We start from the raw sequence: 288,358 nt of genomic DNA on the forward strand, positions 1-288,358 counted from the left end.
TGTTGCTCTAACTTAATTGCCATGGTAAGGAATGCGTAAGTAAGGTTGATTCCTACTTGGTGCTACTAAAGCCGTTTAGGAATCAAACTGGCATATACTGAGGCAAATAAAGACATACTATACTGAGCAGCAATTTTATTATTGCGGGCTAAATAAATTGCACAAAATAAGTATGGTTAATGCCGAAAGTCTCAAAGTTTATATCGCTGCGAATGAGCGACCGTATATTTGTGTGAACGAAAAATGAGGAAGACATTGAGCTCGATAGATATTTGCGGGCTTCCTTGGATGGATAACAAATTATAATCTACCCCCCCCCCCCCCCCCAAGAAAAAAAATGGTTGTTTGTTCTGATCGTTTCAGTCCTAAGTGAAAGTATGCTTGTCTCTAAGTGGCGCAAGCTATGCCATTTCGTTATTTTGTTAAAGCCCTTTTTATTAAATATTAAAGGGCAGGCATTCGCTGAGAATGTGGTCATAGATCCTTCAATTGCATTGAGAGAAGAGAAAAAAGCGGGAACTGTACATATCAGCTCCCGCAACTGCAAGAGAGAATTTATCTACATCATATTTTGATGCTCCCAGTAAAGCCGCAGTAAAGTCTGTTTGCTGAAAGTGCCTACCTGAAAAGTACATCCACATTTCAGCGCGTGCCGTAGGGACCAAAAGTTTTCATCATTCCAGTGCGGCTTTTATGACGGTGCCCGCATGGCGCGAGCGCAAAGTAGGACGACTTGCAGCACGCTGACTTGGCGGCTGAATTGCAGCGGTAAGCAGAGCGGAAAATAAAAAAAATTCCGAGTTCAGCCACGCTTACTTCGGATCATAGCGCCCCTTTATTTCTTCTTCCTTTGTACATTTCTTTTGTCGTTTCGACGACGAAGAAAGGGAAGCAGCTGTGTTTTCTCTGCGCAGAGTTTCACCCTGGTGAGGCAGGGAAGGCAAAAACACTTGTAGTCACGGCGGAGAGGATACATTATGCATGGTTCACGCATCGACACAGTTGAGCGAGCATTTAGCTCTGCAGGGTATGCAGCTTGGTACGGTACTGCCGCATGTGTTTGGTACAGGGAGGCGAGTGCTTTTCTTTTCTCTTCTGGATTTTCATTTTGCAGATACCCTCTTGAACACGACAGATAAGCCCGGCTTCTTGTCGAGCGAGGATTCCTGAACAGACTTCTGAGTAGGATTGTTTGAGTGCCATTTAAACTTTTGGTTGCCACTTAAATTTTTACTTCCTTGAGTGCAGTGGTTCAAAAGACGTATAATAAATAGAAGAAGAAGCATCGTCCGGAAGAAAGTCTTATAAACCTCCTTTCCTGTCGGGAGAAACAACTCTAATAAACACATAACGCTTTTGGCACTACTACCACGTAGTACTGACGATCAGTCCAGTTATCAGGAAGGCATAGAAAGGCATAAAAAGTCCTTCAATGGGTTGGCTTGCACCCACAAGGAACTGCGAAAAACAAAAACAGAGAAAAACGAGAAAAATCGCCCCTTGCACAAGCGCGCTTTCAACAGGACCATCGGGCCCAGGTGAACAGCCGTCAAGTTGAGCACAGCTATCACCAGCCACCGCTGGTGATAGAGAGCACGGTCTCGTTTCTTGCGATTGAAGCTACGTGGCGCTGGCCTCAGTCTTGGCCACGCTGCCGACCATTCTTCTTCGAGGTTTAAATCATTCTAGATCATTCTGGGCGTAGTTTACGTTAGAACATAATAAAGCTGTGCTCTAGACGCTTTGAGCTTCAAGAAACTACAAGAACAATTCTTCGCGTGCTATAATGATGTCTTGCGCCAGAATGATACTTTGACGAATTTCGTGCCTTCTTAGTTAGTCACACAGTTACTGCGTACGAAATGTGTCCTCGTTTCGGAAGTCCTAAATTATTTTACCATGGACGTTCAACCATCGAACGCTTTTGTAGCGAAAGCTACACTACGCTACCCTTCGCGCATTTCGCGGGGCCTAAAAAAAGCGGCAGTGCGCATGCGCAAAATTTGATTTTCGCCACAGGTCCGCTGCATGTCCCGCCGCAGTCTGCGCTCGCTACAGAAAAGTAGGGTAGCGGAATCCCAGCAGACGTGCGCGGAGAGGAGGAAAAAGGTAGATTCCGCACAGCGCATGTACGCGCTGCCGCGGAGGTCTGACCGAGTGGAGCAGGAAAGCGTCCGCCGACATCGCATGCTCACGGCATAAAATGGAATTCTGTATAGAACGCCGGTGAACTTTGACGCGTTCAACGGAAGGCTGGTTGTGTTTGATGCAACCATCGCTCACCCGAAGCCAAAGCTTTGGCCCCACATTCGGTTTAGCAGCGTTGAAACCCTCTAATTTTTTTCAACCCTCTAATTTGCAGCCAGCACAGAACCGAGTTAATTGGAGAAATATAGGAGAGGCCTTCGCCCTGCAGTGGGTATAGTCAGGCTGGTGGTGGTGATGATGATGATGATGATGATGATGATGAATTTTTTCGTCCAACTAGCTTCCAAAACAAAAATGTGAACAACCACTCGCCCCCCCCCCCCCTTTTTTTTTCAGTAAATAAAGGTGATCATCGCCATCAAATCAGGCGGTGCTTTTATTGAGCTAAGTAGTATTTTGGCCAGTCCGTTACCGTGACACTGTAGAATATATTAAAGACTGTAATCTGAGAAGAAAAAGAGAAGGCTACAGGCCTCAAAATCGCTCTAATCCATGAATGCGAGAGATTTCGAAGCTTGACGGCTTTGTGTCTGCGTCGCTTCCTAATAACAGGGCTGCCTCACTGGCACATATCATTTATAACAGCGCCTAATCAAAGTTGTGGCAGTCTTGCGTTAATCTTTCAACAGATGCTTCTATAAAAGGGTGTGGACGGCTTCGATGCTATCTGCCTTCTTAATTCCGCGAACGTCAAGTTGCGGCTGATTACTCCATGTTCTCAAAAGATGGTTGGGTAGATCGATACTTGGAGCCATTGTAAGTAAAGTATTTGAAACGGTTCCTTAATTGCTCAAGCCTAGAACATAACCCAGTGTTCCGGGCTGGAGAAAATCAACAGTTTTTGAACAGGACACGTGATAAAGAATATTGAAGGCATGTTAACGACAATGCATGGAATAGTTTTCTATTCATGCTCCGCCTCTACATGGCAATAAACGGTACACGCGTGGTTGTTCGGACTTTGCTGGCCTCTGCGCGACAGCACTCTTATCACCGTAGCCGATCACATATCGTGTTTAACTGCCATTACGTCGCGTGGTGTGCAATACATATAGTCTTCGTCCACTTCCTTCTGTGTGCAATAAATACAAAGACGCAGCTATGTAGCTATAGCGTTGCATCTTAAGTTGCATCTTAAGGCACGTTAGGCAGCCCCATTATTTTGCTGTGCGCTATGACTAAGATTTATAATCAGTGATTTCGCCTATCCTTTCCTGCCCCCTCACCTTAAAGCCTTAGTTTAGAGTCGAAAGCGAAATGAAACACGAAGTGGCTGCACACATATTTTATATATACCCAGCTTAGGTAAATTGCCTGCAATGTATTGTGAAATATTTCGAGTGGGCTCTGCTAACTTCCTTCAAGAAAAAAGAACAACAACCTTGTCAAAACTCAGGTGGCAAGCACAGTCAGAAGCGAAATGTTCATCACTTCCCTGCTCCGATTTTTTTGTCAAGAAAAGTTACGGAAATTTTATCACTGCTGCTAGTGCTAGAAAACTGGCTTTTTAAAGCATGTTTTGTTCATCAGCGGTGCGAACCGGACGCAGACTAATGAGCCCTGTGAGTAGAGAAAAGACCAGAATGTACTGGTGAACAGTTTCTCAGAGACCAGTTTACTATCCCCAGGCAGTGACGTTATTGGTTCCAGAGAAAAGAAATACATGACACAGAGTCATGATTGTCGTTATCATGGACTAGCTTGATGGTCACAGCTACAATGAAAGAAGACGAACACCGCGCTGAGTTGCCTGCAGTGATGCGGACGGTCGGCTTTGAATGTTAGAGCAGACTTCCTTCGCTACTTACAAAAGCTAAACGAACATTGAGGCCGCACTTTAGTTCCGCTAAGTTCATGGCGAGATAGCGTCAATGGCTCTCGTTTGCTGCTTGCTTTGCGGATCCTCGCTCGCTCACAGGAACTCTGCTGCTCCCTTAAACATTGATTGCTTTATTTTAGTGCGGGTTCTCTAATACATCATTCCGTCATACGCTACCACATTATGGCAAACACCATTCGATGTAGATGTAAAGTTACGCTTTAAATAAGCCGTACGAACGTGTCAGGCGTGATCTCTCATCTGCCCTCTGAAAGGAGCTACCAGAGTTGGTAGAGACTGGAAGCTCGGCTATGTCGTGTGGTCATGTGACGTCACACAACCAGGCCACCAATCAATGCCCGGCATTGTCACCTGCCAGCTACCAACTGCCTGAAAATGCCCGTTATTTTTCGCTCACACAGCCGCCTCTTTCGCTCAAACCGATACCTCCTTTGACATACTAAGCCAATTATCTCACGGTATACTTCTAATTTTGGACAAGTAGGTAACGCGTCTAAATTGGGAAACTGGCATCATTTTATTTGATGTGCAACTGTTGGCTGTCAGTTTTTATGACACACCCCAAGAACCTCGTGGGACAGTTTGCAATTCCTGTTGCGAGTCAGCTGGACAGCTCTCACGTCCAGTAGACAACACGTACGGAACGTGGATTGGGAGGCTGCTCCGTGGCCGTATCAAAGGTCGATGCTGGTTCACTTTTGTCAGCATCACTGATGCGTTAAACATTCATCAGCATTTCGCTGGGATAAAGGAGCGGCAATCAGTTTTATCTTACGCCAACTAATAACTAATAATAATTACAGCATTGTTTACGACGTGGTACATATGTGGTGTACGTTATCAAACAATTTTTCCTAACTCCAGTAGTTCTGAAGAACTCAATAAACTTAAGTTCTCCTGTGAAAGTAGAAATAGTTTGGTTTGGTTTGGGGGGCTTAACGTTCCAAAGCGCCTCAGGCTATGAGAAACGCCTGAGTGGTGGACTCCGGAAATCTTGACCGCTTAGGGTTCTTTAAAGTGCACTGACATCGCATAGCACATGGCGCCTAGCTTTTCGCCTCCATCGAAAAGCGGCCGCTAAGGCCGTGTCTTTACAAGTACCTTACAAGTAGAAATAGTCCTTACAAGCACCAGAGGCATCTCACCCATCTTCGTTGACCACGCATTTCCAGTCGCCTTACTCTTTTTAGTGGTGTTTAGTACCACCAGTACATCTGCGTCATGCGGGATTCTCGTTTTTACCTTGGCTTTTCTCGCAAGCAACCAACGGGCCGAGAGACACAGGGCCAACGTTCACACACGAGTGTGGGCGACGACTGCGTGCCGCCAGCGTGGTTTTTAAATATAGCCGGCGCAGCAACGTGGGAGCTCAAAAAGGCAGCTGCACACCACACCACGCTAACACTTCCTGTAAACAAAACTCTGTGGGCGTCAGCCAAGTTGAGAAGAACATAGACAGGGAGAGATAGCGAGTGGCATTAGCTAGGGTCATTGTCACTTTTACTCATCCGTCCTGCCCGTGCCACAAAATGAGGTGCTCCCGACTACCTCATTCCGAAATTCGAGTGGCAGCCTAGTGCAGTGTTTTAGCGCAAGCATAAATTTCCAGCCAAGGCCTGGTTAAGAACCTCTGCTTCCTCTCCAGACGTCTTGCAGTTGCCTGTAAGTTAAGCTGTCCTGAGAAGCTTATTCGTAAATTCGAATACAAAGAAAAGAGTCGTACCGTAGTGCGTAGTACACAAAAGGCAACTCCGTTAGTGCAGAATCACGTAAACGCTTTAAACCCTCCGTGGTAGCACAGTGGTTAGGGCACTCTACTACTGTGCCAAGGATGCGGGATCGATTTCCGGTTGCGACGACTTATTCTCGATGAAGGCAAAAAGCTAGCCAGCCGTGTGCTGTGCGATGTCAGTGAACGCTAAAGAACACCACGTGGTCGAAATTTTCGGAGCCCTCTATAGTAGGGCCTCGGGACGCTTAACCGATAGACCCAACTTAAACGCTATAATTTGCACAAGGCAACAAAATCTTAATTACCACCAAAAGTGCTTGTAATTTTAGAAAGGTGGGGAAAAGGGTGAGAAGGGTGAAAAACGAAAAGAGTATGCACTTGCAATTTCTATGCCATGAGGTTTGGCAGAAAGTTTACCGCAAATCAAATGTTGTTACCTGAATAAATATTGCCAACATATATTTAATGCCCAGCCAGCATCTGCTCTAACCTCTTAAAAATCAGGCGGATAAATGTTTGATGCGCTATCAATTAATGCTAATATTCTTTTAAACGTATTAAAGCGCCCGTATTTTGGCAATGTCTAAATGTCAACTGCAAAACTCATCCGCCAAACCCCAAGCGTAACAGCACTACCGAAAAAGCTGCCACATTAGGTAGTTGGTTATGGAAGCTGCGTGTAGTTGAGCTTCTGAGTATGGTAGCAGTAATACAGACACAATATTTCCACTTGCCAAGCTGACTTACTGCCGAACCCGTCTTCCTAAAAGTTTGGCAAAGAAACGCTCTCTACAGATATTATACTTGAAGCATAGTGCTGGAAAAAAATACGCAACACACTATACTGTGATCTTAATCGAACAATTTATCGAAAAACAAATAGCTGAAATAAACCGAAGATATCCGTCGGGACACTGCAAACGCATCAATTCACTATTGCTGCAGTTTGCGTTCGCCTCACCCCACAACTTCCGCACTGCTAGGGTAGCGCTCTTTACAAGAATGGTAGGAAGTAGGCATTTGTACAACATGCGGGCAAATTGGACCCGTTTAAATTGAATTTTGGAAGACGTCAGGGGTATGTAAACAGCAGAGAGTATTTATGAGCTCTCAGAGTCAGCCCATTCTAGCTAGATATTTATCTTCAATATATTACCCAGTCGAAACCTCTACAGAAAAGTTTCTGTTTTGACCGCAGAATCGATGTGCAGTATTTTACAGTGAAAGTGTTGTAACAAAACCTTCAGTAGCAGCATAAGGAATTTTTGTCGGTACAAGAAGGCCTGCAAACTACAGTACTACAGAGCACAGAAAGTGCCAAAAAATTCAAAACTACAGGAACGTCGGATGTTGCGGCAGAATTACAGAATATTTTGCGGTATTCTCGACACGTGTCTGTAGCATTTTTTATTTTTTTTTTCTGCCTTCTATTGTAAGCGGATTCCAGAGGGAAAGTCTGTGTGAAGGCATATATTAGTGTTCGGGTTAAATAACCTCTGTGAAATTTATGTAACCACTTGGAAAGTTCTTGGGCAGGAATAAAGATAGAGGTGATTGCAAGTAGTGAGCGTTATAGTGCTCTAGGAACAACTTAACATTTATATTTGAGAAGTAATATCTGATGTCGATCAAATAGTATACCGACTTTATCAAGGAGGTCGTTAGAGAGTGACACAATAAAATTTGTGTGGTTAGTTGGTTCATTTGCGACGTTGCGACGCATAGTAAGCGTAGTGCGAGTGTGACACTGATAATGAGGAGACAGAAAGCAGCACAAAGACGCAATGTGCTGAATTTGAGTGCTGTATTTTGTCTCTTCACAGTCTGGGATTTATTCTCGCGGGTATTACTCCGTCTATACAATGAATCGATACAACGAAGACAACGTGCACTGCCTCACGGTCCGCCAACGTTTGTTCATTTATCCTTCTTACTCATCGATGCCGCTTACGACTACGCAAATATACTTCCTCTAGTTTTTTTTTTTTTTTTCTTTTTTTTTTTTTTTACACGGCTTAAGCTGCGTGCATTTTCACGGGCTCACAAAGATGCTGTACACTAAAACGACGTTTTGTTCGTTCTCACCGCCATTTTTCAGCTGAAACACCAAACATTTTACATCGCCGTAAACGTCTGTAACGACATCACACGCTGCAATCAGTCGTCGGGACAGCGGTAGGGTTATTGCTAGGCCAGAAGGCCAACAACCATGTACTCAGCAGTCGCAATCTCAGTCGCTATTTTTTTTATTGTCGCTGATTTTGCATGCCAGTCGAAGAATGCAGAAAATACGACTAGATGTTTGCCTCGTACCAAGAACGATTGCACATCTGATATAAGTAGCGCGCAAATGCAGCAATAAGAAAGGAAGGAAAAAAAGAGTTCTCCTCTCTCTGTCTCTCCCTCTCTCTTTATATGAAAATATAATAACTAGCAAAAATGTCCACATTCATAGGACTGTTTGCTGCGGCCAACAACGACACACGTAATCTCTACATCCCTAGCAGGAAACGTTTCACTCAGTTTTTTGAGGATATGGATGCAGGTAGACTTAGAGATTTCCTGAAAGTTTAAGTGCGCCACCAGAAGAAAACTAGTAAGTGGCATGAACTGCTTTTCTTACTGACGTACTGGTCGTGCTTTTTTCGCTCACTAGTACCACAAAGCACATACTAATCTGGATGTGATCACTCACAGGATGGGTCTTTGCTCAGACCAGTGGCTATATTCCACAAAGAATGTTTTTACTTGCCTTCACTTGTTCTGAATTTTGTGGAACCTTATTTCATCTTTGTGAATTTAACTGCCGACAAGCCTCCCGGGGAAGTGTCACGATGAATAATCAGGTAGAGACATATGGCCCCCTCAATGTGCACTCAGAATTTTATCGTAATCAATTGTAATTCCCCTTAAACCTTTTTGTGCCTGGCACTTGTACACGAATCTGCGCTCCTTGCTATTCTGTGCTGTGATGTGCAAACACAAAAAAGTGACCACATCCTTGTTAGTTTTGGGGCCTTCATCTCGTGTCCTCAGCAGAGAAGAGCCTTAATCTCAGTTTAGAACTTCCGTGGAGAGGCATCCTAGGAAAATTTCAACTTGTCATTCAAGCCAGATAACATGATCATCAAGTCATTGCAGCGCGAAACTATGTGGTTTCTAAATGCCTAAAAGCAGCGTATTATTATCAGCTTAAAATTGAAGCGGCTTTTCTAATTTATTTTATCCACTGAGAGATTACAGAAGAACAGTCTACGAACAACACAAACACGAAGGAAGCCCTACATCTCCAAAGGTGCAATGCTACAAAACGCGTTGTTCATATTTGGATCTTCACAAGCGACAATCCGAATTTGGACAGTTGTTAGAATCCGCCATCTTCCGCCGCCTACTAGCCTCTTTTCCTAGCCCCCACCTTTATAAACTTCGTACTCGATCCGATGTTGCGAAAGACATTTGGAAAGTGGCTGCAGGTTGAACTCGATGAATCACCGTCACCTGTTTGGAAGATCTACGCCATCTATGATTAATGAGAGTGTCCACTTTTTTTCAAGCGATCCATGGATTAAACGGCACTCTATCCACATGAGGGGTCACCCGTGACCGGTTCTCTATGCAAGTTCGGACTCACGCTCCATTGACTTTTACAGGAAACTCGAACAGTTTCCCTCCGATATTTCAATGAGCATGTGTTTCTCGCGGAGTTTCAAATAATTACAATTGCAACAGCTTATTTTTCGTTACTGCGTTTGTAAACCCAAGTAGGTGCCAAACGCACACTAGATTGTGGTGGAGCAAGAGTACTACTTACTTCGTAAACCGCACAATGTTTTGCAAAAAAGTTACACCAAAAGTATATGTACACTATACTTGAATTGATAGTAGCTGGCTTCTCTGGAAATCAGAACAACTTTCCGAAAAGAGTGTTGCAGAGGAGCTTGTTTGAAAGCACCACTTCCCATTCCCTTACTCGGTCTTTGATGTCGCAACATTTCGCGTAGACATCGGCGCAGCGTCATTCACTTTTCTAGCATCACTGGTGCGAATGTGAACACTCATCGAATATCGTGAAGAGTAAAAACTTATTTCCTTATCACTCGAACATTAACATCGTAATCAATATGTGCATCTCATCTGAAACAGCGAGCCATTGAGGCTGATTGGCATCCCGCAAATGCTCTAACACGTAACAAGCATATGCATTCAGTGCATAGCGTTCAGCACTTTATACGGCAGGTCACACACGGGCGAGAGTCTTCTCATAAGGAAGGCCGTCACTGCCTTTTGCAATACGATGCCTAGACATATTACTGAAACCATACAATTCGCTTTGAAACGTCGTTTCTGGTAAGAAACTTTAGAGATAATAGACTTTATTATATCTTATATATGTTTTATTTGCGAGCAAAGGACATATCATAAAGTTTTATCTTTCTTTTTCAGGTACGAAGACCTTTCGTACCTAATAAACTCCTTTACGTCGGTAATCGAGGCTAGAGTACGAAACTCTTCAGAGTACACATCAACGCCTTCTCATGAAGGTCGACTCTCTCAAAACCTACTCACCTTGTTTCATTGGGTCGTCCGAACTGCGCTTTCAAGAGTGAAAAAAAAGTTAGGACGAAAGCCTTCGAAGGAAAGTCTGTGTAATCGACTAGCTTGTGACATGCACTTTTTCATTTGTTCACGCGCGCATTGGCACTCATCGCAGAATATTGTTGCAACATTGCACTGCTTTTGAGTTAAGGATCCAAGAAACTAAACAACTAGTGCTAACGGGAAACCATCAACATTCACAGAGCGCACACATGACAAAGAAAAACTGAAGGGCAGTGAGCCACATTGTTTCGGCTCTGCACAATCTGGTGTGTACTGTCACTTTGGCCAACGTGATGTTCAATACTAAACCACACAGCTGCCGCAACACACTTCAGGCAGAGGTAACGGCAATGCAACGAGCAGTCTTCTCTTTGTCCGCACTCGTGTTTGTGTATGATGCGAGCAACAATACTGAAGAGTAAGCAAGTTCAACGAGCCACAACGAAGAAGGAATGCACCGTCGTTGCTTTGCTACACAAACACCTGCTTGTCTTTCCTTTCACAGCATGGTCTGCTGATGGTTCGGCGACACAGACGGACTTCTGCCATCAGATGAACGCCTTGGCAGAAACTGTAAAGGAAATTTCTGCTCTGTAAGTGAGTCTTTTGAGAACGTTGATGAGCAAGTAAGCAAATTACCTCTAAAAGCTTGAATGTAACCTAAGGAGCCGCCTTCATTTGATGTAGTCAAGAAATGAGTGTAAGCCTACATAATGCTCTCAGAAATTTATAGCACACACTTATCACTTGCAGCTACCAGTCACTTGTTGAGGACGCTAATCTGCACTGTGTGTAACATTATACAATGCACAAGTAAGTTGCACGCAGTGCACTTATGAAGGGGACTGCATCGCTAACAATTTACTAGTCTACCAAAGGAAGGAGATTTTGTCCAAGCTGTTTGTAGCTAAAGAAGTATGTCAAGAAATATGTATGGTCTCGAGATACTTCAAAAGGTCGTTCTCCTAGATAGGGGGAATACTGTAGATAGCAAAATAGACAGTTTAAGTAAAGAACCATGTAAGAAAGTGTCTTCAAGTTCATATAATGAGAGCAGATATAAATTCACATCAATAGTTACCCTTTCAAAATCATGGTAGCTGTATCAAATAGTCCAAAATGAACATTTTAGACTTGTAGTGCTGGGAATACATGCAAAACAGAAATATGGTTCTAACATCGTGCTATCTCAAGCCCATAAGCAGCATGCAGGATGTACCTTTTTCGTTATGTGCATCTTAAGCCAAGATCCTGTGTACTTTTGTCGCAATGCGAAATGAATGCCAGTGTGAAATTTCATGCTTTATTGTGCTCCTAAAACACAACAAAAGGTACACAGCTACTATCAAGAGAAACAATAGCCAAGCACAGTGCAAACCAACCTTTCAGAATCTTTTCTGACAGATGAACCTGCACATTTAGCAAACAGCACACGCTTGTTCACAGCTTACTTATACAAATATAGAGAATAAGGAGAAAAGACAAACGTCAGTAGTTTTTCACAGACATGTCATCACCACGAAAAAGCAATGATGAAGCTATGACACAGAAACTGTAGTTAAGTAGACAATGGTATCGTATGCTTGCTTGTTAAACTGCCAACTTTGCAGCAGTTATTCACAGGAAATCAAGAGTTCATAAGTAAGCAAATTAAGAGCGTACATATCACAAAATATTGTACAAATGGTGATAAAAATATACACGGAGCAGATAATCACGAAAGAAAGACAGTTGGAACACAAGTCAGGTATATACACTTTTGACCAGGCACAAAATGACATATCTATCGTCAGATCACGGAAACACTGCTAGCGTACGCAATTGTAAGACCACTTAAAGAGACTGCGACGCAAGAGACGAACATATTTCTGTATTTTTATCTTGCAGTGTATATGGCGTGTATGATTTTAAAGAAATGTGCCTCACTTGATGAGTAGGGGGCTTCAACTTGGGGTGGGAAAAAGTGGGATGTAAACAGTGATAACAGGGCTGCAAGAGGAAGGGTGGCTATCAATATAATGTTGTAAGTTAACGTGCAAGTGCTCCAGCCACCCAGTGCATCATACAACTAATTGGTAAAATGCATGCTCATGAAAATAAACCACCTCCACAGAGGTTACTACATATGGGTAAAGACGCTATGTTTTAATGTGCGTAAATATGAGCGAGCAAGTTAGGCTAACACAATCTACAGGGATTAGAAGGCAGCACTAACAAACAATATAAAAATAAATAATAGATGATGCAAGTTTGTGGTCAAGCAGGTGCTCGAAAGCAAACCAAGAACAGCATGATAGATTGAAGGTGAAAAAACGATGAAAGGCTGCATGATTCCACATTTCGTGCTACAACAGTACACTGTGGCGCCGCCTAACTACAGGCCACTGATTTAGCAAAACACGTAAACGTAGAACAATGCACGCATAAACCACATCGAAAGATTTTGGAATATTTGCCTAAATGAAGTTATTACTTGTGTCGAGTGCGATGTTTTCACACAATATGGGCATCAAGCTTTTCGTTGGCCTAATATAACTGCGAGCAGGTACAGATATGTGCGAAACAACTCACAGAATATACTCGCAAAATGGATAAAACACCATCCAAACACTTCGCTTAGCCTGCATTAATAAAAATACGCACTGCAGAAAATACTGCGCCTATTAATTCTCTTATCAATATTTGGTTGCGCTACTGAAAAGCTCGATGCGCACAGCGGTATACCCTGTGTGCCGAATTTTCGGCGCTTCACTTTGCACACATCTCTGAGAAGGCAAGAAGAATAGACCAAAGAGGCAACAGAAACTAATACGTACAAATTTACAGATCTCTTCGTATAGCTATTGTTGACAGAAAAAATCCAAAATACAAATGTCGCACAACTTTGGCCATGCGACAAGGTACAACAATGTGAGTACCAGCGCCGTCATCCACGGAACGTTACAGTGGTCTAAAAACTAACATGCTCTCTGCCTCGATACTGAGTCGGGTATTTTCAGCGGTGGCTTCACCGACACAGAAGTCATAACAACGGAGCCTCTTAGATCACAGTCACACACTTATACTTCTGAGGAGGCTTCCTAAAGCGACTTACACTGATACTGGTATTCGCGTAAGACATCCGCCGGCTGTCATTTCTGAAGCACGGAGTCTGCGACAGCGTTTTGCGAAGGACGCCTAGGACCTGGTGAAAAAAGAAAGAAAGCATGCAGGCACGTGAGCGGACGCATACACACCAAGATGCAACTGAACTCAACAGTGATACACTCTTCTACATTCCATTCAGTACAGCGCGCCTGATAAGATTGTGCGCTATAGGTAATTAGAAGTTATAAACCAGGTGTTCTGATAACGAGCACTAGGGAGCAATAAATCTCAGAAATTGCTACTTGAAAGCATTGTGCCCTAATTACCTATGCGAGTGCTCCTGAGGTGAAGAATACTTGGTGTGCCCCTGCGGACAAAAGTAAATGGAGCACGCCATATTGTTCTAAATGTTTTCACGCGTTGCCTAAATGAAACTGTCAGTCGCAGTATGTGCCAACCGGCAGTAGACGCCAGTGCCCTTTTACTTGGACAAATATTGTTTTGTTATCTCCAGTGCAGAAGGTGTGATTTTAATTTGAACGGAAAAGCGTGCTCCGTTTACTTACGTCCGCACCTGTACGTCATGGTCCGCACTGCAGCACCGCATCGCACTGAAGCCAGTAGGCTAAATGAGATGCGCAATAATTACACCGCAGTGCAGGATCAATAGGCAACCCTCTATTTATAGTTCTCATTTTTTTAACATTTACATGTTCAGTAGAATACTTAATGCCCTTATCTGCCGAAGCCGTTTTATGTCACAAAACTGATGTTTTGAAAACTTAGACCGACAAAAGTTTGGCTCATTGGTTTATGATTCTGTTCTAGATGTTCGAGGAATTTGAACATCTTTGCCAATATACGAATTAGGGAACACAAACCATGAACGAGGGCAACGTGCCAGTCTGACTCACCTCTCCGTTGAAGAAGCAAAAGAGAAGTGAAACACAGAGACCCTGGAAGAAAATTGCAAGATTTCAAGATGCGCTACGCGAAATCCTATTTTTTCTACCAAATCATGAGTACTTGTCGTAGCTCTACGTCTTGGGTTCCTCAATAAGCCAAATGCTTGATTGAATGTCAGTAGTATAACGTTTAACAACCAGTAAAATTATTCCCATATTTTAAGTCACAAAGACAATTCACCATAGAGAGCAGGAAGATGAGATTCTAGAAGAACAGCAAGTAAAATGAACACGGCTTGAGGAGAAATTTTGGTGTACTCAGTGATCCACTAGAAAGTGCTTCAGCCAGTATACTTATATTGGAAGACAAACGCTCCTGCTGAAATTTGACCAACCTATTGAAGCTTTCCCACAACCCTAGTTCGTTTTGCTTGTTGATCATTAATAGAGTATATTCTACACAATGCCAAGTCGAGAATTCAAGCTTCGACAACAAATTGATATTTTAACGAGCCTGCTAACATATTCACGTCAACATGACAAAACGTGGACAGTGCATCTTCCTTTTATTGCTGATGCTTCTTCTGTTTATCGTATTTTACGCTCCATAGTATGATGTACACTAAACATTCACACCTGTAGAGACGTGACCAGCGCCGAGATGATTTCGTAGGCAAGGAAGATAGAGCCCTTGTCCGGTCGGAACGGGGTCACCACGTAGTGCAAGCCTAGGAGCGGAAGCAGTATCACGGTGGCCCTTACAGCTTTCCTGAGCAGAGAGATGAGGAGAAAAGACAACGTGTTCTTCACATTTACGCTCTACCTAGGCTTCCGTTCAATTGTCTCTAGTATATATTGTATGCATTGTAAATTTCAAAGCGTTGAAATTATTATCTTCAAGGTTAGGAGGACAGAAATATCGGATAGGATAATTTTAGTATAACGTTACCCAAATACTATGGGTATGATAGAAGTAAACGAAATGTTCAGCACTTGAGCATAGCTGAAAACGCTAGAGCAATGACTGCGTTCCGGTCAGTGGGGCGATGCACTTTAATAAGTCTGACATACGCGTTTATTTCTGACCCGAACAGGAAAATTTGATCCTGAAGACACTGACATTTCCCACCTTTTCATACAGTAAAGTGAAAAACAATTCAGAGTTTTATCTGTGATTTACGACTATGGTTCACAAATAAAATATATTAATGTGCGTGTGTGCTTTGAAGTATAATTCCAAACGAATTTGTGAAAGTATCTAGATTTATTACGCACATGCATAACAGTGACTCCTCCTTTTCAATGAGCATAATGCCGATACCCGTGCAAATTCATGCAAACGACTCGTAAATGAAAATTTATTCCTAAACAGCGTGGCATTTACTGCATGTTACATATCAGACTTTCCACAAAGCCGAAGGTTGCTCTTGAATGTATTTATTTTCAAATAAAGCCAGACTTCGCGCACTCTCACCTGGTGCTCTCATTGTCAGGAGAATTGACGGCTCGAAGCTTGGTCACCAGGACCCTCACAATGTTGACGAGGAATGCGAAACTGAGCTGCGGAGCAAAAAAAGAAGACAGTAAGAATTTCCTAAATACAAATGCGCCTATCTTGATAAATAATAGAAAGCAATGATGCATGCTTAATAAAACTGCTTGTTCTCTGGCTTCCTTCCAGAAAAAACTAATGGGTATATTATATACGAAGAGTTTCGGCTTGTTGCTGGGACTGAGACCTGAATCGGAAAACGAAACATTTGTTTCAGACAGTGTGCAAGATTATCTGCAACAGTTATCTACCAAAGAAATAAACATGTTTTAAAATGGAAGTGGAAAAGCCTAATAGCTGCATTTCTAACTTATAATCCGACTTAGAGTAGTGTATGTTTATGGGGAACACGCCGAGAGGTGATCGCTCTCTTCTAAGCGCTGCTGCGCGCGAGACGGCCGCACATCACAGCAAAGTAGTGCATGTACAGATGGACCTCGAGGTGGTGCTTGGCATGGGCTGCCGCGCTGCTTCGAAAAGCAGTCAGTTCGGACGCACTGACGTTGTGAGGGAAACGCCACGTGCGCGAGTGTTTGCCCAAAACGTGCACGACCCTGTACATTAAATACAAACCGACCTAAAGTCCCTGCAGGAAATGTAGACCAAGTCTACTCTAGCCCGCAACCACAGACCAAAGTTTAACCGCATTACACAGGATCCTATTTTTTTTAAATTCTTTCTACAACCGTCGAGCCTAGTTTCCGGCCTTGTGCCTCACAGCGCAATGCCAGGAACTGTCGGGGTTCCACTACTTCGGTAAAATACACCGCATGGTGTAAGGATGGTATCAATATATTAGCTAACATGAGCGGATGTCACCTAAGGGTTGCAATTTTCGCAAATAGACTTTGAACTAGGAGACCACAAAAACTTACCAGTATTGAAAAGCAAACAGGTACGCTCAGTATGTAAGTGTACCAGACGTCGTGCTCGACCCAGCACCTAGAAATTACAAAGCAAGAAATCATATTACGGCGCAATAAATGTGTGCTCATGAATCATTGAGGCTGAAGGTGTTTTTACGAACGTTTTATGAACGGTGAAATTAATCTTGCCATCATAAAAGGATCAAGCACCGCATGCGTATAAACCTGTTTCGTATATTTGCTTGCAGTGAGTGTCTGATAAATACTGTAAGACGCCTTTTAAGTCTGACAGAATATTGAATTGCTACGTTGAGATCTTCCAGAACTTCTGCTCCTTTTCAGTCTTTACATTCTGGGACAGAACTAATGTAAGCTACTGTGAAAAACTTCTTATACTGCGGGACGGCTCCGCAGAATAGTGGCAGCTAGAAGGCGAGAATAATGTCATCCCGAACATTTTTATGCTTACAACAGAACGCAACATTTCAAAAAGATGATGAGTGCACACATATCACCGAACAGTCAAACCGAGACAGCGTTACATGAACCTGGAGAATTATTAGCCGAGGAACTATGTAAAATAAAAATCCCACTCACATTCGGGACGCCTCGGGATCTAACCCGCGCGTTACGGCGTATCCAATGGTTGGAAGCAGAGGAAAGCCTGTAAACAAGATGATTTGATAAAAAGCTAAACAGAGCTTGAAGCCTGAAATAATTTACCTTGAACGAAGAAGCCAGCACTTCATTATTAGAGGCGGAATCTTACTGAACTTGCAGGGATTTAAGAACGCAGTTCGTCGGATTCGACCGCGAGAGAAATTAATTCACTCTTATAATTAGGCACGCGTTTGTTTATAGACTCATCGATTGCAACTGGATCGCATTAGAAAAATTAATAACGAAGTTCAGGTTTACTGCGACAAATTCTCAACTTATAAGTTTCTAAAAGCGTCATCCAAAAGTATTTTTGCTATAAATAGGTTTTCTCCTGGCAGTGGTAATCCTAGTGTGCATTTTCAGGTCTAAAAAACTCTAAGCTCGAGAACTAGCCCGAGATACTGTACGCCATGACACTTACCCCATCCGATCAACAGGAACCACTTCAGGATCTTGTCCTCCGCAATGAACGCCATCACAAGTAACGTGTGAAGATAGAGACCCTCGCAAAACATCCACAAGTAGTTGCACAAGAGGAAGTACTGCGTCACGACGTGCAGAGCCTGGCACCAGCTCTGTTAAAAAAACAAAAACAGAAGAACGTTAAGACGTACTGTGCTTTTATGAAAATATTTGTGCTTTCTCAGTTAATAATGTATACAATTATCACATGAATTCTGCAACTCATGCTACTCACCGGGCTTTCTTCTATCACATGCGGCTGTGCGATGACATGAATGTACCAGAGGATCCAACACAGATTGTTGATGATGAATGATGTGAACAAATTCTTGTGAATGGTGATCCTTCTACAGCGAAGGGACCTACGAAATTAAGGACGAAAGATGGCGTCTTGGCACAGGTATAGCATCAAACACAAAAATAAGAATATTAGATTGGAAACTATTTCAAGTGCTGCCGACATTTCGGGATTTTATTCCTCATCATTGCGATTGCGTATAGTGCTGCAAGTATTTAGAAAAGTGCTCAACCCACGCGTAAACCCCAGAAATTTCATTTTGGCTATAAAAAATTACCCTCAAATGGCCACGTTCACAAGTGACCTTTTTTCACATTTTGGTTGAGCCCCCTGTGTTGGTTTGACGGAAAGAAACGGAACTGAACTGAAAAGAGCGTCGCTCAGCGTTTTATAGGGTCTGGCGCTCTTACTCGGGAGCGTTACAAACCGGGTAACTACGTGACCATCTGGAACCACAAACGGAATGAATTTTCTAAAACGTTACTGCTCCGGTATTCCAGCTCTCAAGATGTCCACCGCATCACTGACGTGGTGCACTCTATTGTCCGAGTGACATTGGTCAGCCTCACTGAAGTCGTGTGCATGGTTCGGATAAAGTCGTAGCACGTCAGGTTACATGACTAAATTTTGTCGATAGTGGCAGCCGTGTGGCGCACTGCAATACTTGTGCACATCCATTCCCTGACTTTTCCCATCTATCCGACGCATGCCGCATTGAGTCGAGGATGAAGAAAATAACGGGGGCAGGGAGCACTGCATACCATGGCACAGGCAGAAGTTGTTTGCCTCCCACTAATGCTCTCAGAGCACTCTTGAATGACGCAATGATCTTTGGATCTGGCTTTTCCTGCTTCAACCTACTTTATCATATTGCCCTTTTGTGTTATATATGTCCACGTGTACAGGTTGCACCAGGGGCAATGAAACTATTAAACTAGTTAGAAAAACGTGTCGTATACAGCGCATTACTTTTCAATGCCGGAAGTAAGTGCCTAATTATGTAAAAGATAAGAAGAAAGACAGATGGTGATACTCACCTAAAATAGCAAAATATAAAGAGTGACAAGAGCAGAGCGACCAATGATATCGAATATCCCGTGACGTACAAAGAGTTCACAAGGTTTCGGAACTGAAAAAAGAAGACCAATAAAAGCAGTGCATAAAGGTTTGCTACGCTTTTAAAGCTTTTGGACGTTCATCGAAAATAAGGACGTGCACAAAGCTAGAAAAGTGAAGGGAAATGTGTTGGATTGCGAACATTTCAGAATTTAATCTAATTGATTAACCTTCTAGGCGCCCAATAGTTTTTACACCATTTATAAGACGCAGAAGAGTTGTATTTTTACTACAAAAAATGTCTTTTAGTAAGTAACGGTGAATTGCAGGGCTTCTGCCCACATGCTCAAGGCTCTGCGATTTGCCACAAATTTATTGTTGGTCGCGTATTACGTCTACTACGAGCGAAAAAGACGAAATTGCTTTCGATTGCAGTCAGATACAAATGAGAAATATTGACTTCATTTCTTCTGACTGACGAAGTTTTTTTACCGAAATTGATACACTGTTCAGTGAATCGCGACCTCTTTCTTTGTATTGGCCATTATCCAATGTTTGTTTCACCGAGGATCAGTAATAGATCTAAAAAATACCAAATATTTCTGAGGCTTAAGGATTCAGTAAACAGTGCTGGTGTAATGACACAAATCACTGCAGAGAAAATAAGACATTCAGAAAAGCACAATTTCTGGGCAAACAGACAAAAATACCTGGCATGAACTGCTATTGAGCATTCTTTTCGTGCTCACAATTCCTTATGAGAACAAATTGTTTATTCTGTTCAATGCATTCGCTCTTTAATTTTGTGCATTCATTGCCTTCTTCTTGTAATGACCTAATTCCTTTTTTGCATACACATAAGTGCGTGCCTCTAAGACAATTCACGAGGTCAAGGACAGCAGCGTATTACTAATGTAAACCATTATTAAGCTTCAATCGACGAGCTTTGTGGCCCATAGTCAGTGAGCCCGTATCGCCGAGTGTATGCCCCGGGTTTGAATCCCACCGCATCACACCTTAACAATTTCTATTTCAGCTGATTATCTGCTTTTGATTACAAGAACCACACTGGGGGATTTAACAGCAACCAGAACACTTTTCACGTGTTCTCAAATTTCATTATTTGCTTCCATCGGGATTCCTTGCCCACGGTCATCGAGGTGGACACCGACAGTTACGAAGCTGGCTATTCTGCGGCACGCGCTCCTTGGCGCTATCGCGTCATCATGAAGTACTTCCATATCGTATTCGCTTTTACATTAAGTGCCTCACTAGTGACAAAGCCAGCTTATCTTAATAAGTAACGTAAGTAACGGGAAGTTCATGTACCCCTGTTCACAAGTGTCAGATAGGCATGCAAAATCTTCCCTTTTTTTCCTGCAAGAAAAAAGGTGGCAGAGACGAAGGACACGGATATAGCGAAAACCCCGACAGTAGCAAAATTCTTTAACGCGTTCCTCACTGCTACGTAAACAGAGTCGTAATGGCATGTGCTTTCGCATTTCCATCAGTAAAATGTACCGCCCGTAAATTAACACAATAAGCAAACATAATAAGAAAGATTAAGAAGGATACAGAAAGGAAAGCAATGTGGCTGTGATAGCCCGCTTGTGTCACATTTCACAGTTCCTTCAAAGAAATAATTCCAGCACTGAGTGTTTGAACTTATCGCTCCCGTTAAATTCTTGCACGCAGCTGCATTTTTACGGCATTTGGCCGATATATCTCTTATAAACAAAATGGTGAGGGTCTTTCGCTATTCGCTTTGTGAGTCCTCGCCCGTTTAGATTAATTTCTATTTGGTTATAAGGCTATACGCTCGTAAGGTATAGTCGCATGTGAGGCAGATCTGTGAGATCGTTCTCTGAAAAATGTCTTTGCTTTTGAATTCTTTTTTTTTTCTATATCTGCGGGCTCCACAATATTGGCTAGATCTTACTTGTTACATCTGTATAGAGCAGTAGCTGACAAGAAACTTTCTCACTTATTTTTGTTTGCTCTTTTTCGGGTGATTTTGCTTGCCGCGACGCATATGCACGGCGACCACAATGACGCTCTTTGCAGTACTGACGTGCCACAGCTCTGGGATACATAGAACCGTACATTCCGGCCCGATCAATTTCGAGATATATGATTTTTGCACGCCCCAAAATGAGGCGTGGTGCCTCCCGCCGACATCGGCGACAGTTCGCTCTTGCACGTTTTGCCGGGTCGTTCAGTGAAACGCACCGTGCCTGGGTTCTCATATCGAACGCTCTGCGTCTCTGTTTTGGTTTTGGCGCCATAGTCGCGAAGCGTTTCATTCCACGTTCGTGGCGCTTCAGTGAAAACGCCGATGGTATTTCTGCCGACAATCCAATAAAGAACGCAGCTTGAAGAAAAAAAAAAGCGAGACTTTTATTTATATTTTTCACAGATATCTTCAAAGAGGAATTCCTGAAAGTCTGGCCTTTATGAGGGACACTCGAACTTTATGTGGGGCTGAACAATTTACATTTAAACATGTCATGGAAAGACGTGTCTTTGTTGTACAACAGTTATACGCCATCGTTAAGCATTTGCCAGAGAACTAGAATGTTGAATGATGTATATACTGCCTTGAAAACTAATCATATAGATAGGCCATTGTTAAGCATTTGCCAGAGAACGAGAACGTTGAATGAGGTATATACTGCCTTGAAAACTAATCATATAGATAGGCCATTGTTAAGCATTTGCCAGTGAACGAGAGCGTTGAATGATGTATATACTGCTTTTAGAACTAATCATATAGGGTGGGAATAGCAAGCTCGTCAGTAATAATAACAACAAATCTGAAAGAACACTGATGCGTTCCATACAGAGGCTCCAATAAATTTTAATGATAATTTAATTTGACGAAGCAATTTAAATGCGCATTTGTTTTGCGACAAAGCCAAAATTTTAAAAATCATGTTTTATAGGGTACTTATTCATAGCGGCTGAGCGATATCAGTTGTAGGTTTTAGTTTATTTAGAACATGAATCTGAATGAAAAGCTCTTTGCATGTTTTTCTAGGCATATGCAATCATAAATTTAAACTTACTTTCGGAAGTAAAACTTAGCAATCTATTTAGACCGTTACTCAGTTATCCACTCAGTTTGTCACAGGATGTGCTGCACCGAAGGTATAAAACTTAAGAAATTTTGATAAAAATGTATTGAAAAACAAAGAAATGCTTGTAAAAGCTCAGCCTTCAGATTAGAAAGGGGTACATGGTTAAAATTCTCGGCAGGATTTTTGTTTTACCTTTTATGATGAAATAATGACACAGCTTCCTTCTTACGGGCAAAAATTATAGGGATGCTCTTAAGTCTTGTTTAAGAGTGGAAATCGCGAAAGTCACTTCACTGGACTGTTTTCAAGAACTGCGTTGTCACTGTAATCTCTACTATCATCATCACCATCACTATTGCTGCTGTCATTATTAGCACCTAAATGCAGCGTCATTGACATCGTTACTACCGTTCTCACGCTAGACAAGAAAATTGCGATCGGTTTCGCGTGAGGTCGGCGTGGCGCAGTGGCTAGCGCGCTCGGCTGGGTGTCGTTGGAGCAGTACTGCAATTCCCACTGCAGACATATTTATTTCTTTAGTGTCAGTTCGTGCGAACATTTTCTGCGAACATTTCCGCAGTCCATGAGCAAAGAAAGGCGTTCGCCTTAAAAAGAGTAAGATAATTTATCGGTATCTGGCTTGCCGAGCTCAAGAAACATTCTCGCATGATACTGCAATATCCTGTCGAAAGAACAGAGTGCAAGTGTTTTAGTACAAGTTAAACCATAGGCTATCGGCATTAAATGTTCTCATTAACGGGGCATACCTGCAGGTCGTGGGTGTCTACACAGGCAGTGTAGTTGGACCATATGTGTCCAGTGACAGGATGACGGAACCAGGTGCCATTAGCAGTGCATAATTTGTGTGCTTGCCCTTTAAAGAAGAAAGAAAAAAAGAAATCCTTCTTATACATCTGCCGTTAATTCGTCTGAGAAGAATCTTGGAAACGACTCATTTCGTTCCAAAGCAACACATCTTATGCAGCAGTTTTATCCTCAATTAGGTGCCTTTTGAATTTTAATCATTCAAGAAAGCTTTTGCTATGAAAAATTCAGTAAATTCTGAAATGCGTTATACAAGAGCAGGGGTAGTCAAACGTTACCAGGTCACATGCTCTGTTTCTTACCGAAGTGTTCTGGCCCTTGAGATTCTACTATAGCTATTAATTATCTCAGATGTTAACAAAACGCTTCTCCGACCCTCCACAAATAATTTCAGATTTGGGGTGTCGTAGCTTCCTGGCTATACTGCTCAGAAGGAGACCCTGCGCCCTTAAAACTTTTGACTACCCCTGTACGTTTTCTAGAATAAAAAAAAAAAGGCTTTTCTCGTCGCATCTAGTGGCATAAATTTATTCCCCATTAGCTCTATCCTAGCGCTCATAAATTACGTCACTGAGCTACAACGCCCGTATAGCGTCATTACTTTGGTAAGACTAATTGGTTTTTTCTTTTTTGCGGCAAAAAACGAAGGTTTACGGGGATAAAATGAGGACCGTGCTGTTACTCACTAGAGGAAAGAAATCCTGCCACGAATTGTGGGCACGGAGCAAACACGGTTTGACCTGGTGGCGTATCGTCCCAACAGTTCCAGCCATCCCATGTTCGTGGACACAGGGACTCATTCGCACCTGTCGGCAAAGAAATATCACGAGCACTCAATGTATCGCTCCCAAGAAGATCTTCCGGCCAAGGCAGAAGTGCTGGAGAGCACTCACCAAGCTCAGGAAACGGCTTGAGGAGCACGTGCTCGAGGCAGCGCTTGAAGTGGTCTATCTTCTCCTGCCACATCCAGTTCTCCCCTCTGGGAGAACTCTGTTCCCAGGGAACATACTCCCCGATTTCCGCAGTGATGTCGAGCAGCAGCCTTAGTTCGGGGTCCTGAAAAGGTCAAAATAATTGTAAGGTTTTGTCCATGTAGGGAGCTACCGAATTCAACACGTAGCTAAGCATGTATTGACCTCTTGTGAAATTCTTCGCTGCGTTGAGTTCGGCATCGAGTAGAGAAGTATCAAAGGTGGGATCCTAACAGGTGTGTTATTTGCTAGAGGCATCGTCAATCGTACGATAAGCTGGCGCGCAACGGTTAGGCCGCATTGAACAACGGTTTGTTAAGTGCTTCCTAACTTTTCCAAAAAGAAGGCTAAAACAATGACGCATTGCAAAAGAGACGAATTTAAACCTCAATTGTAACGATGAGCGTAGCGCAAAAAAAAAAAAAGTTTTGTAATAATAATAATTCAAACCTGAAATGGTGAAGCTACTGTTGGCTAAGGATAAAATGCAAACGCAACAATTATAAACCTATTTTAGAAAATCCAAAGTATCCAAATCTGAAGATGCTTCCTACAGCTGGTTGACTTTCACTTAGCTGTATTGCACTCGCCGAGATAAATTGGCGTTCAAAGTGCATTTAATGTAAGCCATTACACTCCGATTTATTGTCTGGCTCATAAACTGCTTAGGTGGTGCCTACTATTGAAGCTCAGTGGTGAAATGCATAAAAGCAGAAAAGAAAACAAAAAACACTGCGATATATAGCTGTTATATGGTATAACACACTTTCTGTGAAATATATGATCACAAGTGTATAGCTTATATTTTTAGCACTTTCGACGAGCTCGCTAAAAGGAAGGAAAAACTAGCTTCATAGCTCAGCAGTACGCATCGAGAACTCAAATATATCATAGACTTTAACTTTTCTGCGTACTTCGTTATCTTCTCACATAGCCACCATGCACTAAATATTCGTGTTGCAAATTTTAAGGCAAGAAATAATATTATTTGTATTTTTGCAGTAGATGCACAATCGGCGTTCGATAATATTGAGCTCATCTTTCAGGCTTCTAAGAACACGAAAGCATCATAGCCCGCCGCAGCAAATACGACTTACGTAGTATGGTGATGATGTGCATGCGTCGTAATTTCCCATCGCATCTTCCCACGAACCCCTCACAAGGCAGTGGTAATATGCGGTTCCTGCGTACATCAGTGCACAGCATCAGGTAATGCGAACTAGGGAAATGAAGTGCTTTGTTAGTACTGACAAAATAGACACTCATTTTATAAACACTACCACGGTGGTAACACCTACAGTCACTTCCGTGACCGAATTCCTGGGACATGTCTCATCAATATCAGAACTAGCTTTATGTGTGGGTATGGTCGGAAGGTAATGTTTCCGAGATGCAAATACGTGTCTTAAAGTATAATGAAAAAGTATTGTTACTCCTAAACAAAGAATACAAAGCAAGGATTCTAAGCGTTCGTTTAATAATGTGAACCGAGCGCGATGGTTACAGGTAGTGCGGACGAGCGGTTGCTTTGAATTTCGGCCACACCCACTATGAAAAAACGCTACATACGGCTGCGATTTGTACTGCCGTTGTTTGCACTAGAACTGACGACTGAGGCGCTCGGGTCATTTTCCGCCACAGTAACACAAATTGATGTCGACCCCCCCCCCCCCTCCCTTTTGTTTGGGGGGGGGGGGGGGGGGGGCTGAAATTTGCCATGTCGAAGTAGTCAATGCTGAACACTACAGACACTCAACTTGATCATATTTCCGCGAGTCATTGTCCGTTTGTCAGCGCGTTTTGTGTGCAGCTGCCTGGAAGCAGCTTTATCACCACGATTTTGCTTCGCGAGACACGATCAAAGAGTTCTGAAAATACGCCAAGCATGTTCGAAGTGATTATCGACGTTACGATGTTAACTCTAATGTCTAGTGACCTACTGTTGATTCTCAGCCAAATGTACGCCAAGCCAACTAGCTCCTGTTGTCGCCGCAGAGTGTTCTCCCCTTTCTGGAGATATACTCCCCTTTTTGTAGACTAATTCGCCCATACACGTGGTCTTAGACTAGCACCAGCCTGATTTTTTGTTGGTTTTTGTCTTGTGCGATAGTCCCTGGATACTACGAAGGGACGGTATTATTCCAGGGGGGGGGGGGGGCGAACAATAAATGCGCACCTAAACGAGCAATCCCGCAGTCACCATAATCAAAGCGTTCAGCAGCGTATTCAGTTCTCCATTAGATGTACGTATAATGTGGACTCCGCTCGATTCCCGGCCTCCGTAACGATAACCGATCACTTGACACAGGCTGCACTGCTTTTTAACTCCGCCATTGACTCTGCATCGCCTGGTGACTGACTTCCCCGTCGGAACCGTTCGACTGGCACGCACAATCAAGCTAAGCTAAATTTCTGCCATGCGCTGCTATGGTCCGTATGCGATGCGACGCTAAACAGTCATCTATTTGCCGAGACGCGATACTATGCACTAGAGGCACTGGTTAAGAATCTCCGCCCCTCTAGCCTTACTGGATGGCTTGCCGTCCTTATACAACCAGCTCTGCAGTAGTGCTTTTAAGACTGCCTATCCCAGTTCATCGAGGACGTCCATAAAAAAGCATCTTGGCTTATAAATCTCGCCAAGGGCGACACACTGTGTGCATCCTTTCTTCTTTGCCATATCCGTCGTTCTCAAATCATTTTCTATCCGAAAGGTAACTGACTAGATATTAGAAGAAACCGCCACAGACAAGTGGTGGGATCACATATGCGGCATGCGGCCATGGTTTCCTGTAACTTGTAATCAATCGTGTTTCATGCAACAAGAAATTAGACTAATTTGTTTCTTCGTTCATCAGCGCCATAAAACAAAACATTCAGCTAAGCGTCCTTTGCTTTCAGTGGATGTTGATTTCTTTCCTTTGCATAGAGAAACGTAATTCTGTTCTCTCAACGGTTCCTCTGGGCAGCGTCACCTGGCGACAGATATCAAAAATAGTGTAAACATGAATAAGAGCGCATTTAAAGCCTACCGTACCCGTTGCTTCAACTGATTGGCTTTCGTTGGGACACCGTGTATATCTTTGCCTGCCTTTTAGTTGTGTTTCCTGTTGTGTAGCTAGAAACGTAGGAGTTCTTTGTGAATAGTCTGTGTGCATAAACTTTTATGTACATAACTGCGTGTAATAAATACTATGCCAGAAAAAAAAGCTTCTGTGGCGCGATTGATTGAAACTATTTACCTGAGCACTAAGCGAATAAAACATCTGTTCGAATCCTGTAATTGCAACTTTTTTTCTGCTTTTTCAAAAAATCACAACGTTAAAATAACCTACCAAGATCTTTCCTGGGGGTTGTTCCCGTTTAGGTTGCATTATGTGATGTTTTTTTAAATCCTAATAGCCGCAAAAGAAGCCACGAGGTGACGGTATGACAACGGCAACACTATTCAATTACCTTCAACGTAATTATTTCCTGCCTTCAGTGAGTATGCTACCTTTAGGTTGCGTTCAGAGACACCTCTTGATAACAACCGCGTTTAACCCGCTGGGAGGCACCCAGCGTGGATAAAGAAGTTGCAGGACTCTACCGTTCAGGAAACGGAATTACGCCATACAGAAAGCACCGTGCAGACGGTATGCAAAAATTATACATAGAGCTTAGTCTCCCACAAAGACAACAAAATACATTTTGCGATTTGACCCAACAAAACAACGCGTACGCTCCACGGAAAGATCTAGAGCCTAATCTCAATATGAGAAATGCCAGGCGTATTATATAAGGAGTTCAGAGAGTTTCACAAGGCTGGCACATTTTCTTAGCCTTGCAAGGCATGGAACCAAAATAGAGCAGAAATACGGCGTTAACCTAACGTATAGAATTTAAGTATATAAAGTTGCCGTGATATTAATATTTGAACCAAAAGCTCTGGCATCCGGCCGAAACCTTGGCATAAGTCCTAATTACCATATTTCGGTCATCAACGGCAGGAATATAAAGTATGGGCGGACTGCGTTAGGGCGATAGTTACCTGTTTCTTCGCTTATTAGATGGCACAGTTTCTCTACGAGTTCGATTTGCAAATTTTGTTCCAAATAATATAGACACAAGTTAAAAGCAAAGAAAGGACCGTTCGAGAAATGACAGAATAATAAATGAATCGGGATGCGCTTATTTGTGCTGTTTTACCGCATTCCGTGCAGTGGACGGCCTTCGTGAAGCGCGTGTGCGGAGGTTATAACTAATTCGGCCAGTCTCGGACACGGGGCATTAGACTCTACCAGTATTGGCTCTCAAGTGATTTAAATTGTGAAAATAACTATACAAACAGCCACCATCATTAGAACGCGTTGCATTTAAGCGCCGAAGCCTTTAATGAAAAGAGTCTTTATAAAAGACGCAGAGACTGGTCCCTGCCAAAACAGATTCGACTCAGCGCTCAGTAATAGATCTCTCTACGTGCCAAACCTTTCATTCAGATTGTTTTGCCACTTAAGACAATCGCAACCAGAAAAAAGATTCGAGCATATCTTGGCAGTAGCCGGTTCCTGCATAAAATTGTCGTCGACTTACATGGACATGACATTAAAAGACATCTTTGTCTTTTTGCTTTGTACATAATCGCCTTTGACAAATAAGTGATCAAAGCAGTTTTTCATTTCAACCGCAGAAATTACAAAATAACCCCTATATTTTATTTAGCCCCGCTTACTGTTCCATTATTTTATATTGTCCTCTATAGGAGCCTCTAGAAGGCGAGCGTCATGGATTAAGCAGGGCGCTTAAGTGAAGAGAATACCAGTTGACAAGAACAAGCAGCAAACATTTATATGAGCAGTGAAATTTTTTCAGAAAGGTAGAAAGGGTTTTGGTGCTGGATGGCAGTCCCGATTCTGGGACGCCATTGGCCGTCTCCGCTGTCCTAGCTCTCTGGACCAAGGCCTGCTTGGCCTCCCAGTCCGAGCTGAACAGGGACCACTTGAGCTACATATTATTAATTCAAGCTCTTCCAAAGTAGCCGTTCTGAAAGAACTGCAAGCTTAGCACGGAAAATGTTCGGCGAATAACATGTGTGGCTGTTCTTGTAAGATGTCGTACCTGTAAGGGTTCACAAGCACTGAATGTTGTGGAGCAGTACTTCAAAAGCTCAGCGGTTTGACTCGTTCATTTGAATGAAGCATTTATTAAGCATTGCCCACATCCACCAGTAACGATTAATTAGCCGAAACTCTACCTCGTTTCTTTGTTTCTACATCCGACGTATCCTTCCGTTGCTTATCAGAACATAGGAATGCAAGAACAGGGTGGCTAAAGAGTTTGCTTCTGCAGAGGTAAATAAATTAAACAGCGCAGTCTTCCCTGCCACAAACGCAAAACGTCTGTTCGCGAAATCACACAGCGATTAATTATTGTTTATTTAGTTAGAGCCAAAATTCTTATTTATGGCACTTTTTCAATGCAGTGGCCTAAAAGTGCCAGCAGTTCTGAAAATTAACATTTTGGTCCTCACCATTTCTTATTAAATAATTCAGTTAAAAATTTGGGCCGAATTTAGCGCGCAGTATTCTAAAAAGAGAAATTTTTCGAATTGGTCAGCGCTGTGAGATTCCACCTTTAAAAAAAAAAAAAAAAAAAAAAAAAAAGAAATCACAGTTCTTGCGCTCTTTACAACGCTCCCGTGACAAACTTTTTGTCCTTGTTAGATATACTGGATTGACTTCGAACATCCTGGCGCTGCAGGGTTTTTATCGATGCGAGGAATTCAGCTCGTGCTGTCGCCCCTCTAGTTTCAATTCAAGGCACATCGCGCTCCTCAATTGGAGCAATTTGCACGTTTTATTTCAGCTGCCTTCTTGGCGTAGCGGCTTTAGTTGAAGATTTCTGAGTCTGTTTGCTGCCAAGCATGAGTCTTCTAGCTGCTATATGAGCTCGTCAACCTTCAAAATGTGTAGCGCTGATCAGATTCTCGTACACACATAAGGCAGTGGCAACTTTTGTCAACCAAGAGTGTCAAAGGAGGGTATAGGAGTAGGGCTTTGAACGGTTATGTCGATGGTATGTGGTAGGAATTGAAAAAGTACGGGAGTTGCTTGCTCGTGTCAATGAAAATTTGACCCAATTTTACCTTGACACAAAAGAGCTATTCAAGATGCTTGGCTGCAGCTAATTATGCCTGAAAACAGCGCTGCAAATCAGGTCTACTCGTTTAACAACAATAAACCAACGTAAATAATTTACCAGCAAAAAACACAGAACTGAGAATACCTAGTGACGATATTCAAATTTCTGCAGATTCGTTTATTATATTATTTTATGAACAAAGTACAAAACTGCTGCGCATCAAATAATCACGATAACAGTTCCCTTTCTGAGCAGCAATTAAGGTTTTGAGAAAAAGAAAGAAAGAAACAGACATTCCCTTATGCTTTCCTTTGCTTTGGCATTTGTTGACTTTCTTGTGCATACCGCAGAGAGGCCTTTTTTTTTTTCTACATTCAAAACTTGACGAAACTTTTAGCGTAATAAAAATTGTAGTAGCTACTTTAGAATCTAGAATCAATTTTTCATTTGGCTGGTCGCAGGAGGCATTCAGAACTACGGCACTATCGAAGTCAGTGTAAAGGATCCTCGCCTTGCCAACCACGCTGTACGTCACTTATTGAGGTATCGAAGGCTGCATCAGAACCACTGCAGAGACAGCTAAGTAAAGAGGCGGTTTTGTCCTCACTACGCCGCATATTGACTTTCACGGAGGCATAGTCGAAGCACGCGAACTAGCAGAAAGAGGAAAGAAACGGCGAGTTTTTCGGCAGAACTGGTGCCACCATCATGCGCACCTTCTCCTATCACTCACCCGATGAGTTCACAATGCCGGGTAAGAGACTTGGACATGGCGCCCGAGCCGTGGTGCCCCGTGGTGTCGGAGGCCAGCAGTGCCAGCCGTCGAACCTCCAGTCGCATCCAGCTGTCGGCATCACAAGTCGGACACATGGAGTTTAAAATACGTAGTTGGGATCCTTACTTTAGGTTTCACAGTTGCTTCTTTTTAAGAGAACTATTCTGCGCAGATGCAAAAAAGCACACCTTGGTTAATGTTTGGCACTCTCGAAATGATGCTCTCAACTTTTATTGCCACATAAAACACACACACACACACACACACACACACACACACACACACACACACACACACACACACACACACACACACACACACACACACACACACACACACACACACACACACACACACACACACACACACACACACACACACACACACACACACACACACACACACACACACACACACACACACACACACACACACACACACACACACACACACACACACACACACACACACACACACACACACACACACACACACACACACACACACACACACACACACACACACACACACACACACACACACACACACACACACACACACACACACACACACACACACACACACACACACACACACACACACACACACACACACACACACACACACACACACACACACACACACACACACACACACACACACACACACACACACACACACACACACACACACACACACACACACACACACACACACACACACACAAACGCGACTCAAAAGGAATTTCAGTTCGCCGCCTGCTTTGCAAGTCGAATATATAAAACTCGATACTTGCTTGTTGAATTTCTCTACACATTTCAACAGGTGTAGAGGTCCGTTGTATAAATAAAAACGGCATTATCATGCAGCTAATGGTTACTTGATAATTAAGCGTGGCAGGCACGACACTGCCCATTTTATAATAGATTTTTCTCTGGCCTTGTGTTATTTAAAAGTTAGATAAACCTTTGATAGAGAAATAAAAAAATGGCCCTTTTGCAGAAAGTGTATATACTGTTTCATAACAGACACACCTGTGCACATTTCATTGCAGGAAAGATTTTACTACAGAGTGGTGATCTAGTTACCTGATATTTCTAGAAATAAGACTTCAGTGAGATATATAAGTATAAATGGTTTAAAGAGCTCATCAGGCATTGTAGCACGTTACCTTGCTACAAATGAGGCCGAGGTCAGTTTATCAGTTTGTTTTTCCGAACATGTACCCTCAATTATTACTCCTTGTTCAAAGGATGTTAGTTAAATGGGTCTGCCTGCTGAGTTCGGTTTCCCGTATTCTGAAGGCATTTAGCCTCAAAGATGGCCTTTTTGTACATGTTGATTTTAAACATTTTAGCAGCAATCGTGACAGGGTACTGTAAGTGAGCATGAGATTATACGACTTCACACCCGTCATATGCCCAACCGCGATGATTGGCTCACCGGTGTCGTTGTCTCCAGCATCGAAGAACGCCCGCTGTTCACATTCGCGTAGTGCTTTCAACTGAGCGAATACTCGCTCTGTGCGGGAGCCGTGAACGCTTGGGCTGCACCAGGGTAGGAGGCAGGCGGACAGCAGCTGCACCACAACAGAGCACGAAAAAATTGCGCTGGCAGGCCTCTTTCAGCGCGAAGTAAATCTTAAGTAACCATGGTTGATTCCCCTGATTTCTAGTTTCTTCGGCTCAACCGAGAGTTGCTATGGCAGCAAGAAAGTCTAGCTTTGTTATCTTATGAATTATGAATTGCGAATTATGGTTATCTTATGAATTGCTACGAGTGGCCATGCCTACCATGAGTTCCATGACCTTATCCAAGATCAAAGGACATGCACGCTACGCCTAATTAACATAAATTGGTCAGGAAATGAAAGTTTAACATTTGAGGTCATTGTGTAGCACGCTGCTCTTTGAACGCGTATTAGCCGTAATTCCACCTTCATATGCCTAATTAGGCTTGATTAGGATCAGCCAAGCACAATAGGTTAAACTAAGCTCATTTAGCAGTCTAATTTCACACGTAAGGCTTAGCGATGCGATACAACGTTTTTTTTTTTATTTTTTTACTTGGTTGACGAGGACGCATGGCCTATGCTTCGCACAGCAGCTTTACAAAACATGATTTCACTTGTTATTCGCTTTGAAACATAACTTCTAAAAATGTTCCCGTAAGGCCTCTTAAATCCCCTCTTATTTATCTGCAATTTTACGTGTACAGTTTATCTTAGGTGTTTTTTACGCATGGACTAAAATGTAACCTGATATATGTGGGAACCAGAAAGTAGCCAGAGAGTGTTAATGAGCTGTTCACATGCTAAAGAAATTATGGCTCTATAAAATAAATTTTGATTTTAAGTGCCGTCTATGTTCTTCCAACGCAGGCTTTCTATACCAAGTACAGTAATGAACTGTGAGCGCACAATATGCATGCATTATCCGGGGCGGAATCGACAAAATGCCTTTTAACAGTAGCTTAAGGATGTGCAGTCATCTTCAGTTCAACAGAAAACCTCTTTGTGTCTCTTTCTTGGCTACTTCATTGCAAGTCACATTACTTTTAATACCTTATATAAAGTGTCCGGTTCTATTTGGCCCTAATATCCATGATCTGTTAGAAAGGAAAAATGTATGTTTCCTCTCGGTCTAAATTTTAGATGTACTAAAGAAATTATGCCAATTAATTTTAGTGACAAAGCAATGAAGTTGCGGAAACTGAACTTACAGATAGGCGTCGGGGTACAGTTACTTTCATTTACTTAAGCTCTCTGTCCGGGGACTCAAAAAAAAAAAAAAAAGCTCGTTGCTTTGTGATTTCTTGCCGATTAAGCGGATTGACAAGCTGAGAATTCGTCCAACAGCAGAGTGAAGAAATTGTGCAGAACATTATAAGGAACTTTTCTATAAATCGTAATTAAGGGCGTTTCAATGCTGTTATTCACAAGTAGAGCATTCGTGAGAAGCGAAACCTCCCCCAAGGTCGTCAGAGGTACAAATGGGCTAGTCGGAGAAGCTCTGGCTTTCTTCAAGATTCCACTAAGTATATGCCTCCAAACAAATGCAAAAAGTGGGGCACTGATCAATCTGCATGCGCATTATCAACGACGATTCCTTATTCTTACAAGGAAAATTGATCCCCCAAAACATGTACTTCTTAACAGTTCATTTATTGGAGCTACCGTGAACCTACAAAGCAAACCCTAAACTGGGATGACAGATGCTTGAGAAAAACTTGTCGAAGACTCCTTCACGTAAGGACAACCCGAAGAGGCATTACCATCCCGAAATCGCAGCGCAGTCAACGAGGAAACCTCTTTGGAAGCTTTTTTCTGATATCTTTCCCGACTATCTGCATGCGCGCGCGCGCGTGTGTGTGCGAGTGCGTGCTCCGCTGTCGCATGTCTGCGTGCGGTGTTCGTATGTAACATTTGTGTCACTACGTTTGTATTGCTGCTAAATGCGCGGGCGGCATAGTACGAAGGCTGCTGCCGTGGAATTACATTGCTTTACCGAAGGCCGCCGTTAACCGCTCTTACAGATAGCTACCTTTTTTTGTGTGTCTTTTTTTGAACAGTATGACTGACTGGTAATAAATGCATTTGTTCAATTAGTGTCGCGCACAGAATGAAAGAAAAAAAAAAGACAGTGTTGATCTCTATTGAAATGTTCCTATAATATTGACATCACATTTATTGCAGAAGGAATGAAGAAGAGAATTAGCACAGAAAAGGTCTAAAAGAACTGAGCTTAGGCCTAATGAAACAATACGTCCCGAGATAAATCTGTTCGTTTACTGAATAGACTGCTACAGCTTAGCCATCGAAAACATCGCGTGCGTCTTTACAGGAACGCATACACATATGCGCTGAAAGCGGTAAGATGTGGATAATGAATACACGAGAGCTGAAAACTTACTTCGGCTTGCGAACAGTCAAAATATACCTGATGCCAATAAAGATCAAGTTATTATATGATTGACAATTTATAAGCATTTCGTCGTTTTGTAACGCTGGTTTTTTTTTTTTCTCATGAGCGTGGAAAACTCATCTGAAAATTCTTGATAAGAGTCAGCGGAAGGTTTATAGAATGTGTGTGCTTTACCCGGAATGCGATTTGAATCACCTCTGCTCAGAGAAAGTACTGCAATTCGCATTTTTGTTAGTGGCCACTATTGAAGGCCTCAGCAAGCTGGTCGTAGTACAGCCAAGGATCTCCTTAGAAGCGATGCGGAATAGCCTACAGTCAGATTTTCCCCTCTCTATTGTGGGCCTCAACATTAAGAAAATTTCGCTTATGTATAAAGGGTTTAGATGATTGCTCCTAAATGGATGGCATAGCGTCTAAGAAAGCGAAGTCTACTCGATTTCAAGAACAACCATAGCGCACCTAAGAGAGCACGACGCTAAGTCCTCGAATGTACACAAACACAATCCTAAAATGCAAATATGAGGTCATGCGTACCTTATTCCAAAAGATTATTTAGGCCGCTTATGTATCAGTATGATCCTTCTCGCTGCTCTAGTAGACAATTCACTAGTTCCCTTCGTTCCTGAACTAACGTGCATAATTGAATGTCAAATTGAATGAATCAAAAGAGGCATAAATGAAACCTGAAGATTAGCACATACATTTTTCTTGATTATTCTACGCGCAAACCAAGCAGCACGGAGGAATTCCTTACTGAAGAGAAAGAAACTGCAATCATTCGTTTAAATGCGCTACGCGAGGTATCCAGATTTCCAGCCGCTCTATGTTCCCCTGAACGTGATGAGTGTAAAGCCCACTCAACTGAACTGCTTTCAACTTGGAGCCAGCCTACTGGCGGATGAAAACGTAATGGTTGCCAGCGCCCTCTACACACGATATGCCTAGTGAGCCGTGTGTTCGGTGCGAAGCGAAGAAAGCGAGTAGAGAAGATGGTAAAGTTTCAAGTTTAAAGAGCCGTAAAATCCGTTCATTCGGTAGATATGGCTCCACACCACGTCCCCTGAAACCAGGAATGGCACACCCAGAGCGGGAAGCAAAGTTTATGGAAGGCAGCGCATTTCCTGAACTTTCGGTCGAGGGCGACGCCTGCAGCCAATCGGCGTAATGCTCCGTGTCTGCGGCGGATGAAGAAACGTCGGCAAACGTGGCGTTCGAATGCCGGAGGTAACTACCCAACAAACGTAAAAGAGAAATAACAACTCATCAAGCACCGATAGCTTGAGAGACTCAATAGAGCAGGAAGAGAAATAAACAGTAACGCCACGCAACGTATCGGCGCTTAAAATCTTCCGAAAGAAGAATCGGCAAAGAAATCCTACACACTTCGCTCTTGTAAGAAGAATAGAAAGCTGGGTGGGGTGGTCTTTGTTATCCATATTGTACTGCGGCAAGGCCTATCTAGCACGTTGGTATTGGAAGAGGTTTTGAAGATGAAAAGTAAGCCTAACCAAAAGCGGTTACCATATTTACTCGATTCTAAGGAACCCGTCTTTCATTTTACGATCGCGATGACCAAAGTGTGTCCCCCCTTCTTTTTTCTTCCCGACTATCTCTCGAAGATAAGGGCGCAAGTAGTAACATCTTGTTTGGCAAACAAAGTAGGCAAACATCTTCGGCAAATGCGATCACAGTTCGCCTAAACATCGAATTGTAAGCAGCCCTCTGCAATCTCGTTCCGACTTCTGTTACGTGCTTTTTATTTTTACGGCTTCCACATTTCACCCAATATTTGCAAAATGTGAGTAGTATTTCAGTGAAAAAGATAATTTAATGGTTAATATTATGTTAGAATTTCCTTACCAGTGTAACAGATGCTCGACGGTCTCTGCTCATCACGATGGACTGCATTCAAGAACCTGCAGGAAAATCAAAGCAACAGGTGACGATGCGGAGATTCTCTAAGTAATGTAAACGTCGAGGCACAAACCTATGTGTGTGGCTAAGAATAATTTGTGTCTACTAAATCAATCAACATAAAGAGAGGAAAAGCAAAGTACAGTGCTGCAAAAAGCTTTGGATCTTTCCGGTGCCGCGATTCCTTCATTTGCAGTGTATCAAGGCGCGAGTAACCTAATGATTATTTACATGATGGCAACGCCTTTATATAGCACAAATATAGCTTGAGAAAGCAGCCACATTATTCAGTTATGACGTGTCTTTGAAAACTCACTTCAACAATATCCGTCACGCCTGTTTCCTTTTTTATCTCCATAGTGTCACAGAGCCCAAAAGCTCATTCCGTGTCTATAGCGGTTTGAGGTTCCGATGGGAGCACAACGCTGTGTTTGCGGTATAAAGCAACAGCGTGCTAAGGGTGTGGTGAAGGTTGGGTGTTCTAACTACCAAAAGGGCTCAAAAGAATTCTCTGTCTAGAAGTGTAGTTGGAATTAAACATGACCGTTAAGTGAACCCTGTTCCTCAATTAATCTTCGATATCTCGAACTAAATTTTGTCTGTAGATCACAAAATAATCATTGTAATTCTTCTTTAAAAATTCTTCGATCGTCTTAAAATAGCGAGTCTTAGCTCATGTACATCAGATATCTACAATGCGTGGAGTTATTTTACTCCTCTGACCAAAAACGTAAAGAAATGGCTACTCGGAAACAGACACCAACGCAAAGAGCACTTACAGATAGGAACCAAAAATAACTCTTCAACCACTCTCTCTTTGAGGAGAATGGGGCCACGACAAGACAAGGGAACTCAACGGTCGCAGCGAGGGCCACCAAATGAACTAAGGTCACGAATGCATAACGACTTGGCTGTGCCCTGAGAAGGGCGAAGCGATTTGGAGAACTGGGCTATTGAGGTCATTTCCTCGCTTTGTGCCGACACGTAGTCTTCGCACACGCGCTCTTCGCTGCGCAGATGTACTTTTGTTCTAGGGGTTTTTTTTTTTTTTGTTTATGATATGACCGGAGCTTTGGCCGTCCATCTAGCAAAACGCAGCTATCCTGCTGATGATCGTCGTATAACAAGCAGAGGGCACCACGCATGGCCCAGATCTTTCATTGGGTTAAGAGCAATAACAGTGTATTCGATTTTCCAGGGAAAAATTGCTAGCATTTCTGAAATGCATAGTTTCAAGAGAAATGGTAATTATGATGAATACTTCATGGCACAAGGGCTTCTTGAACAACGAATCGCACAGTAACAATGTGTTCTCGTGTGCTCAAGGCGGAAATAAAGACGCATTATTCAAGCATTTAATTCCAAACGAGCCGAGCCCGACGCAAGGGTTAAGCCTGCCTCCCCTTGTTAATCTATTGTGCCACTTTTGAGCTGGTGCAAAGGAAGAGAATATATCAGGAACATTCTTTCAGCCAGAGTGGACTTCAGTGATTTTAAAAATGATGCTAATAGGCTAACAAACCAAACAATATGTGAAACAAAAATTGTGTAGCATACTCTAATTGATCTATGTTGTTCGTAGATTTTAAAAAGGCGATCCACTGTGTGGCTGCTAGTCAAGTAATTAATAAGGAGTGCAGGAAGCTAGCTGCAAACACACCCTACCGCTGGCAACTACGACGCCTAATTGGAACTGCAGATGTACTTTACAGCCATATCAACTTTTTGATTTTGCTTCATTGTTCTAAAAAATAATATTGTACGCAATTGGCGATAAGTTCCTGTGTGCTGGCGCCAACTAAAGAAAGAAATGAAAGTGGAAGTCGTGGTAAAATAGCGCATTTGGTTCGAATTCATGCCGCAAGTGCTGTCAATGTCATCATGGCAAGATGCATTTGCACTGAGCTTCCTCTCTACCTTAAAACATCAGTAGCAATTTTGTACAGGGGAGGCAAATCCTTTCCTTGCCCTGCAATGCTTCCGAGTCCTGACTTTCTTTAAGCGGCGACATGTAAATGCCTTGTCCGAGGTTTAGAACTCTCTGTAGGGTCTAGCAACCGGGGTCTAGTGATTAAAAGTAAATACGTAAATTTTACATAATTTATTTAAAATAAGAATTACTTGTAGCTTTCATTAACACTGATGCCCAGTTAACTGACGTTTCGTAGCAGAAGAGATTTTCTTTCTATCTTCACAATTAATTTGTGAATTGCGAAAATGTTCACAGAAACGTCCTGTATACGCTATGAACAGAAAGTATCTCTACTTTTCATGACGCGTTTTTGTTCTCCGGAAAAATCATCTATCTGATTTTAATGGTTCAGGATTTTAGCAATCCATTTCGATGCTTGCTGAGTCCTAACCTGTGGGTAGAGGATGCGATGATATATAAACGGCTCCCAGTTTTGTAAGCAAAGCAGCGTTTTTAAATATGGACGATGGTTTACTTCCAAAATAAGATTGAAAAACTGTTTAAGAAATGCAAAGGTATAAACCTCAGGTTTAACTTCGGAAACCAGCCTTTTGAGCAGCCTATGCGAAGTGTGGCCCCAGTGATCACAATCTTTAACAATCCTGTATTTCAGAAACTGGCAGTCTTCTTGCCCAATCATATCAATGAATTAGAAGGATTCTTAAATAATTCGAGAAAGGAGATTCAAAGAAACTGAAGGCTGACTCCTGCTAGCTTGTTTTCTTCTTCAATACATAACCGCTGGTGGTTGCCGCATGCTGGCATCTTCATGTCTGTGACAATAAAAAAAAAAAAAGCTACAGTATGCGCCACAGAGCGCCAACAAGGTGCATGTTGTCTCAATGTACCAGGGAAGTATTATAACATAGGCTTCTCTATATAATACAGAAATTTCTGTCTTGGGAAAGTTGGCACGGTGAAGTTTAAACTGCCTTGGTCCTTCTTAACCTATTCATCATCTTGGCAAGGACTACTTGTACGGCGATTAAGAAGGCCGTTTACACAGAATAGTTCATTTAAATCATATATGTATAATAATGTTTAAATAAAAGGCTTACTTCGGCGGTCAGAAATGTAGACGTGTTAAATTTCAGAACCCTACGCATAACATTGAAACTGAGCACGCAAGCGCATACAGTGGCTGGTGAAAATATTTTTCCTAAATCAGCTTTGTAGACATGTGCTTCCAAATTCTGTTGTCCTAATGCACTGTGTAAACTTCTTGAGCTTTTCAGCCAAACGAATACTTTAAATGTTGAAAGTTTGTATCCTTTACCGCCGCACATTCTTAGCATCGTGTTCCATTAAAGAAATGCTCAGGTTTGTAGATTGCCTTATATAACAGGATGACTTGTTTGGCCGCAGTGTAATCCGTGGAATTTAGTCGTCAAATTACAGTGCTAAACTTGTAAATATCTTGCGAGTAGGAGAAGGAGCTTACCAAGGTAAAGGAGAGGGTTTTGCCGATTACTTCAATATAACCAGGGAGCTGCAGTTACCTTCTTCAAAGGGGCCTAAAAATAACGAGTTCAAAGTAGAACAAAAAAGGCAAGAACAACCTGTGAGTTTCTTCGGCCAAATTTTACTATAAAACTCTTCATATATACAACCATGCGAATAAATCTCTAATTTTCTAATTAATGAAGTCGGGTAGTTAGTGCCAACGAGGAATTTGAAGATGTCACCATGACGCTGTCATTTCAATCCTTGAAACAACGCAACACTCATTATTTCTAAAGCCTAGGATATACGGCGCTTTTTCTCCTACGATACCTCAACTTCGAGGGCAAATGGACAGCGCTGAAATCTCGGTCCACACGAGGCAGCGAGTGCTGGCGTGTCGTAATAACAACGGCGCCAACTTTAACTATCGACTCTGCTAGGACGTCTCATGTAGCTTTTGTTTTTTTTTTCTCTCGATCGTTCTCAACATTAACTACGCAGCTGGCAATGACAGTTGTTTTTATTCTGCAGCAAGCTACAAACCGATTATGGCATGGCAAAATATTGCTTGCCATACAAATTGGGCGCTGAAGGCAGTGCAATGCGCCATGAGCGAATATTTGGTCTGCGCCAAGATTCCTAGGCGTTTAATGCTCTCTGTTTCGGTTCGATAAGTAAAAACGCGTCTCAATTCCTTTCTCGTGGCTGGAAAGCTTTAGAAAATTGAATTTTTTTTTAAGAGCACAGTTTTTTACGGCTTTTCAGCGGTTACGCTAGTTCGGCGCCGGTGTAACGGAGCGAAAGAGATTGACGAGCCACGGCGAATGTCTCAGAAGAGAAAGAAGATCCACGAGCTCTACATCGCGCACTCATCAGCAGCATGCGATGTTTTTTTTTTTTTTTTCGCATATTGTCTGCGCCGGTCGCGCTGTTCACAGCATCGCCTTGTAAAAAAAAGAGGAAGAATTAGCGACGCAACCGATGGGCGTCCCTCGAGGCCCTGCGTTACCTATCATCCTGGCGACAGAGTACAGCACAGCAGAAGCATTTTGTTAGACACTCAAACTGTACATCTTTTAAGAGCTTCATCTCAAATATTCTTGCAGTCGGAAATTATGCCATTCACGGCAACTTGAGATCTCTCTAATAAGGCTGCGCTGCCGCATCCCGCCCTGAATTTCTATCTGCACACTTTCATTTGGCATTTGTTTTGGCATTTTTTTCCAGCCTGCGCACTTCGCGGTGAACAGGAATCATTAGTTCGTTTTTTATTGTTTTGCCGCCGCTTCACCATGTTGAGAAGGCGGTTGTTGGAAAAGCCATTGCAACAGCTTGGTCTCAGTTTAAGTAGCCCAATGTTATTATCATCTGACGACACTAGCCTTGGCCACAGTCACAGGTCTGTTTTTAGCGCTATGCAAAACGTTTTACTGGGATCAAATACTTTGAGCTTGATAATTTTTTTTAACATCACTCGTTCTACAAATCCAAGTACCAGTCTCCCGTGTGCCTTATGGCATTTCATTTTGTATTTCTTTTATTCCACCTTTTCGTTTCTTTTCCTTTACCTCTCCAATCATTTTTATTAGATGTATACTTTCATGCCTAGAAAGGCATGCAAGTATATATCTGAAGCTCTTGTCGCTGCCAAATTTTTGACCGGTCTCCTGTGTGGGTGTGTGCCATATGCTATTTGGTAAACGACAACCACAGCAACAAAATGCTTCTTCTGTCGATGCTGCTACACGAGCTGCCCGAACAGAGCCTCAGCGCCGCCGACATCAGAATCCAGATGTGCGCTGCGATTCCGAAAGTACCGTGCAGTTCGCACCGCCGCAGCAGAAGGCCATCGCCGCCGCCGACAGGACCCATCATACTTTAATTGCTTGCAGTAACCAATTACTTAACCAATTGCAGTAGTCAATGGCTGTTCGCGCAGCCAAGAGTACTCTGGCGTCATGGAAGCAAGCCAAAGATAAGGAAACTGCGCTCAAATTTTGAATTAGGGAATATTGTAAACGTCCTCGGAATTTCTTTTTTGTTTTCGTTTCGAAACCTGACATGTTATCGTGTTCTCGACGTCGACAAACTCGCAATTGACGCTGGCGACCTTACTTCGGTAATTAAAACGTTACAGCGATTTAGCTAGTATTCATATAATTAGAAGAATTTTTTGTATCCGCTAGAGTTGATGGTGTTTTCTTGAAAATATTGTTTTGTTTTTATATCGAACTGCTTTTCCACAGTGTTAGCGGAAACATTGGTGTGGCTGTTTAGAAAAAAATAAGGCGAAAAGGTCATCCTTCCTCCTGTACACATGCATCCGCTACCACAAGGCTCAAACTTATGCGGGCTTGAATACACGGGTCCACTCTTTCATACCAAATATCTTTACCTGCGTTTACGTCCACACCGAATGCAAGTCTACCTTGTTCCAACAAAAGCGCGTCAGTTGCGCTTAGTGCGCTAAAGGCACTTTCTTTCATGGACCTTTTTTGTTTCTCTTTCCCTTTCCTCCATTTTCGCTTTAAGCGCGCTCGCTGTTTTTCTTTTTTCCATCGGCACCGCTGCGAGACCAGCACTCGCTGCACTCGATTTCTTCTATATTAATGATATACGCTCCGCGGTGAAATATATTCACGAAAAAGAGCTAGAACAATTTCACCTCACACTGAGCTGATAACCACCTGATATAGAAAAGAAGCGGTGTTTCTCGCACGCGAAGGTTTCTGCAACCTGCCACGGTAAAAAGGAACGCCCTTTAGGTGATGGCACAGTTAGCCGATGAAGGTGAAACGAACCGTGTCCCGAAAGCTGACAAGGCTATTCATTTCCGCATAGAGCTGCCAAAATAACGGGAAAATTTGCGCCTTCTTCCTCTAAAAGCTCTCAGTGCAACACGGTGCTTCATGCCTTTGTGTGCTTCAGTCGCATGTAGAATAAAAAAAAACAAACAAAAATGACAAGTTTTCTCCCCTCTGCTTCGCATCATTTCTAGAGCATGTCGCGATCTATGGCTGCAACCATTTTTCAACACGAGAAGCTGTAGTTTTGTGATCGTTCTGTGGAACGCGGAGAGGTATCCCAATTTGTTCGTTTACGAAGACCTCTTCTGCTATCCCTGATGCTTTAACCATACTTTTATAGTTTTTCTCAGTTCGGTTCTCCTTATTTTTTGCTTGTGCAGACGGGAACTGCTGAAAAATCCACCGGACTAAAATGAAAGCCGCGTTGCCGCTGCAGTGCGTTACTTTGCTGTTTTTCTTCATCTTGGGATGAAAAGCAGAAATGACAGGGGTAAGTGGCGAAAAATTCCGTCTTACTTTGCTTGCACAATGTTTGAATGCAGCATCAAATATCTCGAGAATCTTAGCTTCTTTATCTATCCATTTTTTTTTTTTAGTGCGACGGCACTGCAGTGCTATGAAGGTGAGAATTATTCGTGGTTAACGTCGCCTTTGTGAAGCCTCCGGGCAATAATGGAGCAGTAGCTATAACGAAACACTGACTATAATGAAACATCTGCTTAGCATTTACTGGCGCCAATTCATTGACTAGTGACAAAAGTTATGTTCTGAGAATGATAGCGGCTTACTGAATTCTCAAGTAGCGGTAGTGATTGTAGTGGTACAGTACATGCTCTAGACTTAAGAACAGAACGAAGAGAAGGAAAAAAAGGATGATGGCTCCGTGTTTATTTTGTACGAAATCTGAGTTATTGGTGTAAAAGTACTTCCTTGATACTTAAAACGTATGGATTTGAGCTATGACCGCGTTTGGAAAATACTAAAGTATTACAAGGATGCAATTAAGTCTTGTTATGTACGGAAACGCGAAAACATTGCAACTTCGGGGCCAGTTCACTTATGAATGCGTTCTGTGTTTCGCTGCTCTTTCGACGTCTGCAACTCTATTTTCCCTTTTAATGCTTTAGCATTAAAATGTGCAGCTTATGATGTGAACATATCGAGGCTGATTTGAGGCTCCATGCACATTTGCGGCTCCACGGCGAGAACCGCACTTGACAGCTGTGTTTTAATGTTTTGTGTCAACCTAGCTAATGACGCCTTTGAATTGCTTTGAATTGTGCAATTTCGAAGCGATTTCGTTGTCTTCCATGAAATTGTAGCCGAGGCAGTTTGTTTAAAATTTTTGGACGTTTTTTTTTTATCTATTTTAACTTGCTTACTACGCTATTGTCCTTTCCGTCAGCATCCATCGGCGTCCTTACGCTAGACAAGGAGAATAAAGGACTCTTTCTCAGGAAGTCGACATATTCCTTATGACCTTGTAATGGCGTTGGGCCTTCATAGCATATGGAGAATTAGGGTGGCGGTGCCTTATGCAGGCCTTGACGCGCGGCCAGTAAAATATTATTTTAAGGAAGCCATTGCAAGGTATTAATAAATGATCAAACTTGTGGATTCAGCCTCTGACTATCTCCAGTACATTGAAACAACGGAGATAATGAAAAAAAATGTAGTTATGTTACTTTAGTTAAATACGACTGATGTTCTTTGTGTATACATTGTATATTTGAGTTCAATGAAAGAAAAGTTGACATAGAGTGTTGTGTTGCGTACTCGAATGGTGAACGGAATGATTGTTGTTCAATTCCTGAGATGGAAACGATTTTTTTTCCCGTTAATTATTTACAATTGTCACGAACACGCTCTGCCAACACGCTCCGTCCACGCCACTGGTGAGCCACGAAATCGTTTTCAAAATTAAAAAAAAAAAAAGTGCCATTGGGAGAAGCTGTGAGTGGAGGGGCGCATTGAGGGTTCGCACATGAGAAGAATGAATAACCTTAAATATGAAAATTCAAATAAGTTTCATTCTTTTGTACACATATTTAAAACTAAGAAGTGCTCAAAAATCCACGTGGAAGGGCTCATTTGTTTTATCTCTCCTACAGTTCATTCAATTTATTGCTTACAACGAGGCAGGGTTTGAGATACAAGAAGAAAAGAAGATAAGACGAAGAAAGGCGTCGCAGGGACAGATCAAAAGCCGCTACAGCAAAGCCGGGTTGAAAATGTATGGAATGGAATGAAATCACAGTTCGCGAATGGATACAATACGGACACACTTACTTAAGGGGTGAAAATCAAGAAATCACGGATCCGCTCATGCCGACAGTGTTCATACTGGCGAGAGTCATACGTGCATGGCAGCAGCATTTAAGTCTAGTATCAACGTTGAAATGTCAGTTTGAAGCCACTGAAAAGCTCAGCGAATACAGTTATGCTCAAAGCAAGGAAGAATTGTGTATCATCGGATTCACGTCGAATAGGTGTCATCTTTAGCATGTGTTGTGAGGACACCATCCAATTGTCGTTGTCGCTAAAATCGGTCTTAACGCTCTTTTCTGGATGCCTTGAAATTTATCTGGCACCAACTGACGTCTTTTGTATTAAGAAGCTGGTATTTAAACATCGTCCCGCGACGCAATCGATATGCGTGACGTCTACACCCTATATATAGCATCGTGTTTAAATTAATCGTGTGTACCGTATGCAACGGGATTTACGTTAAAAAAGCTGCGTTGAAGCGCCGCAGTTTACTGGTGAGGCAAAACCTCAATTTGTTATTTTCATCTTGTCTTTTGAAGCATAAAAAAAAAAAAACGCTGCTTTCAAGTGAAAAAATGCCTGTGCCAATATAACGCAGTAATATATTAGCACAGGGTAATCGATATACGCAGGAAATCTAGGCTCATTTTCTGAGAATTTCAAATGTAACAGGGTCAGCTCCGCTTGCATCTCCGATGCTAAGATACCCTTTGCAAGTATAGCATAATATATAAGAACAGAACCGTAGTAGTGTTAACCTTGATGTTATCATTCTGTTATTAATTCAAAAGCTAGCGAATGCTTATGACTCGTATATCGCGGGCCAAATTTTTAATATATTATGTATTAGGCTTTACGCAATCACATCAGTACTAATTTCAAAGACCATCAATTGCTTATAACTTGTTTATCGCGGGGCAAGCTTTTAATATGTTTGTGCGTGCAGATTTGGTATTGCAAAATAGTAATTGTCATTATCATGCCTAAATAAAGTGCATTTATTATCAGCAAAATTTTACTGATTGCGCGCCAAACCTGTCAACAGACCCTTCCAGAGATGAGCTTATTTGAGACATAATTATTTATTTGGCGTTAAGTAGTTCGGTGAGATGTCGTTAAAGGGTACCCTTCCTGTGCATATAAGAGGATAGGTCATCATTTAGAATTGTGTGCAACTACATCACACAACTTTCTGCCGCCCCCTGCTACGCTTTCCTTCCCTTGGAATCCAGTTTGTTACCCTCAGCGACCATCGGTTATCCTCTCTTCGCACTACATGTCCTGCCCATGTCCATTTCTTCTTCTTAATTTCCACTAGAATGTCGTTAACTTGCGTTATTTCTCTGACCCACTCTGCACGCTTTCTATCTCTTAATGTTACCCCTACCATTTTTCGTTCCATAGCCCTCTGGGTTGTCCTCAACTTAAGTAGAACTCTCTTGGTTAGCCTCCACGTTTCAGCCCCATAGGTGAGTACAGGCAAGATGCAACTGTTGTATACTTTCCTCTTGAGCGATACCGGTAAGCTGCTAGTCATAATCTGCGAGTGCTTGCCAAATGCGCTCCATCCCAATCTTATTCTTCTTGTTATTTCCTTTTCATGGTCCGGATCTGCGGTTACTACCTGTCCTAAGTAGTTATATTCGCCTACTACTTCCAGTATTTCGCTACCTAATGTAAACTCCTGTTCGTTCCCGAGGCTGTTGAACATTACCTTAGTCTTCTGCATATTGATTTTCAAGCCTACCTTTCTACTTTTCCTGTCTAGGTCATCAATCATTATTTGCAGTTCATCTCCCGAGTTGCTTAGCAAGGCAATGTCATCAGCAAATCGCAGATTACTGAGGTATTCTCCATCTACCCTTATCCCTAACTGCTCCCATTCCAAGTCTCTGAATACTTCCTCTAAACAAGCTGTGAATAGTACTGGGGAGATTGTGTCTCCTTGCCTAACATCTTTCTTTATGGGAATTTTGTTACTTTCTTTATGCAGAACTATGGTTGCTGTGCAGCCACTATATATATCTTCCAGCACTTTCACGTACGGCTCGTCTACCCCCTGATTTCGCAATGCCTGCATCACCGCCGAGGTTTCAACTGAGTCAAATGCTTTTTCGTAATCAATGAATGCTATGTATAAGGGCTGATTATATTCCGAGCATTTTTCTATCACCTGATTGATGGCATGGATATGATCGATAGTAGAGTACCGTTTCCGAAACCCTGCTTGATCCTTTGCTTGATTGCAGTCTAAGGTTGTCCTGATTCTATTAGCGATTACCTTAGTAAATACCTTATACGTAACAGACAGTAAGCTGATTGGTCTGTAATTTTTAAGGTCCTTAGAGTTAGGTGGGCGGAAAGAAAGTTAGGTGGGCGGATGAGATTAAGAAGTTCGCAGGGGTCAAGTGGATGCAGCTAGCACAGAACCGGGTTAAGTGGAGAGATATGGGAGAGGCCTTCGCCCTGCAGTGGGTATAATCAGGCTGATGATGATGATGATGATGACATCACACAACTGCAGCTTTACACTACGGATCCAGGAGAGCAAAAAGGCGCATATTCACTCAAAGTGCATGCCGCCAAGTTGCTAAGGATCATCTATTCTGCACTGTTCACCAGCTTTAAAAATATTTTACGAAGTACAGACTCAGGAATGACCTCTTCTTCTCACTTGTTGGCAACATATACGGGACAACTAAACAGCAAGAACAACGCCTTCTGAGTGTTGCGATTAATATTTAAGAATGGCTTAGAACTGAACAGGATAGCAAGCCAGCTGGGCGCAGGACGTTAGTTGCCTAGCAGAAAAAAGTCACTTAAAGGCGGGCGGCAGAATCTGTCACGGACGAAGGAAGCGAATGCGAGGCTACAAAGCGTGTGACACGCGGAGACAACGCGGACCTTGATTAACTCGCGAGGAAGGGCGTCCATGCCTGACTGCGATAAATAATGAATTCTTCTCTGAATAACAAAGGTGGTTCGGCACAAGGCGTAAACAAGGCGTAGAAAGAACCTTTTGTTGTTTTGAGCTTCGAAACATCATGAGCGCTGGAGAGAGAAGGAAAGAAACAGCGTGAACAAAAAAAAGTTGCAGCCACCGTGTTTTTCGTAAGTTTGCGTGACTTTCAGCTTGTTTTGTGGAGAACGCGCGAAAAATATCCACAGGGTCGTTACGTCCGCAAACTCGAGACGTAATAATGTCTGGTCATCGAAACACAATTTTCTTAAGCCACAAAAAATAAATAGAAGTCAATTATTCTCCAAGTATAATACTGAACTGTAGACTGCACAGTCTTTCTCAATGAAGCTTGGAAATGAAAATTTCACTTAAACCCCAGCTCGCATGTTATAAAAGCTTGAGCTTGCGACGGTACACTGCAGCAATAATGCCAGACTTCCCACTCCGGTCTGCCGGCTGGGTTCACTCTACTTGCAAGTCCGTCGGTGAGCAGCGCCTGCGACCAGTTCCCACTAATTAAAGCGTTTTTTTTTCTTTTTCTCATTTTTCTTGTTCCGGCTGGTACTCGCCCATAGCGCCTAAAATATGCTGAAGAACTTGAGCGTAAAGTGTTAACCCAAGGCGCGGTACATGCGAGAGGGCTTTTTTTTTTCTTATTGAAGGCGGCTTTGCGTATGTGGCGTAATTGAGGAAGCAGCCAATATAAAATTACCTAAACTTAAGTTGCGGAAACCTGAAACTTAGTTATGGCTGACTATTATGAATGTCTGAGTGAGTCGGTTGTAATATTAGAACATACCTCCAGCAAGGAAGCGCATACACACACTAGGGTTCTTGTGTGTGTGTGTGTGTGTGTGTGTGTGTGTGTGTGTGTGTGTGTGTGTGTGTGTGTGTGTGTGTGTGTGTGTGTGTGTGTGTGTGTGTGTGTGTGTGTGTGTGTGTGTGTGTGTGTGTGTGTGTGTGTGTGTGTGTGTGTGTGTGTGTGTGCGTGTGCGTGTGCGCGTTCGCGCGCGCGCATGATAAAAACAACATTCGAATAATTGGCTAATCGGGGTACTCAACGATAAGAAACGTCTAGAGAATGATTTCGATATCCTTGGTTGCTTTTTCAATTCTCTGCTTTTATATTTAGTCTTCGTCAAATGTTTAGAGCCCAGGTGGATTATTGATTCTGAGTGACATCATGTGGCCCATATGCATTCCCAGCATTCAAATGTTTTTAAAGGTAACGACACGTTTTGGTCTAACCTCTCGGTCTACTTCCACGAACGCTAAAGCAGCTCCACTACACGGCTTATAATCAGACCCTTCGAGCTCTAAACCTTCGACAAAGGCTCCATATACGCATAAAGATATTGCGCAGCAATAATATGGATGCGTCACCAGGACATTTTCGGAGTCTAGCCGATACATACGTTAAATTTCAGTAATCCAGAGGCATCAGAGATAATTTATCTGCATAAGAAAGCGTTTTGCTTAAACAGGTAATTATCATCTATGTTTAGTGTACGAATGCTTTTTTCCCTCCAAACTCGTCAGGGGGCGTTCAACAAACACCGCATCCAATTGGTAGATTTCGTACTGCGTAGTCTCCTCTAGGGTTGGTAAAAGGTACCATGAGCCACAGCTTGGTGTAAACTTATCAGCGGCTATTTTTTTTAAGGTTATGACAGCTTTTGCATCGACATATTTTCCCAAAGCCAAAAATTATTAGTATGTCAGCAGTACAGGCAGGCGCAAGCGATGACCTTGTCTGCTAGAGGAAACGCAGTTGCCTCAGTAGGACCCAGCATAAACGTCAAAGAATCTTGAATTAAAGCAGCAGTACTATAGGTTGTTGCAATGGAATATCTATGTTTCTGTATAACCTTCTGACTGTACAAGCCACCGAATATTTTTCCTACCTAACGGAACTTTTGCTGTTAGACGCATCGAGCTGTTTTTTATATGTTCCACTAGAATAAAACAAGCATTCTGAATCAAGTTAAAAATGACGAAAGGACACGTTATGCCGTGTATACGGAGGCTGAAGGCAAAACAAAGCGGCTGTTTTGACTGCACAGCGTCGTATTCAGCCAATACCAGCGCGGCCCAGAAACCGGACGGAGTACTGCACCCCTGTACCGCTTCGTCTCGCTATGTTGAAAATATTGATCGGGCGCCGAATGCGGAATGCATAATTCTGTCGCGGAGAACTATTCGCACATTTCAAATCGCGATGTTGCTGTCCTCTCTTGGGAACCGGCAGCGTGATGGAACTTAAGACATGAATGTGGACGAAAACATTCTACAAGTGCGCACAAATTTTGAGGTGCGGAAATGAAATAAACTGCTGCACAGTCTGCACGCTGGAATATATGCAATCTCTTTCAGTTGCGCTAATTATTTTCTCTCATCATTATCGGGAGCAGAACACAGGCGATGAAAAGTAAGACTAGGCGTTCCATCGCACTTTTCACTCGAAGGTTATCAAAGCTTGAATCTTTTGCTTTGAGCCCAAATTACCTAGACGTTTACCTTTGAAGTAATGCAAATTTGAGATCTACTCTTCTCACTGCTCTTTTGCCCCTTCGCTTGACGCTCTTTGGCGGCGCTCGTCTATTTCCAGTCATCAATTTTGTAGTTTAATTACACTCTGCATGCACCATCACAAACGACTCGTTAAATTCTGTCGCTGCGTGCGTCGGCGGCGTCCCATGCTTCATCGACGCAGCCGCCTTTCTCGACACCCCTACATAGCCGCTACGGATTTCTGCCTCATAGCTGTCGCTAAGCCTTGGTAGTGCGGCGAGGTTTGTAGCGTGATCAGCCACACTCACCGTAGTCGAATAATTGGCCTAATCGACCGAATATAGGTTTGTACCTTGATTTCACCTGCCACCCAGGACCACCTTGCGTCAACGGTCCGAGTGTTTCTCTTAATAACCAATCTTCTATTACAACGAAACTTAGGCGTAGCCACTAAAGCCCAGAGGTACCAAAAATGTTACGCTCTAAAAATACGCTTACTGTGGAATATTTTGTATAATTGCGGGCCACCTATCACGCTAAAAGCAAGGTAACGCTGTGCTGGAGCTAATAACGGCAATTTCTGCAGCAGTCTCAGAAAAGAAAAGCAATCTTGCAATCGGTTAAGATAACCTAAGAAAAATGAAGTCGACATATAAGCGAAACAAAAAGTGGGAGAAAGAACGAGGAGCTACGAAGTCTTTCTGGGGACCTTCAAGTTGAAATCAGATGGATTTTGCGGCTAAAGCTCGGCCTCGAACCACTGCGGCCGCCCTACATTCGAAATAATGGTGGAATTGATCTTTTTTTTTTTTTCGCATTGTAATGTGCATAACGCGGAGAAAGAAGATTGAACTTTTTTCGAATTCCTACAAATAACGAAAAAAAAAATTAAACACATGAAGGGATTCGCATAACCCCGGATATCATTAGAGTGGGCTCGTCCCCGAGCTGTCGCTGCGTGGGTTTCAGATTACATTATGCGGAAAGGCCGACAAGGCATTGTGACCCGAACCGCGGTCCGAAATCTCGGCCAAGCTGCGCGATGAGACATGCCGAGAGAGACAGAGAGGAGTTGGCGGTGAACAAAAGGATTCCGAAAGGAGCCGCAAACTCTAGCGACACCCCCCTACGGATCACGCCCGATAGCCTTACTGTTCTTGCCTTCCACAAAACTCAATTTCCTACGGAGCCCGAATCGAGCGAACAGCCGGACAGAATGGACGCGCGGAAGAAGCGAGCTTATCGGGGCGAGGAAACGGAAGAAGAAGAGAGAGGGAGACATAAAGGAGGGGTGCCTTGGTTGTCCTAGACACGACAGCCTTTCCGACAATGCTTATCTGCGAGAAAGTACAACCCAGCAGCGCACTAACGGTCCACGACAAGGTGCGTTATGGTTAGTCATGTTTCTCGTGCGCAGATTTTTTTTTTGTACCCTATCTGTGTGCTCTCGTTTTAACCCCACTCTTGCGGACTGTTTTGGGACCTAACCTTGTTAGCTGATTAGCCTCTAAAAGAATCGTCACTATGGGAAAAGAACCAACTTTTCCTCTGGGTTTTGTCCGAACTGAAGATTGCACTCAAATTTATTCGGTTTTATTGTGGAAGGCCTGTGATTGTAATTCTGGCACGGGGATATTACGAACGACACAGTCGTGCCAAACTTCTCCCCTCAGGTACGGTTTCTTCAACCTCCTCAGGAGTATTAGTATTGTCTCCAGGTAACAGTGGTCGGAATGTTGACGTTGATCGGCAAGGTATAGCGCATGATGTGATACGGATTTATTATATGCCTTCCTGGCCTATAATATGCAATTGCCTGCATCGACTTAAAAGGCGAGTGCCATATTTCAGCTCGACTAAGCTTTTACTGCTTATAAATACCCTAATGAGGAAAATGAAATTAATGCTCTTTGCGTTATAGTCTCAGAATACAGCTCTGACAAAGTAAACTCCAAATGAAATGAAGAACTTGACCAAACTGGGGCTTTTAAATAAAGGAATGTTGTTTAAGTTCACTAAATAACTGCTGTAGACATGATTACAGGAAAGCGCTTTTCATCTGGATTAGAAGGATTTTAGAAGATTAAAGAGTAGACAAGAGAAGCTGCTGACTGGTCTACAATTGCCTCACTATTTAGCATTCCTTTATTTAAGCTTAACGCTCACTACCCAGAATAATATGCTCACAAGAATCCCATCGAAGGTACTACGCTTTCTTCTTAACTTGGAGTCACAACATTAACAATAATAAAAAAAAAATCGCTGCCTAGGCGACAGGGATCAGAGCAGCAATATATTATTCGCCCTATTGCAAAAACCACAAACATCTTAATACATGTAAGCATCAAATGGCCAAACCTAAGCAAATGTTTAGCGAGATGTTTTACTAACATCGCCGCATGTCGCCAACCAACCCAGAAGGTTTCCAACGAACGACCGTTCACAAATATTATTTTCACCATTAGCTGCTTTTTATCGCTGTAGCATCCAACTTCCTAGAATGAAAAGTTGCCTTTAAAGAAAAAAAAAAAGAACGCTACTTTAATGGACGTTTCACTCGTACTCAGATCGGACTGGATCCGAATGCTTCGATTCGAGTGTTGGATAGCGTAAAACAAGCATAAATATGTTCGCTTTCATTCGCCTAAGGCTTTCGATCGTTGTCTAACTTAAACGATCTGATGGCACAGGATCAATATCGAAGAGTTCGCGGGTTCCCGAGATTTTCAATGCACAGAAGCTTTGTTTTTTTTTTATATATTACGCTGCGCGCCTGTGCAAGGACCCGCCATCATTCATCTTTACGAAGCAGGTGCATTTCAAAAAGCACACATAACTTTTCTCGCGACGACAGCAGATCGCTGGAAGGATTCTCTGTCGCACGATTATTTTTTACTCCTTTCCGCTGCATACATAGCACGGTCTGAAACCATCTTCCGGCAGACCTCTTTTCTCGCTGGAAGACACTTTCCCGAAAACCTTTCCCCGCATTTTTGTTTGTTTATTTAGCGCCGACATTTCCGCTGCACTTCTTCGTTTATTTCTATTTTATCACTTTCAACAGTACTTTTTTGCAAGGTCAGATTACTTGGCTGAACCATTTGGTCTCCTATCCTCTATGACTGATGATCATTCTCCTTGACCTAAAGTTACGTCTTTTTCTTCCTGCACGATACTCAACTGTTCTCATTTTGCAGTTGTTTTAGTTACTGTGTCCGCTATATTTCATTGAAAGTTCCTTTAGCTTCTTAGATAAATTGTCGCAGTTTCCAGTACCAAGACTGGGTTGTTTTGTTGCATGTTTGCTCAACTGAGCCGTCCTTAATATTAGTTTCACGTCCACTCTTCAGAACACCAAAAGTGCGCAATAGACGGACCGAAAAAGATATTTAATTGGGATTGTTAGCGAATATATTTCAATAATAAAGTTGAAAAATAAAACAAGAGAGGCAATGGGGCGGAGTGTGGCGCTGCCCAGGCTACATAATAATTTATTTTATCAGTTCAGTTCAGTTCAGTTCAGTCGTGTCCGACTCTTCGTGACCCTATGGACCATGTCACGCCAAGTTTTCCGGTCTCTCACTATCTTCCTAACATCACATAACTTCATCTGCAGTGCCTCGAGGATGCCATCTAACCATCGCGTTCGCTGCCTACCCCTTCTCCGGCGACCTCCTTAAATCAAAGGAGGAAGGGAACGAAGCTAAAAACATGTGGTTGTGTCAGCTGAGACAACTAATACATAGCCTTGCCAAGGGAAAATACCTCGGCAAAAATGTAAAACGTTTGGTAACCAAGCTACAATGATTACAATTACGTAGCTGAGAGCTTGGTTTTGTGCTTTTGCGCGTTATTATAAAAATTCCCCATTAACAGACGGTAGCCGAAAAGTATTTGTCATGCTATTAATCTAAACAATCATGACATTAAACTGATTCCACCTTCTCTTACAGATGTACCGACAGTTTTGTTTACATTTACATAGTAGTCGCACATTTCTGTCATGAAACTTTTAACGCAGTTATTTTGGGCGCACTGTCGAGTTGGCGACAAGCAAGCTTACATGGCGAATAAGAAACACACAGACAATTGGAAAGATGATGTTCATCTACTAATGATCTTGAGACCGTATCTATATCTCCTTGATGTCTTCAAACCACACAACGATCTTAGGTGATGCATGGAGCATTAGCAGTGTCCGCGTTGACATCTTACTATGGAAGTCAGCACGAGGCTGCTTTCAATTACCTTGACGTTCCTTGCAATGCCTGAAGCAAAACTTCGCTTATATCTGAGGGAGCCCAGCCTGGGCGAATAAACGTGTACGTGCGCCAGAACTTTAATTCGCCTCGCAGAGCGCACATCGATCACAGGACACCATTTCGTAAAGGCAGCACGTAATTGAGGAGCCCGGAGAAGAACGGGACGAGACAATATCGACAGCATGTCGAAACACTGTTTCCACACGAGCAACGCATGCTCTGCCGCAACTGCGAAGTGCGCCGTGTGCCTTGAGTGGAGACTTTACGATGTCTGAGACACGAGAGAAGCACTTGTGGAGACGCTGTCACCGTCGCAGGCACTTCCAGATATTGCTGTCGGCACCAGCCGTGCTGGACATTGAATGCATCGTGTTGCGGCGTGCGTTTACCATTGCAACACGACGCGCTGTTCCAATTAATGCGACAGTAATGGTGTAATATGAAAAATGCCTCTAAAAGAAATTAAAAGCTTCTGTCGAAAATTCGAAATGTAAACTTCTGTTATGACAACAATGAAAGCGTGAGCTTTACTCTTCGCACTGCAACTCCCAAGGTCCTTCACTTGCGCGTCAGACATTGATTCGAGAGACGCCATTGGTGGAACGTTCCGGAAATTTCGAGCAGCTGGGCTCGTGGTTATTCATTTGCGCGTTTTACCTTGAGCCGAGGGACACCGCAGTGCAGAGCTCCAAAAATATTGACTGCCTGGCGTTCATTAACGTGCCCTGACCACGTGACTAGGCAGGAGTTTAACAATTGATTCGCCGGAGCTTGGTTGCTCTGTCTCGCCATGGGTAAATTGAGTGTGGGCCCTAATACATTATCCCTTCAGCGCAGGCTTCGAACAGCGATGCTTAACAGAGGCCAATCTAGGATAACTAGGGCTTTTTCATAGAAGAGCCTGGTAATAATTTGCATTGCTGGATTATGATTACAACCTTTTTTTTTTTTCGGCGTACTTAGTCGCTTTCGTGATGCATGACATTAAGCCAATCACCCCAATGCAATGCAGATATAGTACTTTTTTTTCTGCTAAGTTAGTCAGCAATGTAAAGCATGGTTTTCCTGACATTTATGTGATTATTAGATTCCGTTTTCGCATCACAGCGACCTAGTCTGTTATGCGTTCTTTTAAAGAAGATTCCCTACAGCCTAAGAGTGATCAGCATGTCGCAGGATTTCAAGCTAACTGCTTTCACAATACCTGTTAACTGTATCACAATAATGTCAGAATAACTGAGTGCGCTATCAAGAAAAACCAGGGCGAACGAACGCCTTGCGCACCTGGTACTAAGAAAGCAGGAACTTGGGTGTTCTCAGCAACAGCTATAAACTTTGCTATCTTATAAAATATTATAAACAACGGCTTTTGCCTAGACTTAGTCAATTATTTAGAGGACTATTAAAAGGCGACGCAGCGAAAAATTGGATAAACATACATTTTATAGCAGAATTGATGAATAGACAAGAATAGGCTTGGTTTGGTTCGGTTTGTGAGTTTAACGTGCCAAAGCGACTCAGGCTATGAGAGACGCCGCAGTGGAGGGCTCCGGAAAGATCGACCACTTGGGATTCTTTAATGTGCACTGACATCACACAGCACACGTGTGCCTTGCTCTTCGCTTCCATCGGAAAGCGACCGTCGTGGTCAGAATTCGATCCCGAATCCTTGGGCACAGCAGTCGAGCGCCATAATCGCTGCTCCACCACTGCGGGGCAAACAGGCAAGGGTATTTATTTTCTGTGATATGTAAAACATTGGTAAAAATTTAGTATAGTGCCGTGAGATGGTAAAATAAAGTGAACTTTACTTGCTTCGGTGCTTTGGAGAAGGGAGTGTCGAGCTACTAAACATTACCAGTTATTGCATAGCCGTATAGCCATACAAGAACGGGGAGAGATTATTCCGAAGGGGCCAAGTAACCCTTTTTGACAGACTGCTTGCAGCACCACAAAAAATAAGAGCGATCTGAGCCAATCAGGATGATTCCTATAGCATGACTGCGCTCCGAAACTCCTGTCGCCTACGGCGACATGGGAAGTTATGAACACAATCAAATATTGTGCACCATTGTAACTGCCCCTATCGCCGTTACCTTTTGTATTGCTGTAGATAGCAGGTGAAATAGACTATAATTAGAACGTACGTATGTCATTTTTGAGCTAAATGGTTCCTGAGCTATTTAATACGTTTTATGGCCGAGTTATGTGTACAGCTGTTCCAGAGAACTCATAAATTCATGCTCCTTTAGCAAATGCTCTCCGCTGCAATGACTTCCAAACACGCGGGGCAAGGTTTTGGGAGTCTGAGTCGGCTGCTTGAGTTGTAACACAGTACTCCGAAGTACTCCAGATTTTGCGTGTATGTACATTATGTGCCCTCCTCTGTAGCAAAGATAAATAGGCTAGCTGTTCACGCTGTCTGCTCACCAGCACGCCACATTTATATGTGACAAGTAGTTTCTGGAAGTGCAATGCAATTTCAGTATTGGAATAAATATTTGCTGGTTCATTTATCGAAACTAAACATGCTGTTTTGGGGCTAGAACCCAGCAACCAAACAAATTTTATCCAAGTCTGTCATGACCGACATCGATATATGCAGCCTTAAATGTACGAATATAAATGATTACATACAAGTTCTCTTGCTTTGCATTGAAGTTCCACTCAAATATTGCTTTTTTTTTTTTACGTTCTGTATCGCTATACAAGAACCATAACAGAAATACAACGTTTTCTCGCAATTTGTTTTTACAATCTGCGTACAAAAAATGATTATAAGAAGAATAGGCGAATAGGCACGTAAATAACAGTTGTTTCTTTTTCACCGCCATTGCACAAAGCCAGAAGGTCGCTGTGAAATCCCTCTTCCTCGAAAAGTAATGGCCGTATTCCTAAACTAACCGTTACTTTACGTTCAGACATTTTGCCTCGTTTTCTAATACAGATTCCACGTCTGCTGCAGACACTGGAATTCTTAAGGCTCACCGTAGTCGCTATTTCGAACGGAGATCCGGTTTGACGTTACTTCATAACGAACAGAATTCAGCTAGGCAACGCATTCTTGGAATCATCAAGGGTGCGACGCCAACAACAATGTATACCACACCGACACAGTTCAAAGAATCAGCTTCAAGCGCTGTTGAGTTTCAGAGGCGCGGGTTTAAAGTTTCATGCACCCCCCCCCCCCCCCTTTTTTTTTTTTTTGGCACTGTGATTAAAACAGCGACTAGGTCGGGAAGGAGTACACGCGAAGGAATGCCTTCATGTCGAGAACAGCGAGAATGCGAGCTAGAGACCGACCTCGCGTATACAAGACTTGCAGTAGGCACGAATTAAAGCCACGCTTATGGTTTACACGTCCTGTTGCCGAGCTGTGAGAGCGACTCACCGTTCAGATGTGTTTGCGAGAGAATAGCGCGGTGGTCCGTATGAGGCGTTGTGGTCACCTTGGGTGGGCTACGTGATCGGCCTGGAGGTCGCACACTGGTGGAAGCAGTGAAGCAAGTAGCCCCAGAAAGGAGGGCGCATGGCGGCTACTGGTACCGGTCCAGCAGGCACCGTCGCATATGCGCGTGTCCAGCCACGAGTTCCTGTATAAAAAATGACCACACGTTAGGTATTAATTATTCACTTGCAAATCTTGTTCTTGTTCATGGTCATCACAACAGGCTGCTAGAAAGTAGAAATTGAATCGATATAATGAGCGCGATATTCTCAAAGCATATCGATCCCTTGAAAGCTTTTAACAATACCAGCTCGTTAAAATATGCTCTCATCAAAATTGAGCAGGCGTGTTCGGAAGCCAATATTAGAGCATTTTTCTAACAAAGGGCATACGAAATACAATGTTTCACAGATTGTCCACCATGCTTCTCTGATTTGTCGTCTGGCGTAACGGTATCATTTGCTGTGAAGCTGTCGACAGCACCTAATATTTTCTATAGTAATAATGTTTGTTATATTATTTTGAAAAAAAGTGGGATTTATTCCGTACTGGCCTTCTCACGCTTATGAAGTCAAAAGTAGCAAGGTGGAAGGTAGGTCAGTTGAACTAGGTTCATGGTGAAGGTGATGGAAAAAACGAGGACAAAAAAAAAAAAAAAGGCAAGCATCTCGCAACTAAAATTTAGAACTCGCTAGAAGAGCACGGAATGTAAACTCTCCTCGTAAAAATAACTATTAACAAAAAGAAGGAAAGGGCAAATAAACAAAACAAAAATGGTTTTGAGTGAGGCATTCGACTGAGCAAAAAGGTCTATAACATGACAAGGCATGATACTTTGTAAGATACAACGTGCCTTGTTTCTTCGTTTTGCACGTTGTTTTGTGTGCTAATTTAACTATAAAATCGAAAGCAATGCTCTGGCGATCATTCACTTTACATGAATGACTTGCAAAAGTGGCACAGTGACCTCTGTATGCGCGAAACTCCATGTTCAATAACAAAATTAAATAAGGGTTTTAAATGTGAGGCGTTGATGCTCCTTAAAAAAAAAAAAAATAATTTGTAGCTTTTGTTCTTGAACCTACAAGGGGGAAAATAATTGCCCTTTTTGAAGCAGGCATTTATTGTCGCAGCTGCACGAAAAGGCAGGAAACACGAATGCTTGGATGAACGCAAGAAACGATGAAGAAGCATGGCCTGGTCCTCACGCCTCATGCGCCATTCCAAATACATTGTTTTATTCTGCGCGTTACAGAAGGGCCAAAGTTATCAGCGACCCAGTTCAGTAGAAAGAGGACCATGTTGACCTCGACAAAACAGCCGAGCTTTTTTGTTTTAGTGAATACTATGTGTAGTGTTATGATGAATTCCTCGACCCATGTCAAGTAAATGAGCAAATATCAGTAGCCTGAGTTCAAAGTTTACATAAAAGGTTGAAAAAGGTCTCTGTGTGGAGACCTTGAATCAAAGCCCGTATATCGCTCTCTGCACCTACGTTCTCAGAGCTACGAAGTGAACGCAATTACCTGTTCTTCCTTTCAAACTAGATGCCTCAAATTTTTTAGCGCAGGGGAAAGACAGAAGGCTGGCCTAGGAAAAATGGTGCCAGCAAATTTAATAATTTTTCCATGCCTCAATGTGAATGGCTAGGGCCCATAAAGAAAAATTCACCCGATTAAACTACATAGAAAACAAATTTAGTCTCATGCGCGATGTTGCACAACGCACAGGTGAAGGCATATTCTTCTTCGTGTAGGTGCTTTAGAGACAGAGAAAAGCAATGTGCCATGGTAAAAAAAATTATATATATATATATATATATATATATATATATATATATATATATATATTATAGTAGTTGAAGGCGTGCGATAGCCGGAAATATTTCTAAAGCGAAGGTAGTATCTGCGTAGGAAAAAATACGCCTCCCCACCGCACGAAACAAAATAACGTACAAGCGACTCTCCGCCAAGAAAGTCTCGTCGACGATGTGGACTTTGCCCTTCGGGTAAGACGTACGGCGCTTCACGATGCCCTCAGTTATACCGGTTTACACTTTCGTAACCTTGTGCCAGAACTAGCACTGGATATGTGTTGCTCGAAGCAAGTGAAGGAAGAAAAACGGCTCAACCGAGCTCAGAGTGGCTGAGCTAGCTGGATGCATGCCAGGATGGCGAACCGAGACCTGCACTTGTTATATCCGCTGCGTGGTGCTCAGGGAGTATGGTGGAGAAATTGGCGACAAATCCCACCTGTGCATAATTACCCCCACTGCCACTGACGCCGCTGACGTTAGTGGGTGAACTGCGGCGAGATACGGTAATAAACCTCACTTAGCTTAATAACAATAAAACCACGAAAGCTGCAAGAAATAAAGAAAAAATTATGTAGTATGGTATGCAGTGCTGTAAGGCGATAAAGTGGGGGAAAAATGTACTTGAGGAGACCTCACGCAACTACGTTGGTTTTCGAACGTGCTCTGGATCCTTTCGTTCCGTGTCTGCAAGAATCACGCTGTATAATCTCCTTGCTAACACCAACATATGAAAACTCAAATAGGAAGTTTGCCACGCATTTACCAGTGTTGCAGTGCATGAGCTTCGGCGTTTCAAAAAGAAATTAAAAACGTTATTTGCGAAAAACAATGAAAGTGTTTAGGTTAGCTTTTTTTTTTTTTCTATCATTTTCTCTCCAGAGTGCGATGAAGCGAGGCCATCACAGCTGGTGGTCTGAATTGCGTGCAAACGATCGAAGTTTCTGGGTTGCTTAAACAAGATTTTATCTCGCACGTGACCGGGCTCAGATTTATACTCGAAGAGTCTCTATAGCATTGCTACGCCGTGCAGGAATCGCACGCTCGGCGTACAACTGATTCAAATGTTGAACGTTATTTTGCTTTCATTCTAACTTGCTGTGGTGGCCGCAGAAACTGGTATCCTGCGCATCGGGTTTGTCTTACTGCTACACGACTAAATGGATATTGCGACCAGAGGCTCAATAGCGACGGTCTTGGAATGAATGTAAAGTAGTCATGTGACATATTCCAGGCTGGGGCAGGCAGAATTGCGTGTAAGAGGACGGTTCTAAATGCGGGCTACCCCGTATGAATGCGTACGCAAAAAAAAAAAGCATATGTCGGTCACTGAAAATATTTATGAAATAGTAAAGAAGAACGCGGCCTTTCGCTTTCTACTGCGACATTAAAAAAAATGAAACGCCAAAAGCAGATTAGCGAAAAAATATTACTTTTTTTTCTGGACATGCAAAATACAAGAATCGGGAGACCGTTTAGGCACATTTTTCTTCCTCCTCACCCATTCCCCTCGCCTGTTAAGGCCGCTGCCGGAACGATTGAGCCTGTCACGTACGATAATGGAAAATGAAAGGCCGCCGTAACGTCCCTCTAAAAAGGCAAGCTGAGAAGAAAAAAAAAAAAGAGAAAGTAAAGATAGCCTATACGCGGGCGTTCTTTTTCTTTCGGTGCCGATCTGCAAGTCAATGCCAAGTGACAGCCCAGCCAGTGAGCCATGATAGGGGCTCGGGAAAAAGCCGGAAGGACGACCGCCACGCACCGAAGCGGCGGTTCGGAAGAAACCCGATTACATCTGACCGTGCGGTAAGGCTAGTAAAATATCTGCGACAATCGCTTGGTCACGTGCCTGTGTTTCAATGTGCTTTATGCGCCGCATGACGTGGGGCCACTGAAACTGTGAGAACATCTCTGCAGGATTGTACTGCCAGCGAAGAATACCTGAATTTTTTACAGAGCTCTTATTAAAACTTCAAACACGCATTTCTAGCTGAAAATATTTGAAAATAAACCTTTTTATTTTTCTAATAGTACCTTCACGGAAGAATTTGTTCCGAGGAATAAATAAATTGTAGCGTTTTGTGTGCTAATAACATCGATTTGCGACCGAGTTTCGTAATCATTGCAATTTTCACGTTCACAAACGATTTGTTTTAGGTTTGCTGCTTGTAATGACGCTTTCGGCGATGACCGCGACTCTCACCTAGTCCGAAGTACCACACGACGATGAGTGTACCCTGTACTAGCGCGGACATACAGAGGTATAAATATATAGGCTTCAATATCATCATCCCGAAGCAAGGCATCTTCCATAGGTCTCCACTTCGATTTGCGGTTATTTAATATCTAGAAAATTGCCAATTTTATCCACCCCTCTATTTTTCTGTGGACCCTGCTATGCACGCCTTCCCTTAGAATACAGCCAGTTACCCGTAACCGTCGTCGGTTATCTGGTCTTCGTGTTACGTGCTCTGTCCGCGTATATTTATTCTAAAAGTGCGCAATCCAAACACAACTGCCAGGTTATAATATCTATGTGACTGATCCAATATTCGTGAGCAAATATCGTAATCTTAGGCGCGCACATAAAAACAGCGCATTTTTAGTAGTTGTAATGAACACGTTAGATGAAACTATGATACTGAGAGGCCTCTCAGATGTATGAATTCGGTGCTTCAAATATTAGACCAAATATTTGATTTATTTTTTAACATTTCAAAAGTTTTTCTATAAAAACCATCACAAAAATTATGTCAGACATCGCTCAGAGAGAGCCCAGATGGGCTGAATTTTTACGCCAAGCTTGTGAAGTAGTCTTTCCACCATATGATTTGTTTTTAATCTAAGCAGCCTGGCGTTACGGTCACCCTTGGGCACAAAAATCTCTTTCGCATGATTTATGTTACCTGTTATCGTAGTTAAAGTTATTAAAATTTGCAATGCAGTTTACTTCTTTGAATGTATGCACCTGGTACATTTCCTTGAATGCTTTCTCACTTAAATCCGAAGTACATACTACCCTAGCATTTGTTATTCGAACAATGTAATCGGTGTCGCGTTATCGAAAAGCCTTTCTTGGCGCTACAGGGAAAGAATAAAACTGTGACTAGAAACCGTCATCACAACATCAGAGAATAGGTAAACAAACACCACTGAGTGCCCTTCGCCATCTTGTCTTCTCTTTTTTTATTTGTGCATAAGCAGCAACCCCCCCACACACACACGTACACTTCCTGTCGCGGCTGCCATATCACCTCCTCTTCTCAAAGCCTCAGCCACCCATCAGTCGCCATTTCCTTTAGAACTTCCGATTGTCTACACGAGGGTAAACGTAGACAAGTCTTACAAGTGTCACGTTCAATGCCACCCCTCCACCGACATTTTTGTGGCGCTTTGTTCTTTAGTCTCGCCCAAGCAACCTTACTCTGCTGTTCTTTAACCCCTCCGCACCGCGGTGAAGCACATCCACGTCCGCTGCCAGCGACGCGGCGAGCGCGTAATGGGCGTGCTGTAATCCCTGGCAGCCCACACCACAGCGGCCGGTGTACGCACCCCTGGCCGCGCAGTCAATTACCGCGGCAGCCCGTTTTTGCTCATTTTTCCTGCCCGGAACGTCGCGGGAACGCGCGCTCACCCGGCGTAGCGATAACCGAGCGGTCCGACACGGCGACGCGACCCTTTCGACGAACGACACAGCGGCGCGTCTATTTTTCCTGTTCGCGGTGCGAAGCCAGCCGAGCCACACGTTCACTGAACGACACTGAGGACATAGTACGGTGGCCAACGGTGCGGTGATTTTCAGTGGACGAAAAAGGGGTCCCCTCGAGGCGTCTTGTCGGTCGCCGCGGTTCGACAACCACCAAGAGAAAAGCTAATCAATCTCTTTACCTGTGCCGCTTCGTTAAATATATCGAGATTATAAACATGATCGTTTGTGTCGTTTTACCTTCTCACGTGCTGGTATGATGCCACTCAGTCCGTAATCACCCCAAATTTATTTTCGAATCAATCAATGTCCAGAAAATTTCTGAGCGAATTAGTAGTTATGGTTGACTCTGTTTACGTTTATATATACACTGGAAAGGGCAGCTCAACATGAAGGTATGCGCTTTGCAGAAAGTTGCAGAGTGTCTTTAGTTTGGGCTGTTTGACAAAAAAGGCATTCTTCTTCACCTGGTATTCTATAGCTACCTAAAGAATATCAAATTATACTAATCATTATTAACACGCGATTCCGACGCGTTTTGATTTACTACAGAAAAAGGCTGCACGTAAGGTCACAGCAAGCAGCAGCCGAATAATATTAAAAGTCGGAGAACACCTGCTATTCGCAAATATGCATGTACACACCCTGAGGGAAGCAGTGTCATTAATAGATTTTGTGTCTTCCTTGTTTTATTGTTGTTTTCATCATGATGCTTTCAATATGACAGCACGAGACCTTCGCCCGGTATCCATTAACATGTCACCAACATACGGTAAATATGCCTTGAGGAAATAACAACTGTAAACTCGTGAAATACAAGTTTAGCTAAACATGGCAAGACAAGACAAAGCAAAGCTGCACAAAAAACAACAATATGATAAACGAGTGCTAAAATTTGCTTCTGAATGTATATCCATGCTTAGTAAAGCTATGTCATTGCTTAATATTTCTGAATATACAGGGTGGGCTGCGAGTAGATCAGGGTGAATTATATGCGTTATTATGCCTTGGCCAAATTTCCTCCTCTACTAGCACAGAGGTGAGTAAATTAAAAAAAAACACATCTAGGAAAGTTATTAACACAGCAGCAAGTGCTGAAAACAGTATTTTACACGAAGGAATGACACAAATGACGGAATGGAGAGAAAAGGGCGCCGAGGAAACATTGCCGCAAATGAGATAGCCCGATTGGCAAACGGGAACATCCTAAAATAAAATGTATAGTTACTAGGTGGTACAATAGATAGGTGGTAGGTGGTGATCAGCTTACTCTGTTTACCCCTACACCTTTTTACCATATCCTTCAGGTGGTCCCTGATACTGCACGTGCGTAGAAAAAAAATAACAACATATCTGGTCATGACATATATCTATTACGTTTGTTAACCTCCCACCGCTTCAAATTTGAGGATTTGGTCACTCACTAGCTCCATTTGGCGCCGCTATGACTGTAGAATTCGTACGCATAATAACAAACTAAAACCAATTAACTACTCCAGGCGATGTTCTGGACCATTAGTATCTGGGATAAATTAAATTATTCCACTTTCTCTGCCTCGCTCCCATAATAACGTTTTGAGCAAAATGGTCGGAGTAACGCATCACATAAGTGAATTTGTGGGCTTATGAAAAGCAGATGTACATTATTTTGTGAATGCAAACAACAGCACAACATAACCGAGCCCTTGATTTGCAGCGTTTCAGTCTCAAGTGAATATTGTCGACATCATAGCAACCACCTTCACGAATGCATTATTGCCCTAGGTGTTCTGTTAAGCTTGCCCGCTAACTCGCTCGAAGAAATGCCTTTGGTACCATCCAGGTAAGCATGTCTGAGTACAATCATTGGCGGAACTTGTGAATGTCTTGTTCCGGTTAACATTTCCGCTCGCTACCAAGCGGCTCTAATCCGGGGCCTGTAGGAAGGGGGCTTTCAAGGTCAAAATTCCGACGCGTATTCTTCTGGCTTACCAGGCTGCCATGCCCTTTAACGTGGCATGGACATTAACAAAGCCCTTACCACCGAAATGGGATTCGAATGCTCTTTGGAGAAATCTTTTCTCTTGAAGTACAGCAGGAGGGGCACTAATACCGGCCGTCACTTCGTCGCAATAAAAATCAGCCCTCTCTCTATGTCCAACCCGACACATTCGAGTTCTCTGATTTATTTGTCCAGATACTCTGTTATATAATGTTCAGTATATTCTCATGATTGATACCAGCGGCTACAAAAGGCTCGATAGAACGACGTGAGAGATAGTTAATACAACATTATGACTGCTGATGAGTGGTTATCGGAAGTCGTCCCACCAAAGCCGCAGTGCTCTAAAATTAAAACTCAATCCAAATTTTATATTTTCTAAACTAAGTGAACTAAGAAGCACCTCTACATGACGACAGAACTCATTGCGCCCACACTAGAGCAAAAAAAAAAAAAAAAAAAAAAAACAGATTCTCAGGAAACCTAACATTGGCGCATATGCAAGTCTTGCCATGGCTCCTGACATCAGAAACTTATTGGCAAAATGCATGCTATTTTATACCATTTCGTGTGTCCAAAATACATAGATGTCTTCCATGCACCACCATACTGCCTATTATCATTAACATGAACTCGGTGATTTATTCCAGCGGATGCGCAGTGAGAGATTTCCAGTTCAAGACTCATAGCTATCATTATTTTTTTTTATAGATGACACTGGTCACTGTAGTCGCAATGCAACTACATCATACATGGGCACCCTGACTCCTAGAATGTTTATTACCTCACGTGTGCTCCTAACTTATCAACAATAGAAACGCATAAGCCTTGCTTGATTATTTTCGGCATGTACATGGACCGCGAGGGCGTTCTCCACGGCTTTAAAGCCGATGAGCTCCCAGAGAATATTCGTGGTCAACCGAGAGCCGTTTTCTCATTACCCTCAGCAGCGTCTCCTTTTCACATAGATTTCCTCAGCCTGGACATGACACAAAGAAGAACGAACGTGCACGCACAATCGCTCCTGAAGGGTCGCCGTACAAGCCACTGTCCACAACCTGACATGCGAGCCAGCCACACACCGCCAGCAGGTGATGCTGGCATAGCGAACTGCTCATCTCCCACCGCTTGTCTCTTTTCTTCCCCAGAACCTAACTAATGCGATTCTCCGGACATCCGACAAGCGCAGATCTTCTCTTTAGTGACTACTGAAGCCATATGCTATACACAGAGTTCAGGCCATCTTTATTCTCAGCGACTGCCTTAACTATAATACAAACGATAATAGCATGTTAGCCAAGAAATTTCCCTTCCTAGTAAATCACGTGTCATATTCACAGGAATCCTGTGCCGTTATATGAGGCCCGGGATACCAGGGTTTTGAGCAATCGGCATACTGCCTTGAAATACAGCCTCTCCAATCAGGTGGTCCGGATGTGCAACGCATAGCGAACCTTTCTGTTTCCCTTGCTTACTTAAAGCCATTACACTTCTATCGCTCTCTCCCTATCCTAGCCAGACTTGCCTATCGCCACCCTTTGCCGAAGGCGGGCTTTCGGAGTGCTCGCCCTCCCTCTTTCAGGACAATCGCCGAGCGCGTTCCTCTCATTGCGGGAAAGTGGCGGACGCCCGCTACGCGTGTGTGGTCCGAGATGTGCCCTGACTTCGACGCAGAAATTTGCTCTCGATATCCTTGTCCGGCGAGCATTATCTGGTGGATGATCTCCGACCGCAGACAGGTTTTGCGCCCGTTCCGTCCCTCGCTCTCTAAAACGTCGTACACGCAATACGCGCGCGCGAAACCATACGTGCTTGCGAGCATTCCCGTCGTCCTCGCTTTGGCCAGCCAGCCAGGGAGACACGTGCCAACCGCGCGGTGCGACACCTTACCCTGCGTGTTTGTCCGGTGCGCTCACGAGGCAGAGCGCTCATAGGCAGTTCCATGATCTGGGTGGCGTGCTTGCTTGCTGAGGCGCACACGGTTAATACCTCTTTGGTTTGGTTTGGCTTGGGAATGGTATAGTATGGTATGATATGGGGGGGGTATGGGTATGGATGGTATGGTATGGTATAGGTACGGATACGACACGGACACGATACGATGCGATACGGTATGGTACTGTATGGTATGGCATGGTACGGTACGGTACGGTACAGTAGGGTATCGTATGGTATGCTATGGTATGATATGAGGTTTGCCTCCGAAAGCAACAGATGGGTCTGACACTCTAGTGGACTGGTGTGAAGTATTTTAGACCACTTGGAGTTTTTTAACATGGTCCAATGCCTAAAATGTTGTTAGTATGAGCCGCAAGCAAGGGCACGACATGCAAAAGAACCGCATATCGCTTAAACTAACCCAGGAGACTCCAGTACAATGTTGCTCCTATGAATCGCCTTGAGACGTTAAACATCAGCTATTCCATAACTATGAACTTGCCGTATGAGATAGCAAGCATCCAAAAACTATCAATCTCTCAAGAATGTGAATAAAATCGAGAATAATAATCAATGTTTTCGGCGGCCTCAAATAATATCTGAAATTTGCTTACATATAACGTGGCGTGCTTGAAGAAAAGCAAGGAACCTGCTGCACATCAGTACGGCACCTTAAACATCACAGAGACCCTGCTCTCTGTGTCATTAATTTGAGTCGTTAGCACATGGACGACATTTGTTGCACGCCTGCCTTAAAGACTGATGGAGGGGAAGTGAGGGAAAACGCAAGGACGAATCAAAAGAACTGGGAAGTGTTGAGGCGCACATCTAACTTTGCGGAGCGGAATGGACAAAAATCGTTCGTGACTTTCCCGTCACGGCGGTCATCAAGTTTCCCATATTTTGGTTTTACCGCAGGAGTCATAAAACCTTTCATGAAAAGAAACACTGGCGAGTAGCTAGGTTCAAATATCTGAAATTTCTTCAGTGCGCTAAGCAATGCTTGCGTTTAAATCCTGATGGCATAAAAGGCTTAACTTCTGCTTTGAAACTGCAGAAGACAGGCACGAATTTTCGACTCCGACTCGCATACCAAAGCAGTTAATGAAGGTGGACGGTAGTATGTCCCAAGAAGTATAGATTGGCAGCTTGTACGGTGTCGTCACGGAGCAGAAGTTTGCTTGAGCTCACCGTGGACAATGCATTTTCAAAAAAATTCCTTTGAAGACTATAGCAGACGGCTCAGTGCGCTCCAATCACAGGCGTGATTGCGTCAAAAGCATCACTGAACGCAGCCTAAAGGTCACAGAGGCATCGGGAAAATGTTCACGGCTTCTATTCTGATAATGTTTGGCCGAAAATAAAAATAAAAATAATTTATAGCGCGGGGTTTATGCGATGATTTCTGCTCCAAAGCATCTGTGAACGAAAATTGAATTGTATGACATGCTCGGTGTAAGTCATAAATGACATGTCTGATGTACCTTATTGCCCTTCAAAAACGTTGAAGGGGCTACTAAGAGACAACTGCTAAGAAGAGAGCTCCAAATGCTGTTTGAGGTTTACAAAATTCAGCTCAAAGTCGCCTGTCCTAACAAAATTTTTACTCTCTTCTCTAAGTCGGCGAAGCAGTGCTGCTTATAAGCGCGTAAAAAACAGTGTTTATTCGGAGCTTGATCGTCATTGTCGGCATCACGTTAACGTATAGTTCTGTGATCACAAACACTATTGAAAAATGATGCCCCACTGGATCGATTGTACGGCACACAAACGAACCTTTTGTACTTGTAGCCATCTTTGTTACCTACTTCTCATTTTGCTGCCTCCAGCTGTCGTTTCTTGTTTGTTACACGGTCTTGTTAATACAGGATATGGAATGAAAGAGCAAGTTTAGTTGTCTTACTTGTCGAAACGTTGGCTCGGCTTGCGAACTGAGCTCCCTCTACTCTTGTTCAGTGCTCTTTCATACTCAATAACCATCGTTTTTTTCCCTCGTTAATGCTCATTTATGTTGCTTTATGTGAAAACCGAAATCTAACTTTTTCTGTTGAAGCACCAGATCGTTATATTCTTCAGAGTGAAGTCAGAGTGCGAAATAATCGTGCAAAATAATTGGGCAACGTAGCAATGAACGTTTACTCCTATTCTTATAGTTTTGGGATATATACTCTTATCTCACTTCTATCTCAATTTTTAACATTGGTTTTTTTTTTTTTTTTTCGTTGCCTTCCGTATTCAGGGTGCGTGGTTGTAGTTGCCGGTGGAGATTCAGGTCTTTTGTGAAACTTCTTCACGGACGCTAAACCTAGGCTCCTGCCTTAAATTGCTAGCGTAGCTTTGATTCAACTTGCTAGTTAGTTGTCACTGTCTTTAATGCCCTTATCACCAACGTACAGCCTAGAATGGCACCGGGTAAATTATCAAGAAAACAGTTAAGGAACACAGAATTCACTCTATTAAACATATCTGAGCATCATGCCATGTTTCCTTTCTTCGCATTGTTACAAAACCTCTATTCATTCACTAATAGAGCAAAACTTATTGCTCACTCGGTATAGTCCTAATTAGTCGACACAGCTCAGACGCAACAGTCTTAAAATCGCCATCGTGGGACAAAACATTTTTCCCGGTTAATGTGAGACTTGAGAAATGCTTTTTGAAAGCTGGATTGAAGTCCCTCCAACCAAACATATATGACCAAGAACTTCAAGGAACCGCGATTATTGCAAGCCGGGCTGTTTCCGGATGCTAAATATTTGGACGTGTTACAGGAAGCCGGATAAGGTTGATGACGCACGAGCAATAGTTCCTGTCAAAAACGTTTACGGGGAGAGGCAGTGAAGGGCTAATTACTCAATTTAAGTTATGCGCCGGTCTCCCGAGTTAGCTGCCAAGACTCAAATAAAAAAGTATACAAAGGAAAGGTTTTCCCCAAATGAGCTCCTGAGCAAAGCGGTAAAGCTCTAACCATTTTTTTTTTTTAAAGAATAATGACAGCCTTTAAACTGGTAACACGAGCAAAATGTGGTTACCTCTAAGTCAGCAGGCAAGCTGCCGTCAAACTATTAATCGTTTTCTCGGAAGACAAACTCGAATAGGACCAAACATGCATAGTACTTGACCTAGACGAGGGGTGCCTACAGTATTGAAAAGAAACTCGATATTGATATGCGTAAAGCCTGTTGAGATCAAGCGCTGCAGTATTCGATTCAGTAAGCCTCCCTTTCGAATTGAATGAAATGAGAGGTATCCCAGTCGTTAACGAGGTCCATAAATAAATTAACATGCCATCAATACAGCAAGAACAAACGGTCATCGGCAAGGCATGTGTTACGAAGGCCTAATAGACAGTAGTCCTTTCGGGTAAATTTCTTTATTTGTTCTCCGTACCGAGTTAATTGAAGGTATAATAATAATAATAATAATAATAATAATAATAATAATAATAATAATAATAATAATAATAATAATAATAATAATAATAATAATAATAATAATAATAATAATAATAATAATAATAATAATAATAATAATAATAATAATAATAACAATAATAATAATAATAATAATAATAATAATAATGTGAGCCTTCCGTGGATGTTCTTTAATTTATTCATTCCATGATCTTCCTCTTTCATTTGTACATACCATCATCATCGTCCCGCGGCGCCGGCTCCGGCACGCGCCTGGGCTTTGTCATCGGAGTAAAACGCCAGACACGGCATCCCTTGCTTTGCCGTCTCGACCTTGCCGTCTCGACCTGGCCTTCTTCCACAATAATAATAATATTAATATTAATAATAATAATCTTTATTTAGTATATTGAAAACAGGATACAGAAACGGAAGCGCTGAAGCCACAAGTAGGCTTGTGCGGCGACAACCGGCAGCCGCGGCAATGTGCGCGCTACGTCCATACTCCCTCAGAGGCGAAAAAAAATATCAAAACTGCACTGAGAACATCACAACATATTAAAGGTTCTCTAACGCTTGAACAGCAACTCTCAGTGTTTTAATTATATTTAATTGAGTGTTATACTTATTATAATGCAGACGTGAGAAAAACATAGCTTCGGTTCTATAGTTATTCAATCATATAAAGTAACATTTTTTTTGTTTATATTTTCTAGAAATGGTGAATAGTCCAAACTTTTTTCCCCGCAACAGCTGTCGTCTTTCCGGAGTAGCCAACAAAGATCAGCACCTAATGCCGTCACATGGCATTCGGCAAATTTGTTGAAGTGTCTCGCGCACACCGCCAACTGATCCGAGCCTTGTTATTCAATTACATTTGTCACGGCAACATTCTAACGTTTGTCGTGAACGGCGTTTCCGAATAAGGGCCTCCATCGCTTGCCTTGAGTCGTTTCGTTCACCTGCATTCTTGTGTATACATAGAATGCACTATAATGGGACAGCTGTAATTCAACAGTGCTTTATTTGCGTAAGCACCAATACTCTGAACTTAATACAAACAAAATATACAAATAAAAGGTGTGAACACATTCCGTTGTCTAGATTCCAAACGGTAAAGTTTAGTGTAAGCTCAACGCGCGACATCTCGATATCATAAAAGGAAAGTTACCCAAGTCGACGGAACATTTATTCATCGTACAGAAACGCATCGTCTGCGTTCGGCGTTTTGAGTAGAAAAGAAAGCGGAGTTTTATCTCGGCATTACCGCGGCATACCTATTCCCGCTCCTATTTCATAATCTAGTTTATATGCATATAGGGCTCCCGCTAGGCCTCCAAAAGCGAGGACTTAGAAATCTCTTCAATGTGCCTCTTATACTTCCGGGCATACGTGATGCATCACTTTGACCACATTGCCTGCAGCATCGCCAAGTTTCTGGTAGAGTCCAGGTGGCCCAGCACGTGCACTTTATCTACTGTGTATAAATAGAGACCGCAACTTTGGCTCAACCAGGCGGCGATAGGATTGGCTCCGATTGGTAGACGCCATGTGTTCCGAGCATGTGGGGATGCTTGAGTCGGCTCCTTGGAACGCGACCCGTAGGGCAACGAGGTGCTATGAGCATATATAAGGTGATGCCTGAATGCCAGTCTTAGAACACAACCTGTGGTGCGAGTGGCACACAGAATGAAGAGCCTTTAGACACACCAAGCAGTCGCTTTTTGTATTAGTTCATCGCCCAATTTCTTTATTTCTCTATTTCTTTCTTTCTCCTTCCACTTTTTCTCGGTCCAGTGTGTGCTGAAGGGCCATAACACAAGTTATGGTCCACCTGTTTGCCGACGACTGCGTCTTATACCGTCGCATTTCTTGTCACGATGACCAAGTAATTCTTCAAAACGACTTACGTAAAATTGATACCTGGTGCTCAGACTGGATGATGGAACTGAACGTAACCAAATGCAAATTCATGCAGGTGTCACGTAAACGTTCTAATATTTCATATACATATTCACTAAAGGCAACTATCATATCGCAGGTCGAAACTTACAGGTATCTCGGCGTCCTAATCAGCAGTAAACTGACATGGAACGAGCATATCACCAAACTAGCCGCTGACACTTCGAGAACTCTAGGCTTTATTAGAAGGTCACTTTCACTATCACCGCCATCCATTCGCAAACTTGCGTACGAAACTTTCATTCGCCCGAAGCTCGAATACGCATCTGCAATTTGGTCCCCTCATCAAATGTACTTAATTAACGAAATTGAATCCATCCAGAATCGCGCTTCCCGTTTTATATCTTCAAATTATGACATTCATTTCAGAATCAGCAGTATTAAGACATCTCTCGGTATCAGCCCTTTAGCCCTAAGACACAACATTTCTCGCCTATGCCTGTTTCATAACCTGTACCACAACTTCCACCATCTCCGTGATTCTCTGTTAGTTCCACCATTGCGCACATCATCTCGTCTGTTCAACTTCATGAGTATCCAGCGCTTACATGGATCTACTAACGCCTTTAATAAGTCTTTTCTACCAGCCGCTATTCAAGAATGGAACCGGCTTCCCGAACACATTGCAACCGAACGTGACCCTACTAGATTTAAATAACGCTTGACATGTCATTTCGCTTCATAACCGATTGTTTCCTCTTCCTTCTTATTTGCAGTGCCTCCTTCATTTGAATAATTGTTGTATTTGAGCATTTTGAATTTTTGTACCTATGTTTAGACCATGAACGATTGTTATCTTTATGTGTTACCTCCCCCCCCCCCCCTTATGTAATACCCCACCCAGGACTTTTAAGGGTATAATAAATGATGATGATGATGATGATGAAGAAGTAGGTGGGGGAAGGGAGGGGGGGGGGGTTGCAGAGACAAAACGTGCTTTCAAGACAAAAATATTTTGCCGCGTCAGATTTTTGAAGAAGAAATTTATTAGCTGCACCGCTAGCCTCCTTTGTTCCTATTCTTCGAACATCAACGTCATTTATCCTATACAACGATCTTAAGATTGATAATTTCCACCGCCTTCCTCGAAGCTTTAGCGAATGAAAGCCGCGCACGTGCAATTGATTTTTTTTTCTGCTTTCACTGCAGAGTCATCGCCACTGATAGTGCAGCGACTTGTAGCATCATGCGTACGTGCCCAGAAAGTAATGTTCCAAGTATGATTTCCGAGAAGCTATGATCTTCTTGTTCCAGAATCACTAAATAGATTCGATTCGCTTAGCATTGATGCCAGCAGGGTGCTGATACATTCAAGATACACAGGGAACATATATTGTGAGATATATCGTTCAGGAAGCAATTCATTGAGGTGTTTATGAAGGTTCTCTACAACATTACGGGTCACATCTGGGACCAGCAGCAAATATTTATCAAGTTGATGGTTGGTTGGTTTGTGGGGTTTAACGTCCTAAAGCGACTCAGGCTATGAGAGACGCCGTAGTGAAGGACTCCGGAAATTTCAGCCACCTGGGGTTCTTTAACGTGCACTGACATTGCACAGCACACGGGCACCTTGCTTTTCGCCTCCATCGAAAAGCGGCCGCGGAGGCCGGGATTCCATCCCGCGTCCTTGGGAACAGTAGTCGAGCGCCGTAACCACTGCGCCACCCCGACGGGGCTTTTTCAAGTTGAGTAATTAAACTTTAACGTTGTGTAATTAAACTTCAAAGTTGAGTAATTAAACTTCAACATAATTATTCAATTACTCAGGCAGAAAGTTAAAATTAGCCTGCGTAACTATAGGCTAGGGCCAAGGTTATGTATTCGGTTCTATTTGCTTTCAAAGCATCTTTCCTTTTTGAAACGTTAGCTCAAGATGAGGCGAAAAGTAAGGCGCCCGAATGTTGTGCGATGTCAGCGCACGTTAAAGAACCCTTAGTGGTCGAAATTTCCGGAACCATCCATGACGGCGTCTCTCTGGGACGTTAAACTCCATAAACCAACCCAAACTAAACCATCAAGTTATGAGAGAAAACCAGGGTACATATTCCAAGTTTGCGTCGTTTTATTTTTTGGCCTCGAGTCGCATGATTGTTTTTTTTTTTTTTGAACTCGAGTCAGCGGATTTATGGGAACTTTGAAACCGGATGTCAGTTTCACTTCCTATTGTGGAAGAAAACCCTTCTGAAAACAACGCAAACTCGGAAAACAGTACTTTCACATGTAACTCGTCTGCATAGTGGTTCTGTAATTAAGGACTACATGTCTACTAAGGTTTCGACTGTCAAAAGGTTTTCTCGTAACCTATGAATGCAATGTACCGGGGCTGGTTTTAATTGGCTGATTTTCCTTTCAGCTAGTTGATTTATGATTTATCATTTATTGTAGACAAACCTTTACGAAAACCTGTCTGATCCTTTGGTTTTCGTTGCCTAAGGATGTGCTAGTTTGATTGGCCATTACCTTAATATATACCTTGTAGGTAACAGACAGTACGCTAATGAGTATAATTTTTCAAGTTCATGGCAGCCCATTTCTTACAAAAATTAAGATATTAGCGTTCATACAAGATTCCGGCACGCTCAAAGTCATGAGGCATTGCGTATACAAAGCGGTGAGTTTTTCTTTCACGGTTTATCCCCTGTTCCTCAAAAGATATGCAGTTAGCAAATCATCCTAACCTACATTTGCCGTTTTCGTTGCTTCCAGAACTATGTGCATTTTTCGCCCCCTACGTAATGTCTCACTCCTTGACAAGATTGAGGCTTGGGCATGTTGTTTGGACGTTATCGGTGCAGTGCATACGACGAGGTCTGTGTCCTCTAGTCCTCATCGTATACACTGCACCGGTAAAGTCTCACTCCTTTGCAGAACTGCCGCTCATATTACCATCCTCATTACTTCAGCTCGTGTATATAGCGTAGAACTCTTCGGCTACATTACCTTTTGGTAATGATATTGCCCGCCTAAGCCCATACATATAATTTTAGCCTATGCCTAGTTTCTTCTGCGGAAGGACCCCAGAAGACCACCGGCCGATATCGTGCTTTAGCCTTAAGGTGGGGCTTCATTGTCCTGCTGTTTTTTTTTTTTTTCTACAAGCCTAACGCCAAATTTTCGCTTCCTTTAGATGCTTTTTTACAGTGAGAAAAGCTGAAATAAACTTATCAGAGGCGAGCAGCGCAACGCAGCTTCCTATTCCGAGGGCTAATCCTTTTACTGGGTTTCACACTATTCAAGCCTAATGCAAAAGTTAACCTTTCGGGCAATCCTGCTATGAATATGAGCTCTCTAAAATGTTGACATAGAAGGTGGCGCCATTTCTGTGCGTTATAAAGAACAGAACTACATTACTTTAGGCGCATAGTTTGCGTGTGTGAATAGCTGTACAAGCTGCTGCATGTAATGGCCCGTAATCGACTTGCATTGCGCAGGCCCATTATCCATGCTGTAAGTGAAAAAGGAAACGCTTAGAGTTTTAAAAATAGATGGACACTTAAGCTCTACCTTAAAGGGCAACTGAAGACGCTTTAGAGTGTCACTAAGAAGCGGAATTGGCCGTGTGAGAGCTGTAGTTAAATCAGGTTCAGGAGGTTTGCGCTGCATTTAAGCAATGCCTTCAGCAATGAATAAAGCTATTTCGGCGTTCAGGCTTCTCCAAAGTGTACGGCAATTAGTTAATACCCTTTACGATGACGTCATCTGTAGGGCGGTGCATTTCCGAGACACACGTTTGCACCCAGGAAGGAGAGCGAAGTACCCCAAGGGGAAATGTTCAGACGCGTTGTACTTACGAAGGCGTTTCAGCGATAGAAATCTAAACTTGAAGCGTAACAAACAATGGCCTCATTGCTTGGTTTATGGAGGTTAACTTCCCATATCGACTCAGGCTATGAAAGACACCGGAGGGAAGGGCTCTGGAAATTTCGGCCACCTGGGGTTCCTTAAAGTGCACTGACAACGCGCAGCCCACGTGTGCTTTGCTTTTCGCCTCCATCGAAAAGCGGCCGCCGCAGCCAGAATTCGATCCTGCAGTCCTGGGTATAGCAGTCGAGTGCCCTAACAAATTAACAACAGCGGTGGGCCACAATGACGTCACCGTCTAACTTCTCGCCAAGGCTTTAGCTATAAGGCTTTAGCAAGGCTTTAGCGCTATAAGTGCAAGACTTAAAATCTCAGAAACTTTTAAAAGCCCCTTGCGTCTTTGTCTCATCATATCCCGAAAGAAGTGTATCATCTTCCCTCTAAGAGTGTGACGATATTACTACCTGTGGTGCACCGGGATATGAAAGTCGCCTTCGAACTGATGTGGAAACTTGATCTAACTTTTGGATTTGGCCCCATTATAGACTGGATTGTTGACTATCTGATTGACCGCACTCAATTTGTAGAAATTAACAACGAGAAGTCTGAAACATTCAATGTAACATCCGGTGTACCACAAGGAAGTGTTCTAACCCCAGTACTGTTTTTAATTTTTATAAACTACTTACCTTCCAGTATTTCTCGCAGTATTAAACTTTTTGCCGACCACTGTGTACTCTACCAGGAAATTAACTCTGTAAATGACCAAATAGCAGTGACCAAGTGGTGTGACGAATGTCAGATTACTATTAATGTTAAAAAAAAAAGTCAGTTACTTTATCCATAACCAGGAAGAAATATCGATCAATTTTTCAGTACATATTAAACAACGTTCCCTTTGCATTGGTCTTCGAATACAAATATTTTGGCATAAGACTAACCTCTGGCCTCAGATGGGATTCTCATGTTAACAATGTCACATCAATCCCCTTAAATCAGTTATTTTTTATTAACAGACACCTCAAACTATCACCATCGGAAACAAAATTACTTGCTTATAAAACATTTGTCAGGCCAGTCTTACAATATGCCAATGTTGTTTGGTTTCCTTTGACTAACAAGCTGATTAAACAATAACAAGCAGTGCAGAGGAAGGCGGTCAGATGTATATTTTACAAATACGGGTTGACACTCACCAACAGAACTACTAAACAGGCAGGACTACTAACCCTTCAAAACAATGAAGAACTAGCACGCCTTAAAACCTTGTACCAATTTATACATAATTTCGGCGCTTCAAGATAGATATCCAGATAACAAACACGACAAACACGTAATAATCACATGCATAAGATAAGCGAGTTTTCGTTCCGTACTAACACTTCCGAATATTTGTACTGTCCTCGTGCTATATGCGAATAGAACACCTTGAACACATCCATTGTTAGCAGTCCATCATTAAATGCTTGTAGCCTACTTGTGGAAAATCAACTACTTGCATCTCAGTAATTATGTTGTTCTTATGGCATTGCGAATTTGTTCCTTCCTTTTGTTTTTCGCTTGCGGTATAACTATTAGTCCGCCTAATTATTCACACATTCTCCTCGTTCTAATTCAACTGTTATACGTATTTTATGATGTATAATTTGGTGTCATATTTTGATATGCACTTTGATTAATTATGATTGTCATATTTTGTGTCTCTGTACTTTGAATGCCCTCCCTGTTACGATCTCTGATGAGATTAACAGTATCAAATAAATAAATAAATAAATCATTTGGGAAATTAGGCGGACTAAATTTGTGAAGTTTTTATCGCATTAATGTCGCACACGACCTCGTGTTTAAAGTGACCTTTGTTGACTGTTTAATATTAAAGCGCAAGGTCATGTGGCTGAGACGTCACCGTGTTTCGGGTCACCCATATTTCTGCGCGACGCCCGGTTACGTAGCCGATGAACCATCTAATGATTTCGCGTCAGAGCGATTCCAACTGAAACTTCCTCTGCCTTTTTACCAACTGCTTGTATAACTTTATAACAGGGACTCCCATCGTATCGTATCTCAACTCTCTCCAACGTCAGTTTCAACACCACAGCTGCGTTTACATGAATATGAAAAAAGTCGATACGGGTCCACGTTTAAAAAGTACGTGCTAAGGAAAGTAAAATATTAGTCGCGAATGTCGTCATGAAAACACACCTTTTCTCTTTCGAATAAAACTTTATGAGCACTGCAGGATCTGCACTGGAGAAATGCGAAAGCCTGAGGCTTCTCATTGCTGCTGCGACACTTTTTTGCATGACATTTTTTTTTTTTCTTATTGATGTGACGGATGACTATGCGTGCACATCTGCGGGTGCGAGAAGCCCATTTCACATAATATTTGCGTATGTTTCAAACACGCTGTAGAAATATAATCTCTATGTCATGCACTGGAGAATCTTGTACCACGCCCGCCAACGGAAATGAAGTTCTCTGGACAGTGGCATCGGTGATTATCTGCGGTGAAAGCTTGTGAGGAACTCTTTCGTTTCATGAGTGTGTCGGGCCTGCACTACAGGCTGTTAATCTACAGTGCTTTTTTCGCCTACTGACGTCTTTTGCCCTATTACATCTTTTCTACGTCCCATTTAAGTCAATTCATCCCCTTTTCTCCATTGCAGAATAGAAAACCGATTTCCTTTGCCGGTTCATCTGCACGCCGCGCGCACTCAATAATTCGAACCACCCTTGCCTCATAGGCGCCGTAAGTGCCGGATTACATCTCGAAAGCGAACCTAGTAGCCCGGAACTTTTCACCAAACGCGGACACACATATTGCCAGCACCCTCGTCAGAAGGCCACTTCAAGGCGGCTTCCTTGCAACTTCTCTTTGCAGCCTTTGCAGGCAACTTCCTTGCAGCCTCTTTCTGACTGCTCTCATCTCATGTCCGCCATGATCGCGACCATTTCTGTAACGACCTCAGTTTTAAAAATTCAAGCCTACAACGTTCTTACCCACCGCCTCAACTAGCACTGCCCCCTTCCCCCTCTCTCCCTGACGCAAAGACGACATAACCCGCTCTCTCGTTCGTCCTGAGCTTTCTTTAGCAGCACCGGTGCGGCCACCGTCAACACGCTAACCTGGTTTTCCTTTCGAAACGCAGCATTCCTAGCAGGCGTCGAAAGACGCCGGGTTCTTGACGCGCGGAGGCAGCGACCGACGCGATGCTGAAGGGAAGCGACCGGCCGCCACTGCAGTTCCACCCCCCCCCCCCCCCCTTTTTTTTTTTTTTTTTGTAGTAGTCGGTCAAATGCCCAGAATGTCGCACATGACACCATTCGTTCCGCTGTGCACGAACGGGTTGCACTTCAAAACCTGGGGTCACGATTTGGGACAGGCCAAGCGCAACGACATTTTTGTAGATAGGGCAAGCGCAGCTTAGAAATAAATCCTACGTATTCGCAATGTTTATACGAAGCGCTGCAATAAGCAACAGGCGCTTTTCATACAAACCCGCCGTGCAATGCCCATGCCTTTAGTAAAATCAACAAAACGCTTTTACCAGCCACCTTGGCATTGAGTTAGCGTGCGTTTTGAGGGTTTCCCTCCTCAACCCGGACACAATGAGAGAAAACAGCAAAAAAAATATATATATATATATATATATATATATATATATATTACTTTGTTATGCATAAAAGAAATAAATCAGCGTGTTTCTTCTTCCTCTGTAATGCGTAAAGCAAATAAAGAAAGCGAGAGGAAAAATTTGAATCTCGGCAATGTCGGGCTGATTCTGAAGGAGTTCATCGTTTTGCACGCTGCATTGTCGAAACTCGTTGCGGCAAACAAATATGAACAAAATGTGTAAGGCGCGAGCATTCAGCTCTTGCAGTCCAGATAGTCCCACGGCTGCCTCTTATGGCATTTCTCCTCGTAGGCCGTGTTTTTATTTGATCTGTAAAACTTCACAATGCCCACAAAGACCGCGCCGGAGATCAGCGGTCGGGAGCATCGACCTAGACACCGAATTCCCGCGAACAAATGGCTAGAGCATCGACCGTATTTGAAATGCATTGAGCACAGGCGAACAAGCCTCTTAGAATGTGGCTCGGTCCGAACGTGCAGAGCTGGCGAAGTTCCAGTCACATTTTTTTTTCGTATATATTTTGTCTGAATTTTTAGGGCCAGACCAAATGCCGCGCCTATCAGCATGCAGACGGGAATACTATTGTCCTCGTAGCAAAGAAATAAAATGGCGGAGACAAATCGATATATTTACTATGTTAATACACGTAGGAAGATGCGCCCAAACTTGTTTTATGTTTTATGAAGACGGTTGTGCACGAGTAACTCGCCTTAAACATGCAATGAGTGATGACTCTCGGCAGTGCTATTATTCTTAAATTGAGTGCTGGCTGAATGGCGATTAGATTAGTTGGACAACTATTCTCATTTACTTTACACTTTTGGACTTTCCGTCTCTTCGATTCTAATTCACTGCTGGTAGTGCTGCTTTGGAGCGCAAAATTAGTCATTCAATAGCTCAACTAATGGCGCACTGAATTACTCCAGCTCATTTACGACATGCATACTCTGGTGTCGTTCAGAGCACTACTGGAGCCTCGGTGCCGTATGTTTTTATCCTACAACACTGAAAGTGAGTATTGAACAACTGAACAAGTCAGTTTACAAACTAACCCTTGGACGCCATTGGGTACGACTCAGTTCAACCCACCAAGTAAAATACACTGCTTAGTGCATTTGGAAAAGCTGTATACGTATGACCCTTTGTTGCAGAGCGAGGAAGCAGAGTTCTTCTGGATTTGTCGCACAGCGATCTTTCCGGGTTCTTCGTTTGTTTGTTTGTCATAAAAGCGTCAGTTTAAATAATAGTCTCATTTATAAGTACAATCCTTTATCGTCCTTTTAACTGTACTTGCGAATGCAATGTGATTACTATAATGATTACACGCTAAAGAAATTTAAATATGGGATACGGTGACCATTATCGCGCTGTACACTCTTGTGATATATTTCCACGAGCCAATGTTTAATGGGTATGAAAGCAATTGCGTCTTAGTTCCCTATATGTTTAATGGATGCACGGTTCATCACCGTACCGCGCCGCATTCAGTGTACGTTGCCTGAAATAACAAACGGATGCAAATGAAGCCTTTGGAATATGGCCAAGCATGCTGCACGGGATTCCAGTCTCGCATCCTCTATCACTAAATCTTACGACCCTGCAGTGGCCTTTTACGCCCCACTATATCTTTCTCAGCATCTATGTTACAAAGAATGGCTTCTTCGCTATTGGCCGCCCAGTCGAAAATGATAGCAGACCGTTCTTCCAATTTTCTACCCCAGTGAGGACTACGGGGTGAAATGTGAGTCACGTGCCTGCCCCTCGCGCTCCCATCATCGACGATGCATTTGCCTTTCAAAATACAAATGGCTAGAACAAAAGTGAACAAGTATAGAGATAGCGTTAGCCGGCAACTCGAATTACCTAGAGTCACGTTGTCCTTGGCCTTTGGCGCGGCTTTTCTAAGAAGCCACGCCTAAGAATTAACAACTGGCTTTTATAACGTCGTAAATGACGTTTAATGTGCTCAGTGGTTATGGCGCGTGACTACTAAACCCAAGGACGCAGGATAGAATTCCGACTGTGACAACCGCTCTTTGATGTGAGACATCAGTGCGCGTTAAAAAATCCCAGCTGGACGAAATTTCCAGAGCACTACACTACGGCGTTTCTGATAGCCTGAGTCAATTTTGGGACGTTAATTCTTATAAATCAAATTAAACTATACTTAATCGAGGTAATATATTTTCTTGCTTGTGATGCGATGACCTCCCTCCTTGAAGCATTGCGTGATGGCCATCGATAAGGTAGTCAGTGCGAATAAACAGCAGTTAAGTTCCAGGACGACGCTGTAGAGGGAGAAACAATTATTTGAAGGTAAAATAGATACACGCAACTAAATTTTAGTCCGAAGTACTAAATGCTACTCTAGACGATGCACGCTGAATGACAAGAATGATAATCGCAAAAGAATGTGAGGAAATAACAATATCTTGCCACGCGCTTGTGATAATATTCGCGTGATTACATTGGTATGTACAGGGTTGCTCACTCTTAGTGCAAACACGCAAGCAAAGGCCCCGCGTCACTGAGCCCGAAGCGGCCACACATCGAAACAAAGTGTTGCTGGCAGGGAGGGAAGGCATACCACTTGGTTCCAGTGCGGGGCTGGGTTGTGCGCATTAGCAGACCGAAGAGAGTGTCGCTTGCTCTCGTGTTCGCACTAAGAATGGACGACCCTGTACATTGTAGTGTATGCGATATTATGTCGTATAGAGCGTACGTTGTCTTCCATTGCCACTGAACAGTTACAGTTAGCACCGACAGTTAGGCGCTGTCAATTTTAGTTGCTGCCCTGCATATGCAGAAATTCAGGACAAGTGTAGTTTTGCTGAGTTGCAAGATGTTTCTTAACAAAGTTTTTTGCGTATCTTGGGATTGTACTACAACAGTCAATATATCCGCAGATCATCCATCTGGGCGCTTGTCATTTGTCGCTACGCACATTATTGTTTTTTTTTTCTCTCTGTGAGCGCACGATGAGCAAGATTTTTTAGCAAAGCGAAGCGTTAGACGATTGGAGTACTCCCATCAACATGTTGATATCAGAGAATTTTGCAATGGCGCGGTTACATCGGAATTAACAGTGAAGTCAAGAAAAGCTCGACTTGGCAAACCTTTCTCTCACATCGGGAAAGCGATGCGTTGTATCTGGTTTACTCCTTTCTTTTGAATATGACTAACATCTATAAGGGGATAAATCAAGCTTATTCTTTGCATCTTTTCAACGTGAAGAGGTGGCCACCCTTTTTGCCGCAGATAGACGGGAGATTCATTTGCTTCCCTGTCGGCGATTCTGCGAAGCGTTTATTTGCGAGGCTATCGGCCGGTCAGAAGCGAAATGTGGCCGAGACGCCTCACACGTGATTGACCTTGATGGACGGCTCCTATACGCAGTAGACGCGCGCCGGACTCTCGCGCGCAAATACGCCGCAGTCGCCTTTGCTTGAAGACGGAAGAAGGTGTGAAGTCTGGGCGTGCCGACCAGAGGAAGCGGGTTTGCGGCTGACTCATGCCAAACCTCGATATTCAACCTTCATGTGTTTCTAACACGGGAGAAGGAAAATCTGCAGACAAGCCTGCCCTTCATGACCTCACCTTGAAGTCCTTCCCGCCGAGTTAAGAACAGAAACATATGGTGTGCAGCTTCGGAGTTATTTGTCAGTTTGCGCACCTGAGATTACAAAATAAGTGATTCAAAAGCAATTTTCAATATCTATTTAATAATATTAATATTGATAATTTCTCTGAGTCATCAAAAGGCTTTTAGAAAACATTTAAAGCTAAGTAGTTTGCATCTCCCTTTTGATTTTTCCGGGTGTAGATATAAATGAGAAGGGTTCAACGCTGCTGACCCGAATGTGGAGCGAAAGCATTAATTGCGGGTGACCGATTGTTCTTCTTACTTTTCTTCTTCGTATTCGTCTTCTTTTTCGTCTTCCACGGTAACACGGTGTCACGCCGATGGCTTGAAAACCTACCGCAATGTAGCTTTCGTTGCAAAACATCCCCGAAAAAGCCGTCATGGAGAAAGGAGCCCCTAGAAAAAGCGTTCTGCCGAAACTGGCACTAGAGAATGAATCTCTTTGGACCTCACTTAGTAAATAATTTAACTTCTTACTGCATCATTTCTTGACTTTGAGACAGAGAGTAGATGTAGGCAATCATTTGGATCTGGGTCCTCTGAATGCTTGACACACATACAGATACCACAGAAGGAATGACAAAAAGCATGATGAAAGAACCTACCCCTCCATACCGTCTGGCTAGTTTTATAGTGTGTGAGGTGCAAGTTTCCCAGCTCATTAAAAAAGGCTTAAGACAGGTACTGGCTGGATAATATTACTGATTAAGAAAAGCGCAGTCGGCTGAGTGCATTGGTGGCCTTGGGGAACTACCCACAACAGAAGGCATCTTTGCAAAACTCTCGCAGATTTTCCGGTGACGAGGGTAAACCTTTCTGGTGTCGGTAGTACATGTAGAATTCTTGCTTGATATCCGGGGGTGATGGAGACGTTGTACTAAGGAAAACAGAGTGATAGTTAACCGATAGTCGTTAAAGAGATCCGATATGCACTTACCACCGGCCACTCTCTTTCTGCTGCCATCATTTGTTTTTTACTTATGAACGGCCAGCATCGCATCGATGTTCGGTCATTTCCAAGCCGACGGCTGGAAGCACTGCTCCTTATAGCTCAATTAGAACTGCAGCACGTGCAAAAAAAAAAAAAAATAGAGAAAAATAAAAACTGCAAATAAGTTTCAAGCAAAAGCCGTAACAAAAAATTTAAGATAAAATAACTGAAAGTGAGTGACAGTAAAAGCAGCTGATCCCGGATAAGCAGGGCGCCAGGCGAGGAGAAAACTTTACTTTACTGTACATTTGACTACACTCGCTTATGGCTATATATTTTTTTTCTACTTCGCAAATAGGGACTTTTTCTTCGGAGACATTTTTTCTGCTTTCTTTTTTTTTTTCTGAGAACGTTTTTACAAAAATCCACGCATCTAGCTTCGTGTTTGAAAGGAAAAATGGACAAGAAGTGGAAGCTGTGACAGATTTTCTGTTCTTGGGCGCCAAGATTACTTCGGAAGGAGACTGCAGCCATGAAATTAGGAGACGCCTGCTTCCGGGAAAGAGAGCAACGGTTAGCCTTGACCGCCTAGTAAAGAGCAGAGACATTAGTCTGCCAACCAAGATCCGTATAACTCGTGATATGGTATTTCCAGTTGTGATGTATGGATGCGAGAGTTGGACTGTGAAAAAGGCTGACCGCCGAAGAATTGACGCGTTTGAATTGTGGTGCTGGCGAAGACTCTTAAGAGTTCCTTGGACTTCCAGAAGATAAAATCAGTCGATATTGTCGACCATAAACCCTGACTGCTCATTGGAGGGTCAAATTCTAAAGTTAAAGCTCAGCTACTTTGGTCATCTGATGAGAAGAGAGGAGTCGCTGGAGAAAGATTTGATGTTGGGAAAGGTTGAGGGTCGCCGGAGAAGGGGTAGGCAGCGAACGCGATGGTTAGATGGCATTCTCGAGGCATTGCAGATGAAGCTATGTGATGTTAAGAAGATAGTGAGAGACCGAAAGCGTGGCGTGACATGGTCCATAGGGTCACGAAGAGTCGGACACGACTGAACGCCTGAACTGAACTGATTTACACTAATTTCTACCGCTGTAGACTCTGCCGACTAATTTGACAGCGTGCTTTCATTTTATCGCGCTTTGATCTCGCTCTCTCTGCCAGCCAAAAGGAGAAATTCTGAAGTCCCGCGTGTTAATTGCTCCCTAATTTTATAGGGTGCCAAACTCTTGCGGTCTACTTCTTATTTAGTCCAGAACAATTTTAGCAGCCACTCAGGACTCTGCCAGTTAGAATCCGAGGAGAGAAGCAAGAACACTAGCTCTTGAGAGCTTCAAAGCATAGCCAGTGAAAAATTCCGACACAAATTTTTTCACTTAACGAAGGACGAAAGCAGCACAGAGTTTGTTTTTTTATTTGAGCGCTGATGAGGCGCAACGCAAGAAAGGAAGGGAAGTCTCCCCCTACGCGACAGCGTCTCCCTTACGCGCTCCGCCTAATTACGTGGCATCTTAATTTCGCCCGCGCTCTCGTCGTTAATGAGCCCGTCGGCCGTACAGAGGGAAGCTGCCGATCTGGCGGCTGCTCCTGTATCCGAGCTGTGATATATTCGCTTCAGTCCAAACAGGCGCCTTGTCCGGCAGCTCCGCCGTCGCACGGCCAGTTCCCCTGGTCGGTGTCCCCCTACAGGTCATTAGGTGCCTCACTCACATCGGTCACGCTCGGTCAAGAAACGACGGTGCACACACCGCTCGATATACGCTGTGTTTGCTCACGTCGTCCCCAGCGCATCGCTGCCGAGGATCGCTAAAAGCCGGAAGTAATCTTTCACCGGCTCAACAGGCGGATGCTTTGTGCCGTTCGCCGTACGCGGCGCCAAGAATAGAAGCCCGCTTCTGGGTAGGTGTGAGGGGGCATAGAAAAAAGGGATTAGGATAAATCTGCTAAACCTAATCTTCATATATTGCTTGTGTATTATACATATATGCAGCTCTGCTTTCGGCACTTATGACAAGGCTTCCCTGGCCACGCTTTTGCATGCTAAGCGTGAAATTCTGCAGGGAAGGGATGGAATAAAAAGTAAATTGGGCTCAGGATTTAATGACAAACAGATCTCAATCATCAAAACTGTCTATACATACATGCAAAAAACAGCTGGGCAGCTTTTCTGCGTCCAAGTTGCTCTCAGATAGCACCATCGTTTCAAACCACCTTTTCTGTCTTTAACTCCCTCTTGGCAATGTGAAAAGCTGAAGCATAGACCAAGTAAACAAACGGCCGTGACAAAATTTTCACTTTCCTATCAACTTTAAGCTATGCGGCTACCATGGGATAAGACAACATGTCACACCATTATAGGGGCTCTGCTCCTTCTCTAAGAGTTTTCACCGTTTGTCAAGTAGAACTTTGGATCGGCATCCCCAGTTCCAGACATCAAGCACATGGAATACAAAAAAAATCGCAGAACGAATTCCGCTTAAACTACGCTGAACTTTTATGGTTACTGTGAAGGTTAGAAATTACGGGAAAAATAGCCTGCAATGAGCAATAAATGTTTACAGTGCATGCGAAGGCATGCAGTGATAGGGCTACCTGGCCGCAATGCAGGAAGTGTGTAGTGTACGCGAACACAGCCGCATTAGCCAACTATAGTTGTAACGCGAATGAGAAACTGCGTTTCTCCAAAAGAAGGCGGAGAAGGAAAAAATATAGACACGTGCGCTTCGAAGTTTTCCTCATATGCTTCGTGCGCACTTCGTCAAGCTGCCTTATGCTATGCTCCCACGGGTAAAAGCGTTCCCGAGCTCTTTGGGACACTGAAGCTATACTCGGGAGCAATTAGACCCCCGACTGCTCGATCATGTGAAAATTGTCTGAAACACAGAAACACTATAGCCGGTGAGCTCTGCTACAGCTTATGGGGAGGGTGAAAGAACAGCTGCCAATTTGTGACGCTTTATTTTTCCTCTAGCTGTGGGTTGGGTCTGGCGAAAGTCAACGATGAAAACACGTGGCATGTAACCGAAAAATAAAAAGCAGGAAGCAGATGTGCAGAAGGGCCTCCGCCCCAAACTACCATTAGGTGCCCTACTACAACCTGCGAAGTGGGCTGTTACATTCTTTTTAACGCGAGGAAGCGTGGCCTGCCACGCAGGTGCAAATTGATGAACTAAAAATCAGGGTTCCTGGTTACTGCTTCCCGTATCTAGAGTAAAAAGGCGCTTTCTCGAGGACGAAAAAATTAAGGATATAAGAACAAACGCCTACACAAGTTCAAAACGTGCGCTGCCAAAAAGACAAGAAGAAAAGAAGAAAATATTATTTTTAGAGTACCACCAGGTAACTTGTCATCAAAACAACACAATAGGCGGTAGACGCACCGGGGTGGTGCAGTGGTAAGACGCCCCACTACTGTGCCGGTGTTCCCGGGTTCGAACCCGACCTCGGCGGCTGCGTTTCGATGGAGGCGAAACGAAGAGGCGTCCGTGTGCTGTGCGATGTCAGCGCACGTTAAAGATCCCCAAGTGGTCGAAATTACTCCGTCGCCCTCCACTACGGCTCCCCTTTTTCTCTTTCCACTTTGACTCCCACCTTCATCCCTCCCCTTACGGCGCGATTGCGGTGTCCACAGAAAACAAGTGAGACAGATACTGCGCCTTTCCCTTCCTGTGAACCAATTATTATTATTATTATAACTAGACGCACGTGGCTTCCCTCAAAGAACCGCCGTTTCCTTCTTAAAATGTTTGCTGTTACCCCATTGTAGAGTTTAATATGATGAACAGGATAAACTGTACTGAGAGAGATGGCGAATTCTTGGGAGGCAACCAAACACGGGTACCAGGAAGGAAAAAAAAAAGTTGCTGTGAACGTAGCCATAAGATAAGCGTAAACGCGCCTTTCCTGCTGCGTCATCGGACCAGTGAAATGGGGAGGGGGGGGGGGGGGGGGAGGTCCGATGCCTGACGTGACGTCACGGTCGCTGACGTGACGTCATTTCGCAGCGAAACTCTCACGCGACTGTTTTTTTGTGCAGCGTTCAGGGAGGAGCCATATACCACTTCGCTTCCCATGTTAGGCCCCGCCGGGGTGGTGCAGTGGTAAGACGCCCGACTACTGTGCCGGAGTTCCCGGGTTCGAACCCGACCGCGGCGGCTGCGTTTCGATGGAGGCGAAACGAAGAGGCGTCGTGTGCTGTGCGATGTCAGCGCACGTTAAAGATCCCCAGGTGGTCGAAATTACTCCGTAGCCCTCCACTACGGCTCCTCTTTCTCTCTTTCCACTTTCATTCCCACCCTCCTCCCTTCCCTTACGGCGCGGTTCGGGTGTCCACAGAGCAAGTGTGACAGTTACTGCGCCTTTCCCTTCCTGTGAACCAATTTAACTTTAACTTCCCATGTTAGCATGTATCTGCTATTCAAGTTCGAAGCTAGTATGTGACAGGGACTCGAACCGACGACATCATCATCGTCATCATCATCAGCCTGATTATACCCACTGCAGGGCGAAGGCCTCTCCCACATTTCTCCACTTAACCCGGTTCTGTGCTAGCTGCATCCACTTGACCCCTGCGAACTTCTTAATTTCATCCGCCCACCTAACTTTCTGCCGCCTCCTGCTACGGTTTCCTTCCCTTGGAATCCAGTTTGTTACCCTCAGCGACCATCGGTTATCCTCTCTTCGCACTACATGTCCTGCCCATGTCCAATTCTTCTTCTTATTGTCCACTAGAATGTCGGTAACTTGAGTTATTTCTCTGACCCACTCTGCACGCTTTCTATCTCTTAATGTTACCCCTACAATTTTTCGTTCCATAGCCCTCTGGATTGTCCTCAACTTAAGTAGAACTCTCTTGGTTAGCCTCCACGTTTCAGCCCCATAGGTGAGTACCGACGACATATGTGCCTCCAGTAGTCTGCCGTTCATTGTAAGTGTACGTGTCCACCAAGAAGTGGGAGAGATAATGCTCCTCCCTTTCATCTAAAAAAAAAAAAGCCACCTAAAGAAATAATATAAAGAATATTTTAGGAATGAGAAGGCGGTGCTAAGCTCCCTATCACGTCTACTTCTTAGGCGGGGTTTTAGCGGCCTCCTAATTTTCAGAATAGGGATTAAAACTTAAAAAAAAAAGATTAAGCATCTTTACACAATAAGTTAGCAAATTATAAATCCCATAAATTTAACTGATGACGACTCAACCTCAAATAGTTTAATAGAGGTAAAAGCACACAACAAAACAAAAGTTCGTGAAATGGAGACAAAAGCAGGCCATCCGCTTGTAGGCGCTAACGCACTATCTTGTAAAAAAAGAACGTGGCAATGGTTTGACTCGAGCACTACAGTAGAATGTAACCCATCTGTTTTAGCCGCACTTACTATTATTTTTGCGGTAGTTTCTTTAATGACTTGCGTCAGTGGTCCGCGCTTCATGAAACTACAACTCGAATAGATTTCGATTTCTTTTCTCTGGAAACCGAGTCAACTGCTCGGCTGATTAATAACCTTACCTACTTTTGTTTGCTTTTGCCAGGGCCTCATACATTGACGCTCTAAACTGTCTACATTGCCGCTATAAACTGTCGTCCTGTAGCATATTTGTGTCCTCCAATAGATATGTCTATAAACATAAAAAGCTAAGAGAAGCATAGAGTCAAGGAATTGCCTAGGCAATGGGCTTTCACGCGAGCCGCAGTAGAGCAGTACAGTCTACCACTTCGGAGCTTATGAAGACAAGCTGATATCATATAACCCAGCCTGCTTTTACACATCCTACTAATCGAAATCTAGCCGGCGCTTCTGGGGTTCGACCGCAAGGCCTTGTGGCCGGTAGCCGAATGTCATAGCCACCCTGCCCCCACTAAGAGTGCAGCACATGATGGTACATACGTGGAGTTATGACGGCGCAGTTATGCTGCCAGGGGGTGAAAAGAATCGCTATTGAATAGGAGCTTAGTTGAAACGTAATTACATGGTAAATTGTTATACGTGTTAAGTTATACCGCTGAGCATTATCGAATGGTCACATGAACAACAACTTGTGCTCCCTGTACATAGGAACTTCTTGGAAACAATCCCTGCGACGACTTCCACCAGCAAAACATCTGTGCCGCGCAAGTTCAGGACGCGACAGAGTCACTAGTTTGCGTCTTTCCAGGGAGCATTTTTTTTTTTACTTTTCGCGCGATCTCTCTTAGAGGTTTTTTGTTTCGTCTTCGGCCTATATTGAGAATCTGTTCCGCTAGAACTGCAGTGTAGGACATGACTTCGGCCCTCGAGGTATACATGGACAAGGCTCGGTAGGACGACTAAGGTTGAGCGCATCTTGCGCGTCCTAGTTTTGTCAGTGAACTCCTGTACCTACAGGGAGACGCAATGCATGGCTACAGCACTTATTTTCTCCACAGTTACAGGCTCCCAAGAAGGGTCGCAGAGCATGACATAGCAGAACAGCAAATATCGTGCATGGAGTGCCCAATGATGGTTGTTGTGGCTGTAGGAAGAAGGAAACGAGAATGCACGGGCCTGGCTCTGTAGCTGAGCCACCTCCGCTGCCTCGTGCGGACAGAAGAGAAAATAGAGAAGAAAGAAAAGGAAGAGGGAGAGAAAGACGCGCGCCGCAACAACAGCCGTTGTCCTCCACCGAAGCAGTGGTGAGTGCAATGACGGCCTACAACAGATAAAAATCGGTGGCTGGCTGGCGCTGACCTACCGTCGCAGCCCCGTAGAGCCAGAAACAGCCAGCCTCGACCGACTGCCCTATGATGACATTAAAAATCAAGTGAACAATGGTTTAATACCACAGAGTTAATATGTCTGTTCTCGACAAAATTTGGCGTTGGTGTTGTCAACGTCATGAGCAAAAAATCACGGGCATCCGTCGTTAGGCATTTGTCCTTGGCAACTTACATGACCGCCAAGCGTTAGGAGCTTGTCCTTGGCAACGTACATGCCCAGATACAGTGATTGGTCGTGGTGCTGTGTGACGTCACATGACACTGTGACATGGCAGCGTTGACAGAAGATGTCAACTCGTAATTATCTTTTGAGATTGAAGGATGAAGCGAATCTAACATACGGGAACCTTGGATACCCAGTCGGACACGCCACTTCTAGGTCAAATAAACACGCTCGTGCGGTACGTATGGTTACATAACGTGACAGCTTACGACTCTATGCTAATAAGTATGTGGGATGTATACAGACACTAATTTAGGAATTATTTAATCTGCGAGCCACGAAGCACATGGATACGCATAAATGCATGCAAGAGGAGCCACAGACGGAAACCATTAACGCTGTCACGTTATACACTTGCAAAAAACAAAATCAGCTCTCATAATCAGTTTATGAACTCGCCACCAATCGTCTTTTACACGTTCTTGCGTCACGTGCACAAGTACAAAACAATCTAGTGCAGCCATCATGCACCGATGCAATCACACAAAGAACCTCGACGGACGTCGTGAATCTTTCCATTTGGGCAATGCGCGATAAGCGTAGTACTCGACAGAGGACGGCACAACAGAGCGCATCTAGCGGGCGCAAAAACAAAAAACAAAAATGAACTAAAGAAAAAGTGGAAATGAAAATAAGTCTATAAAAGAAACGCATTCTCTTTTCGACCCTGTGTAGTGGGCAATGCTTTCCAAGAATCAGGTGAAAACAGCCTTGTGCCCTGCGCACAAAACAAAACAAAATGCAACTATAGTGAGGTGAAGTACGACGAAACAGCTAGATAGCTTTCAGAAATTCAAAGGTTCATAAATGCTTAATCGCTTTCTATCGTTTAGTGCGCTATGATACGTGTGCACAGGATACGTGCAGGACTGGCCGGCGGATTCGGACGTTTGATGGAGTCAGCCACCATGTGGGTCGACGCGCAGAGCCCAATTAGCGCCCGCTAATGGGGCTTGCGTGCTGCGCGGTCTGCGGTCGTTACTCTCTCCACGTATCGACACAGACGGGGCGTGAGCCGCCTGCGTATAATGAACCGACTCGCTCGATATCTCGATCGGTTGCCCCCCGCGGTTACTCAGGCGTCCAAACCTAGTGTCTCGCTCTGGACAAGAAGGCCTTGTATTACTTCTCTTCTATGGCCCTTTATTTTGGCTTTCTGCAGGGCTGGACACAGACTAGGTGGTCGTTTGCTCGAAAACTTTCTCGACACATTACAACAAAACACGGCAAGAGAGGCCGGAAGGAGCAACGAGTGGAGTTTGAAAGTTTGAAACATCCAGTTTTTATTGATGTCTACATGAAATTAATATTACACAGAAGAAGCATAGTGTAAACAAGTTACAGAGCATTAAAACTTCATGTTGGGCCCTCGTTAACGAATCGAAATATAAGTAAAGCTATGCTCGCTATGACCTTCAATGAAAGAGCAGTCGCTGATTGAGAGGTCAGTTCCACTAAAATACGCTAAGAGATCGAGCCGCTGTTTTATTAAGCGATGAAGACGTGTCAGCTAAGTGTGCGAGAATAAACACAGCAGCACGACAGTGTGTACATCTCCGTCAAAGCCCAGTCAACTGTAATGAGAGAGCTTGTCTTACATTGCAGATGGCTGCACACAAAGCTGCTTGTGGAGCTGCTAGATTAAATATGGATACTTCTGAAAATTTTCTTAAGACGTTTGTTTCCTTCTTATTCTTGGATTTCGCTTGCATGCTAGCCTTTAATTAAAGAATCGTAATAAAAATAAATAAACCCACACAACAAGAGTAAACGCATGGGCGTCAGTGAAAGATTTTTGAGAAACTTGAGACGTCGTGAGCCCCTCTTCACAGTTTCTTCAAATATTAATGAAGTGGGAATGCAGGAACGCTGGCTGTTTGAATGGAAATTCGGAAGCGATTAAACTTTTTCATATAAATAATGCGCGCGCATTCTGCACTGTCAGTGACGCCATTTCTTTGGCTGAAATGTAACATCATAGTGATTTTGCCGTGGGTGTTATGAGAAGAACCTCTTAGATAATACCCCAGCAGAAACGTAGTTTCAGAGGCTGCGAAAATATTGATACAACATGGATTATTTATCATCTTTAACAGAGACAACATGGTATTGTAGCAGAGCTGGTTGCGTACTTCAACTTCACCGGTGATTAGTAATATGAAGCGGTAATTATGGTTATAGAAAGTTAGACGTAATGATATCCTCGAACATGCCATTAATGCGTCACCCTCTGAGCGAGGACCAGCTTCGCTGTATAATGTTACAAAGTAACGGCGAGAAGCCGACCATCTTTATCACAAGAGGGTATATCACTGACTCTGCTAAATTTCATGCACTGTGAAAATCTCACGACGGCCCTATTCAAAGCAAACAACGGGAATACCAGGATAAGCTACACTTTAAAAAAAAAAAGCAAACGTTCCCCTCTCTTACCACTCGTCAGTTGAAACTGGGAACAAATACGAACGCAGTAACCGTCTCGGCAGTGTTTGACTGCAGTTAGTAGTCACAGCTTCAGTGGTCAACCATCTTACAAAGGAAATTTTAGGCCACAAGAAATTAACGTGAGATATTTTCAAGAAAATTGCGATAACGAAGCCCTGGGGATGGAACTTACACAAGGGAGTGCCCTTAAATGCGGTATATAACGACAGGAAATATAGTGCGCTTTCCAAAATGAACAGGGGTCGCGGGTAGCCTCAGCGCACGACACAACGTTTCAACAAGAGGAACATGTATTCGACTTTTCTCATCTTGCCTCGCCCAGATGAAGACAAGTCCTCTTGACAAAATGCTGGCTAGCGCATAGCGGTTTCCCTTCAGACCTTGTTCAATTTGCTTGGTGTTCTTCGAGAATTTCACATTTCCGCCATATATTTACCAAGAGAAAAAACGTCACTACACTTAATGAGAGACAGCTTGTGGATCACCCGTCTACAAGGCATTGACTGTAATGCTGTTTCCCCTGTATTTGTCGCCTCACAATGACCTCGAATCGTAGGAACCCGCACGAGTAGAATGCGTCCGAATCAAAACAGAGCGTGTCAGAAAAAGCGCGTAAGAAACCCGCGGAAAACGCAGAGCCTGCCGAATGCAAATTCCAAGCGTATACAGCGTTCGCGGATCCAAGCAGCGTCTCTGTCGTCCCGTCTGTCGGCGCAGATCGGAGAGCTTGATTAATGCAAGGCGGCCTAAGTGTCTCTTAGCGCCTGAGCACAGACAAAGGCAGGCATAGCAGTGCGTATGGGCTGCTTAATAAGGAATAGGCGTTCGCAAAAGCAGCTAGAGAGGGAAACGGAAACCTTGACGCCTGCACAGGTTTAAACACTATCATTCTCTGGCCGCGGAGATTCAACAGCACTGTTCCGCGCAGAATATCGAGCCAGTTTTCTGTGAATGTTGATTAGAATGCGCCAAATGATCTATTGGCTTGATCTTCAACGCAGGCAGAATAGCAGAAAAGTGTGCTTACAATTGGAACTCGCAATCTACAAAATGGCAGCCTTCGACGCCGTTTACGCACAACGCTATCGATCAGAAGATTAAACAGTGACAAAGGACCCTCGAGGTGTGTGCCTCCATTCCCGTACGCTAAATTGGGGCAAGGTGCGTACACCGTGCGTGTGATACGTCTCAGTCGAAAATTCGGACTGAGTTTACGACACTTATCCGCTGCGGGAATCGGATATAAACGTGGAGAGGACAGCGCGTGCGCTTGCAGGACTGTGCCCATTTCTGTCTGTGAATGGTGAGGCACGTAGGCCGACGGAGTCGCTTCGCTCGTTCATGCTCACTCGGTCATGAACAGATGGAATCGATTAGGCCGTTATTCGCAATGACCTATGCTTCGAACCAGTCGTAAACAACAGACCGCAATATTTTATCGCTCAAAAAGAATCGAGGTCACGCCGTAGTCTTGCGAGGTGCTTGTACAATGAGGGTTTGATACAACGATGTTGCTCTCAAACTGTCGAGAAACAGCACGTGGTTGATGTCTTAATGCGGAGAGGTCGCAGCTCAACAGCTAAGGCGCTGAGTCAAGCCTTCTTCATTTAAAACACAAAAAAAAAAAACAACGCGTGCGCAGTGTTAAGGTCGATTCGGCGAGAAGCGAGCCAGCGCATGTGTCGTTAAACAGTAGATTCACAACTAGAGATTCGGCAAAAATCGCGTACTTAGCGCTGGTTCCATGTCGGAGCTGCTCCGACATAGCAAAGAAAGCACTCTTGTCACCTCTTGAGCACCTTCTAATACCCATAACATTCCTGCTAGTCTGTGGTGTTTTCAGTACGCCACACGTGCATTTGCATGGCTCAAGCTACTATGACTTGAGAAAAATTAAATGGCGTAGTTAAACACGGCGGACAGTGATCACCATTTCGAGCTTGGTTTTGCATTTCAGGTTCACGATTCCCGGAAAGCATATCAGGTCAGGAAGCGCAGTTCGCACTCGTCGATGAAGACACCACAGGATGATTAAAACCCATCCAGCTTTAGCAGCGAGGCTCCTTGATTTTGAGAAATTGGCTAACCAGTACTCAAGAAAATCAATATGTACCTGAAGGCGACAGTGTATACAAAACTTAAAAAAAAACTTTCAGAACTGTTGTCGCAAAGCCAGTTAATTACCAAAGTTTCAGCTAAAAGTTAACTGTAAAACTGTCGTCCGGTTACTAAGATATTCAATAATTTATGCATCGTAATGCACCAACAAGTAGTCGGTGCAAGTAATGCACCGACCTGCCCGACAACACATCCTACTGATTTATCACAACCACGATTTATCAGAACCAAATGACAGGACTTCGGTTTAGAGAGTGGATCCTTTTTTAAGGTGTGTTAGTAACGCATTGTAAACATTAGCCAAGAAACACTTGGTGGCATGTTAAGCTCCTCCATTTTTTTTTATCGGCAAAGGCCAAGAATAAAGAGCAGAAGGCTATTAGAGTAAAAAAAAATAAAAAACACTCAATCAAGACCTCGCTTTAAGGCAACCCTTTGAACATGTTGCTTAACAAAACTGATATTTCACACCAAATAAATGTCTGTTGCCATACAGATTGAGCCTGATAGAAGCAACAAGGTCTGATGCGCGCTCATCAATGTACTAAAGCGTGGTGGTGACACAGGGTTATGGCGTAGATGGGAAAGCGAGCAAGGTGCAGAGCGCCGTGCGTCCGACAGATACTGAATCTCTTGTTGCCTTTAGCACCCGCACCAGCAAGCAGCCGTCCCTGGCGTTCAGCGAGGGCGTTCTCAAGCGATACGGGCTGCTCAGCGATGATTAATGGCCCGCACGGTCGACTGTGACAGACGCCGTCCGCGTCGGCGGCACCTCGGAGGGCCACGCCGGCTGGCGTCCTCCGTGTTAGCCTAGCTGCCTCCTCTCCCTTCTAGGTCAGGGCAACGTCACGGAAATAGAGGTGGTCCCGGCCCTTTCCCCCCTCCTTGCGAGGTCTCTGGCCTTGCCTGACCAGCGATGGCTATTGATGCTTCTGTCAGAAAATATACCCCCCCGGGAAAGTTAACGGCGCATATGTATAGTCTTTTAGGACTGGGGGCAACTTAGGGCACCTTGGGCACCTTACGAAAGAAGCAAGCATGTCAGGCAGCAGCAGAGAGCCTGGTGGGCGAATGAGAATAAGAAGTTTGTGAGGATAAGTTGGCCCTTAGCTGCCAGCTGGCAAGTGTAATTAGAGGTTAATGAAAGAAGTTTTTTTTTTTTTTTCACACAGATGAGCATTGATGGGCTTGCAAAGGGATTTTAGGGGTGGTGATGACGATAATTTTAACCAAAAACATCAATAATAGTTGGCGCTCCAGTCTTGCTGAAACAACCATGCGTCATACAATTGTGCAGTACTAATGAAATTTTGTAATTACTATGGCCGCATTAACCATGTTAAACAGAAGGCAAGAAGAAGGCAAGAAGAAGACTGAATGAAAGCGCTACTATGCCGCTTGATTTAGAAATCAAACTAACTACGAAAAGGTCCCAATCTAATTATTAGATGACCTGTTTTTTTTTGTTTTGTTTTTTCGCGTCATACTACCTCGTTTTGGTTTTGTTATGAACGAAGCCGCTTAGCGTATGGTTAAACCACAATTCATAATGTGCATGAGACTGGCGCAGTCTGCGAATGCGAAGCTGAGCCAGCTGCTTTAGGGCTTACGCCCAAACGACTGGGGATCGCACCACCGTGCCCTCCCCCCCCCCCCCCCCCATTCTGTTTTTCGGACTACGGCTTAGGTTTCACGGGAGCACAGTTCCCGAAACTACTATCGTCGTCTCATTGCTCAGCGTCGCGAGCTAGCCCGCCAGGATCCCCTATGCGATAGGCCTGGGCTTTCTATCCGCATTATAAGCGCCTAACTACGGATCGCCGCCACGTAGTCAACTCACTTTGACCTCTACAGGTTGTGACGACGTTCGCGAATTTTTTCCGAATGGTCTTTCAGGCAACCGATCATCCGCGCCCCTGTGACGAGGTTTTCAATGAATACACACTCATTGTGCCATAGCATGTACGCGCATAGCAGACGTAAAGTCTTGGTCAAAAGTCCTGAAGCCAAAGGATCTTCTCAATCGCAAAATCAAGCCGTCATATCGCCATTAAAGACTAAAGATCTGTGAAACACTATGGCACAGTTTCTTGCTGTGATAAGAAATGACTTCGTAGCATTCTAAACGTCCTTTGGCCTTTGATGATGGCCAGATGGCTCCACTTTGCGGCTGAGACAAAAATGCTTTGGCTTCAAAACTTTTAGTCAAAACCGTACGTGCCTGCGCACAAGCCGAAGGCCAAGTGGCAGCTATAGCGTACGTGATACATTCCGAGGTAGCTGTATACCATACCACTAAACAGTTTGCGCCACTCGCTTTACGAACACTTGAAACAGTCAAAATAGTTGGTTTGAGCTGAAAGGCTGTTTGCGGTCTCCCTTGGCGCGAGACAGGAGTGTAATACTTTTATGCCTCAAAACTGTGGGAATCGTGGAACCGCAAAGAGAAATCAGTGGGCGGCCAGTACGGAATGTGCGGAATTCCGGTCAATCAGAGGGCGAAGGGCGCGCGGCGGGAATGCAAAGAAGCATTATGCACAGAAATCCGCTTTGTGCTCTCGCGTGACCGCACGCTTGGCACCCACTGCATGTGACGTGGAGCAATTCGGAAAAGCGCCGAAATTGAGGCGCAATAAATAAATAACAATAAAAAAGGAGGGCTTCGTTCGAGAGAGAAAATTGACGACCAACTCGGCGCTTCGAAGAATAAAATTGCGCCGCTCGGCAAGTGCTTCTTAATCCATTACCACTGTTCATTTTTTACCTTTTTGTATTTTTTTTTCAAGCCGCTTTTTCTTGTTTTGGATCATGTGAAATTTTGCTACGCCAAGTTGGCTGTTTTTGAAGTTTCATGTAGCCACTACAGCATCTCTTTCAGTTTCTTCCTAAGTACCCCTCCTTCCCCTCCTTCCCCACATTAGACCTGCCAGATGTTTCGTGTTTTTTTTTTTTTTTTTTACTCGTTTTCCTGATTTTGCTATTGAATCGGGCTCTATTTGGACAACCTTCCTCACCGAAACTTGACAGCCAGCCAGATTAATTACTTTTCTTTTTCTTTCCACACTGTTCCAATTGCCCTCTTCAGTCGGCAAGACACTTTAACGATAAGCCATTCAGACAAGGAAAACATGAAAAAGACAGGACAAAGGAAAATATCCTCTTTGTCTAGTGAGTGTCCTGTCTGTTTTTCACGTTCACACCTAAACGCTCTAGCCACGATTCCTCAAACTATCAGCCGCATATCCCAATTAAAAGCATTGGCTGCCGTGAGGCGACTTGACGACTTTATAAATGAAACTATCGCTGTCTATAAATGAACATTTGGACCGAGTGCAAGGAAAGCGCGGCTTCCGATGTTTGCCTTTTTTGTACCGTTACATTTTGATTTAAATTTCTTTCGAGGGGAGAAGTTGGAAACAAGACCATCTCTCTGCGTAGAAACTGATTTTCACTTCAGCGAGGTGTCCTGACTTTACAGCCAATAAAGGAAATCACGGGTTCCCCTTGTATTTGAAGACGCCACCACCACAGCTGCAACGCACTCGCAGTCACAGGCGTGCGCGAGCACAGTGTAGCTGGTGAGGGCTCATCGACATTCAAGTGGCGCTCTGCTAGGGCACGCTACCTGACGAACCGTGGAGAGAAATGAAGACGGAAAATAAGGATCGAAAAGAGAAACTCGCGGCCGCGATGATTTGTTCGACATGTCACGCGCTGCAAACGAACACGAATCGAGAACAGTTCAAGTTGTGGAGCCAGGAGGACGCCTGCGCCGCCGTTAGAGCTGCCGTTTGAATCCGAATGAGCGGAGATTGGAAGCAGTGCTACGAACGCGTATACCAGTTCCAAGTCGCTTCTGTACTTCGCGTGGGCTGCACTGCGATGTTCCGGGATCACTGGCAGCCCACCCAACTGGGGGACCAACACTAGTCTATAAGCCCCGCCGGGGTGGCACAGTGGTTACGGCGCTCGACTACTGTTCCCAAGGACGCGGGATCGAATCCCGGCCTCGGCGGCCGCTTTTCGATGGAGGCGAAAAGCAAGGCGCCCGTGTGCTGTGCGATGTCAGTGCACGTTAAAGAACCCCAGGTGGTCGAAATTTCCGGAGTCCTCCACTACGGCGTCTCTCATAGCCTGAGTCGCTTTGGGACGTTAAACCCCACAAACCAAACCAAACCAATCTATAAGGACGAGTCTGGCAACCTGTGTACGCGAGCGCCACGGCAGTACAGACTCCGTCTCAGTAGGGAATTAACTTGGCTAGAGCCTTTCTGGTCCACCTGGTAAAAAAATGGAAGCCCAGTACCAATCCAATCCAAGAAAGATGAGCTTGTTGCGTTCATCCTGTCTGCACAGGCCCCGTTGAACGATAGTGTACACCACCTCAATAAAACGCTGCTTCCACGCCTCAAAGCGGACCTCGGCAGCTGCGTTTCGATGGAGGCGAAACGAAGAGGCGTCCGTGTGCTGTGCGATGTCAGCGCACGTTAAAGATCTCCAGGTGGTCGAAATTTCTCCGTAGTCCTCCACTACGCCTCCTCTTTCTCACTTTCCACTTCAACTCCCGCCTTCCTCCCTTCCCCTACGGCTCGGTTCAGGTGTCCACATACACAAGTGTGACAGATACTGCGCTTTTCCCTTCCTATGAACCAATAATTATTTAATTACGCCTCAAAGCGCTGTCGGTTGAAAATGGCGTCCTGGACACCCGACACTCGTAGAAGTTTGTCGTTAGAAATTCTGGGCTTCCATAACAGTGCGTTCTAACATAAGAATTGAAGAAGGTCAGTTTTCCTGCATTCAACTGTAAAGACTGAATTATAATTCGTCCTTCTAGAACATGAACCTTGCCTCATTTCGCGGTGTATAATATCACCTCAAGCATGCCTTGGCACACAATTTGTAACGTGCACAGCTTTTTTGCAGTGTAGCTGTGTGTAGCGCGAACGCGTTCAAGCCCGAGCTTTTTATCAAATTCAGGACAGGCGCTCGTCCATACTTACATTTCAATTAGAGACAAGGACAGGTGATCCGTGTTTTGAATCGAACGTTTGCCCCGCCGCGTTGGTGCAGTGGATAAGATGTCCGACTACTGTGTCGGAGTAGCCGGGTTTGATTCCGACGGCCGGCTGCTGCGCTTCGATGGAGGCGAAGCGAAGAGGCGTTCGTGTGCTGTGCGATTTCAGCGCACGGTAAAGGTCCCCAGGGGGTCAAAATTACTCCGTAGCTCTCCACTATGGCCCCCTTTCTCTCCATCAACCTTAACTCCCTCCTTCCTCCCTTTCCTTACGGTGCGGTTCAGGTGTTCACGGAACAAGCGTGACAGCTACTGCGCCTTTCCTTTTCCGTGAAACAATTATTGTTAATCAATATTTCTCTCTTTGCTCTTTCATTCCCACCTTCCTCCCTTCTCCTAAATTGCGGTTAAGGTGTTCACAGAAGAAGTGTGACAGATACTGCGCTTTTTCTTTCCTTTTAACCAATTATTACATAAAGAAAAAATTAGTTGTGGTGAAAAATGTTTAATGAGTCAAAAGGTGTGGAAGTATGCATGAGCCGGATCTTTGAAGATCCGGTCCTTACAAATACTAGGTGGGGCCCCTAGTGGCGTCGGCCACTGCCCGGGCGCGCTCAACTAAGGCCTTTTGGGCCTGCAAGTCATAGCAGCCGAGCAGGGTCGCCTCCCATGTCCTCCCGAGTGGGGTTGGGGTGAGGAGGAACAGCTGTGTTGGATGGGCAAGCCCACACCACGTGGTAGATGTCCGAAGACTTCTCCGCACAGTGCGGACAACTGCCCGTGAAGGAAAAATTAAAATGTTTCAGTGTTGCCGGGCACAGCAGAGTGTTGGTATAGAGACGGAGTAGAAGCCGCTCCTCCGTCTTACATAGACCTTTACTCGAGCGAGGGTAAAGGCTATGGCAACACTGATAATAAAGAACAATGTCTTTAAAGAATACGCTGTCCTTGTATTCTTTGCGCTACGTTCCCAAAATGCGAACGCACCAACTCGCGCAATTCAGCATTCTTGTGGTCTAGCTCTGGTTAACCCTATAATTGAATTGTGAAAGCAACGGCGGAAGCTTCTTTTGCCTGTTACATTATTCCCCTATCACGCCCTTTAAGTGAAAGGTACTACATTATTGGGGACACTTAAGCTCATCCTTTAAGGGTATGAGGTGAGAGCGTAAGCTGCCAGCCCACATATAAAGTAATGCTTAAACCAAGCCGTATGGATGTGCCTGCGTGTGGTAGGGGTAACGAGAATGCAAACGGTTCTGGTAGGCTGATTCTGATATCCCCCTCCCATGTGAAAGGAGCGACCCGAGTTGACAACTCCTGCCTGTGGCATAGAGGTAACGTGAATTCAAATATCATGGCAGGCTGATTTTTTATGAGAAGACCGTAGCTACGCCCCTTCACAGCGTAGCTGCGGCCACCCGAGATCTCTCTTTGGCTGTCGTAGTATTGCCTTCGCAATAAAATTATTAAAAAAAAACACATTGAATAGGTGGTGTCACAGAGACTATTGCTGCAACACTAACTTTCGATCGCTCTATCACTAGCTTCAAACCTTGCTTAAACCCCCACAATTGTTTTCTTTAAGAGTAATGCATGCGTCGCAAAGAGAAACTGGCCCCCATCGATATGAAATTCCAGGTTGAAGTTATATGACACGAGATGTTTAAATGTTTAAATTAAAAACACCATCTTTCGGAAGAAATCTGATCGCTACTCTTGCTTGCCCTAAACATGATCGCAATGTTTAGATGTTTCTGAGCTGCTGAGATGACTTTACTGGCTGTATATTTGTGTCGATGCGCTTTGTTGCATTTGTACATATATGGATGAGTTCTGAATGACAGTAAAATCACTACCCCACTAGATTTGTACGCTCCTGGATTAGAGAAATTTTCTTTCGATTAACACTGTCGGCTAGCCATGTCAGCCCCCACCTCTTCTTTTACATTTTCAAACTTCTCATTTATATTTTATACATTCTTTCCTCTCGTTCCAAGTCCTGTGTGTTCAGCAACGCTGCCTTTCGAACTAAGGAACAAATGCCGCTATTTTATTCATCCTGAAACTTCGTCTTGTACAATTCTACAGCCACACGTTTGAAATAGGTTGAATAATGATGAGCTAATTCCTCGCTGTTTGTGTTCTAATACGATGCAATATGGCGCATTATGCGAGCAGAAAATGCATATTAATATTATGCATCGCAGCTGATATCTGTGATGTGTTTTTGAATGAATTCGGCCCTCTTTGTGGAAATATGAGCGGAATAAACAATAAAATATATGCAATGCTTCTGTTTCAACCCCTTCTATTTGACTTAGCGCAAGCGCCAGGACTGATTTCGTAATACAGTTAGTGCAAGGATAGTAATACTTGACTGTTGGTCGTGATGAAAATCCGCAGTCATTGGTTCCGCGTAGACCGGAACGATTGTTCCCTGAATAAAGGAACCATGAGGAGGAGAAGGTCAACACGCGGTGTGGTAAAGTTATCGCTATCACTCTGCACTCTATGAACTTTGAAATTTGAGAGGTTTTACGCCCTCTTAACTTTTAAAGTACTCCATTCGCACGAAAGTATAATTTTCCAGTGTCAGCGAAGACTTTGTTTGGATAAAGCACGAAAGCCGTTGCCCGGGTTAGATGGTGCAATACGCCGCTGCTGGAAAATATCGCGTATTACTAGCGCAAAAATAGATTCTCGCTTGGCTAGTCCTCCCTAACGCTCAGGAGTCAGTGCCCTGTGAGGGTGCGATTCTGGTGAGCCCCCATATATGAAGGCGCTGCAATGGGCGGGGCTGCTGTACATTGCAGTCATTGCACTATAATTTGTCCCGGAGAAAGGCAGAACGGTCAGGCGTATTTTGTCGGAACAGCCAATCACGTACCCTTCTTTTTACTGCTGTCCATTTGGTTCCCACCTCCAGCGCATGTCGCCTGAGGCCTCGCGCGGCAAAGTATACCGTAATTTGCGTCGTGAACAGTGGGAGGTTAGCCTTTTTCTTTTTACCGATGTACCCTTTCGCGGGAGCAAGCTAACAACGACGCAGCTCCTGCACGCGTTGCTTCTGCACTGTGACTTGCCCATGACGACTGGGAGAGAGATTTCGCGGCCTTAATTGCTCTACAATACACCTCGTTATTTTTTTCCTGGGCACATGCTCCTGCTTGAAGCGCACAAGGTGTCCGGGTGGATTCTAACGACGCGAAATTGCTCAGACGAATACAGGACAGCATTCCATTTTTGCTGCTGTTTCCTTGGCTTGCTAGCGACCACACTGCCCCGCCTTGGACGTACTCTAATGCACCGCTAATATGTTTACACCTGCATGCTTACACCTGCAAGAGTTGAAATATAACCCATCATTAAGCCTGCGTGATTGAAGCAGAGAATTGCTTCCTGCGGCTGTCTCTGCCTTATTATTGCCTCTTTACTCTTTTTCCTCAGACACTCGCATTAAGGACAATAACAGTGGCGGCCGCGGCTGCTTCAGGAGGCGTGTCCGAGATGTCAGGCTATTTATAACGCAGCCCGAGCAAAACAAAACCTGCAATGAAGCGAAACGAATTTCTTATTGCGCGCAAAAGCTGCATGTATTCGGAATGTTAAGGTGCTTATGTTGCATTTTCCTCATTTGCAAAGAGTAAAAAGCTTTATGTGATATTTATAGAGAGCACATTCGGCAATGGAAAGTGCGAGAATTCATATGTCAGAACGTGCTGGAAAAAAAAAAAAAAAAGATTGTATTCTCGGATTTAGATCGACCTCAACCGTGAGGATAGAAATGAGCTTACATTTGCTTACTACACTACCTCACTACGGTTCTTGCTTAGGGACAAGTGAATCAACTGCTAGAGTGGCTTTAAGAAAAGTCCCAATTTTCCTTACAGATCATCATCATCATCTTCATTATCATCATCAGCCTGATTATACCCACTGCAGGGCGAAGGCCTCTCCCATATTTCTCCACTTAACCCGGTTCTGTGCTAGCTGCATCCACTTGACCCCTGCAAACTTCTTAATCTCATCCGCCCACCTAACTTTCTGCCGCCCCCAGCTACAGATACCCATTACTTATAAATACGGCTTCTCGTTGCAGGCAGTCTTGAAACAACGGAAACTTCGAATCAGAAGAAATATTCCTGTCCATGTACTTTTCGTCCAAAATGGAAATGCCTAATTTATTCATGTATTAAAGAAGACAGCAGTACTGCTTTCAAATATCAGAAAACTGCCCCTGTGATAAGACAGGCTTTGGAATGTGGAGACAACATAAATAAACGAAAGGCATTCCACGCACTATCGGGTGGTAGTGGAAAGTTTTCGAGGCTTTGAGGCCCTCGCTCTGATGACCAATCACATAACGCACAGTTTGAAATTCAAATCGAACGCGGTCTTCCTAACAGATTCTTCAGCACGCAAACGTATAAAGACAAGCTGCACAAATTGTCAAGGCCCCAGAAATAAAAAATAGAAATAAACAAGGTGAGAAATCGATCGAAAGCGGTCAGGCCGGAGGGAGTACACGTGCGCAAACCTGCCGCTGACGCGGGAAGCCGCCAACAGAAGTTGCCGGATGCGCTCGGTCACGACAGCGCAGGTTGACCCGCATGGGGCAACCTAACTCTCCGAGGCAAGGGAGACAAGCAGGTTTCAATTGCTTCCCGTGTCTTGTTGCACTCAGGGACGGGTTGCTAACCCAGAGTTTGTTCGTGGGAGGAAAACGGGCCACCATAGTGAGGGGAGAGTCAGTTGTTCCCTCTCGCCGGTGAGTAATTGCGCACCTGAAGGAGAGGGACGAAGGAGAGAGAATTGTTTCTAGACATAGCAAGTGTCCTCATCGCTTTCACCCGGAATTTTGCTCTAAATGGAAGGCTTCGCAATCAGACATTTTGCGGAACATTCATGGAACCAAGTGGCACGGGCACATATTCGCGATTTCAACCGCCCACACGTGACTTGCAGTTATTCAACGCCTAATATGTGCATTCGAAACTGGCTGTTAGGCGTGTCGCAGTGGAGGGTAAGTTCATCGCGCGTAACAGAGCCAATAACCAGTCGACCGTGAAGGGAATGGCTTGAAAGGTGCGACGAAAAACGCCCTGCTCTTCCAACTTTCCTTTTTTGCGCGTGGTATCAACATTAGACATTGTGCATCAGTCACGTGCGTTAGATAATTCAGGCCTACCGATTACCTTAGCAGCTTGCACTTGGAAAGGGCCTTATATATTGTTATAATCAACTTCGTGTGCTTTCGTGAAGAGAAGCTAAGAAGACGTTGAACAAGCTAAAATTAAGGTAAAAGATTGAAAGATAAACTCAATACGCTATCGGAACTCTTTGTGCGAGTCCAATGAGTTTGGAAACAACGAAGTGCATTTCAAAAGAGCAAAAAGATTAAATGGAAAAATTGCGCGAATATTGCAATATTACTGTAATGTATTTTTTCAGACACAACTGACGGTGAACCTCAAAGGGCATCCGCCCACATTACTACTTGTTGCGGAAACCTAGTTCCAGGCCTCCTTTTCAGAAGCCGCGAAACGGTGCTTGCAGTAATATTATAAGAGAAGAAATTCATAGAGATGACATTTGCGACTATTCCAGCCAAATTTGAAAGCTTTGAGTTGTAGCCTGCGATATACAAGTAATTATTCAAAAAAGGGCTCGTGGCTACCGCTCGCAACCGATTAGGGGAGCACCTATCCGTGTGCTCCCTCCCCAATGCCGTCATAGGTGCTTCCTCTCTTCATCCGCTCATTGGACGGGCGCTCCCAAGTGACGCGACAGGGAGGGGGCGCGGTCAAGCGCCGTCGCGGCATTTTTCTTTCATTTTTTTTTTTGCGATATTTATTGCCTCAGGGCACCGAAGGATTGTCAATGGCGCAACAGCGTGCGCTTGTTGAGATGAGAGGGGAGGAGCATCATTTTCGATCGTCGATATGCTCGGTGCTAATGAAGCTGGCTTAAAAGATTTTCCACTGTGTAGAGGATTTATAAGAGTCCTATTGCTCGTGCTCGTTTTCGAGTTTTAGCAAATAGCTTTTTATGGGTGTGCTTTAATGGAATGTATGCCAAGTGAAGACGACGACCAACACTTCTAAAATTGCGAGCTTTGATTTCTCACTCGTCGTGCTCTCATGGCCTCTGCTTCAGCCACTATGGCTTTGGCCGTAAAAGCAAAATTCTAAGACGCGTGCAAGCTTGCGTTGCAGTGTACACGTGTAGCAATAGTCTCAATGCGCGCCGTTTACGACTGCCTGGCGCGCCTTTGAATAAAAAAATAACGAAGAAAATCTTACAAAGCGCCCTCGTTAAAAGTGGAGAGAAAGACCCATAAAACATGCAGAGTCAATGCTAGCTTCGAGCGTAAGAAATATTTAAATCAGATGACATTAAAGGGCCTCAAGGCCTTTACCGACGTGTTATGTACATTTGCCGGGGCACCTGGTCAGCGTTAGCTCATCAATATCTTCACGTCCACTAGTATTATCAACACGTCCTCGCAACACTCGTTCCGGATTTTTTTTTTTTATTTTGCGATTTCTTTTTCTCGCTTGATTCTGTCCTGTTTCTGTTCTGAGTTCTTTAACGCGTGGGGCCTCTTGCTGGAGCGAAAAATAAAAAAAAAAAACTTAACGACCACGGCGGGGTAAAATTAAAACAGATGTCCCAGAGAATTAGTGGAGGAAGAAAGAGGAAGGACAGGAATTTGGAATTCTGCCTATCCAGCGCGAGAGCGCCTTTACGAGACTGGGCTCAGATTCATTAGGAAGTCGTGAAGTTCCAGCCTGTTCTCTAAGCCTTACAACTGACCCCACTTTGTCGAAAACAAAATCTGCGGAGCTACTCCGCCTTTCCACGAAGCGCACTTCCGCCTGTTGTGTACCAACTTAGAGACTGGTGCACAAACCAAGTTTAATTTGCTTCGACGCCAGTTTTTCTTGGCTGTTCCGACGAAAAATTTTCACTGTTAAGACACCTGAGCTTCTCTCTTAAACTCTCCTCTAATCTGTCTTTGTAGATAAAAATTTTATATACTTGGTTGCCACTCTGCAATTAGTGCAATTCGTGCGATCAGTGCAATCCCACAAAGAAGGATTACATGCTGATTACTCAACATGAGATAACAAACACTCCAATTCTCTTTTCTTGCTCTTTAATCCTTCTTACGGCAATAAAGGTGCGGTAACTATTCTGATTTGCCGACTGCTGATGCAGCCTTGCGTATTAGCCCCGTTTGAGATTTTATTGCATCATAAAAGAAACCGTCGAAAGTCTAACAAGGAGAGAAAATTTGAAAAGCCAGGTGTGCTTTTAATCCTTCCATCAGAAATAAAAGTATGCAAGCGCACAACTGCAAGGTTTCAGTTTGGAAAATGAATTTATAGATGCACTAACTGGTTGCGTCGTAATAAATCAGTGTGTTTCAACCTTGGTTCAATATCTGATAATGTGGAGCATTTAGCATTAGGTCAGTGAAGTGTTTTCATGAGTGACATGGGCACGACACCAGGTTTCTTTATCGGCTGACAAAAATTGCTTTATATTAGATATTAGCTTTCTTAACCATGATTTTGGATGCATGCGTGCGGCAGACAGCAGAGCAAATCACACTCTCAAAGCAGGGCCAATCGTTTGTTAACGCTGCAAGGCTTTGTAATATTCAAAAGCAAAATGCGGCTATAAGAATTAGTTTGTGAAGTTGGGGTGTAACCTTTGGACGTTCAAGAACAAAGCACAACTGGATGGCAAATTTATCAGCCCCAAAGAAAATGTTCTTCTGGCTTGAACGGCAAGTTAACCAGAAATTATGCCCAAAAAGCATGCAGGGTGTTTAAGCAGACAGTCTGCAATTTTTAAACATGAAAGTTTTGAGTTATCCCTCACAAAACTACTTTACGAGTTTACGATGAGACCTGATTCGAGGTCATCAATAAAAGATTTTCATATTAAATTGAATCGGTGTTCTTCTTCTTTATTGAGTTGTCACAAAGAAAGCTACCACCGTGTTTAAGTTTAAGCACAATAATGCGAGAGTAAATTCAATACACTGGATAGTTTTTCGGAGTCAAGACCGAACGTGTACTAAGCTCATTTAATAACTGTATCGAGTGGTATCCTGGTATGAAAATGCAACCACAACGTTATAAGCTTATTTATTTCTGTAATAGAAAATGAAACAGTCTGTCCCCCACAGGTTGTAACCATTGCTAAAAACTACGAGTACACTACAGCTCCCTTCATCAGAGCAATATTTTATATCCAGAGCCACTAACATTAATACACAAACTGGCAGCCAAAAGTATCGCGTCAGGTTCAAACAGCGATGTTACAGCACAACATAAATACAATACACCATTGCATTCGCTCGGTTCTATACTTGGTGCTCACGATTATACACTCTGCATAATATAATTGGTAGTGTGTTTGTAACTGTACATTTTGGAAAAGAATTTCTTCTGCGCTGAGGCTCTCAGTGGGTAGTAGGAACCAAGGGGCACAACTGGGAAGTTGCCTTTGTTATTTGAAGTGAGTCCTTTCAGCTCGTACGGCAAAAACGTGAAAATTGTTCTTCAAGTTAATCCTTCACGTAGACCTCTACATATCTAAAGGTGTTTTTTTTCTTGTCTCCACTGTTGCATGCCCACAAATAAAAACAATTTTCCATAAACATCCCTGAAACATTCGCGTCCTAACTCTACCGATAACCTTCAGTCGAACCGCATCCCTGCAAATAAATGTTCTATAAACATACCTGAAATGTTCGAGTCCTAAATCTACTGATAACCTTCGTATAAAACATTCCATGAAAAGATCAATAAGAAACGTTTGATGACGTTAACTGAGACGTATTTGACACCTAGTAATCGCATTCTTGTTTGCGTTTTTGTTCGCGAATCGCGAATCGCGTTTGTCAATATGGTCAATTTTGATTTTTTAAAGAGCAAACTGAGGAAATTTTCAATTTTTCTTGAATTCTCATTGATCCCAGAAGCACTAAATAAGCGGCCAGTTTGCACTCAATGTGCAATACTACTTTCTTGGCATAGAACTGCCAGAAATTTGGTGAATACAACTCTGGCGTACCTTGTTAACCTATATGAAATCGCTGACTTATGTCATCTAGGGTCTAAATAGATATATTGAGAGGCTATAACAAGCCAAAAGTGATAACAATATCACTTGTTTTAAATATCGAAATGCCTTCCTCGTCGATGCTCTATAGGCCAGCAGTTGTTTCATCACAAGGGTGAAAGTGATATCACGCGGCTAGAAAGGGCGCTGTCCACTCCTACCATCGTGTCACGCGCTCACTGCGTACCACCCGACTAGGAGCGGCGAGCGGGAAGAGAGCACGTACCAGGCGCCCTAATGTGTGACACATGTCAGGTGGGCAGGGCTACCGCTCATTTAGCCACGCGGTTTCGCTTTCGCCCGTGTTCGACACAAGAATTATTTTCGACGAAGCCTGGGTGGAAAAGGCTTTTTGAAATTCTAATATCTGATATGAACATGACTCACGGTGCGCTATGAGCCCGTCATTAAATAAAAAAGGCCAAAGAAAATAATACAAAAGATAACTATCCAATGCTATATAGCCAGGATCCCAAGTAGCGTGCACTACACCGCTGACAATGCTATGCCAAAAATATGCCCCATAGCTATCTCAAAAATGATAGTTTCGTAAATTACTCAGAGTTTTAGGCGAAACACCCTTTAATACTCGGTGCTTCGGTACAGGCTTAATACGTATACGTGCAGGAAGTCCACCTCTTCGTATCCGTAGATTTCTGTTGCCTGCTTTCGCCCAGGCCTATTTTAGCCTGCTTTTATTGAGCTGGGAAAGCTCGTATAATTAACGCTTACACAAGAATTAACTATTAACGAACTATTAACTATTATTACAATGAACTACCCCAGGTGGTCGAACTTTCCGGAGTTCTCCACCACGGCGTCTCTCATAGCCTGAGTCCCTTTGGGAAGTTAAACCCCAGAAACCAACCTATTATAATTAACTATTCCAACATTTTGTTCGGACCGTATAAGAGTTCCTGAATACACCAAATTGGTGCTCACCGTAATTAAACCGAGAGGAGAACCACACTTTGCGCATACGTTTCTGCGCTCTCGACAAAATTTCGTAGCAGTAATGGAAAGCACATTCTGATATCTCCGAGGAAAACATCAGTGTGAAGCGACTAAAGTTGCTCACATGGACGAAAGCACCGCAAAGGCTGCTGTGTTTATACATGCTTAGAATGTGCAAACGCGTGAAATACGTTTTTCGCAATTTATTACTCGGCTTAGAAAAAAAAAAAAAAAGAGGCAAGGACGTGCACGCAAAATGTTGAATAAGGCATCTCAATTCCAAAACCCGGATGCGTTGCAAAAAGATTTCAGCGGAGACGCAAAAGACGTGTAGTTTTCATCGCGCGATTTATCACTCCTGAGTTTTACCCAAACGTTAAAGGCGCTGTTGACACGTGGTAAAGTCACTCAGTCTTCCTTTTAACCCCGAGGCACTCTTTATTTTTTTTTCTGTTTTCACTCCGACTCTTAAAATATACGCGCAGCAAAAGTGACCCTGAAATAAAGCGCTCCAAGGCTGAGCAGACGTAGTAACAAGTTCCTCCAGTGTTTGTGAGTTTCAGCGATGCGCGAGCGGTGCCGTATACATTTACTGCCAATATTGAGGAACTGGAAGTGCTCGAGAAACATCTTTCTGTTTGACCACCAGAAGGTGTGTCGTTCCCTTTCCTACTCAGTTGTGCAGTCAGAGGGAACAGGTCAGGAGCGAACGGCAAGTTTCCGTTGTCGCCTCCTTACTTTGTTGAACTCAAAAACATGCGGAACCTCAAGTACAGGCGAAAACTGTCCGTTCTGCATCTGACAACGCCCATTTCGTTCTGTAAGAACATTTAGAAACCACTCGAATTTAAAGATAACCTATATGAAGAAACACTCGCAAAGAGCGAAAAGCTCGCATACCACAAATCTTGATATGCCTCTTATTACTGCATAAGCGGCGTTCAAGTTTCCTGCGCATCAATAAAATGATTGTCCTAAATTTTTTTTATTATCCTTGCTCGCGGGCTCAACATCATGCACCTGTTCGTTTACACACCCACGGGTGCCACAGAAAGTCACAAGCTATCTGGAATGGACTATCTATGGGCCACATAGCAGTTTCACTTAAAATGAATATCAAAAAGTAACGCTCTAATGAGCAAATATGTGGGAAATCAAGTACAACAAAATTTATTACCTACACATTGGCAAGATAATTGAAGAAGTGCCTATTGTTGGCTAGCTAGTGTATGAAACATTTTCCTGGCGTGCGCTGCTTAGGCTGACAAGGACACAGTTAACACACACAACAGCCTACAAGCATAGCCCACGCAAGCCCACTAAGTTCTTAAAATATTCAATAAAATATTGTTCCTGTGGAATATGCGGCTCAACACTCCTTACGTGTTTAGTGCTTTTATTTGTCTGCTTCCACTTGGTTGAGCCCTTGCAGTTTTTTTTTTTTTGCTGGGCAGGTTTCTTTTATAACGCTCGCCGTGGGTTGAGCATGAAAAAAAGACTAAAAAAAAACAGCAAAGCCGGTTTACTAACTTTACTTGCTCCCATCAGGATGAGAACTACAATCCTTTCTCCTAAGATCGAATCAATGAGTTATTCTGCTTCCTAAAGTGGGCCATCAAAGCACTGGTCGATATCATCTCGCTCCCCTCGTGTCGAGCAAACTCCGTTCCAGCCACTGTTCCCGAAGCCCCCTGAACCAACAGGGCGGGTGAATATGTGTAGTAACCCCCAGGCAGACATGTTTCTTGGGCAGTTAAGTAGCTATGTCTTTGTCACAAAACTAAAAAAAAAAAATGTTGTGTTATCATCTTTGTGCAATTGTGGTTTTAATGCCCAAAATAATATTGAGTAATGGACTAACGATTGAGAACCCCTTGTCATACAATTAGACGGAAGCAACAAGACGCCATAGGCGAATAATTAAATGCTGAGTGTATATAACAGAACCATCGCTTCTCCTTCCATTCAGTAATAGTCAATTAGCATGCAAATATGGTAGTTCTACATTGATATTACTAAATATATCACATTCCCTCTTCCCAGAACATGAAGAGGGTAAATTAACAAGGAATAGTAAAATACACAAATAGAAGAAACCTGGATATGACAAAAGAGAGAGGGTAACGATATAAAAGGAAAATGAAAAGAAATTTGATGGCTGTCTTCACACACCTCTATAACTTTCTTGTACAGTCCCCTTCTAACTTTCCTTTTTTGGTTTGTTTTTCTTTCTTTGTTTATCGTTTATTTTATATTGATTTAAGGCTGTTGTGCTTTTGAAAAGGCGGGCTGGGCAACGTTATTTTTTGTTCTATTTAAATCGCTAACGGTAACTTCAGTTGAAGAAGCCTTCTCTAAATTAGTTCTCGTAAACATAACCAGCACGCGTCCTGACCATGTGCCCCAATCGAACTTCAATGCAAACGTATTTCTGACGTTGTTAAAACTTAAGAAATCGGCAATTACAATTCCGTTTTTGCTCACTCCATTGATCTTGTCCGAGTTGCGCGAGGCAAAATTGTAGGAACAGAGACAATAGACTATTTGTCATCCGGCAAGCGTCTGCCAAATTGTGCCGCAGGAAGTTCTCAGAAAATGATGGAGGAATAATTCCTCGACGTCGGCAGGAAGTGGCTCATTAGCTCATCAGCTACCTAAATGTAGCTTGCCAAAATTAGTGTCAAGTATTCTGATTAGAAAGCAATCGCTAATTACTACATGTGCACGCCAAAGTTAGCGTTAAAAGCCATTCTAGTATGGGAACGTGGAGCGCAAATGGTAGGCTCCTAATTTGCAACACTGCAAGACTAAAGGGCTAAAAACTCAATTTACTTGTAACGATTGCACGAGAATTGCGCGTACCCTGTGTTCCGGTACTAAACAAGATACCTTTCTAATGCTGACGCATCCATACATGTTGTTTTTCGCTAGGAGTCATGCCATGGTTGACGCTGTATACCTTTATCGGAAGCCGCCTAATGAAAGTTGCTCTTTGCAGCTCGTTGCGGTTACTCACATAATTGTTTCGGTGACTAAGGCCATTAAAATAGCAATGTTACCTTGCTTAGTCGCACTCTCAACCCGCCTTCATAGAAGGACGGATTGACACACACACACACACACACACACACACACACACACACACACACACACACACACACACACACACACACACACACACACACACACACACACACACACACACACACACACACACACACACACACACACACACACACACACACACACACACACACACACACACACACACACACACACACACACACACACACGCACGCACGCACACACACACACACACACACACACACACACACACACACACACACACACACACACACACACACACACACACACACACACACACACACACACACACACACACACACACACACACACACTCCTGCGCGCGCGGCAAGACCTCATGACATCGTGACGAGCCCCTTATTTCATTTTTAATCTTCTGTAGAGCACCAAAGCACTATCGTTGCTTCCCTACTGCTCTTACAGCTACTCTGATCACCGTAACACCGTTTACAAATCTTATCCAACCTTAGAGCATGTGTGTGTCTTACACCAAGAGTAGGAGTATACGGAACTACACGTGAGTATCTCTAGTTATCGCCTTTAAAAGACGCTCGAATGTCGATAACATAGAGGACGTGGACACGCGTGCAGAGTGTTGTCACATCACTGCACAAAAGCAAAGAACCGAGACCAGGCGCTGGCTGCTACGCTTGCTTTTCCCGTAGAGTCGTTCTCCTCATCCTATGATACCACGGTCTGAACCGACCACTGCCTCTCACCCCTGCCTTCACTTTCTACCCCGTTGCACAGCTGGCGCTATCGCAACTATTGGGTCTATAGCCGCCGCTTCGAATGATACAGAGATGAAATGACTCAAACGAGGCGGTACCATACCGTCCAGGCTTTCATCCGAAGCTCCGTACGGCTAGCCTGATATGGCTAATCGATTCTTGCGCGCATTGACACCGGATCTTATAGTGACGATTTTTTTTTTTTCTTGTGCGAGTCGGTCGCGGTCGAGCCGTTGAACCGTCATAGCAGGACAAGACGACAAAGGAGAGCGTGAAACAGACACGTATTAATAAAAAAGAACGAAACAAGGAAAAGAGATTCCCCGCAAACGGCGTCCTTTCTTTGCATCGCCTCTCGGCAGAATCGGGTGTATACGCAACGTCAAGGTCAATCGGTATCACCGGCCGTCGAACACGGTTGCTGATGCCGTTGGCCCAATTCAGCGCGAAGAGTGCGTCAAGAGCGGTGGCACGTCTCTTTCATTCCTCAGAACGTGACTCTGGCTGTTTCAACGACGAGACACCTCCATTTTGTCGTTATTTTTTCCTTTCTCGCTTTTTCACTTCTCCGAGTCTTCTTCTATTTTCCTCTCTGAACCCCTGTCAGCGGGCGCTTGGGGAAAACTTTGTATCCCGCAGTCGTTGCCCTCCTTACACAGCGTCCTTTACTATACCTGGCTCTGTAACGACCCTGTAAGGAAACGTGCTATCAAGTATTCAACATTACACAGTCCGTAGTCGACGCGGTACGCAGATGAGTTCAGGGGCGCCAGCATTGCGCAATATGTCCCCCAGGTCCGCATGCCGTTGTCTTAACTCTGCGTGGGGTGTCATTTCGCCCAGAGCAGCGCGCATTTTAATAGAGCTTGTTTTCGCGCGCGCGTCGTAAGAAGAGAGTTTCGCAAAGGGCTTGTTGTGGCGGTGTTTCAGATCTCCGCAGTGGCAATCATCCTTTTGTGAATGTTGAATGAAGGGGGACGCAGCGGGAGACATTTATGAGAGGTGACATAGAAAGATTGCCGTCAGGTATATTGTGCGATCCCGCTGCTCCTATGAATTATTGTATAAGAAGGGATGCAGGAAAGATTATAGTCCGCAGGGCTAGCTCGCAAATTATAAATGAATTAAATACTGTATAAATTGTGATTATGTATAAATTGTGATTATGAATCCGTGTTAACGCTTTAAGCAAGTGCCGTGAACTCTTGCTTTTCTGGCGGAACAGAATGGTGAAAGTGAATGGTGGATGTAGTACCGACATGAATAGGTATCCTTGAGGACTAGAGGTTAATGCTGTCAGCTAAACGACGCGATAACCGCAATACTTCAGAACGCTGAAAAACTTTCACATTATCGAACAGCACGACATAAAATATCATTACATGTTTAGGTACAGCCTTAGGGATCTCAACCTCCTTCCCTAGCCGGCTCCTTTGTCTCATAGACAACATGATCGGCCTTCGAACAATGTTCTCCTGTTCCCGAAATTCAGTAGCTACGATTTCTGTACTTTTGTAGCGAGAGCTACATTGGCCACAGTCTTGCCATTGCGCCGTGCCTGTTCGTGAGAAGAAGGAAAAGAAGAAAAAGATGAAGAGGAAATAGAAGAAGAAGAGAAGAAGAAGAAGAACAAGAAGACGAGGAAGAAGAAGAAAAAGAAGAAGGAAAAGAAGAAGGAAGATTAATCAGTAATCAGTTCGTTTGAACGTTGTGACGGCGCTGTGCCCCGGAGTTCCACGTAGAGTCGGTGTCATACCACTAGAAGTCTAGTATACACCCGAATGAGAATGGTCAACGACGAGAGGCAAGGGGTGCTCATACGTGAAATCATTCCCCTATGGCATAAATAAAGCTGAAACCATAAAGTAAACTACTATGTGCAAAAGCCATGCCTTTACTTTCGAGCCGAACCTAAGCGTAGCCATGCAGATAGCTCTCGCGTAACTCCAGGTTTAACCACAAGTTAAACCACAGCTAAATGTTTATTCGTTCTCTTTTATATCAGAACAACAATGTAAATGGATGTGGCAGCCATTGTATATTACTATCTCTTTTTTGTTCTTTTAGCATAATATATAATTCACCTATATACTATTATTCAGTGCCTAAGCAGGTATAACAGCACAAGTCTAATAAAAATTATCCTTCCCGAAACATTGTAGGCCGTGATACAACTGCCACAGCACAGGAAGGCGATGTACATAACAGGTATGTTTACTACAACCTTGTGCTGGCAAGAGGGACAGTCCAGTCACGATGGCCTGCCTATATACGCTTCGGGGCTTTTCTACTGAAGAATTTATAGTCTAGCAAAATGCCTTCTTCGTGAAGACGCAGCAAAGAGCATCGCGCGAGTTGCATCTTCTACAAAATTCGATCACTTCGGAGCACTCCTGCATTCGAATAGAGCGCTTCATGGCTGATTTTGCAGGTGATTTTGTTTTTGCATAATTTTAACAGCAGTAAATTTGCCTGCTAACCTGCTCGTCGCGATGACGCACAAGCTGGTGTACCGGGATCGTAAAGCCAACTTACTTAAAAATTACCAAAGTCTTCCTAAGACGCACACTTCTTGGGAAGAAGCGCGCACATCCTGCTTAATGCGCAAAGATGCGGATTCTATTCAATAGGATGAACACTGCTTGAGCTTATGAGGTCAAGATTCTTGCTCTCCTAAAGTGCTGCGCAACTTTTCTCTGGCTCGCCGAAAGGCGGCAAACGAGTTCAATTCGTCGCAATTGCAGCAGCAGCAGCAGCGCCAAGCCCAAAGGCTTCACGAGGCCAGGCTGAAGGAACGCTTTTTAGTCCTTGGAATCCCAGGGAGCATCGCAAAAGGAGAAACGATGGCAAAATAGGAAACTTGTCATTTGTTTTGGCTGATGCGACGCTTCTGATGCGACTTGTTTTGCTGTTCCTAAACACAGTGTTATCGTTAACGCCCCAGGCTTAGTAAATAAATCGATAGAAATTGAATTGACTGCACCAAGTTATTCTCGCAATATCCTTTTAGTCCTCAAGGAGACTCGCAGCACCTTATGTATCTTCGAATGTGGCCTTTAAAGGAATAATGCTTACCGCTTTAGGAAGCCGTTGTTTCTACAAAAAAAAAAAAAAAAAAAAAAATGGTCCATGGAATAATCGCCGCAGCAGGTTTTAGCTTTGCAGTGAGTGCAGCCGGAACATTTTCAGTTAACAGCCAAACTGAAACATTTTCTTTCATGGTTCGTGGTTTGCCCTACGTGCCGTTGAAGGAAGGCGATACAAAAAAAAAAAAAAAAAAAAAACTGAAAGCAAACATGGGCACCTGTGCGGCAACCAGAAAAAGCCAAAGCACTCTCAAAAAACAAACCGGTCTTCCTCTTAATCCCCTAAGCGACGTAACGGCCAACTCAAGGGTATCCAGATTTCTTAAGCGGGAGCCAGCAAGAAGGAGAGAAAAAAACAAAAACAATTTCATCTGATGGCATGGCGAGTAATTAATTTTTTTTGTTCGTTTTTCCTTTCCTTCTGCACCAGACTCAGCTTCGAGCGGGATACCGCTATCTGGGAGTGCATGCAAGACTCCCGGTGACAATAGATTACCTCTGTATACCGTAATGTCGTATGTGTGGCAGCAGATACTCTTCCTTTTTTCTCACCTTGTTAACTCAACACCCGCTGTTGTGAGGGTACAGTGGTTACTCTCAACAATGGAGGCTGTGCTGACGGCAAGAAACAGGCCTCTATGTCAGTATGTTGTGTGATCGAGGTTTGAAAAAAATAAAAATAAAAGGAAACCCTAAAGAACATTTTTGTTTTTATTCTGGATTATTGTCCCTCTATGCACCCTCAAATAGTTTTGAAATCGATAGCCTTTTTTTTATTTATTTATTAAAGTGCCGCGGACGAAGGGAGGGGGGGGGGGGGCATCCAAAAGTAGTATATATAAAGAAGACGGTGGGGTGTTACTCGGTACTTTTTATCAAGTGCAGCTCAGTACATTCCTTTATTTTATTAGAAGAAATATAAATAGAGTGACAGCAAGTGCCTATTTTCGTAACGATAGCGGTGTTTTTGACATTTCACTTAGTACTGCCGAAAAGCATCCAGCATTCCTTCACAGAGATTCACCGGTGTACATCAGCGTTTGCAGGAAGCCTCGAAGTTAGGACAAGAGTACTGCTTTCATAATGATCGCCGCTGCAAAATCATTGTTCTGTTATCATGCGGTAGAAGTGTAAGGAGAGAAATTTCGAAATTCTGACGTAGCAGATTTAGGTTGACGGCGTTCGAAGACGAGCAGAGGAGCACTGGGTGCACAAAAGCCATCAGCAATTCGGACACGTGTGCAATAGCGGTTTGCTGCACTAGTCGCTTCGCTGAAAATACTGACGAGGATATATTCAGTCAAGGGACACTGTGGCATTAGCTGCATAAAATTAAAAAAGAAATAGTGGCAGGCTGCAACAGATATAGTACCTGTACTGCTCATAGCGGCTGCCTCGCAAAAAAAAAAAAAAAAAAAAAAAAAAACGAAAAGAAGAAATCTTGTTCATATTGGAACTTTAGTAAAGACGGGGGTAACGGCATGCCGTAAGCTTTCACTGAAGCCTTTTACTTATTGCATATGCAACATGAGTTGATAATTAAAATCCTTGAACGCGAGCGTAGCCCAAATGTGTTGCTTTAATTAGAATTCAGTTTTGTACGTTGGAACATCGCAAACAAAGCCGGAGTACACCGGGCTTCTTAGTGCTCAAGAGCAGCGTAGGCATACAGTCAACTCGCATTCCTTCGTCTGGAATCAGATTTTATTTCGCCTATTACTGCGTGTTTCGAATTTCAAACCAGACGCGGATAACGTTTACATAGTGCAGAAAACTGGAAAAGAATGAAGACAAGATTCGGCTGTTTACAACTCACCAGAGAGCAGTAATCCGCAGGCTCTGTGTTGAAACGAGCTTGACAATCCAACTCCCTGGAGAGCAGTCGCTGTTATAGTATTTGGTCCAAATGCAGCAGCTGACGTTCACGCGCGCGCCTCGTCGCAGATCGACCACGTGCAGAAATCAAGAAGAGGAAGAACGAACTCGTACAACGCTGCGTTCCGTGGTCAGGTTTTGACTGCTTGGTATCCGGATGCGTGACACTTCCTTTAACGCAGACACAACTTTCTTCTCTTCAATGGACGCACGCAGGCTTCGTGTGAGCGATATTTCGAAAGATAAGAGTCCTCAGATCACACTACAAAATTTGCTCGTTATATCGGAAGCGAGCCGAAGAGGCGGAGAACGGGGAACGGGACGTCCCGAGCAATCAACAAGCGAGAGAAATTGTTTTTCTCGCGGCGTCTTCATAAAAGAACGCTCTTGAACAGGCGCCGGCGGAAGCCCAGCGGTTTGCTTCCGCTCCAGGCGCGAACCCTCAGAGCTGCTGTCTCTCTTGACTTTGGTGCCACCACCGCTGCGCTGACGAAGAATGCGCTTGTCCGCTCCGGTTCGGTCGTCGGGCCGCTACCGACTAAACGCTCCTCCGCGCGGCAGCTGACGAACGACGGTCGAGGGGGAGCGCGCCGCGCTCCTCCCACTTACTTCCACTGCCGGAGCTCACGGTGGCAAGCGGGTCCCGGCCGACGCGTCACGCAAACGCGGCCACTGGTGGCGTCGGCCGCCGGAGCATGCGCGTCGAGGACGCCCAAAGACGCCAACAAAAACGCGTGCGCACCACGAAGACACCACGCTCGCCCCTTTGATTTCGCGCCGGCTTTGTAGAGTTCGGGGCCCGGGTTTGTTGCCGCAGCGGAGACGTGCTCCAGAAGTAGCTGAGTTCACACGCCCGGAAGGAACTAAAAAAGAACTGCGTTTTGAAAACATTGCTCACTTTCTATTTTAACCGTAGGTGGTATATGGTAGGATTCTACGGCCGGGTACTGCGCGAAAGGTCTTGGCCGCGACAGCTGTAGCTGTTCTTCATTTACCTTTTTTTTTATTTTTTTTTTCATTGAAGTGAAAAGCTCCCGCATGAAGTAGGTTACTTGCAGTACGAGGTGAAAAGTTACCTTATATGTTTGTTAATATATGCCACTATATGCTTGCTTTCTTTGTTGGCCTTCATTTTGAAATCGCAAGAGTCGACTAGAGACACCGCAGATGTCAAGGCAATATAAAAGCAAAATTCTTGTTTAATTTCTGCTAGGGTTACAATGCGAAGAATAAAGAAACAAAAGATGCAAAATTAGCTGAACGAATGCATAAACACTGAAGGACACATTTTTGGCGACCTTCCTACGCAGCTTTATCTATGCAGTTCACGCCCTAATCGCGACGGCAGCGACCTCGTGTCTTCCGTCGCACGCACGGGACAGCGCAACAGACCACTTCCATCCGATGCGACGTGCAGGACATATGAAACTTTGTCCGCCGCTTGAAACATGGCACCTGGACAGACTGCTGCCTTTTCAGCACGTATGTCCCCCAGTTCCACTGGTTGGGCGAAAGAAGCACGCGATGCTGACGGACCTCGAGACCTCTCGCAAAAATATGCAAAGTAGTTGCACGTGTTGCTTTGCTCTGGTATGTTTTCCACATTCATAACGTTTTGCGATTAAATTGATGTGAAAACATGGTGGATCGTTTGGAGCGGGATATGAGATTTTGAGACGGGTAACGCTGTTCCCAGAGCCATGCTGACGTCTGAAAAACCCTTCACGGTCTGTACTAAAAACAGCTTTTCTCTTTAATTACATTATTGTGTCAGACGTCCTACGGGAGCCGGTTACTATGCAGATTATTGCCCATTGCTGCGAATTGCGAAAATGTCAGGTGTCTCCAAGCCTGTTGAATCTCGTGTCGACTATACGGCTCAGCTCGGTTAATCTGGATAGGCGTAGCTGAAGCTACCAACGGATTGTTCACCAACTCCGACTCGACCCTTCTTGTCAGCGATACGCTGGCTGCAAACCGTATGGTGTTGTCAGTGATTCGGCGCGTCTTTTTGGCCTCTCCCGAATCTTCTTACTCCACTTGACCGGATTTTCTTCTTCTTCTTCTTCTTCTTCTTCTTCTTCTTCTTCTTCTTCTTCTTCTTCTTCTTCTTCTTCTTCTTCTTCTTCTTCTTCTTCTTCTTCTTCTTCTTCTTCTTCTTCTTCTCCTTCTTCTTCTTCTTCTCCTCCTCCTCCTCCTCCTTCGTCCTCTTCCTCTCCTTGTTCTTGTTCTTCTTCTTGTTCTTCTTCTGTGGCTTGAAGCAACTAGTTGTCATGGTTACGGCGCATGCGCAGTATAATGACCAGTGACGCTTACCCGAAATGCGCCACTGACTAGACTAATGTAGCTTAGCTACAAAAGCACATTTTATAATGTGTGGGCCGCTGCTCACAGTTTGCTGAATTCTTGAGGGGGAGGGGGTGAATTAATCTTCTTTATTCCTAGTTGCCCGTATTTATTCGCTGACAACTTCAGTGAGCCGGACTTTCCTAGTTGAACCACCATCTGCGTTTTGCGCTCCAGACGCAGATGAGCGTTGCTTCTTGGTTTCACTATTTCTTCTTGTTCCTTTGTCTTTTTATGTAACTTCTCATGGCTGTTCACTGATTTTGAGCTTACAGGAGGAAAAAAGGTTTAGCTCCAGAGAGTTAGTTTGTCAAACGACCTAAGAGGAAGCTCTCGTATATTTGCAACTGCGCAGTTAAATTTGGCTTCCCATGTAGGCAATGGCGCAAGTGAAGCCCAGAAATGGCAAAGGCACACCTAGAAAACCGGTCTAATCAGGTTAGTAGTTTTTACTCGGGCAAAACGTGAACATCAAAAACGCCCGTGGTGTAACGAGTGGTCGGCCTCGCGTGCGGTCTCACGTCTCAACTTGAGTTCCGACACGGCGCGGGTGTGCTTTTTAACATTGCACAACGCCAGTAAAGGAAGGTGTTGCACGTTTGGTGGAACCAAATTTTGTGTTTGTCTCAGCAAAAACAAATAGAAAAAATAATATAAATACAGCGTACATCCAGGCATTACAGTGAAAGAGTAAATTAGATTACGCACTCACCAAAGCACTCGAGTCTTTCGTCGTTGTTGTTGGAAGAAGTTCAAAAAGAAATGTGCTCGGCACGAAAGCAAGTCACTCCGAGCCATTAATCGCAGCCACCATTGCTGCTTGCTATGCTTGCTGGTTTGCATATGCCACTAAATGGCTGCTGCCTATGGATGTGATACTGGCACAACACAGTATTCACAGTTGAAACCTGCATAAGGACACACAAATAGTTCTGAGGTGTATGCCTACGCAAAGTGCATCAAATTATTTCCATCAATGATAGCTTCTTTTTTTTTTAATGTTCTGGTGGCAGGGCAGAGCTGCCAGGAGTTTGATGTGTTATATAGGGCCGTGACATATGCAGTTGAACAAATATAGCTACCAGAAGTGTTTTTGTTTTCCCAAGAGGTTTCTCCAGAGAAATGCGACCCAAAAACGGCTTTTGAGAGGAATACATTAAAAGCAATAAAGCTCAGTGACTTCTGTTACGAAGGACACTTAGGGACGCACAGTGCGTAAAGTCATCCGTTCGGGACAAGTACGAAAGTCATTTCAAATGAAAGCTCTTATTATGGGCGCACGCGGGGGTTCACCTGAAGTCAACAGTGCGACTGCTATTATCTTTTATAAGTTACTTGCTCCCACAATTTTTCGGTAGTAATCCTGACCCACTCAGAAGTCCGACTCGGTAACGCAGCAGTAGCCTCTTGAGACTGGCGCGAGAAGATCAGCTCCAAGCACAAACGGAAACTGAGGACATTTCTTCCTTATGATTGTCAAGAAAAAAGTGCTTCTCTGGCATTTTCATGGTTTGCTAGTGTTTGTAGGAAGCTATAAACGCAATTATAATTATACAAAATTAAAACTGGAAATGAAATGTCAAGTGAATGGGTGCATAGAATATAGCCTCTTAGTTTTGAGCAAGGAATTCGGCGTTTGCGGAAGTATTTTGTTGTATTTTGTTTCTTGGTTTTTTCGAGCTCATGAAAGCTCTGCTTTCAATGAAGATGTATATTTTGTTGCTGATTTGGCATATGACACTGTCAGTTGGTCCTCACTGTAGTTTTAAAGAAAGCCTTCCCTGTTTTCAAATTATCAGGAAAAAAAATTGATGAAACTGAAACTTTCCAACAAGTTTCTGAACATTGGTGAATGCTTATGTCTCCTTCTTTTCGCTCCAGTGGGGCAGAAAATGAAAATTTATTGATATGTTTTGGTACATTAAAAGCCTATCAGGTGCACTAGAGGGCAAGTCTGAGTACTTCTCATTATCCAGGCAAGTTTCATGCTTTTAAACAAAGGCGCGCTGCAGTTGCAAGCGACGCGACGCGGCGGTGTCAGCCAGAACGCAGTGCCTCTGCACAACGCCAAGTCAAAAGAAACCGATGAAGGGTTGAAGGGGAGCCCCGGTCAGCTATAGCCAACGTTTGGACAAGTGCAAATATTGTCTTGGTGGGCTTGTCTTAAGACAGGTTAATCAGACAAATCCACTTGTCGAAATGCTGGCTAGCGAACTGAGACTGCATTTCGACTCTTGTTCGGTTTTGTTTGACTTCGTGTATCCATCGTCTTTACCTTGTTCTACGCTACAATACGCCAAGCTGCACTACCTTCGAAACCAACTCACGCGTCGAGTACTTTGAGGCATGGGCGTCACTTGTGTTAAGAAATAGTTTTGTTTGTGCGTTGAGAGTAGTTTTTTAGTTTCAGCTTATTCACGAAGTAAAATTACCAAGCGGAACGGTATACCGGCTTCGTTGTCTATGACTAAAATGGCTCGGGTACGGTGGGCGGTTACCGCAACCGAGTTAATTCAATGATACCAAAGCGACGAGCGAGATATAGAGAAATAATAATCGTCTACACTTTTCAACTTCTGGGCTCGTTGCTAGCAAATGCGACTAGAAAATCAATGCCGTGGACGGCATGAAACAGCATTTTCTTATTACAAAACTTTTGATGAGCTTTGGTCTGCCTGCAAGCATCTGCATTTCATATAACGTGGGAAATTACCGTATACTTAAGTCATATAGTTACTTAGATTGAGAATAACGCGGTCTCTTTACTTTTTGCAACTTAGCTGAGTGCATTGCAAATTACCCTAGTTTGCTGGATAAACAGATGTTTAGAGCCCTATATAAGATCTCGCTGCGCAGACAATGCATATATGAAGGCCCACAAGAATGCCTTCATTTCGCTCTCTTGGTTTTAGGAGAGCAGCACAAGCGCATATATATAGACGATTGCTCGAGTGTATAGCGAAAATTGCCCATAGTCTGCTGAGGTGGATATTTTAGTTCACATTTCAAAATTGTTATTAAATTGCGCGACGTACTCTGTTTAATATATTACTTATTTTGCAACCTTTAACGCCAATAGCACTAAGCTCATATATGATATAACGTACACATTAACACGACAGTTTTAAGGACCCGTTCTCCATAAAACCTGGCTTCGGAGTTTGGGGCCTAAGATCGTGGGTATTGCTCAGGCCGGTGATAACTAGCTGGTTACATGGGCAAGAACTAATTGGTGATCATGTTGTGTGACGTCACGTGACGGCCGCGTATGGTAGAACGCCAGACGCTACCAACTCGGACGCCTCGTTTAAGATGGGTGGGCAAGACGGGAATCATGCCTTCCCATACAGTTGGGTGATAAGTTAGACCCGCAACTGTTAGGCAATGCAGGCACGTCCGAACGGCTTGTTTGAAGTGTGACTTTATAGAAATCTTCCTATAATGTTCCAAATTTTGGTAGTTTACGACTGCATGCGCAACATAATAAAGGCAGGAATTAAATGATTAGATATTAGGCGAGAACCGAATAATGTATACGTAAACTAATACCTACAGTGGGAGTCGCACAAGAGCCATTAATGATATAGCATCATACCTTTAGAGGCTGAGTTAAAGTGCCCTTCCCTCTCCTTATTTTTACCCTCAGTCGGAGTGGCTTTTGCTGTGGCCTCTTGTGTGTTTGTCACGTTCTGAATGACCTTCAATGACAGAATTTAGATACCAGTAAATACCAGCGCGGGGCTTTTCCTAGGCCATTCTTACCTTTAACTTCAGCTTAGGACCGACGTTGAAAGCGAAAATAGAAGAAAAAGCTACGCATTATGCCACTTCCTGAGTGCGTTGCGGCTTCGGAAACATCGCGTTTAGCGGCTCAGTGTGACCGCTGAAAAGAGAAGACTTCGTGTCTGTTTTTGCACAAACAGATGCTCGGAGAACTGGCTCGCATTCGTTCCATTCAACATCGCGCGGAATATGATATCGCGCCTCAACTAAATACGAAACACTGTGTCTGAACATGTTATGTTAAGAACTTCAGACGCAATATTTCATGTACGTGTGATGATAAATTTAACAAAGGGGAGTCACTGTCAGATCGAAGTCACTCAAGTTTTGAGCATATGTGCAGAACAGAACACAAAATTCGTTCGCGATCAACTTCAGCGGTCACACCGAGCCGCTAAGCTCGACGTTGCCGAAGTAGCAGAGGACTTCGGAAGTAGCACGACGCATAATTTTTTTTATCTTTTTTTTTCACGAACTCAGGGAATGATCGTTCTAACATCAATGCTAGCGACAGATTAAACGTCAGGATTTGGACAAAGTCTCGCGGTGTTATGTCGTATATTAGAGAGTTTTAGTCTCTACCGCTACCGTGATCCGCTACCATGATCCGCCACCGCGCATTCCACTGCGCATGCCCAGATCACTTTGATGCCAATAGATGGCGCCACATACTGGGTGTTGGCACACAGACCTGCCGCATCGGAACCAATCAGCTTGTGCACCCCGCCCACGAGCGGTAGAGGGCCACGGTGGCGGATCACGGTAGCGGATCGCGGATCACGGTATGGTAAATTTCTCTATTATCTCCATTTCGTTTTTCGGCGCCTAAGAGTAAGCGCAAACATGCACGAGCTGCAACGCTTTTTCTTGAGCGGCTTATCTTGCGACAGAAGATCAAACGTTAGTTTTAGGAGCAAACGCGAAGGCGATCCGTTGATGAAGAGGTGTACTTGTCGCGCTACACTGCCTCTGCCTAACTGTTTCATCCAAGAATCTGGCAGAAACTGGAGCCGTTTTCTCTCTTGCACTACGCTCTGCAGCCGACCGGAGCACAACCTCTTGATATATCACGAATTATGGTCAAAAACGGGAAAGAGTAGTACACCTAATGCGGATTGTCTCGGCTTCTGCCTACGCAACAATATCCACTGCTGTCGCCAGCGCCGCCACATTTCCCTGACGTCACGTGCTGATGGGTGTGTACAGTCATCACTGTTACGATGGCGTCGAAAATGCCTTCATGAAAAATCCGAAACTTTGCAGTTAAATCATAAGTTAGTTTATTTATGAATACATGAGACACATTCTCACTGCACGGCCTCACGCCTATGCTAACGTCTCGCCGACGTGGTATACCACATTCGACTTCGGTTTTATGCCATACTATATATCGCGGACTCGAAGTGTATAACTAACGCTTAATATATACACATCAAATGGTCATCGAATACATGATATGGAACGACTGTACGACGACTTTCGCGTTATTCTATTCCTGACAGACCGGCCAAGTCAGGTTAAAGCCAAAGACAAAGAGCATTTGGACCGTACTAATAAATGCTCTCATGCTCCGCATTTGCGCAACCTCTTCTACAACTTAACATTCGGAGGGTAACTTCACTATTTAGCAATACAGTGCAGGCTTTATGGAATGGTGCTTCTCCGTCCGCTGAAATACTCGTGTTTGAGAAACACCGCGTGCTACAGTGCTTCCTATAATGAAAGAAGTCCGTTTGGAGGGAACAGAGTCATGACCTTCTAGTAAGAATGCATACCTATCTTCCAGGAAAATGCTTTTAAGATTAACAAAGCCAGCCAGCGACATGGAAAAGCTTTCTCGACCCGCACACCAATTAATATGTGTCGCAGGTTTTACCATGGGCGCCAAAACTTTGTATGCTTTGTATTCTCACTCAAGGGGAAGTTCACCGCTGTTTCGACATAGAGACTCATTGCGAAGAGAGAGAGGCTCCAGGGCCTTAATGAATGCCTTGTGTGCGCGAAATAATAACATTATAAAAGGCGCTGTTTCGCTATCCTATACTTGAATCATAACAGATTCATAGTCCGCAGGGCGAAGTCCAGCGCCCTTCTCTAATTGATTCAGCCATTTGATATCGCAGCAGGATGCCTTCTTCTCTTTGTCAACAGTTAAAACCCTCACTGACATTTCAAATTTGCGGAATTATTCTAAGAATCTATAAGACGAAAGAGGGCTTCTAACTAATGCCAGGTTGCGTCAGCAATTTTAGCGCAGAATAAAGCATTAAGGACAGATGACGTATGTACACTTGATTGCAGGATACCGTAAGCCACAAACTGAAGTTTGACAGTGAATAAAATCCTAAGGATGCGAAAAGCACCTTTCGTAAACCATGTTATTCCATGTTTAACCTTACGCGCTGGAGAATTTTAGTTGTAAATCATATAATACAAACTTATTAGCACAATATTGCTTAATATACCTTTCAAATATGTCGGAAATAACGAAAACTATGTGCGTAGATCCAACACTTTAGCATCACGACTCTATGCACTCAAAAGCGGCCTCTTCCATCACCGGTTACTGAGGATATGGCTGCAGGCATTTTCTGGATCTCAAAAGTATAATGTTTAGCTAGAAAAAGAAGAAAAGGGATATAATCAAATGTTAATTATCTATCCCTACACGTAGGGCTGAGGAATCGGTGTTTGGTATATACACTAGGAGTATTAAATACAGGCCGACAATGCAGGACGGACTTCGTCAGGTGCTGAGGCCCTTCACCCCGGGAAATAATGTCATGACAACCACTAAAATATGAGAACGGTTGCAATTTATACATTGCTTAGCCGCCATGTAAATACTACACTTAACACTGGGGTGGCAAAAGTGCGGTAATCTGCCGACGGCACCTAGAAGGAATTATTCGAACAGTTATAAATGTTTCATGCCTTTGTGCTTTCGTATGATATACAGAGCTCGAAGGCGAATAATAGCCATTCAGATCCTTATCGCGACATGACAGCATTAGAAGTGACTATGCATCCTTACCTTGAAAAATCGAAGAGCATAACCTCGCACCACGCTAATCGGATGCTATGAGCTCCCGGCGAACAAATTGAATCTGATTGGAAGCTTTTTATCCTGGCGCCAAATATATCATCATAATGGATTAGGCAAGTCTACCTCTTCGCCGTGGGGCAGAGAGAAAGCGAAGTAACGCTTATCGCAGAGAGGATCATTCTCTGCAGCAATTTCTACCGTTCCTAATGCGGGTTCGTGAGTACCGCACATATATCACGAGCTTTGCTGCTACTTCACAAGTAGACTTGAAAGCTTCAAGCGCACTCCGGAGCGCTGCTGCGGACGGTTTGCTAATTGTTTTGAGCAAGCGCGCTAAAAACTTATAGCCCGAGCTGCCAACTTGCGAAGCACATATTAAAGCACTAATTATTTTTTATTTTGCTTACTGGCTTGTGCACACTACTTTTTTGAAACCATTGTTGCTTATCAACAAGTGAGCATTTTATGCGCTAACATAAAATTTTGTGGACGATTCGTTTGCTTTGAACTAGATCAAGTGAATAAACAATTTTGCTTTAGTCATTAATCTCTTCCATGCTTGAATCCATTGAATTTAGGATTGCATTATTCTTCGCCCTTCACTCTATTCCAATTCTAATTTAATTCAGATTTCGATTATATTCCAATACCATTCCAATACAGATCTTTTTTATTCCTTTTTCAGTTCCTACACTTAATGAGCCTTTGTGGCTGTTTTCGTTACATCATTCTTAGTTCGACCTTTCTTTTCTTCCCTAAAGTTGGAGAGGGGGTAATTTTTTTCTGCATCTATCAGCTACCGCCACAGGTAAGTGGAGACGCTGATGATACATTTGGAATTGGGAGGCTTCAGACAGGTGCTGACACGGCTGACATCTGACAAGTTTTCAACTTCATGTCCCTCCTAATGTTATCGAAGCAAATGTTGTCAATACCGCTGTCAGCAGTATAGGCGTACACATGAAATGCGTTGCAGGAATTTGTAACGCATCCTATGGGACACCTGCTGTAGCCGCACTCGGATATTGTTCAGTCCTTTGCCAACTGGGCGACCAACCACCGCCATCCGCTTTACTTCATCGACCAGCCCCGCAATCATGACCAATATAGCTTTGGTTTGGGTTTCAAGATCCAGCGCCATTTCGTAGCGCAAAAGTAACGAATAAAAATAAATACTAAGACGCAAATTTAAAGTTGCAGCGAAAAGCACAGCCAATTAAAATGGAAGCGCGGGTAGCTGAAAGCCCACACACACACACACACACAAAAATAGGCGATAGTTGCGAGATCGAGTTCTGAGGTGAATATGAACAGTGTACATAGTTCTACTTAACACGGTGGTTGTCCGGTTTCAACGGGAGCCGAATATATTTCTTACTTTGAGGAAAATGTGGGAACCTTTTTGATGTGTTCAATTTTATGTTCAGCCTATAAGATTAGCCGTAATTTGAGAACAGTAGTTTCCTGAGGCCTCAAAAAGAAAAAAAAGGGGGCGGGGGGGGGGGGGGGGGGGGCAAAAGTTTTGCGCTCAACATAGCTCATGAGACAGAGGGAGCTAGCTTCGGGAGAAATAAAGTGCAGAACCCTGACTTAGAATGATATCCCTCCGTTCCTTAGGGAAGGTCATCAACCAACGGTTCGTATTTTTTTTAGGTCGCCGCAGTTAGAAACTTCGTTCACTATAAACACAACGCTATAAACACAACACTATAAACACATATAAATACAACGAAGAAACATTAAGCACACAAAAGGAGAAGCTTGCAAATAATTTAAGCCAGTTAACATTACTTCAAGCATGCGCCAAGAATGCAGCCACATAAAACTTTGATACTTATGAAGCTATCAATATTTCATTCTCTATTTTATAATAAACCGAACCCTTCGAACGCGAACCTCAATAAGGAGGTGGTCTCATTAAGAAAGTAGAAATTTGTGTTTGTAGAAGGTACTGCCAACCGATTTGAGAAGCGGATAATAACCGTCTTAAGAAACGAAGAGGACATGTGCGCCACCTTTTCAGAATGGTTAAAATATGTGATATTATCAGCACAAACCTGCATTAGAGAGGCAACGGAAAAATACCTTTTTGAGGCTTGTAAGGAATTAAAAAATAGCGGAGATGGAAACGTGCCAGTCGGCCACCTCCAACTGCCAACGACCATTGGATCAGGGCACATTCTGTACATTTAGGATCTTATCTGGGTTATTTAAAGGAAAAGTGATTCGCTTTCCTAGTCTTAAGTACGAGCACGTATCTCGAAACTAGAAGAGATTATATTCTGCAATCGCACCTCTATTAGTGACGGCACAGAATCAGGAATTAAGTCGCCTGATAATTTATACTGCATTAATTTGTTTATTTACATCAAGCTGCAAGGTGCTTCGAGAAGGAAATGTGTTTAGTGTCTGTAGCTTGGGGGGAAATGTCTTAAAAAAGATAAGCGATACAAAATATGCAACTAAGAAATAATCCCGCAGTGTTAACAGCACTAAATCAAAAGTGGTAATCCCTGATGTGTTCTTTATTAAGCAACACGCATCGGAATAAACTCTTCGAAACAGTTTCGAAAGAATTCAAACGATCATACTCTGTATACGGTATACCAGAACAACTGTCTGAACAACTTCACTCATAACAAGAAGAATAAGAAAGGTGATTAGTTTTGGAAAACACGGAGCTTGAATTATGACCACTCCCGCTTCCAGCATGGCGCCAGCTGCTACAGGAATACCATAAGCATTGTCAGGAAACTAGGAAGGGGGCTTGACAATCGCCATGCTTGCTTCCGACTGATTACCGTTCTGAATTTCTGCTTGCTTATGTTTGGAAAAATTGTCCTGCTGGTTTAGGTATAATTTAAAATAAAACGTGGGCATTATCTCTGAGCCGAATATTAATTGGAGGGGCATAAGGCAGTACGACTTCAAATGCATTAAAGAGATGGAAAGAGGAGGGACAAAGGAAAACTTGAGGGTGCAGCAGAGACCGTCATGGTCAAGGTTATAAATTACCGAAAGGAAAAATTGGAGATGCATATATTCTGCTTCAGTAATTCATGGCACGATCCCACCAAGATATAGAGAAGGAGGGAGTAGCTGGGAGTAGACGTTTTATCTGAATATTAGGACTTTCAGTAAGCGTTTTGGTCAAAGACGCGTCCTTCGCGTTACCTATGTCCTCTTCTTTTTTATAAAAAAACTTTCTTATGACATGCGAAGGAACAGAAAGAATAAAAAGTCTATGGTACGTATAGTTCGCTTGTTATCCCTGGAGTGGGTGGCTGGATGTATGCTTCAAGCTTGATAAATACTAAAGAGTTTCGCTTTTCCTTAGTTTTAACGGTTTACCTTCATGTGCCCTTTGACTGCCGAACTACAGGATTTGATATTAAACATTCCGCCCTGTAGGGGTTTGAGCAAGCCTGTTATTTCTATTATTGGCGAGATAAAATAAAACCAGCCTGAACTGCTGGACGAAAACACAATCTGAATTATGACCAAGTTTACTCATACCATCACAACTTAGTCCTCGTATTGGTGTAATCATGTACACGCGTTCTGTGAAGGCTTCACTTTGTCGTTATTTCATGAATATAAAGCACAAAGAAACAACATCATAATATTAAGATTTCTTCAAATTTATTCGCCTACAAACGGCTGTTCATTGAAAACTCTCCGTTCTGTGGCGTCGAATTAGACAAGCCCTCACAGATCGACATTGTCAAATAACTACAGGGCAAATGCTTCCTCACTCTCTAATGTACCCATTGGAAAAGGCGTAGTAGAGCGACGCCGTCTAAGAGGAGTTGGATAAGGTAATAAAAACATTTCTAGGGTTCAAGGCTGCTGAACCAAACAATGAGCGAAAGCATTAGCTGCGGGTGACCGAGCGTTCTTCTTACATTTTTCTTCTTCCTCAGCCCTTCTATAAAAGCCCCGCTTTAACCAAGCCGTATGAACGTGCCTGAGAGGCCTATTGGGGTAACCTGAATGCCAGGGTCCTAGCAGGCTGATTCTGACATAACCGTCCCATGTGAAACTAGAGACCCAAGTTGGCAGCTCTTGCCAGCCCATCTCTCGCTTTTGTGTCACGTGGGGTGTGACATCACAGCGTCACGTGGGTAAGACGTGGCTACCAGCTGCGCTATAGGCTCGAAACCTAGAGTAGTATTGCTTTCGCAACAAAAATGAAGCACGCTTAGGCTTCGTCTTTAAGGGGTCAACGCGATAGCGTTTAAACCTCAATGCTATGAAAACGATGGATGAATGTACAAAGCTTTGAATAGGACGGCGGCTCACGCCATCTGTTGCGGAAGCGCCGTTCGATCGAATGAATTTTCCAGAGAGCGCCGCATCGCAGGAGAACAAAGCGGAAATGTTCTTTGCTACTCTCTTAACTCTGACTTCCGTAATCAGCTTTCTTTCTAATGAGGCACCATAAACATAAGCTGGCAATCGTAAGGCAATGCATACTTTAGGTCCACCTTTTTCTGACCGAAACAATGCGGTTTTGTGGCGCAGTGGTTGCGTGCTCGCATTGCATTGCGAAGGAACCGTGTTTGCCTCCGTAGGTTTCCGCAAAACTGTTATTGTTTTCTTACTTTCTTCTGATTTTCGCATTACAACCACGACGCCTACACCAGCTTTTTTTCTTTCTTTTTTTTTTGCAACACGGGAGCATTCCCGCTATCACATTAAAAATGTAATTCGAAATATTTCTCCACTATGAAAACGTCATCGCAAACAGTGGAAAGCAGAAGTTTGAGAAATTCGCTCATCGTAGCAGCTGTGCAGCCGCGATTTTGTTATCGCAGCGAATTTAGCGAAGCAACGACATGCGGAACCAGCGGCCTTCCAGGTAAGCAGCACGCACGTCCAATCCTGGCAGCGCGAACAGGTAGAATAGAGCAACATCACTAAATTTTGTTGTGCACTTTACAACGCGGTGAGAATTATGTGAGTTGCTGACATAGGAGTCTTTCCGGTAGAGGAAGGTCTCTAAACCAACCTCTTAACGAGTAGCTGTGGATTCCGGGCTCTCGTGTCTGCTTCGGCTGCTGAGCAAAGATCGTTAAGGGCGCCCTAAGCAAACCACCGGGCACTTTCTAATTCCCTGTAGTGTTTTGCTGCCGTGTGCAAGGGGCTACCGATGACCGGGAAAAGCAAGGAAGGGTGGAGAGGATGAAGCTTGGCACGTCTTTGTAAGCACTGTGATCTCGCGGTCACAGTTCTTCGGAGGTCATGAGTGGTTTCACGTGGGAGCCAAGATACTTTGTTGGGCGAGTTGGTACTTATTCATTATTGATATAAACAGCGCATGTACTGTGGCTTTCGTGTTTCTTGTCCCTTGTTTTCGTGTTCGCGCTGTTTATATCAATTCACGTGGGAGCTTCTTAAAAGAAATGTGAAGGAGAAAAAAAATATAGAATATGATAGAAGGAATTCGAATAAGAGATAATAATTAATTCATGGCAATCTGCACAAAAGGCCAAGAAAGTGTATATCACCGGTGTGCGACACAAGGAGAACTTTAAATACGCGTAGAGATTTCACGCCAGTATTAAGCAGGAGTATATGACAGAGAGATAATTCAAAATACGGGCACTTACTTTATTCGCGCCATGTCGAACTGTCAGCAGGGCGTCATACCTGCCAAGAAGGGCAAGTGAATCCCTTTTTCCACCATAGTATTTGCCGTGGTATGGAAAACTGAAGTATTAAAAACTCTTTATCAATATCTCGAATCATCTCGTGCCCTCTCAGAACAAATGCCTTCCGTTGTGTTCTGCGAACTTCGTGAGTGCGGTACAGATGGATTGTTATGCCAGTGCATAGAGACCGAACAGCTCTGATGGAAGCATGTGACACGAATATGGAAGCCGAAGTTTATTTTAAGAGCCGAGTGAGATAATATTTCTCCTCCAACTTACTGCGCCCTTGTCTATGAAATCTAGGGGCGGTTTACGCTCAATACTATGCCAAGGAAATGGTATGTGCCCTCGAGCAGTGAGGACGCTACAGGTATTGCGTTGAGGATATGATGAACTGACCTCGACTTAGCTGCGCAAAGATCACAGATAAGCGCCATAACTGAGTGTGGTGGGTGTAATATCAAGCTCGTCCAGCGCGTTCGAAGCCGCGTACCATCTCTTAGGATTCAGAATAATGTGAGGCTGGGAAAGAAAACGTTTGTGGTTGTTGATGTACGCTCACTTTTCAGGCCAGGCTAATATGAGCAGGGAGTTTGCCTTCTGTTTCAAGAAAAAAATCAAACACCTTACTTGACATTCGTGTAAACACTCCAAATGTAGCAAATGGCCACTCTAAGACAAGTATCGTGAGGTGTTTGCCCCTATGCGCAAGGGGTGTTTCAGGCGGAAAATAAATTTTGACTTATGGGAAAACAATCTTTAGCATCGCATGCACACCTCATATGTTATCGACGCCGGCTTCCAGGCATGAAAAATGATTGTTCGTGATGATACAAGCAGATAAACACTATGAAGCCTAAAATGATGGAGATAAACTTGTAAAAGAATACCAACACGTTGGAAACTATAATACATACAAAATAAAAAGCAATGATTAACTACATCCTGGATAATTTTATATATGTATCATAAGAGTAAACCTATTTTATTGCGAAAGCAATACTACTCAGGGTTTCGAGCCTTCAGCGTAGCGCGGCCGGTAGCCACGTCTTACGTCTTGAGGAAGGAAAAGAAAGAGAAGAAGAAGAACGCTCGGTCACCCGCAGCTAATGCTTTTGCTCAATATTTGGTTCAGCAGCGTTGAACCCTTGTAACTTTGTCTCTTATTTAGCAGCCGCGGATGAGAATGGTTAATTAGTTGGCGAGCAAATGTTATTTGTGAGCAGCGGGCCCAACAAATTTTTCTCAAGATAGGTATTATGGTATTTGATTTTTCTATAAAAACTAAATAACTAACAAAAATGTGATTATATTTATAGCTATAATAAATGACCGCTTCAAATTTCGTTAGTAAAAGTAGTACGAGACAATCATTCTGCATTCTCGTAACATGAAACTGAGAAAATAAAACACTCCAAAAAGTGGACGAACTGAATGATTTATCACTCTGCCGCAAACCCTCTGTAATGATTTGAGCATGATGCAAGAACCGAGTAAGACAGCTCACGTCAGAAACGTTGGCATTTTAAATATAAAATAATAAATACTGCCCATACTTTTGTTGGCGCACAGTGCTCTGGTTGAATAGTTACACGAAAGTAGCTACTTTCAGTCCGACAGAACGCTTTTACATTCTTGATGTGCCGCAGCAGCTCCTATTTTCGCCCGCAACAGAGCGCTAAGCCATCTTGTCCTATTGACGGGTTAGGTCACCTTCTCGAGAGACTTTGTGCGTGTAAATTTACATATAGAATGGTGAGGCCACCCAAAAACAAAAATATATTGTGTCTCTGTCCGTGCTACTAATAGCTGACATTAGGTACACTGGTTAGTGTTTTGTGCCATGTCTCACTCGGCTCCATCGCCCGCCTACCGGTCAAGCACTTCTTTCGCCAGACATTTGTAAGCTTAAAATGAAAGAATTAAACATGACGAAAGTGACGATTTAAGCTCTACGATGTTCTATGAATACAATACAAATATGCACAACGCAGGACGCTGCGCTTACGGCTGAGAGTTCTGAGGCATCGGCAAGCCAAGTTTTCCTATTTGTTCAAGTGCTCATTCGAAACTTACTCCGGGGGTGCAATTGAATAGCAGCACATGAGAAAATGACCTGCGTCAAAGCAACGCACCAAAGCAATACAAGAAGACGGGCATGGTGACAAGAAAGCTCAGTGAAAAGGCAGCATGGCATCAGAACAACAAAGAGAAAGCACAGCGGGGCGTCTGAAAAGTGCAGAAAAAAGATTATCATGAAGAGGGAACAGCACAGCTCATTATCAATCATACTTGCATGGTTGTCCGAAACCGTAGTGAAGTAGTGCGCACGCATTCACCATAAAACTCGGGTCATGTGGCAATATCCAAATGTGAGCCTGTGATGCCATACTTAGGACAAGCGGTTCATGGCACATTTGGAAAACTTAAGAACATTTAAAGATAAGGGTCTACAAAGTGTCTATACGTAACGGCCAAAAGGGCGTTTTTCTAAGCACGGTGCAATGCAACCTAATATAACATAAAGCAACTTTACAACGCCGCTGCTGTTTGGGTTGTGATTTACCCTGTGCAGCTACCGATTCGATAGTTCGGTATTTCCGTACCACTGCACCTAGTGCGCTTCGCGGTTTTGTTGTTGCCTTTTTTAATGTGGTACTGTAAAAGGCTCCGTTCTTCAGAAAGCCCGTCGTCGCGATGATATTAGCGAAAAAATTACCGGCATGACCCTGGTAGGTGGAAGTTGATGGTTGGCATGGCCTGGCACTGATTTGATGGCCAATTTGGCCGCCCCTGTTAACTCGGGTCTCTCCTTTAAGGAGGTAGGGTAAGGTAAGATTCAGCCTCCTTCCAGGACCCTTGCTTGGGGCTCTAGACACGGAAACATATAATGTAACTTTTAGAAGTCAATGACCTATGTAGCAAAAAAGTTACAAGTCGCCAGTTTTTATGTTTTAGTCATGTTTTCTTTATTTTTGCAGAGACTAAAGGTTACATTATTCAAGCGTTTTATAGGTTGCCATCAAATTATTGTCTATGGCGCAGTAAAATATAAGCAGCATGGTAACCTACGTGTTGACAAACCAGGAGATGTGCGCATAAAAACGCGCATGCGCACACGCGCACCTCTACCTATTTTTTTTTTTTTTTAAGCTGCTCTTTTGCTCAGGGGTTGACTGAGTTGAAAGCGGTGGCCAGGGCGGCGGAAAAGTCCGAGCGTTACAGTGCTGCGCCGGCTACGCCGTTAGCGCTGTCAGTTCGAGTGATTCAAAGTTCTCATAAACCACGCCGTTTGCTGTCGCGTTTCTTGTGCACATTGTTTGGGGTGTTGCGTGTCTTTTTCGGTGAAATGTGTTTTTCGACCTGTGCGCGCACTGCAAAATCACCGATTCCGCTCAGCAAGAAGGGACTTGTGGGGTGGGCATCACGACAGCCGCAACGAACCTTCATGTGGCTGCCGTCGGACGGCTTTGCGGATAGCACGATTATTTTTTTGACTGCTGCAGAAACTGTCGAGGCGTTCACGGCGGAATCATGGATTTGGGTGAGTGGTCATTTTTGCACCTAAAGCACATTAACGAGTGGCGAAGTCTTCGCTTATTCGTTGCCTATCAACACGCGTATGTTCTCTGCTCATTTGTAAAGTTCCTTGCTTAACTGCACTTTGAACCTAAATCAGGTTCAATGACTTTTTCTCAGTACGTCACTGGCCTATCATGCGAGACTGTGTTGATGAGTCTAGTTATCTATGATATTGGGTCGGGTCGGTGGCTCGGTTTGTTAAGTACAACTATGAACAGTACAGGTAGGTAATCCACCGCTAGTTTTTGCCTGTTCGCATGCATGTGCGCGCGTTGGTGATGTGCGCTTTCGTGTACTTTGAAATGAGCACGCTTGATATGTGCGGATACACTTGTGTTTTCGATCAAAGTCAAGCTACTGTGCACGTCTTTTCATTCCTTGTCGATTGACGGTTTCGTCTCAAGTATATGGCGCTACAGTCAGGCACGTGGAAAAAATATTGTGTGTGGCTGTACCAAACCATAACCCGTAGATTATGCGATATATCAGACAACTTACTCCTACTTCAGTGCAGTATGAACGGCGTGCTGTGACACTATGTAGCATGAGAAAAATTCATGCCTCTTGCGGATAGAGTCTTTCGATAGTTTTACTTCTTATTTTGCCTAAGTGGCTTACAGCAAGACAGTGGAATTGATGACGGGCCGCAGCATAGTTAAAAACATGGTTGCTCGAAGGGTTAGTGGGCTCAATACACAATAGACTAAAACAAAACGTAAGTCCTGTAAGCACTTGAAGACTCAGAGAAATTTGGGTTCATTGCTTCAGCGAGCACGATATTGTTTAATAAAACCGTAATTGCTCTGCTTGAGCTCTAAGCGCACAATATCATATAGAGAAAAGCTACAAGTGTAAAGCAACCAGACGCGCGTATACCCATGGTATCAGTTACCGAGCCCACGTCGTCACTTATACCAAGAAGTTATAATTTATTTATTTTTTCAGTTCTACCGAAGTTGCTCTGCAGTTGTTCGGCTTTGCGTTATCGGCCGTCCCTTCACAGTTGAAGCCTCGGAGGACCCTGGAAGTGCACTGATATGCATTCAACGCTGATTTGCTGTATTTTTAAGGCAACAGTTTAAATACAGAAAAGCTAAAAGCAAAACACAGAAGCAACCATCACTGCATGTCGTCGTCTTTTTTGGATAATACGCGTGCGTATACGTGGTCGGAAGATTGGGCCGTATCAGCTAGCACAAAATACCAGCGAGCACACTTTGTGTGTTCACTTTTGCTACAAAGGTGTTCGGTTTCATGTTACCGGCCTCGCTATGGAAATTTGAAGTCTCGTAAAAACCACAGAAGGTGTGGCTCGCATTTGATCGCTTCGAGACCGACTGTTTGTAGCAGGTTCTTTCGCATCTGATGCCTCAGGCGCCCGAACAGGTTTATACACGAGCTTGGCGAGCTTCCTCAAGTTGTGCGACTCTTTGCTGTCCGACGTTTGCTTGCTTAACTGTTGCATTCTCGTTGGTAATAAGGTTGAAAGGAAAAACAAAACGAATGCATTGGCCTCTGGGAGAGCCCGTCAATCCGCCGTTAAAGCTAATGTGGGCCCACTATACGGCGAGCATTCCGCGATTTTCTCGACTTGAAGGTTAATTTTCAATTTAAATTAATATAGTATTGTTCTGTCATTTAATCAAATTTCACTCTGGAGAGAAGAGCAGCTATGCATTGTATATGAAAGGTTGCTTAATGCTCTGTGACATGAAAAAGATCTAATGACCTGCAAGGAACTGCGCTTAATTGCATATACCGCCATCGTACGCACTTTTGTTATACGGGAAGTACCCAATGAATGATCTGGATCACCAATGGAATTCTAGAGCGTGCTTCACATTTTGCCTACTGACATAGTACATACAAAAGATAAAGTATCCACCTGCATTTTCACCGATGCTCGTCCTACATTCTGCGAAGGATTGCTCTGCTAGGAACTGCAGCGCCTCAAAGACTGCCTAAGAATCGCTAGAAGAGCCTGGTCATTCTCTTCAAAAAGACAAATTTGTTCAAATTTTGTACAGGAAATGTTTTGCTCAAATAGCTTTCAAAGATGCTGAAGTATCTTTCCCTGAGGTAACTTCAGCAACATTTTTTTTTTTTTTTTGCTGAACCGCAGCACATTTGCTTGACGTATTGCATTGAATATAGTCAGCCTTACAGCACTGTTTGAATTACAAGTTTTTTGTTCATGCCATTATGTATATTTGTTCAAATGTTTGGAGGTGTCATCATACTACTCTATTACTATGGGATTTTGGTGAAGGACATTTGTTGATATACTCAAGGTGATTTGTACTCTATTTTCTGAAGTTATATACTCTGAAGGCATCCAGGTATATGTGCACCATAAGCATGCTGTTTAAAACATAGGCTCATCTAATGATCCTTTGTCTTCAGTTTTCAATTGCGTCATATTTTGAAGGCACCCGTATTGTCTCTACTACTTATTGTATCCCCTGTCTTGAGCTATACTTTCGGTGACTTGAATGGCTCTTCAGAGTGTGATAAATTCTGCTTTCACAATATTGCGCTATTATTTTATACCGCCTGTATTTTGTGTTTTCTGTTACCCCTTGTATTATACATTCGCTGCGTTCCGTATTCAACCCTCACGCTTACTTGGTTTTACACTGCATTTATTTTATTTATTTTGCTTTATTGAACCATTGGGATACATCCTTTTGTCAAGCCAGTCCGAGGTTTTTTGAATGGATCACTAACATCCTTGATGATGTAAATAATGGTATTTGTATTTGTGTAACTATTGTGCCTATTTTTTTATATTTCAATACAAGAAATAAGAACTTATATTATTTTCCTGCATGTTCGACTTGGTTTTCTCTGGCCTGCAGACAGTGGTATAATATGGGCAGGGCTTATATTTGAAACTTCGTTATGCACCTCTTTTTTTTATATATTGTTGTGGTGACACCTGTCCACTAGAAAGCGTACATTATACTAGAATGATCACTAATAGATTTTATTTGATGTAGCCAACAGACAGAGGATATTTTTTTATTTGTGTCTATACTCAGAGTCAATGAATGTTTGACTGCGACAGTTATTTTGTTCTTTCTTTGCCTTTCTATACCATAAAGCTGATTGATCAGTTTTTGTACCGTTGGAATCGATACTCGACAGAGTGTTGCATTTAATACCCTTTAGCATGTTCAATGCACTTTTTGTGCCAACCAATACAGCGTACAAAGGATACACATGTTGCAGCAAGCAGCCTGTGCGATTTTGAGTGATATATACCTTTGCTGGTGGCACACCTCTTTGAATTCTAGTAACCTGGGTATAAAATAGAAATAACATTTACGACTTGCAACCTTTCATAGATTAATAGGGGAAACGTTCTAATTTGTAACTTTTAAATTATATGTGCACAAAATGGGAAAATGTGCACATTTACAAAGGTTACCGTATTAAGAGCTTGAGGATGCTGCCCCAAGGCTATTCAGGAGCTTGTCCGGCTTGGTCAAAGCGAAGCTTTATATACGCATATGTCGGGTTGCCTTTCAATGCGACAGTATGCTAATTAGTATGTGCGAGATATGGGAGGAAAAATTAAGGGTTTACTAACTGAATGAGAAGCAAAGTACATTTACTCGAAGAAAGATGCGCATAGAGACTTGGGGAGCGGCAGCCATAACGCTGTCGCGTCGTACCGTTAAAAGTGCCACCAAATATATATATATGTTTTCACGGTCCTTTTGTAGTGTTCCTGTTTGTGTTGCGCTTTGTATTCGTGTACCCGCTCAGAGGCTATGATGTAGTCTTTATCCTATTCAGCACTCGGAAGCAATGTCGCGGAATTACTGGAAAAAGTTTAGCCTCAAGTTCATCTTCAGGCTCGGTACGATGTTCGACTGACTCGGACGGGCACTGAACGGTCGTATGGTTATGCGACGCCATGCGACCACGTGACATCGCCATTTTGCAGGGGCTGAAAACTAAAGCATTTCGGTTCAGATGGAAGGCTGAGGAGAATACAACACTCCATGCATTCTAACATCCCGAATCTTGCTACACCTATCAGCCACAGATGTTCACGCTGTTTTATTAGGCGGGCTTTATAATCGTCCTGGAGGTCTTTCACACAATGTAGTAGCCTAAGAATGTTTACTAAAGCCGAAGTGTTAGATAACAGCTGCACAAATTAATCAGTCATTAAAGCCAGTTTCAGACTCCAATGCTCATGATTCACAAAGAGAATCTGCGAGAGAAGCAACGAACTCAAGCCTGTTAATGCTGTGGCGTCATACACTTTAAGTTGGAGCTTGTATCCTCCCCGATTTTTTGCTTAAATATTTGGCCAAGGCCACAAGTCTTGGCTAAAATAAGTCTGACGCACTAATATGTAAGCGGACCTAATTTTTTTTTTCGAAAGCGTAGCGCATTTATGGAGTCACTGGGCACTGGAGGCGATTACATTTCTCGTGCAAGGGGGCAAAATCTGGCGGGACACGGTTTTGACGCGAACGAATACACAGTAGGATAGAGCGACTCTCGTTTCTTGTTTATGCAGCAACTATAGCAGCAACGCTTGCTTGATTTATCGACCATAAAAGAGACATTCAGACTGGTTTGAAAGGCTTAAATGGTGAGCTGAATATAGACATCGAAGGTGTTTAGTGCTCAGTATTCCTATTAGTGTGACTTATAGGTTCCACTGGAGAATTGTAAAAGAAAGAGCTTGATTTACTGAACGAGACAAGAATAGAGCACTGAGATGAGAACGAAAAAGCAGATGGCTTAAAGTTTGAAAGGTTGAAACGGCGGATGTTTTGCGCAGTGAAACAAGCAATGAAAATATATGAAGCGTCTGGTTTTATGGCTTCCATCTGTCAGCCATGATTTAATGTTCAGAGACAACAGCCCTATTTCAAGCTTGTTCACGCCTGTGCGAAATGCTTATCAGGATCTTGGTGACACGGCTGATAAAGAAGTTGAACACGAGTATTAAACTTAAGTTACTTTAAGCCATATGTGGGCTGAGGTTAATTCCAGGATTTACTTCTCTCTCTTCAAGAATGGCAACGTGCGCAGTGAAGGCCTTGAAAGTTCAAAAAACCGCAAGGGGTTAGCTTTTTTCCCTTTCACTGATTAGCAAGTAAAGTGTGAAAGCACGTGTAGCTTCTTGTTAAATGAAGCACGTAAACGCCTGCATGCGAGATGAATCAAGCTTTAAAGCTGATGCCGCTTTTGATTCGGGTCAGCCGGTGGTGTCAGCTCGGCGGCTTCGTGCTGTGGGCCTGCCATCCGGCGCGCCGATTCCAATCTCTTCAGATTCTGTGCAGAGTCACGATAGAAATAAGGCGCCCGAAATAAGCGGACTGGGACTTGCTTATGGCACATTTGAGCATAACGACCTATCAGTGTCAGAATTAATGATACCTGGGACATTTACAGACACCTTCAATCTCTTGACACCCATTCTGTGGTAAATCTTTAATGCCAGCGTCAGAAAAGCGAAAAGCAAAGAGCTCGCTGAATTCGCTTTCTATACTCCTTCTGCAGTGGAAGCCAAACCGAGATTTATAAAGATGATTTCGCCGCAGCTATCTTTTCCGAATTGGAACAAAGAGCCACTCGAGTTGAGCAGTCGACTAAGATAAGGTTTATTTAAATTCAAAATAATTCTTGCCTCATGAGTAGTTTGGACAGGTGTCCAAAGCATCTGTGGACATAATATTTCCGCAGGAACCATCAATAAAGAAAGGAAACCCTTGACGCCACCTCGCTTCGAACCCGCTCAAGAACAACATTCCTTGGCCAAGGCTATGCTATACTATACTATACTATACTATACTATACTATACTATACTATACTATACTATACTATACTATACTATACTATACTATACTAGACTATGCTATGCTATGCTATGCTATGCTATGCTATGCTATGCTATGCTATGCTATGCTATGCTATGCTATACTATACTATACTATGCTATGCTATGCTATGCTATGCTATGCTATGCTATGCTAAGCTATGCTATGCTATGCTATGCTATACTATGCTATGCTATACTATGCTATCGCCGCAATCGATCACGCCTTGTGTAAAACTGGAACACGCTCGCTCTGTCAAGCAAAGTTCTTCGTCTTCATCAACTTCCGACAATAACACACTGTCGAATTGTGCAGTAAGCATAGGTAGTCATCCTCAAGTTCCATCTTCGCCGCTCCTTTATTTAACCTAGGTGTGTACGCCATACACATAAGTCATCTGGACGAGTGCGGCGGAGGTTCGCAAGAGTAATGTCGGACGAATCCATCAAGCGATGTGAAGGAACTAACAATATTTTTGCATTACTGCACCGAAGCAGATTGAAGCGCATCCCGTAATTGTTAAAAAAACTTACTTAAATTAGCTTATGAATAAAGAGTATGAAAAATCGCGTTAGTGCTATCCATCAGCAAAATAGTAACAATGGTACCAGCAGCTAGTAGCTGCACGGGTGCATTCCTTTATCCGAGCTCTCGGGTTTTTGGCGATGGGCAGAAGTTAGGCTCGCTCCCGTTCTCACAAGTTCAACAAGTAAACTAAAGTATGGTTAAAATAGCGTCACCAGCTGAGGGATGGGGTTACTTGGGTAGAAAAGTTTACATTAACTAAGGCATCACAAAGCTTAGCTTGACAAGGCACGATTCATAAATAACTAACTATTGTCTTAAAGGGAAACATATCAGGTCACACCTCGTAAGGAAACAGAAATGTGTCACGAGAAGAAGATTCGTCAGAATTAACAGCAACACTTTGATGCAAGAACTTTTTGAAATGCAGGAAGAACAGGACTTCTTTTATCATATTCTCGTGGTTCCCACTGAAACTGAGCTCCTTGTTAACAAAGTAAATAAATAAACGAAGTAACCTCTGCAGCCCTTTTTTCTTGTAAGAATTCCTCCTATGCTTGATGGATTAAAAGCCTTTATTTCAATGCTCTTATTTTTCATACTGATTACGAGGGCCATTTGCGTTTCATACAACTTGAATGACATCCCAAATTTCAATTTTACATATCGCATTTAATCTACTTAATACATAAAATGCAGTATTTATGGTATTTATGTACATGTAATATACCCTTAGTAAGCAATAAATATTTTCCCAGCATTCTTCTTTTACAACTTGTCAATACTTTGTGATTGCTCAAGTACTAACATTAACATCTATGATTTGCATTAGGAATGCGAAGCGCATTCGTTCTATACTGTTTTAAGGCATACACCTTTCCAACAATAGACTTTGTCCTGAAGAAGTCACTGCGGGTGCGCCAAAGACTACCATGACTTTAGTCGGCATTGAAGTCTTTGCGGACGCTACTCGGAATCTCGGGGTCCAGCGCCAGGTCCGTCATCAGACATGAACCTTTGGTTTGCGAACGGATGTGTTCGCGAGAGGAAGAGCTGGAGCACTCCCACCAGAAGACCCCGGAGTGTGAACGGCAGGAGGAGGAGGCCCATCTGGCTGAGGCCCTGGAGGCTTTGTGCACGCAACTGTGGCAGCGGCTCAATCAAGATGCCAAAAACTGGCTGCCCAACGCTATGCCTCCGGCAAAGTGAAGGAACTGAGCAAGGTGCCCCAGCTTGAGTTGTAGGCAGAGAGGGCGGAGCACCGGGACTGCCTGGATGCTCTGGATAAGCGCTGCGAGGAGGAGACCCATGTTGTCAAGGAGCTGCGTTCCCGCCTGTCCGAGGCCTACAGATCCACAGCCGTGAGGTGGGCTAGCTGCCACAAAGAAGGCGGAGGCTGTGGGAGCAAAGCATCGATTTGCCCAGACACATGAGGCTGCTGTGGAGAAGCTGCGGCGCATACTGGAAGACCAGCGAGCCACGACCAACGACCTGTACACCATGAACTAAGTGGAGATAGAGGCCATGTGGGCATGCTAACTGAAAGCTGAAGCTCAAGCCAAGAAGCTGAGCATAAAACTGTAGACACTTAAGGCCAGACATGCGAAGGAGACCCAGAGACTGGAACAGAGGTTGTTGGCCGGAAAGAGCGGCAGGTGCTGGAGCGCTTCAGTCAAGGTGGATGGTGGTCTGGCGCAGTCGCAGTGGATGGTGTGCCTTGTGTGTGAGCTGCGACACTGGCTCATGTAGCAGAGGCTGCAGCATAGCACGGGGACTACCTCGCACATTAGAGCAACGGTTCCAACACTGCGGATGTGGATCGCCTGCAGCAGTGCACCGAGAGCAACAGTCAAGGTGGATGGTGTACAAGCTGTACAAAAAGGTGTCTGCAGAATGAAATGTCCAAAAAAATGATGCGCTCAATCTGACGGTTGCGATTGCAGGTTTTGTTTTTGGCATCGTGGTTGCGGGGAAGATCTCAATAAGCGACATAGACACAGCGCTGGATGGAGATGCCAGGCTGAAAGAGCCGACCCCGAACGTATAGAAACTTGCGCCTGAGCTACAGGCGTCTACGAAAACGTAGGGCGGATATGGGGAGACCAAGAACGAGATCAAGGGTGAGCAAGGGTGAGCAACGAGATGAGTCCGTGGAGGCGCAAACTGTGGACGAGGACTCCACATAGAGCAAGGAAGGTCAGGAGGGTGAGGACAAACTTAAGTTCGAACCCTACATGGTGCCCAAGCTGACCGAGGGGGACACTAAGGCCATGAGAGTCATCGTCCAGTTGAAGGTCTTCAATCTCAACCAGTCCAACTTCTACCAGGTGGCCATCAAAAGACGCTACATGCTCATAAACGTCTACGCGCCTTGATTTGAGCATTGCGTGAAGCTGGAATTCGAGCGCACCCACGCGGCCACCCCGTTGCGGCGGCGGGAACCGCAGGCGCTGCTGAGCGAAGTTGACGTCACTGAGGAGAAATGTCACCCAGCGTGCAGCACTAAAAAGAATTGCTCACACGACGTCACACAAACCAAGCAACAATCAGTGCATGTCCCAATTAGCCAGTCAATTACCTTTTGCCAGAGCCATGTCCGCGGTTGTTCGCAAAACCGCCAACACCAACACCGAGCAAGCCAGCTTCTCTGCAGAATGCGGCTTTAGATGCTCTTTGACCAATAAAACGGCCACGCGTGACTACCTTGTCATAATTTTAAGTCCAACAGAACCACGGGTCACAAGCACGGAGTGATGTATGGAGCAATATGCACATGAAAGGCTTTTAATAAAGACCGTGTTTCAATTATTTAGATCCTCCTGTGACAGTGTCCGGTAGTGCCACGTATGGATTTCATATCTGGCTAAACGTTTACTTTTATTGGAGGTGCGAGCACGTGATCACGCTTCGTAGCATATTCGAGTTCATACTTTAAGACAGGAGTATAATCCATAGGTTCACGCAAGATAAGCAAAATCAAATAGTATTGATGAAGCAAGTGCACACATAAACGAAGGAAGTGAACAATTTGTTTTAGTTCACGTTTTGCTCTATGAGGTTTTGTTAGAATAGGGAAGCAAACGAAAGTTTTAGTACGTTCTTTGTGTCAACTCTCCTGCATTTCATTCAACAATATTTTGGTGTAAATACTTCTATGTAAACAAAGTAAGCAAAACAAGACAAAAGAAATAAGCAAGCAATGATACAGATATCAGATGGAAAGTGATTATAAACAAAGACAAAACCAGGTTGGTTATCTGGGAAGCAATGGCAATAATTGAGAAAAAAGAGCATTTTTAACAAGGCGTCCCTCTTCTTTTGACCCGAGATGCCCGAAATAGTTGTGGCTGCGATTTGAGACAGCCTCTCTTTAGCCAAGTTTTTTTCGTCATGCGATAAAATTTTTCATTCACTCTAACTCAACATAAGCACTTCTGTATAGGCGGTTGAAAAAAAAGGAAACCACATATGTGGGGAATGTCTTGTTGATCTTAATCGAGAGGCTACATATTCACGTACATTACAGATGCTTAGGATAGTAATTTTAACGCTGAAGCAATACATCCACTGTACTTCGCTGGCCTCACTGCAATAGTATTTTTTATCGTGCGCTTTTTTGCTCCAAACTAAATAGCTGCTTCCCGCTGCGGCAGTTTAGAAAAGAAGTCGGTTCGGGCTGTACTCACGCGGCTACTGACAGATGGGATTCTTATCTCTTGGTTTAGTATAATGCTTATGTTCGCGAGGCATCGGAACAAGTTCTAGATATTTTTTCTTGATACGGCAGTGTGGCTATCTATGCCCAACGCTATATATAAGACGGCAGGTTAAAAATGGGGAACGACTTCGAGAGGCGCGAGAAGAATTTAAAAGAACATGAAATTCTTAGCTGCTCCATCACAGCTTGTACTTCTTTTTGGACTGTACATTATAAGCTTAAATGTATAATAAACTCATATCCAATCAGCTGAGTGGAATTTAAGGGCACTGTCATGTTCTTTGTTATTATTATAGGAAGCGTATTGGATAAGATTTCACGAGAGACATTCGTAAGGCTGCACCCAAGATAGAAGGAATAATTGCAATACAAAAGAACATATATAGACACAGTAGGAGGAGGAAGATCAGATGTGTTCTTTGTTGGTTGCGATTATTAAAGTGCTTTTAAAAAGCATGATTCTTTCACCTTGATGCAATACCTCTGTACAAGTCTCGATAAGTTCACTACATTTACGTCTACTACAACTACCATGCCATATTTTCACACCTGAAGCGAACTGCAAAAGGCACGTGACGGTAAGCAGATGTTGGTTTTGGGAGGTTCGTATTTGCATGCGTCGCACTCATCATAAGCTGAAGCGTGTAGCTGTCCTCACCAGGCAGCAGTAGCCAGGGCATAATAATTTAGAGTTGAATGTGTCAGCTTAATTCCGTGCAGGCCTCATCATGCTGGACTGAATAAGCAGCGCACAATTTTAATGAGCCCTTAGTCCTGTGCATGAGAGCAAGTAATGCTCGTTAAGCAGCAAATTGCATGCAAAAGTAAAAAAACAAACAAACAAATGTATCCAAGCAATATCCCTTTGAGGCTTTTTAAAATATTAACTGGCATTAAGCGGAATTTTAATTGCGAGGTGGTTTCTTGATCGAAAATTGTCTTCAGCTCATGTCCATCAGACGAAACCATTGTAAAGCCCAATGTATGCCTTTTTGTTCCTAGAATAGCCAAGAAATATGGAATCTCTTCTTTGGCAACCTTCATCTTTTGATTAGTTTTAAACGTTTAAAACTTGTACTTCACACGTGCGGGCTAAACAACGAAACCAGACGATGCCTGAACAATCCCTTCAAAACTTCACGGGGAATATTTCTTCCGTTTAATACGTTTCATCTTTCTAACTGCTTCCCCACCACGAGATATATAACATAAGAGATCCCAAGTCGTGTGTTTATTAAGAGTCTCTTTGCAACGCAGAAGTTTTAGGGGGTAAAAATTTTGCGAAGTTGTAAGTATACCAAACATATTGGGACGTCCAGAAAGAGAAGATGACAAAAAAGGATGATGATGAGTAAGGTAGAGAACTAAGAAATGGCTCGCGCCTAAGGACTAGCATGCAGACTTAGCTGGCTTCGGGCGCTCTTCTTGCGGGCAACAAAACCTCACTCGTAACAATATTGATCGTAGATTCAAAGACTGATCGCTTTGTTCGTTTTAATAAAACGAGGATAAAAATGTCCATATTTCATGTTCAGTTCGGCGTCACGCTACTAGAGTTGCGGAAGAGAACCCGCTTCACGCTGGTTCTATATGGCTCCAGTTGTAGATCGAAACGTACCAAGAATCCACAGATGATACGAACTGCGGCATGAAGACAGACTAGGTTGTGCGAAGACATACCGGGGAGAGTGAGTAGTTTTTATGGCCTTAAGGTAAGGCAGAGAAAGGGTTCAACGTGATTACTGCCAAACCATAAAATTTCTGACATGCCAGAATTCGATCATGACAAGGAGCTTTTGCGTTTACATTTTTTTCTGGCAACCAACATTCTTTGTTTTGTTTAGTGATGTCTTGTAACACGTTTTTAAATGCTTTGTAAGGAAATAAAAATCTCTGCATATAGCCTTGGAGGCATATCATAATTTCGCCATTTACTCATAGCATTATAGACGATTGGACTTCTAAATTAGTACCAAATACTGTTTAATGTTGCATTATTTTTGTGAGTTGTTTTTGCGCAAAATACTGCTTCCACTGCCACCAACACCCCTTTCAATGGTCGTCAAAGTGACTATACCTCTTCCTGGTCAGAAGCATTTGTTTAAAAGCAGGTCATTCGTTGCTTAACTTTAGCTGACAGAAAATTGCATTTAACGAAATGTCTGGGTTGCTGGTCAAGCCTGAAGTGTCAATTGTAAGTTTCCTGCAACGTACAGCAGTTACATTCTGTGGTACTTAAGTAGAGTGCACAAGCGGTTAAGAGGGCATTTCCTTTTCAACCTCCTTTAATTCATTCTATCTGATGCTCTTACTCCCAAGCAATCTGTCGTATTCAATACATTCCAAGTTGTTCTGCGTTGGTAGAACAGAATGCAATTGAAGACTCCACAAATATTAATAGAAATATGAATTTGTTCTGTCAATATTCCTGTCCTATTCAAACGTAATTCCATTTTGTCTGCTAATGTATGTAAAGAGCCTATCATGTTCATTTGCCCCACCTTCCTTGAGGAAACAAACCTGGCCCAGAACTATGCTGTTAAGTGTACGTAAGCTACATATTCCCAACTCAAAGAAAACGCAAATAATTATATTGATAATGACCTTCTATAAGATTTAAGGAAAGCTTTAACCAGAGGGCACCAAAAACAAGGTTTTTGCATTTTACTCAAGGATCGGTCAAATACCTATTTCCCTAGCTTTTAACATCCGACAACCCGAGTTCCAGATAAGGGAATAACTTGCAGCTGTTGTGTCACTTGTTAGGCGGCGTGATTGGGGATCTAACCCCCGTACCTCCCGCGCGCGAAGTGGATGCTCAAACCAGTAGGCCGCCGCTACAATTTTAAACGCTGTAATTTACGAAAGACTTCGTTCGCGGCACAGGAGGGTGTGTCATGCCTTATTTTATTTAGAGGGTGTTCCAACATTCTTAATAGCTTTTTTTTTCTTTTTTTTTTCTTTTTAGTTTGGTGGAATTTCACCGCCTTATCTTCTATGCTTCATCGATGATTTCAAGCTATGGGATGGAAAAAGGGTTCTGGCGAAACCCCTTTCGCCAATTATGTCATCCTGGAGGTAAAATAATTTAGCATGAGAAAAAATGCAAAAAGCTTTAAACTGAAGGTCAACCGAGAGCTCTTTATGGATATTCTTTACGTTTTGCTATTTTGACATGACGAGCTTTATGGTCCAACGTGTTGACCTTCAGATCCCTCACAGGCGAGAGGGGGGTTCTGCAGTCTCTTATACAACGTAATTACGCAATCTCCCAACGTCATGATTGAAACGATTTTTTTTTAAGCTGGTTTGTTTAGGTGATGTCCCCTAATTTCAGTGGTGAAAGGTCTTGTGTGAATGTCAAGCTCAAGGTTATGGGTCCATACTGTATTTACAGTGGTTTGACTTCGAAAGATTTGCCTTGAGATTGGCTGAAGGTATCTCGTCTTTTCGCAATGAGTAGGGATATTGTTCCAAAATAAAGGGAAGGGGAGAGAACGCCTGCACCTAACCGGAAGTTACCGCAGACGCAAGCAAATTAGAAAGATATGACCAAGCAAAAATCAGGGAAAGGCTAATTTATTATAGAGGCTTATGCGAAGAAACATAGGTCGGGGCACAAAAAAAAAAAAAAAGAAAAGAAAAACTGTAGTCAAAACCGAGCCCAACAAGGACAGAGGACCCTTTGTGCGAATATTTAGGAGTCCCCTGAAACACAGGGGGTGAGGGTGAGTCGAACAGTAGTAGGATATTTTAAAGGTAGGAGCAGGATGAACTGCAAGACCAACTGACCAAGAGAAAAAAATAGGCAATAAGCAAGAGGCAGGCATGATACGAGAGGGCAGCAAAAAGGAAAACTAGCAAGCGCGCCAGGAAGGTATGTGAAAGCAAAGCAAAAAAATCCTGCGATTAGTCGAGGGCTGTAAAAGAAAGGCGCATTCCCCCATTACAGCGCTCTAAGGGCCGAGCCAGAGCGCGCCAAAATCGACTCTCTCGCTCCCCGACCGCGAGAGACATAGGGAAGACAGTGAATGGGAAAGTAGGCCCATTGCTGATATGCAAAAGTTTGGACGCTGGAGATGAACATACACTCGAGGAGAGAGGTGGGGGGAGATACGGACAAGAGTAGTGTGGTGTTGGTAGCAATGTGAAGTCTGTGGGAAGCCTGAAGTCAGGATAACCGAGCAACCATTGAACGAGGTCGCAAGCGAATGGGCAGCGTGTCAAATAATGGGGAAATTTACCGATGGTACTGCCAAGCGGACAATAAAACGACAGACGTCGTTTTATTGGGCGGACGGATGAGACGTTGTCAACTGTAGCCGACGATGACGTATTGGTAATGGTAACTTAATCAAATCAGTGCAGAGAGAAGGTGACCATATAGCGTGAGTGTATACACGGACGAGGAGAAAGGGATAGGCAAAGAAGAAATGATACCGAAGGCCGATGGCACTACAACTTAGAGAAGCGTGCACGTGTGTTCTGCCGATCAAGGGGCCGCCTGTTGTCGAAAGCGCACGAATGCGAGGGGAGAACGGTGACAACCAACACAGGCGGGGCTATCATGGGTGCACATCAAGGGAGGCAGCCAATTATGCTAGCTGATTGCCTCCCAGACATGAGAAAGCACGACAAGCCACTGAATAAATATTTCCTCCAGACAGAAAGCCAAGCACCATACGTGGAGTAAGCTTGGCCACAATGGGCACTCGGCGGCATCGGAAACCAGACCCACTACCTCCCGCGCCATTCCTGCGCCCTGGTCTTCTCACCTAAGACACCTAAGACTCTCACGAGAATAATAAAAAAAGAAGGCATGCTTTACACCGCAGAGACAAGGCCGACACCTTTCGTCTGGCAAATATTAGCTGAATGATCGCAGCTTGCTGCAGCACTGCAATGTTATAAAACGCTCCACTCTCGTTTGGACTATGTAAAAAAGGAGTGAACTCTATGCTCACGTGCTAGCCGTAGACTCGCAAATGTTTCATGAAAAGTGATGAGCATATTGCGCAAAAGCAGCGAGATGTGGCTGTCCGGTTGTCCTTCGTTGCCAGTGCTGAGAGCTTCACTTACGACGTCTAACCTTAGCCTAATCTAAACCTTAGCTCACTTATCATGAACGACACTGAAGGCGTGCTCGCATATGAGCCGTGTAATCCAGACTCGCTGTTTGATGACAGAGTAATACCCCGCTTTCCGTCCTAATTCTTTATTTAGAGCGACGGGCGCTGATGGTCGTTTAGTAAATGGACTACCGCAACGCCGTATTTCTCTCAGGAACGCCCTCCGCCCTTCCGGCCTTCGATTCGACTAGAGTTTGCCATGCTTCAAGGCGAGCGGATGATGTTTTCTCTTCTCCGTAAGGTCGCGGAAGCGGATCGATAGCGCAAACACCTTCCGAGGAACGCAAAGAGGAACTCAACCGGTGCTTTTTGCCCCTTTCCCGGTTCAGCGCCTGCCTAACCCGAACAACGTTTCGCCGATGCCTGCAGGTGAGCTAAAGCGTGCGTCGAAGGAGTTACCAAGCGTAGTGCACTCCGGTGTAAGAAACTTCCTCACCTCTTTCCATCGGGAGACAAACATATCCGCTCAGAAACCAGCTTAGATGGATTCTACAGCGCAGCATACGGAAATTGGCAAGGAAGAGACCTGGGCCGCAGCGGTGTTCTTTTGGAAGTGTGTGTGTGTGTGTGGGGGGGGGGGGGGGGGTCTTTTTCGTCACATGACATACGAGGATCATTGTAGGGTTTACTACGGATAAGTTAAGGAAATATTCAGGAAGTGCTTTGTGCAACGACGGGAAGGTCTATTTCAAGCGAAAAACGTTCGTGCGTTGAACTTCACCGAGTTGGCAGTAATGCACAAAATTTGCTGTAGGCTTTAGAAATGTCCTTGAGTTTTTGAAATTGTTAACGGCAACTGTCTGAACAAGTGTGAGGCTGAAATTGGGATTTAAATTTTATAAGTTCAAGACCTTGCTACCTATGAAAACAGCACTGTATTTTCAGATTTCACGATTGACACGTTTTGTTTTAGGACATACCGAAGAATTGTCATTTTTGGATTACTTCTCCAGAAACATTTTATAGGCCAGAAGAGGTGCGTGCAATGCATGTATATTCATGTGTTAACAAACCGCTTTAATGCAATATCCATACTTTAAGAATGCTGCAAATCACGGTAAAGAGTTTCATTATTTTTCTTGTATAAGGCTAATTGAGCTCGTTGAGCTTAATCGCAAACCAAATTTTATCTTATGTTTATGTATTCGGACTTCGCTAACGTCTAGACGAAAGGTAATAGAGCCTGGTCTTTTTTTCCGTAAAAAGCTTACTAATGTTTTACGCTGTCTTGCGATGCAGATTTTTTTTCTTGTGGCGGTAAAACATCCACTGAAAAGGGGTAGAAAGAAATATACTCAGGCTACAGTCTGAGTATATTGCACTAAATTATGAATGCATATATGTTCAGCGTTATATTACTTGCCCCCAATGTCCCGATATTTTCACCGCGTGATACAAGCTGTTCTTGTGGTGCACCACCAAGAAGCAAGCCTGTTTTCTTAAGGTTTGTTAGATCGCGTAGAAAAAAAAAAAACAGATCTCTGCACTCCTGAACCAAAACGAGCCAGCAACTGTTTCATGATTCTGAGCTGAACAAAGAAGACAGCTGTTGTTCATCTTAGTTTTGGGCGAAGGTGTAGATTTTTCTATTTATAGAGGGCCTGTAAGGTATAGCGACGAAAACATTATAGGGGAACTTCACGAGCAAGAGGGAAAGCCAGGTGCTCAGCCTAACTGGTAAAAAATGTGTGCTAGAAAAAAAAAATGCCCTCATTTATATCAAAAGCTCTTTCCTTGGTCATAACATGTAAATGGACATTTTAGACGTCTCCACTGCCCAATATTTATTAAATATCGTTAGTGTACCTAGCTTTGCCAGTATTTTTCGACATTCCTATCTTTCACTACTTAAAACAAAAAGGTATTACGGCTGAATTTACGCCAAAACCACTAGCAGTTGCCGACAGTTTGCATTACTATCTTTGTGAAAGCAAAAGATAGCCACAGGTCAGAACTAAAGTCATCTGCTATATTCTCAGGGAATGCGCCATAATCTGGCCTCATTTGCTTTTCAATTGAACGACGGGAGATTCCTTCTAACCTTAGGTCATTGTTGACGTGCGTGTTGCCAAGGTCACCTTGCATTAAGAAGCAAGTACTAACTCTTCAGACATTTCTGCATATTGTACTTGCTGCTTAACATGAACATTTGTTGTGTGTTTCTTCTGCGTGTATGCACAATTCTTTGGGCGACAAAAAATTTTCAATATTCTAAATCATTTTTGTCAGAGATTCAAGCATGGATCGCAGGGAAAATGGGCACCCGGTGTTAGCGCAGAGTGTACTTTCTGACAGAGACTAATGGCTGGGAGTCCGGATGGCTTGTCTCGAAACTCGGTGATTGCGTAAGGGGGACCTTTTCATTAGCCTAATTAAAGAGAAATTGCGCCCTTACTTCCACGCCGGAAGCTTTCCACCAAAACGGTACTGCTGTGCAGATTGATGTGTCCCAGCACTAGATGTTCTATCCATTCTGTTTTAGCGATGATGTAAGAAGGGAACGAATAAAACAAGCTGCAAATGGCATGCCAGTCTCACTTCTCGGTAACGTCATCAGTATTTTTCATGAAGTCCTGCTATATTCACGAGGCCAGTAACGACTCCCCAATTAACTCGAGAGCTGCCCGTCACTTTTACGATGGGAAGTGGCGTTGCCGTGGTTTCTGTGGATGTGTATAGGCTGCAGGGAGAATAGTATCCCTAGCCCATTCACACATCTCACATATCTCTAATGAGTGGATTGCTTACGCATTGGTTTTGTAAGAATTGAGAGCAACGTGAAAACTGCTCTCTTAGGCGTTTAAACTTAACGGCTCTATCCCCCCCCCCCCCCCCCCCGCAATCCCCGAACAAAAAAATGCGAAAATTTCTCAAACTGCAACAAGCGCTTGCACTGTAAACTAAAGAAAGCGAAACTGTGGCGTCGCACAGTCCAATAACATTCACAATGCTTTTATGAGGTCTCTCTGCCACACGTGATGCTTCGCGTAATCTAATGACTTCTACTAAACTTTCGCAGAGCTCTTCCGATAAAGAACAAATCACTTATGAGAAATCTCGAAGCGGAGAAATCTTTAATTATACTCACCTTCAAATTCATCGCTGTATAAGACTAGGGTTTTTGCGATGCATTACTTGTGGATGACTTTGTAATCACTATCTCTGACCAAAATCGCTGCTCATGACTGATACTATTGAAGGAGCCAAGAATCTAAGATATCATAAGTGTCGCAAGTAAGCCGGAAGCAATGGAGATTCAGTATAAGCATGCTGGTATGTCTTACATGTATGCCACGAAAACGGGCTTGGCGAGGAGAGCGCCATTCCAAAATTCGAGTCAACCAGAAATGCTCGCTTCATCCCTAATATGGCGGCATTCCTTAGGGCGAAAATGACCAAGATCAGTCTAAAATCGAGCTTTTAGGCGCTTTGTCCAACAATAACTGCTATGTAGGCTATAATATTAAGCAAACGAAAACTAACACACAGAGAGGGTTTCCTTATTTTCTGTAGTCATATTTTTATATTCATAACGTAGCTGCTTGCAATGCTTTTCTACCAAACGATAGAAGCAGAATTGTGTTCAAAAATTGAACTGAACTGCATATGTGACCGGTACGTAAAATTGTTTTTGCACACCTAATGTAGTTTATAACCGCCTAGCAGGCCTCTTGGGGCGACATGTAAATTTTTCTCTGGGGGGCTTATAACCTTTACTGCTTTCAAAGCATTCGCCCTTTCACAGGCGCATAATTGGGCATCATGGCAAGACAAAAAAAAGTTGAAACAGGTAATAAAACTAGTACATGAGCTGCGTGTAACTATTCCTACTTAAATATATAAACAAAACCATAGAATATTTTCAATAAGAAGCCACGTCAACGTGTCGAGCTGTTTCATTGAAGTGAGTTCAGAGCACCCGACACGCCTTACATGGAAAAAGAGGAGAGATCACTGCGACATGCGCTGCAAGTTACGAATATCACCTCTTCAATAAGCTTTACAATGTTTATGCACCTCCACACTTGGGAATGATATGTCTGTTCAGTCTTCAAGTCGATGCGCTCCAGCGAGTATGGAGCTGTTCCAAATTATTCGTTTTGCGATCTTGTCAAGAGGCGATCAAACTTCGGCTTTGCTGGGAAGCGCTTCATAGGAATAACATACAACGATGCCAGAAACTTTGCGCTTGAACCGTACGGGTTAAGCACATGTGGGTGTGTTTTGTCCTTTATATTGTTGTCGATTTTCCGTCACGTGTGGGGATGGTAACCTTTGAAGGTGTCCAAAGATTTGTCTGTCCTTCATGTCCTGCTTGGCCTGCCTGGACCCTGGTCTGTAGTGTGCTTTAAGTAAAAAGAACGTCAGGAACACTACTTGTTCTGCATCCACATGCTTTCCCAAAGCAAAAGACAAATTTAGCTGCCGCCATGACAAAGTGCTTTTCCGAGGATGCAACCGTTCCTGCTTTCGCCACGGCAGATTTTTATGCTCACAGTTTTGCAATGAAGAGGCTTCAAAGTAAACGGAAAGGTTTCAAGTTTAGGATCACAGCATCTTCGGCGGAATTTGAATGGCGGAGAAGTGCGAACCTAGCCCTCTGAATTCTGCAAGGGAATCCAATTGGGCCAATATTTATGTGAAGCCACCATAGCATCTCTATAGCTGCCCACGTGATGCTTGGGGGCGGCTAACCCCAAATCTGAATATAAGTCCACGTGCTAGCGAGTCTATTATTATTGTTTGTTTATGAGTGTATCATAAGATTGTCTTTGCGGTATGCATAAGGGCTTTCGTTGAGCGCACCGGGATGCAGGGAACACATTTGCTCGTCTTTTCGCAAAGGGGAACTACCGGGTCGACAACCGCTAATGTGAGTCTGCCACAGGCCGCGCCGACTCCTGACACTGAGCGCGATTCGCGAGAAAGGTGGTGGCTGGCAATGGCTTTGGCTCAAATGCGACTCCGGTGAATTCGATGATAATGCCGGCGATACGGCACCTCCAATGTACAGTGCCATGAGTGTGTCTTTCAACGCTCGTTTTTCTTATAGGATCGGCATAAGCCAAGGAACTTTCGCAAGCCAGAGAGAAAGCAACGACGAAGCCTCCTGACAAGTAGCAATTCGCTGCCATCTCTTCCCTCCGATCTTGCGTTATTCAAAGGTGAAGGTACCCACGATATGCACTGAGCAAAATGGAAACAAGTATGACCGATTTCGATGGCAAGAAGAAAGGAATCATAGATGTGACATAGAATGGCGAGGCGGTTCAATAAGGCATGAGAAGGCAGCATCGAGAGAACAAGCATGAAGTATATATGAGTATATGGGGGCTTTTTTCGTTGTCCTGGAAGAAGAGGAGGAGAACTTTTGCTGGACAGCGATGTCGATGATTTTTTCGTGGCGAGTTTTTGGTGTCTGCACGTCCGATATCAGGAACGCCTACTAGAATCGATATCGCAGGTGAAAGACGAGAAAAGAAAAGCTGTGTTGGTGGAAGTTCGGATGTTAAGATAAACAGGCGTTGTCCCCTCCGCGTACCTGTTGGAGGCATGTATGTTGATGTGGCTGACGTTCGATGCGAGAGCGATCGAACCCTTTATAATTAGTACTGAAAGTCGGTTTTCGGCTTCACTTGGTCGTAGACGCTCATCTAACAACTTATTGGTATTTTAATATGACCTGTGCACGAGCGATGCGGTATTGATTAAAATTTAGAGGCTACTTTGGCATTGCAAAGGTTAGCGGTCTTTTCTATTTATATGACACGGCGTTGTGTAAGAATGGGGGTGTAGGTAAAAACTTCCTCGAAACAAAATGTCCCTCGAAGATGCGGTTCCGGAAGAAACGCCCAGGAATAAATGACACCTGACTATGCGTTCACTAGGAAAAAAACATCTCTAAGGCGAAAATTGGCTCTAAAAATGAAATGTTCCGGAATTCGGCTTGCAAAAAATTGCTAGACCTATTGCATTTTTCTTAACTTTGACCTTTTTTTTCCTTAACCGTCATTTGGGATCTGAGTTCTCTCTGCTTGACATGCTTACAAGCACTGCTGCATTTCGAAAAGCATGAAAGAGCACACCACAACAGGCCATCTATGTAGCTTTGTCCAGTTCGTGGCGCCCTGTTCCTCCGCTCAATAAGCACTCATTAATACAGGTCTAATAGGCGGGACCATGTCACTCATTAAAAAATGTACAACCAACTCGGCGCGCGGGCGGAAGTCTTGGGGAGCAACCACAACAGAAGGCGCCACTGGAACACTCTCGAAGATCTTCTGGTGAGGAAGGTTAACCTTTCGGGTGGTAATGGAGATGATGTACTAAGCAATGCCGCCCGTGCCTCGTCCGATCTGTGACCATGGCCACCCTAAGTCACCGCATGAAGTGGATATCCAGCCCACTAAATCCGATGGTTAGCGCAACCTTTCTCCTGAAAACTTAGCTAAGCCGGTACACTGTCACTGTTTCTGCAGTCATAATTCTGCAGCTACCAGCAAATTTATTTAAATTCACATTGATGTTAAGTCTGAAATGTCAGAGGAATAGTGAGAGGAAGGTTTTTACGATTGGAGAATCCACTGACGAAGAGAGGGACGAGCACAATGATAGAGGTTCAGTATTGACTGCCACTGCAAAAAAGGGAGTCTAGTTTTCTTAGGCAAGTACCACAGCCAGAAACTCCGCTTGAAAAATTGATGTAGAATCCGGAAGACGCGCAGAAAAACACCAATTAAAATGCCGACAATATATACCCACATCTGCCTTTTCATTACGCTGAGATGCGTCAGTTGTTATTCTTAGACTAGTAGGAAGGCTTCTTAAATGATTTGCTAATATTCTGTTTAGAATAAGGGATGATAAATGTTTAGCAATAATAGAGAAATATCATCAAAGATAATTTCAACAGAAGACCCGCTGGTGTTTATCAGAAGAATGCTAGGAAGGCTAACGTTTAAAGGATTTAAAGAGTCAAGTCGAAGCAAGCGCCAAGAGAGCAGCAATATTCTTCGTCTTCAGGTGCAGAAAATGTCGGTGCGTGCCAGTGACGAAAGAAATGTCGGTTTGCATACTGGTTTCCCCCGGCGAAAAAAGATTCATCCTGTCGACGTATGGGGTCGAAAGTTCAGAGGGACTATAGTAAGGCTTCAAACGGTTAATGTGCACTGTTTCACGACCAAAACGAGGCAGGTCCGTAGAGGGCGCTATGGGCTCTACTAGGACGAGGTTTGGTAAAGGATCTGGTATGGACCTTGATACTGTGCCAGCAGTATCTTTGAAAGGTCGGGGGCTGTGTGTGGCTCTCAGAGCCATTGCAGTGAGTAGGAGGGATATGAATAACCCTCGTCAGTGTCGTGGTGGTGTTTTATGTTGCCACTGATTTTGCACTGCAAGCGAGTGGGCGAGCTGACAGCATTTTTGTGCGCACGTGGCAACTTCGGAGAGTGGCGTGGACAGAGAAGGATCAAGACGGTAAGGAAGAAGTGTGTACATTGGGCGAGTCTCGCGTCGATAAAAGAGAGAGAGAGAGAGAATCTAGCGGTGGTCTGCACTGCTATGTAATATGCGTTGGTGGTTCATTGGCTCACAGTGAATCACCTCCAATTCTTGGGGTAGCATCAGGTCCACACGCCAGCGACCGAATTCTCGCGTAATGGGGGTAGTACAGCTTTCGCTTTAAATGATAGATTACTGAAAATGTTAATGGTACCCAGTGTCGAACTGGAACATTAAAGTTTTTTTGAGGAGCACAGCACGGTTAACTTCAAAGTCATATTGATCCGTGCAGAAACCAGTCAAGCAGAAGAGATGCTTCCAGCCTTCTAAAGTTCTTTCGATACTTTCAGCTGGACTGCAGATGTTGAAAGCAGCATATCGGATTACTGTTGTGGGGGATCACGTGTTTAGCGGCGCAGTTAGCGAGATAGAACGCTGTTCATGAATTTTATATTATATTGCCAAATAAGTGTCGCTAGGATAAAGCAGGTTCCGACAGTTTCCGCAAGGCCTCTGTAACACCGCCAGTAGCATACAGAATAACATTAACCTCCAACTCCATGGTATTGTGAGAAGGAAACGCCTTTAGTTTATGTTGTGACGCTGCCGAAAATGTTTTTAAATTAACATACAAAAGTTGCAAAAACATATGCTATGTTTACGATTAAGTACAAATTCAACATATCCGAAAACTAATATGCTATCCTGCTATTTTTAACGTAGGTTTGTGCAATAATGCTCGTTTATTTTTTCAAGAGTTCTTTGGTCGGAATTATCCCAATATAGTTTTTTATATATATTTCTCTTATCATGGGCACTTCCTACTGGAAGCCTTTTTCGCTTATCTTTATTTCGTTGCTAACTTGATCTAACTTTCAGTTAGCATTTTCTGTGAATACTTGTATCAACGCATATTTTATAAGCAACGGGCACGTCCTACGGTCACCATGGCTGTTCAAATGGTTATTATCCAGGGCCTCAACTCTAGAACTGTGTGATGAGAGGCTAGTTGGTAAGGCATTCTGAAGACTTAAAACTACGCAGGAGACAGGACACAGAAGGATAAAGACAGGACGAGCGTAGACTAACAAGTGATTTATTGAGCGAAACATCCTTCCTTCAAGAGCATAACGCATGCGCAACCAAACTTAACGCCAAAAACAGAAGCGTCCTATCTTATCAAACCAAAAAGTCAAGTTCTTTCTGATACAGGTGAATTGATGCCTCACTAACACATTTTTCCGCACCGTATCTAGCAATCTGCCAGGCTTCAAAAATATCGCGTGCCTTCATGTCCTTCGCGCACCCTATAATCTTCGTTTGCTTGAAAAGCAAACGATGCAAACGAAAGGCGAACTCTAAGTGGCAACATTAACTTTCAGCGTTTTTCAGACTCACACAACCTGAGGATTTGGGATTATATAAATACTCAAAGGAGGCATATTTTTTTCGATCATCACCGGGACGTGCCGGATCTACAAAGTAAGGTGTCGAAAAAGACATTGTTTGCGCGTGCTGAAAATGTTGTCCAGCTTCTGTTACCGACATTTACGCATAGTTTTCTCGGTTATCAAGATATAAAGGACCCCTGTTGATTCTGAAACGTCAAGTGGTATGTGTTTAGGAAAACGACTCACGTTCAGGTCAATATCCGTAAGTGCGCAAAAAAAAAAAAAGTGGGATTCCAGAGCGATATATGCGAATTAACAACTGGTGCGGATATGTGGAGCATGGAAAATAGTGATTCTGTTAGAAGAATCGAAGTTCTTGCGTGTGTGTATATGATCGGATTCATTGTATACTTTGTTCGAAATACATTTTATTTGAACCTTCTCATTAATTTAGAGCGTTTAATCGGGACTAGTTTTGCTTTCGTAGAGTTGACCTGTTTCGCCAAAATCAAAGTATACAGTTAGAAGAGTGGTTTATCAAAAATATATTATGAAATTATGGCTATTCAAAGGTGAAGGAATCTATCACTTATATTTAAGTTTAAAGAGAATGCCAATCCGAAACTCTCCCAATGCTTGTCAGAAATTAGTACAAGAGAGCCGTTGATATTATGCAGTGGCCAAACCATTCTTCTGAAATTATTCGAATTAAATATTGTTGCACAGGCTTCGTGAATCATCTGAGGGGGAAAAAAGCAAGCACTGAAGAAGTAAAATTAGACCAGCTGCTGTAGGATCGTAGAAACACAAAATAAACGGTCATCGACAGCTGTCTGTAGTCCATGCGTCCGCTTTGTACATCAGAGATTGGCGTGTTTCAGTAACTACTGTTCTGCACCTCAGCTGCTTCAGGAGGCCTGATAGGAAGCTAGAAGCTGATTGTTTTTTTTTTTCTTTTTTTACCTAAATTCGAGCGAAGTCAATGTATTTCCGAGTTCCACTTGGCCCGAAATAATAAAGAAAACCAGACGCCTTGATTTTAATCAATGGTTCTATTTCAAATATAACTGAACACCCAGACTGATTCAATTATTAAATAAGTAGGAAGGTGATGCAGCAGAAACAAATCCAATGAAAGAAACACAAACGTTGCAGCAGCGTCAGGTGGGTTTTGTCAATAAAGTGTTGAAGATAGCGCATGTTTAAGAAATATAAGTAGACTACCTCTAAATAAAAATGTAAAAATTGACGACTAGACCGAACTGGAAATAGCGGAAATTGCAAAACGGAAGGTGCAACGCATCAAGCAAACGGCAAAAGTACGCTGAGAAGTTAAGCTATAAAAATGGCACATGCAAAATTATCTTTTTTTTTTTTTTCAGGATTCGTGAGATGTTGCGACGAGCAAAAGCAGATGCTCGGTCATTTAATGCTGGCAGTATGAATTAACGCACGTCGTTAGATTATAGAATACAGAACGATTATGTTTGGAGGCCTAATCTCATCATTGAGAAACAACACCAAAGACTGGCTGTGAAGCTATCAGTGATGATGCGCTTTATGAAAAAGTGATAATAGTGCAACCTTGTGGTGGTGTCACGATTGCGAAAGTTCAGAATATTTTGGAAACACATGTACATGACAGTGATAAAACGGGCACACGCTGAGAGAGAATCCTAGAATGTAAGGATCGGCAGTAATCTAATGTTAACTTTTGGGCATGCTCGTCCACGGCTCCACACACTAAAACAGTATTCAGCATTTAATGCGGTAAAAGTGGTCTAAGAAAGGTTACAGAACATGGATGACGCAAGCTTTAGGTTATTGATTTACAAATTGCCTTGTTTAACCTCTCCACGAGAGGTGCATAAGCACTTCAAATACATTGTAGTAAACCGATTATGTTTTGTCTAATGTTTCATTAGCGGATGCAAAAATGAGATTAATATTGTGTGTATATTTATGAGAATTGAATGAAAACGAATTTCGACTGCTCTTGCAGGTGGTTGCAAATTCAAGTTGGGAATTGTGTTAAGAGTTGTCAAAATTGTTGACTCTAGATGAGCAAGGTGCATAAACTTCTTTTCAGAATGGCTTCTGTTGCTAGTGCTTGCTTGCTTCTGTGGTTGGATAGGAAGAAAGAAAAATGGGGAGTGCACGGGCCTGTTTATTGCCGGTGGAGCCGGCACCGACACTGCCAGCGTGCGGATAGTGGAAGAAGGGGGAGGGGAAAAGGTAAGAAAGATGTGTGGTTATGTACGTTTAACTTTAATTCTGCGGCATACACAAGCCTTTCGGATAATAGGCGTAAGATGCGGTGGAATAATACTAGCTAGCTGTGGTCACGTGGGAGCGTACTGCTGCCGAATGGCCTTCTTGATGACCTCTCGGTCGCTCCCCGTTGATGGGTCTGAATAAAACGAGTACGTAGCCACAGGCGTAATAGACTTCTGATAGCCGTAAATCTATCAGCTAAAAATCTTCTCGACGAACTGTACGTTACGAGTGTGCCGAGCAGCTCTGAGAAAATCCGTCCGGGGTTCACTCATTGTCCTTTTATTAAGTAGCGTGTCATTAGTACTTTTTGTTATTTCTCCCTCGTTGCACGGCGTTTCCTCCGCGTCTAGACGTGCGTTGGTTTCATTACCACCCTCAACTAGCGTGCCTGTACATCTAGCGCAAGATGGTAGGCACAATGCTTCATTGACGCCGCCCCCTCTGTGTGTGCTTCCAGTCGGTTTGGCTGGGGTGCAAGAAGGGCGGTCAAGTATCTGGGAACAAATAAATGCTGCGGTCCTGCCCATGGACAAGTTAAGCTCTCATGGAGGCCCATCACGAACGCCAATCTGCGTGAGACCCCTGCACGTGGGCATTCAATAGAGTATCTGCTTTCCGCAATGTGCGAGCAATAGTCCGGGGGTGTCATTTTAGTGTCATACACAGACGTTCTGGATTCCCCTACTTTCAAGGGAATAGCCGCCTGCGTTCATTCTGCGGCGTTTCTAACGACAGCGTCATATCGGCTCTTCTCTGTCTGACATTCAGAGTTCGTTTGCGTAGATTGTGCTTCTGATCCCTGGAAGGCTTACTTTGTGCCGGTCGCTGTGCCCATCTACCCTTCGTAGATGACCTCTTGGGGAACGCCAGCTTCTGCTGACTGAAATTTTGTTTTCTCCTCGGTCATTGTAGATTTGCTTTTTTTCCACTATATTACTTCATTAGGCTCGCGCTTGAGATGCAGATCTTGCAGGCTTCAAAATTCAGCAAATGTCATTTTTTTTTTTAAGCGGAAGGCCACGCAATTATTTTTCCACAAGGAATTGATGCATTTAGATAATATTGCATTGCCTATAATGTTTTTTTTTTTTTAAATCAGCTAAGAAATATGAAGCGTTAGTTCTTTTTTTCGTTATTTCATGCCACCACTATTCATAGGCTACTTTCAAACGCTTTATCCGAAACTGCACTTTGCTTTAGGTACAGCCTGGAAGAAGAACCGAAAGCAAAAGAGCCCGAAACAGTGATGGTTGTAGGCTGCATATCAGTTGTGCTTCATGCTCTCTCATGAAAAGTACCTGCGATTCATCGACGTTTTTGCGAAAACATTTCGAGCCTTCTGGAGGCAATCTTTATAGACAGATATATGCTGGTTGGCAACATATAGCCAAAGAAGGGAGCAATATGCATCTTAGTGTCGCAGGCTATACGAGCGCCTAACGCCATGTTTTAGACCAACAAGAAAGCTAGAATTCGAAGAATAAATTATGCAAACAGTTTAAATAAGCGTAAGAAATTTAAATTAAATTATTTGTTGAATTGCTTGAAAACATTACTTCCATGCAAAGCGTCCTACCTAGGAGCGCTGGCGCTACGTCTTCCCAGAACAATTAAAGCGCGCAAAAATAGTGTCAGTCTGAGGTTCATGGAAAGGCCTCGTGAAATTCAACGTTTCTTTTTCCGTTATATTTATTTGTGCGGGATTATGACGACATACGCATTGCTTAGAAGTTCATCCACTCTTAGGGTGAACAAGCATGTGGTCGGTCGATCTTTTCAGAGCAACAATGCACACCAACCGACCGCGTTTTGTAGCAAAGTGGCAGACCACATGAAATACCACTTTCATATACCTTTTCCTGTTCGCTAGCGACACTTTGCCTAGGCGCGTGGCCTTGTTCGCAGCCAGCTCCCGTGTTCACCCTAAGAGTAAACAATCCTGTACATGATGTGCAGTAGCAGGCGACCTTTCTTTTACAATGGCTGCATATCGTGAAACAGTGAATCTCATATACACTCTTGATTGGTTAAGAATACCTTAAGATTGCAGATATTGTTTACTATTGAGGAATGCAACAACCGTTACCAATGAAGACAGTATGTTCTGATAGTCGGGGTGTCTGGAAAATCTGGGTTATTTCAACCTCGTTTCCTACCGGATTACAGATTGTAGTAATTGCCTGAAGTGACATTTTATGTTAATAGTTTTCAGCAGTTCCATTTTCATTTTATGAACCGTATTTCACATACTCAGCAAATTTAGCGTTTGCAATACACAGTATATATCTTTTTAAGAACATCAGACACGTCTTTAAAGCGCACATTTTTTACTTGGGAAAGTGGAACAGATACCTCCGTGGATAATCATGTGGAGCAGGTTATACACGATGTAATAGATCCTTAGAACGGTAAGAAAACATTAGGAAGACGCTTATGCTCCGACAAGGAACTGGCGCTAAAGCGAATGTTTTGTTTTGTTTTTTTTTTCTTATTGTGCTTTTGCTTAGTACTATTCTATTACCTTTTTTGCTCCTTTATTTTATTTTAATTATACTCACCGCAACACGCTCAGGAGGCGCCCCTTGTACACTCCGGGCACAAACGATCCTTCACAGCCCAAACAAGCAATCAAGAAAAAAATTCATCGTGGTCCATGTGTTCGTTCCCGCCCGGCGTGCAGGGGGCTCGGGTTCGAATCCTCATGACGGCAAATTGACGTTATTTAATTACTTTTATTTTCAGAAGTACCCCATTAGTGGAACATACTCGCAAATTTAGGCTTCTTTCGGGCGCTTCTCAAATTCTTTAGCTTTATTTGAATATGGGATATTTGGAATTGCCGCTCTGGGTCACGGGGTTTGAGTGTCGCGACACTGTCCAGAAATCAAAATTTTTTAAAGCACTTTTTGCGACTCTTGGCGCAATGCCAGGATGCGGTGACGGCTTTCCAGCACACCTAGACCAATGTGCTATCTCGTAGGAAGAGAAACTGGTGGACGAATAGGACGACAAGAGGCTCGATAGAATACGAGGGCTTCTGTACTAATTCCCTCAGAACCCCAAACACGCTGGGTGATGCTGCAGCGGAAATGCGACCGAGCAAGCTTTATTGTTCTGTTGATTCAGATTTGAAGGCAACAGCAACAAAATTTGCCGGGACGCATTTACGCAGTAGCAGTATCGAGCGGTTTCGTGATTACGAAGTATTTTCGTTGTGCTTTAGGGAAATAAGCACGGAGGTTGAATCGACACTCCCTTGTATCGATACATCACCGCGCTGGAAGGATAAAAAGACGTTTTGCACTAGCAATAAAAATGTTATAGGCTATTGAATGAAACAAAGAATAAATTGAGGTGTGCATATGTGCATATCATCAGCAGTTTTTCAAATATATGGCGATGATGTCAAAAGCGATTGTCGATTATTTGAATCTCAGAGCCTAGGATATGGAGTTGTTAACTTACATATGGTGATCATGAAATCCTTTCCTGTCTCAACCTTTTTGTGTTCAATCGAGGGTCGGTTACTCTTTGAAATTTCCTCAACAATAGATTCATATTTTTGATTTCTGATTATGTTGAATATAGGCAGCATGATTCACAGAATACTTGAAAAAAAAATGATTAAGGTTTGTTGTCTTTCCATCTATTACAAACTTTTTTTGTAGATGCTCTTCGTCACCGGATTGACAATCGATTGAAAACTATTTGTAAAATATTGTTTCTCCGTATTTACCATGAGAGCCGTCAAAAAGGCGCAGGCACACAGTGCCAATCAAAAAGCCATCAACAGTGAGGCACACACGTTAAGATCAAAGGAGTAGACAAAAACTGTCCAATAGTCGGCTTTAAGGGCCTTACGTGTACAGATATCGAATAAGGGGAAAACAGGTTATTATCATTTGGATTTTACTCAGTTGTCTGTGGTTTTGTGAGTTCAGAATTGAGAACACGAAATTATAGAAGCTAGTTTAACGTTGTTATGAAACTTGAGGCGATAATAAATGCACAAAAGAGTATAGAAGTGAGTGATCTCTTTTTATCAAATTCAGTTTCTACAAAAAGAATGTCCTTTTGCCTCCATCGTCGCAACCTGTAAAAGATCGAAAGCTCTCGTTTAAAAGTTCAGTTTTTATAGACAAGTTTATGGTGTTTTCTCTCCAGCCCCGCAGTGGTAGCTGAATGGTTTGGGCTTTCAACTGCTGAACGTAAGGACATGGATTCAACCCTGGTCGCGAAGGAAGTTTTTCGATAGAAGCGAGAAGCAAGGAGCCCCTATACTGAGCCATGTCAGTGCTCGTTAAAGATCTCGAGAGGGTTAATATGTCCGAAGCCCTCCTCTATTGCGTCCCTTATAACCAAGCCGTTGTGGGAAGTTACACCTTATGAATAAAATATATTTTCTCTCCATTACTGAACTTGCCGCGCTTTGTTTTCCATTTCTCTCCTTATACGGACTCAAGAAAAGCTTACCGCCGCCCAGTGGTTGCAGTGTCAGCGGCATCAACAATGGTTGTCGTAAAGTCTACCGTACTTACAGTCAAGCTCTATGCATCCATTCAACATGATAAGTTTCCGGCTGTGAATGCAATCTCCTTCAATAACATCACCGATACATCAACATTTTTGAAAGTGGATATCGATCCAACATAAGGCCAAAAAAAAAAAAAACTTCGTTTCCTCATGATAAACGTATTTTACCGGTTCTTTCTTGCTGCAATGCTCAAGATGAATATTTATATAATACTGCCACCAAACGCCATGCGGAGTTTTCCAAGGAGTACGTTTTTTAGGTAAACTTAGGTTTTTACTGGGCTCAGAACGAGTTACGAAATAACGCGAAGTACTGCCAAAACTTCTCCAGGGGCTTTGCGCTTTTTCTGACCATCTTGAGCATTGTGTGGACTTGAAATTATGCTCAAATATGAGATGACGTGCCCTTGAATCATATATGAAGGAAATCCTCGATGGAGGGTTTGCAAGTGGACTACAGTGTATACACATGTGCTCAGTTCGCCGAAAGGAATGTGGCGTCTCTTCTCAATCTTCATCAGGCAGTCTTCGTTCTTGGATCGGGTTTGGGCTACAGGACAGCTTCCCAGGAGAAGTGACACGTCAGGTCTGTGCATGCGTGTCATCGTTCAAAGCGGTCGCTGAAAGGAAATTGTTTCAGTCACTGCATCATATCTTGCTCTGACAGGACGTCAGCTTGGCGCTTCATCTGAGCTCATCACAGCTGCTGTATTGCAGCGAGATAGAGTGCACTTGAAAGGGTGTCCTGCAGCGTTCATTTGCATTTTACCCAAGGACCGTTATACGCTCATATAGACGCACATGGAAGGAAAACGTTTTCTCTCTATTCCAAATGCAGGCGCACCTTTGTTTCATTTCTCGTTTTTTATAACAGTTCATAGAGATTCGTTGTTATCACCTTGTCAATACAGTGCCATGCATGTAGTTGGCTGGTGGACAGATAGTCTTGAACTCAAACTAAATTATATGCTTTCTAACGCCTCACTTTCTCGCTGTCAATAGCGCTCTGATCTTTTGGGTTAAAAACAAGCACAGGTTTACATCAAGGAGAGGGAGTGCACGCGAAAATAGAAAGATAAGTAATGTCGCTGGTTTTATGTCTCAGTAGCTGTAACTTCGCAAAGTTAAAATTACCGCTGTAACTTTTAAAAGTTGCTGTAAAGTTTGCTGCAAGGTTATTGTTTCAGCATTTTCAAACATAACATATAACGATTTGCGTGAAAACCGATGTAATAATTTTCTTTAACCGCTCTTTTGGCTTACTGCTACATTTAAAAAAAATGTTTTCGCTATCTTGTGAAAAAATTGAGGTGAAAAATGCGCCATTATTGCGTCTACAGCTGTTCTTTAGTCGCGCTTGCGCTTTTCGTTAAGACATATGAAAGGAAAGATAAAAATTCATCTGAAAGGCAGACATTCTAAAATGCGAGCTAGCTTACTATATTCAGAAAGGGGCGAAATTTCGAATGTCATCTAGCTGTCAGTGAAAGGACAGACACGCCAATTAAGGAAATGGTTGGCTTCCACAGATAAGCTGGGCCAGTTAGCTCTTTTACAATTGCACTTTTTTTTTTGGTGCTAACAGCAAATACCACTACCGGTACCGGCTTTATAGCTCCGTGGAAGAGCAGAAATAATCGCCTTGAGCTTTGTCAAATTCACCGGTGCCAACTGCATGCACTCACTACCAGCTAGGGTTCGAACTCACACTTTCAAGGCTTACATTGCGTCGCTATGGGCAATGGATTGAGACGATATTTGTCTGAATACTGACAAAAAAGTTATAACGCTTTGCGTTATTTGCGCGAAAAGATGGTAAAATTATGTTGCATGTTACGACAACTTTGTTATTATTATCGTAGGCAATCTATAACTACTTCCGACAGTGTTAACGCTCAGTGGAATTAAACGCACGGGAATGTCTTCACTGCAGCAAGCACAGTCATTTAGAAAAGCCAGCTCTGCAGATTTGTAACAGCAGATTGCTGGAGAGACAAGACACGCTCGCTGCTTCTGATAATACTAGAACTAAGGTCATCGATAATAAAAAAAAAAAAAAGGAGATGACAACCTCGAATAGATGGACGCAAAGCACAATAAAGAACTGCAGTGCGGCACGTCGAAAACAGCGATGGTATATACCCATAATTTTAGTAGCGGCTGTTTTAATATAAACTTGTGACAAAGTCAGGAATAGACAGCCGCAGCAGAAAAGCCATATATGATTGTCGAAATGTGGTCGTTGGTTGTTTTACGATATGTGGAGGTAAAATATTTGGGAAAGACTTTTTTCACATTCATGTCCTTAAATCTACTTTATATTTTAAAAGAACCATCCTTCATCTAGCATTCAACACTTTCTGAGTTCGTGATTTGTATAAAGTGGGCGGCCGCATGACACCTGTCAGAGTCGCTATCAGGTTCCCCCGGTCTCGCTTCGAGAGGCTCAAGGGAGACGTGGGAGAAATATTTTGTGCAAATAAATCTCAACGAGCTACTTTTGAGTCCCGGCTTTCGGGAGTGATGCGGCCACATTTTTGGCTCCCATCTACGACTCCCCTTTTGGACTGATGCCCGCATTAATGCATTTGCGTACTCGCTTATTCCCAGCTTCCTTAATTCGTGCCTCTAATATTACTCGTACAATCATATCGCACGTCATCTCAAGCAGAAATCGCATGCACTGATAGCCTTAGCCAGCCTTGCTAAGAACAAAGCTAGCGGAATTGATGGTATTCCAGCTGAGTTGCTTCAAAACCTCAACCACGACGCTGTTAACACACTGCATACATTATGTCAAAAGATTTGGACAACCCTGCAGTGGCCACGGGATTGGAGGAGGTCAGTTTACATCCACATTCCAAAGAAAGGCAGTGCCAAAGATTGTTCCAACTACCGCACGATCGCGCTTATTTCGCATGCTAGCAAGGTGATGTTAAAAATCCTGCAAGGTAGGCTGCAGCAGTATATGGATTGGGAGCTTCCGGTCGTGCAAGCTGGGTTTCGCAAGGGCAGAGGAACTAGAGACCAAATTTCCAACCTTCGCTGGATCATGGAAAAAGCAAGAGAGTTCCAGAAACCCATTTACTTCTGCTTTATTGATTATGCGAAAGCGTTTGACTGCGTAGATCACAGCAGATTGTGGCAAGCTCTCCAAGAGATGGGAGTTCCAATTCACCTCATCAGTCTCCTCAGGAACCTTTATGAAGGGCAAGAGGCCACAGTCAGAACTGGGCATGGTCTTACTGATTGGTTTCCGATTGAGAAAGGGGTGAGGCAAGGCTGCATACTGTCGCCCTGCCTATTTAACCTATATGCAGAGTGCATCATGAGGAAGGCCGGTCTGGACGAGTCTTCAGCTGGAGTGAAGATCGCTGGAAAACGCATCAACAACCTTAGATATGCGGATGATACCACTTTAATGGCAGAAAGTGAAATGGATCTCAAGAGACTTCTGATGCGCGTACAAGAAGAGAGTGAGAAGTTTGGGCTTAAACTGAACATTAAAAAGACAAAAATCATGGCATCTTGCCCTATCAAGTCCTGGAGCATCAATGGACAAGAAGTGGAAGCTGTGACAGATTTTCTGTTCTTGGGCGCCAAGATTACCTCGGAAGGAGACTGCAGCCATGAAATTAGGAGACGCCTGCTTCTGGGAAAGAGAGCAATGGTTAGCCTTGACCGCCTAGTAAAGAGCAGAGACATTAGTCTGCCAACCAAGATCCGTATAACCCGTGCTATGGTCTTTCCAGTTGTGATGTATGGATGCGAGAGTTGGACTGTGAAAAAGGCTGACCGCCGAAGAATTGACGCGTTTGAATTGTGGTGCTGGCGAAGGCTCTTAAGAGTTCCTTGGACTGCCAGAAGATCAAATCAGTCGATATTGTCGACCATAAACCCTGACTGCTCATTGGAGGGTCAGATTCTAAAGTTAAAGCTCAGCTACTTTGGTCATCTGATGAGAAGAGAGGAGTCGCTGGAGAAAGATTTGATGTTGGGAAAGGTTGAGGGTCGCCGGAGAAGGGGTAGGCAGCGATCGCGATGGTTAGATGGCATTCTCGAGGCATTGCAGATGAAGCTATGTGATGTTAAGAAGATAGTGAGAGACCGGAAAGCGTGGCGTGACATGGTCCATAGGGTCACGAAGAGTCGGACACGACTGAACGCCTGAACTGAACTGAACTGAACTGATAAGCTACTACATCAGGTGAAATGTTTTTCGCCGGCAATATAGAGCCGTACTTTAATCAAGCTCTGCTAACGTGCTTGCCTGCCCTAGAGGCTGTATGTTTGACTCGGGATCCAGACATCCCATGTTCAAGCTTCTTCTCATCTGTCCACATGGCAGCTGCCAACCCGGGTAGAAGACTATACAACCCCCATGCCGGCAATACCTCTAACCTGATATCTGGCCATGCCAGAGGCATGCAAGTGATATTTTACTCTCAGCGAGAACCGCCACCGCTACAACCTCCTCAATCACTTCTCAACTTCCATTTCCACATTAATCGCGTCCACCGCTGCCAACCTCACTCAACATTCCAATCTCTCTCCTCTGTTTTTCGCTCAGACTCTACTGCGGGGTGCATTCCTGCGCTTTCGTTCTGGCAGTAGTCACCCTTCTACTTTTTCTCGTGACCCCTGAGGTTACGCATTCTTAAGACCTCGTCATAGCGTCTTCCATTCAGGATAGCCATATCCTAGGTTCTACCCTTTACAACCTCCTTTCGGTTGCGTATTCTTTTGCCGATGCAACACAGCCGAATCCGCTACGACATCTTTTACCGCCCACTCTCCAACCTTCTATATCTATACTCTGCCACCATATAAGGTTGCGTTTCACTCTGCTACTATCTGCCATTGTCGGTAGGTGGAGTGTTACGTCGACGACGGCAACGACGAGCAATCACGAACAGTAAAAATGCCCGCACACTACTGAAGTAAAATTTAGTGCGCAAAAAGATTTGAAACCTGCTGCAGGCATGTGCATGATCACAGTATTTAAATTCCTAATACTGATGCGGCTATTGCTCATGTACAGCTGCAAAACCTATAAAAACAAGCTGGTGTCTAATTAAAGATGTTTTTAGTTAACTGACTTACTACTGCATATAGCTCAGTGGTTTTCAGACATCCGTCGCCACTGAAGTTACTATGCCACAAAGCCATTTTTATACCAAACACTCTATGGTTTAAACTCAACTTGGAAGCCTCGATGAACGATATATGGGAAAACCGCTTGCGTGTCCAAAAATGGAAGCATTTCGTGGTCCGCTAGACTTGCTACCGAAATAATGCATCAACAGGCGCAACAACTAGTTTTGCGTAAGTGCAAAACAGTGACGTATTTAGCTTGCAATTTCGTAAAAAAAAAAAAAAATGACGGGAATTTTCCCCGAAGCCTTAGAAAGCGGTTGTCAGTAAACAAGGTGACTTGTTATTTCAGCTTTTCTTTCAGCTACAGTTCTCTGAATACTGAGGGCTAAGTATTAAGCTGCATACTTCCATGCGATTTCCAGGTATTCCTTACATTACAGAACTGCTTCATGATTAAAATTTACCAATATGTGGGAAACGTTTTTGGTAGCAGCTCAACGTTTGCCTGCAGGAAAACCGCGCTTGGAAGTTGCAGAATGTTGTGAATTGTAATAAAGAAGGAAACGTCAATTTTCGGTGGTGTTCTCGGGATAAAACGTTGAACGTGAACTCTTCTATTCGGCCTTTTCCTCTTAGTCGTCAACATTGCTGCGTTCTCCGTACTTTTGTTGAGCTTCATCATTTTGTGTCTATGGCGTGAGATGGCCCCCGTAAGACGATATTCAAGGCTGCTACAGAGCGTCAATTACATTCGTGCGTAATGTACTCATATAAATGTGTGCACAATGTCTACGAGCGTGCACGAAGCCTGAAAGTCCTTCACATGTGTCAGTGTATATGGAAATAAATTTTGAAGAATCGCATTTCCGGAATTTATGGTGTCGTTTGTAGCTAGTTTTCTGCGCAACTTATGCTTACGACGCCGTATGGCTGCTGACGTCGGTATAGTTAGGGGTCTTAATGTTTGTATCATGAGACGTCACACCCCATAATTGCGAAAAATTAAACTGCAACGAAATTTGTAGGCGAAGCTGACGAAGCATATACGTGGTGGTATAGTCGGTTTAGAGGCTGCGGAGCGTCGTTCTTATCAAATTTCTAATCCCTCTATGGCGCGGGAATGAACCTTTTCACGGAAAGTAAACATCTCCTCCGAATGGCAATGTATGAGGTGCATATATAGTCCCGACCTGTATTTTATTTTTCCTTCCTCGCTTGAGCGTGTGACTTGATGGAGGAAAGGAAGAGGGTCGTTTTTGCTACTGATGTCTCTCTTGCGGCTTAAGCGAGATTAAACCTTAATGCGATAGAAAAATGAGTGATTTATTTATTGTCACTATTTCGTTTCTTTTTTACCATCGATGCAAAACATTTCTTGGTCCTGCGCACTGTTTAATACATGAAATAAATGCAACATCCACAAATCTACAGCAACCGCTAATTGGTGGACTGCTTCCTGTTGACGTCGCTTTGTAATTTACGGTAGCGTAAAGAAGCTTAACGAGGTTGTGAGGGCGTTGCCAACAGTAGTGTTGCTGTTCGCTGTCCCCGTTCGTTCACGTTGTAGTAAGTGTGTTCGGAATGAAAACGCTACAGAAAAAGGGCGTTTTTACGGCCTCTTCGCGCTAATTTTACCGCCTTTGTGGCTTAGTATCGTGTGATCGTGAAGGCTCCGAATGCACTGATGCCCAGGTTTATACGCTCGCTTTATTACTCGTTTTTTTTTCAGGCATAGGGCTTTGCTACTGGAGGGCAAGTTCTAGACGATATGCCACTGCCATTAGAGAGTGATAGGCCTGGAGAATACTTTCACCTTGCTATTCTAAAAGTGGTACTGTCAAAGTAGAGCGTACGCTAGTGGAGATTGCAAAAATATGTTGGCTTAGAGATTCCAGTCGTTCTTATGTCGTAAGCAAATACCTTGTGGATACAAGTATGCAGCAGATCACATAAAATTTTGCTTTTGGTGTTTTCTCTGATCAAAGAATATTTCTCTCTCTTTTTTTATTTTGGATCCGACCACTTCATTCTTTACCAGTAGAGACTGTTATTCGAACCTGGGTGGCTGCATAAAAAAAGCGCCTATAAAGGAGTTCACCATGATTTGTCGTGCACCTTGTGACGCAAGCAGCTCCTGCACAAATACAGTTTTGTGCCTAGTATGAATTAAAACACGAAGTGGAAGTTCGCCACCATCATGACAGGACATGAACACCTAGAACGTCAGCAAGGGTTAGCATCTACTCGCACAGGAGCCTTCTCGCCTGCCTGTGAGGCGCTCTGGAGAACGAGTTGAGCAAAAGAGAGTAAAATACGGTTGTTGATAGCCTAAACAATGGGACTCAGTCGAATTTACTAATGCGTAGAAAGTGTCATCGTATTTTTGGTTTCTTCGTCCGATAGGCTCTTCGACAAAGGCTTTAAAAAGTGGTATTAGAGGTTATTTTCGTCGTGCCTGTTTTTACTCTGACAACGGGATAAGTACAGCACGGTGAACAGAAGTTTGGGAATGTTCTGAGCAGTTCCAGCTCGAACGTCGTAAATAGAAGTATCAAGACACGCAGGATTAGCAAAAAAAGAAAAGTAAGGTAGAAAAACAGAATCGCTGGATTCATACCTGTTTTACTTACAACACTCTCATCGCAGTTTCAGTTTCTTAAGGCTACACAGACTTGACTATTATGGTTAAGGCTCTACCCACGGGTAATACTGAAGGTTGGTACGTCAAGTTGTCTTTATACTAGTTTTGCATTCTTCTCTCTTTCTTCACATTCGCAAGCAGAATAGAGAGCCCTGGCCTTTTCTGTCTGACTATCATTCAAGCAGACTATTCAAGTGCTTCTTACATGTGCTGATTTTCTTTATTTTAAAGCAGTGCAGAGCACGGACAGATAGAAATAGACAAACATACATTTCGCTGAAGTGACAAATATGTGTCCTGGCTCTAGCACTGTTTTAAAATAATATTCAACCAACTCGCCTAACAAGCCACTCTGCTTGATTTTCTTGTTCTTCTGCGCTCAAAAATGTAATAATAATGGAAGCAAGTGCCGCGTTATATGCGCCTAAACTGCATGATTTTATTTAACCTAACGACTGTTACAGAAGACTGTTAGAGAAGAATGACTGCTAGAGAAGAATGCGCAGAAGAAAGTAATCTGAAATGAACAAGGTCGTGATGAGGATTTGTTCCTTACAGAGGAGCAGGGCATTAACAGATACTTTTTGTTGAGGAGTTACCAAGAGCAGTTCACTACATTCATAATGTTCTGCCGTTTTTCACTAATCACCGCTTTTGAAGAAAGTATTATGACATAACTAGTGAAGCAGCGCAACGGCATAACGCCAGAGGGAGAAATAAACAAAGTATTATGACGTCCCTAAATTTTTCCAAATTTCGTACGACACCTACGTACAGATGACTTAAATTTTCCTGATTTGTCGCAAAATGCATTCATTCATACAACTATACTGACTTGTTTCACTAAACCGCGCCGCGTAATATCCTCCACTGAAATGGCGTTCTACATTATACTGTACTACTGATAATAACAGGAAAGCTAACAACAACAAAACAAGAAAGAAGGAAACCTACACAAAAATGCAAAAGGCATGACATCGCTCTTTTAAAATGACGTGACAGGCGAGGCTCTGCCTGATGACCATTTTTTTCAGCATTGCGTTTGCGGAAATTAAGGGAGGTGGTTATCTCTGCATAATAGTCAGCGATAAATTTTAATAGTTTCAGGGTCCCGCCATCTTTAAGGTTGTCACAGCGAAGTAGTTTCGAACATGCGAGCTAAAGGCTATAGCAGGAATATATCAAACACGCCTTCGGTTATCAAGGCTCTTCAGGTGTTCTCTGGGAAAAGGAAGAGACTGTCTATCAATGGGGTGGAGCTCTGTGTACACTGGTTCCTGAACGTGAAGCGGAAAGCACATTAGGTTTGGTAACTTTGCTTCTTTTCGTCCCATGAACCAGTTAATTATTCAAAATTCATGTACATTGAGATATTGTAATATTATTTTTTTTTCTCAAAACTCCGCTTGCATAGCTTCTCTAGATAGAAGCCAGCAATCCCTTTTTACATCGATAAGCAGGATGTCCAGCAAATATATATATATATATATATATATATATATATATATATATATATAGGCAGTCTCTTGATGGCATAGGATGATCCCAATGGGAGTAAAAAAGCGCAGCTGTGGAGTCGTTTGCTGCAGAGGAGCGAAGGAAGCTTGTTAATGACTCATCCGTAGTTAGTGCTCGTGTTCCAGGAAAGCAAGTCGGCCCTTAATTAATGTGAGCTGGAGTTTATCGGGAAGAATCTTATGAAGGAGTCGCCAGCTCGTATGGCGAATGCACTGAAGCGACAACTGGACGGATCATTTAGCTACGCGCCTAGGCCGTGCAAAAATAGAATAATCAGGGCTAATGAGATACTAGCTCTAGCGTATATTCGCCAGTAGGATCCGCTATACGTTCGGCTCGCTGTCGTGTTGGATTAACAGGAACGTAAAAATGCAGACGCAATTAAGCGTGCGAGCTATACTTAGCACATCCTCCAGCATATAACGGCAATGTATGTAGATACTCGCGTTCCCGGGGCTTTTAATGGCAAGGGCGGTGCATGCTGTCAACACCAAGTAATCAGCATAACCTCGCCAGCCTCCTGCGGAGTCTAACCATGTATGAGAGTAGAAACACCCCACTGAGGCATGTTACGTGTTCTTTTGTTTCTTTTTCTTAATTCATAATAGGGGGGGGGGGGGGTGGAAGGGGGGGGGGGATATCGAACACCATTTCGCACCTTGTAAATGCTTCACAGGGTTGAAATGGACTTGTTAAATGTTTAATGTGTTTCAAGTTAAAGATTGAAGGACTTTTAACCTTTAGACAGAGATATACTGATCAATTTAATAGGGAATATTATTAGTTGCGGTTTTGAGAAAGGGATTTGTTATTCATTTTGCTTATTACTTTGAATGATTGTCCTACTCCAAATGCGCGTTCCTGTGCTATATGCATATTTGTGTGTGCGTAGGGGGAGGGGGGGGGCGGCGTATGTCTCTGTGTGTGTGCTTGCGCGCGTGCCTGCGCTTGTACATGTATGCATACGTGAGTACCTGCGCGTATCGACCTGAAAGTGGAAAAAGTTTTCGGGATAACGAAACACAATTTTTAAAAATTGCTTAAAAGGTTGTGGCAAGCTTTCGCAAGCTGAAGGGTACGCTTTGCAATTTTTGAACGAACTGAGCAACATAACTCTCAATGCCGAGCCACGCATTCAGGTAGCAAGAAAATTCAAGTTTTTCATGGTTTAGGTATTCCAAAACCCTCCGCGGGGAATTTTTTGTGCAGGTTTTCGAAACAAAAACAAAAACCAGCCCAAGGGATTTTGTTCTAAGCTTTGCATTTGTCTTATCGCAGATCTTCATCGCTCGCTCTCTGGCAGGCGCAGCAAAGCTGAGCGGTATCTAATTATTGCTGTTTTTCTTGACGTTAAAGGAGCATTTGATAATGTCACGCACGAGGCGATTCATTCAGCCTTGCGTTCAATTGGCATTGCTGGACGAATGTATAACTGGCTTTCTGACTATCTTCGGGATAGGACCATTTACATGTCAACGGATCAAGGTGACACGTCCTTACATCATGTGTCTCGTGGCGTTCCTCAGGGAGAGATTTTAAGTCCAACCCTCTTCAATATATCTCTTCTTGGTTTGGACAGGTCCTTGCCACCTACTGTTCAAATCTCCCTCTACGCAGATGACATCTGCATATGGTGCTCCGGAAGAAACAGGCGCATTGTGCATGCTCGGCTACAAAAAGCAATAGTTGGCATTGCATTATTTTTAAACAAGCGAGGTCTTGTTATATCTCCAGAAAAGTGCGCAGCAATTTCATTTTCACGACGTGATCTCTCCCGTTATGTACTGAAAGTTGCTGGCACTCCTATACCGTATGTCAACCATCAAAAATTTCTAGGTGTGACCTTTGATAGGTCCCTTTCATGGTCACCACACGTTCAACAACTTAAGACCAAACTCTCTTCATACGTATCTATATTCCGTATGCTCTCAACGACCAGAAGAGGCTGCTCTACCGATTCCTTATTACGGCTTTATGGAGCACTTTGTGAAGGTCTTCTGCGTTATAGCCTCCCTGTTCTTCAAGGCCTCTCGCAGTCAAGCATTAAACTACTTGAAGCCATGCAGGCCAAAGCTTTGAGAGTGTGCCTTGGTCTTCCAAAAAACACTTCCACAGTGGGCACTCTGGCGGAGAGCAGACGTCTATCTGTAACCGGGCTGATACCGCAGGAGCTGCTTCGCGCCCAGCTGCGCTTTGCACGTGAACCTACCCACCCGTTTTCAGAGCAAAGCATGACATCACTCTCCAATCTACTGCCTGCGCAATATCAACGTGCAGTACTGTCATCTTTCCCACCATGGATGTTTGCTTCATGGCAAATTTCGACAACTATACCTGGCATCAAAAGAAAAGCCCACACCCCAGGACCCGCACTTAAATACTTCGCCCTTGAGCACATCTGTGCACGCTACAGTCATCATTGCCACATCTATACTGATGGCTCTGTCACAGCTATTTCTTCATCCATCGGCGTGTGGATACCATCAATGCACACCACAATCTCGGCAACACTCAGTCATCGCACTTCAGCTGTGGCTACTGAGTTAACAGCTCTGAGAGAAGCAATTATATATATTCTACAACAACGCCCTGCAGCATGGGTTATCTTCAGCGATTGTCGCGCTGCACTACAATTGCTTAAATCATCAAGAATTCAGGAAGAGCTCGTCATTGACATAAATAAGCTACACACAGAGGCCTATGACCTGAGTCACAGCATTGTGCTACAGTGGTTACCTGCTCACTGCGGCATCGCGGGCAGCGACCTCGCAGACGCCGCTGCAAAAGAACTAAAAGATTCCACAAGGACAATTTCAATACCGTTCTCACGAAGAGATGCAGCAAGACTTGTAGTAACTGAATCGTGGCGATTGCAACGCTCTCTGTGGTGTGACCCGAACCATCAATATCGACCTCTACACCGAATAGATCCCACTTGCGTCTTTCGAATTCCTCACAATTTGAACAGGTGGCATCGAAACTGTCTACACAGAATCCGCTTAAATGTGTCATACACAAACTACTTCCTACATAAAATCTACATGTGATGTGTGTGAAAATTTTGAACATTTGGTAACCTCCTGTCAACGGTTTACTGCACATCGCAGGACACTGCGCAATAATTTAAGCTTACCTAAAGAAACAGCCTTGCGCCTTGAACATGTCCTGGGTCCTTGGTGCGACGGATCGTCTGATGCGCGAGCTACCAAGGCCTTACTAACTTTTCTGAAGGACACAGGGTTGATTAATACCCTTTAAAACTCATCTGTGTGTGATTATGTGCGTATGAAAGTTAACTTTTCTTAAGGACACAGGGTTGATCAATGCCCTTTAAAACTCATCTGTGTGTGCTTATGTGCGTGTGAAAGTGTGCGACACCGATTCTCTTTTTTTTTCTCATTTATTTCCCCTTCCCCTCCCACAATCTGTCACCCTCATCCCTCAACCCTCATCAGGAGTAGCATGCTAGGCTTACCACCAGGCAGACATCTCCTGTTGCCATTAAAATATATCTCTGTCTCTGTCTGGCACGTGGCAAGAAATTTCTTCCTCATTCTTTTCGAGCTTAAGTATTCCAGGGGAGTTTTCAAGATTCCCATTGCTAGTCATGGGAGCAAACTCACTGGACTATCTATTTTTGACAACGATTGTATTAGCGCATTTGTACACAGTACTTAGAAAAGGTTTTGGAACACGAATATCAGCGACAAAAAAAAAAAGAAAAGAAAACGTGAATTCCTGTAAAGTGTAACTTCCACTCTTGCACTAAAGGTAAGCTTGCCTAGTCTACCTACATGCTGTAGATTGTACCCCTCAAAGTTGCACTTCTAATCCAGACCAGTAGGAAGTTCAACTTAATCGCTGCTTCTCAGTTTGGAAAAGTGCCAGCATGTACGACACTTTCCGGCTTGTTTTAATATTCAGTGCAATATATCTTTGAATCAAGATCTTTGACCAGTCAAGAGCTTTGATCAAGTGTATTACGCTATTTACGTTGTATTTGCTTGTTGCCTTCCACTGTATGTACGAATGGTGGAACTACGTTTGTCAAGCCGCTTAGTGATCTTTTTGCCGTAGTTTGTTGTGTGTCAGTGGTGGGCGAATGAACTACTCCATGAATTTTGAGCAACGGATACGTGGCAAACTATTTTCCTTTAAATCTTTACCTTTGCTCGAAGCAAGTAGTTAAAACTGTAATAAAAACAATTAGTGGTTGCGTTTTTGCAAATTATTGTAAGGCTGCTGTGAAACATTGCAAGATACATTTGAGGAACATATTGTTTGAAATGACCAAAGTTTCGGACGCGTAGCATGCAGTTTAGCCTATTAAAGCAAATAAGGGTTTCTTCAGAAATCCTTATTTAATCGTTTCCATTGGGACGTGTTCTAAATAATCGTGAGGCTAATTGATTTCAGACGCTTTTACCGACACACTAATAGAAATGGTCTAGGATTGCCATGCATACCAAACTATTATACCTTAAGTTTGTGTGCACTCGATGCAAATACACAAAATTGGCATTGGAAACCAATGAAGCCTGTTTGAAAACTAGTGGACAAAGCTGGAAGCCTGCCAAGTGAGGAGTTGCGGATGTATTTGTTGTTACAATGATGCTAAAAAAATCTTAAGGCATTACATTCAATGGCTCTTGCCTCCAAAATTCCAAACTTTCCTGCTGTGCCTTCGGACTGAGTAGCCTGGTTTCGTTCGTTCTTGCTTATCTGGAGAGGTGTGTTGTATAAGTGCATCAACTTCTGGCTGAGAAAGAAGAATAAGCTAAATATGTCTACCCATTTCTTATGTCTTGTGTTTCTCTCAGCCACAAAACCGATTCAATAAAAAAAAAAATATTGCATGAGTAACTTAGAGAACTGAACTAAAATATGCCGCTAATTTCTTCAGTTTACCACAAAAAAAAAAAGAAGAGAGAGAGAGAGTGAAAGTGTCTTGACCATTACAGGAAGTTTGGGGGCTGAACATTGCTTAAAGAATGGCAAAATTACTACTCAGAGCATAAGTTAAAGAAATTTTCACAGAAGACCAATATGTGAAAAATGCCCTTCAGCAGTGAAAGCGGGATACAGAATCTGGCGTACGATATTCAACATTCAGAAAAAATACCGCAGGTTTCCTAAACGTTACAGTCTGCACAAACGACAACCCTTAAGACTCAGTTCATTTTCGTCTTGCGGGAGAGAAAGCATCGTTGTTCAGCGCAGTCAGATGTTCCTTTTTAAATTTTTGAATTCAAGGTTTATCAAAAATTAAGCTGATATATTTACGAAGCGGCACAAAAAGTGGTCCCGACGTTCAGCAGCGCTGCATGCAGTGGCACCACTTACATATAAGAATGCAAAAGGTAGTCACTTAAAGCAGCCTATATACCAAGAAGGCTATATTTACAAAAAATAATGCAACAGAATGACATTCCAACAAGTCACACTAATTACTAAGTATTCTAGACAGAGCAAGACCAAAAAAGGGAGAATTATGCGGCAGTGCCGTTTCCTGGTGTGGTTGATGTTGCGGTGAAATAATAATCCTTGATTTTGGGAACGAATCATCGCGAGGTGCCTATCGCGAAGCACTGGTAATGACGGTGTCACTGCTCATTTCATTTGTCGTCACGTCGTGCTAAATTTGGCTGAATGCTATTATAGGATCTAATAGTTATGACACTGAACATTCCGCTGTATTATAACGTTGAACTTTGTGTTGACGAGGCGTTCAACGAGAAAACAGATTCTAAGCTCGTTCTTGTTTCTTTTCACAAATTTTCCGCGAATGCTGCACTCGATCAGCATGCTTCCCTTCGCTTAATGTTACCTTATCTCTGAAGTTGTTCTAACAGCCATGCAATCTTTTCAGAGTATATTGTGTATGACAGGTCTTGCACAATTTCGGTTCTGAAGTTAACCTCGGAACAATTTTTGCAGTGTAATGAGGGACCATGTTAAACACGTCTTCGTTGCTTTTACAAAATTACTTCGTAGTTCTTGTGAAATGTTTAATTACATCTGACATGCAGTTTTATCAAAAAGTAAAGAGCCAAAAACAGTATTTTTCTTGAGTTGCTACATCCTTACTCTTCATAACAGGCGTCAGAGAACATAGCGAAATTAGACAACGACCGGACCTCGTCCACTGCTTGTATTGTCGTGCATACTGTGGGCGGTCCCCGAGGTCGTAAAGCGTAGCCGCTTTGCCCGCGGGGAAATCTTCATAGTCCGCGCGTGCGCATACACCGCCAAGTCAATGTCCTGTCGTCTTGCACAATGGGGTCCCTTCTCAGAACAATGTTGTGTGATCCAAGCAGATTTTGAAAAGACGTATAGGACCTGTGCCGCAAGTGAGAATTTATTTTTGAGGTTGAAACGCTTTTCTGCTTCTAAATTTAGGAAATGATAAATTTAGGAAATGATTCTCTGTGTCTAGAAGCGTTGATAGGTCGTGAGCATCTATTGTTTGCTACAGCGGGAACGATTTATAACCTACAGAGTTACTATGGTGGTCACTGTACTGGGTAATGATTAGGTGCATGATATATACGCGTAGAACGGCAGAGGGGATTAGCGGCTATGCATTCGGTGGAGATAAGGAGATCGACAAGGATATGCTTCGAAATCCTAATTTCGACGACGGGAGCTTTCTAAAATATCTCTTTCAGTAACCGTGAGAAATTTGCAGCCGATATGAAGAAATACTGGCCTAAAAAAAAAAAAAGAAAAGACAACACCGGCAAGCGATCATTGTTTTTTAATGAGACTGCAGATCCGTTCAAGCCCAAGCAAGAGTGGTTAAAATGAAATTTACAGCATAAATAAATTTCATAGTCACATGAAAAACCAGCTGTGCAGACAAACAAACTAGGTATGACAGTGCGATAAGTTATCGGCAATATGTTCAGTGGTCTTCAGGATATAGGCAGATCGCTTCATCGGACCTTAAAGAACCACACAATAAGTAGCCCGAGTTAAAAAAAAAAATCCCTCGCAGTCTTCGAACCGCACAGGAATGCATCTGCCTCAGCCTATTTAATAAAATCTATCATAATGCTTTGAAAGAAATGGTCACTTCATCACTCGTCCAATTTATCGTGTATGTTGTTATTTTTGGCAGCAACTTTGTTTCATTCCTCGTTGCGCACACACCAGCTTACCAGAATCTCATATCAGAGCTTTTGATGATATTTTGACATCGTGCTTTCTTTAACAATTCGCCCTTTCACCTTTTTGGCAGTAACTAATACTAGCTTACTGTGATATTTCTGTTTGTACTGTCTGGCTTCATGCTGTTAGCGGCTCTCTTCTATGCAGCTACCATCCGAAGGACATAGGTCAAGTTTCTTTTTTATAGTTCCTCATGTCACCTCTTTTTAGTTTCCCGTTTCCGGTTACCTTATGTTTCGATTCGTATTTCTTTTTTTGGTTACTTTTATGCTATATATCATGCGTTTTATGCTTTTGTATTTCTGCTACCACTTCACTCTGTAAAGCGCCTAATTACAGAGCGTAAATGAAAATACTTGAGATGAAATAAAAGTTTAAGGCTGCTCTTCACAGCCTTGAAATGTGAATTCACATAGTAGTCATGTTCAACGCAACGGATATTCTTTGTCAAAACTGGTTTCGTAATTTTACCTCTTTCTTTCCAACGAGGCGGTTCTAGAAAACTAAATATCACGAAAGTGGGCGATTATTATACCACTTGATAATTAGAAAATTCATAGGGAGTCAGTGCGAATTAAATTTCATATAAGCGTTAGCATTAGGTTTCTATAGCCCACCACGTAATTATGTTATCAACTATGTAAGTTAATGCGAAATTTCTAAGGATCATGATCGCCGAGCAGGGGCTGCACCTATAGGCATAAACCGGTCGCCCCATACCGCTATCTGCCCATTTTTTCTGCTGCTGCCTGGGCTCCACGCACCGCTCGTTAATTTCTTATCTTCCCTTCTGCTACTTTTCCGGACCGACGAGCCCTTCGCCTCCTTCTTCATGTCCCATTTGCTGTTCCGCTTCAATCTTTTACCTTCTCACTTTCTCCGCTACTACCTCAGCTGACCGCCATGTTCCTCATATACAAAGCAGTGGTAGAGCTTAGCCGCAGCAAGTGTAGTTGCTTAACCCTTCTTTCTTCCAAAATGAGCTTCGTAACCTACTTTCCAGCGCACCTACTATGGCGGTCATGTCTTGTGGTCTCATGGAGTCATACATCCTCTGGGCTAATCAGCGCTCGCTCATTTCACACACCTAGTGAAGTCATCGGAGAACCAACGCCGTCACCGAACAATTTTTGTTTCGATGTGGTGTATTTACCGCTCACGCGTGCTTTTGTGAGCTTCGAATTTGCGCTCACGCCCATTTAACTCTTCTGGAGCTTACGTCTCCCTAGAATGAGAAATTTAATGTATTTCTGAAAATAAATTGCACTGCGTTGAAGACAGTGACATCCGACTACCTCAAACCTAAATGTAAAAGTCGCCGTGAAGATTTTTGAACCAGGGCTGTTAACAAACTGTATACGTCCCTCAACAATGTCCGCACACAGTTGGCGTCACATGTTTACGAAGAATTTTAACGCCATTACTTTGCAATAACTTCTCTGTTACAATCGACAAACCAGATTTACTTTAAATTCCCTAGAAATATTTGACATAATAGTTTCGTCGTGAACTTCAAGAATTGAGATTTTGTTAGCGAAACGGAAGTATATAAATGTCATCATTGTTTTTACTGCACGCACCATACACATATAACCTTTAGTGTAGTGCGACTCAAGTCGCCCCAAAACACGTGTCAGCCCGCAGTAGCAGTGCTACGGCTTATGAAAGTTTTTCTATTTTTCGTGGCTCGAAAGTTGGGCGGGGGGGGGGGGGGGGGGGGGGGGGGGCGACGTTGCGAGTTAATCTTCGAATTCGCATTCGTATTCACATCGGATTTATACTTTTTATTTCCCAATAAGCACAGCTAGTCTGCAACGCTTACTCACGCCCTAAGCGAAGTGCTTAGCGGTTGCAGGGCGGTTAGAAGGAAAGGTAAGAAGAACGCAGCTCGCCGCCCGTAGAGAGCAGGGGCATTTTCCGCGTCACTGCCGCTAGGAGAAAACAGCGCTAAAGTCAAGATCTGTGTCAAAGTTTTGCGGGAGGCGGCGGAGATGAGCCAGTCAGCGTGTGGTTTGGCGTTTTTTGTTACTATGTGTATTATGATGTTGGCTGAGTGTGCTGCTTGTTTACGCTTGCGGCATGTTGCAAAGATACCATAAACGTGAAAGGAAAAAATATTGAGAGATGGTGCTTCGTTCCGTGGTGCGACTCTTGATGAAGCCGTATTTGAATTAAGTTTTCCATGTTCCTACTCGCCGCATTCACTTTAACGGAAAGCATACTGCTTCAGCGCCTATTTATGCTTAAAGAAAAATGGATAACAACGTTACGATGTAGCACATACATTGTTGCGCTACAGATGGCTTACCTTAGTATTTCCGTTCGGAGGGTAGCAGTCGAGCAAAGCGTTGATTTTTCTCGTCTAGAATTGTCTGTATGCAGATATAACCAGGACGAATTCAATCGCATTGCGAGAATGAATGAGGTCGTAATACCTCGCGACGCTCTAAATTAGGGAGCTATTTCCTCACCTGCCGAATTTCCAACGGAGAAAGGTGAACAAACAGCTCCGAGAACTGTGTTCCTTCAAAGAATAAATGAATACAACCAGAATTATATATTCGCAGGAAGGATTGACACTAAATGTAGAATAAACACAAGATCATAGCACAAGTCCTTAATTTCGTTAACCCTAATTTCGTTGTGGTAGTTTGGGGATGCCAGCGGAGGTGGCTAATTTCCGTGGAAGAACTAATTCAAGTAACTCTGAATTAGTGGGCTGTCTTGGCAGGCAACGCATTGGATCGGTTTCCAAAGTTGTAACACTTGCCACGAATAAACTGGCACAACTTCAGACGCCATTCTTAGCGCTAAGAAAACACACGCACACGAAATAAAAGGAAGGACACAGGACACGGGTTCCGTGTCTATCCTTTTCTTTCGTGTGTGTGTGTGTGTGTGTGTGTGTGTGTGTGTGTGTGTGTGTGTGTGTGTGTGCGTGCGTGCGTGTGTGTGTGTGGTGTGTGTGTGTGTGTGTGTGTGTGTGTGTGTGTGTGTGTGTGTGTGTGTGTGTGTGTGTGTGTGTGTGTGTGTGTGTGTGTGTGTGTGTGTGTGTGTGTGTGTGTGTGTGTGTGTGTGTGTGTGTGTGTGTGTGTGTGTGTGTGTGTGTGTGTGTGTGTGTGTGTGTGTGTGTGTGTGTGTGTGTGTGTGTGTGTGTGTGTGTGTGTGTGTGTGTGTGTGTGTGTGTGTGTGTGTGTGTGTGTGTGTGTGTGTGTGTGTGTGTGTGTGTGTGCGTGTGTGTGTGTGTGTGTGTGTGTGTGTGTGTGTGTGTGTGTGTGTGTGTGTGTGTGTGTGTGTGTGTGTGTGTGTGTGTGTGTGTGTGTGTGTGTGTGTGTGTGTGTGTGTGTGTGTGTGTGTGTGTGTGTGTGTGTGTGTGTGTGTGTGTGTGTGTGTGTGTGTGTGTGTGTGTGTGTGTGTGTGTGTGTGTGTGTGTGTGTGTGTGTGTGTGTGTGTGTGTGTGTGTGTGTGTGTGTGTGTTTTGCCGCTAAGAATGCCATCTGAAGCTGAAACCATCTAGCCGTCTACAAGTTCTTTTAAAACTGGCACATAAAAGGAACTTCTCAGGTGCGCCTGGGAAAACCTATCACGTTCACCTCAGAGAAAAAGGAAATTATGCGCATGCATTCGACCCTAAGATGACACCACGGAAATTGATATACTTTAGGGAGCAAAAAAACTGAAATTCTGAAGACCTGCGATAACTATTAAAGATTCGAAAATTCAGTGAAACACGCATGTCAGTAAAGGCCACATTTGGTACAATATGAAACATGGTGCGGCATTACTTGTGCTAATTGTGATGTCCAGATAGATGCATAATTTTAGGCCCTGCCAGGGTGCATGCTTCGCGCACAGTACGTTCAGGTCTCTCAATATGTGTATAATTGCGTCATGAGCTACACAGAGTGAAAATAGATTGTTTCACTGCATCCGTACAGAAGACTTCTAGAGCTGTTTCTCGGGAAACCAACTGTGGTGGGAGTAAATCGCATGCACGCCTGAAATCTCCTCCATTGTTTCAAGTCAGTGTCGCTAGACTAGCACAATAATTATCCTCAGGAGAGTACTTTACAATTATAATACACTTTAAAATCAGAACGAATTGTCTGTAGTATGCTTACGCGCTCTTCATAAAAAAAACAATCCTTCCATTACTTTTCCAGCAATGGCGAAGGCGGTTCCGAATATAAAGGCCTCTATATATTTAGGACAAGTGGGCGCGTGTGACAAGACATTAAAATAAATGGTTGTTGCAGTGCCTTATAATAATTACAAGCCCACAAGCAAATTGCCTGCAGTTGTTTACCCAGTTGTTAATCCGACGGAAGCAGCACAAAATTAGCTTGCGAAGTCCCCGTCACCTTTCATATCGGGGGAAGTGTTACAACAACAACAGGCTTCAAAACGGTGCAATCAAGACAGGTTAAAAGCTAAATGTAATAGTCACCAAGCGCTGGGCGGAAATTATTCCGAAAGCTTCATAAGGGGTTCACTGCTCGGCGCACGCTACAAGTTTCGTGCATCAAGCTGATTTGTGCGTCACCACCTCACGATGCGGGTGGCTTTCATTTCCGGGCTCATGTTCCGGTCGTGGCGGCCAACCGCGTCGCTGGGTCGATGGAACCCTATTTACTTAATGTCGTCATGAATGGCCGCGTCGCCAGGCGCTCTTTTGGTGATGGAACGAAACCACCGCCTGTTTACGCACCGGTTTTGAAAGACGCCTTCCCCCGTATTCAGAAATACGGCACCAGCGCCTTGTTTGTAATGCCGCCAGAATAAATCCTACGTATACCGTAATACAGAGATTCGCGCAGCTGAAAATTACAAAAACAAAGCAACTAAACTCAGCAATTACCAATGCTCGCAAGCTTTCTAAGGGTCGGTTTTGCGCATTGTTGGTTTGGTTTGTGGGGTTTAACGTCCCAAAGCAACTCATGCTTAGAGACGCCGTAGTGGAGGACTCCGGAAATATCGTCAACCTGCGAACTTTAGGGAGCATTGGCATGTTGGTACGAGACTGTGCCATCACTTCCTCAAGTATGGATTCACATTTAGTTTGAATGTACACGGCCGCGGTGTGAGTGAAACCTTTAATTTCTTCTCCCAGCAGAGTCAACGATGATAAATTAATACTTGGCCAGCCCAAACAGAATAACTCTATGTTAATAAGTTATTCTGTTTCTTTTTTGCGTCATATCCTTTCTTTCTTGCTAATTAAATATGGGGTTATAAAGAGTGGCTGCATATAATAGCCTGTCACCACTGCAAGCGTATTTAGGCAGAAACACGTTTTTGCTCCTGTGATAATAAGCCCTTGATGAATTGCGCTTGTTGCGTTTTTGTCGATGTCCTTAATGCATTCGCGGTGGGGAATGTTCTAATGTCAGCAGTGACATACCAAAGTTCTGCTTTTTAGCTTTGTAAAAGGCGCAGCGATCCTGTTTTATTCAGCAAAGAAAGGGATTAGACGCGTTCCACCGTGGAAAACAAAGCACGTAATCAAAGGACAGAGAAAAACTATGCTATGGTAACCTTTCTGGTTTGACGTGTAATTTCAGCGAGAATTGTTATACCTGCGATAAGCTCTGGTTTCGCTGACAACGAATTCATTGAGTGCGAACGTAGATCCGCGTCCGCATGCATGTAATTGTTAAGCCAAAATCATCTTATTTACTCTGGCCATAATAGTTAGAGTCAGGCACAGCTCCCACAAGGACAACGTTTTACACATGGCAAAGTTATAACAATAGGAGACAAGAAAGTTCGCTATCGTTTCGCAATAACCGTATCTTTATTTCACTGCTGTTTAGAAAACGTTTTATTAGACATTCACGTTAGACATTCACATGAGAAGCGACAAATGACTATAGGTGGATACACAGTGAAGGACGAGCGCCATCTAGACAGCGTGCATAGAATGCCGATTATGCGCATTGGGCTCCTCCGACGCGGCTGAGTGCAAGTGCACAAACCGAACCCATTACCCTTGCCAACGCGTGTCTATTTTCACCACAGCTTCCACGGGCTCCATCTCCTTGATCTCTTCAACAAAAATATTAACAAAATAGCGTCCTAGTCGTCACGGAAATACCTATTGCGAATATTTTGCCTATTTTTCTAGGCACCTAAGCCGACCCGGGCTGCTTTGAAACAGGGCATGGGGGGGCAATTTCGGCGTGAGTGGCAATGCTTGGTTGGTTTACCCGCGTGGCAGACGAGCGCGTTGGCTACATTTCCTTGCCTACCAAATGTGTATCGTGAACCATGCGTATGCCAGACCGAAGGCTAACGATAACCAATCGGCTGAAAAAGACTCTCATACATGCTTTGGGAACAAGCAAACTCCGCTTATTTATAGTTACTTTCACTCCGCCGACATCATGTTTGCAGCTACGTGGCACTCTTTCGATATCTCAAATATTATTGCTCTCGATGAAACCGCTTTGAGAGTGGCCGCCAACTGGTTAGTGAAAATTGCATCTCGGTTTCATTTTCTACCACTGCTGCTAAACGTGCGCTTACGTTAGCAACATGGACTTCGATGTGGTCCCGCCCGCCAAACGGACATGCATACAGCGGCCACGGTAAGCAATTATGCAGTGAAAGCTGAAGGCATACACCGCGCAGAACCCGAGAACCGCAGCACGTTCGCTTCGAGGAAGTTGAAGAACGAGGCGCTGCACCTACCACTATGTAGGTAATCATGCAGCCGGTTGCAGTGCTCTAAATTTGCGCAAAGACGGGAACATGGCGTTAAAATTTAGTTCCGACAAAAGCAACACCAAGGAGCTCTGTGGAAAAGTGCACAATGAAGGCCTCATTATTGGCGGGATTATTTGCTATGAATACCTAATTAAGAGGTAATACGTTAATTTATTAAGTGTTAATTAGGTAGGGTAATTTCAGTCTGTCATGTGTTATCCGTGCAGAAGTGTTGAGTGCCATTAAAACTTTACACAGTGTTCGTGGCATGGCCAATGGAGTCCGCTTGGGGTTCGTCATATTCCTCTAAAGGAAGATTTTGCATGTAAAAAGCGAAATGTTGAATACGTGGGCATCTATGCTGTCCATGGATGGTGCTATCTTTATATGAATTATTTCGTTAAACTTGCCGCACTGTAGCCGTGTTAAACTGTCTTTTTGGTGTACTTATCAGCATGAATTTCTAACTGTTCTTCCTCAGAAATGGCACGACCACAGACACGTATATTCGAGCCGCTAACAAATGGAATGCAGATCCCCTTTATACAAAAGCCTATTTTTATGAATACTAGCGTCACACCTTATTATTCAATAAGGAAACGAGAGCGGAAATCGAGCGTGTTTGAGTAGCCAGGCGCACGTGTTACGGCCTGATGAGCCCCGTAACAAGGTCGTCGTGAGGTTGTCATCTTGTCTTCATCCCGACACTCTCACCGGCGGACATAACAAAAGGCCTCCTTTGTCAGCGTGTGTGTCACTTTTCCCGAGGACGCCGAGAGCATTGGACCATAGAGAACGATTCTTGGTCTGTTCCCCTGGTAGTTCTCCCCTGGCATTTGCGCCTTGAATGGCGTTGCGCGACTGAATGCATACGTGGGTGGCTGACGAGATTCTGGGCGGGACACGTAGCACTTACCGTTGAGACAGGGGGCTCGTAATGAAGAGTGACAAAACGCAGAATGCTCAGATATACGTGCCTGCACGCACGCACACACGCACGCACGCGCGCGCACACACACACACACACACACACACACACACACACACACACACACGCACGCACGCACGCACACACACACACACGCACACACACACACACACACACACACACACACACACACACACACACACACACACACACACACACACACACACACACACACACACACACACACGCACACGCACACGCACACGCACACGCACACGCACACGCACACGCACACGCACACGCACACACACACGAGCGCAAAGAAAAAGCAAGACGCGTTACATGCGTGATGCTTCTCGGTCTCGATGTGGCAGCTGCCACTGGCATGGCAGAAAGAACACAAATTGTTTGCCGGTTTCCCTGCCATGCTTTCTCTTTTACCCTGACTGAGTAAACACAACACGATGTCATGTGCTTTACTAACGCGAAAGCATTTGTTGTATCATGCGCGGCGTCATCAGCGCCATCAGAGCCTATCATCAGATCGTGTCCACATGAACCGAAATAAGAAAAAAAAATGGCGATGCTTAATCCGTGCTACGCCTAGATTTCTAGACTAGGAATGAATGCGTGCTGTCCCATGTTCTGCTGCTATAAACAAAGTAAGCTTTTGAGGGAACTTTTAATCACGAGGTTGCTTCGTGCTGTCGCGCAGAACAGTGAGTAAATTATTACATGTGGTAAGGGAAGTAAGATAGTTGATGCTGGTTACATCTACGTGTCCTGTAAAGAATGCAAGATGCACATCTGGTATGGCTTGAAGCAGGCTAAAACTTCTGACCCCGAATAGTTCTCTCATGAACACTGGCAACGAGCGTCCGATGCCCGCGCAAAACATGGCCACCTCGCAGACACCACCGCAATTTTGGTTTGAAAGGCCGGGTTTCGACGAAGGCGAAACACAAATGACTCTGACCTAGTGGCCCTGTGGTCCAGACGCCAGGTTTCTAAAACAGGTTATTAGGGTTCGAAATCAACTGCCGGCGGCTGCGGTTTCAACGTAAGCAAAACAGAGAGACGTTTGTGCGCTGTGCGATGTCAGTACGCGTTAACGATCCCCAAGTTGTCGAAATTGCTCCGTAGCTCTCCACTACGGCACAGCTTTTTATCCGTCCACTTTCACTTCCACCTTCCTATTTCCTTAAGGCGCGGTCAGGTGTCCACCAAGATGGGCGACAGATACGGCGCCTTCTCTTTCCTACACACTTAATCCGGTTCCACATTTCGCTTATAAGTGGAACCTATGCGGAACGAGATCAAGAGTGTACAAAACAATTTACATTTCTTTAGAGAATTAAAATACGTTCGTGTGCCCTACGATATCAACACATATTAAGAATCCTCAGACGGTCGATCTTATTCCGAAGCCCTCTAGTATACCGACGCTTCTTTCTCTCTTTCAGTCCCACTGCGCTCCCTTACCTTATAGCGTTGTTCATGTGTCCATGGATATGTGCAATGCGTGACAGATTCCACTTTTGTTTCCTGTAAACCAATTATTATTATTAATATTTCTTGCTTCAGATTGTCTGTTTTGTCGGGTTTAACGTCCCAAAGCAACTCAGGCTATGAGAGACGCCGTAGTGGAGGACTCCGGACATTTCGACCACCTGGGGTTCTTTAACGTGCACTGACACCGCACAGCACACGGGCGCCTTGCTTTTTGCCTCCATCGAAAAGCGGCCGCCGAGACCGGGATTCGATCCCGCGTCCTTGGGAACAGTAGTGGACCGCCGTAACCACTGCGCCAGGCCGGCGGGGAGAACACGCGCTTGAGACTCTCCCAAAATAACCATCTTCTGCCTTAGTAGTGTCGCTATTGAAGGTGATAATCTAGAAGAAAAAAAACGCTCGCCGTTAGCACCGCTTCACTTTATTTTTTTAGGTAAAACTTAGAACAATTACAACCCAAGATAATTTATGAAACTCTTCTGAGCCTCAATAGGGCGCCAGTGTTTTTCCTGTGGCTTTGATGGACAGAACCGTGGCGGACAACAGGAGTGGAAACTGCGGCCGTTAACTCTATAACAGCATTAAAAAGTATGTGTTTGTGTATGGTGACGGTAGTCGCATTATTGTGTTCTGGTTGTTTTCAGGAGGTATGATAGTCTCTAGTGTGCTTTTGGTGTTTATTAAATTCTATTTACAGAAACCTGGTACAGTCGGAATCTAACCATCATCCGAACTGATCAGCTACAAGCTTGGCTGCGGAACCAATTTTATTATCGTTGCAGCCGATCACCCGTCGTGTAAACCTGCTCCACACTAGCGCTCTGCAGTGAACATCGTCGTCGTTAAGTTCCATACGAGTCCTTCATTTAACCTATGTAAATACGCCATAGTCATATATGCCACCTGGCCGAGTGCGGCCAAGGCCCGCTGATGTAGTGCCGGGCTAATCCACCAGGAGGCGTGAAAGAACTCGCTGGGCTTTCGCTATACTGCACCTAAGCAGGCTCAAGTACACTCCTGGAGTGTTTTTGTTATTGTTTTACCACTATTCCTGTGAACATTTTTTTTATGCATGTGATTTGCACATCTGACTATGGTACTTTGCTGTGGGTTGCACTATATTCTATATTAAAAGTTGACATCCACACTAACTCAGAGCTTCCAGAGTTCCTTTTGTTGTTCACATAAATAAAACACGTCATTATTTTCAACACAATATGACTCGTTTAAGTTTTCTTTAATACATAATCATCTTACTCATTGTCTCCTTCGAAAGGAAATATGTATGATCAACTGTCATGCATGCGTGACAGTCAAACCATTTGCATAACTTTGTCCTCACACAAATATGTTAAATTTTCGGTCACATATATATTCAAAGTTGACTTTACAACTCACAGTTATGGTAATCTAAATATCCGGCCACTATTCATTAAACAAAAGCTGTAATTAACAGTACACATATACGCACTGGTAATAATGCACTCATGAATAGTTGCATCGAAGCTATTTTCCAATGCACAAATGAAAACATTTTCTCAACATGGTAACCTACTTCGGCTAAACCTTTCAATATTTGTGGCAAGCAGTTAGAGTTATTTTAAATTATTTGCTTTTAGATTTTTTTCCAATGACATCAATTCATCTTCACTGCACGGCATTTTCACAAATCACTGAGGAGTTACTGATTGCTCAGTTACAGAAAATATTTATGCTTTTATGTACTTTTCGTTTACTTTGAATTCTTATCGCGAATTCACATCTTTAATCCGAAACTTCCTTTTTTTAGTTTGCGTTGTGGTTTGCCCTTAATCAGTGCTAGCATTCTACTTTTTAATCATGATACTGTTTTACAAATGTACACTGAGGACCCCTTTCAGCGTAACAGCTTATTGTGCAGGACCGGTTATAACGTGGTTTTTGCCAGCCACCGGTCTGCCTCCCATAAGACTCAATGTCAAATCATACCGCGTATTCGCGCGACCGCATAATCGCGGTATGATTCGCCGAAATTGCGGAAGTGTACTTCCCCGCGCTGCTCCGGAGTTCCCTGCGTGGCACAACGCCTCTCACCACGTGTACACGAAAACAACACGCGTGCCACTCGTTTCCTCTCCTCGAGTCTCCAAACCTTGCTCCCGTTAATTTTTTCTACGTCGTGGGCTGCCACAATAATGCGCTAAACACTAAATGAGGATTCCTCTGACAGCTTCACCGCAGGTTTTGTTTTCCAACCAAAAAGCCCCAGAACGCCTGGAATTCTTTGTGGAAACGAAAAGAGCCAAGGATGCTTTAGCATACTCGTGCAGTGCGTCTGGGAAGGTCAGCGCAACCGTCTTCGTCAAACTAGACATTCAACGGTAACAAGCGCGTAAGCAGTTCCGCGCATCCGGGTGCGGTAGTTTTCGCGGCCGAGCTGCGGGCAGTATGCTAATAATAGAGAGTTTTCGGTTACCGTGATCCGCGATCCGCTACTGTGATTCGCCACCGCGCTTTCCACTGGGCATGCCCAGATCCCCCTGACACCGATAGATGGCGCCACATACCAGACGGCGGCACATGGATCTGCCGCATCGGGACCAATCATCTTGTGCGCCCCGCCCATGCGCGGTAGAGGGACACGGTAGCGGATCGCGGATCACGGTAAACTAATCTCTACTAATAGAAGTGTGCAGCGGCCTTAGTGGGCTGCCTTTAGTTGACTGATCAATAACGCATTTTTGAAAGGAAAGCTACTCATCTGGCGTGTATTTTTGACCTGAAAAAAAAAAATATTTTGTTTATATTTTGGAACCGCTTATAGTGCGGATTTCTATGGCCCCGCGACCTATGTTATAAGTGGTCTACACTGTATTACAATTTTATCTTTTCAATGTTTCGTATAATTTTGCACGTATATATCACGAGAAAATTTATGATAAGTTTATTTACATTATTTATTTTACGGTACATTATTTTATTTACAGGTTCTTTTACACTTTAAAATACTTTTGATACAATATACAACAGGTTGTATATTTTACGGTTGCTACTTTGGGACTCGTATAGTGTTTGCCTCGTCTGCTTTATTTGTAACACATCATTATTTAAAACAAAATATAATCAAATCGATCGAAAATCTAAACACCGGCAATCCTGCATATACATTTGGTCAAAAAAAGTATGTCGTCTTGTAGCTTTGTCATTTTCATTTCGGTATGAGTGGGTCATGGGCACAAAAAAAAGAAAAAAAAACCACCTCTCAATATTTTTCCCCATAGTGTTTTTTACTGGCAAGTAAAATGAGGAATAGAAACGGCAATTTTTGCAGTCTAGAAATAGAATTATATTGTATTTGTACTCTGGGATAATTTCACTGGAAACTCATCTTCATTGTGCTTTAATGAAGCGCACGGGCCACACCAGCTGGGTAAAATAAAGTTGGTAGTTCGATACAACGTTTTTGAAACATTTCTTTTATTTTCCCGAGGCGAAGTGCCTGGCAACAGATGAGAGATTTTGTTTGAAATCTAAAACCACGTTCCTGCTAACGCACTTGCTACTCCTAGTTCTTTCGCCCCGGAAACTCCTGTTCTCGGCTGTCATGCTATCTGCTGCTGTTGCCTAAGGCGAGTAGAAAATAACAGAATAAATTATGAGGGTGTGTGAACGCTGCCGCTACAAGTTCCCAGAGGAGCGAGAAAGAAGAGTCAGTGGTTTCGACTCTTTAATGCGTACACAATCGAGAAATGTACGCCACAGTGAAACCTGCGCATTAAACGAAAAATAAAATACTAGGACTGATACGAGGAGGTGAAAGCGTTAAACTGCTTTGGTGACTGCTTGCCGATAGTTTGTCGGTCATGGTTTTTCCAGTTTTCTGAGCTCTGTATACTCTGCGTGTACTGAGCACTGTCGCCGAGAGATCTTCTCAGTGTGCTAATTGTGCTCTTTCTTTCCAGCTATAAACACGTAAAAAGCGCTCTCAGAGAAAGAAAAGAGAAACGTAACAAAAAAGTCTTCTCGATACATCATCAAACGCAAGCGAAAGTTTTGAAGAGGGGTTGCTCTGAAATAGCGCTCGAAGGCAACCATGGGGTGTCATTTCTAGAAGGATCATCAATTACTATTAAAGCGTCTCTACGTATCTGACATTTCGTTTCTTCTCATTTTGGTTCCTGAAAAAGGCGCTTGAATTTTTTACAACTACTCTGATTTAGAGAGGAAACTTGAAGATTGCTACATGCGCACTGTAACACGGAGGGGCGGAAACTGTCGGAAATAATTTAGAATAAGCTTGGTGATCATGTTAAGACTAGCCGTGATAACTCCTTTAAAATGGCCTTTTCATTCTGCTATTTTCGGCATTGAGAGTGGCAAGGAGACGCCTTTATTTTGCCTTTTTTCTTTTTTTGGCAAAGAACGTGCAGTATTTGTCTCCTTTCTCGGTGGACACCAATTCTTATAATTAATCATATACAACTGGAAGTCATATGCCACCAGCTAATTTTCTCATCACGAGAGGCCCTCCAGCTTTACCAACGATTGGGGGCTAAGTAGGAAGCGAATTGGCTTGACGTCACCATGAAGGATATATAACGACCGGTTGCTCCCAAGTTAAATAAGACATCGACATGTATTTCTCAGTTCTGGGTTACGGTGACGCTTTTTCGACCGAGCGAGCTGTATACGCTTCACGCAAAATCTCTGGGTCCGCAGGGGCGCGGTTGTTGAGAAGTGAAGTCAGGTTTTAGATAAATTCGCTCGTGTGGATGCATGTACACTTTCCCGGATACGTTGTGGAAGTGATCAAGTCCATTTCTTTGCGTACTCATAGAGTGGAGCTCGTAGGGTAGCAAAATGCCTCCAGCTCTTCAGGTAGTGGTTGGTTTATGGGGTTTGACGTGCCAAAGCGATTTAGGCTATACGAGGCGATCTTCAGGTAGGTTGCCTCTCCAAAAGTAGGAACATGCATCTTGTGTATTATAAGCGGCTCACATTTTCAATCGCCAGAGGGTGAGATATGAAACTTGCCATGGAAGAAATCAAGTACACCAAATATGAGCTTCTAATACCATCTGGGTTTATTACAATATTATTTATCAAATTCAAACTGCTCGCTTTTCACGTGAGCTGTTTTATATTCATTCATGTCATTAAAGCAATAATGCTTATTTGTCACCTAAAAAAAAAGATAAAGAAAAAAGAACTAAGCAATGATCCCCTGCCCATGTACAACGATTGAAGTGAAGTGGCATTATTTATTTCAGGCATGAATACATACTTGAGGCGGAGAGCAAAAATGCATAGTAAGTCTGAAGAGGCCCCTCCCCCCTCATGCACTTGATACAGAAGCACAGCGTATGACATGTGTACAAAGTGAATTAACATGTAGAATTCTCACATTAAATTATTGCATCGGCAAATTTCATATACTCTTTAGGATGTACAACAAAAACAAAAATTTCATTATTTAGTAGCAAGGAACAATTTAAACAAATAATATTCATCAGGCCTCGAGAAATATGTCATTTTTTCCTAAATAGCTGCTGACTATAATATTTATATAGCATATCTTTTATCTGTGCGTTTGAACTTAAGAGAACAATGACCTGACGCAGTGAAGTTTGAGTGCCATAATCCGTTCTTATACCGGGCGTCCTGGTAATATGGTTTCTTATCTGGTAGGTTTTTTGTTGTTCACTGTGGAGCAGTGTGAGAGTGTGTCTTTGTAAAATAAGCGGTGAGCATGACTGATCAGCCGCACTCTGTCTAGTTTATAAGTATTTAATATTTCTAAGCTACCCCAGTGTGGAACAGGTGTTTGAAAATATGAAATGTCAGCAATAATTATAATTGCTTCCTTTTGTAATAGGAAGCGCGCTTTCAAGCTGGTGTCGGATGTTTTCCCACAACGACCAAGCACAGCTCTGGCATTAGAGACTGCAGTAACAGAGTAATAATGTAATATTTTTTAAAGTTGTGATGGCTATATGGAAGGGCTCTAGAGAAACTTTTCCACTGCGCTGAAAGGGTGAAATTGATATTTTTTTAGAAGTTGTATATAGGGCCGCTGAAATCACTGGGCCGTGCAGCTAGTGAACGCTTTGTGGTAATTGTTAGTAATTGAAGTCGCATCTCTTTTGGGTATAAAAGCCTGAGCTGTATATCCAGCCTAGCATCAACTCCTGCGTGTTTGTTTCTCCTTTAGCGTCAGAGGAACTCATTTTTGTTTATCGGAATTTCAACGATAACGCCTCCAGTAATTCATATGGTACACACGTGCTCTCAGCAAAGCAGATTATTATTATAATGGCATATTTAATTGCCACAAAATTCCCAATCCCTGTTTTCCTAAAAATATTTTTTAGTATACAAGCAGCGAAGCTCATTTGCTAGTAGTGCTGAAGAAAGGAACATGAACAATTTAGTTGATAATAAATCAATATTTCATTTCTGTCTTCAAGTGGTCAAGAAAGAGTAGATGATCGGTCGTGCCTAGGCAAGCCGCCCGGATTACACTCAACCGAGCGTCAAGCTTCTCCTGCTAACGCCCATTTGCAATCCCCGATGCTGTCCGCCGGATGGCGGCGCATTGCTAAAAAGCATCAGCGAGCTTCATGTTGAAACATGCCTGAAATCTCAGACCACCCGGTGCCAGTCCCCTAGCGACGAGTCGCCTTTGCGCCACGGCAGATTTGAAGCGGGCTGTCAGCGCTCTTGCTGACTGGACCTCTCTGGTCGCCGTCATGTACTGCCTCCGGATTGAACAATTTGAATGCCAATGACTTTCCAGGCTATATATGCACCCCGAACACCACACTGGTCGTAGGATCGCTGGAGTCAAGGCACTCCTGCGCCATTACACAGGTGACCGAACTGTTTTATATGTCGACACGGCGAAATATCCATCTGGCACAGACGCTATGGGACTAGCTGTTATTGACGCCAACGGCTCGATTAAGATTACGGGCTCCGTTAGTGGTAGGAACTCGAGCACGACGGCTGAGGAGACTGCCATAGCGGTAGCACTCGCCTTCATACACCACATGGACACACATGACAAACTTCAAATCAGTCCGACATATACCATAATCACAGATTCACAAGCTGCGTCTCGCCCCTTCACGAAGAATACATTATCTTTGGAGGCTTCATGCGTGCTCTGACCTATACACTATGATTCCTTTCCCGTAGTTAAAATCGTTTTGACCCCTGGTCACTCCTCCCTTCTGGCAACGAGAGTGAGCACGCTCTCGCCCGAGCAGCAACCTTCCGGGCGCTGTCGACGGAAGCAGAGGAGGAAATAGACAGAGAGGGCGCCAGCACAGTTCTGCAGTCTTACACGCACATTGCACTATATTACCGTACACACAGAACACTGCCACCGCCGCACCCAGCACTCACCAAGGCCGAAGCTGTGGCATGGCGACAACTGCAGACTGAAACGTAAACAAATCTGTACCACAAACATTTGTTGTTCCCCACCCATCCAGAAAAATGCTCCACCTGCCAACAACACCGATCCACACTATATTATTCTGTTAGGCCTGCCCAAAACCATCCGGCGGCATTCCACATATAGCTCACTACACCCTCTCCTCTTGGGAGGATGTCTTGTCCAGTACGGAGCTTACCGAACAACGCCGGCTAATCGAGCGGGCCGAGAGGATTGCAATGGCCAATGGACTTATGGACTGACAAGCATTTACTCCTTTCTGAGATCGTTTCAGCAGCACCAACCCGCAAGACCAATGACAGCTGTTCTGGCGAGCCTGCAGGGTTGAGGCGGCACATGGAGCCCTGGGCAGAGGGCTCCACTCGGGAAGATAAGGAAATATACAATAACACTTTTCTCTCCTCCTCCTCCTTCACGAGCGTTTTTCGAGTGAGTGCCGCTTGTTTGCGTGGTTGTCTCTATGGCCGTCGCTGTGCTGCAACATTTTTGTCTAGCTTGCAGTACTCGACCCCTGTGCCGACTTGCTGTAAATAATACCGTGTGCATAGTGTATAAAGACTCCTTTGTTCATCTCATTGACACTGACTCGGTTTCATCGCTTCCGCCAAGAGAACAGGCAGCTCGCGATCATAAAACTAATAACGGGAGCTATGGGCCTTACTCCTCGGCACAACAGCACCCCTCTGCCTTTTAATCCATTTAAAATTATATCAACTTCACCCTCTGGTTCTGCAAAATTTATAAACTAAAGCTGCTCTATACCCCAAAAAGAATTTAGAATTCTTAATTCTGGATACCTAAACGCAGACCTTACTGCTTTCGTTTTCTTTATCTCCTGGCACAGTTGCATTCTACCGATCACTGCCTAATCTTAGCCAAAATGCCATGGTATGTAGTTCGGGATAACATTCCATACCTCAAGCTCACTTGCCTGCATTACCACCGTGAATGCCTAGAAATTAAACGATTTACGGCAAGCTTTATGCGGTGCACCACAACGAGGCAGCAGAGCCTCAACGGTGGTCTATTTTCACAGATTCAAAAGCAGCCTTGCAAGCCTTAAAAGCGGCTCTTCGCCGTGGAGCCCGTGAACAACTCGTTGCGGAAATACGACAAATTCATCACTGTGCAATTAATGGAGGACATAACATCATCTTCCAATGGCTTCCAGGACATAGCGGCATAGTGGGCAATCTTCGGGTGGACGAGGTCGCACGAACAGCCCACCAAGACAGCGATTGAGTGTTGATACCCTTTTCCAAGGCAGTAGCAGAGGGCAGGCTTTGCGCATTTGCGCGGGAACACACGCACTCCTTGTGGAATTCCCGCCAGTTTGCGAACTGCCGCTTAAAATCTCTGGACCGTGACCTAAAGCTCCGGCTTCCACCCGGCCTACCCCGACGCGAAGAAACTTTGCTGTGTCGCCTGTGGGTTAGTGATTCACAAACTCGTATTCTTTTATGATAGGCATGGCAAACAGCCCTGCACGTACAAACTGTCGGTGCGACGAGTCTATAGGCCATATTATTTGCGAGTGCCCCATATACAGCGAGGAATGACAGTGTCTATGCCGTGGGCTGGAGCATCTAGATTGACGCCCATTGACTGAAATTAAGATTCTAGGTCCCTGGCCACGGCGATCGTCTGAGGTGAAGGCCTCCCAGGAACTGCTCTGCTTTATGAAAAGCACAGGCCTAATCAAAAGACTATGAGTTTGCTGTTATGTTACGTGATATGATTGTGACGTGATGTGATGTGACATGTCTGTGATGTGACTGTACTAACTTCACCCACCCTCTCTCACAACCTTTGTATCCACTCACCATTTCCCCCAGTGCAGGGTAGCAAACCGGTTTCTTTTACAGGTTAACCTCCCTGCCTTTGCTCCTCATTTTCTTCCTCCTCAGGGTCATTTTAAATTAGTTGATGCATTACTAAAATTACAAAATTAGAAAGAATGCCAGTTTCCGCTTTATACCGTTAATGCCGTGCTATTCTCTCTTGTGGCTGACCCTGCAAATCCATCCATCAGGTGAATGATACGTTCCCTCTGCTTAACCGTTGTTGTTAAGGGGTATTACGCTAAATGCAAATGCAAATATTATCATACTAATGTTGCAAAAGGCAAGATAAATAAGATCCAGTGAATTTGTTTTAAGTCAAATCGCACTGAAGTTGTCTCTTTAAAACGCTTTAAGCGTGTTTTATATGTAAACTGCCCGGGGCTGAGCATGCAAACTACGCAGTCTTAAGTGTTTCGAGAATTATTAACCTGTTATTGACTTTTTTAGAGAAGGCTCATAAGGGAAGTGAAGCTCTTCAAATGTTTTTCTTGTGGCATCTGCTTGCGTTCCTTAGCAAAACGGGGATTGACTGACGATGACGAATGACTAACAAAGCCATTGGTTGACTGATTGGCTGATAATTTACATGGGCTGCGTTTATCCACAAATGCAAGAAACAAGCGACTAAGTGACTGGTTAGAAGTGCCAATGCGACAAGCGCATTTAAAACTCTAAGGTGGACGCAGAATTGTATCCATAAAGAATTTGCTGGCATATGGCCTTCCAGTTCGTGAAAAAGATAATATTGGCTTTGTGATTGTTACTTCCCTCTGTGTGCTCATTTTCAAGCTTGTATTCTAAGCTCCCGAGACTGAAATATTGATGGGTCCAAAGTACCTCTGAGTGTCCTTATTTCTTGCAGGGATATAAATTTACCTATATTAAAGTCGAATACATAGCTGCACTTCTTTCTCCGATAGAAGAACTAGAAAGAAAAAAAAAATGCGCTTTAGATCAGAATGTATTTTGTATTCGTAAGTTTCTGTGCATTGCAATGCTCAAATGCGAAAACCTCCCATTTTAAATCATGCCGGACACAATTTCAGGCGCAGTGTAAAGCGCACGTAAGGCGAGAACGAATACACAGTTGCAACGAAAAATTAATAACAGAAAATTTGCGACGTGGCCTTGAGAGCGTTGAGAGACACTTTGACCGTTGGGTTTATTATTAGTTCTCAATTTTCCTCCAATAGAATAAATGGTGCAGTTACGCATTTTTCTGACCAAGATTGGTGCCAGCGAAAAACTATTTCGAGACACTACATCTGAATGATCTCTTCCCGAACAAGGAAAGGTACGATAAAACAAAGTAAAAGCCCGCACACACGCCTCACATATGACCGTCATCTCCCCAGCCCATGGTCTCGATGAGAATGTTTGCTACTTTCTTTTTCCATTAGGCAAATTACGATGGAATCGAATCGCCCCGAATGCAAGGACTGTGAATGTAGCATTAACCCGTCAAGCTTCATACACTCCGTGAGTGCCGCATAGATCCGTTTCTGCTTGTGATGCACTCTTTTTATAGCACCGTTGTACTGACCTTTGTTTAACCTGAATGTCTACTGACGTTACAGAGGAAGTCATTGCATGGGATCAATAAAATATGAACGTTAAAACCAAATCAACAACAAAGCGCTTGCGTAAAAATAACAAAAATGCATATCTTTAAAAAATGAAACAAAACAAAAAAATACATCAAGAAAAAGTGGCTGGGCTATACAGGCAGGAAATTTCTTATCGCATTTTTTATTGATATAGATGAAAGGGGCAGGTGGTCCCATTTTCTTGCAGTTCTTGGTCGCAATAAATAAAAAATCATATTTGTACGGCAGAATGGATTAGTAGCCGTAAGCGAAGTACTATATCCTGAACGATTCCACACAGGCTTATTTCTGATCAGAATGCTTGCCCACGCACTCTCGACGTGCTCAATTAGATTGCGAACGACCGTTCTGGCTTAAACAGCGTACAAGCTTATGCTAAAATCTCCGGCGAAATTATTAAAAAATCGCTACGCGTCCGCCTTGCTCCTCTTCCTATGCTTGTTTTGGCGTGCCACGATTGACACGTACGGGGGACTTTATCGGTTGGCCTTTTAAAGATAACATATTAAAAGCGACCATGCTTTGAGGTGAGCTTGTAAATTTCGGTGCATATCATTGCTTCTGTATGGATTCGCTGTTTAAATACTAGAGCCGTATTCTGTAAGCAAGCAAGACCAATGGTGACAAATAGGTCACCATTGGTCGCGGGAAGCGATTGACAAATTGGCGGAGTGGCCTCAGACACTTGCTTCGGAATGGTGTTTTGAAGGGTCGGTGCAAGATTTGATGGTAGGCTCGGAGCAGAGGGAAGCAGCGAGAGCTACCGAGCAACCTCCTCACGGACAAGCTACTTGACGCGGATCATTAGAGAACTGCTGATTGTTGACATCGAGTGGATGCTGGTAAGAGTCCCGACCTGGGTTGAAAGAAACCGAGAGAGGTTGCGTCCTTGACGCAGCCAGGTTGATAATCTCGCCGACGGAGGTGGGGCGCCTGGCAACAAGCATGTGAAATGCGTGGTCTTCAATTCCCTTGAGCACATACTCAATACGGTCAGCTTCTGTCATGAATACACTGACTCGCTTGCACTGGTCGAGGACGTGTTTGGTGTAGCTTGTAAAGCTCTCACCGGCCTGGTGGGCGCGAGAGCGGAGGCACTGTTCAGCACGAAGTTTGAGCATAGCTGGAGGTCCGAAGATGTCAATCAAGGCTGTCTCTAAAGTGGACCAGATGGTGAAGTCCGATTCGTGGTTTTTGAACAAAAGGTTGGTAACATCGGTCAAGTAGAAGACGACATTGGTAAGCTTCGTGATGTCGTGGAATTTGGCAATATGTAAAGCGTCTGCTTTTATAAACAACTGATACTTTGAAAATAACCTTCTCTAGAATACCTGCTATGGTAAACAAACCTTGTGCTGCAGAACTAGTTCTATTTCAAATTACTTCTGGTTCAGTCACGGAAGTCGCAAGCGATGTTCTGCGCTTCAACATAAGTCAGTCATCAGTCAGCTGCGCCAGGAGTCAGTGATGATGGTCCAACTGGTGCTGAATTTCATAATGTGTGACAGCGTGGGAAAGTCTGGCGCGTAAAGTAAAGGTGAATTATACTCTGTACCTTTACTGGAAAAAGAAAAAGCAATTGAAAAGAACCTCTCCTCTGGGCGTCTAAAGCATCAAATTACCTAGCAGTTAATAGCTCAGATGCTGGCAGAATAAATTCTTTACTAACGGTAATGGTATTTTAAGTCACCCGCTTGTCTTTAAGAACGCCCGTGTGAGTTACATCTTCGTCTCTCCAATTTGATTCATAGCGATAGTATGCGTTGGGAATGGAGCATTTTTTGTGTTTCATTGGTGCTTATAAAAAGTTACGAGATTTATATCGCTTGTCTCCTGCTAGCTGCGTGCGTTTTCCTCTTTCGATAGAGAGAGAACTCAACGAAGCTCTCGCGTAGAACATTTTAATGGAATACGAGTAAAATTAGGGTGACCTTGAAAGCAAATAGTGCTACCTGCCACCTTACAGGAGGCAAGTAGTTAGAAGGAAATCCTACTCTTCCCTGCCAGGAACACAAAATAAAGTCCGGAAAAATAATGACTAGGTAAAAATAAATAAATGAACGGTTATGAATAGAATTGGAGCAATAGCAGAATCATGACTAGAATGAATTATTGGCGAGCGAATAGGAACCTATCTCGCATTTGCTCTAAAGCCGTTTAAATGACTGAATTCAAAATTTTGCGTTACCCTGTGTTGGAATGATGCATCAACGAGAATTCTTGTGCGCATTACAAGGCTTGCAATGCACTGCAATTTATTCAAGCCGCACGGTCGTTCTTCAGTGTAGAAAAGGTAAAAGTAATTCACATCAACTGTGACCCTGGCCTGCTACCTATTGTCAGAAAATGCTTGGAGAATCAATTCCTCCTTGAACTCATGAAAATACGGGGCGCACGTTTAAAGCGTTTTATTAGAAAAGAAAGAGCCAAATACTATTAAGGATCAAAAGAGGAGTTGCCCTCTTTACAAAAATATTAATATTGAACATTTCGACGGAAGATAGGCGCTAAATATAAGCACTTGCAGGCAGGCTTAAAACTGCTTATTGCTCTTAGAAACTTGGAAATGGGACTGAGGTATTCAACTTACGTTTAGGAGTGAATTTTCACGATGTCTTAGCAAGTTATTTAATGACAAAGGAACGTACAGGAGTAGTTAAAAGTTCCCAGGCCGCAGGTACTGCTTCTGGTCGGCATAGTATGGCACTTGAGATTCTATCAAAAAAATTATTAACTCGTAGGTTAGAATAATGCTTCTTGTACCCTGCGCATATACTTTGAGACTTGGAGCTGTCGTATGTGCCTAACCGTAGTGCTCAGAAGAAGACCGTGTGGCCTGGGAACCTTTGACCACCCCTGTACGTTACACGACATCCAAGGTTCCGCTTTTGCTGCTAATTTCTGGGCTTGATCACTAAGTAATTTGCTTCCTTATTTATTGAAAACCTTACTGTTTACTTAAAAGAGGACAAACCGTAGGGGCTAGACTTGCACTAAAGATGACAATATATCTTGCTGAAAAAACTGCTATCTGAGGCCTTTATTGGTTTTTCGTCTTATCGCATGAACGCTTGAATTCTGGATATTTCGGTGATTACGTGCGGATTGGCGGAAACAAAAAGAATAGAACACGCTTCCGGGAAAGAAAACTGCAGTCTACGGTGTTGCCCGTCCTCCTTGCTGCCTGTGTTTTGCGGAAGTGTAGCACAGCTATTCCTTTTCCTTGTGGGTGGTTTTCTGTATATTTTTTTTTTTTCAGTTCTTGCTGTCCGCTGAACCCGCTGTAGAGAGAACCACCTCGATAATATTCTAACATGGTATACAGAAGCATAGGAGGTCCTCACGGATCTAATAAAGCAGTTGACTCAGCGCGTAAACAATAAACGGCTCTTCATTCCTACTTCCTCTACTCCTAACGCAATTGTCCTTTCTTACTATGCTACTAAAGCATGACGTCAATATAAGAGAAGTAAACGCTTTAGTTATAGGTGATAGTGTTTGTCGAGATTTACGAAAAATTGTTTACCATTTCCTAAGAGACTCTGTGGATAAGCAGTTGTCACACATTAGCGGATATTGAAGCGGGAGCCTGCTTTGGCCTTCTCGCCAATACATGAAGCGTTATAGCTTAGCGTCCTTGCCGTAAAAACTTTATAAGCAAATGACACTAATCGTTTTTCTCAAAATTACTGTTGCTTGGATGTGGAAAGGTCGATTTATGCTAAACGGCCAAAACTTGCTCTTTAACTGACAGTGCAGGACTCGATGCGAGTTACAATTCGGCATGGTCATGCCATCTAGATATTTATTCGGGAGAATATATAATAAAAAAGGTGCGGTGGTTGCGCTGAATAGGCAAAATAAAATTAAAATAAAACCACACGCCGGTCGCCTTGACTGCGTTTTATACTAGCGTATACCCGATCCTACCGGACACTTAACGAGAGACTAACGCTGAGCACCGGAAACAGTGAAAGAGGACAGATATGTTGTGCGTATATTATATAAAAATATAAGTACGTTCAAAAACTGAGCACGTAGAAGTGTAGCAAATCATTTTTAGATTCATCCGGAAGAAATAGGAGCAACGCATGTGTGGAAAAGAACGCACACTAGATCTCTCCACGCCCGCGACCACGCCAGCTGCGACCAAACGTTGTCATATGCTCATAGCTGACATTATTTCTCTAGTGCCAACTTTTGCCCACCAGCGCTTTGTTTTTATTGAACTGCAAGTTAACAAACAGGCTTCGCAATTGAAGTACTACGTTGACAGGAATCTTCATTTCCTACTAAGGCTCCAAAATATATTTTCACAGCAATCGAGTGTAAATGTAGAAATGAATGTGTCCTGCAGACAAGGGAATAATTCACGAAATGGATGTTGCTTATGCACACGCATCCTTGTGGCTACAGTTCAGATCTTTGTCAGGAGCAGCTACTTAGAGCATGTGCAGATAGTTTCGGTGGCACCAGATGGCGCCGCAAGCCGGCAAGCCGGTCACCTATGCGCGCACTTACCTCGTCCGGACCAGTCATCGTGTGCGCACTAGCTGCTCGCTGTGGCAAAGCACTGCAGCGGATCATATTTCGCTGTGTAATAATTCTCTATTAGTAACTTTCGAGACAGCCAGTGGAGAGATCACACCACTTTCTGGCGTATAGAGTTGAATGGTACGTAATTTGTTTAGCGTTCTTCATATCCTCTTTTTCGATAGACTGTTTCACAGCTTTTGATGGTAACCGTCACATATAGTAAAGCAATAATCTCAGCTTATTCTAGCATAACAGCTATAAGGTCCCCTTTCAACAGCTAATGTGGTGGTGCCGGTGCCTTGTAGATAAATTGCGTATTGATTCAAAAAATGTTTACACCACAAGTGGAGCTGCGGAATTTAAAAGTGAATGAAACACTGCATAAACGGTCATCACGAGTAGTCGCACGAAATTTCAGTCTTGCACACAGAGTTCGGTGTTTTATAAACACCTTAGCCTATTTCTTGTTTTAACAACACGAGGTTTTTATATGCATATTTTTGTGAGATTTGAACAGGCATACAGTATCATTCATTCCGCCGACACCCTGCAATGCTAACATTATGTAAGTAAGGAGGCAGCGAAGCAGACGCAGGAAGCCGTTTCACATCTGGTAGTCAACCGAAGGGCAGTGGGCATGGCTACGGCTGAGAACGCTCTAGGAAAAGGCTACAATAGTGACCACGGTTTATTGCCTGTCCTTGGGTACTTTACAACCTTCGGAACATTGCAGTTTTCTAACATTAGGGTTTTGCCAAGCCGTGCAGGGTTGGCCCATCATTTACGCATTGCATAACCACCTTTTATGTCGCGAATACAGAAGGTGGTGGCGCGTTTAAGATTACCATTTTTCGTTCTCTGTGGCGTACATTACGCCCCAAAAACCAAGATACACGGAACGGTACACAAGAGGAGGGAAGAGCGTAGGAATGAAATCCTTCCGCCAACGCTTCGTCGATACTGAAAACAGGAACTCTGGGGAGGAACAAACAAGTAGGAGTCGATTAGCCAAGCACAACTTATTCATTGTAACTCATTATCACAGATTTTCAGAAATGTTTGAAGACACAGTGAGATGTGGTAAAACGTGAATTAAATTTAGTTCCAAAAATTCTCATTCTATCGGTTTGGGAGATTAACAGAAGAATATCAATGGCAGAGCTACCTGTCGGACATACAACTGAACGAGACAAAAGCTGCCAACGCTTGCAGGGGATACCTGTGTAGCGCCGATGTTAATAATTGATTGATTGCTTGAATAATTCAATAATAATATTATTTCTTTATTCAAACCCTTGATAGATTGGTTAATCGGCTCAATAACTGACGGACTAGCACAAGTCCTTAGTTCAAGAGATATTGCTAGAAATAGTAAATTCTAGCTCAAGCTCACTGACTTCAGTAACTTCAAGTGCATCATATATTAATCCCTTACAGAATAATGGGCGCTGGATATCCAGACGCAGTCCTTCGGAAAACTCGAGCTGGGTTATCAAATAAACACACGCACAAAAAAAAAGATTTATTATGAGCTCTGCTTTCTGGAGAGAAGAGTTCGTTTCATGGAGTGCTCCGCTGTAAAAGCTATGCACTCACGTAGCGCAGAAATGATAGGCAGTAAGCTAGACGGCAAAGTTTCCTAGGCTCGTATGACTGCCATCATCCTGCACAGGGCTTTTCCTTCATGTCAGAGTCTAGAAGACGACTCCTGAGTTTCATGGTCTCAGACCTGCTTTACGATGCATCGTGTGGCTTTACGCCAGCGCCGCACCAGCGGAGGAAGAAACTGAAATGGAACAATGAATACCAAAACCTGTTGTCCGTGTGCATGGCAAAATTCCGCAAGTCCTACCGTCCTTTCGCGGAATATAGCGGGTGTTATTGTAAAGCGGACCAAGGAAGAAGCTAGCGGCTTGCAAAGAAGCTGGCGGCTTCAACTATGCTCTTGATCATGCTTTGCAGGTTTTCAAATGTGGAAACTGAAAACACTGAAAGAAGTGGCGTAAAAACTTTTGAGGTCTCACGCGTTTCTCTTTTCCTGCTCTTTTCAACCTTCGCCAAAAATGACGAAAATATGGAAGATTTTCTTCTCGAGTATCTTCGTTGGTGCTTTATATCACGCGGCTGTAATTGCGAAGTGAACTTGGAAGTACGCTCCAGTATAGTACTGCCTCAGTCGCCTCCGTCTTCGTCTTTTAGTTATAATCAGTAGAATGATCTCGAATATTACGATAAAGAAGAATAGTATGAGAGACAACGACACGCTCAGACTAATTCAGGTGTTTATTGTCAGCCCCAAAACCATGTATCCCCGTACCTCAAGGGACGGCAGACCAACCGGAAGCAACTTGAATACTTCGCCTGACCTATATGTAGGCGCTAGAGCCAGCCCTCACAGCGTCTGCTGACCGGCTCCCTAAACTTGGTGTCCACAACACCATCAACGAAATCGTAGAGGCTCGCCTTCTAACACAAACTTTCCACCCCTCTGGTTCCTCCACCGGACGGCAAGTACTTGAAGAACTCCGCATTAGCCTTCCCAGCCCTACGCAATAGAAACAAAATATACCACGTGAATGAAGGGGCTAACTCCAAACCGCGCCCATACCACGCATTATGCACCTCGAATACCATAATGTATGACGCAAACCCGAGACCGGATGATGCAAAAGAACTACTCCAAGGACAAAGGAGCTTTCTTTGGGGATGATGCGGGTCCCTACCAAGGCATCACAGAAGTAGCCGTTACTCACCTAGGCAATACGGTAGCAGAGCTGGTGGCTAGAAATTCATATGTCGCACAAATGGAGGAGGCAGAGATCGCATTAGCCGCAACATATACCGAATCCATATAATCGTTATCGACTACCACACCGCCTACAAAAAGTACATGCGATGCCAGGTTTCTTTGGTCCGTAAGTTTGGATCCCAAGCGAGACATCAGTCATCAGATGAAGAATTAATATGGGTACGTGTTCATCAAAGGGTAGAGGGAAACGACTGTGGAGTGTACTCACGCCGCAGTCCGAGCACGGGATACCTAATTTCTCTCTCATGGCCGTCTTCAGCCCCTCACTACATACCGCGAGATACTGCATGTCCGCTTAGCGAGACAAACAGTCTCGACACCCGCTAAGAGACTGGATAAATCAGAAAAGTGTCACCTCATGCGATTATATCTGGCACGGGCTTGCAAAGAAACTGAAGCTGCACCTCGTACAGAAAACCCAAGGCATCGGCCACGTCACACGCTCCAGCCACGTCCCAAAAGAGAACTATGACTGCTCAGATGAAACTTATTATGTAGGTCTCTGAGGGTCTAGGTTCTCTTCAATTTAGCTTTCGAGTGTAAAATTTTACGATTAAAAGAGTTTAAACATTTAACAGGTAAATAGACCCGGGAAAGATTTTGAGCCTGATTTGTTTCAACGCCGGCATGCCGTAGCGCAATTACTTTTATCGTGGCCTACTTCTCTGCCGGCGAAAGGTATCTTGAAAAAATACCGTAAAATCTGCATTTCAGTTATTTGTACTTACAGCTTGGCCAAAATAACTTTTCTGATCCACTTCCGGGAAGGAGATGTAGAAACATTTGGTGATATATTACAGTTATTGGAAAAAAACCATTCTATATTTGAAGGCCTAATGACGGCGATTCGTCTATTCTCAGGCAATACTCACGAGTAGCACGAATGGTAACCCCTATATTGCAGCCCAAGAGAGTTTAACAGAAGGCTGAACATCCAATTTTCAAAAGTTGCCAGAAAGAAGCCGTATACCTTTTCTTTGGCGCTTGTAAAAGCGGCCTGTCATGATACGTCATTTGGTTTTCGTCGACTTTCTTCCTGAGATCCCGTTTCTATAGGTTTCATTTTAATGCTTATAGGCGCTCGATGGTTGCGCCTTAAATATTTGCCACCAGCCGCAGCCGCTAGCGTTAATTAAGCTAGAAGTTTCGTTGCACCCAGAAGTAATGTCGCATCGAGTGTAGCAGCCGCTCGTATTCAATGGCGTTACGACAGATGCACAATCTCAAGTTTGTAGCTTACAGAATTGAGAGAACCACATGCACTCATTCAGACACGGGGGCAGCTTATAATTGTTTCTGACAAGTATTGTAAAAAATTGTTATGCTGTCTTATGCAACACTATAAGGCATGGATATCCGGAAGTACCGCAGCGCTTTCGGCTGCAGTACAATTATGGAGATGACTTCACGTGGGGTGTCTTCATGCTATAGAGGTCAGAGCCGCAACAGCATTCTCCCTACGCTAGAGAGATTGAGAAAAAAAAAAAACATTAGTTCTAATTTAGCTCTGATTAACCCTAGTTGAATTGCTAAAGCAATGACGGAAGCTTTTTTAGCCTGCTACATTATTCCCCTATCAGGCCCTATCAGTGTAAGAGGTTATATTATTGGGGACACTTAAGCTCATTCTTTAAGGGTACGATGTGAGAGCGTAAGCTACCAGCCCACATATAAAGTCACGCTTCAACCAAGCCGTATGAACGTGTCTGCGTGTCGTGAGGGTACCGAGAATGCGAACGGTTCTGGCAGGCTGACTCTGATATCACCCTCCGATATGAAAAGAGCGACCCAAGTTGTCAGCTCTTGCCCGTGGCATAGGGGTACCATGAATTCAAATCTGTTGGGCGGCTGATTTTGTTATGAGGAGACCGTAGCTATGCCTCTTCACGGCGTAGCTGCGGCCATCCGAGGTCTCGCTTTGGCTGTCGAAGTATTCTTTCGCAATAAAAACGCAGAGAGCTGAAGAGCGTAACCTTACGTACACGGGACGCTCTACAAGACTGCGAATAACATAACTGAAAATAACTCGGACACTTCGCTCCTCACCCGACTAGTCCTCGCCACGCCTGTACCCACAATCGAGAGCATGAAATGTGGCCACAAGACTGGCTGATGCATTAACGTGCAGCTCATAGAGGACGGTACTTTTTTCAAAAAGAAGGCTGCAGAACAAACTAAGCATTACTTCTTCTATCATTGCACTTCGCCTTTTAATGGATAGTGAAGTGTTGATTATTCCTCGCAATCAGCGTAGCAGGGAGGTTGCTGAGGAATTTCATATTTAAGAAGATGAATGAGTGGGCTAGTAAACCATCTTTGACGTTATCTCTTGAAAAAATGAGCATACTTCACAGTCTATAGTAGTTCAGCAACGAGTTCACTTGATTTTTAAAGTGGCTGTAATTTGCCAAGTACATCTGTGGTTTACTATTTGCAGGTGTGGAAGTTTTTCGTCTGCGAATCAATTGATTTGATTACTTCCAATAATCAAATGCAAGTTCAGTGCCGTATATGTGTGTCCTTTCTCCTTCTGGATCCTATTTGTTCGCACAGTCCTGCAGTTATTTTTTTGTTGTCCTAGTTTTTTTTTTCTTGTAGATATATGTTTAAATTTTACATAAGTTGATTTTTCTCAGAGCTTTATTGTTAAAGATGTGATGTATTGTAGATTGTTCTTATTTTGTCTTAGTGCGTTTTAGCCATGTTTGTCTGCCTACAATGGCTCTTTTCGTTATTGTTTTTTTTTTGTCTGCCGAAGAGCATGGGTTTTTTCGGTTGTTCTGTGTACATTGCAAATCGAATCATTTGCCTAACTTATTATTTACTCTATGTCTCTTTTATTTCTCTTGGTTTTCCTCCTACAACAATGCCCCTGTGAAGGTGCTATAGGTAGTGTGCATAAATAAAAAAATGAACAAATAAAATTAATCAGTACCAATTCGCCCAAACTTCTGTTCTTGTTCGACTGTGACATATATTCGACGCTATCAGGATGGTTTATGGGGCAGTTTATTTCTCCTGCTTCTCACTTTTCCCCTTACGTGTGCCTGGCATTAGTCGAGGCTAGCAGCTTACGAATTGAAAAATACGAGTACCTTTCTGAGGACTACACTGTGGACTACAGCGCAGTAGCAAAACGGACAGAACATCAGATACGGATGCAAATACAGGCGCTAGCTAACAACATCATTTTCTTTGTCTTCAACGTGCCTATATAGACATCAGATGTTGTTAGTCAGCATCCGTATTTGCGTCCGTCTCTTTTGTTCTGTCTGTGTCGCTGCTACGCTGTTGTCCTCCGAATGATAAACCAACAAGCCAGCCACTACTTATTATATGAGCACAGCTCCGCGAAATCGTTTTAAAATCTGCTGTCTTCGTCTCTACCATATTGAATTTTCAGCAATGTGACTATATATCATATCCACTCTCAGTGACCTATATTCTCGCGGCTTTACTTTGTGCTCAGCCGGAATGCAACCTGAACCAGCACTAGTGTGCAGGCTGTTTCTATTAAACTCATGCCACGCTATAGGTCAACTCCACGAACTAGTCCATAATGCATCGGAAACGTGCCACCGTTAGGTGAGCTGCTCACCAGCCCACTGAGGCGCTTGTGCCAGAGTTTTGCTGCACAGATACATACAGTTGCGCCTCATCATTACGATCTAATTTAATAGATTCTTATTATACATTGTTTGTCTTTTTAGGGTGGAAACCTTTTTTATTATTGCTACGCCTCGTTAATATAGAAACTCACGGTTCGGATAACAGACAAAAGGGAAAATCATGTAGTCCAATCGGGGTTTGTGCATGCTTTAGAGTCAATATGGGCTGGGACGAAAAAAATATCTCCAGTGCCCCAAACACATGTTTCATTTCCTACCTTTTGACTGTAATACATTACAGACACGCAGTTATGCTAAAATGACTGAGTGGTGGCATTTTTATTTTTTGGCTTCTTGTTTAAAAATGAGAGGTTGCCGATTTTGTGCACCTCGCAATTTTTGGTATTGCACGAATGGCTGTGAATAAAACTTTTCTCGTGGCTTGTGCCACGTTGAAAGCCGCATTCAGCAGCTTTCAGCCGATCGTGAGCTGATAAATAGCAAACGTCGGGACCTCTTCAAGCTCTCCGAGCTTTCAGTCCAGTGCTCCTCCTTTTCAAAGGAAATAAGGGCGTCATTGATTGATTTGAATAGTTGTAGAAGCCGTTCATTTATCTATGCCATTAACTTATAATAGACCGCCATAAGATGCATCACGTTATTTCGATCGTAATGTTGACCGGCATGAAGGACTTTCACCTCCCCGATTTAGGTATTATTTCAATGTCACTGTAGCCACCCCAAGGTACGAAAGTAAATCCTAATTATAGCGTGTTTTTTTTTCCTTTCTATATTTTTCCTTCACCGTTCGCTTGTACAGAAGGTAAGCTTGATGGACAGTTTTGCTAATATATTTTTTCGTTAGTTTATATTACGTTCATCTACATCTGTCTTGCAATCAGTAACGGCGGGGAGGGGGCGGATTCACAACGCCGAGAAGCCAAAACTGCTGCAATAATGGCAGCCATTTTACATTTGCGGCGCACAAGTTTTATGAATCGAAGGGCTTTGGAAAGAGAAATATATCTTCGCATCGATACAAGTGCAGTTATCGGATTTCGACGCTCTGTGGTGGCTTGTCGTATGATTGCGAAATCAGGGCTCTATCAGAGAACAGTACAAATGAGCCAATGACAGTTTGTTCTGGTGTTGCATAATTCTTTCGTTCTCTCCTTCCCTGTCGAGAAAAAAAGTGTTTCGGAGCAGCGTGACTCGAAGCTGCCGCCAACGGTCCTTATCCAGTCAGCGATGCCAACCGCACACGCGTACGAAAATACGCCTGTCGCGGAAGTGGAAGACCCCCGCCGAGGGGCGTGTGGCTCAAGCTGTCAGCATCCATACGTGGCGCAACACGCCGCCTGACGTTGGTGTCAAGCAGTCTGAGCTGCCGCCCAGAAGCCGTGAAATGAAAGCACACATGGTGGTGTACAGCTGCCAAAAATGCAATAGCAGTTCGCACTTTTATCTCCGATCCGGGGCGTTTCAAGACGAAGAATTTGTTAAAGAGCACAGAAGAGTCTGAAAAGGTGGCTCTTAAGAATGCGGGGCACGCTGTGAGTCGCCTTCAGCATGCTCGCAATGTTTGTCATTAGCTTCGTCGTTGAGAATATGAACGAAAGTGCAGCGTACAAGCAAAAACCTTCCTTTAATGAATCTAAAGATTGGAAAGTGGCATGCTTGCACTGTTTTGAAGGCCACGCTTTTTAAATATAGTATATGTAGAGAATACTAGCGCCCGGTAGCACTGTTGGCACCATGCCAGGACAATGCATTGGCTTAGCATGCCAGAAAAGTTCAATATACCTTTCTGCTGCGGGCCTTGGCTGAGACCTGAAAGACAGCAGGAACCACATGCCCAGCCAAATGACAAGCTAGAATAGTTTAAAGGGGAAAAATTTGCTGGTCATTACATTACACGTACATTTCTCAATCTTTCACAGCCCTATATCGACGTTAGTGCACTAATGAAAATGTTTTATTTAAAAAATTGGTAACTGAATGAGGCTGGAACATAAAGCATTATTGTAGGTCGACAGGCCAGAGTTATATTTTCTTTCTTTCATTTTTTTCTATACAATTCACCACATCGCATGTAAAATTATTATAAAAGAAGGAATGAAATGCCTAGAGAGGAAGTAAAAAGGCACAGAGTTAAATTGTGAAAGGTATCTTTGACTTAGTCATGTAACCCAGCTTAGCACGAATGAAAACAGACTGAAGAAGTAAGCTTTGCCCGCAAACCTCATGCGAAACTTGAAGTCATCTTTTCACGACAGTTCAACCTTGCGAGAATCAAAAGTGCTCACTGCTGTAGTAGTTGAGTGTATAAACAAGATGCGGCATATCACTCCCTATGGTAGGTGCCTCACAGAATAGACACTGCTCAGACAAGGGCATGATCTGGCTATGCTAATGCTTGTGAACCAATGCAATCATAGCTTCTCCGATCAGTAGCCTTCTCCGAGGACATCTTCCACTCGAGTATGACCGAAAGGCGTGGCGGCAAAAATCCTTCTTGCACTTATTCGTTTCGTAGCTAAATTTGGCATTTTTTTCTGGCAGCTCTGCCCTTCTTAAGCACGAAGTTGAATGATAGCAATGCAGGGCATGCTACTCGTGGCTGTTACCTTTCGAGCTTTGTTTTTGTGTCTTAACTACGGAAACTGGATTTTGCATGCTAACATTTCCTTCCCGAAAGTTAAAATTATGAGCTTAGGATTAGAGAAAAGAATGTGCATGCACCACAGATGTACATTGCGAAACAACCGTTTCCAGGTTCCGAAGGCGATCCAATTTTCAGCACAAACACGTACTTTTTTATGGAATGCACTGATGTAAAGTCCTTCCATAAAAATGTGTTAGAAACCGTCATAGTATGAAGAAATTCATACACTTTTGCTGGTAACAAAATTATAATTAGTAGAAACCTACAGGTGCTTTGAAAAAATTAAATTAGCCATGCCTGCATGGAACAGGTTTCAAAATAATTACATAATACAACACTATGTCTTCTTAAAGAAAGCAGCATAGGATTTATTTACAGCAGCATGAGCGCTAAGCTGAAGAAAGATGACGGTTTATTAATAGCTTTATTTTCAGTGAAAGCGAGTAACTGGTGAGGATGATTATCTGGGTGTTTTTACATGCACTGCTGCCTACTCCGTGATATGATGTGTCTGATATGTTTCCTATACAATCGCCTCGAATGAGCGTTCTTCAGTCCTGCAAAGGTACGATTCCAAGCCCATTTCAAGAGGATAGCGGTTTGACTTCCCGTTTAATATTTTTCATTTTGGAAATATTGTTCTTGTTTCTTCAGAGACAGGGGGGGATGGCGTTACGATCCGGTAGACCAAGGAATTGTTTGGCCACGTAGTGATCATTTTAAACTTGCAATCAATCAGTCGTTCAATAAATCAATCAATATATCGATCCCTCATTTAGTATCTTTAACACAAATATATTGGACAGAACAAAACGCAAGTATAGTACTATCCTGAAAAGATTCCCTGTCTTAACATGCGTAGTAGGCGTACAGCCATTTATGTATAAAAGCGGATGTTCGATGCCGTCACATTGAACACAGGTTCATATACAACATCGCATAACTATGACTGAGTAGGGAGAATCAATTTAATATCCGCGAAAACAATTCAAAACAACGTAAATGTTGTGAAATGCTCATTTTGTTCGTAATGGGTGTTCGTTATTCGTTGGGAATTCATAATAATACTTCTTGCTATAAATACCCCAGGAATACGAACGAGAAACTAGGGTACATTTTGGTCGTAAAGGCAAATATGTAAGGGCGAAGGAGCAAAAATGAAAGGCAAGGCGGCCGTGTTCGCGCAGCATTGCTACATAGGTTTCTATGAAAGTGCGTCATCTTTTATCTTCTCTTAACGATAGAGAACCAATGTGGACTTAAGTAATTATTTAAGTTTTATCTGAGTAACGGAAATACAACACAAAATGCTTAATCATCTTGAGGCCATAGACAGAACTCTAGTTAGTGCAGATGGACAGCCACCGCAACGTCGCCGGCAGGCTTTATTATAGCACGCGATGATTTTTCGTTAAGATAAACGATCCTCGAATGTGGAATCATCAACTGAGGGTAAAGCATTTGGGTGGAATATGGTTCAAAAATGAACAATGAGAGTTAAATGGCCGAACGAACAACTGTATATAAGCCTGCGTAGCACGCAGATGTGCGTTGCAGTGGCTGATAGAATATCTCAAGACACACATTATAAAGAATTCAGGTGAAAAATGAGCCGGCGGTCGGATTACAAAACAAAGACCTATGAGAAAGTGATGTTGTCCGCCTTGGAAATGCCCAGATTTTCTGGTCAGAAATGGGGATATCGCTGCCTCACCTTCGTCGAGCCTCCGCAGAAAATGCCCCTTGAGGTAGCAAAAAATCTAGAGAGAATTCTCGGTATAAAAATTTTATTCTGCTTGCCTTTTACTTTGTTTTCAAAACTGGGTCTTCTTTTGTATTCGTTCTTGCAAGTGAGCTCACTGAATATTTGCACTTTGGATGTCACCAAGAATTCTTTGATTTCGTCTGCCGAAAAGGTTATGCGCACTCACTGCCAGTGGGCTCACCATGATGGAATCTCGCGTGTACCGACAAGTTGCAAAACAGGTATTGAAATCTTTGTTCTATTTCTGCCCCTCAAATATCGCGTACCGAAACTCTTGGTCGACTAGAAAACAATTTCATCAGTAAGAAGTAAATAGAACCACCTCATGCCTCGGTTATTGCGGTCGCAACGTCTGTGCTTCTGTGTTCCAGTCCAGACATTTTTTCTTATCCCGATCTGGCAGGCTAATATAAAACAGCGGGTGTATTTGGGGCTTCGAGCGCAAAGTTTGTCGACACATGTTATTGAAAATTCCTTGCTGCATTCCGCATTATATTATTTCGTTAACTGCAGGCTGTCTGCTTAAACTAGTAGACTCTTTTAACCTCCGAATACTTTACCGCTTACCGAATACCGAATACTACCGCTTTAAGCGCATACAGTGAGAGTGGAATGTTTAGCGATTCTAGGAACAGGTCGCAATTATCGGGCGAATTTATCCTGTGTACTCATCCAACTACTAAGAGGTTGAAAATCAAGCAAATGCCGGTAAAAAGCATGTATTTTGTTGAAGTAAATTCAACGCAGCCAGTAAATTTTTCCTCTGCACTTTATTGAAAGTGTGAGAAGAGCAGAAAGGTGAAAATTGCAGCAGAAGGGAGCCTCGTGCATTAACATTTTGCAATTTAGACAGGTTTTACACTTCAACATAGTTCAGTTCTATTTATTACCAGCTTAAATACAGCTCGTCCGGTTACGCGAAAATGTTACATAAGCCCCAGTTCCACAGAGCTCAACATTCACGTCTGAGATCAGTTTTCTCACTCTGTTCCTAGCAGATAATGACAAACGTCTAGGCGAGTACTTAAGGTCACACGAAAGACCCCTTTCATAAATGTTAAGTCAGCTTCACCTCTATGCTGCATTCCCCTCTAATGGCGGAACAGCAATGTATTGAAACATATTATGGCCATAATTCATATCATTTATGCATCAGAGCATATTCGCATAATTGCTCTATTAACACTACATGCATCTGTGTAGAAGCAACATGCGATTTCAGGTCTATATCGCCATTTTTCTGGCGGCCAGTGACGCCATGTTTGGGGAAAGAAGCAGCGTGGGAAAGCCTACTTAACAATTTTTGCAAGGGGTCCATTGCAGGCCATAATCTCTTTGATCTTCTAGCTGAATAGAAGTGTTCTTTGACAATACCAGCTTTGAGGAACACAATTTTTAAGTGTAAGACAGCTGTGGGATACAATATTGTAACTGCTATACACATATTGGTGGAAATGTTTTTACTTTTGGATGCTTACAGCTTGTAGAGGTACTGTGAAAGACTACGACCCGGATGGCTTGATTGTAAGGAACCCATTGCTTGGATTGCGGAAACTTTCACCTGTTTCGGCCACAACCAGACAACGCAAGCACTTCTTTCATGACTGACAGGTTGTTAATTAAGCTAAAGCTAATTAACAACCAAACTGCTGTAATAGTTAAAGCAGTTTTGAGCATACAGAATCCCATCAGAAAGAAAAAAAAAACGAAAGAAAGAAAAGCAAGAAAATAAAGAAAAAGAAGGAAAGAAAGAACTCAAACTGGGGAAAAGAATACAATTCTAGCTCAGTATCACATAAATAATGCAGCAGTTACAGAGAAATGCACATACAAATTATAATGTCAAATGATTGTCTATGAAGAGCACATGTGGATGATGTGGTTACCAAAGCTGGTATTGTGCGGAATTTTCTTCAGCGAAATTTAAAGTGTTCGAAGACAACCCTTAAGAAAATGGCTTCCATGTTCTGTGTGCGACCAATCATGGAATATGCCTGTGTTGTATGGGACCCTGCACAGCAATCTTTGATAGACAAGGTGGAGGGAGTCTACACCAGGTCAGCAAGGTTTGTCTTGGGAAGGTACGGGCGAAGGAATAGTTGTACTGCTATGAAAAGTTATTTGCAGTGGGAATCCCTTGCTGCTCGTAGAAAGACTAAAATTATTATACTCAATATTTCACAATAGAACCGGCATAAATCGGTAAAACTATACTAAACAGGCCTTTTAGATTTCCAAACGACATGATCATTCTTGCAAAATTCTAGAGTACTGTGCCAGGACAAACTTGTTTGCGGATTCACTCTTTGTCAAGACTATGCAACAGTGGAATCGGCTATCGGAAGTGCAAGTGCGCTCCGTAAATGAAGATGTGTTCTTTGCCAATCTGTAACCCCCCTGCTATATTACCTTAGGGCAATGCGGGGTAATTTTCCAATAAAGAATAAAGAGTAAAAACCTGGAGCCTAAGCTATAAAGTCGTACCTCGTGACTCGGACTAAGCTCCTAGTTTCGCAGGCTGCCTTGAACAGCGGTGTTTCCTCGGTCTCCGACCGTCCGCCACCGCTCCTCTAGCGTCTACGCTTTGTCGGGCTTAAATTTTCAAACTAAGCTAGAGGGCCTGAGCGCTCTGTATCAACGGTGTCCAAAACGCATTCTGACGAGAAGAGGAAAATAAAGAACGCTCCTGGCCGTGCTGACATAGGACTGGAATCTTGAAATCTCAGTTGTGGCCTTATTGCACGTGAGGCGCACCCAAGCCTTGCGATCTGACTAGGTCACTTACGGTGATGAGGGAGAGAGATGCAGGTACTCAACACGCTGTTGAACGTATACATAATTTCACAAAGGGGTGAAGGGTGTCACTGTATTGAGCGCAGGGCCATTGTCATAGCACAGGAGAGAGTTGACAACTGCCGAACTAACAGCCCAGTCAAACCGGTTTCTCCTCTTCCAGTCTCGGTTCCTCATGAAAGGTCTATAAAGAGAGCAGCTGCTTTCTAAATAGCATTACCTGAGATTCAAACACACACAAATTTGTTCGTTTTATCACATCTGGTAGAGAATGAAGGAAAATAAAAACGCTCGTCATCGATACAGATCTTTTTAATTGAACCCACATATAAGGTGCTCCGAAGTCATCGCCTATTGTTTTTGCTCTGTCCATATAGCAGAATGGCGTACAACCACGGTTGAGGATGAGCCAGAGTGGCTTACCTGTATTATTTCCGAACTTCTGACCTGCGAATATTTAGATGTCAGCAGCACTTGAATGTTTGCACGTTAACTTGCCTGAAAAAGTGGAAAGTTTTCTCAGGCGGGTCTAGATACGCACGATTTCATTATCGTAAGCCGGGCTGTGTGCACTGAGGGCAAAGTCTTCTCCCATTTTCTCCAATTATCCCGGTCCTGTGCTAGCTGCATCCACTTGACGCCTGCGAGTTTCTTAACCTCATTCACCCATGAAACTTTTGCCGCTCCCTGCTACGCTTTCCTTCCCTTGGAATCTAATTCGTTACGCTTAAAGACTATCGGTTATCCTCTCTGCGAGCTACTTCCAGACCATTCCCATTTCTTTTTCTTAATTTCGACTAGAATATCAGTAACTTGAGTTATTTCTCTGACCCACCCTGCATGCTTCTTATCTCTTAACGTTATTCCTACCATTTTCTGTTCCATGGCCCTCTGCGTAAGTTAAGTAAATCCTTTTTCGTTAACCTCCATGTTTCAGCCCCATAGGTCAGTGGCAGTAAGATGCAACTGTTATACATTTTCCTGTTGAGTGATGCCAGTCAGCTGCTTGTCTTAATGTTTGAGTTCCTTCCAAATGCGCTCCATCCCGATTGTATTCTGGTTATTTTCCCCTTGTGGTCCGGATCTGCGGTTACTACCTGTCATAAGTAGACATATTCTTCTACCACTTTCAGTGCTTCGCTACCTATTTTAAACTGCTGTTCATTTCTCAGGCTGTTCAACTTTACCTTGTCTTCTGCTTATTAATCTCTTGGCCTACATTTCTGCTTCTCGTGTCTAGATCATTATAAATTAGCTGAACTGATCCAGTGAGTTGCTTAACAAGGCAGTGTCATCAGCGAATCGCAGATTATTGAGCTATTCTCCATCGATTTTGATGCCTAACTGCTCCCATTTCATGACTGAATACACCTTCTAAGAAGGAGGGAGGAAGGAGGAAGATGAGGAGGAAAGGCAGGGAGGTTAACCGGTAAAATAAACCAGTTTGGTACCCTGCACTGCGGGAAAAGGATGAGTGGATATAAATGTTGTGGGTAAGAGAGGGATGAGTGAAGTCAGTACAGTCACATCACAGACATGTCACATCACATCACGTCGCAGTCATATCAGGTAACATAGCAGAAAAATCATAACCTTTCGATTCGTCCTGTGCGTTTCATAAAGTGGAGCAGTGCCTGGGAGGCCTACACTGGAGCAGGCCTACACTGCAGACGATCGCAGTGGCCAGGGACCTAAAATCTTAATTTCACTCAATGGGCGTCCATCTAGATGCTCCAGCGTACGGCACAGACATTTAAATGCCTTTCTTCACTGTATACATCGGGCACTCACAAAGAATGTGGCCTATCGACTCGTCGCATCCACAGTTTGTAAATGCAGGACTATTTGCCATACCTTTCAGAAAAGAATAACAGTTTGTAAATGCCACACCAACCCACAGGCGGCACAGCAAAGTTTCTTCGCGTCGGGGTAGGCCAGGTGGAAGGCGGAGCTTCAGGTCAGGGTCCAGGGATTTTAAGCGGCAGTTAGAAAACTGACTAGAATTCCACAAGGAGAGCGTGTATTCCCGCGCAAGTGCGCGAAGCCTGCCCGCTGCGACACCCCTGGAAAAGGGGATCAACCCACAATCGCCGTCTTGGTGGGCTGTTTATGCGACCTCGTCCGCCCGGAGATTGCCCGCTATGCCGCTGTGTCCTGGAAGTCATTGGTAGATGATTTCATGTCCTTCATTTATAGCATAGTGATGAAGTTGTATTTCCGCGACGAATTGCTCATGGGCTCACAGCGAAGAGCCGCTTTTAAGGCTTGCAGGGCTGCTTTTGAATCTGTACGTGAAAATAGACCACCGCTGAGGGCTTTGCTGACTGATATGCCTAATTGCGACATGAAGAGCGGTTAGCTCTGCGGCTGGTAAAGAAGTCCGGTGAATTGTCCTAACTTTTATTTTTGTAGTAATTGCGGTTATGACTATGGAGCCTGAATAACTCACGGCATTCACTGAACCGTTGGTGTAGACGTGCATACGATTTGCATGGTGCTCGTGAAAGTATTCAAGAGTGAATTGTTTTCGTTCTGTCGGCGATAGCTCGTCCTTCTTCCTGATGCCGGGTTTTGAAAGAAGCACGTGTGGTTGATGCAGGCTCCATAGTGGAGAGAACGGTCTAGATGTGGGTGTAAACTGGGACGGCATAATAGCGCGATGCATGCACACCCTCTAAGTAAGCTGTAAATAGCACTGGGAAGATCATGTCTCCTTGCATAACACCTTTGTTAATTGGAATTTTACCACTTTCTTTATACAGAACTATGATTGCTGTGAAGCAACTATAGATATCTTCCAGAATTTTTACACATAGCTCACCGACACCCTGATCTCGCAACGCCAGCGTGACTGCTAAGGTTTTGACCGAGTCAAATACTTTCTCGTAGTCAATGGTTGCTACGTACAGGGGCTGGTTATATTCTGAGAACTTTTCTGTCACCCATTGGATAGTGTAGATATGATCAATCGTGCTTCCGAAATCATGCTTGATCCTTTAGTTGATTAAAGTCTAAGGTTGTCCTTATCATATTAGCGATTACCTTAGTAAATATCTTATACGTAACTGATAGTAAGCTGATTAGTCGGTAATTTTTCAAGTCCTTAGCGTCCCCTTTCTTATGAATTAGGATGATGTTAGTGTTCTTCCACGATTCCGATGCCGTCGATGTCACCAGGCATTGCGTGTACAGGGTGGCCAGTGTTTCTACCACGATATCTCCTCCGTCCTTCAACAAATTTGTAGTTACCTGATTCCCCCGCTGCTTTCTCCCTTATCATAGCTCCTAAGGCTTTCTTAATCTCGTCCTTCATTACTGGTGGAACGTCTGATTGCTCTTTACGTTTTACTCATTGCTTAGTTATGTGTATGAAGATTTTAGATGCATCACTGCAGTCACTACCGTATCATTAAAAGGACGCAAACAGTTATAAAATTTGCCTTTGACGTAGCCCCGACAGTGATCTACAGAATACGTTTCTCTGAATAAAACCGAGTAAAATCAATCTTTTCAGTGCTCCGTGCCTCATCACATGCAGCTAGCTCTATTGGCCGCCGTGCTCCGAAATAAGTGTTCTGGTTTAGGTGCCCCAATTGTGATCAGAGCGAGTCTGTAGTTGATCGGCATTGGACGGGGCAGGGAGTTCGTCGAAGTCTTCCCATCATAGCAATGAGTGCTCCTGCGAGGGAAGTGGTGCCCCAGGGAGTGTCCGAGCTACCGCTCTTCCAGCCTCAATCAATGCGCAATCTGTGCCCGGTTCCCTTCATAAAAAGAAAATAATGTGAGGTCAGTAAAGAGTCAAAATGTATGAGCCTTGGTGACATTGTACAACGCAAAGGGAGCCGTAGCGCCACCACAGGCCGGCAGACTACGCTTCTCTTTTTATGTCGATCAGGGAGAGCACCAGTAATAGGGTGGTCCTGTAATAGAGACGTCGCGATAACTAAGTTAGGCTGCCGTTGCGGAGAACAGAAGGAAACCCAAGCACTCAACCCCAAGGCATTATTTGACCGCCTCGATCGGCGCGCGCGCGGCGGAGTTTTGCTTTCGTGCGTTTCGTATGTTTAGTAAGTTTCGAAGGGTAAGAGCAATATCTACATTAGGCACTCACGCGTCTAATCAAGACCTGATCTTGCCGTTTTCAAAATGAAGTTGTGGCCATTATCGCAAGTAAGTTGGTATAGTCATGATGTTTTTCTGCTTCAAGGAAAAATGGGCAACAAGGTACAGTACCAACAAGGTTCTTTTTCTTTCTAGTAATCCACTGAGCAATAAAGGAGATATACGTTTAGTCCCAAAATGTTTTCGTGTCTCGTAGGCAAAATATAATTCTTCTTTAAGTGAAGGCAATACTACGGCAGCCAAAGCGAGCTATGGTGTCCTCATAAAAAAATCAGCCTGCCATGACATTTGATTTCACGTTACCCCTATGTCACGGGCAGGAGCTGCCAACCGGATGCTTTCCCGTTACCCATACGACACGCAGGCATAAGCGTGACTTTATATGTGGACTGGTAGCTTACGCTCTCGCGTCATACCCTTAAAGGATGGGGTTAAGTGTCCCCAATAATGTAGCATCTTACACTGATATAGCGGGGTAGGGAAATAATGTAGCAGGCAAGAAAAGCTTCCGCCGTTGCTTTCGCAATTCTACTAGGGTTAATCAGAGCTAATCAGAGTAACACATTTGTTACATTGCGTTCAAATCTGTGAGACCAATGTCATAAACACTATTGCCAAATTCAACTGTTCTAACATGCCTCTTTATATTAAATACTTTCAAATTCCACTGTGCTCATTCCTTCAGATTTGTGAAGCGTTAACCACTCTCTACCGTCTTTATGGTGCATAAATCTTTGTTTGTTTGCTTTTTGTGCAATCTAGCTATGATGCGTTATCTGTCTTGCCGAAAGCAGAATCTCAGCAACTGACAGGCCAGCCTGCTCCTTCGTTACTCATTGCTACATTCCGACTGAATTTGTCGCGTCATATCCAAGAGGACTTCTCCGATAGCACACCTTCTCCACAGGTTCTGAATGTATGTGGGTCTGCAAATAATATGTGTTTATACGGCAGTAATCTGTGCCCAGGCGAATTCCGAGATAATAGAGAACATCCTATGGCTGACCTCTCGGAGACAACCATTGGTGAGTTTATAGTAGTTGAGGCTAATAAACGCTCATTGTAAAGGAAAAAGGTTTGCAAGGTTGATTGAGGAACCTCGTGAGTTTCATGCTAGTCACTATCCAGGCTGGCGCTGCTTCGTTTGTTCAGCCGAGATAAGCTACATATATGCATATTCCAGATTGCCTATGCCCTCCGCTTCAGCGAGTAACGAATCATTGTTACAGACACGTCTTTATTAAGTACCAAAGTTCGAAACTTAAAATAAGGATAATAATGAGAGTATGACTGGTGCGATTGTAATGATATTAGTAGTGGTAGCTGTAAAGAGCCAAGGAGTGCGATCTGAGATTCTCACGTTTTAAAGAGTGTAAGAAAAATGTACTTAGAATTTTATAGTCGATTGCCTTTCGTGGTCTCTTGCAATGTACTTATTTCCACGCGATAGTTTGTAGAACATTCCTGGCTACAATGCACACAAGGCAAAACAAATCCCCGTATGACAGCGCTGGCGATAATATACAACGTTGGGACATGTTGACAGGAAATAGCAAGAATTATACGCATTCGTTATCAAAGATATAGTGGAAGGCACACGTAACATCGCAGTTCTTAGTGGCCCTCGACAATACTTCGAGCCCCTTCATCACTCACAATCCTAATACTCTGAAGTAGTTTGCGGCTGATTAGAATGTTCATTACCTAAGCTGATGTGGAAGCTCCTCACACTGACATCTGGGAGTAGATTGGTTAACGCCCGGCAGATTTTGTAAACAAGTCAACGTTTCCTGTAATCAGGAAAGCAGATCCGGAAGGTGCCTCCTGTCGAAAGCAGCCCGTGCATGTGCTCCCTGTAAGGACCGTATTCGTGCAAATGTTTCAGCGAACACGGTATTCCACAGTTTTACGAGTACTGAAATAGGTTTCAAGTCCTTATAACGTATGTAGTACTTGCAGTAAGCAAACAAAAAAGACAATACAAAAGTTAAATAGTAAACGTTTTCTCCGACGGCCTGCCAAAAGGCATCATTCTTAGGAAACCTGTTTGCTCTTTATTTTGAATAAATAACGTGAAACGTTTGCCAATAAACAATGTAGGTTTAGAAATATTTGAACTTCGCAAACGCCGACACAAAAATATGGGTTAACATCAGCACGTTGGTGGCACTGTCTCATGAATTTCAGGGCTGACTAATGTTCTTTTTTTTGTAGGTAGTAACTGCAGTGCTATGATCTGTGGGAGCAAGTGTACAGCCGTTCTCTTATATATCCAACAGGAAGGTGATAGGGAAAAATTTCAGCATATCAGTAACTTGATATGTAAAACATTCCAATAGATAAGCATCTCCGTAACACAGAAGTGCGGATACGCTGCACCCATGCTACCGACACGCTTCCTGCACAGCCCGTCGGGATACCGGAGGTGAACCGCGGGGTGTACGCACGCGCACCAGCATGCGCGTAGCGTAGCGAGGCTTCGTAAACGAGAACAAATTAGGCATGCTTTTATGTGCCTCGCCTCGGGCGAGGGTCACATGGAGCATGGAGAGACCGAGTGCCAGAGCACTGCTCGCATAAGTGCCCTTGGAGTCTGGGCTCATGGTGTGTCGGGAGAAGCCGCCGCAGGTGAAAAGAGCTGTAGTTCTAGTGCAACAGCAACTCAAATTTACAGGATTGCATTTAGCTTTGCTTAAGAGCTTAATGGCGAATGCCTCGCGTTCTACTTATCTACTAATTCTTCTTCCTCTTCTGTCGACATCATCTCTTCTACCTCTACTTGCTTGTTTGTGTACTTGTTATAATCTCATTTCTTTCTTTCTTTTCTTTGTCTGGTCGGCAACATCGGCATCTCACGATGCATCTGCTCGACATGCGAGAATGAAGCCCTTACTCCCGAAAGGAAAAAATTCAGTCGACGTCAGATCCTATTTCCATGTCTTGGCCGCGGAAATTATGCAGACGTCATAACCTATTCCAACGTCTTGCGTACACATCTCACGGCATCTCACGGCATCTCACGGCATCTCACGGCATCTCACGGCATCTCGAGCAATCGCGCGAGCACATCTCGTGGACACATCTCGTGGACACATCTCGTGGACACATCTCGTGGACACATCTCGTGGACACATCTCGTGGACACATCTCGTGGACACATCTCGTGGACACATCTCGCGGACACATCTCGCGGACACATCTCACGGAATCTCGCTAACAAATTTCGCGAACGCAAGATTTTCACCATGAACCTAGTTTCTCCTTGAAATAACAACTCAAAGTGAGCTTCATTTTTGCGTTGGCTTGAGCAGCAAAGCAAGCCACGCGAACGCCACCTCAAGCCTCCTTTAAGCTGCGTTGATGACAGCCAGTACACCGAACGCCGGCTTCTCCGAATGACTGCGGTTTTTCAATCAACAAAGCACGTCAGACTTTAGCCCACTTTCACCCGACCCTACGTTCACCTCGTCACCAGACTTTAAAGAGTTAAAGCGTAGATTGGGTCTCATGGGCAAAGAACGCACAGCCGACCCGGCTCCATGGGCGAAAACTGATCGTCTGATAATATTAGAAGAAAAGCAACTTGAAGGGGCAGGGCGCTTAGTTTAATATACAGTACATGCCGAATATATCAAATTCGAAAGGAATCACGAATTTGTTCAATATATCTGTAATTCTATATATATAGCTCGCCAACAGATGAGCTTTATAATCCAGGAGCGTACACACGGTTCGCTCACGCTAGCAGCTCGGTTACTGCTGCGATACGCGTCCCGCCGTCGCACTGGAAACCTACATCTCACCGCGAGTGCAGCCGCTCGCAAGGTTCACGCGCATTCACCCGTGCGTCGAGGATCACTTCGCGACAGGTGGCAAAAAGAGGGTATCATCACTACATGCCGTTCGGTGGAAACGAGCGCGCGCTCCCTATTTCGCAGGAACAGATCGGGTTGCCAGGCCTCGCGTCTTGCTTTGCGTAATACAAATGCTTTGGGGTTGGGCTTGAAGAAAGCTGGTGTGGGCGATGCATCGAGAAAAGCCACTCCTGTGTCCGTATTCCGTCCTCTAAGCATCTGATTGGCGGAAACCATGGAACCGGATGTTGCTACTTTCCCTTTCCGTTCCGGCGTTTATACCCTTCAGGTGACGCTAGATCAGGAATATAGCGACTCTTTCAATAACGCGCAAACTCGGAATACCGACCATGGTCATAAAAGATCTAATTCTGTTACTGCCACTGAATATACGTAACAATAACTTCTCCTTCAGCAGCGAAGCAGGCTACGCGAGAACCGCCGCTAGCCTTCGGCCAGCAAGGCTGGCTTCGCAGCAAGGCTGGCTTCGCCACTCAGGCTTTCTCACGTTGCAGCAGTGTCGCGTTGAAAGCTACAGTGCCAGATCGAAAGCCACAATTAACCGGACTCGATGTTCACCTCGTCCAGTAGCTGTGCATCGTTAACGTTGCCAGTAGGCTGCACAGGCTGCACAGCTGACCCGGCTCCGCGCGAGAAAAGTGGACGTTTCACATTTAGGATGAGCGCTCCTTGGAGAACCGTGCAGTTCGATATATTTAATGTTCCCCATAATGTCAGTTCGATATAGGCAAACACCACTCCTTATACACTTTCATAGGGTTTTCAAGGGGATATTTTTAGAGCTGGATAAAAGCAATAATTCGATATATTCGTTTTCAATATATCCGGGATCGACTCTACAGCGTCCATGTATTGTTAAGACACAATTCCTATTTATTTTATTAAGCATATATTCTCCACCCGTATTACTGCTTTTAGAGTGTTATACTTTGTTACCGAGGAAATTTTGCATTAGAGTTGGCCGCTGCAGGCGCTGATTGTTCCAAAAGCAACAATCTAAAGGCCGCTGCAGGGTAACTATTTGGGCGCTGCGCCCGTCCGCTCGAGGACGCATCCGCCTGGTCGTAACAATGAGGCGGACAGAGGCATGCGTCCTCCGCCCGGCTGCCGCACAGAGTTCGTCAACTTCAACTTTTGACGCATGCGTTCTGGAGGCGCATCGCAAGCTCCTCCTACTTTTTCAAAGATGGCCGCCGACCGAGCGTAGGCGAAGCAAGGCCTAGGCGGACGGTGCCTGTTGATGAAAGATATACTTCATTCATGTCGCTATTGCTCGTTTATTACGATTATTCAAAGCGACTTGGAAGTTTGCCTTGCCATGTGCACAAGCATCGAGTGACAGTTCCCCCAGTTGAGTTGGCCTGCACCGAGTTGACGAGTGGCCGACAAACCTACGGAAGATTTACTACTGCTACACAGTTGCGGTGCCTCGACGTGTTTATTTGGAGCCGTTTGTGATTGCTGCAGGATTTTTACGGACAGCATCAAGAAGCAGCTCCCCGCAGCGAATTAATTCCCTGTGCGCGTATACAGTTTCATAGCAGCGACAATTAGTGCGAGTGTAGCGAAAGTGATACGTTCGGAACGACTGCTCTTTTGCCAAGTTCGTGAAATCGCCTGCAAGTATATCTGTTACGAGTGAAAAGCTCACTGCGCACGCTTTGTTTTCCGAATGTTGATATGAATTTTGAGCTGTGCTAGTCGCATCCATTCGCCTGCGTGCAGCGATCGCGAGCAATCACTGATATCAATCGTGTTTCGTGTATGTGCTGTGCTTCAGAACTGCCGTGGGTGTGAAGCGCCCTTTCTGAAAACTGTGTTTTACGTGCGCGAAACGATTTTGGCTGCACGGAGAAGCGTCGGCAAGCCGGCACCAATCTGCTGCTTGATGCTTCGTGAAGTATGTTTGGTTTGCGATGGTTGCTTGTTATCGTTGCTTCGTGTGATGTGTTGACAGATGTGTTTATTGGGATTAATCGTTGTACTCCGAATGCTCTCATTACAACCGTGCGCGGACTGCATTGTTGTTAGTATTCTTGGCCTCTTTATATATAGGTACAAGTTGTGGGCACACAACCACGGCGGGCTTGTAACCAAGTTCTAGTGCCGAGAAAAAAAAAAGAAAACACAACGCATTCTTGTTCTGTGAATGGAACGATTACCGTAGAAATGGCTGAGAAAGCTAAGAAGGTGTGTAAGATTTTTTAGGACAAGTGTGATAGATTGGGCAGTGTTATATGGTACAGGAAGAAAAGTACAGACACAATCTGAAATGAAATGCCATCTTATGTGTTATTCAGTTTCCCCATTGGAACAGTATAAGGTTAGAAGGATGGAAGTTTTCTGCACATTGTGCAGGACAGTCCTCATGATATTCTCATAAAAAAAAAACTCGCACTGTGAGCCATAATAATAAAGAGTAAGAATACCTGCAAGCAAGACCTCAGTAGAAAACCACCTGCACGAAAGTGTATAAGGCTCCATGGATTCAGCTTTATCATGCGGCTCACAGAACATAGTGTGAACCTTGGGGTGCAAATACATGGCACAAGGCAAATGTTTACATCTGGCATGCCTTAAGCTGCATGCAGTAACACTTTATGAGAGTGATGAATGCTGGTACTCTCAAGTATGAGTCAAGGAGCAAACATTTTAGGGATATTCATAGCAGAAATGAATGAGTAGAAGGTATGTAACACGGTCACACAAACACTTTCGATCCTCATTGAACTCGATCTGCATTCAACTCGTGCAATCGTGACCGAGCCTGCTTGGATCGAAGCTGTTTCTGAGCGCTCTTGAGTTTTGAAGCACATCCGAGAGCGGGCGTCGCCACCCTCGATGTAACCTAACGCACACGAAGGAAGCTTCTCAGTGGTCATTCAAAACGACCGTGCAGCACCGGATGCTTCAATGCTTCCTGAAAACCTCAATGAGGATCACAAGTGTTCGCGTCGCAGAGGTGTAAGAAGGAGCAGGTAATTTCAGACTGAGTTTGCTAAGAAATGGGCTGCTACCACAGTTCTTTCAAGTGCATTACAATGAAAAACCAAAGGTATATGCAGAAAATAGCATCTCATAAGCTTTTGTACTCTCAAGACAGGCAGTTTGCACACGTAAGCACTTCAGACGTCACGTGAAATCCTGTGAACAGCTGACCAGCGGCATTGTTTTGCAATATACATTTCCCTCATTGTCTTATGAACAGCCAAAAAAAATGCTTTTCATAATGGCAATAACATGCACCTATTATTTACTGCAGATTTCCTGCTCTCATTGATTCATTTTTTTTAATTTTTACTTTTTAATTATTTTGTGGTTGAAATTGCCTGCAAGTATTTGATTCGTTTGAAAAGCTCACTACACATATCTTGCATTCTGAATGCTGAAATAAAGTTCGATCTGTGCAGGTAGTCGCGTTTGTTCTTCCCCCTGTAGTGACCATGCATGCACGGCTTTTTCCCTGCAACGTGTCCATCATAAATATTGATTGTGGCTCGTGTGTACTGTGCCTGAAAACAGCCTTGGGTGCGATGTGACCTTTCTGGAAACTATTTTGTATTAATGAAATGATTTCCACTGTCTGCTTTCTGATGTGACTACAGAAGCATCGGCACCACTCAGTGGCTTGATTCTTCATGAAGTATAATTCTTGCAATTATAGCTAGATTATAGCAAGCCTGTCTTGTCTGTGCCACGTCTTGTTCTGATTAATCGTTATGTTGTGGGTGCTGGGTGTCATGATGGTGTGCCGACAAAACTGTTAATTTTCTTGCCTCTCTGAAAAGGGTACATATCTATGATGGGTACCGAGGGTTTGGTGCTGAGCCAAAAACAAGAGGAGAGATTCATGTCCCAATAGAGCACATGCCGTGTAATCAACTTCTGTCGTTCTATCCTTAGCTCAACAGATCAAGATGCCACCAAATGAATGGCTAAGAAAGATGGTAAGGCCCATTATAAGACTGTAATGAATTGGGCAATATTATGATGCAGAATGAAAAAAAAATGTACAATCTGAAAGGAATTTTCAACTTGGCTAAACGTTCTTCCAGTTGCAATGATACAACAATATACAGGCACTTGCACACTTTTACCAGGGCAAGGCCCTTGATCACACTGAGGGGAAGACGAATTCAAATAACGAGTTGCAACTGAGCAAGATGAATTTTCAAACAAGTTTCCTTGAGACTAAACCGTGAAGGTTCGATAGTGTCAACCCTCTACAGCATGATAATTCGGATAAAATCCCGTCGCACAACTACATTACCTTGTATTGCCTTGAGCTGCATAAAGTGATGCTTCTTGAGAATGTTAAATGCTGCTGCTTAGTGTAGCAAGAAAATGGAAATTACTTGGCAAGAACCAAATGTTGAGGAGAACCAGAATGGGGAGGATAAACATTTATTTTCTGGCTTCAAAGACCACTATACTGGTAACAGATGCGTGATGCTACAACTGGGGATACGCATATAACAGCTTAAGTTTGCTGCTACAGACAGGCAACATTCATTTTTTGTTCATGGTATAGCATGCAGAAATCTGGATAAAATATCCTTTGCTTTGTTGAATTTCCTGGCTTCAACCAGACCAGTGCAGCATTACTATCAGGCAACACAAACAGCTTGAAATCTCAAAAAAGCCATGTTACACACACCTAACATCACTGGAGTGCTTCTAAGTACTCCACAGATATGGTTGTCAAGTAAAAATTCATGCAGTTGCGTCAGCATGTACCTAGTTGTACCAGCATGTACCAGCATGTACCAGCATGTACCAGCATGTACCAGAGCAATGTACTTCTCTTTCCCTGTTGAGCTCAGTGGCTATTTTCATAATGTCCCCTAAATGAAGCTGTCACTGTATACACCCATTGCAAGGACACCTTTGTATGGAAAATTCCACAGAGCCTGTCTCCACATGCAACACTGCACAAGTGTGAAGAAGTGAGACTACAGTACAAGGCTGCATGCTTGAAGAAAACACAATTGTAATGAATGAGCAAGAGTAGTGCTTTGCCAACTTGTCTATTTATTCAATTTGTCGGGGTGGCGCAGTGGTTACGGCGCTTGACTACTGTTCCCAAAGACGCGGGATCGGATCCCGGCCTCGGCGGCAGCTTTTCTGTGGAGGCGAAAAGCAAGGCGCCTGTGTACTGTGCGATGTCAGTGCACGTTAAAGAACCCCAAGTGGTCAAAATTTCCGGAGTCCTCCACTACGGCGTCTCTCGTAGCCTGAGTTGCTTTGAGACGTTAAACCCCACAAAGCAACCAACGAACCAATTTGTGATAGAAAAGAACCCAGCAATATAGTCATCCACACTGCTCAAAGGCAAAACAGCATTGTCTGCTAGTCTACAAGGTGCGATCATCACTATTATATGTTGTGCATGCCACTGTATATCACTGCTGCATTACAACCGCACCCCCCCCCCTCTCGTCTACTTGGCGGCTACGCATTTCCCAAGTGTGAAACTGCATGAACTAGTTTCTATCCAGCTTTAAGGGGAACAAAGTGGAGACGAAAAGCACAAAAACAAGGTGCACAAGAAGCAGTAGTGCTGACCAATGTTATTCGACGCGGCCCAAAGGCCTGGAGAGTGAATGAAGAGAAATGACAATGGCAGAGAAGGAAATGAACACACTACAGCACAGGTAGGAACGCATCCACAAAGCTTCACAGGAATTTGTGCATGATCCTGGAAACATCTACAATGTAACATTGAAACACAGACAAAAAAAAAATAAAGTCGGGAATGCATATAGAAACCTACACGCATCTAACACGGGACAGGATGACGTATCATGCAGCATGAGCTCTTCAGGCGAGCAGAATCTGGTGGGGCGATCTAAACTAAGGGCTATTGAACCAGGCACAAACTGGAACCTTCCAGTGGCAGTGAAGCGAGGGCGCCGTTACGCATTCAAGAAATAGTAACCCAGCATAACATGATCAATAAAACGGCACAAGAACACGATCACAGGAAAAAAAGAGGGATTGAAAGGCGCTCTTTCTTTTTTCCTGTGATCATGTCCTTGCGCCGCTCAAATGGTCAGTGTGAACCAACTAGCATTACAGCAAGCACTACAAGGATAAAATGGTCAGCACATGTAGCATCCTAGTGGCATGTTTCCATTGCAAGGCAGATGCTGTTTGAGTTACTAAATGGCACATATGGATGAGTTGCGAATGACTATTACATATGCATGCATCCTCTGGTAGGTATGTAAAGCCTCACTGGTCCATACATTTACATTCAATGCTTTTGTAGAGACAGACTCCCTGACGAAGGATCTTGCAGCGGTTGACCAAAGCATGAAATGTGTTTTTTACGGTACACCTGCTGCTTGGTGATATTGTAAAATGACCCAGAAGCCTCCATATGTGCCTGTAAATCACAAAATTCACTGAGATGAGCAATCCAAAACACAAAGGTACATTAGATGGGTTTTTAAGCATAGGTAGCATTGAGGAAAAAAAACACTGCCAGTTTCAGTTGATTAAGGAAATAAGTAAGTATACAAAATGCAACCATAATTTCAAACGGTTCGATGCATAGCCAGCATTTTTTTAATCAGTCTCAAACAGGCCAGGTGATTGTAAACAGTCAGTAAAAGCATTTCGCTTGGATTGACAAGATTATCCAGCAGCTTTCTCACTATATGCAATTATAATATTGACCTAGTAAACATCTTGCAGTTCAGCGCTGCTTTCCTTGCCTCTCTGTCTTAGCATTCGTTACTTGTTACAAGAGCAACCAAGTATAAAACATCTGGGTTTGCAAGGCATTTAGCCTCCCGTGGCAAGGACTCCTAACATCCACACACACTCGCTTTCTTCCATTTTTCTTTTATTTGACAGTTCAGAGTTCTAAGCACAGTTTTCTTTCTCAGAAGAGTATTGAATTGTCAGAGGGGATATTTTATTCAATATCACAAGGTACAGTTTTGTCGTGACTCTTTTGGAGAACTGCACTGTGTTTACATGCCACTACAATTGGTTTCTGTTCCTTGAATTGTATTGTAGATCTGTGTATTCACTCCACGATGAACTTGATGTATGTATGGGCTTGCAGGATAGTTATGTAAACAAAGCAAAGGAGTCAGGTAGGTAAGTACACTAGTCATAGAAGTATAGTATTTCGTGTTCACAGACAAGTCAAAATTCCATGAAGTCTGCATGCTGTCCTGGCAACTAAGTGACATGCCATTACACTTGGTCACTGTTTTACAATTAGCCCCTAGACAGTTTTCCTCTACAAGTGGGGACCCTTAGCTGATGCAAGGCAGTGGGCGCTAAGTATTTCTTGATCCCAACTGACCGCTCCGGCCATGCACTATTACTCTGTCGTGCAGTGACGCGACTTTTCAGTGCTTACTCTTAGCTGTATTGTTTTTAAGTATGAGAAACTGTGAAATAAAACTACAACAGAAGAATAAAACACTCATTCCACACAAAACATCCAATGTATACATATTTGTACTTAGAATAGTCACTTCATATCATGCAATGTTTCGAAAACTTTATGGACTCTTCCTCAGCAGCAGCACAATTGTGCCATAATTCTTGTTTATTTGTGCTCAGCACTAACTGTACAAATATTTCACTTGAAATTTGACTCTTAGAGGCTGTCTCAATCGGTAACAATTCTTTTCAGTACATGCCGCAGCTGAGTAGCTTGAGCTGTATTGCATGTTAACACTCAATCGCTAGATCTCATTTGCTACTTTCTGTGTCTGAAATGACAAAAGCAGTGCACACACATGAAACCTAGGAATACCAAATAGCATAGGTCAAGAAAAGGAAGTGTATGCTGCACTTGACACGAAGGCACTTATTAATATAGGCACCACTGAGCACAGAGATGGAGAAACTAGTATTACGTACTGGGGGGCATGCAAATTGTAGTTTTGCCAACCAAACTGATTATGAATAGCATAGTCTTGCTGCTGAATCAAATATGAATAGTGCTGAAAACCACACTGAATACAAATAAACTAGTTGAGCAGCTATTTTAAATGTCTTTGAAGAAGTAAACATATTGAATTTTAGAGATAATTTGAACATGCACTGTTTGAATCATTTGCTATGACATGGAATGATTCCATGCACTTTTAAAGATTTGTTACTGTCATGAACCTCGACACATTTTCTGCGTGCAAATGCATCTCATATGCAACACCACAGCTGTACGTTGCAGCCAGAAATGAGGATTACGTGGCGAAATGTACGCCACTAAGAGATTGCTACCACCGGGGAGAACCGCACGGAAAACAGTGCTTCTGTACATGTTACAAATGATGTGCATGTTTGTTTATGCTTTGCAGTCTATTTTCTCACAGTAAAACAGGCATGTTGTAAAATGTGTTTAGGCTGTAATTTCGGATGAAAACATTAAATGACCAGCTCCTGCATATTTGCCGCGAGTGCTATACCGAAGTGAACGCGCGAACACAGGCAGGAGAGATATGAATATATACACTTTACCTTTCGATGTAAACGTCCGGGAGTACTTAAAAAATTCGTGCCGTCTTCTCCTCATACTAACATAAACACACCAAGTAGACGGCGAAAGCAAGTGCCGCTTGGGCATGCGTGCGTCTACGCTGTTGCTGAATGATTGCATCGCCGGCAACTTAATCGATCTACTAATGGTCAGTTCATACTGTTTGTGCTGTATATTCGGGGGCTCAATAACTCTACAGCTAGGGTGCAAATGAATTTGATAGCCGACGATCGAGAGCCACCGTGAAGAGGAAAAGTTTCCCCAAACCAGCGCCGCAGCCGTCATATGCAGCGTTTCGACGTTCAAAGCAGCGCGCGCCGGGCGCGCCAATCAGAGCGCTGGAGAAGTCCGCCACCCAAAAGATTCCCCAAAGTGACCGTATAGCACCCTATGCGCCACCCGTGCCGAGTGCGTCCGCCAGCTGGCGGAAGGCGGACGAGCGCAGCGCCTCTAAAAACGACACGCTTCAGGAAACAATGTGCTTGGCTTATTGACGGGACGGCCATTGCGGTTCATGTTCCCGCACCAGCTTTATGGCTCCTCCATACTTAATTTGGACGCCTGATTCTCACATTATCTGCCCCTTTCCTTTAGCTTCCTATTCATGACGCATTATATTTAGTTGGCATTCAAACTAAAGTTATAAATCTTTCTTACTCAGCATTATTTTGCGTTCTCCCTTCATGACGCATTATATTTAGTTGGCATTCAAACTAAAGTTATAAATCTTTCTTACTCAGCATTATTTTGCGTTCTCCCTTCATAATGAAGGGAGAACGCAAAATAATGCTGAGTAAGAAAGATTTATAACTTTAGTTTGAATGCCAACTAAATATAATGCGTCATGAATAGGAAGCTAAAGGAAAGGGGCAGATAATGTGAGAATCAGGCGTCCAAATTAAGTATGGAGGAGCCATAAAGCTGGTGCGGGAACATGAACCGCAATGGCCGTCCCGTCAATAAGCCAAGCACATTGTTTCCTGAAGCGTGTTCCGGTTGGCTACCTTCCACTGGAAGAGAAAGAAGAGGGCCATGCAAGGCAAGATAAAAGAGAAGCGCGATAAGGAGCAAGAATATTCACCAAAGATTTGCTTGCTGAAATTCATATGCGCCTTTAGCAGGTGGCTACACCCTTAGAGGACTGCCTAACGCTTAAGCCTCAGGGCAGCACAAACCCTATCCTTGGTTGCCACACATAGGAAAACCACACAGCGCATTCACATCCTGGAGCAAGGCTGATTTCCGTCAGACTTGATAACGAAAAAAACTTATGTCCGCAGTTCTCGAAACAATAAAGATAGAGAAGCAATTGCACGCCGAGGTGGCTAAATGGTTAGGGCGCTCGACTGTTGAAGCCAAGGATGTGGGATTGAATCCCGGCCGGGGATGCTGCGTTTCGATGGAGGCGAAAAGCAAGACGGGCGTGTGGTGTGCGATATCAGTGAACGTAAAAAACAAAAAAACTCAGGTGGTCTGAGGCGCTAGCCTGATGCACTTTAGGACTTTAGAAAACCGGATCCAAATCAAACTAACCCATCTTGACGATGCTTAAGAGCTGCAAAACATGACGCATCCTGCGCAGGCTATATGCTTCGGACCGCTTTCGTTTGCAGGTCACACCGCTGTGCACGAATCGTGTTCATTGGAGTCTTCATAGTTGTCGTAACTTGCTGCTTTTGAACGTGGACCGGATCCTGGACTAGCCCCGAGGACGCTCAGTGATCGGTACTAGGTCTATAATTGCGATTGACACTGTTCGGTAGCAATGACCCAGTCACCTTCAGTACACGAATTCTGAAGCAATGCTTGGGCTTGAGCTCGATTGTACTAGGCCAGGAATATAGGGATCGCTGTATTTGTTTGGTCGTTGCGAATGTGCTTTCCTCCGCAGGGATGACGGAGACGTCTGCGACAAACTTCCCAGTTATCCAGTAATACGGCTTCACTCCTTCTGAGTGGAATATGGAAGGGAAGAAGTTACAGGATAACATTGGCTATGCTTCCCAATGCTCTCTGTGCGTTTAGATTACATTCCACGAGGGCGGCAACATTGTCGCAGCATAGCGGCGGTCTCAGGCACGGGCATTCCTTCTTCAAGTGGGAACAGTCCTGTGAGGCAGTAATGCAGTATCCACGGCATTTGGCAAGCTTTACAACTCTTTCCCGCCTGACGTAGACGTGCGCCACACAGCCTCAGAAGTGTTTTAAAAAGGTGCCCGCACAGTTCACCCGACATTCATGAATTTCCGGAATTGTGGAGACCATGAGGCGAAAGGACTCGCCACCTGGAGCAAAAGCCCAACTTTTACGTAAGCTAGATTTCAATTCCTTTGAATAGTTTAGTTTCATGCACTTTGTCTAACCAAAGTGCTATGCTTCCAGTATCACAGCCGGGTTGCTGACTAGTCGCATAGAAATACACAAGACGGAGTCGTACAAGGCTCCGTGCCAACTTCAATTGCCTGGGAAGCTCTCAAAGCAGTCTGGTAGGTACTTCTGCCGTAGTCAGAATTACCTGAACTTTATTTCATGCAACATTAACATTAATCAAGTGAATGTCTGCCAATTGTGTTACAATCTCAAGAATAAAACGTAAGAGAATACCTCGCCGCTAGCATTCTTAGCGAAGGTAAATAGCTCTATCGGCGTCATAGTAACGAATTAACGCTTCTTAAATTGTGTCATATAGAAAACCTTATTCTGCTAATCTGAGTTCCTTTTTTTCGGCTCACCGGCGTTTTCCCATGATTTGTACCAGGCAAAAAAAAAAAATGGAAGAGTCGCATTGTTCTCCTTGTATAAGCAGCTAGCTTTCATATCAAGTCTTTAGTCTTCCCGGTCATGATCCTTCATTAAAATCGTCAGAAGCAGCCTAACAACACTATCTGCAGAAAAAAATGCGTTCCCCATATCCCTCCCTCTAACCCTGCTCTATGCCAGGTGTGACAGTAATCCCGCCAACTTCCTATTCTCAAACACCCAATTACTTTCTTTTGCAACATCGTTTTTGTTAAACTGAGACAGTATCTATGCTTGGTCATCGAAGGCTAATTCCCATTTGTGACTCATTTCATACAGCGCAATACAAGCATCGTTTTTCATTACAAACCTTCTAACAGCGCATAAAATGAGAAGCGAGGCGTGCTTCAATCAGAGGCGGCTTACTTTCGTCTCGTGTACGCAGCGACACTCTATTCTTATGCAACAGCTAGCTGAAGCATTACAATGTAAAAGTACAGCAGTCATTTATAGACAGCATCGTCTCACATCGTGTGCACTCAAGCGGACGGACCCATTGAGGAACGTGGGCGACGTATTGTTTAGCGCGAAGAAAACAGACTACCCGCCCTTGTTTGTCGTAACGCTCTGTTGCTTTGAGTGCAAAGGTGTGAAGTGTTTACGGCAGCGGTTTTGTTGTTACAGGCATCAGTGTGCAAACGAGCACATATTCTTGCAAGCAAGCGAGGATTCACGCTCTTTTAATAGCTTTAGGAACGCCCGGTACACTCTCCTCACAAAGGAGAGCAAATTGCTTTAAAATTTTGAGGAACATCGAAGGCAGGCAGTTAAAACGCCACGTTGTCAAGAAAATCCGGCGTCGACACTGTTAGCAAAAAATACAGAGTATGCATATGCGAAGTAACTGCGAACTTGGGAGGAAGCTGTAATACTCCGCTAGGTGTCTCTCTGGGCACCTGGGGACGATTGCGAAATATGAGTATGTCGCGTGCCTTTTTTTTTTTTTTTTGTGCTAGCACTGCACTTGCCGGCAATGAACCGCAGTACTACTCTTCCTGAATATAGGTAAACCTGTATCAGCCCTTTCTCAGCCGAGAAAACTAAAGCGTAAGCGTAGGCTTTGTGGCCATGATGCCACAGCGTAAATGGGTTCCGTTTTCGGGAACCCCTTTTGGATCCTCTATCGCAGTCACGTACTTTGCAGCGGCAGCTTTGTAGCCTATGGAGTGATCTTTTAATCTATGCCTTTATTATACCCAATATATTTATTAACATACAGTTGCAGAATACAGTATTTTGTCAAACACCAGCCTACATTGATAACACCGCTTTAACCAAGCCCTACCGATGTTCCTTCGTTGCCTAGATGAAGCTTCCTAACTCGAAATCTAAGGGTCCTGGATGGCTGAATTCTGATCTGAAGCGCCTTTCCCAATGTCCGAAGCCACAGTTGGCAACGCCTGACTGCTCGATCATACCATATGGTTTCGTCACGTTACACTAAGCCGACCAATCAGTGAACAGTCATGTCACCTGTCAACCACTACATTTTACTGCCATGATCGCGATTTCTCGTTCACAACACCGACGCCTGATTTTGTGGAGAACGGGGCCTCGAACACTATCACATTATTAGTTGGCAGTAACATGACTGGGCACTTATTGGTCGGCGGAGTCTGTGACGTCACCACACTATATGGCACAGCCTAGTTGGCCAAAGCTGCAAACTCGGGCCGCTCCTATGAGGTCAGAACCAAATATAGGATTTGAAGATTTAGATTCGGACACTCTGCAGCGATGTCACGCAGGAAAATTCATACGGCTTGATTTAAACGGTGATTTGTATTTGTGTCAGGTGGTGTTTCACATATTGTGACAGCATACGGATGTAGGGTAATGAATATGCTTGAGACGATAGGGCACAGACTAAGGCGAGTAACAAAGGATTCACAAAGCAAACCGGAAACGTCAACCATGAATATTCGGGCGCCATAAGCGTCCCCAAATTTTAGGGCGAAAGCCTTTTATGGTTGATAACTCACCGAGTTGTCCATTCGCGGGAATTGTCACACTTCTCGAGATTCCGCAGGATATCTCGACATTGTGACGCCATCACCTGGTGACGTCATCGGTTATGACCGTACGTGAAAACCTGTCACGTATAATAAGCGGAAATAAAGTCATCATGACGTCACGTCCTTCATTTCCGATGACACAACCACGCATATAATTCACGCATATAAGAAGTAGATCTCGCCGGGCGTCCGTCCGTGCTGCACCTTTCATTCGGCGCTTCCTCGAACAAATCAAAAACTGCGCTCCAGTGGTAATTGAATTCCTACCCCTCCGATCACTAGCCGAGCGCGTTAACAGACTAAGCCATGCCGGGCACGTGACAAACGTATCTTAGTTCTCCTTGGCTAGCGTCATTCTAAAGCAGTTGCCATGAAGACCACTGCGCTCATATCCCGGCGTATCCTAGCAAAAACACTTCGTCATGAGAGAAGAAGGCGGCGTGATGAATCTTGGGAAGAGAGTGGTGGCGCGATTGAGAAAAAAACCAAGAAAAGTCGTGCGTACGAGTCCAATTCAAGCGCTTCCTGCTTGTGTCAGAATGTCATGTAGCTATGAGAACGCCGCGCAGTATGAGCGACGCTGTAAGCACAATTCCAGACTTGAATGAGCACTGCAACGAATGCGCGGCAAGGAACGCCAAGGCGACGCCTTTTACGCTCATGAGTGTGCTTCCACGCGTGCGTCCGTGTGTCACAAACATGAATAAACCTAATAAACCTCTAATTTTAAATTTGTCAAATCATTTACCAGGCATTAAGGATTCAGTAAGCAGTCATACAGATTTAAAAAAGGATTGCGCAGAAGAATAAACAACTACGGCGCTATAATGACATTCGCCTCACCACACTTTAGTGGTCCAAACTGATCCCTCCAGTAGAGTATTGTCTATAGATCTCAAGGTAGCATTTTGCTGTGCTCAACTCAGGCGCAGTAATTCACTCTAAAGAGAAGGCATCTGGTAAACTTCGCCCAAAATCGAGAATTTGCGAGCATGCCGCGGCGTTCACAGCTTCCAATGTCACTCTTACTAATCTTTTATTTTTTTTTTAGATTTAGAAGGGATGTTTTAGTGCATCCTTTAAGCAAATTTGGAATTTTTTACTTCAAATTAGGATGTTTGCCTTATGTGCATATAACGTCGTCTTATTTCCTTCCTTTTAGATAAGGATATATGCGGTTTTTCTGAGATCACAGTGCCTGAACAAAGGGCGACAAAAAATAAGGTCTATTCAGATGCAAACTAAGTTCACGATCAGTTTGGTTTTAAGTTCGATCTCGGATCGCACGAACTAAGTAGCATAAAGTCGTAATAAATACATCATGGGGAAACACCACCCGGCATAAAGCCCCGTTTTAATCAAGCCGTACAACGTGACTGGGTGGTCTAGAAATAGCGTATTAGACTCCGGATTCTAAAGTGAGGTAGGTTCAATCCCCATCTGAAACGTGGTTTCCATGTTGGTAGCTCCAGCCGATTCGGCCATGTTTCTGCTTATATGCTCTGGCGACATCACGCACTCCGCCGACCAGTCAGTTCCTGACCTTGTCGCCTACAAACTACCATCTCCCTGTGATGGCTGCAAGCGAATGAAGCCACCATATCAGCGAATAAATGTTCTGGTGCTAACCCACTAAACCTGTGAGCGCTAATTAATATTAACCGCGCCGCGCTGGTGCACTGCTTAGGGAGCTCGCCTAATCTGTCCAAGGATGCCGTTATTCATGAGTACATGGCATTTCTTTATTGAGTACAAGGAAAGCTATCTGAAGATAATAAAGAAATCTGCACCCTTCACTTTCTGCATTTGTTATACAGAGAACAGATTTCTTTCAAGCGTCCAGCATAACTGAGAAGGGGATAAAATAATTATTTTGTCACTGAAATTCATTAGTCATTTTAATGCAGTGGCATTACAGGAATTAAATACCTTTCACTATGCTCTGCCATTGCTATATCCTGTACTGAATTCGTGCTTCGTTGCATGGATACTTGTCAATTGTCGTTTATCGCGTACAGCAGTAAGATTTTAAGATGTATTTTCTAATCACATTTGTAGTGCAGATGAAATTAAACGAATACTGCCCTACAATTATTTGTGGATAAAATAAAATCTTTTCAAAAAATATAGAGACCAACCCGACCCTGATGCTAAAACATCCGTAATTGGCTGTTCGTCCTCCAAATTAAAACTTTCGAGAAACATAAAGACCAACCCGACCCTGATCCTAAAACATCCGTTATCGACCTTTCGTCCTCCCGTAGGCACTCTGCCTGGATGCGATAGTCCGTTCACTTCAAAGCAAACAACATTCAGAAGAAGCATAACTTACACGTTTGACACTAGACCATGATTCGCTTAAAACGAAAGAAATAGCAACAATCCTAAAATTAAACTTGCGACTTTAAGCAACGTGGAAATATAAAGGCAGGTTTCAGAGGTGGACTGCGAAATGGGAAGTCTGTCTTGTAGCTGCCTTAATTCGCGAGACGACAAGCTTGTTTACAAATCTTATCAATACTTTCCGCCTCTAGCAACGTTGACACGCACGAATGTCAGACGTCACACATTTGTGCCAAGTTTACGATATGCAAACAGTGTGCCTGTCATTGTTCTCGTTGTTTGCCCAGTTTGGTTGCTTGACGTTTCGTCGTTTTTTTCTCTTTTGCATCGAAAAAGGATTCCACTGTTGGCGTGCACTCTCACAATTCTTCTCAATATTTACCGTACAAAATATCTCAAGCATTCAGTCTGTATACATTTAAGTGAAAAGTTGGGTTCGACCAGAGTTTGGCCTTAATCATAACTGAAAAGTTAGACATTTCGTGTAGGTTTAAATACGAAATCGTCAAGAAAAAAGGGAAACATATTCCCAATGGTTTCGTTGCTTGAGTTCAGAGATCAAAAACCTTTACAAATCCAGTAGCTTACTGTACTGTTGGCAACCCGAATCCTGTTGGTTCTTTGCCGTGAAGAATGAATAGGCATCAGGTTTGCAAACACATGTAGTCAAAAATGCTGGCTCAAAGCACACACTCTCTGATTTCAAACACTCTATTCACGGAAGCTTGAAATGTAACGCCAGCAAAGTGGTGTACTGCCTGAAGTGTGGTGAGTGTCAAATGCAGTACAAAGGGCAGACCGAGAACGCCTTTCGAGTTATATTCAATAAACATTGCGCGCGCATTCGAATTATCTTCCCTACCTCTCCTTGTCAAACATCTCTGTCAAACTTCTCTCACCAGATAAATCACGAATCTGACAAACAAATGGTTATCCTGCTATAAAGGGCTTAAATTTAGAATGACTCATCAATTATGGATAAAAAATGTGGTAACGAATATAAATATAATCGAATCTGAATCACAATATATTGATAATCGAATATATTCGGGATTAGGATAGATAGGCGAGAGTAAAGAAAAAATTGAAGGGCTCTTAGATGTCTCTGAAGAGGAGAACGGCGAAAGCCTACCCTTTCTCTCCTGTCATTTGCCTCCTACCATTGCGTAAGCAATTTTGCTCATTTTCAGTCAGTTGCGGCGTTTCAAGTCGTTTTTTTGACATATTGGTTGTTTCGTAGTCATGATTAGTCATGCCTAGTCATTGCAGTCATTACCATGCATCACTAACTTTATCATTCATTTCGAGTTAGTTGCGGTCATTACAAGTCGTAGTTTCACATATTGGTAATTACAAGTCATTTTTATTCATTATTATTCATAAATAATAGTTATTGGCATTAGTCATTAACTCTATGGAGGTCTATTTATAAATTTTATTCATTGCCAATCACCATCAATCTTTTACATTCTTAATCTCCCTCCTCCCATCAGCGCACAGATATGACGCACAGGTCACGCGCACAACTCCCGCGCGCAGATTTTCGCTTCATGAGCTATAGAAAGGCTTTTCCCTTAAAAGTTCGGAGAGGACTGCAGAATCAGCAGTGGAGAAATGCAAAAGCCTGAGCGTTACTGCTGCACGTGGTACATCGCACGCTCCTTGTCGAACGCAACCAGCGTTCCGTTGAACATCAATGTTCACCGGCGTTCTATAATTTGTTTACAGGAAAGAGAAGGCGCAGTATCTGCCACTCACAGAATCTCGTGGAAAAATAGCGCCGACGCGGGATGCTCACCATGAGCCTCTAGGGGCTTCCGCATCAACCCAATTCGTTTCCCCTTTATTTGGGTATTCCAGCTTACTGAGCAGCAAAACAGTTTAATCATATTAAGTAATGATTCGTAGAGACCTGATTTTAGGCAGTGTTTTGTTTTTAAATGCAACTTGGGTCCACTATTTTCATCCATGGGCATGAGCTAAGTGTTCGCAATGCATGTTAGACTAATTTTATAATATAACGGCCTATGTTGATCGTTTATGTCTACATATACCTACTTCCGGCGTTGGTTCCGAAAAATGCCCTTTCTTGCTGAAAGTGGCCCTGAATACGATGTCAACCCCTTGAATAAAAAATACCGAAAAAAAAAACATTCTATTGTTTTGTGACACTTTACCATTGAAGCTTGTAGAATTTCGCTGGTAAAGTTGTAATCGACCAATGACACCGCATTGCTGAAAGTATAAAAAGTGAGTTATAGGCTTGTTTGTGCGAATAGTTTTAAAGTTGATTTCAGCTAGAATTAACTGGGGATTGTTATACAATCCAGCCAAAACCAAGTGGTAAGATTTCTACACAACTAATCCGCCTCGTCAATTTGTCTTGTGGTCAGGTCGCATGCTATCCTGATAAAAATATTTGAAGGCAATCTGGTAGAAGTAAGGCCCACTGGAAAGTTGTCAGTCGTACATGCATACTATGACACATCCATGGGCTCATATGAACAGCGTTTAACAGGACGTTGGTTTAATGCTTGAATGAAAACCACTGTTTTGCCATCACACGGGCACCATATACTCACCATATTTCCGACAGGCTGGTTCCCTAGACTCTCGCCAGATTGCATAACGTTTCTGTAAACTCAGCGCTAACAGGAGATCGAAGTGACGTCGACACACCACGTCTCGTTATTCTCATGCTTGAGTGCGGATCTCTACTGGTATTTCAAGCCACGCCAAAAAAAAAAAAAAAAAGACCTCCGAGAACGCATTGATTGGGTGATTAGGCAGTCGAATACTGGTACACCATGCTACAATATATGTATTTCAACAGCGCATGCTACACACGGACAGATGACAAGAAAACACACACACGAGCGCTTAACTGCAACTTTATTTGAGAAGGGCGCCAACCACAACATATATACCCCCAAGCAACCGCCAACCAGGGCACAACCAGAAAAAACACGTGTCAAGCGCCAATCAAAATAAAATGTCCAAAAGATGAGCATCCAGCAGGCAGCGAACCAAGATCGAGAAAGCAGATTACAATAAGCAGCCAAAATAACTTATTCCACTTGCCCTTTTTTTTTCTATGTAAAAGGTGGTTAGGACTATCCAGTACAAGAAAAAAGAAACCGTTGCTTTAAAAGCGGTAAATTGAAACAAGCGCGATAAGATGACCGTGACGAGAACATCCGATGCGCATAAGCACCAACAATCAACAATGGCTACATAAAAAAACGTTCTGGCAAATGAAGACATGAGGACAAGAAAATGTGATGTGTATGGAAGCCAACAATTAAAACGGCTATACGGTAAAACATTCGTGGCATAGTACAAATTATAAAAGGCGAAAATGAAGACTAGTAAGAAAAAGGACAAGAAATGCAAAGACATGTAAAAGAAAAAGGAAGAAAAAAAGACACCCGAAAAACCAGGGCCGGCTTGGACGATAAAGTCCGAGCTAAGTCCAGACTTAAATGGTGTCTTTAGAAAGACCAAGCTTATTTAAGACGGCTCGTGTTCCGAACGTCGAACGCTTCGGGTTCATGTTCACCAGAGTGGCTTCCCAGAACGGCCTCAGCAACCACTTGGGGCATTTTTCCTCGTAACACAATCTTAAGCCGCAAAAAGCAATGGCACGGATTTTACACAACGCAAAATTGACGGAATGTATACATCTTACAGCAGGGACAGTGCCAGCGCATCCCTGTATTTCCCTAATTTCTCTACTTAGACACCTGGCGTCCTTGTGATCTAACCAAGACAGCACTAGAGTCGTAATCATACAAGCGACTTATTCAAGTCAGGACTGAAGCCCAGTCTTTACTCCAGTCTTAAGCCGCCATGCTAGTGGCCTATTCTTTAGACTCCAGTTAAGTCTGGACTTAGCTAAGACAGTCTGAAGATTGTTTTGTGCAAGCGGGCCCAGGTTAAAATCACATCACAAAACACCAGACAGGAATGCGATCTCTGCTTGAGGGGGAAACGGAAGGCGTGCGTTATGGCGCTTTTAGAACTTCAACAGCGACAGCAACAGATGCAAAGCAATTTATTTTCACCGGCGTAGTCAGCCTTGAGCAGGAATTGCAGCTGCATTTTTTTTTTGCATCATGTATTTATGGTGGCACGACGCTTCTATGACAAGCACTATTACGAGGTGACGGTGCTTCAGGCACTTGAAGCCTTTATCTACAACGCGTTTTTATATAAGTGAATACGTAGTTATTGTCACGTAGGGGCGACAATTTCGTTGGAAACAAATGAGGAGGCTCGAAGTTCACTGAAATAAACTCTTTGTTGGGCTGACTTGCGCCCACAAAAGAACTAAGCTATCGGCGGCAGCGATAGCAGCAAGTGTTCTGGGCGGTCATCGATCTACAAATTTAGAACATCTAGGGAACTTAGTGCGCATAATAATAAGGCTTAAGGCGTACAACATGCACAATTTCTGGCTTTGCACGGCGCCGCTGGGATTCTGTCCCGCCGTCAGGAATGATTTCGTAGTCCAATTGTCCGGCTCGGCGAAGGACCAAAGTATCGGCGGTAAACCTTTTCACCGAGTCCACGGCGGCGAATCGGCGTCCAAACCCACACTTGGTCTCCTGGCTTGTACTCTGCATTACGTCGTCGCTAGTTGTATTGTCGGGCCTCGGTAACTTGCGGTTTTTTATTGCGCAGCCGGGGGAGTCGTCGGGTATCCTCTACACACTGCAGGAAGGCGGCGACGTGGGGGTTGTCTTCATCTGTCACTTGCGGCAGCATTACGTCGAGCGTTGTCCTGGATTCCTCACTGTACACATTTTTGAACTAGGTCGCTCTGATTGTCTCTAGGACGTCTGTATTATACGCGAAGATCACGTAGATCAGGATGGCGTCCCATGCCTTGTGTTCGGCGTCGACATACATAGCAGTCATGTCCGCATCGTTTTGTTGAGGTGTTCCGTAAGTCCATTGGTCTGGGGATTGTACGCTATTGTACGTCTGTAGCTTGTATGACTGTAGACTAGAATGGCTTGCGTGAGCTCCGCATTAAATTCTTTCCCTTGTTCATGATCGAAACTTCCCGGCGACGGGTCACAGGAGAATGCATTCGACGAATAACTGGCCGACTTCTGCTGCGCACGATTAGGCAGGGCTTTTGCTTCGGCATATAGCGGTTCATGTAATCGGTTGCCACGATGATCCACTTTCGGGAAGGGCTGAGGAGATCCATCCCGATTTGTTAAATGAGCTTAATCGGAAGCGATATTTGATTCAGTAGTGCAGCTGATCTGACAGGGGGCGTCATGCGTCGCTGGCACTGACGGCACGTTATCACAAAGTGATGGACTTCGGAAAGTAACTGCGCCCCATTCCGAAGTTATCTGCTGTCGGCTCATCGTGGTAAGCCTGACGTTCGGAGTTCCTTAGCCACGGCAAGGAGGTATGTGGCCCTGTTGGCCGCGAAGTTCTTCTTGACAAGGACGTCGTTGCGCACCTCGAAGGACAACTGACACCTGAACACAGTAGGGGGGGGGGGGGGGGGGGGGGGGGAGCGATCTTGCATTCTAAGTAATCCGCTAGGTCTTTCAAGTCAAGGTCCGAGCACTGCTATTTTTTTAACTATATTTATTTCCTCAGGGAATCAGTAGGGAATGAGATGAAGAATGAGGTAATGATTAAATGGATGGAAAACGGTTGGCTGATTTGATGAAGTCCAAGAGTGAGCGATGACGTAGTCCCTGCGTCCAAGCGAGATATGAGGCAGGATTGCTTGCTGAAAGGCCAGCTATCGTCAAGTGCCGGATTCTTGTCGGTTTCAGTGCTGGGCAGACCCACAGCTGCCATTGTACGAAACTGCTGGCGCTTACTGCTCCCAAGAAGACTCAGTCGTCGTCTTTTGGAGGCGCGGCCCGGGACAGAAAAGCAGTATCCGTCGAAATGCTTGTGACCCAACTTGTAGACCACTGTGATGTCGAATTCTTGGAGACATAAGCTCCATCGAAGAAGATGGCTGGAGAGGTATTCCAAATCGGCGAGATAGAAGAGCGCATATTGGTCGCTTACTACTTACATTGGTCAACCGTATAGGTACGGACAGAATTTCCACGGGGCCCATGTGATCGCGAGGCACTCCTTCTCGGTCGTCGAGTAATTGGCTTCAGCTTTTGAGAGGGCCCTGCTGGGGTACGCGATAACTTTTCCTGTCCGGCACTCTTCAGAACAAGAACGGCGCCAAAGCCCACACTGCTGGCGTCGGTGTGAATTTCAGTCTCGGCGTTTTCATCAAAGCGGCCAGGAGGGGCTGTAGGCGGCGCTTAAGCCCGTCGAAGGCTTCTGCTTGCGGTGCTTCCCATTTAAATGGTACTTCAGCCGTTTTAAGCTGCATCGAGGGCTGGGCGATGCGCGAACAATTGATCACAAATGGTCGATCATGTGCGCACAGTCCATGGAATTGACGCACTGCTTTTAAAAGGAAAGCCTTTATAGGCTCATGGCGCGAAAATCTGTGTACGGAAGCTGTGCGCGTGATCAATGCGTCACATGTGTGCGCTGATGCTTCACTCGCAAATAACGAACGTTTGAGGGAGGTTCAGAATGAAAACAATTGATGGTAATAGGCAATGAATAAAAGTTATAAAAACATCGGGAGAGGTAATGACTAATGTCAATGACCAATAAGGACGATTAATAATGAACAAAATGACTTGTAATGACCAATATGTCAAACTATGACTTGTAATCACCGCATCTGATTGAAAATGAGTTAAAAATACTTAGCTATGAGTGGTAATGACTACAACGACTAGGCATGACTCATCATGACTACGAAACGACCAATATGTCAAACGACGAATTGAATGACTAAAAGGAACATCCCTGTACACATATAGCTTGGCAACCTGTATATTAGCGGAGATTGTTAAACACACAGCTTTTTTCTGTTGGAAGAAATCATGATCCTCCTAGAAACTGATACATTCTCTCTACGCACATTATTGCAAGCAACTCAGACCCTCTTTTTGTTTACGGTGTTAACGAATAGCCTACTTTCAAGTTAAATAAAAAAGAGCCAAAACAAAAATAGCTGAAAGAATATAACCAGACCCAAATCAACATTCTGGGAGTGAAAATTACGATATAATTGCAACCTTCCCTCCCCATACAAAAGCCTGCCGCTGAAAATAAGGAAACTGTCACTCTCGCAGAGACAGTGGTAAACAAAAATACCACGCCACCAAATGAACAGATACATAGGTCCAAGTGTTCGTGGTACGAAACCAGCCCTTCACTGAGAAGGATGCTCAGGGGAGCTAGTTGATGGTGGTTCATATTGGGTAGTACTAAGCTGTAAGGGACGACGAACAGAGGACTAAGATGCACACGAACAAGCGCTTTTCCGCTTGTCTTCTTGCTCCTGTCGGTGTGCGTCTTGGTCCTTTGTCCGTCGTTCCTTTGCGCTGCGTTCTTCACTGAGTAGTTACGATTACATCTTATATTGAAGGTGCGAAAACGGACGGGGGGGGGGGGGGGGGCAATCAAGGTTAGGAAACTTACATTTATTATAAGAGCCACCTATTCTTTCTTGAGACAGGCATCCGCTGGATCGAAATAATGTCAGCAGCTCTCATATAAAAGTTTCCGTCCTTTAGGGCCCAGATCCCAGATAAGGAATGATGTCAGCAGCGAACTTATTGCTGTTCCTTCCCGTCTATCAAACAAACGGAAAAGTTAAGCCCTTGCCCCGCCGTTCAATGGCGGAAAAGTTTTGAGGGCTGTAGGGAGTGTCCGTGTTAAAGTTGTCACGCGGAGGCAACAAAGGTAACAAAGGTGAAGGCAGCACCAAAGACGCAGTTTCCTCTGTGGCCTGCCAGTGCAAAGGTATAAAACCTCAAAATCGAGCTACAGCTGGAATGATGTATGAAAGCACGGAACAGGACAAGCTGTCCGACGTGCCTTCGGCAGTCCCAGGGGGCACAGCAAACAAGCTTGCCGCCAATTCAGAGCTCGCGAGAACAAGAAGTGGCCTCTCCGCTGACCACAACAACAAGTACACTGAAGGAGCACGACAGAACACCCTTGGTCGGACAACGAGAAAGGCAATTTTGGCCATGTTGTTTACTAGTGACAGCCGGTGCACCGTTATAACCTAAAGGTCCTTTCGTAGAGTTGTAGGTTAAGTAAATACAAAATGTGGAGCAGAGCGGGTTGCTCTCTCCTTTTTGCGATTTACAATTTCTTTCTTGACAGTGTGGAACTGAAGAAAAGTTTTTTTTATTTGCTCGCGAAAGAAATTAAGGGTGAAAATTGCACGGCGCTGATGGTCAATATTTGATACCCAGTATTAAAAATGAACAGCTTGATAAGCAGCTGCAGAAACAATAAATGTTAAATTTAGTATACTATACTTAAGGAAGCGTACAAGAAATATATATGTCGAAAACACGCGCGGGTTAGTGTCGGCTGCATTATGAATGGGAAAATCTTTGGCCTTATATGTGGTGTACGTTATATGTCACAGTATAAATATGACGTCATTTTATTCCATAGCGTTATTCGAAATACGTACTCTAGCTTCACAGGGCAAAGATATCATCTCAATCAAAATTTAGTTACGCCCTGCTTGATGCATAATACTAGTCATACTATGATGCAGCGTGCATTAAGTCACAAAGCGGAGGTGTTCTGGCTTCACTCTGCTGAACGAATGCCTTGTTTTCCGGTCCAGAGGGGTCCAGCCTTTTTTGTAATTTTTGTTTTACGTTTCGAATTGACTTGCTCAACTTTTTCTTGCATGCTCATTTTCATTCATTGTTCTCGGAGTATGGTAGCCCAAGTTGCCTATGTGCCAAAAAAACAACAACACAGGCATAACACAACCCACACATTTTCCTTTAGCGCTTTGATCCACTCGCGCAATCTTTGCTTAAAGTTGCACTTGCGTCTTTTTCATTCCTGGTATTCTTTTTTATTTAATATAGGTTTGCTGAATGAGCTGTGCAACAAGCCCGAATTATCATGTTTATTACTCTATCATCACCAGAATACAATGCTTGTTGTGTCATCCCTGTTCAAAAACCGCTGCCATGGAAACAATTATTTCTTTAATTTAAAGCAGCACGCGAAGTTTGCTTCAGAGGAAAACGACAATTAAACCATGACCAAGGAACACCGCCGAGCTATTGCAGCGAGCACAAAGCTGCTCAAACACGGTTAGGTGTAATGTTTGCTTGCGAAACGTTTTTTGTGAGCGGATTAGCCTTTCATTCATGGGGCCAATGTTTGTTTTGGGCTGTTTTTCATTGTCCTCAAACGGTTGCAAAAACATAATGTCACAATCACATGAAATTTTAGGTGGTCATAAAACGCAATATCTTGTTACCCAGACATGCAGACTTTTTAAAAATAAATGTTTTCGAATTATATGTGGCGTATATGATTCCCGCCACGTGCTAGATACGTTTTGCGAGTTGAAGCCAAGCACCGTTTGAACGGATTTGTTACACATTTTTTTTTTATTATGTGCAGCAGGCTGTACTGTTTTTGTTTCATCTATTAGATCTATTAGCATAAATTGTTTATTGGGCTACGATGACAACACATTAAAATAAAGGGACGTGGACCTTATAAAACAATGTCGTTCGTAATTACGGCATAATTTTAGACGCAGTTAGGAATATTTCACAACATTATGGGGGGTTAAAGGCGAAAAACAATAAACTTGACAACTGGACGGTTTTTGTTGTTCATGTGGATAAAGGAGTAGTATCCGCTATCGCCGATGTCCTCGTCGAGGTCACGAAAAGCTTGTTTAACAGTCAAGCCTTCATGGTCATTACGAAGTGGCTGGTCAAGAACTGCAGAGAAGTCGGGGTCTTCGGGCATCAGCTCTGACAACAGCTCTTTGCGTGCCTTACGCATCAGGTCAAGAAAATTCGGCCTAGGCTCTGCGCTGTACCAAAGGCGAGCTAGTTCACAGTGCGTGGTCTCACGCGAGCGTAAAGCGCATTATTGAAGTAGGATTCTTTTCACCCTAATGTACCCTTTGCGTGTAGTGAAGCTTGTCTTTTTTTTTGGAAATTACATCATTCGAAAGAGAAGTTGTGACGGCCTGGCTATGGTGTCTAGATACCACCATAATCTCACCTTTCATGTCCAAGAGGGCACTGACGGAAGAGGCGTAGTACTGATAGAGCAAACGTAAGCGTGGAGATGGTGTACTGAAGAGCATGTGAGGCGCTGTAGATGCGTACATCTGGCTTACGACTGTCCGACGTGACCATTGTGAACATGAGATCAAGGTCTGCTTGGTACATGTCCCCTTTGACGCGATGAAGGAGAAGGGAGAGAAACGTTTTATCGGGAGTCACGAAAGGTGAGTAGGGTGAAAGAGCGACATACGTCATCGGAACCATTTCGAGATTCCATTTTCTTCAACGGCTTCCTTGACGTGCTCAGCAGGCGTGGAAGCATGGGAGGCTCTGTAAATGCACATATCTGGGTTACAACTGTCCATATGCCAATAATGCACTCAGTGAGCGCGTATTAAGGCATGCTTGATCCATAGCTACTTCAGGGAGAATAGGTGAGAAAATAAGAACGGAAAGGATGCGCTCCATTGATTCTTATACATCTTTGCTCAGACGATTAGGCGCTGAATAAAGATGCTCTTTAGCTTGTATGTGGTTTGATGCGGTTGAGATGAAAATGCGACGTGTATGACGTCACTACTGAGGAGGAAACGAAGCCGCCACGTGCAGTTGAGACTTCACCGTTATACGTTGGAGCAGGAAGCGAGCATCGGTTTGTCTTTATTTCTGCGGCCATGACGGAAGGGTAGCTCGGTGCGTCCGCTGTTCATGATTTTGAACATGGCAGTTTGATCTCTCTAGGTCACCAGTTTTGCAGCGCGAGTTGGGTTCCGCCGATATGCCAAAAAAGTACGTCGTAAAAGCACGAGTGTTCACAGAAGGCAGCCTTTATTCTCTTGCAAAACAAAATGAGTGTGAGAGGGGAGCGAAGAAGCAACAAAGGAGGGACAGGGCTCAATTTGCAAACAAGCTTCGAGTTGGATTACACTGGCGTCGGTTAACCTGCCTCCTTGGACCTTGGAGGTGTTGCACGTCTCAGGTGATCGATGTTCTGAGATGCGGATGCATTTCTACCTTCCACAGGTTTGCCAGAAAATAAACTTTGTATGTTTAAAATGGCCTCTCCGCGCATGATATCATGGACGAAATCGAGTTAACGTTTAAATCATTAAATATACACACTACCTTTGTAATTAAAGCTTACAAAAAGCAAGCGGGCCTATTAAAACCATCTCACCGATGTTTGAAACGTATTTTTGTAATCGTTGTACAGGTTTCTAGAAACCTGAGCTTACCTTCACTGTTGATGGACTTCAATTTCGGAATTTAATGGGACGCGTTAAAATGCAGTATGGAGAATTAGATACTTATTGTATTTTAAAGGTCAGTTATTTATTACTCTTTATCATGGGCATAATTTTCTCCATGCTGCTGCATTCCCTAAAACAGAGCACGCCAATATACCTTTCATAGGTTATAAAACAAAAATCCCTGGTATCTTAACCACTTTTCCCTGATTATAGATCGCCATCAATGCCGCCGTACATAGGTAATGGTAAAAGCAGTGCTATCCCTTCGCTTTCCTCCTAGCGATAAAATTTTTTTCATCGCTATAACTTCTATCCGGCTCTTTGCGAGGGTCTGCAACGGTAAAAAAATTGGTTCTCATTTGCAGCATGAGCAGTAACACTATCAGAAGTATCCGTTCTAGCGTGTGGAGCTAGTTCTTGATTCTTATCGCATTTCTCGTTGAGGTAACAAACTTCTGATTTCATTTTCCTTTTTCTTTTCATAGCTCTGCTTCTGGGTCTCGATTTCCAACAGCAGTTCGCGGAACAATGACTTGTCTTCCCATCCGCGTTCAGTTACCCGACACTCGCACGAAGGCTGTTCGGATACGAACCTGCTAAAAATACCAGGGGCGATAATGCTCCTTCTTTAGTGTTGTTTCTAGTTTGATGTTTCGTGCTCAGATTTTTCTATTCTTCGTTTCTTTTTCGGCAGGTTCTGGATATCAGATCAGGTGTGCTCTCAACAAGATCGATGCAACCTTCATTGTAATGTTCGAGCTTTTAACTTTATTTATCCTTTGTATAGCTGAGTAAGCAGAAATAAAGCGTGACCTACAGGCACACCAAGAAAACGGCTTTTTCCCTGTCCGGCAGTTGCGGCAAACAGGGTGCGCATACGTATGTGCGAAAGGCAAGTTTAAAGAAAATATGAAGTAAAAAAAATTCATCGGACAGCTTCATTGGTTAATGTTTACATCACAAAATAGCAGTCAGAGCAAAAAAAATTAAGGTATGGACAATAAGCACAGCATGTAAATGTATGCGCACAATCACTTTATTCCGATCACTTTCTGAGTGTACTCTCAAATCAGAAGTGTTTCTCAGCTTGTTCATGGTTATGTACTTAATAATATATATATCAAGTCCCATAGTTAGTGTCTATTTGTTATTTGTTCTCTTTTTATTGTTATTGCGCCGATTCAATTTATTGTTTCTGGTGTATTGGATTAGTTGAAAGTAGTATATATTGAATTAGCATTAATATATAATAAAAAAACAGAATCGGTCCTTAAATCTTGATGTCCGCATTATTAATTTCCACAATCTCAAAAGTATATTCTGCAATACAGTAGGGTTAGGGGTTGGTTCACAGGAAGGGAAAGGCGCAGTATCTGTCACACTTGCTCTGTGGACACCTGAACCGCGCCGTAAGGTAAGGGAGGAAGGTGGGAGTGAAAGTGGAAAGAGAGAAAGGGGAGCCGTAGTGGAGGGCTACGGAGTAATTTCGACCACCTGGGGATCTTTAACGTGCGTTGACATCGCACAGCACACGGACACCACTTCGTTTCGCCTCCATCGAAGCGCAGCCGCCGAGGTCGGGTTCGAACCCGGGAACTCCGGCACAGTGGTCGGGCGTCTTACCACTGCGCCACCCAGGCGGGGCCAATACAGTAGTTCTGTTTTAGTTTATAGCCGCTGTTTCGCAGACAAGTCGAATTAATGTTTACCCTAATAAAGTAATAAACAAATTAAACAGCCTGTCTACAGAGGTCTTCGCCCAGTTACCCTCTTGTTTGAACTTTAGTTTCTTCAGGAATAGCTTCCAGATATTCTGTTTTGTCACTTTTCACTGCCTAAATTTGTACGTGCTTGTTTTTAGCAAAATAACATCTTCCGTGAATTTTGAAGTCCTAGTGACCTCAATTTTGCGAACACTGCACTGAGCTTATTTCGGTTGAAATTATTCTTCATTGGATGCACTATATATTATGTCTCATGTTTTGGGCTTTTGCGTTTATATTATACTAGTTCGTTTTATGTACTCCCATTTGGCGAAAATTCCTTTGGGCGTAGTACAATTATCATTTTTCCTCAGAAAATCGTGGAAGGTAATAATAGTATATCTTAGAGCGGAAGCGCTCATAAGCTCTCCACCACCGACCAAGAATCTTTTCCGATCTTGATTTTGTTGTCGCTATGATTGACTAATCGATTTCGTGAGGTCACAACCACGCGGCCTCGCGCGGTTATTTCAACCTATGTTCGGTATAGTGGCCTCAACCTGCGAGACTCCCCAACGGGCCTTTCAAGTTAAGCAGCCAACATAAGGATGGAGCCTATGCCTGATCAAAGACTGACCATCACTCCTTGTATAGCGCTTTCAGACTAGAAAATAAAAGGAAACATAGGATGGGGTTGCCTCCGGTGGAGTTGGAACCCGGTTAATCGGGCACAGAAAGCCATCGTCTTAACCCCTGCTCCACCACGAAAGATGTTTTCTCCTGTTTTAACCAGGTTTAAGTGAGGTAAGCATAAATCAGTTGACGCATTGGTTCCATATGGCGCAACAAACTATAGTAGCCTCTGTGGCGCCTGCGATCACGCGCTCCGTGTCACCACAGTAGGTCACGGAGTTCAATGTTAAACCTTCGCCTTTTGATGCGGCGACTCCCAGATGGCTACACATGTACACTGAAACAGTAGCTTCCCGTGGTTTCGCAATGCAATCTGTTTAACATGGATAACCACTGTAAATTTATTTCGTTCAGTCCTTTTACAGAAATGTTCTTCTTCCGCAGCCATTTGGCAATCACATCTGTGGTGAGTGCGTATCCCGTATGCGCCCTAAGTGTGAGAGGTTGGGCGCCAGCGGGGAAATCCAGTTTCTAGGGGTAAGGAATCCTAGGGACTCCAGATAATCTAGGGGATTGACTGGAGTCCCTGGATGAAAAAGTGAAGGCTACAATAGCCTTGTGCTCTCGTGCGCAGCGGATCTGTTCTCGTCGCCGAAGGATCAAAACCCAGTCCGGGCGCAGTTGCGGCGGCGATATTCTTTTATTTCATCCACGGTCCCTCTCCCTCCTTTACTGGTGTTCTTCTCTCCCAGAGCCGCGCAGCTGTCAGTGACCGCACACGCACACATACAGTCTGGGTTAGGGGCTGACTATGGCGTCTATGCTAGCGCAATAAATCTCGATTTTCACGTTCTTGTAGCACTCCGCTTTGAACGAGAAGCTGCGATAGAAGTGTCCCTTATCAGCCATAAAAGCCAGTATTTTCGTGGCGTAAATGCATGGTTCCGTGATGACGGTTACTTGCTAATCCAGTAAATTTTCAGATTTCCTATCTGCAGAGTGCAAATGGGAAACCTGCCTAAATAAGCAAACATCGATGTTGACTTTGTGCAGAGGGCTGTACATGAGCCGAGAGATAGAGTCCGCTTACCTCCTACAAGTTGGCGGTTTTCTTGATTTTTTTAATGGTTAAGCACTCGCAGCGATGGTAGTAAACTCCAGACACCGATACTCACAAGGCTCCTGCTTTTGTCATTTTTTTTTAATTTTTATCCAGTTATACCTACTGCGACTGCTACTAAATCGCATTCATTTGTGATGCACGTGGAAGAAATATAGACATTGTCAGTTTACACCGAATAAAAAAAAAAAGGACTTCGCTCTCTATATAGGGCCATTGCTTAGTTTACCAGGACAACTGCAACGAATAGCGATCTACTCACCAACTGCCGAATGCTAAGTGCGAACGGGAATAAAGTAAAGGCGACTTTATCGCATAGACTGACGTATTCATTTGTGTACGGAAAGGTTATTTCATCTGCTTGGGTATTTGCTCTCAGTGAATGCGGCTGCTGCTAATTGCATTCAAAATTTACAAGAAGTGCTTGATACGCACTGACAATAGTTCGTTGCTAAAAATTGTGACAAAGCGAGGCGGAACTGAGATACATGTAGCTGTTAAAGATGAACTGTTAAAGGTATACTTACGTGCTGGAGACATTAGAAAAACTTTGAGCTGGATGTGACTAGTAGCTAATCGATGGACGTCGCATTTCAACATATTTGCTGTATTTTTAGCATTCGAAATGAACTGCTTAACAATAATACAAAAATATACGGGAATGAGGAACAGCACGCGTTTTATGATCGCGTCCTCGGACTTAGGAACATGAAGAATATTAGCACAATGAACCTCTACCATACTCTTGCAAGCCAAACCTTGCATTGCTGTAACCTTCACAATTTCTGACCTTTTAACCCACGGTAGTTAAAAACAGAAAGACTATAGAAGACGTGAGATGTATTTAAAATATTCAACATATCATTACCTCCTCAGAAACTAGGAGACGGTTCTTCTACCGAGAAGCAATCTCAGGCAACCTGTTGCGACTGGGCAAAGACCGCCTTGTCAGAGCTTTGTTACGATAAATCAATGTTTGTCAGTTAAGCATGCCACTCCCCCCCCCCCCCCCCCTCAATAAACTGCCTCTGATCAGGACCAGAGAAATAAGAAATAGAAGTAAAGAATACATATCTTACCTTATACACTCGTTTGGATGGCACCGCTAGAGGCGCGACAAGAGAATATTCTTTTTAGATTTGTTGCAGCATTGGGGGATGATTTGCTAGAGAAGAAATTCGAATGGTTGTGAAATGCATACTTCCTCGTGAAATACTTTTAATCTCGACCTGGTTGCAGGTTGCTTTACTAGCTCTCACCTCCGATTGCATTCAAAGGGGGCGGTAACGCAATGACTATGCTTCAAGGGTATTGGGTGTAGAGGTGGAGGTATATAGAAATATAGGAGGTTGGTATAGTGTTGGAAAGTGAGAGTATTACGTTCAGAATGGAAATGTAAGAGTAACAATGCAGCTGCACATATCCAGACACTACACTTGTTCTTTCCTGTTGATGCCCGCTTGCAAGTGGACGCGTGGATAAAGGGCTGAGCACGTACTGTATATTGATTTCAGGATTTATATTGGAAGACGCATAGGCACATTATTCGCTATGAGTGAGACGGCACCTGATGGATAGCCACTCTGTTCATGGCTAGAGACAACCCTTAACGTCTCATTTTTCGTTCTTCTGTAGTGAGTGCATCTAGCGTTCAAGTGCTAGTGGCCATCAGCAACGGAAGAAGTTGCCAGTGTTGGTCTCGACAAAGTTCGTCGCTGTTTTACAGGGACAGTTTACTAAATTTATCGGCAATTTCTCTCACGTTAATAGAAAGCTCCTTTCCAGAATAATACAAACCCGGCCATGGTGCTCAGAAACACCGAAGAACGAACTAAAACTTACTTCTTTCATACAAAATCTCGCTTCCTCAATAGAAGACACTGAGTCCAATCCCAGATCATCGAGGACAGCATTTATGTTTGGCACAGTAATCTTACTTACCACTATAGAGAAGACGGCTGCCGTGCGTCCTAGCAGCGTGCAGTGGCAATAATACCACGAGAGCGTTACTGGCCACTTTCCCCAGACAATCGGCATCGGTATTGTCAGCGTTGTAGGTGAAAAGATACGGACATGGCTCTAGCAGGATGAAATTTGCAGGTTATATGGCCGCAAACTGATAGGTTGTTTCGTAATCTTATATCACGCGACCAGATGCCATGACCGAATTGACAAGCGCTTCTAACTCGGACAAAAGCTGGACATTCGCTAATGACAGGCGAGGGTGAAATAAGATTTAAGCCCTCCGTGGAGTCTTACATCCACAGTTAGGCACGCTGCCTCTAAAACACATAGATGAGTTTGCACCGCTTGACAAAACCGCTGCTTTATAGCGATGTCGGATGGTCTTCCATTTATACTGGCATCTAATGTAAGTATGCTGAGGGAAGGCGTGTGATGAAAGAGGCAGAATTTACGCTATACCGCTGAACCAAAGGACGCGTGTTCGAATCCCGGCCATAGGGGCCGCTTTTCGAAGAAGAGGAAAAGCAAGATCAAGCGTTTATAATTGTGCGGTAACACAGAGTTATAAACCCCACGTAGCTGAAATTTTCGGAGCCCTCTACTGCGGCGTCCAGGATAGCATGAGTCGATTTGGGACGTTGAACCTTGTAAATCAAATAAAGTTAAAATATTGCAGATTAAGTGAGCAGTAAAATCCATGTCGGCCGACGAGGATCTGCAAAAAGAGTCCGCGGATGGGAGCCATGAACGTTGTTAGGACATACTCTTAAAGGCGGAGTTTAACTGTCGCCGCAATTTTCTAATCAATTTTATTCAAGATGCACTGATTTTGCTGACGCTACATCTGAGAGCACTAATGTTTTTAAAAACATCTTAGGCTACATAAAACTAGGCATGTAGCAAGGCCCCCGCAGGGGGCATCTGCTAAAGCAGATGTTTGCGTGTACTGTGCGACACCACGGACCCCGAGCACCCACGCTTAGCCGTGCGTGGCATCGCCGTGTCTGGGGAAAAGGGGATCCTGGTGGTTGAGCCGATGCCGAGTGTTTGGACCTTTAAGGCCCCTCGGCGGAGGCAACACACCACTTTGGCCCACGCTTCCCACAGACGGCACCTTCGGGCTGACCCACCCGGGGGAAATCGGCAGTCGCCTTTTCCTATCCTCCCCTTCATCTTTCACGTTCCTATCTTCTATCCTACAACTCTCCTGTCCTCTACTCTCTTCCGGTTTTTCCTTACTTCCAGGTGGCGAGGGTTAACCTTGTGTGGCTGACTACCCTGAGTTACGCCATATTAGGTTATAGTTACGGTGTACAGCTGACGTGGACAGGACTTGCCTGCCAATTCCTGCCCCGTCCCCTCGTTGGGCTCCATGGTGGGTGGCTGGCGCCGCGGCCGAACATCATACATTATTTATGGCTTCTTCCTCCAAACAAACTGATCGCCTTTCCAAGAAAAGGCGGACCGATGTATCAGCTTAGTTCTTTTCAGCAAAGCATGACACTTTCCCTAAATATCATGTGATCCACAGTGAAAGCCCTGCCAAACAAGCTCGGCTAATATCCCCCTTTGCAGTATCTAGGTCTCTCACAACCATACTAGGCCCAGGATACAAAGTTAGTAAACTGGCTAGCGGGGATCTCCTGCTTGAGCTGCAAAGCAAACTCCAGTACAGCAACCTTCAGCAACTTACAACATTTGGGGATATCCCAATAACGGTCAGTGCTCACAGATCCTTGAACACAGTCCAAGGCGTGATATCAGAGAATGACTTCCTGTCACTCACCGAAGAAGAACTTCTTGAAGGTCTTTCTGAGCAAAATGTGATCGGTGTACACAGGATCAAAATCCGGAAGAACAACCAAGAAATACCAACAAAGCACATAGTTCTGACATTCAACTCCAGCAAACTCCCTGAATCCATTGAAGTCGGTTACATCAAAGTAGACATCCGGCCCTACATTCCAAACCCTAGACGTTGTTTCAACTGCCAAAGATTCGGTCATGGCTCCCAGAGCTGCCGTGGCCGACAAACATGTGCAAAATGTGCCTCAAATGAACACAAATCTGACGAGTGTGAAGCTGCGCCACACTGCGCAAACTGTGCAGGTGAACACGCCGCGTACTCACGGTCATGTCCTTCTTGGAAGAAGGAGAAGGACATCATTACCATAAAAGTCAAGGAAAACATAACGTTTAAAGAGGCACGACAGCGATATCTTGTTAAACAGGGCACTTTTTTGTTCACAGCCAAACCGAACTATTCCAATGTGGTGGAGCATGGGGGCAGCACACCACAACAGGATTTGGTCTCCGCCGAGGGTAAGCCTCAGGCAGGGCCATTCTTGCCCCAGGCAGAAGCAGCGAAAGCTGCCCTGCCATCGCAGAAACAGGTCACACTGGCCCCAGAGCCAACAGCCCAAAAGGCTTCTCCCCCAGAAGGGAAGCCTGCAACCAACACTCCTAACTCTCCCCAAACGTCCAAAGCCCCTGAGGCAATGGACACAACCCCTTCCTCGTCCACGCTGCAGCGGCGGCATAACTCTCTAGAAAGAAAACGGAGAGAAAAACCTCGTATAACAGGACCAGAAAAACCTGAAACCTAAATTCAGGTACATTCCAAAAAAAAAAAAAAAATGGCGTTCCTCATACACTGGAACTGCCGAGGTCTCATAAACAACTACAACGATATAAAAGACATTTTACATTCATTTTCTCCTGTAGCCCTTTGCCTACAGGAAACTAACTTAGGACCACACCAAAACATTTTAAAAGGACACAACGTTTTTCGCTGCGACCGAAAAGAAGCAAATAGGTTATCTGGAGGTGTCGCTATTGTAGTGCAGAATGGAGTAGCAACACGTGAAATTAGCCTCAAAACCAAGTTCGAAGCTGTTGCTGTCTCTATCATTCATTATAAAACAATAACTATATGCTCACTGTATCTCCAACCGCACCTAACTGTAACCCTTCATGATCTGGAAGAGCTTTTAGAACAACTGCCAGAACCATATCTGGTTGTTGGAGATTTTAATGCGCACTCCACTTTTTGGAGAAGCGATCAGACAGACACTAGAGGTCGTATATTAGAGGATTTTATATTATACAATGATGTCTGCCTGCTAAATACAGGAAAGCATACATACTGCTCCCCAAGCACGGGGAAAATGAGCATTTTAGATTTATCATTTAGCTCCCCATCAATTTTTACTGATTTTAAATGGGACGTCTTTGACAATCCTCTAGGAAGTGATCATTTGCCTGTCATTATCAGCCTAACACCCTCACCCTCCATCACTCTAAACAAACCCAAGCGGTGGAAGCTGCACCTTGCGAACTGGGCTCTATTCCAGTCTGAAGCCAGCCTGGAAAAGGTCTTTTCCGAAAAACTCAGTGTTGACGAGATAAATGAAAAATTTACGGCCTGCATCATTGACGCAGCACTTGTAGCTATACCACAGTCTTCAGGAGTGGTACTGAAAAATCGCAAAGTCTGGTATTCTCAGGAGTGCAGAGATGCAAAGAAGAAACAAAACAAAGCTTGGGGAACCTTTCGCAGGTACCCTACAAACGAAAACCTCGTAAAATTCAAACAGGCGAAAGCTAGGGCACGGTACATCCGCCGAAACGCTGAGAAGGCTTCTTGGCAAAAATACATATCATCAATAAATAGCTCAATCACATCAAAAAAAATGTGGGAGCTTGTTCACAAACTGGATGGCAACTTCTCCCCGTACACAGTCCCCTTTCTAACATCTCCTGGCACCCAAACAAACTTACAGGAACAGGCAGATATTCTAGGCGATCATTTTTCTGCAATTTCAAGCTCACTACACTACCCAAAATCTTTTATAACATACAAAAACAAGGCCGAAAAACAAAAACTGCCAACAAGTGGAAGTACTAATGAAACATATAACAAGTTAATAACACTACAAGAAATAAACACTGTTCTATCTGCCGGCAAGAAGACTGCACCTGGCCCAGATCAAATTCACTATCAGATGCTAGCACATCTTTCTACACCTGCATTAGAAGCACTTCTGAAATTTTTCAACAAAGTATGGGTATCCGGGAGTATTCCTGAGGCCTGGAAAAAAGCTATTATTGTGCCTTTCCTGAAACCAGGAAAGCCACCAACGGCCCCCAGCAGTTATAGACCCATAGCTCTCACAAGTTGCCTAGCAAAGTCTTTTGAAAGTGTTCTTAATACCAGATTAGCCTTTGTCCTTCATTCCCAAGAACTTCTAGACATACACCAATGTGGGTTCAAAACAGCATGTTCTACCACGGACCATCTAGTCCGCCTTGAAAACACTGTTCGTGAAGCATTTATTCACAAACAGCACTGCCTTGCCGTCTTCTTTGATATGGAAAAGGCGTATGATACTACATGGAGGTTTGGCATCCTCCGTGACCTAGCATATTTAGGCATACGTGGTAGGATGTTAAACTGTCTAAAGGACTTCTTGTCAAATCGCTCATTCCGTGTGCGTTTGGGCTCAACTTTTTCAAAGAACTTTGTACAGGAGAATGGCGTACCACAGGGATGCGTCTTAAGCACAACTCTCTTTATAGTAAAAATGAATTCCATAAGCACAGTTATCCCGAAATCCGTAATGTATTCAGCTTATGTTGACGATCTACAGATTGCATACACATCCTCTAACGTATCTACATGTGAGAGACAGGTGCAGTTGACCATAAATAAACTAGCAGCATGGGCAGACACAAACGGATTTCAGTTTTCTCCTCAAAAAACAGTGGCTCTCCTATTCTCTCTCAAACGAGGCTTACAAACAGATCCTACACTACACCTGAACAAAACGAAATTACCGGTGAAAAACGAACACAAATTTCTAGGCGTAACTTTTGACAAAAAACTCACCTTTCTTCCTCATATAAATGTCCTGAAGAAAAAGGCTTCCAAGTCTCTAAACATACTAAAAGTTCTTTCCCGTAAACACTGGGGCGCTGACAGGACATGCCTTAAACACATTTACAGATCTGTCGTACGCTCCACCTTAGACTATGGCTGCATAGTGTATGGGTCAGCTAGACCATCATATTTAAAAAAACTAGACCCGGTACATAACACAGGACTTCGACTCTCATGTGGAGCATACCGAACTTCTCCTATATCCAGTCTGCTTGTGGAAACAAATGAACCTCCTCTTAAAATCAGAAGAACTTCACTTACATGTGCCTATATATTTAAAATCAGATCTCTGCCAAAGCATATCTGCTATTCTCTAGTAACTAAATGCCCTTCTAGAACACTATTCACCAACAAACCCAATGCAGTGAGACCACTGCTCCTAAGATTTGAGCAAATGTGTCAAGAGGTTGAGCTACCGGATTGTTTACCTAGCATTGCCAAAAGACCTAACCCTCTGCCTCCTTGGTACCTGGTCCCTGAAGTTTGCGACCTCTCTCTTACACAGTTCCAAAAAACAATAACCCCACAAGAGCACTTCATACAAGAATTCCTTCAGCTGAAAGAAAAATACAGTAACTTCACAGACTTTTACACGGATGGCTCGAAAACAGATCATTATGTCGGAAGCGCAGTTGTTCAAGGCGAATGGGAGGAAATAATGAGACTTCCACAGTGCGCGTCCATCTTTACTGCTGAATGCTATGCTGTCTCTGTTGCCATAGAGAAAATAATGAAAGAAAACCTCAGGAGAAGTATTATTTACACAGATTCCCTAAGTGTAGTCACAGCCCTTCACACAAGAAATGCAGTTATACCAATACTTGGAAACATCATACACAGCATAGCAACACTTACAGATGAAGGACGAAGCATAAAAATTTGCTGGGTACCCAGTCATGTAGGAATCCGAGGTAATGAAAAAGCAGATATGTGCGCTGCCAAAGCTCGAGACAAGAAAATAAAACAAGTGCAGATACCTTCTCAAGACTGCATGAAATTGGTACAGAGTAGACTGATACAAAAATGGCAGTCCACTTGGAACACTGAAACAAATAACAAGCTACACCTCATAAAGCCTGTAATAGAAGAGTGGAAATCGAGCACCCATCTTGAACGTTCCAAAGAAGTGGCTCTATGCCGTCTTCGCATAGGACACACACATTTAACACATAGTTTCATTTTAACTAAACAGGATAAGCCCCTGTGTGATTCATGCGGACACGAGCTAACAGTCATCCACATTTTAATCTCATGCAGACAACTTGAACAACTGAGGAAAAAACATTTTACACAGTTTTACAAACAACACATTCCTCTTCATCCAGCTTTGCTTTTAGGTGAAAATGCGCTTGTTGATTTGCCCTGTGTTTTCAGGTTTTTAATAGAAGCAAGCGTTCTAAACAGAATGTAAGATTAAATTACATAAATACAACACTCTTAACCATGAAATTGGCGCATGATAGCCTAAGTTGCTTATGCGCCACTAAACCCAACACAACACAACACAACACGCATGTAGCAAGGCAGAGACCAACAACTTGTATATGCCTGCAGCAACGCTGCTGACTTCAGCTCTGCTACACAAGATCAACGGCGTTGGTTGTATGATTTCGTCTAAAGAGAAAAACGGATAAAGCAGGATTAAATAATAAAAGTGGCTCTAATGTATCGATAGTGAAACGTGGGCGGGGTTCAGTTGACGTGAATGAAAATAACCGTGTGTCTACTCAGACATAGTGCACACGCACGCACGCACGCACGCACGCACGCACACATTTAACGCCGTTGCATGATCATAAAAAGCCGTATACTTACTTAAGCACTCCAGAGGCCTACGGCATAACCGAGACGAGAAACTGCAACACATCATTGCCACCTTCTCATCTTTAACTGTCATGACCCATTTAAAATGTAGACTTCGACCTAAACCACGAGTATTTTTCGCGCTGCTGCCTCACTGTGCATCAGAATATGCAAATGTCTCTATACCCGCTTTCGATAGTAGACTGTCTTTTCAAGCAAGGGCTGTCTATTCTCCACCTTGCTTGCTCTTGTCAAATTTCAAGTTAGGAGGTGGTTTCTCCGGGCTTTCGGAGCGAAATGAACGCACAAAATCAAACCAGAAGGTGACAGGAATTTTATGTCCGCTAGTGAAAATACACTTTACCATTGTATCTAGAGGTCGGTCTATATTTATGAGATTGTGATGCTTGTTCTAACCACTACCTTGTTCTAACCACTACCACTGATGCTTGTTCTAACCATTTGAATGCTTCAATTTTTCAGTAATGCTGGCAAAGCAGAGCAAGTTGAATTGGCTTGAATGTTTTTTGAACACAGAAAAGTGGAGCAACGGTCTTATGTGCTCTTCATATCAAACCTTGTTTTTACTCCTCTAAGTTTTCGGACTCAGCACAATCTGAAACGTGTGCCATCCGGAAATGCGTACAATTTCCAGCCGAGAAGAGTGAAGAAAAACGTAAGCGCGCAAAACTACCTCTGAAAAACATGTAAAATAATATTCCCTTAGAGAATTTCTTTTATATATATAGGGACAAGATCAAATTCTCCATTCGAAATGGCAGGATGTGCATTCTTGTTTTGAGTGAGGTAAAAGCCATAGCAGCCTCAATGGTGAAAAGCAGTTCACCCAGACCAATACGTGACCAGCGTGCGATAACAATAGGGCTCTGTTCTATTTTGGAAGAACAAACTTCCCGGAAACATAACCAGATCTGCTTTGAATGCGTACGCTCTTTCCGAATAGGATAGTGTCAACTTACAGCGCTTTTAACGTCCACGAAATATTTATGTGAATAACCACCGTGAAGAGAAATAAAATTTTGGAGTGGGAATGCCTGAAATACCGCTAGCTTCAGCAGGCAGCTATTCTTTCGATGCCTTCATGATCAGTTCAAACTCGATATTACAAGCGGAAAGGGAAAGACTTATTCGCGGATAGTTACTTCAGGCACTCTCTTTCCACGATTTTGTTAAACTGCCATCATATTTCTTTTATTTCCCGTTTTTATTTTTATAGTTTTTTAAAAACATTTCAATGCTCTTTCATCCTTGTTAAACCTCCATTTCTTCGATTTTGAACAGAGAAGTCCGAGAGACACCAAACGTAACCATAATGTCTTACAAGGAGGATGGAGCGGCTTATACTTTCTTTGATGATGCTCTATTCTATACGAGACTCCATCCCATCCAAAGCGGCCACAGATTCCCTGCGCTTCGTTCTGATTCCAACATCGCCAGCTTCACAGCACTACTCGCTATTATTAGCTTACCCGGTTCTGTATGCTTGCTTGTGTAGGCGGAATGCGCGAGGTGGCGCAGCGCATTTTACGATTTATTCCACCACTAGACTTTGAAAACAGGAAGAAAGAGCATTTGTTTCCTGTTTCCGGAATTCGCCATGTTAGTATCCTCCTTGGGGATTACCGTACCCCAGATACACTTTCTGCCTGAGCTGTGTTTGCTTCTGTTCTTCAATGTGCGTCAACAAAGGCGCATCGCTGAAAAACGGGTGTTTCACTTTCTCCAGCGCCGAGTCGAAAGCAAGAGATGCTCCCAGCTCTATGTAGCTTGTGCAAGGACTTCCGTTTTGTAAATACTTGTCGGAAAACCAAAAGAATGTACTGTTTCCTTTTAACCCTTCGGTGCTTTCTCCGTGCTCCATCCTAACGTGTTTTTGCCATAACAAAGCAGGGTTAAAAGTTGAAACAACAAAATTTGCTTCCTTTTCAACTGAATTCTCACTCCCAAGGCTAACATTGCGAGAAAAACGTGGACACCAGAGCAGAATAACGGTGGTGTTCTTTTTCCTAGTTTAATATTTATTCTGTTTACTACCTATAACCCTATTTACAAAGCTTAAATGATTATTGCCAATTAATACTCCGGAACCATTCGGCTGCTATTTCTTTTATACATACCTATAGTATGAGTAAGAAAGACCTTTTATTACCAAGGTACCCAAGAGAACCACAGCTCTGCAACCCCATATATTTACGCGATAAGCAAAAACAATCCCTAAAGACATGCTTACTTGCAGATAAATATCATGAATTAAAAATAGCCTATTCCAAATAAAAGTTCTCAAAGTTTTTTTTACAGGATATTTCTTCTATTTTGTTGTGCTATTATTAAAACAAAAATTTTACTACGTCCTTCAATACCTTAATCGGCGTGGGTTTCATCTGGCCCTGAACGTGCTTAGACCGCCCGCTTCTTAGCACGTGTGGCGCTTGGAACCGGTGGCACTCGCTCCTTCTCCTACATGTCATACCTGCTTCTTCTTCTTCACACACCTGACAAACTTCATTTGTACCGGTAGATATCTCCACAAACATACATTGCCTGACACAATGCAATAAAGCCTTCCAGTCTCTTGCCTTTCCAGCCACCCCTGGCCATCTGGCTCGCCTCCTAGGACCTCCCCTTCAAAATGCCCTCGACACCTTCGTGTCGTCTAGACCCGGCTGTAGTGTCATTGAGGTTTGCAGACATTCATGGAGCAGTCGGCCGCTGCAGCTTACGTACTTAGGTTTAGCAATCTTAAACTCTTCCTTAATGTTTTACTCAAAGAATAAAACAAAAATTAGAGGGTCTCTTAGATGTCTCTTAAAAGGAGAGTTGCGAAAGCCTACACTTCCTATCCTATAATTTGCCTCCCACCTTTAGCCTTTTGTTGGCATTCGTTGCAGTGTTACATATAATTATAATTGGTTTACAGAAAGCAAAGGCGTAGTATCTATCATACTTTTTCCGGAAAATGTGTTTGGACGGTACACCATCACTCCTGTCGCGTGGCGATCCTTGGTGCGCGTTCAAATGTGGTGTTGCAGATCGCAGGGACGCATCCCGCCTCGGCCAATCAGAATGCCACAAAAGCGGGACACACTTTGTCCAAGACAGCATGAGCCATTAAAGGATTTCGCCTTAAATACGAGCAGGTTATTTCTTTTAGCTATGGGCTCTGTTAAGGCCTAACCCGTAATGTAGACACCGCCACAACTGTTTGTGTTGCAAGCATCGCTCTTCTCGGTTCTAATGTCAGCCAATGATGATACAAGAAGTGTAATGAACACATGCGAAACATTCCTGCCTTCTGAATGCTGATTGCAAGAAACGTTTCATTAACTGACAACTAATAAAAACAATCAATAGACCTCTCCTCGGGTACGTCACGCGATGCGAGTGACGTCACGGTGGTGACGTTTCCGGTTTGCGCCGCAGACGCCGATGGGCAAAACAGTCGCCTGAGTGCATGCGCTCGCATAGAGATTCGCTGCGCGAGCAACAATAATCTTCATTGCGGGCATTGGGACCTTTGCCTCGACCCTGAATCGTAATGCCTACGAGCTGCTGTGCAGTGCGATGCGCCAACCGCGCCAAGAAAGGCTCTGGTATACGCTTTTTTCGTTTTCCACGGGACGAAAATCTGAAAGTGTGTGTGCACGCACTGCGCCGAGATAAATGGAAGCCCACAGATCAGATCTGCGGAACTTGCCCATGCTGATTTGTTCTAGAGTCCAGCTAGTTTATCATTCACTGGACTTATTACACCATCTGGTGATTTACATAAAACTGTTTGACTGCAGGTTGTTTTGTACCCATAGAAGTAGGGGCTTTGAGAAGGCAAGCCGTACCTCATTATTAACCTTCTTCGTTGACATTTTTTCATGTTTCCTCAAAAATGGTGCTCAACTCAACCTCTGTTGAGCTCATATATATGCAGCTCATCTCAATGGTAAGTAGCAACTAGTAAGGTATGTTGTCAGAGAGTTTAAGCTAAAACTAAGGTAATAAAGATCAAGTAGTTAGAGGGAATAAAAAAATTGTTACGTACACTTTCACGGAACTGGTTGTTCCACTCACAAAGCTGTGAACTAGTGGACCAAATGAGTCCAGATGAAACGAGCATTTCCACTTTGAAGGGTAAATAAGCTACATTCGTGGCTAAACTAAAAGATAATTGTTTATTACTGTTAAATGTCAAGCATTACAAGAGCGCGCACACTTTGAAACTTGTAGATTACCATTCGAGCTATTGCAGCAACTAAAGTGCCAGAACCTCTAGAAAACGTTCAGCGTGCACAGGGATGGTAGAAGGTAATAAACATTCTAATTGTAGCAAACTGGTAGCATAGTACGACTTACAAGTGTAAAGGCTAGACTTGTAAGCGTAAAGGCTAGATAGGCAGGGTATGAAGTGCTCGGGCAGCACATGGGTTGTGAGGCACGTCGCATAACACGGATACGGAGCATTTTGGCCACCTAAGACCTGACACTGCACGACACAAGAGCACGTTTTCAACTTTGGCCCCACCGATAAGTTGCCGCCGCTGCAACCGCGGCCGGGATCGAACCAGTGACGTCGAAAACCTTATAACACGATCAAAAAATACGAGATCCTATGCTCTGCGTATCGCAGGCTGATTTCACGCGTGAAGGATATATTCTGGCGGGACGATTTGCGTGTACTGCACTTCCAATCTGCCGCATCCATTCATATTCCTGTTTATCAAAGTAACCTGTTAAAACGCTATTGCTCGACGTCCCACCGAACACAGCTTACCCGGCCATGCATGTGCAGTGAGCTGCCTGTACGATTCCGTCCTTGTGCAAAAGCGTCCAGGCTTCATATAGCTTGCCGGTGGTCCTCTGAGACTGCGCCACTTTAGCTTTTAAAAAGCGGCACTTTAGGCTAGCGTCAGCAATGAAAACTTGGCGCACATGCCCTTCCGCTGAAAGAACGTAAGCCTTCAACGAGCGATAGGACTTCAAGCTACCCGTGGCGTAGCTAGGGCCGGGCGTCTGAACAAGATACACGCATATGTCACCAAAACGAACATTCGGCCTCAATTTGGGGTCATTTTTCCAGTCCTTCAAAAGGAAGGGGTCGGGGTATTGGTTCCCGTCAACTACTAACTTTTCAACATACCGCCGGCGAGCGATTTCAGGCAATAACGTCGCGTACTCAGGCAGCTCCATCGGTTTGGAATACACAGGAACGCATTGGAGGCTAGTCGAGACAAGGAATGGGCCTTGGTCGAGACCGCAGCGTAAGAAATAATCGAGACACAAGCGCGCGCCGCTGCATTCAGTACGGCCGCGGCCGAGAAAAACGACTGATTTTGCCCATCGCCGCTGCACCGAAGAGCGCTGCAGTCGCCGCACGTGCGTTCCGTGACGTCACGTTGTTTACTCGAGGGAGAGGTCTATTGAATTTACCTACATGGCGCCTCCTTCGTTGCTACGGTAATTTCGAGTACCACGGATTATTTGCAGAAAAACAAATTCGTCTTTGGCCCGGAACTCAGAAAAGAATTCTATACCAGCGGTATGCACTGAGCGCGTCGTTCGGGCATGCAATATCTTTTATTGCGAAAGCAATACCATGACAGCCCAAGCGAGGCCTCGGGTGGCCACAGCTACGCCGTGAACAAGCGTATAGCTACGGTCTCCCCATAAAAAAAAATCAGCCTGCCATAACATTTGAATTCACGTTACCCCTATGCCACGGGCAGGAACTGCCAACTCGGGTCGCTCCTTTCACATGGGAGGGTGATATCAGAATCCGCCTGCCAGAACCGTTTACATTCTCGTTACCTATACGACAAGCAGGCACGTCCATACGGCTTGGTTGAAGCGGGACTTTATATGTACGCTGGAACCTTACGCTCTCGTATCATATCCTTAAAGGATGAGCTTAAGTATCCCCAATAATGTAGCACCTTACACTGATGGGGCGTTCCGCCGCCGCTTGCGCAATTAAACTAGGGTTAACCAGAGCTCAACCCCAACTAATTTTTAATATCTTCTAATATCCGTAGTAAGTGGTATTATGTAGCAGTGGACAAATAGTATCTTAAAGGGCAACTCCGGAGGTTTCTTGACATTCGAATATTCAAATAAAAATTTTACTGTAGATTCTCCTCTCCGTCCTGACGCATTCTACAAAATTTGGGCGCCGTACAATAATCTGTTCGCGCGCAACACGACTTTAAAATATGTTGTTTTCATGGCCTAAGTTGAGACTATTTCTGGCGGCAACACTGAGTTTCTGACGTCACAAACAGTATACCGGCGTTACTGTCCACTTCCCGCATGATTATGAAATTGTGAGGCTTATATTGAACTACCTCAGACATTTTATGCAATGCTTCATGATTTCCATACGTTATTTTCACCAACCAACGCGCGTACGTGTGTTTTTCTAATACTGAGAGTGACGTCACCATTTCGTCAAGTGGGACGTCGTTTCTGGCCGTGAAAGCAGTTTCGGTTTCGATTTGCTGTTTTTCCTTTTTAAAAATACTTCTAATTGGAATTTCGAAAAACGGTTTTTTGTGTTGGAGTCAGGACGTGCCGAGGAATGTAATTCAACCAAAAACACAAAATGGTGAAAAAACCACCGGAGTTGACCTTTAAGTAGTGTATCTGCCATAGTGAATTTACGGTGCCAGTGAAGCGGATAAACTCAGAACTGACTGATTTTCTTAGCGGCAGTGTTCAATGGCCTTCTGTCTTTCGTCAATTTTTAAAAGCGAAAACCTTTACTACTACCCTCTGTAGCTTCTTCGCCGTGTGTGCTGTGTGCGCGTGTTTGACTTTGAGCCCAGGAGAAACCAGTTGGCAGCTATAACGTCATTCAGCCGCCGCCGAAACTGAGTTAGACACTCGCTTGCCTCTGTCTAGTCACGCGACAACCATGACGTCACTCAACAGCAGCAACCAGCCATCTACCTGTCGGAGGAAACCGCGTAGACTCAGTACCTCATTTCCTGCTTCTAATCATGGAGTTTCCGGCCTCTTTCCCCTAAGCCTGCGTGCTGGGGGCTGGAAGTAGGGGGCCCCTTTATCTGGTGGAACGATAAAGGTGTTATCATTCAATCTACGCTGTAGCCGTGTTTTAACCATGCTAACCATGCGTGTTTTAACCATGCTCTGGCTATATAGCCTCCGCTTTTGTTGAAAATAAACATGAAGTTCCGCCTTAGCCCGAGCTAGCGAGCTTGTGCAGCTCGTGAAGGGAAATTTGCTTTTAATTTTATCTTACCTTTGTTTCACCCGCCAAGTCAGAAAATCTGTTCCCTCACGAAGTTTTCTTGTTCTTTCATTGAAGTAATGCGAACAAGAAACTTCTCTATAGTGCCTCAAGCTCTTTAGTTTAGTTCTTTTGTGATGCGAGATGTATTGTAGCTTCTAGCTTTAATAATGTTTGAAACTCTACAATACGGCAGCAATTCCGCCTGTATAAAACACTCTTCCGATGTAATAAACAATAATGACGAACGGTTCACAATACACAATCAACCACCAACGAGTAAGAGTGGCTTGAGTTTTGTAATAAGAAAGAATAGAGGATTATAAAACATAAAAAACCTATGTACACAAAAATGAACAGAACACAGAGAAATGAATATGCCTCAAAATCGTTTGTAAATGATGCCAGGACGGGGTAGCAAACAATAAATATATTCAACTGAATCTCGAGCCTGCAGCGCCCAGTAAATATTTATTCTACACTGTAAAATTTTGCAATTCAATTAATATCCGAAAACACCCAAAGGTGTCTCTGTCCTTGAGAATGATTTGAGCCCCATATTGTCGAGTGGTGGTGATTACGCTGAAAGCAAACGATGTCGAGAAAGGATGCACTTAATTCAACTCTTTATTGGCTGGCTTGCGCCCGCAAAAGCACTAAGCGATTCGACGGCGGCGAGAAACAAGACGCATGCTCGTCGGTCGTCGAAATAAGAATGCCCGCAACAGCGTTCAATTTGAAGACGCCGGAGGACCTTCTAGATAACCGGCCAAAGGAATCTGCAGGGGGAAGTCTGGAGCGATAGGAAACTGTTGTGCATCGTTGCGATTATTCGAGAAAAATCTCGGGGTATTTTGCGATAGGAAGTGATAAAGCTGCGTCTTGTGCCGACGAGCATAAACAAGATCATTCCGTGCACGGAAATCAGTGATAAGACCGGGTGATGGCGGCTGTTGAAACAAGAAATAAAGTTTTGAGTAGTTCGTGGCCATATCAGCGTTCATTTATGCAGAGCTCACGACCTCCAAGTGCCTATAAGTTTTTGAAGAGGAACGATCTTTTATTGAGAGCACTCGTCTCCCTTCAAATTGGCTCTTTAATGCCCTTGCTCTGGGCAATCCAATAATAGGCGAGATATATCCTCATCTTGAATGCTACACACACACATTGTCGGCTGTGTGGAAGCCAATTCTAGGCAAAAATTGTTTCATGCAAGCTCTTTTCAAAGGTAGGCGGTGAATTATAGTGTTCAAAGAACTTTTGTCAAGAGATAGCGCAACATTCAATTTCTACAATTACATTTACTTTACGTCGTGGTCCAGCGCCTTAGATATCTTACCACGCGATAGCGGGCGCTGACTGAAGTGCATAGCGGGTGGTTTTGCAGTCTTGTCCATATTGCGGAGCCATTAGTTGGGACACGGTCGGACTCAAGCGGCGGCAGCGCGCAACAAAAATAATGCGTCAAAAGAAGGTCGTGTGGCCTAATGAACGTTTACCGATTCATTGTGTGTACTTGAGTGAATAATTAAAGGTCTCTTGTGCTAGCGACGCCGCTATCCGCTTATAACCCCCCCCCCCCCCCCACCCACCCCACCCCACCCCTTCGCACAGCTCTGCAGTCATAAATGAACCAAAAGTTCGCGTATTCTCCTGTTACCTCTGCAGTGTGCATATTGTCTATGCTGGTAACCAGCTTTTTTCATCAATATTACTGCCGTTTTGCAAACAAGTATTTCAACCAAATATTTCGAAGAACATAATACATGGCTGTTCTCTAGCTTCAGGACTGCATAATATTTTTACTTACGTATACGGTTCCTCCCTTTTTAATAAATTCCTATTATTTAAACAAAAATTGCTACCCTAGATAAAGACATCTTTCCATACATTTCGCATAATGACACTTTCCTATTCTCGCTCAGGAGCAACTTCAATGCCCTATTGCATCTTGCCTTCATTCCCCCATTCCCCCTGCATCCTTTGTTTCAGGGTACCCCCATGAGACCAACGGTACGCCGAGCGACCCCGTAGACTAAAGAGATGCAGCTTACAATGAAAAAAAAAAATGGAATAATGGTTCAAACGCGTGTGCACCAGCAAGCGTTTGGTCAGTCCTAAATTATGGCCAAAGCCTCACTCGGGGGCCACGTTAAAGAACAACACAGGAGCTTAAATAATAAAAAAATAAATGTAGAAAAACACGTTTGCACATCAAAAGCGCATCCCGTCTTTTATCCTCTAAATACTGTCTTAACCGAAAAATATATCTTGTACTTTGTTTTTAACGATGCGTTACACAGATATAGCAAATATGCCTCGAAGAATCTTTGTGCCGTTGAGCACTCTAGCCGAATAAGTCCTTTGAATGGCAAAGGGATACATGCCATTTCTCGGCCCTCGTAGAAATCGGCTTGGCTGTTTTGTGAATCGGGTGTTTGGAAGATAATGGTTTTTCCTCGACCGTAGACCAATTTTTGAGAAGGTCTCCACGAGCTAGGAAGCAGGTGTCATGCTTTTAGCTTGGTTGCCTATCAGCTAATGTGCAGGGATTATCATTCCTTACCGAAGGCATGAGCAAGGTGGAGGAAAATAGAAGCAGTAGGGTAGGCTTCGCCCTGCTCCTTTGTTCGTTCAGGTTATGCCCACAATATACGCGCTCGGGAAGGGGGGGGGGAGGGGGGGGGGGCACTCGGGCCATTACGGCCGTGTCAACTGCCAGCTGTGGTAGGACACGTGGAATTAAATAGGAGTATGTTAATATTGCAACGCATGCGCTGGCGACAAAAAAGATCTTTATTCTAAAGAAAAAAGGAGTACTTCGGGTGATGAAATGTAGCTTGACTGGGATAATAATAAAGTAATCCAGCAAAACATTGACATGAAGAGTTGGCTGAATATTTGCACTCAACTCTATCGAAAGATTAATAGCATGTTTCCCGGGCTCACTTATAAATTTAACCTATTGGTCATAAAATGAGTTTCCGATAGCTCCCCTTTTGCCCCCAGAGATTTATATTAAAATACCGCTCTCTCCTTTATATGTCTTGGTGTGTCTGGAAGTCCGCTTCCAGGGTGGTTACTTGGTGTCTGCGGCATTCTTGACCGGGAATGTTAGTAAGTCCCGACAAAGGAAGATAACGAAGATATTACGCAAGTGTGCCATGAGGATTAGTACGTCGTCATCATTATAAGCCTTATCGGGATAATAACCGGCGTTTAATCTATGCCTCATTGTGACATGAGAGAACATCACGCGGCGGCGCCAACAGATTAGCTACACTTACTGGTTACCACGTAAGCCTTTTTGAAATTTTCTTATTTGTTCGGGCTTGGGAATAGTATATACAACAGGGCGCTCTAAGCATGCACTCACCTGTCAAAAAACCATCAAAAACCAGCTTTGGTGATTAAGGAATCTACCATGAACAATGAACCGGACACTGATTTCAATTTACAAGTGTGTGCGTGCGTGATGTGCATGCATGAAAGTGAGCGTGTATTTGTGAGACAGAGAGCGAGATCACGTGTGTCCGTTTTAGCCTGGACACGAAGTGTCATTTTTGGACATCTTTCTGGTCAAACACCCCCGTCCGCTCACCCTGGTGGCTCACTTGTTGAGAAGCACTGCTGCTGATTGCAAAGATGAGGGTTTGATTCCGGACGCGAGGTCTGGAAATTGAGGAGGAAAACAAGGAATCCGTGCACTGTGAGATCTCAGTCCAGATTAAAGCATCCGCAGTGGTCGAATTTCCGGAACTCTCCATTACGGTATCCCCCATTTCCTGTGTCACTTTGGATCGTGAATCCTAAATACCAAACGTTTTGATCGGTCACGATCTGCTCGTCGCGCAACTTTTCGCTTGAGCCATATTTGCCTTATATATTGGTACTGCGGCGGGCCTGGCTTAACGCCTATTCTCCGCAGTCCTGAATAGTAGCAAACTGCAATCACATGCTATTTTGATGGAGATTGATGTTAGTCTAAATTTCAGGAAACCGCGTATGTGGCCCTACTTCGTATGTTAACAAGTATGCGCACAAGCACGAACACATACACACGCGCGCACGCACGCACGCACGCACGCACAGGCGTTTTTTGTTTTTTTATAAACTGTGGTTCACGAAAGGAATGATCCTAGCATTATAAATTAAAAAAAAAAAACTAATGGGTACTGAAAACTCAAGCTTATTTTTAGGGTCCACTATTTTTATGATCTAATTCTATATGCGTAGATGAGCTACTTGCATTGATGAGAGTACCGGCGCAGGCCAGGTTATCGGCATCTCCAGCTGTATTTTCAGCTACTCTCCCTAATTACAACTGGTCTACGCAAGTATAATTCTTATGAAAAATTAGTGTTTATTCTTCTCTGAAAGCAAAAGGTTGATTGAAATTCGAAAGAAATATAGTGGTCCGTTTAGTCATCACCACAACATGTACACTGCCTCAAAATTGTTCTAAACGCTGATTTGAAAATCTAAATTACTGGGTTCATCTGAATCGCTATTGGACATTGTATAGAGAAAAGCTTACGCCATGTCTAGAAACTTATTTTGTAATAAAAAAAAAATAATTTATCTGATCATAAAAAAAAAATTTGGTATTCACAACCTATTTGTTATTTGATTTAAAATGCTATGATCATTCCTTTCTTGAATCGCTGTTCATCCAAAAAAACATAAAGAGAAAGATAGAAGGGCGCTATGCTTCTGAAAAGGCTGATAATCTGGCCAGCAACATGTTCAGCGGTAGGGGCAAAAAGTTTCTCCCAACTACATAAAGGGCTAACGTGAACAACCTGGTTCAACACCGAAGGACATATGAGCTGATCAAAGTTCTATCACTTCAAATGCTTTCCTTTCATATAGAAGCCACCACCGCTGAACAGGCGGCAAGCAAAAGAAAACGAAAACAAAATGTGAATCATTTTTGAGGGCCTCAAACTCGGGGGCTTCAAAGCCCAGCCGAAATGAAAATGTTTGCAGCATAAAATGCACAGCGAGACATGTGCGTTGCATTAGGGGTTGAGCCGCGCCATTACACTCGGCAATAAGAGGAAAAAGCGAACACACGTGGCAGCTCTCTGCGTGCTCAGGTCAGTTCGCTGATCACGTAGCCGGTACGCTTTCCAGACATAACGTCATAAGATGCGTTCACGCTGCTCGCCCTCAACTTGTGCAACACGGCACTGCACGTGACCCCATGGCGGCGTATCATCTGGGCTGCGGAGTGGAAATATACAACTTTTCAAAACAGTCAGGAATAGAATGCGAGGACGCTGGTCCTGCCTTTTATTTCCTTTCGCTAGAGACTGCTGGCGGTTTTTGAGTGTCTCAGAACACGAGGAGAGCCCGCAGCATCAATTCAACTTCCGCGAAGAATATGGTACGTTATTACAAGTGAAAGCAAGATGGCGACAGAAAGGCCAACAGCGTACTCCACGACAAAAGTAAAGCATAGAAAAGGTTGTAAGTCATTTCAAATAAGGTAGCCTGACTTTGCCTAACGAGAATAGCGATATGCCGGAGTAGATCTTGAAGACAATTCTGAGAAATTATTTTTTACAAAACACAGTAATTATCTTTCAAGACACATCGCCCTGAACACCGATACCGACCATGATCCTTCAATTTATTGCAAATTCATACATATCGTTGTAATGGCCTGTTAACGAGCATCGTAGGTGGGACATAAAAGAGGCTATTAGACTCAGCATTAAAAAAAGAGCACTTGCATGGTATATGTGGTCTGCACAAAAGTATTCTTTAACAGTGCGCTGTAAACAGTAGGGTAACAACCAATTTGAACTACAAATAAACTAGCTGCTTTTAAGGCCAGTAAGTGACTGAATTCAAGCGTCAAATGTAAGAGGACTAGAAGGAGCGTAACATGGCTAAACTTTTTTTTTTTTTTACATATAAGCGGAACTTTTTTAAAAGCAAATCATATACACTAATTTCCCAGTGGCAAACTATAAAGAACCTTCAATATAATATTACCTCTAATACACATTGAGCTATTTAGGGCCTGTAAAAAACACTTGCTCTCTTTTCCTCTTCAAAATGCCATTCAGTATTAACTACCTGTTAGCTGTGCAGAAAAGATCGTGAAAATTGCTTTCATGAAACATGTTGCAAGTGAATTCTTGTAACAGAAAATAAAAATAAGGGATATCGAACGTAATTGTTTTTCCTGTTACCGTTGGAAGTAAGCTAATTGTTCGTTTCATGTCGGTACTTAATTTCACCTAACGTGTGTTCACATAATTTGTTCCTTTCATTGTGTACTACCTACAGTTATGAACTATTCTTAAATGCTATGTGTATATTGTAGCGTGTGCAACAGCAGCCGCTAGGCGGCTGCTCATCGAGAGTCTCGTGCGTGGACTCGAAGAAGTGGCCCCGTGGCGTTCGAGAAGAAGCTGAAGTTAGCCGCCGTCTCTCGGTTCTCCGAATCTGCTCTTCTGCGCCTGCTAGCTGCTCAACCCCCTGTTAAAACCCAACCTTCTTGTTACGGGCCTAAACGGCTACGTGACAATATATATCATGTTGCTTTATTCTACACCTTCCTAAACTATTGTGGTATGTTAGGTGTCTATATAAATCCTGCCAGTGATAATCGCGATGCCCGTATGAAGACTATTTCCGTTGTCAGGTCGTCGGCGTGCGAACTGAGACTACCTGTCAAGACTACCTGTCAAGACTGAGACTACCTCTTCAGTTAGTTGTGCTGTAATGGTGGCTAGTTGGTTTTTCATCTTCAGGAAGGCGCGCTATACTTTGGCACAAGGGCGAATTACAAAAAAAAAGCAAGACAAGACGGTACGTGCGCGATACCTACTGCCTTGTCTTGTTATTTTATTTTGTAATTCGACCTTGAGCTAAAGTATAGCGCAGCTTGCTGAAGATTTGTTCAGTTGTGTTTCAGTAGTGAACACTCCGGGACTTCTTTGGTAGGGTAGCAGCTGTCAATGGAAACCTTAAAATGTGCTCCGGGAATGCAAGTTTCATGCTTACGATACTATACAAATAATCTTGTTCGCGCATTCCTTCGCCCGGCTCACACTGTCCTGTAATTCACCGCCTTATATTTGGAGCGCTTTATATTTACGATGTAAAGCCTTATAATGCCGATTCTTAAGTATTAAAGCGCAGCTCTTTGGCGCCCGTTCCTGGGTTTGCGGCGTCGGCGTTGTCCCTCGTAACCAGCTCTACTTTCATTCCCACCTTCCTTCCTTCCACTGCGAAACAAGTGTGGCGGATACTGCGCCTTTCCATTCCTGTGAACCAATTATGAAGGCGCGCTTCAGAGCTCAAGTGGAAGACGTGAACACACATGGTACACATTGCTAATATAATTCATGAATAATACGAGCGCCCACACCGAACTGCAGGATAACATGTGCAGTAACCGGGAATTCACACACTCACAGAAAAAAAAACCATCATATTTTGATGTAGTTTCCATATATACAGTTAGTTTGATAGTCAGGATCTCTAGCAAATCGTCCCCTGGCTTTCGAGGATGGCCTGGCCCGGATCTAGCCCGCCCTCATTTTCCTTTAAAACGTATTTCTAGAAAGTCGATTAGACACTTGCTAACTTTGGCTACAGCGTTTTGAAGTCAGTTTAAGATATTTGCGAAGGTTCTTTCTTCTCGTTTGCAGCTTGTGGAATTAGTCTCTTCGCCGTGCAACCTTTCTATGGGCCCACGCACTGCTTCCAGCAACCTCTTGATACCTTAATTGCTCTCTTCATTTCTCCGACCACAAAGCTTCCTTCATGACAGTCAATAGCTGTTAGTGGAGAGTTTCTTGAAGGAATATGTGCGAAAAGTAAAATAGTTATCTGTAATAGTACGTACATGTCTTGCTCGAAATCTTTGCCTCAATCTATTGAAAAAGGTGAAACCGCTGACGAGCTGCGCTCAAATTTTGCTTTTGGAAGTAACGTAATCAGCGGCATTTGTTTTTTTTTATGTGTAAGGCAAGGGTAAAAATGAATGAATGAATGAATGAATGAATGAATGAATGAATGAATGAATGAATGAATGAATGAATGAATGAATGAATGAATGAATGAATCCTTTATTTAAAGGAAAGGATTGCTCTCGGCCAAAGTTTGGGCAAATGGGAGTGTAGCGCCGTCTTCATGGTTCTTCAAGCTGTTGCTTGCTTTTACCCTGCTGCTTCGAGTAGTGTGAGACAAGCAACAGGTTAAAAATGAGATGGTGTAAAGAGTAAGGTCGTCCACTGAGCAAAAAATCAAAGGGCGCAGATGGAAGGCATCGGAAGCGAAAGCAAAAATCTAGCTCATCACTGCTATTGCCGTACACGAATCAGTCACGGGGGAAAATTCAGGTTCGTGTTATCAGCCATTTTCATAGAGCAAGGCTTCAAACACATAAAAACACGAAACAAACACGTTATTTATTGTTCTAATTTTCTTAACAGAAGATTTGGCCACTCTAAGAAAAGAGTACTGAACTGCTTGGCCAGCCTTATCAGAAGAGCTGCTCGTTCAACCGATCGTTCTCCTCACTATAGCGTATATACTTTCACATCCCTTGTACAGACTTGTGATATGGGAGTTTAATTTCGTTGAGAGCAATTTCATATAACGCTCTCTTTTGGAGTCGTGCTTCGGGACCAAGGTTTGCTGCGCTTTTGCTAATTGTGCGGAAACAGACACTGAAAGCACACCGTATAGGTTGATTTGGTGTTTGCTCTTATTGCCTGGCTAGATACAGGAATTTTGGAACCACTGATGTGGGTTTTGTTGCTTCGAGAGCCCATACCCAAATTTTATGTCTTGCAATTAGCTTTAATGCCAAGACATTTTTTTTTCTCCATTAGAAGATAGGTATCTACTGCAGAGCGCACGCGCTACCTTTGCATGTTGCGAATTGCCGAACGTGAACTTTATCTGCTAACCCCCTTTTGTATATATTGGGAGTGGGCGAGTGTTGTGCATAGTCATATTTAGGACGAATTCACTATTTCACAAAGTGTAAGCGGGCCTCCAGGATGTACGCCATAGATACTGCGCCTTTCCTTTCCTGTAAACCAGTTACTACTGAAAGCATTAGTAGGGTATGTAAAAATTATAATTAGTGATGA

The 288,358-nt window shown here is 43.6% G+C and overlaps 1 protein-coding gene across 1 annotated transcript; it reads right to left on the reverse strand.

The window, feature by feature from the left end:
* Positions 1–10,266: 10,266 nt before the first annotated feature.
* On the reverse strand, positions 10,267–121,380 carry LOC146198594 (calcitonin gene-related peptide type 1 receptor-like). The gene is made up of 19 exons (XM_084594090.1): positions 120,747–121,380; positions 58,487–58,688; positions 36,817–36,872; positions 32,477–32,612; positions 30,992–31,102; positions 25,236–25,321; positions 24,061–24,223; positions 23,854–23,973; positions 23,110–23,216; positions 19,247–19,338; positions 18,147–18,273; positions 17,871–18,024; positions 17,387–17,453; positions 16,799–16,865; positions 15,846–15,931; positions 15,008–15,140; positions 14,381–14,422; positions 13,474–13,563; positions 10,267–10,950 (listed from the first exon to the last, which is right to left on the reverse strand). The coding sequence occupies exons 3-19, from the start codon at positions 36,862–36,864 to the stop codon at positions 10,879–10,881; spliced, it is 1,701 nt and encodes a 566-aa protein (XP_084450216.1). The 5' UTR covers positions 36,865–36,872; positions 58,487–58,688; positions 120,747–121,380; the 3' UTR covers positions 10,267–10,878.
* Between the last annotated feature and the right edge of the window lie 166,978 nt (positions 121,381–288,358).

Source organism: Amblyomma maculatum, chromosome 2 (assembly GCF_055883805.1).
Source record: "Amblyomma maculatum isolate TAMU_Amacu chromosome 2, ASM5588380v1, whole genome shotgun sequence".
Taxonomy (NCBI): Eukaryota; Metazoa; Arthropoda; class Arachnida; order Ixodida; family Ixodidae; genus Amblyomma; species Amblyomma maculatum.

Excerpts from the sequence above, each read along its gene's own strand:
- LOC146198594 (XM_084594090.1), bottom strand. The coding sequence starts at position 36,864 with ATGCAGTCCATCGTGATGAGCAGAGACCGTCGAGCATCTGTTACACTG. Across the intron at positions 18,025-18,146 it reads ATGTGATAGAAGAAAGCCCG|AGCTGGTGCCAGGCTCTGCA; the intron begins GTGAGTAGCATG and ends TTTTTTTAACAG. Across the intron at positions 15,141-15,845 it reads CCTGACAATGAGAGCACCAG|GAAAGCTGTAAGGGCCACCG; the intron begins GTGAGAGTGCGC and ends CTCTCTGCTCAG.